At 42.6% G+C, this 288,358-nt stretch overlaps 1 protein-coding gene and 1 non-coding gene across 8 annotated transcripts; both read right to left on the bottom strand.

Annotated features, from left to right (window-relative positions):
- Positions 1–67,685: 67,685 nt before the first annotated feature.
- Positions 67,686–199,934, bottom strand: LOC110523973 (CBP80/20-dependent translation initiation factor). Of its 7 annotated transcripts, none has more exons than XM_021603172.2 (14): positions 199,730–199,932; positions 182,526–182,752; positions 177,170–177,241; positions 172,577–172,705; positions 169,532–169,614; positions 167,631–167,735; positions 167,369–167,461; positions 166,952–167,027; positions 148,160–148,236; positions 115,888–116,392; positions 112,074–112,373; positions 95,223–95,378; positions 72,941–72,994; positions 67,686–72,025 (listed from the first exon to the last, which is right to left on the bottom strand). In XM_021603172.2, the coding sequence occupies exons 2-14, from the start codon at positions 182,706–182,708 to the stop codon at positions 71,807–71,809; spliced, it is 2,052 nt and encodes a 683-aa protein (XP_021458847.2). In that variant the 5' UTR covers positions 182,709–182,752; positions 199,730–199,932; the 3' UTR covers positions 67,686–71,806. The 7 variants fall into 7 exon arrangements, with proteins under 7 accessions (XP_021458847.2, XP_021458848.2, XP_021458851.2 ...); XM_021603173.2 differs by having other exon boundaries at positions 71,653–72,025; positions 169,541–169,614; positions 199,730–199,931; XM_021603176.2 differs by lacking the exon at positions 167,369–167,461 and having other exon boundaries at positions 71,653–72,025; positions 199,730–199,934.
- A 32,959-nt stretch (positions 199,935–232,893) lies between these two features.
- On the bottom strand, positions 232,894–232,946 carry LOC118964754. The gene has a single exon (XR_005051947.1). It is a non-coding gene; the product is annotated as a U7 small nuclear RNA (small nuclear RNA).
- Positions 232,947–288,358: the final 55,412 nt, after the last annotated feature.

Genomic DNA, 288,358 nt, shown 5'->3' on the forward strand with positions numbered 1-288,358 from the left:
AGCTATAACAGTTTACAACACAACACCCAGAGAGCGAGAGAGAGAAATAGAGAGAGAACTAGAGAGGTGGACTGACTGGCTTGCTGGCTGGGTGAATATCCTGGCTTGGTGGACTGTAATTGTTGTTTTTTCATGCAACTCCACAATGGAGCATTAAACTGAACAGTGGAACTCCAAAGAGGCATGACGTTTCACGCCGCCGGTGGGTCACCCGCCAGGTGAGTCACTCGCCGGGTGGGGAGGGCTAGCTGGCAGACCTGGCTGGGCAGGCACCATATTGTTGGCTAATGATAGATAAAAAAAAGATAAGAAGTTATAGCAGCGTTAGAAGATTTCCAGAAAGTAGAACCCAGGTATGTCCCGATTGCCAAGCCCATAGCCAACCATTAGTAAAGTAATTCGTACATACATTCATACATATACATTCATACATGACCTTTTGTTACCTCCACCATAAGTGTGAGATGATGGGCGCATGGGCCCCCAGAGCTCCTGCCTCCCCCATCCCGCTGCGGAGGGGGTTCTGCTATGCCAGTGAGACCAAGAAGAAATCCTTGTGGTTCAAGTGTGACATTTGGGCTTGCAAGTCTCTGGCAGTGCTACCTTATCACAAGAGCGTGATTCCAAATCACCACTGCTACATTAGCACTCAGCCAGTTAGCTTAGCTCAGCCATGCTTTTCTAAAATGATCAGGACTCATACATACATAAGATGATCCGATCAAACCTGGATAGCTAGCAGCTACTGTACATGATGTACCTGCCACACAATTATAAGACTAGGTTAGGGTTAGACCCCCCTCCTCCTTCTTGAATGCTCCTTCACTAACAGGTTGGTGACATTTCAAATCCCAAACCCCTTGGTTTGATCACTCTAAAGCCAGGCTTGAGTATACATAATTACCAAAGTGGTAAAAAACTGAAATACAGTTCTTCCGTTGCCAAGCAACTGCATGCCTCAAAGTAGCTGGAATTTAAACAGTGGAAGTGGTCCAATTTTCCTGGGGACCATTTTGATGTGGAGTGGATTGCAGTCTGTGTGTGAGTGTGTGTGCCTCTAGTCAAAAAAATCCTATAGTGATTTTTCCAATAGAATCCTATAGGATTTTACGTCACCTCTATCAGAATCCTATTGGAATCCTATTGGACTACTTTTGTCCTATTGCAAATCAAAAGTAATCCCAATGGATCCTATATGATTCTCACAATCCTATATATGATTTTCTGTCACCTCTATCAATAATCGTATTGGAATACTATTAGACTACTTCTTTCCTATTGGAAATGAATCCTATTGGATCCTATAGGTTTTTGATAAGACTTGTAGTTTTTTGTCACCCCAATCAGAATACAATTAGAACTTTTTTACTTAAAGGGATACTTCGGCATTGTGGCAATTATGTCCCGTTATCTTATTTCCCAGTGTCAGATGAACTTGTGAATACCATGTTTATGCCTCTGTGTCCAGTATGAAGGAAGTTAGGGGTATTTTAGCGAGCCAACGCTAACTAGCGTTAGCACTATGACTGGAAGTCTATGGGTATCTGCTAGCAAGCATAATAGACTAATCCTATCAGTGTGCTGGAGTGCAGTGTAGCGGTCTAAGCTCCCGCCTACGAACCACGGGTTTGAGCCTCAGCTCGGGTCAACTGTCTCTTCCCTTCTACATCGGTCTTCCTATTTGTCAAGTAAAAAGAACAATAAAGTAACTCCGGCCTCAAAAATAAACATTTTACTGTAGCAAAAATAATGTTTTGGGGGATTTTTTTTTTTTTAACCAGTCCCATAGTCCCAGTTGGTATTAGATAGAACGTCGCAGCCCTACCCTCCTGTTGGGTACAACAACCTGTAGTTAGTTACCTGTGCTACCAGCCACGAGAGTGAATGTTAGCTAGCTACCAACCGGAACATTAAGCTAGCCAATACCAACAACACAAACAAATGAACTATACAGCTACAAGCAGTGAGTGTAGTTACAAACAGACTATACTAAACAAGTTAAATGTGTTACCTGTGATGAAATGTTTTCCACACACATAGTTACGCAGCCTACTTAGACACCGGGTCCCCACATTTCCCATGTCGAACAGCCTGAAGCCACAGAGCTCTTGTTTTTTTGTTGACCTGGTTACATGAACATTTAACGACACAGCAGTTTTTTGTCATGTTTTGTTATTTCTGTATAACAAAAAAAATCTACAACGAAGTTTGCTCTTTTACACTAGCGGTCAATGGGAAAGCATGTTTGTTTTCCCCAATTTGTGGGCGTGGTTGGGAGGAATTCCTTATTATTATATCCTTAAAGATTATATCCTGTAGGACAAAATCCTATAGGATAGGTTGCAACATTTGACAGGATTTTCTTTTTTGATTCTAATAGGATTTTATTTTTGGACTCCTTTAGGTTTTTTTTTACTAGAGGAGTGTGAGTGTGTTTGTGCTGTCTGTCTATAACCATGAGAGAAGACAAGACAAGCAGCAGTGAGTGACTGACATGACCATCCATTCCCTACAGGGACTCGACATATCTCCAGTAGCCATTGTATCTTGTGGTCTAATCCATCTACTGTAGAGGGTCTACACCCTACACATATAGCCCCCACAGAGACACAATCACACCACATTTCACCAACATCAGATAGGATGTTGAAAATCTGTGGTGGTGATTGTAGCAGTATTTTCATTGCAGCGGGAGAGGGTATAAGCCTTATATTTTGTCACAGATTTTCCAGAAAGGAGAATAAATTAGAAGAGGATATGAGAAGAGAAGAACAGAACAGAAGAGAAGGAAGAGAAGAGAAAAGTGTAAATGTAGGTATATCCCCTGTCTTCTCATTAGGATTGAAATGGATATTTCTGCCTCATCAATTAGGGAAGCTTCAAGAGCAATGTAGACTTCATCGCAACGTTGCCATTATGGGAAAACCACGGCAGGCTGGAGCCCTATAAATAACTTTATTTAGGTAGTTCTCTCTCTCTCACACACACACGCACGCGCACACACACACACCATGAAAAGTGCATTCATTTTGTCTGAAGACATCTTTTACCACAAAACCATTGATCCAAAATATATGTTTACTGTGAAATATCATGTGAACATGAAATAAATAATCAAAAACAGCAGAATGATATCTTCTCAATTTCATTATTTTAACAACCAAGATACATGTTTCAAAATATCCCTTTGAATGAAATATGATGCAGTATTGTAAATTACAGTACACTATTATACCTTTATTTCAACAAGGAACACAGACTGAGACCAAGGTCTCTTTTACAGCATGTACATGTTTACACATACAGCTTAGGTACAATGATAAAAAAAAAATAAACAAGACAAACAAAATGATCACAAATAATAATAAATAAAAAACAAAAACAAACACAGCAAAAGATTTCATTTACACCCAGGTTATTCTACTAACAGCACAAGAACGTGCATTACCAAAAACAGTTACAAGCAATAAAAAAATAAAAATGAGCAAGGGGGACAAGAGTCTCAAGTTTAAGTTTAGTCTGCAGGCTATTCCATAGGCAAGGAGCGTAAACAGGGAACGGCAGCCATACCCAACTCTGTGGAAATCGCATGGGCCTCAAGTGTAATCCATGCTTGAGACCTGGTTTTAGGAATTCTAATTCTAATATTGATGAGTGATGATAAATAAGAAGGTAGCTTATTCAGTCGTGTTTTATAGACAAACACGAGAGCATGTTGTTCTCGCCTCACAGACAGCGAAGTCCAACCCACATTATGATATAAAACACAGTGGTGAGTTCTGTTATTTTCACTTTAGGCAATACACTTGCACTACCTATTAAATGAGCTGATCCCTGGTGTGATCAAAAGTGTGATCATTAAAGACATCTTTCACAATCATTGATGCAAAAAAGACGTGTTGTAAGAAGGTGCGTAACTGGCGGCAGGGAAGTCAGGCGCAGGAGAGCAAAACTGGGTAATCAACTGAGCAGTTTTATTCATGAAACCACCAGAAACCAGAACAACAAAAAAATGGGTACAAAACCTGTCGCGCACCAGAGAAAATGTGCACATGCACTTACAATAAACAATTCCGCACAAAGACATGGGGGGAACAGAGGGTTAAATACACAACATGTAATGAGGGAATTGAGACCAGGTGTGTGGGAAGACAAGACAAAACAAAAGGAAAATGAAAAGTGGATCGATGATGGCTAGAAGACCGGCGATGCCCACCGCCCGAGCGCCGAGCACCACCCGAACAAGGAGAGAAACCGACTTTGGCGGAAGTTGTGACACATGTACTGTTCAGATATAATTACAACATAGACGTACTTTAATCAAATGAAACTAATTAAATAAACATCATGTTTAGCAAGCAGTAGGTTGCATCAAGCCTGTCTTGAACATTTGGCCACAGGTCCTCATCGATATCACAGTAAAGGTCCTCATTGTTCATGTACCTGGGGACAAACTGTTTGGCATGGTGAATCCAAACATCTGGACTGATGTCATTGTATGCCTCATCCATGGCCTGAAGGAGGGTGGTACGCAAATGGGGATTGCAATCATACATCTTCCACCTGTATAATAATCATGTATTTTACAGTATTGTATCGTAGTGATCCTGTACGTGACTCAGTTTGTAAAGGCATGGCACTAGCAACACCAGAGTTGTGGGTTCGATTCCTACTGGGGTCACATATGAAAATGTGCGGACTCACTGTTGTCACTTTGGATAAAATCGTCTGCTACGCAAATTGCATGTATTACTGTATTACGGTACTGATTTGGCCAATGCAATTTTAATGTGAATCCCAACCCAGCAACTTAATTTTAGATACATGGTTTATTGTACAGGGTATGTTTTTGTTACATACAGTACATCTTTAATTTTGTCAAAAGCAGACTATTTAAAACTTACTGTGAATTAAAATGAAAGTAGTAATCATCAAAATTGTACATTACAGTAAATATTATAATTTATATGTTTCTACTTTACAACAGACACATATTTTCATTATGTAGTTCTTAAAATCTGTAGTAGACAAACCAGTTTAATATATATAGATTTACCAAACGGTTTAGTGATTATTAATTAAGAGCAGTAAGATTAAGTAATAGTCAAATGTATTTAACAAATGAGAAGAGAATCATATCAAAAGTAATGTGAGCATTGCGAAAGTCAATTACTTTATGTGAACATGTATTGCAATGGCAAAAATGTATTTCTAGATGAAACACTGATTAAGTTTGGTTAAAAAGTGATAGTATGATTCTGTGTGTTGTACTTAGTCAATTGAAAATGTGTTTAGAGTTTTGACACAACTGAGTGGTGAAAATGTACATCACACTGGTGAACATTGCACCAAAGTGATTGAAAAACTGTAAGCTTTGTAATTATATCCATGTTGATTATAATTGTCCAGTTAGGCACACAACATGTGTTGTGTGGGCCCTGGTCATAAGTAGGGCACTATATAGGGAATAGGGTGCTATTTCAGACGCACACATAGTCTGCACTAAGCTGTGTGCATCATACATAACACTTCCTTTGCGGTTTATATACAAAAAGCATTCATAACAACGTACATAGAGCATTAATAGCACATTCGTGAAGGTGTAGTAACATTTAGTAGACCATAGATAGAGAGATCTATGTTTGGTAACCTCTCAGTGAACCACTATACTCTAACAGCAGAATCAGTCATATCCAGTTCAGTGACCTGGTCTGTGCCAGAGCTCTCAAGGAATGTCTCAGAGTCAGACTAGGGTTCGGGTGGGCAATATTAACTATGAGATTTGAGATAGATTACAGTTGGGGTGTTTCTAAGACAGAGCAAGAGAGAGAGAGCGGGAGAGAGCTGTGGATTTCATTGGGTGATTGTGGCACATTAGTGGAGTTTGAACCTGGGTCTCCTGCTTGCCCCAAAGACTGTGTTAGCCTGCTGAGCTAAGGCATTAGCTTAGGGGGCTAACGCAATTTCATAGATCTGAGGTACTCATCATCACGTGAGCGTAGTTGATCGATTCACCGGGTTACCTGTGGGTGTAAGTCCATTGAGAAACATGATAGGGGACTGACACACTGAAGCAGCTCAGCTCTGCTCAGAAAGTGGTTTCTAACACATTAGTGGGGTGAGGGCTTTGGCCATTGAGAGACATGGCTGTGAGGCTATAGGGCAGTGTTCTCCAACCCTTTCCTCAAATACCCTAGCCAGTTCTAGAACAGCAGTGAGTGACTGACTCCATTCCCTACAGAGGGTCAACATATCTGCAGGTAGCCTGGTGGTTAGAGCGTTGGGCCAGTAAGCGAGAAGTTGCTGGATCGAATCCCCAAGGTGAAAATCTGTCATTCTGCCCCTGAACAAGGCAGTTAACCCACTGTTCCCCAGTAGGCTGTCATTGTAAATAAAAATCTCTAGTAGCCATTGTATCTGGGGTCTAATCCACCCACTGCAGAGGGTCTATAGCCTCCACAGAGATGCAATCACTGCACATTTCAGCAACATCAGATAGGATGTTGAAAATCTGTGGTGGTGAATGTAGTAGTACTTTCATTGCAGTGGTACAGGGTATAAGCCTCATCTTTTTCACAGATTCTCCAGAAAGGAGAAGGGGAGATGAGAAGAAAAGAGTGCAAATGTAGACCAGTGGGTATACCCCGTCTTCGCATTATCATTTAAATTGATATTTCTGCCTCATCAATTAACATAGAAGTGGCGCTCAGCTCCGAGAGAAATATAGACTTTATGGATGGCAATTACAAGACAGTTGCCATTATGGGAAAAGCATGGCAGGCTGGAGCGCTATAAATGACTGTATTTAGGTAGTTCTCTCTCTCTCTCTCTCACACACACATACACACACACACACACACACACACACACACACACACACACACACACACACACACAGTATTTAGGTAATTTTCTAGTTAAGCTTTGTAATTATATCCATGTTGATTTTAATTGTCCAGGCAGGCACACAATGTGAAGTTGCTGTTTCATTTACTCTATTGCCTCGCAAATGGCACCCTATTCCCTACATAGTGCACTACTTAAAAGTATGTACCAAGCTGTGTGCATCTGGTGGCTAAACCACCTACGATCCTGTTCAGTTGCAGTTTTATCCTTTCCATAATAGCGTGCAATCTTACATCTTGAGTGATAAATAATCGTTGTTTGAGCTAGTCTTGATGAAGCTAGTCTTGATGAACCACTGTAGTCCAAAACACTTCCTTTGCAGTTTATATACATAAATCATTCATAACAGCATATACACTGACTGTACAAAACATTATGAACACCTGGTCTTTCCATGACATAGACTGACCAGGTAAATCCAGGTGAAAGCTATGGTCCCTTATTGATGTCAATTGTGAAATCGACTTCAATCAGTGTAGATGAAGGGGAGGAGACAGGTTAAAGAAGGATTTTAAAGCCCTGAGACAATTGAGACAATTGAGACAACTCAAAACAAGGAAGGTGTTTTAATGTTTTGTACACTCAGTGTATAAAAGCATTAAGAAGCAGTAACATTTAGTAGATAACCTCTTAGTGAACCACGATAGTCTAACATCAGAATTAGTCAGATCCAGTTCCGTGATCTGGTCTGTGCCAAAGCTCTCGAGGAATGTCTCAGAGTCAGATTAGTGTTTGGGTGGGCATCGGTATTAACTATGAGATTTGAGACAGATTATAGTGGACTAACTGCGTGACACACTGGGCATTTCTAAGAGAGAGAGAGAGAAAGTGAAAGGAAACAGGGGATTTAGTTGGGTGAGTGAGGTGCATTAGTGGAGTTTGAACATGAGTCTCCAGCTTCAAATCAAATCCAATGTTATTTGTCACATGGGCCGACGACAACAGTGAAATGCGTACTCACAAGCCCTTTAACCAACGACGCCGGTTTGAGAAAAATATAAAAAATAATTCAACAAATTCATTAAAGGGCTCCTGAGTGGTGCAGTGGTCTAAGGCACTGCATCTCAGTGCAAGAGGTGTCACTACAGTCCCTGGTTTGAATCCAGGCTGTGTCATATCAGGCTGTGATTGGGAGTCCCACAGGGTGGTGCACAATTGGCCCAGCATCGCCAGGGTAGGCCGTCATTGTAAATAAGAATTTGTTCTTAACTAACTTGCCAAGTTAAATAAAAGTTAATAAAATAAAATAAAAGGAGCATCAGTAAAATAACAATAGCAAGGCTATATACAGGGGGTACCGGTACAGAGTTATTGTGCGGAGGCACCGGTTAGTCGAGGTAATTGAGGTAGTACAGTATATACATGTATGTAGAGTTATTAAAGTGACTTATGCATAGATAAAAACAGAGAGTAGCAGCAGCGCAAAACGATGCTGTCTCATCGTTGTTGGTGATCAGGCCAACCACTGTTGCCAAACTTAATGATGGTGTTGGAGTCGTGCCTGGCCATGCAGTCATGAGTGAACATGGAGCACAGGAGGCGACTGAGCACACACCTCTGAGGGGCCCCCGTGTTGAGGATCAGCGTGGCGGATGTGTTGTTACCTGGGGGCGGCCCGTCAGGAAGTCCAGGATCCAGTTGCAGAGGGAGGTGTTTAGTCCCAGGGTCCTTAGCTTAGTGATGAGCTTTGAGGGTACTATGGTGTTGAACGCTGAGCTGTAGTCAATGAATAACATTCTCACATAGGTGTTCCTTTTGTCCAGGTGTGAAAGGGCAGTGTGAAGTGCAATAGAGATTGCATCATCTGTGGATCTGTTGGGGCGGAAAGCAAATTGGAGTGAGTCTAGGTATTTTGGGATAATGGTGTTGATGTGAGCCATGACCAGCTTTTCAAAGCACTTCATGGCTACAGACGTGAGTGCTACGGGTCGGTAGTCATTTAGGCAGGTGTTCTTGGGCACAGGGACTATGATGGTCTGCTTGAAACATGTTGGTATTACAGACTCAGACAGGGAGAGATTGAAAATGTCAGTGAAGACACCTGCCAGTTAGTCAGCACATGCCCGGAGCACACGTCCTGGTAATCCGTCTGGCCCTGCGGCCTTGTGAATGTTGACCTGTTTAAAAGGTCTTACTCACACAGGCTGCAGAGAGTGTGATCACGGTCTTCTGGAACAGCTGGTGCTCTCATGCACGTTTCAGTGTTACTTGCCTTGAAGAGAGCGTAGGAGTAATTTAGCTCATCTGGTAGGCTCGTGTCATTGGGAAGCTCGTGGCTATGCTTCCCTTTGTAGTCTGTAATGGTTTGCAAGCCCTGCCACATACGACGAGCGTCGGAGCCGGTGTAGTACGATTCGATCTTAGTCCTGTATTGTCGCTTTGCCTGTTTGATGGTTTGTCGGAGGGCATAGCGGGATTTCTTATAAGCTTCCGGGTTAGAGTCCATCTCCTTGAAAGTGGCAGCTCTACCCTTTAGCTCAGTGCGGATAATGCCTGTAATCCATGGCTTCCGGTTGGGGTATGTATGTACAGTCACTGTGGGGACAAAGTCATCGATGCACTTATTGATGAAGCCAGTCTACTGATGTGGTGTATTCCTCAATGCCATCGGAAGAATCCCGGAACATATTCCAGTCTGTGTTAGCAAAACAGTCCTGTGGTTTAGCATCTGCTTCATCTGACCACTTTTTTATTGACCGAGTCACTGGTGCTTCCTGCTTACATTTTTACTGGTGAACAGGAATCAGGAGGATATAATTATGGTCAGATTTGCCAAATGGAGGGCGAGGGAGAGCTTTGTACGTGTCTCTCTGTGTGCTTGCCCCAAAGACTGTGTTAGCCTGCTGAGCTAATGCCAAGGCATTCGCTTAGGAAGCTAACACAATTTCTCAGGACTGAGGCAAGGCTACTCACCATCACGTGAGAGTGGTTGACCAATTCACCAGGTTACCTGAAAGTGTAAGTACATTGGGAGACATCATAGGGGACTGACATACTGACGCAACTCAGCTCTGCTCAGAATGTGCTTTCTAACATATTAGTAGGGTAAGGACTTTGGCCATTAAGAGACATGGCTGTGAGGCCAGTGTTCCCCAACCCTTTCCTCAAGGAAGTTACACCTAGCTGTTCCAGTACTAGCACATCTGATTCAACTGGTCAACTATGGTCAAGCCCTTGATTAGCTAAATCAGGTGCCAGTACTGGAATAGATCAAATAGTGTAAGTCATGTGGCTGGGGGTTATTGAGGAAAACTGCACCAAGATCGAGGTATTTTCTAGATTCTACTTTACTTTAGATTCTAGATTGTCACACCTCAAACCTCCACTATCACATCATCCACCCCATAGGAGACATTGTGTGTCTCCTCTCTCTCTCCCTGTGACTGGGAGCCTAGGCCTGTGGAGGAAGAGGTTTCAGTGCGGGTTTGTATGCATGTGTGTGTGTGTGTGTGTGTGTGTGTGTGCGTGCGTGGCTGTGTGTATGTGTCTGTGTGCCTGTGTGTCTGTGTATGTGGCTGTCACCAGTCAGCAGTGCAGGGGATGGAACACAGATCAACATTTGTGTTTCATTATCCCCTTCCTTCCGCTCTGCATGCCTGCCACCCAACACAACACACATGCTGATAACTAACTCTCATTGGCTGCCCCCTTCGTATGCACACACACACACACACACACACACACACACACACACACACACACACACACACACACACACACACACACACACACACACACACACATACATACATGCATCAAACACTCACACACACACTTACTTAAATACACAAGACACAGTGGTTTCCGTACTTTGCCCTGCAGATACCATTAGTGGTGAGAGATGGAGAGAGACAGGGCCCATGGAAGGAGGCGGCAGAGAGGGAGGCAGGGAGGGAGAGAGGGAGGAAGAGAGGGTAATTGTTGCTAAATCACAACTTCAGACTCAAGACTGGTGGGTGGGTGACAGGGATGGGGAAGGAGGGTACTGCCTACTGCCTGCTGCGTGACTGACTGTCTCTCTGCCTGCCTTTGTCTGTGTGTCTGTCTGACTTCTAAATTCCTATCCTGGATTTTTACATGCATTTTCTACTATAACAATAGTAAATTACATTCCACCTTCAAGCCCTAAAGGAGAACATAGATCCATCATTATATTAGCTGGTTAACTGTGAGAGAACACACTCAGTGAAAAAATATGACAGCAGATACAGAGGCGATACAAGCAGGTGCACCACATGTTTTCCCATTGACTATATATGTGAAAGTATAGGGTAAGTCTGATGACAAGTCCTCTAGAATGCAGGCTACAGGAAGGACTGGATTGTGAGACTCTCTCCCTCTCCATATCTTTCCCTCCATCTCTCCCTGCCTCCGCTACACCCCTCTCTCCCGCCACTCTCTCGCTCTCTGCTTCCCTAAACCTCTGTCCCTCTCTCTCCCTCCATCTCTCCCTGCCTCCATTACACCTCTCTCTCTACCCTATGTCCTTCCCTCCACCTCGCTCCCTCTCTCTCTGCCTCCATCTCTCCCTGCCTCCGCTACACATCTCTCTCCCTCACTCTCTCGCTCTCTCCTTCCCTCCACCTCTGTCCCTCTCTCCCTCCATCTCTCCCTGGCTCCACTACACCTCTTTCTCTCTCTCCCTCTCTCCCTTTTACACCGACTTAATAAGGAATCAGCAATGTACACTGTCAAGCTTGTTCTTCACCTTTTACATGTAAAGCATGACATTAATCACAGAAGGTGCGGTGTTACAAAAAAAAAGTCCAATGTAAAGGCCAATAATCTCATCCTCAACCCTGACACTCTTATAAAAGGTGGAAGTGTAGCTGGCTACTATCCCAGTCCCAAACCCTCAAAAAGGGAACTTGGTCAGAGGAGTAATAATTAGGACAGACGTTGTGCTTTCTTCCACTAATACTTCCAGAAGTCTCCCTGGGGTAGACAAGATAAATTATAAGCAAGAGAGAGAGAGACGTGTCCCTATACAGGTAGTCAACCGACCTCATTCCTAAAGTAGCACAGAGCAGACCAGTCTGGCTCAGAGGGGTTGGAGCTCTTTTATGTCACACAGGCTCCCAATGGATGTGTCATGTATTGACGGTAGACCAGCGGTATTCAGATTTGACCCTACGGGGTCCGGGGTACTGCTGTTTTTCTGTTCTATCTGATAATTCATTGCACCAACCTGGGGTCCCAGGTCTAAATCAGTCCCTGATTAGAGGGGAAGAATTTTAAAAAGCAGTGGAACTGGCTTCAAAGTCCAGATTTTAATTTGAAGGGTATAGACACAGAGAAATACCATAGACTAAGCGGAGCACATTGGAGCTTTACTTAAGAATAAGAAATACTTTAGTACAGTAAAATGACCTGAAACATGTACAGACAGAAGACACTGAGCAGCTGCCTGCATTGTGAGCTGTCTGTACTGTGAGTGGCTGGGATACTGCTGCGGCAGGGGGGAGGGAGGTAGGTAGGTAGGTAGGGAGGGAGGGAGGGAGGGAGGGAGGGAGGGAGGGAGGGAGGGAGGCAGGCAGGCAGGCAGGCTCTGACCCATCTCAGTTGTGACCTTGATTTGAGCTCAAATGGGGCTCCTGTGCTGTGTGGCCTCCTCCTGTGGGGCACGCTCGCATTGTGTGACAAAGAATGGCTGCCAGCTGACTGCTTCTGGGCCACTTCTACCCTGCAGAGAGAGGGAGAGAGAGACGAGCAGAGAGAGACGTAGAGAGAGATGAGACGAGCCGAGAGAGAGAGAGAGAGAGAGAGAGAGAGAGAGAGAGAGAGAGAGAGAGAGAGAGAGAGAGAGAGAGAGATACTGTGTGAGAAATAAGATGAGATCGGTGAGAAATGTCAGTGGTGTTTAGGGAATAGCCTTGCTGTCACCTACAGTACTGCATCACAGCTTCTCAGTGCGACAGCCAGTCAGCCAACCAGCTAGTCAGCCAGTCAGTCAGTCAGCCAGTCAGCCAACCAGACAGTCAGCCAGCCAGTCAGCCAACCAGACAGTCAGCCAGCCAGTCAGTCAGTCAGTCAGTCAGCCAGCCTACCTGCCAGATAGACATTTGACAGGAACCAGAGGAGACTGTTGTGAGACTGTGGCTGACTGGCTGCTTCACCAAAGACAGGGGCACGGAAGGGTTTACAAGGTTAGAGCACTGAGGTATAGGGCTATCACTCTCTGTCTTTTGTAGCCAATCAGCCTTCTGCCCTGCAACTAATTAATATTATTCTGCATAAAGATATAATTACTTGTGAAGAAATATAATGATCTCACATAAACATTTGGAAGAAAACATCAACTCAGTTGCATGCCAGACCATATAGCCCTGGCTCCTCTACAGAACAAATTATGATAATGATTACTTTAGGAGGGTGGCTGTGTTCGTAGGGGGTAGGATAGATGGGCTAGGGGATAGAGGGAGACCTGCTACCTCCATATTCATGAAATACCCACCATCAGTACTGACGGTGCAAAGCGCAGCTGGCAGCCTCTGTGTGTGCTCCGGCTGCATGGTAAGTAGCCCCTGTTGTATACTCATCTGCCCCTGATTCAATTACACACAGCCACTGCTTTGGTTGAATATTAATATGAGGCCTAAACTTAATTTGTCTGCTCCCTCTTGGCAGCGGGGGAAACACGCCCATCTGCTGCAGGGGGGACTGTGTGTGTGTGTGAGTGTGCGTGCGTGCGTGAAGGGGAGGGGAGGTTATTCCTTTTGTTTGGGTGACGGACACACAGGGACCTGTCGCCCCTATCTGAGGAAGACAGATCAGTGTGTCAGAAGACAAAAGCTGGAGAGACCACAAAAGAGAGACGGACGGAGAGACAATGAAAGAGAGAGAGGGACAATGAAAGAGAGAGAGGGACCTACCCTTGGTCTCTGGACACTCCCCAGAGAGACCGCAAACAGACAGAAAGAAGGAGAATGAAAAGAGATTGAGCGAGAGCGAAGGAGAGGAATAACATTAAGAGAGATAGGAAAGGAGGAGAGGTGGGAGCGAGAGAACAGAGACAGAAAGAGAGAGAGAGAAAGAAAGAAAGAAAGAAAGAAAGAAAGAAAGAAAGAAAAGGGGAGAGAGCTGGGGTAGATTGTTAAATGCTAATTCTCTGCTACATTATCTGTGCTATGGCTATTGTATTGTGTTGTGTATTATGAGTGTATTGTAGTTTCAGATTCTGACATTATTCTGGTATTATTCTTTCTGCTGATGTTCTATTTGTAGATCCACCCACACAATAATTCATGAATTCTGTGAGAAGCACATTATTCATGTCTAGTTGGTATAAGATATGATAGCTCAGTTGGTCAAGCATGTTGCTTGTGACACTAGGTTAGTGGGTTTGATTCCTGGGACCACCCATACGTAAAATGTTTTATCCATTCTTGACTGTAAGTCTCTTTGGATAACAGCATCTGCTAAATGGCATGCATTATATATGGTACAGTGCCTTGCGAAAGTATTCGGCCCCCTTGAACTTTGCGACCTTTTGCCACATTTCAGGCTTCAAACATAAAGATATAAAACTGTATTTTTTTTGTGAAGAATCAACAACAAGTGGGACACAATCATGAAGTGGAACGACATTTATTGGATATTTCAAACTTTTTTAACAAATCAAATACTGAAAAATTGGGAGTGCAAAATTATTCAGCCCCCTTAAGTTAATACTTTGTAGCGCCACCTTTTGCTGCGATTACAGCTGTAAGTCGCTTGGGGTATGTCTCTATCAGTTTTGCACATCGAGAGACTGAAATGTTTTCCCATTCCTCCTTGCAAAACAGCTCGAGCTCAGTGAGGTTGGATGGAGAGCATTTGTGAACATCAGTTTTCATTTCTTTCCACAGATTCTCGATTGGATTCAGGTCTGGACTTTGACTTGGCCATTCTAACACCTGGATATGTTTATTTTTGAACCATTCCATTGTAGATTTTGCTTTATGTTTGTCTTGTTGGAAGACAAATCTCCGTCCCAGTCTCAGGTCTTTTGCAGACTCCATCAGGTTTTCTTCCAGAATGGTCCTGTATTTGGCTCCATCCATCTTCCCATCAATTTTAACCATCTTCCCTGTCCCTGCTGAAGAAAAGCAGGCCCAAACCATGATGTTGCCACCACCATGTTTGACAGTGGGGATGGTGTGTTCAGGGTGATGAGCTGTGTTGCTTTTACGCCAAACATAACGTTTTGCATTGTTACCAAAAAGTTCCATTTTGGTTTCATCTGACCAGAGCACCTTCTTCCACATGTTTGGTGTGTCTCCCAGGTGGCTTGTGGCAAACTTTAAACAACACTTTTTATGGATATCTTTAAGAAATGGCTTTCTTCTTGCCACTCTTCCATAAAGGCCAGATTTGTGCAATATACGACTGATTGTTGTCCTATGGACAGAGTCTCCCACCTCAGCTGTAGATCTCTGCAGTTCATCCAGAGTGATCATGGGCCTCTTGGCTGCATCTCTGATCAGTCTTCTCCTTGTATGAGCTGAAAGTTTAGAGGGACGGCCAGGTCTTGGTAGATTTGCAGTGGTCTGATACGCCTTCCATTTCAATATTATCGCTTGCACAGTGCTCATTGGGATGTTTAAAGCTTGGGAAATGTTTTTGTATCCAAATCCGGCTTTAAACTTCTTCACAACAGTATCTCGGACCTGCCTGGTGTGTTCCTTGTTCTTCATGATGCTCTCTGCGCTTTTGACGGACCTCTGAGACTATCACAGTGCAGGTGCATTTATACGGAGACTTGATTACACACAGGTGGATTGTATTTATCATCATTAGTCATTTAGGTCAACATTGGATCATTCAGAGATCCTCACTGAACTTCTGGAGAGAGTTTGCTGCACTGAAAGTAAAGGGGCTGAATAATTTTGCACGCCCAATTTTTCAGTTTTTGATTTGTTAAAAAAGTTTGAAATATCCAATAAATGTCGTTCCACTTCATGATTGTGTCCCACTTGTTGTTGATTCTTCACAAAAAAATACAGTTTTATATCTTTATGTTTGAAGCCTGAAATGTGGCAAAAGGTCGCAAAGTTCAAGGGGGCCGAATACTTTCGCAAGGCACTGTATATAATCCTTCATCTCCATAGAATGATGGCCGTACGATAGAATTATTATATTATAGAATTATAGGCTGAAGAAGTCTGATTCATCTCCGAAGAGGAAGAGTTCGAGCATGGGGGAGGCGTCATTGCTCTCTGACATATTACCCAGGATCCTCTGAGAGAGAGAGAGAGAGAGAGAGAGAGAGAGAGAGAGAGAGAGAGAGAAAGGCTGTGCTCTAGGGCTCTGACCTGACCTCTGAATCACCTCTCACAAAGAGCATGTCCTGACCTCTGAATCACCTCTCACAAAGAGCATGTTTGCCTTTTTCTGCTCTAAAAGGTCAAAGGCAGCAGGACTAAGAGGAACTATACAGAGAGAGAGAGAAATGAACGATGGGAGAGAGAGGGGAGGCTGTCTGCTCGGCTCTCATTATCTGTATCATGTGGGGCTGTGAGGCTGTGACACTGATGAATGCCAAGAGCTGCTTTACCTCACACAGGCTGCCTGCTTGTCATATTGAATCCGTAAATATAACCACCGCTCTTCTGCTGGGAGCTGATCTCTTTCTCTCTTTCTCTCTCTCTCTCTCTCTCTCTCTGTATGCTGGGAGTGTTTGGTGCATGCTGGGAATTGTGTGAGCGTGTGTTGTGTAGAGGTGGATATTCAGAACTTTCTTTCGGTTTTCTCTTTCTTGGTGGCATTTTTTGTTTTCTTTCTGTGCATGATTAAGGTAATTATTTTTATTTTTGTTGTGGTAGAATTAAGTATTTTGTTTTTCGTATCGTAATTAACCTGAGTTTGGCGGGGATGGCAGCCCGAAATGGGGATGCCGTCCCTGTCACTTCAGCACGGCTTTAGGTGTGTTACTGAAGCTACTGTCACGGAGGAGGAGTTTCTGGTCACCGTAGGAGAGAAGGCAGGATATGAGAATGTTGCTTATGCTTCACGGATGAATAAAGTGGTGGTGGTTTTTCTTAAAGAAGAGCGTCTTGTTGATCGTATGGTTGAGCATGGCGTACTTCTTAAAGAAGAGTGTCTTGTTGATCGTATGGTTGAGCATGGTGTACTTCTTAAAGAAGAGTGTCTTGTTGATCGTATGGTTGAGCATGGTGTACTTCTTAAAGAAGAGTGTCTTGTTGATCAGATGGTTGAGCATGGTGTACTTCTTAAAGAAGAGTGTCTTGTTGATCGGATGGTTGAGCATGGTGTACTTCTTAAAGAAGAGTGTCTTGTTGATCGGATGGTTGAGCATGGTGTACTTCTTAAAGAAGAGTGTCTTGTTGATCGGATGGTTGAGCATGGTGTACTTCTTAAAGAAGAGTGTCTTGTTGATCGAATGGTTGAGCATGGTGTACTTCTTAAAGAAGAGTGTCTTGTTGATCGGATGGTTGAGCATGGTGTACTTCTTAAAGAAGAGTGTCTTGTTGATCGGATGGTTGAGCATGGTGTACTTCTTAAAGAAGAGTGTCTTGTTGATCAGATGGTTGAGCATGGTGTACTTCTTAAATAAGAGTGTCTTGTTGATCGGATGGTTGAGCATGGTGTACTTCTTAAAGAAGAGTGTCTTGTTGATCGGATGGTTGAGCATGGTGTACTTCTTCAAGAAGAGTGTCTTGTTGATCAGATGGTTGAGCATGGTGTACTTCTTAAAGAAGTGTGTCTTGTTGATCGGATGGTTGAGCATGGTGTACTTCTTCAAGAAGAGTGTCTTGTAGATCGTATGGTTGAGCATGGTGTACTTCTTAAAGAAGTGTGTCTTGTTGATTGTATGGTTGAGCATGGTGTACTTCTTAAAGGAATGTTTATTCAAGTTACGCCGCTTTTTTCTCCGTCAACAAGGGTAACGATTTCAAATGTACCGCCGTTTATTCCAAATGAGCTATTGGAGCGCGAGTTATTGCGCTTTGGGAAGTTTGCAAGTTCAATTAAGGTTGTCCCGTTGGGTTGCAAACAGGGGGGCGGTGTTTATGTGTTTGGACTCACCAGAGCAGACTTTAGAGTTATCGTGTAAAATCAAGTATGACAATAGACTGTATATGGCTTATGCTAGTATGGGTAGTCAATGGTGTTTTGAGTGTGGGGATGTTGGTCATAAGCGACATGCTTGCCCGAAAAGGGAGAAGGCAGAGGGAGGGGCGCAGGTGGTCATCGTAACGCATGGGTCCACTGACGTAGGGAGAGGTGTACCGACAGCGGTAGAGCAGCCACAAGCACCTGTTGCTGAGGAACAAGTTATCCGTGTTGAGGGCACAGAGTTGCAACTTGTATTAGAGGGAAATGTTATGCAACAGAAAAATATTGTTGTAGAAGGTAAGGATGGATCTGAAGAGCCAGTTCCTCAGACTGGTGAGGAGGTGCCCAGTACGAGTGCTGGGGTACAGGAGGGTGTTCATATGGAGCTAGGCTCCAGGTAGTAGAGGAGATGCCCACTACGAGTGCTGGGTTACAGTAGGGGGTTCATGTGGAGCTAGGCTCCCAGGTAGTGGAGGAGATTCCCACTACGAGTAATGGGGTACAGGAGGGGGTTCGTGTGGAGCTAGGCTCCCAGGTAGTGGAGGAGATTCCCACTACGAGTAATGGGGTACAGGAGGGGGTTCGTGTGGAGCTAGGCTCCCAGGTAGTGGAGGAGATGCCTGGTACGAGTGATGGGGGTGCAAGTGTGGATTGTTGAAAGGGATTTCTGGATTAGACTGTACAGTGGATTTTACTGTTGATCACACAGCTGAAGCACCTCACCTGCGGTCAGCCACTTGTCTGTCTGGCCTATTAACTGAGTTTGAGCTTTCTGATGAGTGGAGAGTAAGGAATGCAAAAGTTAGGCAGTACACATGACATTAAAAGTTAATGAAGGTCGTGTCAGTGCAGCAAGGTTAGACAGGTTGTATGTATCTGAGCGATACTGTAGTAGAGTTGGAAGGTGTGCCATTACTCCTGTGGGTTTTTCTGATCATCATATTGTTACCGTTGATATCACCTTACTGGTATTTTAATGTTAAATTGTTTCATGATGTCATGTTTTGAGAAAGGTTTTTGTTGTTTTGGGAAAAATGGAGGGGTATAAAAGGGAATTTTGAGTCCTTGATACAATGGTGGGAGGTTGGGAAGACTCAAATATGATTATTTTGTCAACAGTATACTGCTCTGTCTCAAATTGAAGTTAAAGAGACTATCAAGGCTCTTGAACAGGACATCAAATCTATTGAATTGAAGCTGCTCACTCAGAACGACCTTGGACTAGTCATGAACTTACAGGACAAGAGACATGAACTGAGGTCGTTTCTGCATGAAAGAGTGAAGGGTGCCTTGATTAGGTCTCGTTTCGCTTCCCTCAAGGATATGGATGCTCCTAGCGCTTTAACAAAAAAAACCTAGGACAGTTGACATTGCAACGCAAACAGAGGGTCTGCCTTCGTCTCCCTGATGGGAAGGTGACCACGGATGACAGTAAAATGCGTCAACATGCCGTGGATTTCTATGCGGCCCTCTATAAGGCGGAGGATTCTGACTCTCTGTGTACTGAACAGTTGTTACACGGCCTTCCTCAATTGGGACCTGAGCAGAGAGTCGCATTGGACTCTGACATTACACTGCAAGAGCTGTCCACAGCAGTTATGCAGCTCTCAACAGGCCGAGCCCCTGGCATTGATGGTTTACCATCTGAGTTTTATAAGCACTTTTGGGGGTCTATTGGAGAGGATTTTTATGAAGTGGTGTGTGAATCTTTTCATGAGTATTCTCTTCCTGTATCCTGTTAACGTGCGGTGCTTTCACTGTTGCCAAAAAAGGGGGATTTGGCTCTCATAAAAAATTGGAGACCTGTTGCTTTGCTGTGCGCAGAATACAAAATTGTTTCTAAATGTCTCTCAAACAGGTTGAAAGAGTATCTAGGATTGTTGGTCCACAAGGACCAGTCCTACTGTGTACCTGATCGCTCTATTGTTGACAACTTGTTTCTGATAAGAGATGTTTTAGACATTTGTAAACTGTCTGATGTAAATGTGGGTTTACTTTCTTTGGATCAGGAGAGAAGCTTTTGATCGTGTGGACCACCAGTGCTTGTTTAAAACGATGAAAACCTTTGGGTTTGGGGATGTTTTTTTGTCTTGGATGAATTTACTGTATGCTTGGGCCTCGTGTATGGTGAAGGTGGGGGGTGGTTTGAGTTGCCCCATCCCTGTCCTAAGGGGCATCAGGCAGGGATGCCCAATTTCAGGGCAGTTATATAGTCTGGCGATTGAACCAATACTTTGTTTTTTAAGAGCGAAGCTTACTGGTTTCTCTGTGCCAGGTGTAATGAAGGGTCCCACGATAGCACTGTCTGCGTATGCAGATGACGTGACAGTTTTTATTACAGGGGGTGAAGATGTTAAGGTTCTCTCAAACGCTTTAAAGGTGTATGAGGGGGCCTCCTCAGCTTCAGTCAATTGGGGAAAGAGTGAAGCGCTGTGGGCAGGTCAGCTTCAGATGGGGTCCGCTCCACGGTTACCAGGGGGGCTTCAGTGGGGCAGAGATGGGGTTTTTTCTTGGCTCTGATGTCTTTCAGAAAAAGAACTGGGAGGGTGTAGTGGAGAAAGTGTGTGCCAGACTGTCAAGATGGAAATGGTTGCTGTCTTATAGGGGAAGGGTACTGGTAGCTAATAATCTTGCTGCCTCTACCCTGTGGCACAGACTAATGATTTTACAGCCAACAAAGGGTCTGATACAAGAGCTTCAGAGGACCCTTGTCAATTTCTTCTGGTCTGGACAACACTGGATTAAAGCTGCAGCCCTGTACCTGCCACTGCACGAGGGTGGGCAAGGCCTGGTGGACATTTCCTCTAGGATCATGGCTTTCTGGCTTCAAGCAGCCCAGAGACTGTTGTACAGTGACGGTTCTAGCTGGGTCGACACAGCCTACACACTGATGAGGAGAGCGGCTGTTTGGGCTTAGACAAGCACATTTTCCTCTTAAAGCTGGAGGGGGGTGAGTTGCCTGTCCTGACTCCATTTTATGAGTCTGTTATGCAGGCTTGGAGGGTTCTTGTCAAGTCCCGTAAGGCTGGCACGCCACCCGGGATGTGGCTTTTTGAAGAGCCTCTTTTTATAACACTGCTATCCAGTCCCGTGCTCTGGGTTCAGCCAGCCTATGTTCATGTCTGTTAGGCGTGGGGTGTACCAAGCTGGGTCATCTGATGCGGAGCAGGAGCAGATCGTTGGAGGAGCTGGGAGAAAGAGCGGGGATCCGATCATCTCGCCTACTGAGGAAGGTCGTCGCTGAGGTCTGTGACTCCTTGCCAGTGCTTCATCTGCAGTATGTGACTGACACTTCCAATTCTGATCGGTGGAAGGAGGGTCTGGATTATGTGTTCCCTGCACTGATTGTTAGTGCTGCGATGGGGGCATTCGAGGAGGACGTGGGGATGCTGCTTTCCTTCGATACCCCGGAGCTGGGGGAGTTCAAGGAGGTGGGAAAGAAGGCCATGTACAGAATATGTGTAAAGGTGTCCCATGCCTCTTCCCTGGAAGGGGTAAAATCGACGAGGTAGGCGGGTGTGCTTGGTCCAGGTGCCTCTCCAAAGTCTGTTGGCGATCATTATACAAACTGCCTATTGATAAGAGGACAGCTGACCTCCAATGGAGGATAATAAATGGAGCTATAGCCACCAACATGCATCTGGTACACCTGGACCCTACTGTTGGGGAGGGGTGTCCATTCTGTGCTGAGTCTGAATCTCTTGCACATCTGTTTTTACTGTGTCCCAGGTTGGTCGGGATGATTGAACTGATCACTGATTGGTTCTCAATGTTGGGAGAGGTTTTCTCTTATGTCAATTACATTCAAGGGACTTTATTGGCCTGGGAAAAACATGTTTACATTGCCAAAGCAAGTGAAATAGATAATAAACAGAAGTGAAATATTACACTCACAAAAGTTCCAAATTAATAAAAACGTTTCAAATGTCACATTATGTCTATATACAGTGTTGTAACGATGTGCAAATAGTTAAAGGAAAAAAGGAAAAATGTTTGTTCCATGATGTTTGTTCTTCACTGGTTGCCCTTTTCTTGTGGCAACAGGTCACAAATATTGCTGCTGTAATTGCACACTGTGGTATTTCACCCAATAGATTTGGGAGTTGGATTTGTTTATGAATTCTTTGCGGGTCTGAGGGAAATATGTGTTTCTAATATGATCATACATTTGGCAGGAGGTCAGGAAGTGTAGCTCAGTTTCCACAACCTTTCTCAATAGCAAGGCTATGCTCACTGAGTCTCTCTGTTTCTTTCTCTCCCTACTACACATCACCACATCAAGTCTGTACAGTACAGTAAAGGCAAACTACGTTAGTATGTTAATGCTTTCTCTTGTGGTGTTATACTCAGTGGCAGCGATGTGTGCTTTGAGGCACTTCTGACTTCACAGGTTCTTTGCATTTCTTTGTTTTTGTTTAGCTTTTTGTTATCAGAATAAATGGTCTGATTACTGGTCTGCAAACGGTTGTGATTTCAGCGATTAGTAAATGGTTTGCATACAAATGGTGGTTGGCTGTAGGGGTCAGTTGACGTTCACATGATCTGCTTCGGTGGTGGGGAAGCATTGTGTGTGTGTCTGTATGTGTGTTGTGTGTGAGAGTGTGTGTTTCTCTGTGGCCAGGAAGTGTGTGTGTGTGTGTGTAAGGGGTAATTTAAATTGGGAACATGTGAGAGTATTTGGTTAGGAAGCTGAGGCTGAAGGTCGGAGGGTATATGTGTGTCTGTATGCATGTGTGTATGCCTGCATGCGTCTGGGTGCATATGTGCCAGCGCACATGTGTGTGTGTGCCTTTGTGTGTGTGTGTGCGTGCATGTGTGTGTGCATGCATACGTGTGTGCGTGTGTGTGACCCGGGGTTGAGCCTCAGTCTCTTTGAAAGGTAATGAGAACACAATCAAAAGACCTCTCTCTCTCTGAGCCGGGACACAGGGGAAGCTGCATGTGGTGTAATTCCACTAATTGACTCTTGAACTGTTTGCTTTAGTTTGGGGGCTGGTTTTCACAGAGAGGCTCGTCTACCCCATACGCTCCTCCATAAGATCCTTAATGAGAGCCTGGCTTGCTAGAGTCTTCACTCTTCTTTATCTCCTACCTTCTCACCCTCTCTTTTTCTCTCGCTCATTCACTCTCTCTCCTCCATTCTCTCGCTTGCTCTCTCTTTCTCTCCTCCTCTGTTCTCTCTTCCTCTCTCCCCATCTCTCCTCTGTTCGTCTTTTCCTCTCACAGCCGCTTGAAACCTAACCCTCTTAAGCACTGGCCCTAAACTCTTTGATGAGGAGCTGTGTTTACTTTGCTTTGTTCCGGGACAATGTGGACTGCGCTGACTTTCAATGTAGCAACTGCTTGCTTGGGGAGGACTACAGGAGCAAAGTAGCTACTCTTAGCAAGCAAGTAGCAAACCAACATGAGCTACTGGGGAACCCACGCCCACCTACCTTTTAGTATCGCCGCCGTGTTGGGTCTCCACAGCCGACAGGCCGGTGTTAGACAGGGTTCCATCCCAGAAGGCGTCTCCTCCTTCCCTGGAGAACGGAGCTGATCTCGACCCAACCAACCAGCCATGGAGGTACGCCACTCGCCGTGGAAGTCGAAGAAGGCGTCCTCTGGCAACAGGGGTCTCCATGGAGATGTGGAGCCCGGAACTGACACAGACCAGAAACAGCTTTGCCGCCCTGGATCCAGAGGTTCCGGCGCCTTCGTCCTTGGTGGCTTCCCAATCAAGATCGGATACAGAGGTACCTGTGTCTTCATCCTCGGCTCTGTTTCCCTCTCCGGTGGCTTCTTCCTCGGGTTCAGATCCTCGGAGCTCCCAGCCTCACCAGACAGTGAGGCTGCCTGAGAGACCGGCCCATTCAACATCACCAGCTGTCACCATAGGCAGCTCTATGGTGAGAAACATCTCGGTCCCCAAGGCAAAAACCCTGTGCTACCCAGGAGCACGAGTACAGGACAGAACAAGGCTGCTTCTGACTGTTATACCACAAATGCCGGGAGCTGACACTGTCGTAGTCCTTGTGGGGTCAAATTACATCAGGAGGGCTAGCTCGGAACATTTGAAAATGGATTTGAAAGATTTTAGCATTAAAAGACTCCAAAAAACAGCCAATAACTTCAGGTCCAGAACCTTCGTTGGGCTGCTGGTGTGAAAGATTCAGCAGACTGCTGGCATTACACATCTGAATAAAATACTACTGTAGCTCTGCTGGAGTCACTTTTATTGATAACTTTGACACCTTCTGGAAACAGAAAATACGCTACAGGAATGACAGAGTCCATTCAAATCATTGAGAAGATTCACGCGCAGAGTGTGTCAAGTGTTAATTTCGCCTTCGTAGAAGGCAGGAATCGTGGTCACAGGCAGGCAATGGTCATACACAAGTAGGTGAATCAAAACTAGGACTGAAGGCTATAACTGGTTCTCACAAACGAGCTAGGAAAAGGCTTAGTAGAGTCAAAACGAACAATACCTCACAAAGGCACAAACAGAATGAACTGAACTAAATAAGGAGCTGATGAGACCAGGTGAGTAACTAACACAGGTGAAAATAATGAACAAAAATGAAAGACAGGGCTACGTTCAAGTACACAAAGAAACAGGACTACGTTCAAGAACACAATGAATCAGAACACAAGGTTGACTAAGAAAATAAATACAGAACCTTACTGTTAGCACTGAGGCAGTGTGCAATAGTAGGAAGACCACTTTATGCAGCTCACCCTGCACTATCAGCTCCAATATAAATAACATGAGTAAGTCTATCTCTGATGAGCTTCCCAGTAAGCATCAAAGACAATCAAGCAACCCAGAAAAGTGCTAAAAATAGCCCATATCAACATATGTAGCCTAAGAGACAAGGTACATGAAGTTCATAACTTACTTGTAACAGATGACATTCATATTCTGAAACTCTGAAACTCACTTAGATAATACATTTGATGATACAGTGGTAGCAATACATGGTTACAACATCTATCGAAAAGACAGAAATGCCAACGGAGGCGGTGTTGCGGTCCATATTCAGAAGCATATTCCCGTTAATCCATGTTCCCGACGATCTAATGTTAAATACTGCAGAAGTAATATGGCTACAAGTTCATCTGCCTCACCTAAAGCCCATTCTTGTGGGAAGCTGCTATAGACCACCAAGTGCTAATAGTCCGTATCTGGATAATATGTGTGAAATGCTTGATAATGTATGTGATATCAACAGATAAGTATATTTTCTGGGTGATTTAAATATTGACTGGCTATCATCAAGCTGCCCACTCAGGAAAAAACTGTAACCAGTGCCTGCAACCTGGATCAGGTTGTCAGCCAAACTAGTTACAAACAGCACAATAATTAAATAATCAATCATCAATCATGTATTGATCACATCTTTACTAACACTGCAGATATTTGCTTTACAGCAGCATCCAAATCCAAATCTATAGGATGTGATCACAATTTATACCTTCATTTAACTAGGCAAGTCAGTTAAGAACAAATTCTTATTTTCAATGACAGCCTAGGAACAATGGGTTCATATGTGATAGTGATTCATATGTTGATGATGTAAAGAATATTTCCTGTTCTAAGGCGTGTAATGAGGAGCAACCAGATGCTGCACTTGACACATTTATGAAACGACTTATTCCAGTTACTAATAAACACGCAGCCATTAAGAAAATTATTGTAAAAACTGTTCAATCCCCTTGGATTGATGAGGAATTGAAAAATGACCGTAGAGAGCGTTTTAGGACTCTATTTTGGTTTGGTCAGTGTGTGATTTGGGTGGGCAGTCTATGTTCTATGTTCTATGATTTTGTATTTCTATGTGTTTGGCCGGGTGTGGTTCTCAATCAGAGGCAGCTGTCTACCGTTGTCTCTGATTGAGAACCATACTTAGGTACCCTTTTCCCCCACCTGTTTTGTGGGAACTTTGTTAACTTTGACTTTGTGTAGGGCACATAGCCCAAAGCGTCACGGTTTGGTTTTGTTCTTTATTTTGTCGGCGTCATTTTTAACAAAGAGAAAATGTTTGCTTACCATGATGCACCTTAGTCCAGTCCTTCAGCCAGCTGTGACAATGGTTGAGAGGGACGAGGCAAAAGGTATGGCAATTAAGTCTGGCAGACCAACTGATTGGCAAACGTACTGCAATTTAAGAAGTCATGTGACTAAACTAAATAAAAAATAAACTGCACTATGAAACAAAGATCAATTATATAAAGAATTATAGTAAAAAACACCTTAAATAAAAGCTTTGGAAAAAAGCCAACTTGGCTCCTTCATTCATTGAATCAGATGGCTCATTCCTCACAAAGCCCACTGATATTGCAAACTACTTTAATAACTTTTCATTGGCAAGATAAGCAAATTTAGGGATGACATGCCAGCAACAAACGCTGACACTACACGTCCAAGTATATCGGACCAAATTATGAAAGAAAATAATTGTACTTTTGATCTCCGTAAAGTCAGCGTAAAAGAGGTGAACATATTATTGTTGTCTATCAACAATGACAAGTCACCGGGGTCTGACAATCTGGATGGAAAATGACTGAGGATAACAGCAAACGATATTGCCACTCCTGTTTGCGACATCTTCAATTTAAGCCTACCAGAGAGCGTATGCCCTCAGACTTGGAGGGAAGCTAAAGTCATTCCGCAGCTCCCCCTTTACTGGCTCAAATAGCTGACCAATCAGCTTATTACCAACCCTTAGTAAACTTCTTGAAATAATTGAGTTTGACCAGATACAATGCTGGTCAATAAACAAATTGACAACATAATTGCTTATAGGGAAGGACACTCAACAAGCACAGCACTTACACAAATGACAGATGATTGGCTGAGAGAAATTGATGATACAATTATTGTGGGGGCTGTCTTGCTAGACTTCAGTACAGCTTTTGACATTATTGATCATAGTCTGCTGCTAGAAAAATGTATGTGTTATGGCTTTACACCCCCTGCTTTAATGTGGATAAAGAGTTACTTGTCTAACAGAACACAGAGGGTGTTCTTTAATGGAAGCCTCTCAAATGTAATCCAGGTAGAAGCAGGAATTCCCCAGGGTAGCTGTTTAGGCCCCTTGCTTTTTACATTTTTAGTGTGTCTATGTATGAGGATGACTCAACACTATACACGTCATCTACTACAGTGAATGAAAAGACTGCAACTCAACAAAGATCTGCAGTTAGTTTCATAGTGGGTGGCAAGGAATAAGTTAGCCCTAAATATTTCTAAAACTAAAAGCCTTGTATTTGGAACAAAACACTCACAAAACCCTAAAACTCAACTAAATCTTGTAATAAATAATGTGGAAATTGAGCAAGTTGAGATGCCTAAACTGCTTGAAGTAACCTAGATTGTAAACTGTCATGGTCAAAACATATTGATGGAGTTGTAGCTAAGATGGGGAGAAGACTGTCCATAATAAAGTGATGCTCTGCCTTCTTAACAACACTATCAACAAGGCAGGTCCTACAGACCCTAGTTTTTTCGCACCTTGACTACTGTTCAGTCGTGTGATCAGGTGCCACAAAAAAGGACTTAGGAAAATTGCAATTGGCTCAGAACAGGGCAGCACGGCTGGCCCTTGGATGTACACAGAGAACTAATATTAATAATATGCATGTCAATCTCTCCTGGCTGAAAGTGGAGGAGAGATTGACTTCATCACTACTTTTATTTATGAGAGGTGTTGACATGTTAAATGCACCGAGCAAGTCTGTCTAAACTACACAGCTCGGACACCCGTGTATACCCCACAAGACATGCCACAAGTGGCCTCTTCACAGTCCCCAAGTCCAGGACAGACTATGGGAGACACACAGTACTACATAGAGCCATGACTACATGGATCGCTATTCCACATCATGCAACTGACACAAGCAGTAAAATTAGATTTAAAAAACAGATAAAAAAAACACTGTGAAGCAACACAAACATTGGCACACACACACACACACACACACACACACACACACACACACACACACACACACATAAGATAACATACGCACTACACATACACATACACATGGATTTAGTACTGTAGATATGTGGTAGTGGTGGAGTAGGGGCCTGAGGGCACACAGTGTGTTGTGAAATATGTGAATGTTTCGTAATGTTTTTAAAATTGTATAAACTGCCTTAATTTTAATTTTAATTTTGCTTGCCCATGAAGAATAGCTTCTGCTTTGGCAGCTGCTAATGGGAATCCATAATAAATATAAATACATGTACAAACGCATCAACTACAGTAAGCAATCACAGCATCATCAAATAACCTAGCCTAGCTATTTACCTTCCATTAGGTGCTCGCCCCATTCCGGTGTGTGTTAGACTGGGCATAAGCCAAGCCTACAGTCCTGCAATAACAGAAAGCTGTGTATGTTTGCATGCCTTTACAGCATGTTAATCCTTGGCTTTGAGGAGGTGTAAAAAGGAAACTACAATTTAATTAGCACCTACTGGAATACACTCTACATTTCTAAACGTCTTGTGCACACAGCAGGGCAGGAGTGTGATGTCTGTTACAGTACAGAGCCAGCTCTCTCACAGATGTGGTTTTCCTGACCACTCTGGGTTACTCTGTACATTTTGATATCTGCTCAATCATATTTAATAGCATATTTAACATGTCACTGAAGAGGATGACATGTGTTCTATTTTCACCGACTGATCAATAATCCAGTCAGTTTATAAACACTGACTACCTATTATGATAAGCAATTAATTGTAATTATAACAATAATAACTAATTAACTGTGCTTGATGCAACACATTGTAAGCAACAATATAGCAAGACGGGATGCACACACAGCATATTGCTCCTAGTTTTCAAGCAATGTAAACCGGTGCATTGTATTTGGTAACTGCTCTAAGAAAGCAGAAAACAGAACCCACCAAATTACCTTGAACAATGATAGGAAAGGAAAGGTACATTTACCGGACCACTGTTACCGAGATCTCCAACAGAACAGGCCTCCACTGTTCAAAAGGCACACATTCCATTCAAAAATATTTCACAGCAGAACACATAAGGGTGTGTGTGTGAAGCACAATTTGTGTGTGTGTGTGTGTGTGTGTGTGTGTGTGTGTGCCTGCACGTGCGTGCGTATCAAGCACAGTAAGTGAGTGGATGAGTGGAGATCCAACTCCATCTGGCGCTCATAATAAAGTGTGTCCTCTAAAGGACCTTGATCTAGAACGTGGAACCGTTCTCCTCCTCTTACCTAGAACATCCCCAGGATGCTCTGGAACCATTCTCCTCCCTTCAGTACGTCAGCAATGTCAAATGCGACACTAACATATGACTGATTTCAGTGTTGTTGGTTTGAGGCGGTCAGAGCAAGATGCTGATGCTTTCTCCCAGCAAGATGCTTTCTCCCAGCCTTCAGAGAGAGAGAAATTGAGGGGGAGAGAGAGAGAGAGAGAGAGAGAGAGAGAGACAGAGGGAAGGAAGGGAAGAAGGAGTGAAAGAAAAAAAGAAAAGGAAAGGCACAATAGTCAGACCATTGTTATCCCAAGTGGAGTTATGCTGATGTAAACAAACCATGTCAAAAATCTGAACCTCCACGTTCCTGACACCATGAAGAACCCAAGCTAGACAATGCACCACAGTGTGGAGAGAGACCCAGTGGAGGACCGAAGGACCCACTGGTGCACTCAAGCCGACCCCAGGCTTGGACAGCCATCTCTGGGGAAGCCTGCTCCCACATCAGGTCTACCACCTCCAGACCCAGACCCAGACCCAGAGTCGGCCCAGGGTTAGGGTGTGCGTCTGAAATGGTACCCTATTCCTTGTAAAGGGCACTATATTTCACATAGCCCCTTGGACACTGGTCAAAAGTAGTGCACTAAATAGGGAATAGGGTGCAATTTGGGATTCAGACAGAGTGAGAGGCATCCCAGCCAGGGTTGGGGCTAGGCTCAATGAGTCTTTGTTTCCAACGCGTGGCTGGAGCAAAGCCACTGACTGAGCCACCTCACAATCGACCTTACCTCGGCTCCAGCTGCAACATTGAGCCGCCTGACCCCAGGCCCCAGCTTCTGTCCACCAGCCCTTTCCAATCCAAGGGGAAGGGGGCTGATACAGACACACCCACTGGGGCCATATGTATCAAGTGCTTCAAAGTAGGAGTGCTGCTCTATGATCAGGTCCCATATTCATAAAGCGTCTAATAGCAGGAGTGCTGATCTAGGAACAGTTTTGCCTTTCGACCATAGTGAATGGACCGAGGGAGAATGATACTAGATCCGCACTCCTACTCTGAGACGCTTTATGAATACATGCCCAGGGCTACCCTGTCCATGTAATCTTATTTGTTGTGATCTAGAAGGTAAAACAGATCCTAAATCAGTACTCCTACTCTGAGATGCTTGATACATACGGCCCCTGACCTCACCCCAGTCTCCAGCTGCAGCCCCCTGCTACTCCAAGGGGGAAGGTCCTAACTGAGACATAGACCAGCCTGGCCCGCGACCCCGGTCACCGACACAAAAGGTTAAGCGGCCGTACTTAGTAGGAAGGCAGCTGTGAAAATGATATAGGGAAGGAGGGAGACCGAATTTAATGTGACAATGAATCACTTTATGGAGACGGGAGTTGTATGAGGCTCGTTCGAGTCCATTATCATATATATTACATTGGCATTTTACATAACGCCTCAATGTCAATCAAGGATGCATATATAATCAGATATGTAGTTATTAACATATAGTCACAATCTGCAAAAAAGTAACGTACCTGTCTTTCAATTGAATCTAATTTGATGTGTTCTGAGAGTAATAAAGTACTATTACCACTTCCCATTATTCCTTTCCTTCTGACTCTGGTAGTAATAAAAATGTCTTACAAGTGTAATTGGTACAATGAAAATCCAAAATTACAATAGTGGTTGGTGACTGAGTTATAGTTTCTAAGACAGAAATATGCAGTATGTTTGGATTTACTGAATAACAAAAACAAACAAACATTTACATTCGAAACAATGATTTGGCAGTTGTTATTCACACCAAAGATCCTACTCTTAATTTGTAACACAACATCGTACAGAAAAACAATTATTCAGACATGTCCAACAGAGGTAACTACGAATGCTTCGTTTAGAGAAGAGAAAAGACGAAAACAGAGTCAGAGGAATTAACCTCAACAATACTTGGCATCCATATGTCACAGAAAAAGAGGGAAGAAATAATGATAATAACTGCAACAGAGAGGGAAATATACAGTACCAGTCAAAAGACACACCTACTAATTCAAAAGTTTTTCTTAATTTTTACTATTTTCTACATTGTAGAATAATAGTGAAGACATAAAAACTATGAAACAACACATGGATTTATGCAATAACCAAAAACGTGTTAAACAAATCAAAATATATTGATATTTGAGATTCTTCAAAATAGCCACCCTTTGTCTTGATGGCAGCTTTGCATACTCTTGGCATTCTCTCAACCAGCTTCACCTGCAATGCTTTTCCAACAGTCTTGAGGGAGTTCCCACATACACTGAGCACTTGCTAGCTGCTTTTCCTTCTGTGGTCCAACTCATCCCAATACCATCTCAATTGGGTTGAGTTAGGGTGATTGTGGAGGCCAGGTCATCTGATGCTGCACTCCATCATTCTCCTTCTTGGTCAAATTAAACAGCCTGGAGGTGTGTTGGGTCATTGAAAAACAAATGATAGTCCCACTAAGCGCAAACCAAATGGGATGGTTCACTGCAGAATGCTGTGTCTGACAGTGTCACCAGTAAAGCACTCCCACACCATCACACCTCCTCCTCCATGCTTCATGGTGGCAACCACACATGCAGAGATTATCCGTTCACCTACTCTGCATCTCACAAAGACATGGCGGTAGGAACCAAAAATCGGAAATTTGGAATCATCAGACCAAAGGACAGATTTCCACTGGTCTATTGTCCATTGCTCGTGTTTTTTGGACCAATCAAGTCTCTTCTTCTTATTGGTGTCCTTTAGTGGTGGTTTCTTTGCAGAAATTCAACCATGAAGGCCTAATTCATGCAGTCTCCTCTGAACAGTTGATGTTGAGATGTGTCTGTTACTTGAACTCCGTGAAGCATTTATTTGGGCTGCAATTTCTGAGGCTGGTACCTCTAATGAACATATCCTCTGCAGCAGAGGTAACTTGGGCTCTTCCATTCCTGTGGCGGTCCTCATGAGAGCCAGTTTCATCATAGCGCTTGATGGTTTTTGCGACTGCACTTGAAGAAACTTTCTCAATGTCAACAGTGAATAGGCGACTCCGGGTCGCTGGCCTTCTAGGCCGAGTTGCAAAGAAAAAGCCATATCTCAGATTGGCTAATAAGATGAAAAGATTAAGACAGGCAAAAGAACACAGACACTGGACAGAGGAACTCTGCCTAGAAGTCCAGCATCCTGGAAGGCCAGCATCCCGGCCGACATCGCCTCTTCCCTGTTGACGTTGAGACTGGTGTTTTGTAGGTACTATTTAATGAAGCTGTCAGTTGAGGACTTGTGAGGCGTCTGTTTCTCAAACTAGACACTCTAATGCACTTGTCCTCTTGCTCAGTTGTGCAGTTGGGCCTCACACTCTTCTTTCTATTCTGGTTAGAGCCAGTTTACGCTGTTCAGTGAAGGGAGTAGTACACAGCGTTGTACGAGATCTTCAGTTTCTTGGCAATGTCTTGCATGGAATAGCCTTCATTTCTCAGAACAAGAATAGACTGACAAGTTTCAGAAGAAAGTACTTTGTTTCTGGCAAATTTGAGCCTGTAATCGAACCCACAAATGCTGATGCTCCAGATACTCAACTAGTCTAAAGAAGACCAGTTGGATTGCTTCTTTAATCAGAACAACAGTTTTCAGCTGTGCTAACATAATTGCAAAAGGGTTTTCTAATGATCAATTAGCCTTTTAAAATGATCAACTCAACGGGGCGGCAGGTAGACCAGTGGTTCGAGCGTTGGGCCAGTTACCGAAAGGTTGCTATATCGAATCTCTGAGCTAAGAAGATAAAAATCTGTCGTTCTTCCCCTGAACGAGGCAGTTAACCCGTATGCCTACGTAGATATTCCAATAAAAATATGCAGTTTCCAGCTACAATATCTACACTGTATTTCTGATCAATTTGATGTTATTTCAATGGACAAAAAATGTGCTTTTCTTTCAAAAACAAGGACATTTCTAAGTGACCCCAAACTTTTGAACGGTAGTGAAAATATGTAAACAGTTGAAGTCAGAAGTTCACATACACTTAGGTTGGAGTCATTAAAACTCATTTTTCAACCACTCCACACATTTCTTGTTAACAAACTATAGTTTTGGCAAGTCGGTTAGGACACCTACTGTTTGCATGACACAAGTAATTTTACCAAAAATGATTTAAAGACTTACTCACTTATAATTCACTGTATCACAATTCCAGTGGGTCAGAAGTTTACATACACTAAGTTGACTGTGCCTTTAAACAGCTTGGAAAATTCCAGAAAATGATGTCATGACTTTAGAAGCTTCTGATAGGCTAATTGACATAATTTGGATGTATTTCAAGGCCTACCTTCAAACTCAGTACTTCTTTCCTTGACATCATGGGAACATCTAAAGAAATCAGCCAAGACCTCAGAATTTTTTTTTGTAGACATCCACACGTCTGGTTCATCCTCGGGAGAAATTTCCAAACACCTGAAGATACCACGTTCATCTGTACAAACAATAGTAAGCAAATATAAACACCATGGGACTATGCAGTACTTTGGTGCGAAACGTGCAAATGAATCCCAGAACAACAGGAAATTACCTTGTGAAGATACTGGAGGAAACAGGTACAAAAGTATCTATATCCACAGTAAAACAAGTCCTATATCGACATTAGCTGAAAGGCCACTCAGCAAGGAAGAAGCCACTGCTCAAAACCGCCATAAAAAAGCCAGATTACGGTTTGCAACTGCACATGGGGATAAAGATCGTACTTTTTGGAGAAATTTCCTCTGGTCTGATGAAACAAAAATAGAACTGTTTGGCCATAATGACCATCCCAACCGTGAAGCACGGGGGTGGCAGCATCATGTTGTGGGGGTGCTTTGCTGCAGGAGGGACTGGTGCACGTCACAAAATAGATGGTATCATGAGGCAGGAAAATGATGTTGATATATTGAAGCAACAACTCAAGACATCAGTCAGAAAGTTAAAGCTTGGTCATAAATGGGTCTTCCAAATGGACAATGAACCCAAGCATACTTTCAAAGTTGTGGCAAAATGGTTTAAGGACAACAAAGTCAAGGTATTGGAGAAGCCATCACAAAGCCCTGACCTCAATCCTACAGAAAATGTGTGGGCAGAACTGAAAAAGCATATGCGAGCAAGGAGAGGACAAACCTGACTCAGTTACACCAGCTCTGTCAGGAGCTGGCTCTACCATTATTCTGACATTTCACATTCTTAAAATAAAATGGTGAACCTAAGTGACCTAAGATAGGGAATTTTTACTAGGATTAATTGTCAGGAATTGTGAATAACTGAGTTTAAATGTATTTGGCTAAGGAGTATGTAAACTTCTGACTTCAACTGTAATATTTATATATGAGAGAGAGAGAAAGAGAGAGAGAACCAATCAGAAAGTCAACGCTGACATCACCAGAGGGTGTGGCCTACTCCCGAACGTGCACATTGCTCACCACCCAACAATCACCTCAGAGCATCTGTGCGACCACTCCCACCTGAGGAACCAGACAGTAGAGATGTTTGCCAAGTCTCTAAAGGACGTGGCACTTGGTAAACAAAAACCCCATGCCGGACTGGACAGAGGACCATCCAGAGACCCTTACCAGACCACTGCACCACCAAGGAGCCCCAGGCCCCTTCAATGCCACACCAGACCCAGCGCACCCCACAGGCCCCACCCACCACCAGAGCATCACCACTTCCATCGGCTTAGCCAGACTGGACCGGGCCCAGCCTACTACCCCGCACCAGACCACCACCTCTACCAGACCAGAGAGGAAGCCCCACGGCCCAGACCTGGCTCCCTTCCACTCCACAGGGCCCAACAGCAGGACCAGCACAGCTATGCGGAGGTCGTCAGAGGACAAGAGAACCCTGTAGGATTAAGTGAGATTAAACAGGTCCTCCAATACATCTGCACTAAACACACAAGGACGCACGCATGCACATGTACACACACACACACACACACACACACACACACACACACACACACACACACACACACACACACACACACACACACACACACACACACACACACACACACCTATTGTACTAAAAGTTAACTTGTTCAATGAATAGGAATATTTACATATATAACATGTTTTTTTTCCTGTTTATCTCACTTTGAACAACTTATTTGTTAGTAGTTACTGTATTTCTGACTGCTATTCTTTCTTTTTGCAACATGAACTCACTATCAGTTAGGATGTGGAACATTCAGGGCCTAAACTCATCAACCTTAGGACTGAAGAGTTTAGCATGGAGTTCAACAAAAATCGTAAAGATGTTGACATCATCATTCTGCAGGAGACATGGTGTAAGGCTGAGATTGTCACTCACTGTCCCACAGGCTACAGAGAGGTAATTGTGCCATCACAGAAACACAGCTCTGTCAATAGAGGCAGACACGGATCATTTGGAGCAAATCCGAACTACAAAATCTAATTGATCCCCTTAAAAAGGGTAAATATCACATTTGGTTAAAACTGAAAAAATATATTGTACTGACAGAAAAATGTGTTCCTTTGCGCAATATATATCCCCCCTCAAAATCTCCATATTACTCAGAGGAGATCTTCCCCACCCTTGAGGAAGCGACGTGCCATTTCCAGGCCCAGGGAAATGTGCTCATCTGTGGGGACACAAATGCGTGCACAGGAACACTACCTCATCTAACGACCACAAGAGGGGACAGCTTTATTCCAGGCCATACTGTTTCTAACTGTCTTCATCTCCCCCATAGAAACAACAGTGACAGCACCGTCAACAAAAACGGAAGGGATCTGTTGCAGACATTGACCCTTTCTCTCTCAGCTCGTTCACTGTCAAGCCACTAACACCTCTCCCTGATCACAGCCAAATGACGTTGTTCCTAAAAAAAAACAGACATGGACACAACCACACATTCACAGCCCAGTGAGCTGTACAACATCAGAAATTCATGCAGGTGGGCCCAAAACAGCACAGAAGAATACCAGAAAGAAATCTAGCAGTAAAAAACATCAACTATATATTCAGGCAAATGGCAAAAGAAGCACAATTGAAATTGATAAAAAACAAAACAAAAAAGACCACAGATGACAACTGGTTTGATGCAGATTGTAAAATTATAAGGAAAACACTTAGAACACTATCCAACCAAAAGCACAGAGACCCAAATAATGGTGAATTACGCCTTCATTACTGTGATACCTTAAAACTCTATAAACCTACACTCAGAACCGAAAAAGCACAGTACAACAGCAAGCAGCTGACACGAATTGAGGAGTCCATAAACACAAACAACTTCTGGCAAAATTGGAAAAAAACACACACAAAAAAGGAATTAGCGACACAAAATGGTGACATATGGACAACACATTTTAAAACACTCCACAACACCGTTCAAATTGATACAAATGCAAAACAACACCAAATTCATGAGAAGTTGAAGTTGGGGCGGCAGGGTAGCCTAGTGGGTAGAGTGTTGGACTAGTAACCAAAAGGTTGCAAGTTTGAATCCCCGAGCTGCCCCTGAACAGGCAGTTAACCCACTGTTCCAAGGCTGTCATTGAAAATAAGAATTTGTTCTTAACTGACTTGCCTAGTTAAATAAAGGTAAAATAAAAAATTTAAAAAGCTATAAAGGAAATTAAAATCCATTGGACTCCCCAATTACTGACCAGGAGCTCTATAAGAAACTTCAGGCCCTCAAATTTGAAAAAGCATGCAGACCTGATGGCATGAGATGCTCAAACTCACTTGTGCAAAATGTCAATTGGCCATATTAAAACTGTTTAATTTGATTCTGAGTGTAGGTTATTTCCCTGACATCTGGAATCAAGGACTCATAACCTCAAACAAATTTGACCCTAACAATTACAGAGGCATTTGTGTGAACAGTAACCTGGGGAAGGTTTTCTGTAGTATTAGAAATGTAAGAGTTTTAAACTTCCTTAATAAGCAGAATGTCTTGAGTAAAAGCCAAATTGGATTTATACCAAAACATTCCACGACTGATCCTTATACCCTACACACCCTGATAGATAAACATGTCCACCAAAATAGTACCAAAATATACGCTTGCTTTATCGACTTCCAAAAAGCTTTTGATTCTATTTGGCATACAGGACTGCTCTACAAAGTTATTGAAAGTGGTGTAGGAGGTAAAACATATTTAAATCAATGTGCAGCATTAAAATTGGCAAGAAAATAACAGAATTCTTTAACCAGGGGCGGGGCCTTCGCCAGGGTTTCAATCTGAGCCCTGCACTTTTCAAAATTTACATCAATGAATTGGCCACTATTCCTGAAAATTCCTCAGCCCCTGGTGTTAGTCTCCACAATTCAGAGGTTAAATGCCTACTCTTTGCAGACGACCTATGCCTGCTGTCACTTACAGCACGTGGACTACAGCAGAGCCTGGACCTGCTAGAGCAGTACTGCCAGACCTGGGCCCTGGCGGTAAAACCCCCAAAATAATACAATAATGATTTTCCAGAGAAGATCCAAATCTCAGGGAATTAGACCAAAGTTGTCAATTGGTACAAAATATATAGAGTACTGCACACACTACAATTACGTAGGTTTAAAAATAAGCTCTCCTGAACACCTTAATGTGGCAGTAAATGAATTGAGAGAGAAAGCACGCAGGGCATTATACGCCATTAAAAAACAAATTCTAATTGAAATACCTATTAATATTTGGCTAAAACGAATTGAATGTGTCATTGAACCAATTGCACTTTATGGCAGCAAGGTGTGGGGTCCACTTGCAAAAGATTTCATCAAATGGGACAAACACCCCATTGAAACCCTGCATGCAGAGTTCTGTAAGATTCTCCTACATGTCCAGAGGAAAACTACAAACAATGCATGCAGGGCAGAATTAGGCCAAAATCCACTAATAATAAAAACTCAAAAAAGAGCAATTACGTTTTGGAAACATCTAAAATACAGTGACCCCTTCTCATATCATTACCACGCCCTGCAATGCCAAGATCTGAGCAAAGAAAAGAGTTCCCTCATCCAGCTGGTCCTGGGGCTGAGTTCACAAACTTGTTCTACTAACACACTGAAGCCTCGGGACCAGAACATCCAATCAATCATAATAAACCAAATTACAACACAGTCAAAACAAAACTACATTGCTTATTGGGAAACACAAGCACAAGCACAAAGCAAAATGCAGTGCTATCTGGCCCTAAATCGACAGTACACCGTGGCTAACTATTTGACCATGGTTACTGATCAAACCTTAGAAAAACCTTAACAAAGTACAGGCTCAGTGAGCACAGCCTTGCCATTGAGAAGGGTAGACACAGGAAAACCTGTCTCCCTATAGAGGAAAGGCTGTGCAACCATTGCAAAACAGCAAAACCTGAGACGGAGCTGCATTTCCTGACAAAATGTGAAAAATATATAACAATTAGAGAGTGTCATTTCCCCAAATTTGAAACCCTTATCCAAGGTTTCAAAGACCTCTCTGATGAGAGTAGGCTACCTGTCCTGTTGGGGGAGGATGCAGAGAGCTGTGGGTTGGCAGCGCACTACATTGTTGTCTGCCATAAGTTGAGGGGCAGTGTCTGACAGACCAATCAACCTGCACATGTCCTCTACTGTATGCTTATTGTTATTGTTCAATGTATGGTGCAACATTCGCACTGAGCTAAAGGGCAGAGCTGACGCTTTCAAGGTGCAAGACTCTAACCGGGAAGCATACAAGAAATCCTGCTATGCCCTGCGATAAACCATCAAACAGGCAAAGAGTCAATACAGGACTAATATTAAATCATACTACACCGGCTCCGATGCTCATCTTATATGGCAGGGCCTGCAAACTATTACAGACTACAAAGGGAAGCATAGCCACGAGCTGCCCAGTGACACGAGCCTACCAGATGAGCTAAATTACTTATATTCTCGCTTTGAGGCAATCAACACTGAGGCATGCACGAGAGCATCAGCTGTTCCGGACGACTGTGTGATCATGCTCTCCGTAGCCGACGTGTAAGTAAGACCTTTAAACAAGGCTGCGGGGCCAGACGGATTACCAGGACGTGTACTCCGGGCATGTGCTGACCAACTGGCAGGTGTCTTCACTGACATTTTCAACATGTCCCTGATTGAGTATGTAATACCAACATGTTTCAAGCAGACCACCATAGTCCCTGTGCCCAAGAACACAAAGGCAACCTGCCTAAATGACTACAGACCCGTTGCATTCACGTTCGTAGCCATGAAGCGCTTTGAAAGGCTGGTAATGGCTCACATCAACACCATTATCTTAGAAACCCTAGACCCACTCCAATTTGCATTCCGCCCTAACAGATCCACAGATGATCCTCTATTGCACTCCACACTGCCCTTTCCCACCTGGACAAAAGGAACACTTATGTGAGAATGCTACTCATTGACTACAGCTCAGCGTTCAACACCAAAGTACCCTCGAAGCTCATCACTAAGCTAAGGATCCTGGGACTAAACACCTCCCTCTGCAATTGGATCCTGGACTTCCTGACGGGCCTCCCCATGTAGTGAGGGTAGGTAGCAAAACATCTGCCACGCTGATCCTCAACACTGGAGCTCCCCAGGAGTGTGTGCTCAGTCCCCTCCTGTACTCCATGTTCACCCACGACTGCATGGCCAGGCACGACTCCAACACCATCATTAAGTTTGCTGATGTCACAACAACCTGATCACCGACAACGACGAGACAGCCTATAGGGAGGAGGTCAGAGACCTGGCCGGGTGGTGCCAGAATAACAACCTATCCCTCAACGTAACCCTCAAAGTATCCCTCAATGTAAAGACTAAGGAGATGATTGTGGACTACAGGAAAAGGAGGGCCGAGCACGCCCCCTTTCTCATCGACAAGGCTGTAGTGGAGCAGGTTAAGAGCTTCAAGTTCCTTGGTGTCCATATCACCAACAAACTAGTATGGTCCAAACACACCAAGACAGTTGTGAAGAGGGCACGACAAAGCCTATTCCCCCTCAGGAAACTGAAAAGATTTAGCATGGGTCCTGAGATCCTCAAAAGGTTCTACAGCTGCAACATCGAGAGCATCACTGCCTGGTACGGCAATTGCTCAGCCTCCGACCGCAAGGCACTACAGAGGGTACTGTGTACGGCCCAGTACATCACTGGGGCTAACCTGCCTGCCATCCAGGACCTCTCCACCAGGCGGTACCGGAGTGCCAAGTCTAGGACAAAAAGGCTTCTCAACAGTTTTTACCCCCAAGCCATAAGACTCCTGAACAGGTAATCAAATGGCTACCCAGACTATTTGTATTGTTTTTATTTCTTTACTTACCTATTGTTCACCTATTGATTATTGACTATTGATTAGAGCCTGTAAGGTAGCATTTCACTATAAGGGCTACACCTGTTGTATTCAACCTACGTGACAAGTAAACTTTGATTTGATTTGGTTATTTTGATCCGTGGTTATTGTTGTTACTGTTGTTATTATTTTCATATTGTAAATATCCAAAGTAAGCTTTGGCAATATGTACATTGTTAGAACTCCAAACAGGCAGAAGGGTTGATCAGGAGAGCCAGGCATGGGTGCCAGGACCCCATACCCATTCCCATTCCCACCACACCATAACCCCACCAGGGGCAGGACGGGTTGGGGCTAGCCTGCCGTCCTGGCAGACCAAGCACCATGGACCGTGGGAGGGACGGGAGACAGCAGGGTCTGAGTGCCAGGACACTCCGAGCCCCAGGCCCCCATCAGACCATCACTGGGGGCAAGGCGAGCAGAGCTAGCCGGAGGCACCAGGGGCCATGGGTAGGACTGGCAGGGGACACAGCAGGGAGAGTCAGGTCTGAGTGCCAGCATGCCCCTCCAACTCACCACTACATTACAGGCAGCCACAGTACAATTTAGTAAAGCAGCCATTGTGTCTCACTATGTTTCAGCCATGGTAATAGAATGACTAGAACAGACCCCTCAGACCACCACGTCACCCCAGGAAGCTCAGTTCAAGCCACAGCAGTCGGCCCAGTACAATGCAGTAAAGCTTATTACAAGCTCTACGCAGATGCACGATTCTAGGTGTTGCAATGTCATAATCTGTCACATAAGGGGAGGCTCCTTGTAATACGCTCCTGTATTCAACATACTTTTTTACTGCCTGAAAATTGAGACGCCATATCATTCCTTCTGCAGCTGTGGCGGCAGTGTTGTCACTTGGTTCATTGATCTGCTCTATAAGCTATACAGGCTATTCATCCCTAGACCCCCCCCAAGCAGCCCTGCTCAATACATTATAGTTCACACACACACACTCACTCACTCACTCACTCACTCACACACACACACACACACACACACACACACACACACACACACACACACACACACACACACACACACACACACACACACACACACACACACACACACACAGACACACACACACACACACACACACACACACATCTCGGAGGCTCAATTAAATTGAATTGTATTACTGTTCAGAGTAAACATTGTGGCTGTATGTCCAAACGTTAGAGTCTGTTTAGGACAACAGAGAAATGAATCAGATTACCATGTATGGCCTGAATGGCTGAAGGCAAAGCAAACAAACACAGTCACAGACACAGAGCTATTTTATATACATACATTTTTACATTTTAGTAATTTAGCTAGCAAACACTCTTATCCTGACACTTACAGTACAGTGAGTGTATACATTACATTTATTATATGTGTATGTGATGCCTGCAGAAATTGAACCCACAACTGGGTCACACAGGACCCGGACCAAACCCCACCAGTCCAGCACAGTCAGCCCACCATGGAGAGTGTGGTGTAGGTAGAAAACAGAGGTAATAAGTGACTATCAGAGGTGTGGCCCTCTAAATTCACACCCCAGTAGCTCTCTCTCCCAGTGTTAGTTTCCAGCCAACAGGAGAGAGAGAGAGAGAGAGAGAGAGAGAGAGAGAGAGAGAGAGAGAGAGAGAGAGATGTGAAAGGTGAAACCACTTCAAAATAATGTTCTGTAGCTCGACAGAAACAGGAGAAACAGGAGAGAACGTTTTCTCGAGATGTTAATAAACACAACAACAACGGAGCTGTAAATATGCTGGAACACTGAATCTTTACATGAGAGAGAGGGGGAGGGTGGGAGGGATGGAAGGAAGGAAGGAAGGAAGGAAGGAAGGAAGGAAGGAAGGAAGGAAGGAAGGAAGGAAGGAGAGATAGTGGTAGAGGAAGGGGAATGAGATAGAGAGAGAGAGAGTGGTAGAGGAAGGGGAATGAGATAGAGAGAGTGGTAGAGGAAGGGGAATGAGAGAGAGAGAGAGTGAGTGGTAGAGGAAGGGGAATAAGAGAGAGAGAGAGAGAGAGCGAGAGAGAGAGTGAGTGGTAGAGGAAGGGGAATGAGAGAGAGAGAGAGAGATAGTGAGTCTGATATGAAATGGAGCGGTGCATAGTGTATTGTTGGGGATGCTTGGTGTGTGTGTGTGCATGCTTGTGTGTGTTGAATTGAGGTGACAGGCAGTCTGGTAGGCAGCTTTGTTTCATGGGGGGAGAGAGGGAGAGAGGGAAAGAGGGAGAGAAAGAACGAGGGAGTGAGGGAGAGAGAGAAGGAGAGAGAGAGTGAGAGAGAGAGAGAGAGAGAGAGAGAGAGAGAAAGAAAGAAGGAGAGAGAAAACTGTTAAGGGCTTGGCTGGGTGGATGTGGTCCTGAAAAGAATGCTGGGTAGTGGGAGGGAGGGAAGACTACTGAGCTTAGATCTGGACCATCAATAACTTTCAGGTCTCTTGGAGACACTCTCTGACTCACACGAAGGTGTGTATGTACTGTACATGCACCGCACACACTAGCGTACACAATTACACACAGGATCTCTACTATCTCCGTACACTCATCTCCACATTCTTCAGTGCATGAGAAAAGGTTCTAAGGTGGACGCTCCATGTTTTGACTTATATAGATAATAATATAGAAGGGGAGCGAAGAAGAATTCTAATTAATTAATTATCTTTATTTACTCAGTCAAATGCCAGATAATAAAAGGCTTCAGCGCAATTAACCTGAGAAGGATCAAACAAAAAAACTAAATTTGAACAATTTAAAGGTGAGGGAGGTTTTGACTCCAAAGCACTTAAAAGCTACAGTTGAAGTCGGAAGTTTACATACATACACCTTAGCAAACTACATTTAAACTCAGTTTTTCACAATTCTTGACATTTAATCCTAGTAAAAAGTCACTGTCTTAGGTCAGTTAGGATCACCACTTTATTTTAAGAATGTGAAATGTCAGAATAATAGTAGAGAGAATTATTTATTTCAGCTTTTATTTCTTTCATCACATTCCTAGTGGGTCAGAAGTTTACACTCAATTAGTATTTGGTAGCATTGCCCTTATATTCTTTAACTTGGGTCAAACGTTTCTGGTAGCCTTCCACAAGCTTCCCACAATAAGTTGGGTGAATTTTGGCCCATTCCTCCTGACAGAGATGGTGTAACTGAGTCAGGTTTGTAAGGCCTCCTTGTTTGCACACACTTTTTCAGTTCTGCCCACAAATCTTCCATGGGATGAGGTCAGAGCTTTGTGATGGACACTCCATTACCTTGACTTTGTTGTCCTTAAGCCATTTTGCCACAACTTTGGAAGTATGCTTATGGACTCCTCTTTAAATCTGCGTATTCCTCCAAAGCTCAGTTGTCCTGAGTCTGCACAACTCTGCCAGGACCTAGGACACAATGATGAAAATAATCATGGCCTCTAAACCTTCAAGCTGCATTCTGGACCCTATTCCAACTAAACTACTGAAAGAGCTGCTTCCTGTGCTTGGCCTTCCTATGTTGAACATAATAAACGGCTCTCTATCCACCGGATGTGTACCAAACTCACTAAAAGAGGCAGTAATAAAGCCTCTCTTGAAAAAGCCAAACCTTGACCCAGAAAATATAAAAAACTATCGGCCTATATCGAATCTCCCATTCCTCTCAAACATTTTAGAAAAAACAGTTGCGCAGCAGTTCACTGCCTTCCTGTAGAAAAAAAATTGTATACGAAATGCTTCAGTCTGGTTTTAGAACCCATCATAGCACCGAGACTGCATGTGTGATGGTGGTAAATGACCTTTTAATGGCGTCAGACCGAGGCTCTGCATCTTTCCTCCTGCTCCTAGACCTTAGTGCTGCTTTTGATACCATCGATCACCACATTCTTTTGGAGAGATTGGAAACCCAAATTGGTCTACACAGACAAGTTCTGGCCTGGTTTAGATCTTATCTGAAGATATCAGATAAAAGATATCAGTTTGTCTCTGTGGATGGTTTGTCCTCTGACAAATCAACTGTAAATGTTGCTGTTCCTCAAGGTTCCGTTTTAGGACCACTATTGTTTTCACTATATATTTTACCTCTTGGGGAAGTCATTCGAAAACATAATGTTAACTTTCACTGCTTTGCGGATGACACACAGCTGTACATTTCGATGGAACATGGTAAAGCCCCAAAATTACCCTCGCTGGAAGCCTGTGTTTCAGACATAAGGAAGTGGATGGCTGCAAACGTTCTACTTTTAAACTCGGACAAAACAGAGATGCTTGTTCTAGGTCCCAAGAAACAAAGAGATCTTCTGTTGAATCTGACAATTAATCTTAATGGTTGTACAGTCGTCTCAAATAAAACTGATGGTTGTATAAATAAAACTTTGAAAGACCTTGGCGTTACTCTGGACCCTGATCTCTCTTTTGACGAACATATCAAGACTGTTTCAAGGACAGATTTTTTCCATCTACGTAACATTGCAAAAATCTGAAATTTCCTGTCCAAAAATGATGCAGAAAAATTAATCCATGCTTTTGTCACTTCTAGGTTAGACTACAGCAATGCTCTACTTTCCGGCTACCCGGATAAAGCACTAAATAAACTTCAGTTAGTGCTAAATACGGCTGCTAGAATCCTGACTAGAACCCAAGAATCATATTACTCCAGTGCTAGCCTCCCTACACTGGCTTCCTGTTAAGGCAAGGGCTGATTTCCAGGTTTTACTGCTAATCTACAAAGCATTACATGGGCTTGCTCCTACCTATCTTTCCGATTTGGTCCTGCCGTACATACCTACACGTATGCTACGGTCACAAGACACGGGCCTCGAAATTGTCCCTAGAATTTCTAAGCAAACAGCTGGAGGCAGGGCTATCTCCTATAGAGCTCCATTTTTATGGAATGGTCTGCCTACCCATGTGAGAGACTCAGACTCGGTCTCAACCTTTAAGTCTTTATTGAAGACTCATCTCTTCTGTAGGTCCTATGATTGAGTGTAGTCTGGCCCAAGAGTGTGAAGGTGAACGGAAAGGCACTGGAGCAACGAACTGCCACTCTCTCCACTGGGATTCTCTAACCCTAATGCAGGGGCTGAGTCACTGGCTTACTGGTGCTCTTCCATGCCGTCCCTAGGAGGTGTGCGTCACTTGAGTGGGTTGAGGCACTGACATGGTCTTCCTGTCTGGGTTGGCGCCCCCCCTTGGGTTGTGCCGTGGCGGAGATCTTTGTGGGCTATACTCGGCCTTGTCTCAGGATGGTAAGTTGGTGGTTGAAGATATCCCTGTAGTGGTATGGGGTCTGTGCTTTGGCAAAGTGGGTGGGGTTATATCCTGCCTGTTTGGCCCAGTCCGGGGGTATCATCGGATGGGGCCACAGTGTCTCCTGACCCCTCCTGTCTCAGCCTCCATTATTTATGCTGCAGTCGTTTATGTGTCGGGGGGCTAGGGTCAGTCTGTTATATCTGGAGTATTTCTCCTGTCTTATCCGGTGTCCTGTATGAATTGAAATATGCTCTCTCTAATTCTCTCTCTCTTTCTCTCTTTCTTTCTTTCTCTCTCTTGGAGGACCTGAGCCCTAGGACCATGCCTCAGGACTACCTGGCATGATGACTCCTTGCTGTCCCCAGTCCACCTGTCCGTGCTGCTGCTCCAGTTTCAACTGTCCTGCCTGCGGCTGTGGAACCCTACCTGTTCACCGGACGTGCTACCTGTCCCAGACCTGCTGTTTTCAACTTTCTAGAGACAGCAGGAGCAATAGAGATACTCTAAATGATCGGCTATGAAAAGCCAAATGATATTTACTCCTGAGGTGCTGACCTGTTGCATCCTTAACAACTACTGTGATCATTATTTGACCATGCTGGTCATTTATGAACATTTGAACATCTTGGCCATGTTCTGTTATAATCTCCACCCGGCATAGCCAGGAGAGGACTGGCCACCCCTCATAGCCAGGTTCCTCTCTAGGTTTCTTCCTAGGTTTTGGCCTTTCTAGGGAGTTTTTCCTAGCCACCGTGCGTCTACACCTGCATTGCTTGCTGTTTGAGGTTTTAGGCTGGGTTTCTGTACAGCACTTTGAGATATCAGCTGATGTAAGAACAGCTATATAAATACATTTGATTACATTTGATTTGCTTGGGGTCATTGTCCATTTGGAAGACCCATTTGCAACCAAGCTTTAACTTCCTGACTGATGTCTTGAGATGTTGATTCAATATATCCACATACTTTTCCATCCTCATGTTGCCATCTATTTTGTGAAGTGCACCAGTCCCTCCTGCAGCAATGCACCCTCACAACATGATGCTGCCACCCTGGGCTTCACGGTTGGGATGGTGTTCACCCCCTTTTTCCTCCAAACATAACGATGGTCATAACGATGGTTTTTGTCTCCATGTGCAGATGCAAAGCATAGTCTGGCTTTTTTATGGTGGTTTTGGAGAAGTGGCTTTTTCCTTGCTGAGAGGCCTTTCAGCTTATGTCGATGTAGGACTCGTTTTTCTGTGGATATAGATACTTTTGTACCTGTTTCCTCCAGCATCTTCACAAGGTCATTTGCTGTTGTTCTGCGATTCATTTGCACTTTTCATTTTTTCGCAAGTATGTTCATCTCTAGGAGACAGAACGCGTCTCCTTCCTGAGCGGTAGGGCAGCTGCATGGTCTCATGGTGTTTATACTTGTGTACTATTGTTTGTACATATGAACATGGTACCTTCAGGCATTTGGAAATTGCTCCCAAGGATGAACCAGACTTGTGGTTTGCTGATTTCTTTTGATTTTCCCATGATGTCAAGCAAAGAGGCACTGAGTTTGATGTCAAATGATCATCATGTCAAATGATGTCACCTCAAATGATGTCAAGTAGGCCTTGAAATACATCCAAATGATGTCAATTAGCCTATCAGAAGCTTCTAAAGCCATGACATCATTTTCTGGAATTGTCCAAGTTGTTTAAAGGCACAGTCAACGTAGTGTATATTAACTTCTGACCCACTGGAATTGTGATACAGTGAATTATGAGTGAAATAATCTGTCTGTAAACAATTTGTTGGAAAATGACTTGTATTGCAAGTCATGCACAAAGTAGATGTCCTAACCGACTTGCTAAAACTAGTTTGTTAACAAGAAATTTGAAAAACTAGTTTTAATGACTCTAACCTAAGTGTATGTAAACTTCCGACTTCAACTGTATATTTGGATGTTTGGTACAAATCTAAATGTACAAAACGGGCAAATACAGATCAACAAAACCATTACTCTTTCACTCCAAAACCTGCAAAATGTCCTTTTTTTGTTAATAAGTCGATGTAAGGTACTGCCTTTTGGTCACAGAGGCCTGAGTAGTATACAGTACTACTGTTCTGTTATAATCTTCCACCCGGCACAGCCAGGAGAGGACTGGCTCTCTTGAGTAGTTGCCTGCCTGGTCCGTCTTGTCTTTTGCCCTGAACACCAAGTTGATTTCAGTTCTGTGTGTGTGTGCCACATGTAATAAAGTAGCTACTGTAGGTTATCACACTGTGGTCATTGTTGACTGCCCTTTTGAACCCACTATTAATCCAAGCTCCATCTCAACTCCCATGCCGCACAGACACGCACACACACATCAACCCCCCCCCCCCTCCCCCCCCCGCGCACACACACACACACAAACTCACACTCAACCCCACCCCCTCACCCACACACACAAACACACACCCCCTCACACATACACACACACACAAAAACTCACACATACACACACACACACACACACACACACACACACACACACACACACACACACACACACACACACACACACACACACACACACACACACTACAAAATAAACAGGGTTCCATTTGGATGCAGATCTTCTCTTCACTGGAAGCCCTTTACCTCAGGTCACTGCTGGCTGGACAATTGATTTTCCATGGCTCATCTCCCTGCTCTGTCTGCATTTGTTCCACATTCACACAGTGTGTGTGTGTGTGTGTGTGTGTGTGTGTGTGTGTGTGTGTGTGTGTGTGTGTGTGTGTGTGTGTGTGGTAGAAGGAAAACCCAGAGGAAAACATCTAGCAGCCAGACTGCATGGTTAAAAAGAGAAATGGGTGGCGGTTGGGCTAGTCAGTCTGACTAGATGTGTGTGTGGTCTCATCTGGTCCCTACGGACTATCCCTCATAACAAGGCCTAGGCAGAGGTCAGCTAGCTAGCCACCTAGGGTGTGTGTGTGTGTGTGTGTGTGTGTGTGTGTGTGTGTGTGCGTGCGCGTGTGTGTGTGCGTGCGCGTGTGTGTGTGTGTGGCCTACTGTAGGCTGTGTGAGATGGTATGAATCAGGACGAGGGGAAAACCTTTCATCCGACGAAGCTACAAAAACCTAAACAGAACAAAACAAAACACCAACCAATGAACTAGTCTCTCACTTATGACAGACCACAGAGCTAGCTGTTAGAGGAACTAGCTTGGCGACAGACACAGGGTGACAGTCACACAGAGCACAGCTGCAATGGGGAGTAATACCACGGTAAAAAGAAGACATTTCTGAAAGGAAGACATTCTTCTTATTGCCATCTATTGAATTCATTTTCAGGTAGCCTTACCTGTGTAATTGCACACACACTAACTTGGCTCACAATAGAAGAGGATGATAAAGAATGCAATACAACTGAGGTACTTCACATCATGAAATACTATCACATCATAAGCCATGAGGTTTACTGCAGATAATAAAATGTGTTCTTTTAAGAGTTGAATCGCATTATTTAAAAAAAATATGGCCTTCGTTAAGGGATTTAGCAAACTAAGTCATGAAGCTCCAATGAGTGTAAAAGCAAGGCAGTGGTTATGAGTTATACTTTAGCTGTGATGATCGAGCTTGCCTGGCACAATGGACCAATGGAATAGCCCCAAAAGTGCTACACCACCCATCTGACACTCCAGTTAGGCTCAAGCCAATGCTCAAAGACTATTTGAACCCATGCAAGTCTGGTTGAGACCAGGCGTACAGCTACCATGCAGTCACATTCCTCCCTGTTTAGAAGGAGAGTGAGAATGGAGCAAGGCCTGCATACATGTACATCTGCCTGCTGCCTCCATTTACACAGGGGGCTTTGCACCAGTTTTACTGCCCTATAACCAGCCCACAGTACACAGCTGGTAGTACTCCTTTATCTCTCTTTCGCTCTGTCTGTCTGTCTGTCTGTCTGTCTGTCTGTCTGTCTGTCTGTCTGTCTGTCTGTCTGTCTGTCTGTCTGTCTGTCTGTCTGTCTGTCTGTCTGCCTGTCTGTCTGCCTGCCTGCCTGCCTGCTTCTCGCTCTCGTTCTCTCAGGGAGTGAGGTGGTTAACGCACCCATTGGGAATTGCAAAGGCAGCTTTTGGGATGTGCGTGTGTCTGTGTGTGTGTGTGCTCGGAGAACACCTGTGTCTGTAATCACTAATCACTTACAGCAGGGCCAAGTCAAACCTGTGGATAAACAAGAGCGCACCTTGTATCATGTACTCCTGCTACCCTCTGCCCAGCCCCCAAGAACCTTTTATGCTTTAATGTGAATGTTTACACACGCTCAGGAACCACGCCTCCAACAGGCCAGCATGCCACCTCGCAAATCAGACACCTGTTGGCACATGTGTACCTACATGTGTGTGTACCTATGTATGTGTGTGTGTTGTTGGCACGATTTAACAGGAGTTAAATCACTGAGTTCTTTCCGATGGCCTACTACTCTCCCTCTCTATGACTAACCCATCAGCGTCAGTAGGAGAGGGTCATACACCTCTCTCAGTCTCCTCTGAGCTTTAACCTCTGATCTCAGCACAGGACGTGGTCACAACAGGACACATCATAGAGTATATCATCATAACCTTAACGTCAACAAATAACATGGTTAATTTTCTTTGCAAGCTGCTCTAGTAGTCTTGGTAGTGGCTGTAGTAGTAGTGACTAGGAGACATGAAGCAGAAATGAGATGAGGTAACTAACTAGCTAGTGTCTAGTACTGTAATTGTATTCCAAAGCTTTTAAGAAAAATGCAGAATTTTCAAGGCTGACGGAATGCAATATGACATTTTATTAAATACAGTAGTACAGTAGTTTGAGGAAAGGCCTCGTCTCCGAGCGAAGATCCTCGGAGCTAGATGATGTGATGACAGGAAGCTCTATGCGGGGCTGTTGACATCGAAACAAAATAACATAAGTTACCACGGAGAAGGGACGCAACGAAGCAACAATTGGATCTAAAGATCGAAAACAATGATTCATTATATGTAAAAGAGTTGCATGCAAGGAATCGAACAAAAGTGAGATTATGCTGAAATGGAAAGTATTATATGGCATTTTTCAAAAGAATCAAACATTTTCTGATATGTTTAGTTGAAATGCTGTGTATGCCTGTACATAGAACCCAACCATGCATGCTGTAATGCAATTTGTACGATAAGATGAGACGTTTGCTTTGCGTCTCCCGCAGGCAGTAATGTGAAGCAATAGGGACATGTGGCAAAGAGTGAGTGTCTGACCCAATGTCGGCCTGCTGAGTGACTCGCATTGTTACATACGTGAAGGTGTAATAATGAATGACTGCAACCGCTACGTGCATGAGTGTGATTGGATACTAGCCTACTAATGTAGCTATTGATGGCTATGGTAAAATGACCATTGACCTGAGAGAATAGCCAATAGATTGTGGCTAACATATGAGGTGTAGGCAGAGCATGACCAGCGACCTCGTGGCTGGAGAGTGAGGGTGGAATTATACCTAGTGTGGCAGCTGTGTTTGCAGCTCCAGTTCTGAACGCGTGACCAGTAGTTTAGCATTGAGGTGAAAGATAACACCTTTATATTACTTCAAATCAAAATGTATTTGTCACATGGGCTGAATGCAACAGGTGTAAGATAAACTAAAGTAAAACAATTGAATAAAATCAAAAAGTAACACAAGAAAATGACATAACAGTAATACAGTTTTATAGAGGGGGTACCGGTACCGAGTCAATGTGCGGGGGTACAGGTTAGTCGAGATCATTTGAAAAGTGACTATGCGTAGGCTATAGCTATAGTGTTTAGGGTGAAAAGACCAGATCAGAAAAAACTGAATCACGTGAAGGAATGAAAGTGATAGAAAAAGTTGTGAACTCGCAATTAGAAAGAAACTATGGAAAACCAGTAAGAAGACAGCCTTGCAAAAACGCCAATGCGGAGGGAAGCCGCTTTGTCTGAGGGTTGCGAGCATATGCTGTAGAGATAAAAAATTGTTCTGTTGCGATAAAGAAGAGTCGAGCTAATTGAATATGAATGGGCAAAGATGGTACAAGACAAAGCAACAAGACGTAATAGTTGCCTGAATTAATGTGATTCACCAGTTGAGGCCCACTATAGAGTTACCGTTTATCTGTAATGTAAGGGCAATAGGGGTGTAACGGTTCACCAAACCCACGGTTCAGTACGTATTGCAGTTTTGGGTTCATGGTTCGGTTCTGTTCTGTTTCAGTACAGCGGGAAAGTAAATTTTTGTTTATTTAAGAAACAGGAAGTGTTGTTATTCCTGATTCCATATATCATGAGACATATAATGTCTAATGAGAGCACAATTAAATGAAAACACACGATTACTCATCAACAACACCAAAATAAAGTGCAATATGCGTGTGAAATCAATATGTAAACAATGGCTCAGACATTGTATAGCAGCTATAAAGAGAACTCTCATAAAGGGGTCGCATCTGTAGCACGGTCCTTCTAACTTCTCACTCCGGGGTAATGTGATGGGCTGTCATTATTAAGTAGCCCTGGAGGTCCATCAATCTGTAGTAAGCACAACACAGGTTGCATTGGCCAATTCATTGACAACTTCGGCTTTAGCTTGCTCATATAGAGCGGCTACTACCCATTTGCTGAAATGGGTGTGAGAAGGCAAAGTTCATAACGTCGCTCGAGCGCGTTCACAATGTGTTCAAACCCCCCTATTCTTCTCACCCACTGAGAATGGGGGCATTTCAGCGGCTATAAACATACTTATCGCTCTTCTAATTGATTTGGCCTGGTCAGAAGCAGCTGCAAAGGGCTGCATGAGTGCAAAGGGGAGACAAAGTTGTGCTGTGGTTTTTTGTGTTTCCGTCTTCCTCCGGTGGTAGGAATAGTGTGGGGAGGTGGCGCTGCTAACAGCTGGGCTACTGAGTGGCTGGGAGGTTACCATCATGGTAGGCTGCCTATCAGACAACCCTTGGAATTGTTCCAGCAATGTGTTCAATGCTCGGTCATGGTGTTCAGCCAAGGTCTGGAACCCTTCCGTATTATTTTTAAATTTTTTATTACACTTTTATTTTACTAGGCAAGTCAGTTAAGAACACATTCTTATTTACAATGACGGCCTAGGAACAGTGGATTAACTGCCCTGTTCAGGGGCAGAATGACAGATTTTTACCTTGTCAGCTCGGGATTTGATCTAGCAACCTTTTGGTTACTGGCCCTGTCCGGGGGTATCATCGGATGGGGCCACAGTGTCTCCTGACCCCTCCTGTCTCAGCCTCAGTATTTATGGTGCAGTAGTTTATGTGTCGGGGGGCTAGGGTCAGTTTGTTATATCTGGAGTACTTCTCCTATCTTATCCGGTGTCTGTGAATTTAAGTATGCTCTCTCTAATTTTCTCTTTCTTTCTCTCTCTCTGGCAGGAGCTGAGCCCTAGGACCATGCCTCAGGACTACCTGGCATGATGACTCCTTGCTGTCCCCAGTCCACCTGGCCGTGCTGCTGCTCCAGTTTCAACTGTTCTGCCTGTGATTATTATTATTTGACCATGCTGGTCATTTATGAACATTTGAACATCTTGGCCATGTTCTGTTATAATCTCCACCCGACACAACCAGAAGAGGACTGGCCACCCCTCATAGCCTGGTTCCTCTCTAGGTTTCTTCCTAGGTTTTAGCCTTTCTAGGGAGTTTTTCCTAGCCACCGTGCTTCTACACCTGTATTGCTTGCTTTTTTTAGGTTTTAGGCTGGGTTTCTGTTCAGCACTTTGAGATATCAGCTGATGTACGAAGGGCTATATAAATACATTTGATTAGATTAGATTAGATTTGATAATCCAGATCAGAGTCCAAAAGGTACAGAACGGCAGGCAGTCTCGGGGTCAGGGCAGGCAGAGGTCAATAATTCAGGGTGGTGTGACAAGGTACAGAACGGCAGGCAGGATCAGGGTCAGGGCAGGCAGAGGTCAATAATTCAGGGTGGTGTGACAAGGTACAGAACGGCAGGCAGGATCAGGGTCAGGGCAGGCAGAATGGTCAAAACCGGGAAAACATGAACTAGAAAAAGATAGGAGCAAGGGGAAAAATGCTGGTAGGCTTGACGAATAAAACGAACTGGCAACAGATAGACAGAGAACACAGGTATAAATACACAGGGGATAATGGGGAAGATGGGCGACACCTGGAGGGGTTGGAGACAAGCACAAAGACAGGTGAAACAGATCAGGGTGTAACACTCAAGAGGCATAGGAATACAACGCAGCTTAGGCATCGCCTATAGGCCTAGTATTTTTATTTTGTAAATGTTTTTTTAATGTATTCATTCCGGTTCACAGTGCGGACTGAACCGAAGTCTCTGTACTGAACGGTTCGGTATGAATATATGCACAGTTACACCCTTAAAGGTCAATAAACTGCAGACGGCTGATCCTGAAAATCCCCCAAAAGTACACGGATGGGAAGCATCTGTAGTAAAACCTAAAACCTAACAGATCTTGAGATCGTAAAAAAACATCAAGGACCAACCATTAAAAAAAAGCTTAATTAATAGTGTTATGAAAAACTGAGTGCTAACCAAGGACGGGCAGGAGCCAGTGACGTATCCTATCCCTCAGGGGAGATTTCGGCGTCTGACAACACAGAAGCTAATGACTGTCATTGGAAAACTGTTGCTGAAATAACAGCAAGTGAGAGAACATGGGTAAGTTGACACATAAATATATCCCAACAGCAGCGTGAGGAATGTGCATTATTGTGCCGTGCTTATAGAATATAAGGTAAATAGGTAAATGAGATTCCACACATGGCTAATAGGAAAGAAGAGAAGAAACAGGACACTGTGCTGATGATGATACGTTTGTATTCATTGCCACTATGCCCGTAGAATAAGAAACAAAGTTCATTATGTTAAGCTTACTGGATGAAGATAAACGAGCATTGAGACCAGCCTTCCTGATTGAACTTTTGTAAACTACATTATAAAACTCCCAACATCCCCCACACAGACATCAACACGGCCCTGGCTGACAACACACACACAGCTCTCTCTGAAAGCAGCACAGCAGCACTGCAGCAGCAGACAGCTCTTAACGGGGGTTCACCCCGCTGTTGGTGGAAGTTCGAGACTGTCAACTTCACAGTTGGTTGCCTAGCAACAGGGTCACACTCCCTCTTGGCGTGCTGCCGCTGTGACTGTCGCTAGACGGGGAGCTTGGGCCCTAGTAACAAAGACATCAGATGCTACTTCTCACTGCTCGTCTGCAGACACCTCAACTAATGTCCTAACGGCCGGTAGAGAGGAGAGAGAGGTGGTATGCTTCTGTGTGTGTGTGTGCTCTACATGTTTTTCTCTCTATTTGTTTGTGTGTGTGTGTGTGTGTGTGTGTGTGTGTGTGTGTGTGTCTCTACTCCACACAACGGAAGCTGTTCTGACGGGGGCTCGTCATGAGCTACAAAGAGACACTTCTGGGTGGGTGACTGGTCAAATAGGAGCACAATAACACGCGGCTACAGCGCTGCAGCTGTAGCCAGTCCCTGTGGTGGACAGGAGCATGGTTAGGAAACAATGGTGTGTGTGTGTCAATGGAGTGTGTATGGTTTGTGTATGTGGACAGGGTTAGAGTTAGGAAACTATGCCATTACATGGAGAGGAAGTAGACAACTGGCCTACACATTTTATGTGCTCCATCCACAGCACAAAGTAGACTGGAACCTAATAATGGTGGTGGGTCTATTTGCCATTTGAACCACTAGGTCAACCTAATGTAATGATTCAAAGGCCTCAGTACTAACCTTGCTGAGCAGCATGGGAACTGAGTTTCACAAAGTTAATTTCATAAATATGTTTTAGCTGAATTTCTAGGGATTTGACGTATGATGATATATTTCTTACGATATATGACATATCCAATTGCCATACGGCCAAAACAAAAGTGAAAAAAAAAATTGTTTTACTCATTATTAGTTACTTCTGTTTATAAATCAGTATTCGAATGCTAGAATTTCTAATGAAAAACACACAATTTCCTTGTATAATGTCTGTAACCAAATGTCTCCCCATTACATTTTTAGTAAGATTCACAGTAGTTTGACAAAAACCTGGATAAAAAGCCATTAGTATTATGATGATGTTTCTTGCCTCATGCTTAACAATTATTTTTACATTTATTTCCTTATATATATTGGTGTCACCCGGCCCGTAGGACATTATGTCCAACAGATGGACAATACACAACAGGCAGTCAAATGTTACTGTAACGACTGCTGGTGGAAGAAGGTGAGGACCAAGATGCAGCGTGGTAAGTGTTCATCATTATTTTAATAAACCGAACACTAAATACAACAAGGAACAAAAGAAACAACCGAAACAGCTCCGTCAGGTGAAATAACTACCCACAAAACCAATGTGGGCAAGAGCTACCTAAATATGGTTCTCAATCAGAGACAACGACAGACCCGGGCAAAAACAAAGAAATACAAAAACACAGAAAAAAGAACATAGAACCCTAGTCACACCCTGGCCTAACCAAAATAGAGAATAAAAAGCCTCTCTATGGCCAGGGCGTGACAGTTACGGTTATAACATAATTATGAACACTCAGAAGTTTTCTAACCGCTGTAAATCGCAACCTCTAAACATCAGCCATGGATCCTCATTAATGGATTTAAAGTGTACTCATTCCAAATGAAGGGAATCAGAAGAGTCCTGTATTGTTATTTTTCTTCACTACCTCCCTGAGTTGGGAGTGGGTGCCTTCCTGGGATGTGTTAGCTATTTCTTAAGCTCCCTCCCTGGTATCTAACCCTGATTCCGAATTACCCGTGGTCACCATGGTATGCACAGAAAGTACCATTAATAAGGCAGACATTCGAATTAGACATCAGCGCATCACCAGTCGAGGTTCTAGTCACCAAAAGCGTATGTGGTGGCAGAGAGTTCCCCGCATGGGTTTTGGGTGTGAATAAATGCACGCATCATCGAAGGTCAGCACTTGTTGGCAAGTATTAGCTCAATGATTTCTGCAGCCATCCAAGTAACGTTGCAATCAAAGGAACCATAACTAATTTAATGAGCCATTTTACAGTTTCACCATGCCTGCAGTGTACTAAGACTGGCATGGCTTAATTTTTGAGACAAGACTGGCAGGATCACTCAGGTAGACCCCCACAACATTGAGGTGTACCTAGGCACACAGCGAGGCGCCAGGGCACAGTCCCCGAGTGAAGGAGGTGACCCAAGCACACCCATGCACACCCAGTGGGAGGCCCTGGACTTAACAACAGCAGTGGGAGCTGTGGGAGCTGAGGCACCACTCACGGGGTGTTCTGTTGGAGGGGTTTCTAGCGTATACCGCACAATAGAGCCAATGGGTTTGAAAAACTCAACGTGTCTCTGATGCTGGAGGGTAAAATGGTCACATGCAGGGTGTGAGAAACCAGGCGTAGGAGAATGAAAATGTAAATATTACACTCAGAACCACTTAAAATGATCAAAATTGCAACAGGATGCAAATTGGTATAAGACAAATAAGTTTAAAAAGGTCCTTATAGGGGAGTATTTCTAGGTGTAATGTCCCCTGGAGTGACAGCTATTTCATCTGGTGTGACACCATCTTCATGTCACAACAAGAGAAAAAAGCTGTCACACCAGTGGAAATCTCAGGCTGTATGGTCCATTTTTGGCCTTATTGTCTACCATTTGATTTCACCACAACAAAAATGTAACTTCAATTTTTTTTCAACACATTCAAAAGGCCTAAGAAATGTACCCCTTGTATGGTAACAGCAGGAAAGTGCAATATTAATGATAAATATTTCTGATAAAGCTCACAATCTCTCCAGACCATGTCTTGTGTAGTTCCTCATTGCAAGAGTACCACCCCCAGTGAAATGGTTCCCAAGTGCTGGCTTGTTGTTAATCACAGAATTGTGTCACACAATGTGGACATTGATTTTAGGGACCAGGTTTAATCAATCAGAACTATTTGGAAATATCATGAATGGACTTGGGGACTACTGTTTTTTGACATAGACATAGGGAAAAGTTCCACAAACTTAACTGGAACAGTGGACCATTACCATGTTTGTAATTGTCCACTTACCAATTGTAAGTAAACAAATAATACACTGCATGAATTTACTCATGATCAAAGTTTTTTTTTAAACAAAGCTTTAAGTAATATGTCACAATTTTATCCAATTCATCTAAGTTTGACATTATGAACAAAAAACGACCCATGTCAACTACCCATACACCATGGGGACACAAAACTCACTGACTGTGGTGCTTTTCTCCTGGAGTATTTTTTGTGTCCACACCTCTCCTGAGAACACCACTGTTGATGTTGGCTGGCTGAATGTGGGTCCTGGCAGAGGCTGCTGAGGGCTAGGTAGCAGTGCTGGACAGGGCTAGGTAGCAGTGTGTGTGTGTGTGTGTGTGTGTGTGTGTGTGTGTGTGTGTGTGTGTGTGTGTGTGTGTGTGTGTGTGTGTGTGTGTGTGTGTGTGTGTGTGTGTGTGTGTGTGTGTGTGTGTGTGTGTGTGTGTGTGTGTGTGTGTGTGTGTGTGTGTGTGTGTGTGTGTGTCTCTGTCTCTCAGTGTGTGTGTGTTTATGTGCATGCATGTTTCAGATGTACGTGTGTATATACAGTGCATTCGGAAAGTAGTTGACCCCTTGACTTTTGCCACAATTTGTTACATTACAGCCTTATTCTAACATTGATTAAAACACATTTTTCCTCATCAATCTAAACACAACACCTCGAGTCTTCTTAGGTATGACACTACAAGCTTGGTACACCTGTATTTGGGGAGTTCCTTCCATTCTTCTCTGCAGATCCTCTCAAGCTCTGTCAGGTTGGATGGGGAGCATTGCTGCACTGCTATTTTCAGGTCTCTCCAGAGATGTTCGATCGGGTTCAAGTCCAGGCTCTGGCTGGGCCACTAAAGGACATTCAGAGACTTGTCCCGAAGCCACTCCTGCGTTGTCCTGGATGTGTGCTTAGGGTCGTTGTCCTGTTGGAAGGTGAACCTTCGCCCCAGTCTGAGGTCCTGAGTGCTCTGGAGCAGGTTTTCATAAAGGATCTTTGCTCCGTTCATCTTTGCCTCAATCGTGACTAGTTTCCCGTCCCTTAAAAACATCCCCACAGCATGATGCTTCCACCACCATGCTTCACCACAGGGATGGTGTCAGATTTTCTCCAGACGTGACGCTTGGCATTCAGGCCAAAGAGTTCAATCTTGGTTTCTCATGGTCAGAGAGTCTTTAGGTGCCTTTTGGCAAACTCCAAGCGGGCTGTCATGTGCCTTTTACTGAGGAGTGGCTTCCGTCTGGCCACCCTACCATAAAGGCCTGATTGTTGGAGTGCTGCAGAGATGGTTGTCCTTCTGGGAGGTTCTCCCATCTCCACAGAGGAACTCTGGAGCTCTGTCAGAGTGCCCATCGGGTTCTTGGTCACCTCCCTGACCGAGGCTCTTTCCCCCCGATTGCTCAGTTTGGATGTCAGCCAGCTCTAGGAAGAGTCTTGGTGGTTCCAAACTTCTTCCATTTAAGAATGATGGAGGCCACTGTGTTCTTGGTGACCTTTAATGCTGCAGAAATGTTTTTGTATCCTTCAATAGATCTGTGCCCCGACACAATCTTGTCTCGGAGCTCTAAGTCCTTCGACCTCATGGCTTGGTTTTTGCTCTGACATGCACTGTCAACTGTGGGACCTTATATAGACAGGTGGACTCCAATCAAGTTCAATTTCGATTCTCATAGCAAAGGCTCTGAATACTTATGTAAATAAGGTATTTCTGTTTTTTATTTGAGTACAATTGCAAAAATGTCTAAAAATCTGTTTTCACTTTGTCATTATGGGGTATTGCTGAGTTTTTGGATTTTATTCAATCCATTTAAAAATAATGTTTTAACGTAAACAAAATGTGGAAAAAGTCAAGAGGTCTGAATACTTTCCGAAGGCACAGTACATACAGTCAGGTCAGTGGAGGCTGCTGAGTGGAGGATGGCTCCTAATAATTGCTGGAATGGAGCAAATGAAATAGCATCAAACACATGAAAAGCATGTGTTCGATGTATTCAATACCATTCCACTTATTCCGTTCCAGCCATTACCATGATCCCGTCCTCCTCAATTAAGGTGCCACCAACCTCCTGTGAGTCAGGTCCATGATTATTGGCACCCTTCATAAAGATGAGCAAAAAAGACTATAAAATAAACAATACAAATACTGAGCTATATTGTACGTTCAAAAATACCGGGAAATTATATTATTCTATAATATAATTTGCTTCCACTGGTCCTGGGGCCCTTGTTAAGACCGACGGCATCATTAACTATATTTACCAATGTGACATTCATCAGGAGGCTGATACGCAAGTGGATCTTCCAGCACAAATCATAATCCACAAAGAAACGGTTAATTGACCACAAAATGTATATGTTGCAATGGCCATCACAGTCTCCGGACTTGAACCCCATTGAGCACCTGTGGTTTGATTTGAAGAGGGCAGTCCATAAGCGCAGACCAAGGATATGAAGGATCTGGAAAGATTCTTAATGGAGGAATGGTCTAAGATCCCTCCCAACGTGTTCTCCAATTTCATAAAACAGTTTAGAAAAAGGCTCAGTGTTATTATCCTCGCAAAAAAGGAGGGTGCTAGAATATTTTGACCCCTACCTTCAAAAACATTTAAAAAACAACAACTTTTTAACAAAAATCTCTTATCTCTGAGCAATTGTAGTATTATAAATTAATATAAATTCCCAATTATTTTGGGTGCCAGTAATTATGTACCTGACTGTATGTAGGAGTTACAAGCCACTGTAGAGTTAGATTGAATCTTACTCAGCAAGTTCCCAAAGCAGTGGAATCATTAAACAGTTCATTCAGGAAGCCAACAGGTCATGACATAATTTCCTCTCTGCCAGTCCAGGATGCAACAATAAGAGTTACTGGTTCCACCACTGTTGATTATCAGGGCTTCTCTTACACGTCCATTGTACAGTTAGTTTACAGAGTGAGGGACATCCAAAACCAATCCTTAAAGTGGAACTGACTGGGTTTTAGCTACTTGGCAGACATGAAACAGACAATCATGATATCAATCAAGAATATAAAATTCCCAGTTTACGTTTCAAAACCAACTTTATAAGAGGTTCTAAAAATAGTACAGCAAGGCATTGTTGGAAGAATAGATTGATACAGTTCAATGCATGATAAATATACACTGAACCAAAATACAAAAAATGCAACATGTAAAGTATTGGTCCCATGTTTCATGAGATGAAATAAAAAATCACATTTCTCCTTTGCCCAGATTATCCATCCACCTGACAGGTGTGGCCTATCAAGAAGCTGTTTAAACAGCATAATCATTACATAGGTACACCTTGTGCTGGGGACAATGAAAGGCCACTTAAAAATGAGCAGTTTTGCCGCAAAATACAATGCCACAGATGCTGAGTAGTATTTCTGTCTGTAATAAAGCCCTTTTGTGGGGAAAAACTCAGAAGTACGAGCATCGTTTATCAGTGCAATTTCGACGGCCAACTAGCTGAAAAAGTTTGAGAGGGTATATCTACTGTAGATAGTGTTTCCTCGTTAGATTTTAGCTAATCTCCCTTTGACTAGAATTAGTTGTTGTTGATGTGCACAGCCAACTGAGGGAGAGAGCCTACCTTTTCATGGTTGTTTGATCAATAGGACTGTAAAAGGACTCCTGTGGTATTTACATACACTGTACTTGCAGAAATCCATTCAATTGTATTTTGTGGCTTTTGGCGAATGGGTTCTAATGATTTAAAGTCGCGCTGATGCTACTGTATGTGAACACAGAGTCCAGTTCAAAGTGAATGATGCCAGGCCAGTGTGACAAACAGTTTATTTGCAAATACAGTTGAAGTCGAAAGTTTACATACACCATACACCTTATTTCAACTCGGCTTTCACAATTTCTGACATATAATCCAAGTAAAAATTCCCTGTTTTAGGTCAGTTAGGATCAACACTATATTTTAAGAATGTGAAATGTCAGAATAATAGTAGAGAGAATTATTTATTTCAGTTTTTATTTCTTTTATCACATTCCCAGTGGGTCAGAAGTTTACATACACTCAATTAGTATTTGGTAGCATTGCCTTTAAATTGTTTAACTTTAGTCAAATGTTTCTGGTAGCCTTCCACAAGCTTCCCACAATAAGTTGGGTGGATTTTGGCCCATTCCTCCTGACAGAGTCGGTGTAACTGAGTCAGGTTTGTAGGCCTCCATGCTTTTTCAGTTCTGTCCACACATTTTCTAAAGGACTGAGGTCAGGGCTTTGTGATGGCCACTCCAATATCTTGACTTTGTTGTCCTTAAGCAATTTTTCCACAACTTTGGAAGTATGCTTGGAGTCATTGTCCATTTGGAAGACCCATTTGCGAACAAGCTTTAACTTCCTGACTGAGGTCTTGAAATGTTGCTTCAGAATATGCACATAATTTTCTTGCCTCACGATGCCATCTATTTTGTGATGTGCACCAGCCCCTCCTGCAGCAAAGCACCCCCACAACATGATGCTGCCACCCCCGTGCTTCATGGTTTGGATGATGTTCTCCGGCTTTCCTCCAAACACAAACGGTCATTATGGCCAAACAGTTCTATTTTTGTTTTCGAAAGACCAGAGGACATTTCTTCAAAAAGTACGATCTTTGTCACCATGTGCAGATGCAAACCATAGTCTGGCTTTTTCATGGCGGTTTTGGAGCAGTGGCTTCTTACTTGCTGAGTGGCCTTTCAGGTTATGTCGATATAGGACTAATTTTACTGTGGATATTGATACTTTTGTACCTGTGTCCTCCAGCATTGATGTTCTGGGATTGATTTGCACTTTTCGCACCAAAGTATGTTAATCACTAAGAGACAGAACACGTCTCCTTCCTGAGTGGTATGACAGCGGCGTGGTCCCATGGTGTTTATACTTTTGTACTATTGTTTGTACAGATGAATTTGGTACCTTCAGGCGTTTGGAAATTGCTCCCAAGAATGAACCAGACTTGTGGTCTTGGCTGATTTCTTTTGATTTTCCCATGATGTCAAGCAAAGAGGCACTGAGTTTGAAGGTAGGCCTTGAAATACATCCACAGGTACATCTCCAATTGACACAAAATTATATCAATTAGCCTATCAGAAGCTTCTAAAGCCATGACATCATTTTCTGGAATTTTCCAAGCTGTTTAAAGGCACAGTCAACATAGTGTATGTAAACTTCTGACCCACTGGAATTGTGATACAGCCAATTATAAGTGAAGTAATTTGTCTGTAAACAATTGTTGGAAAAATGACTTTTGTCATGCACAAAGTAGATGTCCTAGCCGACTTTTGTGGAGTGGTTGAAAGACGAGTTTTAATGACTCCAACCTAAGTGTATGTAAACTTCCGACTTCAACTGTAGGCCTACTTTAGCTCTGATTGGCTATAGAGCGCCGGTCTGCGTAGACACCGGTCCTGGACAAGGCAGATGTTTTTAATATGTTGTATATACTGCAGTGTCTATTAATTGTCCAAACACACAGCCGCTTTCCCACTCTGTATTGCTATAGAATTTTCACAAATTCCTTAGTATATGTCCTTCCCAAACATTGTATGAATTTATGAAAATGACCATATCAATTAAGTACCTTTTAAATGATAAAACAAATGTCACCTTTATTTTACTAGGCAAGTGAGTTAAGAACACATTCTTAAAATACCTTACTGTGATTGATTTCCATTAAAATGGTCAAAAGGAAACAAAAATCACTTTTAAGCAATAATTTAGCTAGGACTGTCTTAGAGTGGTCTGAGTGGGGAGGGGAAAACTGAAAACTAGCTTTTATTGGCCGACAGGTTTGGAGCTCTTTTTCTTTTTGGTCTATTATTAACTAAATTACTTTCCGGTGATGTTACCAGGCAGGACAAAACTCCATCCCACCAAAAACAGGCGGACATTTCAGGTGGTCTATTCAAATGGTTCTTCCACTAAAAATTCACTATTATAATTTTCACAATGACAGTATTATACCAACCTCATAGCGTGGAAATACATGTACTGTGCCTTCAGAAAGTATTCACACCACTTGACTTTTTCCACATTTTGTTGTGTTACAGCCTGAATTTAACATTGATAACATTTTCTTCCAAAGAAGGGCTCCATTTGGTAGATAAAAAACAGGCGTTGAATATCCCTTTGAACATGTTGAAGTTATTAATTAGGCTTTGGATGGTGTATCAATACACCCAGTCACTACAAAGATACAGGCATCCTTACTAACTAAAGTTTCCAGAGAGGCAGGAAACCACTTAGGGATTTTACCATGAGGCCAAAGGTGACTTTAAAAAAGTTACAGAGTTTAATGGCTGTGAAAGGAGACAACAGCCCTGTAGTTAATCCACAATTACTAACCTAATTGACAAAGTGAAAAGAAGGAAGCCTGTACAGAATAAAACATATTCCAAAACATGCATCCTGTTTGCAACAAGACACTAAAGTAACACTGCAAAAAATGTGGCAAAGCAACTCCTGCATAATTATGCATTTCATACTGTGAAATGATTCAACAAATGTTAATTTGGTCTCGGGAACAGGAATATTTCTTTCTTTTTTCAGCATCTCTTGAGAAAATGCGAATGTGCATGTAATGTGTTATCTTTGACACCGTTATGCAGACAGTATTTCAACCACATAAAATATGCACCCAAGCCAAACTGAAGTCTTATCAGAAACATGTTTTGTCGTTTTCTCCGTTTTTAATTTCCTTAAAACCGGTGAAACTGATGACATTTAGATTTTTTTTGCACAAGACCAATCTTTCCACTGCTTTGGAGTTACAGCGTTTTCTCCTCGGTCCCTAAATGAAAAAGACAACTTTACCGGTTTGAACTAGATTACTAATGCATTAATTCTATCGATGTAAGACATTATTCTGGTGAGCACTACTTTATTTAGTCTTCTGGGGCAACAAGATATGGCAGAAGAGAAGCTGCATGTAATCAAACTATAGTTGACAAACAAATGGCCTACGAAATGTCAGAAATTTTCATTTTAAATTATAGTAAATTCATTATAGAAGGCTAAATTATTATGGTGGATCAAACTGTGCGGGTAGACTACTTTTTTGAAGTGATTTGTTTGATAATCAGATGAAAACATCATTACACAACACCCGTGATATGTGAAACTGAGCCTGCGCAGACCGCAAAAACTACAGTGTACGGGATAAGAAAGTTTACGTGCCACATTATCCCGTCTTAGATAAGCATAGCCCAGGCATCTTATCTGGGTTTCTCATACACCAGGATACAAGATTTTTCGGGTTATTGGAAATGGATATGATGTTTATATATAATACTTGAGTATCCCTAACAATAACGGGATACTGGTGTGTGATATTGGTGTGCATGTAAACGTGGTCAGTGAATGTTCATGAGTGGCCCAGTTACAGTTTTGAATGAAATCGGCTTGAAAATCTATGGTAAGACTTGAAAATGGTTATCTAGTAATGAACAACAACCAATTTGCCTGAGCTTGAAGAATTTTCTAAAGAATAATGGGCAAATATTGTACCATCCAGGTGTGCAAAGCTCTTAGAGACTTACCCAGAAAGACTTCTCGGCTGTAATAACAGCCAAAGGTGATTCTAACATGTATTTACTCAGGGGTGTGGATACTTAGGTAAATGAGATATTTCTGTATTTCATTTTCAATACATTTGCAAAAACTTCTAAAAACATGTTTTCACTTTGTCATTATGAGGTATTGTGTGTAGATGGGTGAGAAAACAAATCTATTTAATCTAATTTGAATTCAGGCTTGTAGCACAACAAAATGTGGAATAAGTCAAGGGTTATGCGTACTTTCGGAAGGCACTGTATACATAAAACACAGGTAAAGCATGTTTATGTCTGCACTGGGCCTTTAAAAAACGAAAGAAAGAAAAGTCAGATTGCAAAATCTATTCTCACATTCCCACTTTCCTAACCGCATACAATGTGAGGTCTATGAGTCGTTACACTGCAAAGCCAAACCAGCCAGCTAAAATCCTCCTGTAGCCTCTAGCTATTGGTTCCTCTATCATAGCAGTAACACACTGACTGAAGCATCAGAGGGACTTTTCTTCTCTCTTTCTCTGCTCCAGTTTTCCTCACACGTCCTTTCGCCTTTCTCTTCCGCTCCCCTCAGCAAGACCACCCCTGCAGTACACGTCTGGCTCACTGGAGTGAATTATCTCTCTCTCTCTCTCTCTCACACACACACACACAAATGCATGCCATTCATTTTCACACACACATATACATATATATATATATATATATATATAAAAGGGTCAGAAATGAGCTGTGAATGCAGGTGGCATGAGCACACGCATTCAAAAGCTCACAAATAATCAGTGACTACAGGTACTGTATCTTCCCCTGCCCATCAGTGGCAGAGCTATAGGAGTGGTGACATCTGAATGGCATCATCAGGAGGATTGGGACTACTCAGCTGAGAGTTTGTGTGTTCATGGGGGTTGTCTCTCTCTCTCTCTCTCTCTATTTGTGCCTTGCTATCAAGGACAGCTGAGTCACAGCCTCCCTTTGTCTGCCCTACACAATAGACCCAGGCTAGGCTGAGCAGTTACTCAGTTAGCTAGCTCACACCCAGCTCATCCATCAGTCCTGACAACACAGCCCCAGAATAAAGCCTCACAGCCACGATGACCAGGGGACAGGAAGACCAGACACAGGACTCTGTCTGGACGACCATGACAAAATCCTCTTCCCAGAAACAATGCCTAACACATAACCATTCATATTACAGTTCAACTAATGTTGCTGACGAAGGCTTGAAATGGTGGCCGGAACGCATCCATTGTGACTGCTGATAATAATACATCTAAGTAGCTAAAACTTTACTTGCTGTCTGTCATTTTCTTACTAATGTTTCAGTCCAGTTTATAGTTGTCATACTATGTAGGATAATTAATCAACCAAAGATGACTCCCACTAACTCCACCATGAAAAGGTCATAGAATGTCTGGACCATAAAGTCCTCCCCATCCCCCTTGTCTTGGTCGGTCAGTCCATGGGAGAGCTTTCCTCTCTTTTTGTGCAGACTGGCCGGACAAACATCTCTTTGTGCTGCAGATAGTCTAGACTGGCTGGCCAACATGAACTCCTACTGTGATTTGGTAATGCGATCTAATTCACTGGAAGACGTAGCTAGCTGGATGAGTCTCCAGCTCGCATGGTCCTCTCTGTTTATCCTCCGACGCGCGGGCAAAATTAGCCATGATTCTAATTCAGCCTAGGGAGGGATGGAGGGAGCAGTCTCTCCATCCTCCGTTTAGCCATCTCCCCTCGGCCCGATGACACCATTAGCACAGGGCCGTGCTCGTCATTCACCCAACATCCACATCATAAGACACACAAGAGACCGAGGCGGAGACTGGAGACAAACATGGTTGCAGATGGGGTGTCTGACAGTCTGTTCACAGTATCATTTCAGGGTTGATGGTATCAAATGGTGTGCATTATTAAAAAGATACAGTACCTGTTAAAGGAGAACACAAAGTGATACAACGCCTCGAGTATATCAGCCTTTAACTTCCTTGCACCCCATGTTTGGAATCATCTCCAAAAGCCATTTCAATTGGATGCTTTGGTGTCCCTAGGGCAATTCAGACAGCTGACGAGGATTTTTGTAATGAAGAATGTGTTCGTTTTAATTTTCTGTGTTGTGTATCTTGATGTGTGTACTTATCTATTCTTGCCTATTGATGTTAGTTTATGTATGTGCAGGGCTCATGTTCAAGATACTTTAGGCTCAATATGACTTTCCTGTTCAAACAAAGGTAAATAAACTATTCTAAAGATAATCATTTTTACATGAAGACACCTTCATATATTGAACAGTCCACATGTTGTGAGATTAATTATCAGTGTGTGCATTTTGTTACTCCTCGCCCTAAGAGCGGAGTGGAACTGTCTATAATAAATCACAATTTGCACACACAGCTATACACATCTTTAATGCATATTTACCAGAAATCATTAGAAAATGGAGGAGACATGAGCAGTAACATTTCACATGCCCTTAACGTTCCCAGTATGTTTGATGCCCTCTCCCCTATATCAGAAGTAGACTACCCTGTCTCACCACCCTTTCTTCTCCTCCCTCACATCCCCAGACAGTGATTGATGTGGACGGACGCTGAAGGACAACCTGCCTGTGTTCAAGGGGCGAGCTCAGAGACCCAGGCCCCCGGGGGAGTGAACCCAGGCTCAGTGAGCCCTCCTGACGCCGCAGGCTAGCCCCGGGTTTGGGTCAGGGCCTAACAAAAGCAACACAATGGGCCAAGGACATCCAGTCATACAACTAGTCAGACACATAGAATATAGTATACTGTCTATAGGTAATACTCAATTTTGAAAGTATGCAAAACCTTTTAACAGAGATGACATTAGTATGTAGTATGATTCATATAGGACAGTCCCAGTGTGTACTGTTTAGAGCTTTGGGCCAGTAACCGAAAGGTTGCTGGATCGAATCCCCGAGCTAACAAGGTAAAAATCTGTTGTTCTGCCCCCTGAACAATGCAGTTAACCCACTGTTCCCCAGTAAGCCGTCACTGTAAATAAGAATTCGTTCTTAACTTGCCTAGTTAAATAAATATTCTGTGTCTGAAGAATGAGAGCTCATTGTGAGCATAGCGACATGTGGCAGAGCATATATCGAGGAAAGAGCTTTTCTCAGGTATTACATCCTTACTTATTCTGAAGAAGATTGTGTTGGAGTCAAAACAGTGTAACACAAGACATCCCCCAGACATACGAGATGGTTTCTTAAAATAAAGAGGCTTTGGTGGCTGAACAGTGGAGTGAAGGGGGAGATGTTCTCAGGAAATGGGAAAATAAAATTGTCCAGGCCGTGAGAACGTTTAGCGGCTGCGTCAATACAGGCGCCTAATATTTCAGGCAGCTAAAAACCATAGTACAACACCCACATTTTTTTTTTACACCTCTTCAGTTAGTACATTTTTTAAATTGCTTAATAAAAAATGAAATTGATGACCAACAACTTCCACAAATTCTACAGCTCATTATCTGTGCACCATCTGGCTGGTAGTCTCGCCTCGCTGGGGTTACAACGATGTGATGATGCTATACCATATACCTCCCAATGTCAATGAGATGCAAATGGAGGTGCGTCACATTCAATAGTAGGGCGAGTCATGTAACCTAAAGGTCTAAGGTCAGAGGGCGCCGGGAGGCCCAGTGTCACAGAGGAGAGTCACTCCTTTGCATATGGAATCACCCAATAGCATTATTTACAATCTAACATTATACCACACTTACCAGGCAAGTGATCATCGGAATCACAATTTTAGTCACTGAAAATCAAGACCCATTGTATTTTATCAAACTAAAATGAAATTCACCGTATCTACTTATCTAGACAGATGGGTTTGTATATACAGGTAATTGTCAAAATAATTGAAACCCTTGAGTAAATGAGATACAATGTTTATTGAAAGCAGGTTTTTCCACACAGGTGTGGTTCCTGAGTTAATTAAGCAATTAACATCCCATCATGCTTAGGGTCATGTATAAAAATACTGCGCAGGCCATTATTTTGGCTACCATGGCTATGCCCCCATAGGACGACAATAACCCCATCCCCAGGGCACGACTGGTCACTGAATGTTTCATGCTCATCAAACCAACATAAACAATACGCCATGGCCGTCTCTGTCACCAGATCTCAAACCCAATTGAACACTTAAGGGAGATTCCCTGAGCGTTCACCAACACCAGCAAATGATTGAATTTCTAGTGGAAGAATGGTGTTGCATCCCTCCAATTGAGTTCCAGACACTCGTAGAATCGACGCCAAGGGACATTGAAGCTGTTCTGGCTCATGGTAGCCCCAGTGTTGGTGTTTCCTTTATTTAGTCAGTTATCTGTTTTAAAATACCCTATTGTTTTGGACGTGTGCCTACCTTAAAAGATTTGAATTCTTGATGCAAAAAAAAATAAAATGTCAATAGGAAATCAGAAGCTAGTAACACTAGTAGTACTAGGACTGAAAGACTGCCCCGCAGAAAGAACAGTTCCTTCAACATGAGCTGAAGCCATAGTAAGAACACATGGAAAGGCCACGTCCTATCCACACAACCACAACCCTATAGCTAATCATCATGGCTAGAATATCATATTTCTTATACCAGTCATGCCTTTCAAATCAGGAAAGGGAAGTGAACAAGTGCACACTTTGGAAGGGTTGATAAAGGGGACGTAGCCCTCGCCTCTCTTTGCACCATGCCCTCCTAGAGCTTGCTTCGTTGTCTTAAATACTGGTATTTTCTGTATATTCGATTACATTTAATTGGATTACATAATGATGATGATGGGGTTGATATGTTAATAGTGTTGTACACACATTTGCAGAAGCCAGAGTAATGCGAATCACATACTAGCTAACTACATTGTCAAATATATATATATATATATATTTTTATAATCTGTCAAATGATTTTTTTCTCTCTCAAAAGCAAATACTTCATCATCATACAGATAGAGTTGCAAAATGTCCCAACACTGCAAAATGGCTGCTTGAACAGGAGAACATTTGAAGAAGCGATTTGTATCAGGCTCGTTTTTTTGTTGTTTTTTTGCAGGAAATAAATAACCTCACTAAATTCGGTCACTCGGCAAGCACTCTCCACCTCTCTTGGCCTTTTCTTTCAAAACAGCAAGGACGCAACTCTATAAATGTAGTTATAGTTCACAAGGCCTCTAGTCTGACTGACTTCATCAAATCCATAATTTCTTTGATTCTTCCTTCTGGCTAAACCTTCCCTTTCTAGTCAACCAACCCCATAAACCTATTGATTCTTCTTAATGCTAGTATTTATCCATACCACCGTTAAAAAGTATTTTTTTCTCTTAAAACAAGTAACCACCTTAAAACAGTGCAAAACAAATCAAACCTGTGCAATACCTCTACCCTAAAATATTCCATTATCATACATATTTACAGTACATGATTTAAAAGAAATAATACAATAATAGTAACAATAATATAATATAATTAATAACAAAGGTAACAAAAGCATGGACAGAGAAAATTAAACCACTCTGAAAATGATAATGACAACAAAAGCCCCACTAAATCAGCGGCTTGATGCTGCTGTCTGCTGCGCCTCCCAACAATCCCCAATCCCTAGCCCCCCACGGCAGCCCCACTGGCCCCCAGGACAAACCCACTGCCCCCGTCTGTCAGCGGCCTGGCTGGGTTAGTGTTAGCCTGGGTTGGAAGATGGGTTGGCCTTGGCTGGAGTGTAGGTGGGACTGGGAGGGTGTCTGCAGCCAGCCCACTGAGGCGCCAGAAGCCATCTGCTACCCAGCCAGCAATCCAGAGTGCGCCAGCCAGTGTCTCAGCCACACAAAGCGCCTCTGGGGAGTGGGGGGGGACGACAAAGGCAGGCCTTACTGGAACCTAGCCCTGCAGTCTGGACATTTGACCTGGCCCACTGGAGGGAGGTCTGCCTGCCTCCCCTCTCATCTCCCCCAGTCAGCCACGTAGACCCTGGGGTGAAAGGGTCTGGGACAGAGAGGAGGAGGGGAGATAGATAAAGGAGAAAGACAGAAAGGAGGAAGGGTGGTTGGCACATGAACACAGAGAGAAAGAAATCTCCCTGGACCCCCCCTGCTTCTTCTCTTTTTAACCTCTGAGGAGAGACTGTTCACCAAGGACAGGCGGCTGCTGTTCCAACCCCCCCCCCCCCCCCCCACACACACATCATGTCGTCTCTTTGTCCTCCACCCATCTCAGTGACCAGATAGGCCCCCCACCGTCAAATGTGTGCAGGCTGCATGGCCAGTGGCCAGTCTCTTCTGTCTGTGTGTGTGGTGTAGTGTTTGTCTTTGCATGGATTTCAAGTCTGTCTGTATGTCTTGTCAGTCCCATCTCCTTATACCTAAACGCATTTGCTGTCTGGTATGGGGCCAACCAATTATGTTCTGCGACTCTGTACAGTCCCATGTCTAGTCCAGCCCCATGCATCCCAGCCATCAACCCAGCTCAGGCCTCCATGTGCCTGACCTGTGGGACAGGTCCTGGGTCTGGGGGGCTAGGCGGTGGTGAGCTTCTGGATGGTCCTGTTGTAGTACTGTGTGGTGAGGTCCTCCAGAGGGGTCCAGTGGTTGGCGTGCAGCTCGATGATCTCCATGAGCAAGGAGCGAGTTAGCTGGGACTCGGCTGGACACAGCATCTTGTCCCTGGCCGCAGCCAGGAGCTCTGTCATCATCTCTGGAAGCTGCTCCTCCAGGAGACGACCAGTGGACTGCAGCTGGAGAAGGAGGATGAGGGAGGAGGAGAGGGAGAGGAAAAGAGGAGAGGTGACTTGGCGTTGGAGTCGGGGGTTATGTCTAGCTGTCTGAATTTTAAGAAGGCTAGTCTGAGAGACGGGTCGTGGCCGGCTGACTAAAGAGTGGGGGTGTCTGTCTGAGTTGTGGCATGCAGGGGGCAGGCTCATTAACAGATGTCTGTCTCAGAAGGATGGAGTCCCATTATAGGAACCTTGGCCTGTCTGTCTGTTCTGTCTGTCTGATATTCCCAATTTCCCATACAATTCAAGGTGAAAATTCTAGCAATTACTGACTAGCTCCACTATAGCTATGGCAGTCTTTCTAAAGCTACCTTTATTTAACTAAGCAAGTCAGTTAAGAACACATTTTCAATGACGGCCTACCGGGGAACAGTGGGTTAACTGCCTTGTTCAGGGGCAGAACAACATATTTTTTTTACCTTGTCAGCTCGGGGATTCGATCTAGCAACCTTTTGGTTACTGGCCCAATGCTCTAACCACTTGGCTACCTGCCGCCCCACCTTGCCTGCCCTATCGCTCTCTTTTTCTCCCTTGAACAGAGCTCTTACCTAGCCCCCCTTTCTCCAACCCAGCTCCAGTCTACAGGCTGGGACTCAGGGAGTTTCAGACTCTGTTCTTAGCCTCTACACTACCTCACAGTCACTCTATAATTTATGATGAGACAGAAGATTCCTTCAATACATCCAGACAGAGAAAATTGCCTCACTACAGACACACTCCTACTACGGCTTGAGTTATCTGTGCATTCAAAACAAATCTATCACACATAACATAACAATTCATTATTCATAAATGACTGTGTGCAGCTGTAGGAGGCATCAGTACATATGAAGGACCGTATTGACATTCAGTAGTATGGTAAAGTAAAGTACATACCTCCATAGAATAACAGAGGACCGCATCCTCCTTCACCTCTGGAGACTCCAGCAGCTGTAAGAGACAGACAGACAGAGAACAGAGAGTTACAGAAGAGAACAAAGATGATGAGAGTATGGCTCTTATAGAGATGATACTTCATTATTTTCTATATATGGCTGGCTCAAAGTAACACAGCTCCACAGAGAGTGAGACCGATAACATTGAGTATAGCAAACATTAGGAACACCTTCCTAATATTGAGTTGCATCCCCCCTATTGCCCTCAGAACAGCCTCAATTAGTCGGGCATGGACAATGCAAGGTCTTGAAAGTGTTCCACAGGGATGCTGGCCCACGTTGACGCCAATGCTTCATAAAGTTGTGTCAAGTTGGCTGGATGTCCTTTGGGTGGTGGACTATTCTTGATACACACTGGAAACTGTTGAGTGTAAAAAACCCAGCAGCGTTGAAGTTCTTGACACAAACCGGTGCGCCTGGCACCTACTACCATACCCCGTTCAAAGGCACTTTTGTCTTGCCCATTCACCCTCTGAAAGGCACACATACACAATCCATGTCTCAATGCTTAAAAATCCTTATTTAACCTGTCTCCTGCCCTTCAGCTACACTGATTGAAGTGGATTTAACAAGCCACATCAATAAGGGATCATAGCTTTTACCGGGATTCACCTGGTCAGTATATGTCATGGAAAGAGCAGATGTCCTTAATGTTTTGTACACCGAGTGTATACCCAGAGCAGAGATGGTACTCTAAATGTACTATGCACACCGAGGAGGGGTTGTCTCTCTGTCTGTAAGGTTGACTGACAATGAGAGGGAAAAACAAACACACACAGACAGCCAGAGAGAGAGCGAGACATTATATATATATTTTTTTGAATTTACAGCTTTTTCTCCCCAATTTCGTGGTATCCAATTGTTTTAGTAGCTACTATCTTGTCTCATTGCTACAACTCCCGTACGGGCTCGGGAGAGACGAAGGTTGAAAGTCATGCGTCCTCCGATACACAACCCAACCAAGCCGCACTACTTCTTAACACAGCGCGCATCCAACCCGGAAGCCAGCCGCACCAATGTGTCGGAGGAAACACCATGCACCTGGCAACCTTGGTTAGTGCGCACTGCGCCCGGCCCGCCACAGGAGTCGCTGGGGCGCGATGAGACAAGGATATCCCTCCCGGCCAAACCATCCCTAACCCGGAAGACGCTAGGCCAATTGTGCGTCGCCCCACGGACCTCCCGGTCGCGGCCGGTTACGACAGAGCCTGGGCGTGAACCCAGGGTCTCTGGTGGCACAGCTGGCGCTGCAGTACTGCAGCGCCCTCAACCACTGCGCCACCCGGGAGGCAAGCTCGGCTCACTAAACATCCAGCTCAGTGTGTGTGTATGTCCAGCTCAGTCCAAACAGAACATAGAACAGAACAGAACATAGACGAGCAGAACAGGGCTGTAAATTCAGTCAGGTCCAAACACCATAAGGATCTATTGCTGAGCTATCTGAGGCTGTGCGACTGTGTTGGCAGATCTTTATTGGGTGCGTAACTACAAACAATTAGATCATATGGACCAGAGAGAGGAGAGCAGAGCAGGATCTGTCCGCCTTTGTTCTGAGACTGTCAGAGAACAAATTCAATTTGGTGACTCTGCTGCCAAAAAATACTTTCAGAACACACAAGTAGGCATGTACGCGCGCACACACACACACACACACACTTCTCATGAGCTAGTTTCGCTTCATCACAGGGAAATAATGGTGCATGGTGGTGCTTAAACTGCTTAAGAAGGAGTTAGTAAGTAAGCAAATTCCTACCCTGAAATACTGAGCTATTTCCCACACACTGTGAGTGTCCCAAATGGCACTATTCCCCTAATAGTACACTACTTCAGAAAGTATTCAGACCCCTTAACGTGTAACTACGTTACAGCCTTATTCTAAAACCGATTAAATAGCTTTCCCCCCCATCAATTTACCCACAATGACAAAGCAAAAACAGGTTTATTGAAATTTTTGCAAATCTATTAAAAATAAAAAACAAATCTCATTTACATACTGTAAGTATTTTAGATGCTTTACTCAGTACCTTGAAGCACCTTTGGCAGTGATTACAGCCCTGAGTCTTCTTGGGTATGACACTACAAGCTCGGGACACCTGCATTTGGGGAGTTTCTCCCATTGTTCTCTGCAGATCCTCTTAAGCTCTGTCAGGTTGGATGTGGAGCATCGCTGCACGGCTATTTTCAGGTCTCTACAGAGATGTTCGATCAGGTTCAAGCCCGGGCCCAGGCTGGGCCACTGAAGTACATTCAGAGACTTGTCCAGGAAGCCACTCCAACATTGCTTGGGCTGTGTGCTTAGGGTTGTTGTCCTGTTGGAAGGTGAACCTTCGCCCCCAGTCAGAGGACCTGAAGGAGCAGGTTTTCATCAAGGATCTCTCTGTACTTTGCTCCGTTCATCTGTCCCTCGATCCTAACTAGTCTCCCAGTCCCTGCCACTGAAAAACATGCCAGGTTTCCTCCAGACGTGACGCTTGTCATTCAGGCCAAAGAGTTCCATCTCAAGGATGATCAACGGAAACAGGATGTACCCAAAGTTCGATTTCGAGTGTCATAGCAAAGGGTCTGCATACTTAGGTAAAATCTGTTTATTTTTTATAAATTTGAAAATATTTCCAAAAATCTGTTTTCGCTTTGATGAGAGAATGTTTAAAAAATGTAATCAATTTTAGAATAAGGCTGTAATGTAACAAAATGTGGAAAAGGTCAAGTGGTCTCAATATTTTACGAATGCACTGTAAAGGGAATAGGGTGCCATTTGGGATGCAACAACTGAACCAACTAAGAGTGGTTTAACAGCTTAATGCACCAACCACTCCAATCGATGGCCAGCCCTCAGAGACGTTGACCTTTCACCTCTGGGGGAATTGTGTGCGCGGGAGCCAAGAAGCTGGGGCAGGTTGGTCAGTTCAGACAAACAAAAATATTCCACATGGAAAAGGAACATCCTTCATGTGTCGTGCAGAAAAGTAGTAGAAGGGGTGAAGTGCTATGTTGTGGTGGTGGCTGGTGGGGAAACCACCAAGGAGGATGAAGGGATTTTGGAACTGTGATGGAAGAAACTGGGTCAGAGGAGCTACTTTGTGTCCCAAGGACTTGAAATTATGCCCATGGCCCTACAAATTAACTCCTGTAACATGATGGTATGCTTAAGCCATACTCAAAGCCTTGCACTAGCTAGCTCGGCCTTACTAAACTAAAGTCGGCAGGAGAAAGTAGCTTTGCGCAAACTATGTATTATAACAAACACACATTAAGCCCTATTGGTAGAGATTCCTGTGGAGGTGGTAGATAGGTAGCTTGGTGCTAACTTTGGTGTGTCTCTCAGAGTCGCCCCCTGGGGGCAGTGTGGGGATGTGAAAGCTGTGTATCCTAGCTTGGCTCTGAGGGAACTACCTGACTGCCTGCTATCAGATGGTCCTCCGAGCCTCATCACTCCACACTGCTGCACAGTACAGCACAGCGACCGCTAAGCTAACGCTCCCTGAGCTCCTGCAAGAGTCCTCTGGTGCTTCTCAAATGGCACCCTATTCCCCATATAGTGCACTATTTTTGACCAGAGCCCTACACTGTCCCAGAGCAGCCAGTCACACTGCCTTGCTGAAGGGGGTCACAACCTCACCGGGCGGGCTGAGGATGGGGACATCACGTCTCCTGAGGGTATGGTTAGGTCCCACAGAGGTGAGGGGATGCAGAAAAGAGGCCAGAGAGAGAAAAAATAACCACAATGTGCTACTTTCTACTTCCCTCAAGATGAAGCTGTGAGGAATAGAGTCTGGAGGGGGAATTGTGACGTTATCTAGCTTGTTATCTGGGCTGGTTGTCTTTGTAGGAACAGATGGAATGGTATCTGTAACTGGGACAAAAGGCTGGATGATGGAAAGACCACCGCGGATAAGAACCCTAGGCGAGTCAGCCCTCTGGTATAGGCAGTCTGTGTAGGTTGTCTCTCTCAGCGATACACGTTTGCACTGACAGAGAATATCGTTCAGGCAGAATGAACACTGTCTGACGAAGACTGAAACAGATTATAATGAGGTCCCTAGTTTACAGCCTGTCTGTGTGTATACAGCTCCCCTAAGGAGTTTGTCTGTGTGTATGCTGTGTGTGTCTGTCTTTCCCTCTGATTTCTTACATGCGGAGGGATAAAGTATAAACGGGGGGGGGGGGGGGGTTGGGTTGAACATGTGCATAGAACAGTTAAGGAAATAAAATATTTTTTTTGCCAAACTGGCAAGACAACCGAATGCGGCGGCAGCAGCAGACAGACTAAAAAGAGGAGCATCAAACGCTAACCCCTGCTGTTCAGTAAACGCACTATGCTACAGTACAATGGGGGGAGAGAGGCTGTCGGTTGGCAGAACACGCACCAATGGCACCATAAACACTGTTCATAGGAGGGCAGAGCAGTGTCATTATGCGCAACAGTGTGCATGTTTGTGGGCGGGGGGGGTGGCGTGTGTGTGTCCGTTAGCCTGAATAAGTGTGTGACTGTCGTGTGTGAACGGTCTCATATCTAGCCTGAATAATGACACACAGACGATCCTATACAGTAGTACAAGCATCAAAGCTTAGAAAAGCAAGGCCAATGTTCTTTTTCTATAGGAAAGATGAATAGTTCGGTCACAGTGAAGGACATAGCGATAGGTGAACATCTACAGAGCATAATGATGTATTGTGCACAAAAACAAACATCACTCTAACTGTGAAGAACATACAGTACCAGTCAGAAATTTGGACACACCAACTCATTCATGGGTTTTTCTTTATTTTTACTATTTTCTACATTGAATAATAGTGAAAACATCAAAACTATGAAATAAAACATATGGAATCATGTAGTAACCAAACAAAGGTTAAACAATATTTTCTATTTGAGATTCTTCAAAGCAACCACCCTTTGCCTTGATGACAGCACTGCACACTCAGCACTCTCAACCAGCTTCACCTGGAATGCTTTTCCAACAGTCTTGAATGAGTTCCCACATATGCTGAGCACTTGGCTGCTTTTCCTTCACTCTGCGGTACAACTCATCCCAATTGGGTTGAGGTCAGGTGATTGTGGAGGCCAGGTCATCTGATGCAGCAATCCATCACTATCCTTCTTGGTAAAATAGCTCTTACACAGCCTGGGGGTGTGTTGGGTCATTGTCCTGTTGAAAAACAAATGATAGTGGGACTAAGCGCAAACCAGATGGGATGACGTATTGCTGACGAATGCTGTGGTAGCCATGCTGGTTAAATGTGCCTTGAATTCTAAATAAATCACTGACAGTGACACCAGAAAAGCACCTCCATGCTTCACGGTGGGAACCACAGATGCGGAGATTATCCGTTCACCTACTCTGCGTCTCACAAAGACACAGCAGTTGGAACCAAAAATCTCAAATTTGGACTCCAGACCAAAGGACAGATTTCCACTGGTCTAACGTCCATTGTTCGTGTTTCTTGACCCAAACAAGTCTCTTCTTATTGGTGTCCTTAGTGGTTTCTTTGCAGCAATTCAACCATGAAGGCCTGATTCACACAGTCTAATCTGAACAGTCTGCTACTTGAACTCTTGTGAAGGATTTATTTGGGATGCAATTTCTGAGGCTGGTGACTCTAATGAACTTCCATTCCTGTGGATTCCAGTTTCATCATTGCACTTGATGGTTTTTGCAACTGCACTTGAAGAAACATTCAAAGTTCCTTAAAGTAATGATGGACTGTCATATCTCTTTGCTTATTTGAGCTGTTCTTGCCATAATATGGACTTGGTCTTTTTACCAAATAGGGCTATCTTCTATATACTCTCACTACCTTGTCAAAACACAACTGATTGGCTCAAACGCATTAAGGAAAGAAATTCAACAATTTAACTTTTAATAAGGCACAATTGTAAATTGAAATGCATTCCAGGTGACTAACTCATAAAGCTGGTTGAGAGAATGCCAAGAGTGTGCAAAGCTGTTATCAAGGCAAATGGTGGCTACTTTGAAGAATCTCAAATATAAAATATATTTTGATTTGTTTAACTCTTTTTTGGTTACTACATGATTCCATATGTGTTATTTCATAGCTTTGATGTCTTCACTATTATTCTACAATGTAGACTGGTACTGTAAATAAATACCTTTACTACCTGTAGCCTGTAACAAATAATATTCGCAAATCCATTTTTCCACATGTTAAAACATTCTCTAGACTTGTACAACAAATACATGAACTAGCTGTATACCATTTACCAACTCAACCAATTCATAATTTGCAACTTCATCTCCTTCCACCCCTCCTCTACCAAGAAAAGCAGAGTTGTTTGCCTGTGCCATGACATCACAAAAATAGCTTGTTCCCAACTCAGGGGACGTTCTGGCTGTGTGCATCTGGTCTCCTCTAGGTCGTATCCATTAGGGCACACTGTAGCAAAAACTTTTGCAACGGAAAATAAAAAATAAAAAACATTTCTTTAAGGACAAGTCCCTATTTCAGTCCGTTTCAGTCTTCCGTTTGGTGCCTTATGAACCCAACCTTGCTCTGTCTGCGGTTATCTAATGAGAGGACTGTGTGACTATGTCTGTCTGTTTGTGTGTGTATGACCTGTATGTGTGTGTCTGCATGCGAGCGCATGTTTGTGTGTGAGCGGGGCCGACAGTGAGACAAGCAGCTCTTTGTGAGGGGGGGGGGAGTCCTTCCAGAGAGAGAGGGATGATCAAAGAGACCAGGGAAGGCCCTGGACACTGTCTGGGTCTGGCTGGGAGTTAAAATGGCTGACAAGCCACAATAATTACCCTTTCCCCGCCATGTGAAACTAAACTTGGGCTTCCCCCGAAATGGTACCTTATTCCTTTTATAGTGTATAACTTTTGAGCAGGGCCCATACGGCTCTGGTCAAAAGTACTGCAAGACATATCCCTACACGGGAAACCAACCAACGACACCAGCACAGAGCTTTGACTTTCAACTCGATTATTATGGGTAAAACAGAGCACACTCAAATGGACTAAAATGTTGAGAGGTTGTGGGGTTGAATTAATACATTTTGGACCAAATAGTAGGGATAGACATGTAATAAATGGTGCAATTTGATCAAGAGATCTTCCGTTGGCCGCTTTTCTACATGTTGTAATAGGGCTAGAGGTCCATAAAACATGGTATCTTCTCACTGTCTCTAACTAAAGCCTTTCCCTATTGTATATTCTGTTAGGACTGACATTATTCTGAATACAGCCGTTCCACTGTGGGAGTTACTGACGGAGTTGGACATTACCATCTAGGAGGTTAAGGGGGAGATAGAGCTTTAACACTGGTCTCTCTCACACACCCATTAAAAGGACAATGAACAGGCAGGCAGGGCAGGAGAGCAGGCCTAGGTGTACACAGCTACACTACTAAGCCCAATGATGAGGCTAGCTATTCAGAATCCACCACCAGCTCAACTGAGACTGCCTGGCTGGGGCCTACATACTGTACGTAACAAAGGCTATAGTTTCCACTACAGTTACGAAGTAGTCAGAAAGGTGAACATAAATCAAATAGCAACACCTAGTGTATTTGTGGATTGATTAACGTTACTAAATGAAGCGGTGCTAACAGGTTTAATAGAATGCTGTGGGAAAACAACACTAAGCTATAATCAAAAGATGTATTGCTTTTAGATTCTAAAGTAACCAAGTAACTGCACTACAATGGTTATATGCCATTCCAGTTTTGTCTATCTGTCAGCAGATGTCACCTGCTGAAGTGTGTGTGTGTGTGTATTCACTATGTTCGTGTGCAAGATGGCTGCTAGGAAGAATTACTGGTGATCTGTGGTAATTACTGAAGACTTCGGAATAGTCTCAGCAGTAGGACTGGGACTAGGAAATAATTCCTAGACTGAGCATTGGGACTGGGGATATAAACTGAGACATGCCCATAATGACATACCTGGAGACCTGGTAGACTGACGGTTGCCAAGCTCTAACGTTACTTACACTGAATTTAGCACCACATGTGCAGGTTGTCACCAGAACCCCCAACCACCACTCCTTTCCGCATTCTCCCATTCCCACTTCCTTTCCTATGAATACTGAAAACTCCCTGATGTCCACAGACATTCTGCTCGGGAATCCTGTGTGACATCTTTTAAGGTATTGTCACTCACTGACATGTGACCTCTATTCTCATTGGTGGTGTTCCTTAGCTCCGTGGTTCCAAAGGCATCAGTCAAAAGAAACAAGGCTAAACATTTTCAGAACTTTATAAATTGTGGTTGGTGATGCAGTTCCACCTTAAAAAGTAATTCTCGAAATCCATTCACTCTCACCCTGTCATTCATCCCAGGATTAACATACACTCAGCCCCAAAATGATTGGCACCCTTGATAAAGATGAGCAAAGAAGACTGTAGAAAATAAATACAAATCCTGAGCTACAGTATATTGTATGCTTTTATACTAATACAAGTGCACCGGTGTGCCAAAGAGCTCTATTTTCATGTCATCTGACCATAGCACTGGTTCCAATCCAAGTGCCAATGCTGTTTAGCAAACCACAGGCAATGCTATGGTCAGATGACATGAAAATAGAGCTCTTTGGCCACGCACACCAGTGGCAGGTTTGGCTTCATAAAACAGAAGTATATGCAGTACCTCATACCGACGGTAAAATATGGTGGTGGATCTTTTTGTATTTATTATGGATCCACATTAGCAGCTACTCTTCCTGGGGTCCAGCAAAATTAAGGCAGTTTATACAATTTTAAAACATTAGAATACATTCACAGATTTCACAACACACTGTGTGCCCTCAGGCCCCTACTCCACCACTACCATATATCTAAAGTACTACATCCATGTGTATGTATAGTGCGCGTATGTTTTTGTTTGTCTGTGTGTGCCAATGTTTGTGTTGCTTCACAGTCCCCGCGGTTCCATAAGGTGTTTTTTGACCGTTTTTTTTAAATCTAATTTTACTGCTTGCGTCAGTTACTTGATGTGGAATGTAGTCATGACTGTATGTAGCACTGTGTGCCTCCCATAGTCTGTCCTGGACTTGGGGACTGTGAAGAGACCTCGTGGCATGTCTTGTGGGGTATACATGGGTGTCCGAGCTTTGTGCCAGTAGTTTAGACAGACAGCTCGGTGCATTCAACATGTCAATATGAAGTAAATCCACTTTCAGCCAGGAGAGATTGACATGCATGTTATTAATATTAGCTCTCTGTGTTGTAGGGCTATTTTGCTTTCACTGGTCCTGGCATCCTGAACTTTACCAAGTACCAGGACATTTTAGACAAAAACCTGGTTGACTCTGCCAGGAGGCTGAAATTGGGCTGCAAGTGGATCTTCTAGCAAGACAATAACCCCAAGCGCACACACAAATCCACAAAGAAATTGTAAATTTACCACAAAATAAAACATTTTCAATGGCCACCTCAGTCTCCAGATGTTAACCCCATTGAAAACCTGTGGTTTGAATTGAAGAAGGCAGTCAATGAGGGCAGACTAAGGATATCAAGGATCTGGAAAGAATCTGTATGGAGGAATGGTCTAAGATCCCTCCAAATGCGTTATTCAATCTCATAAAACATTTGTGACCGGATTCAGGAAAGTGGGCGTTTGAAGCTAGTCCCTACTTCACAGCAAGGCCGCTTGAATTAAAAAAATATATATATTTATTTGTCCAGAAATGCCTCGAACATGTGAACTTTCATGTGCCTTAATAAAAAATTGGTATGCAATCTTAAATTACAAGCCTAGTTGAGCCAAGGAGAAAGCACTCCACTACATAGAGAATAGGACAGGATCCTTCCTGGCTTGCCCTGATAAAGAGCAATATTTATGGCGTTGTTTTGTTGGCACTAACGGAGGCTATCTACGCCAGGGCTCGTTGGCCAAATCCTATGGGGAATTTCATGTTTTTTTTTTGGGGGGGGGGATAAACAGCGAAAATAAAGTCTGTTTTGTTCTATGAGATAATCTTCAGCTAATTTATTTGTGAATTTTGAATCATTTATGTCATCAACACAAGCACATAAAGCACATTAAGGCTTCAAAATGTATAAGGGTCATGTTAACTGACTGATATATCATAGAACAAAACATAAGAACTCCTAAGCCAGAACTTATTTTTGGCGTGTATCCCAAAACCTCATTCTTTCCCCCATAGGAACGGTCAACGAACTAGAGGTAGAAAATGTTATTTAAATTTTTTTTTTTTTTTTAGAACTATAAGCTGGCGAGCTCTATTGGCTGAGATAATGCAGGGGCTGGGCATGCCGAGAGGTGAGTCCTGATTGGTCTGTCACGTCACAGGCTTCTGTCCCATAACAGACTGGGGCCATCCCTGGTCAATGCATTCGGGTAGTATTCAGACCCAATGAACTTTCACATTGTTACATTAAAGCCTTATTCTAAAATGGATTAAATAGTTTTCCCCCCTTCATCAACACCCCATAATGACAAAGCAAAAACGTGTTTTTAGAAATGTATACAAATGTATATATTAAAAAATAATAATATCACATTTACAAACTAAGTATTCAGATTCTTTACTCAGTACTTTACAGTCTCAAGTATGACGCTACAAGCTTGGCACACCTGTATTTGGGAAGTTTCTCCCATTCTAATCTGCAGATCCTCTCAAGCTCTGTCAGGTTGGAAGGGAAGAGTCGCTGCACAGCTACTTTCAGGTCGATGAAGTTCAAGTCTGGGCTCGGGCTGGGCCACTCAAGGATATTCAGAGACTTGTCCTGAAGCCACTACTGCGCTGTCTTGGCTGTGTGCTTAGGGTCGTTGTCCTGTTGGAAGGTGAACCTTCGCCCCAGTCTAAGGTCCTGAGCAATCTGGAACAGGTTTTCGTCAAGCATCTCTCTGTACTTTGCTTTGTTAATCTTTCCCTCAATCCTGACTAGTCTCGAAGTTCTTGCCGCTGAAAACCATCACCACAGCATGATGCTGCCACCACCATGCTCATGGTCTGAGTCCTTTAGATGCTTTTTGGCAAACTCCAAGCGGGATGTCATGTGCCTTTTACTGAGGAGTGGCTTCCATCTGGCCACTCTACCATAAAGGCCTGATTTGGTGGAGTGCTGCAGAGATGGTTGACCTTCTGGAAGGTTCCCCCATCTCCACAGAGGAACTCTAGAGCTCTGTCAGAGTGACCATCAGGTTCTTGGTCACCTCCCTTATCCCTCGATTGCTCAGTTTGGCAGAACGGCCAGTTCTAGGAAGAGTCTTGGTGGTTCCAAACTTTTTCTATTTAAGAATGATGGAGGCCACTGTGTTCTCAGGGACCTTCAATGTTGCATAATGTTTTTGGTACCCTTCACCAGATCTGTGTCTTATCCTGTCTCTGAGCTTTACGGACAATTCCTTCGACCTCATGGCTTGGTTTTTGCTATAACATGCACTGTCAACTGTGGGACAGGTGTGTGCCTTTCCAAATAATGTCCAAATCAATTGAATTTACCACAGGTGGACTCCAATCAAGTTGTAGAAACATCTCAAGGATGATCAATGGAAACAGGATGCACAAGCTAAATTTCGGGTCTCATAGCAAATGATCTGAATACTTATGTAAATAAGGTATCTTTTTTATTTTCATAAATTAGAAAAATGTCTAAAAACCTGTTTTCGCTTTGTCATTATGAGGTAAGGCTGTAAGGTAACAAAATGAGGAAAAAGTAAAGTGGTGTGTATACTTTCCGAATGCACTGTACATAATGCTTGCCATCGCATATTTTTGGGACGATATAGCTATGGACAACTGCAAAAGTGTTGCTACAGCGCTCAACAACATTTCTGCCCTGAATTTAGCTGGTACTCATGACCTTGTTTAGCTAGCTAAACAAAGGAGAAAAAAAGAGACCCAATTCACAAAGAGACCAGTTCACATGTGAAATCCTAAAGAGATGGGTGGTGCGAAGACCTAAGAGGGTGTGAACAATGCTCAATAGGCATACACAAAGAAGAACTCTCGACCTAGTGTTAGAACCTCAGGGGCGTTTTCAGGAGCCTTTTCTCAAAAGTGGGGTTACAAGTTTATCAACTTTTAAAGCAGCATAACGTTCCCCAACTACAGTGTATGATATACAATTTTGAAGCTCTGAGTCTGTACTTTTATAAAACGTAAAAAGCCCAGATAGAGCTGGCTGGACACATTTTAGAAAAAGGCTCAGTGTCATTATCCTAGCAAGGGGAGGGTGCTGCAGTATTGAAAACAGGGGTGCCAATAATTTTGGCCATCTTTTTTAGATTTATTGTTTTACTTGTTAAACAAAATCTCTTTCTCTGAGCAATTGTATTAGTAATAAAATAATATAATTGTAAAAAAATGATTGGGGCATACAATACATACCCAGTATTTGTACTATTTATTCATCTTTTTTGTTCATTTTTCATCAAGGGTGCCAATAATTTTGGAACCTGACTCTACATCCATACAGTCTAGTACCTACCTATACACCTGTCATGTAACTACAGTCCATCCAGATACACATTCAACACACCTGTAATTATCTAAACCTGTTCTACCAGACAGCGGAGAACATGTAGGCTACATTACACTTGGCTGGCGTGTGGAGGGAGCCTAGCCGATGAAAGCCATGTAAATACTGTCTAATATCTGACTGCCGTAAGCTATCAGTGACTACAGCTGCAGCCTGAAGTGGTGCTCTAAAGGCGTCCGCATGCTTCCCAACCGAAACAGTTCGGAAGTTTGTGCATATATTATGATGACATTGTGAAGTTTTTGTTATTTTGGCCTTTGGCAAGGTATTTTTGGGCTGTCCGTGCACACAAAATGTTTTCGAGGCAAGCCGAAGTTCGGAAGCCCGAAGTCTTCGCCCCTTCATTGGTGATTGGTCACCTGTAGGGATTCTTCAATTAAGTGTTTGTTGTCATTCAAGGACAGACACGTTTCATGCACATTTTTCACTTGCAAAATACTGTAACAAAAATATTGGATGTAAAATTGCGCAACTAAGATCTCCTCTGCAAAAACACAAAAATGTATGACATTTCTTGAGTTACCGTATATTAAATCGGACTATTTTGAGGAAGTGTATCTGGCTACAGTGTCTCAAGATGGACAAACAGTACTATTGCTGCTTTTCCTCATGTTTCAAGCGAAGGTCTTTTAACCCATAAGTCTAAGCCGTGGGAGGGGGTTCTACTACGCTATATGGAATTGTTTTATGAAGGTCATACCAAGCTATTTGATTTTGAATTAAGACCCCTTGAAGTATCTTTTTCTTTTTCCAAATATATGATGAAAAATTATTTTGGGCCTTACTGCTATTAGCCCATACAAATGCATTGAATAACATTTCACTACATGGAACAACAAATAGTCCCCCCGCAAAAAAATTGTTCTGAAGTGCGAAAAATATCAAGAAACATTTTTTCTAATATATATATATTTTTTTACATGTATTTAACCCATTATTTTGGGATCTAAGTGTCTGGACCTTCAGGGGGACCCGGGGGACCTTCAGAAGTGTCTTGTGGGCATCCTAGAGCAAAAACAGAGCCTTGCCACAAACTGTTTGGACGCTACAGACAGAAGTTGGCAGGTCGTTTGTAACAACTTTTTTCTTGTACATTTATTTAACTAGGCAAGTCAGTTAAGAACAAATTCTCATTTTCAATGACAGCCTAGGAACAGTGGGTTAACTGCCCTGTTCAGGGGCAGAACAACAGATGTTTACCTTGTCAGCTCGGGGATTCGATCTTGCAACCTTTTGGTTACTAGTCCAACGCTCTAACCACTAGGCTACCTTCCGCCCTTGTGGGGGTCGTAGAGCAAAACGGAGAACACTATCGGGTTCATCTTTCCATAGAGGGGTCATAATAGTTTGTAGGCCAAACCGTTCAGATGCTACAGATGATTTTGTGAGAAGACTAATTTTCAGGAATTCTCATGGTGTGACAAACACCGCACTAGCTCTGTCACCTTTCACACGGAAGTGCAACATTTCTTATACAGTGCCTTGCGAAAGTATTCGGCCCCCTTGAACTTTGCGACCTTTTGCCACATTTCAGGCTTCAAACATAAAGATATAAAACTGTATTTTTTTGTGAAGAATCAACAACAAGTGGGACACAATCATGAAGTGGAACGACATTTATTGGATATTTCAAACTTTTTTAACAAATCAAAAACGGAAAAATTGGGCGTGCAAAATTATTCAGCCCCCTTAAGTTAATACTTTGTAGCGCCACCTTTTGCTGCGATTACAGCTGTAAGTCGCTTGAGGTATGTCTATCAGTTTTGCACATCGAGAGACTGACATTTTTTCCCATTCCTCCTTGCAAAACAGCTCGAGCTCAGTGAGGTTGAATGGAGAGCATTTGTGAACAGCAGTTTTCAGTTCTTTCCACAGATTCTCGATTGGATTCAGGTCTGGACTTTGACTTGGCCATTCTAACACCTGGGTATGTTTATTTTTGAACCATTCCATTGTAGATTTTGCTTTATGTTTTGGATCATTGTCTTGTTGGAAGACAAATCTCCGTCCCAGTCTCAGGTCTTTTGCAGAATCCATCAGGTTTTCTTCCAGAATGGTCCTGTATTTGGCTCCATCCATCTTCCCATCAATTTTAACCATCTTCCCTGTCCCTGCTGAAGAAAAGCAGGCCCAAACCATGATGCTGCCAACACCATGTTTGACAGTGGGGATGGTGTGTTCAGTGTGATGAGCTGTGTTGCTTTTACGCCAAACATAACGTTTTGCATTGTTGCCAAAAAGTTCAATTTTGGTTTCATCTGACCAGAGCACCTTCTTCCACATGTTTGGTGTGTCTCCCAGGTGGCTTGTGGCAAACTTTAAACAACACTTTTTATGGATATCTTTAAGAAATGGCTTTCTTCTTGCCACTCTTCCATAAAGGCCAGATTTGTGCAATATTCGACTGATTGTTGTCCTATGGACAGAGTCTCCCACCTCAGCTGTAGATCTCTGCAGTTCATCCAGAGTGATCATGGGCCTCTTGGCTGCATCTCTGATCAGTCTTCTCCTTGTATGAGCTGAAAGTTTAGAGGGACGGCCAGGTCTTGGTAGATTTGCAGTGGTCTGATACTCCTTCCATTTCAATATTATCGCTTGCACAGTGCTCCTTGGGATGTTTAAAGCTTGGGAAATATTTTTGTATCAAAATCCGGCTTTAAACTTCTTCACAACAGTATCTCGGACCTGCCTGGTGTGTTCCTTGTTCTTCATGATGCTCTCTGCGCTTTTAACGGACCTCTGAGACTATCACAGTGCAGGTGCATTTATACGGAGACTTGATTACACACAGGTGGATTGTATTTATCATCATTAGTCATTTAGGTCAACATTGGATCATTCAGAGATCCTCACTGAACTTCTGGAGAGAGTTTTCTGCACTGAAAGTAAAGGGGCTGAATAATTTTGCACGCCCAATTCTTCAGTTTTTGATTTGTTAAAAAAGTTTTATATCCAATAAATGTCGTTCCACTTCATGATTGTGTCCCACTTGTTGTTGATTCTTCACAAAAAAATACAGTTTTATATCTTTATGTTTGAAGCCTGAAATGTGGCAAAAGGTCGCAAAGTTCAAGGGGGCCGAATACTTTCGCAAGGCACTGTATATAAAAAAAAGTAACCTTTATTTAACTTGGCAAGTCAGTTAAGAGCACATTCTTATTTACAATGACGGGCTAAGAACAGTGGGTTAACTGCCTTGTTCAAGGGCAGAATGACAGATTTTTACCTTGTCTGTTTGGGGATTCGATCTAGCAACCTATCGGTTACTGGCCCAACGCTCTAACCACTAGACTGCCTGCCAACCCTTGGAGGACGCAGTAGATTGAGATGCATCCAATGCAAAAAAAAAACAGATACTGTATCTCTAGTTTAAATTGACAGATTTTTAAAAATGTGGATTTTCGTATTATACTAACTAGATTTTCGCAAGATCACGGACATCGACCTTAGGGGGTTAAGGGTGTATGCGAGCACACTCGTTTGGTTCGGCAGCTAAACTGAAGCACGCAGAAGCCTTAACGCTATACCCTCAGCAGTGGAAGCATGTTGGGACATGGAGCCCAGACCTAATTGGGTACTCTCCTCGGCTGTGTCCTAAATGGCACCCTATTCCCTATATAGTGCACTCCTTTTAAACAGGGCCCATGCCAGACATTGTGACCTCTCACCCATATCTCCGATACTGAGCTCTTGAAGTAGCATCTCAGTGTTTGATGAAATACCTAACCCTGAGATAAGGATTTTTGCTGACTGCTTTAGTGTTAACTGCCATGTCTCAGTTAGTCATTTACATGATCTGAGAGGATGATTGCTCTGTGTATTCTGTGGATTCGCAGACAAGGTACACTGTAGTATACAGTACACAATATACAGTTGAAGTCGGAAGTTTACATACACTTAGGTTGGAGTCATTAAAACTCATTTTTCAACCACTCCACAATTTTTTTGTTACCAAACTGTAGTTTTGGCAAGTCGGTTAGGACATCTACTTTGTGCATGACAAGTAATTTTCCAACAATTGTTTACAGAGATTATTTCACTTATAATTCACTGTATCACAATTCCAGTGGGTCAGAAGTTTACATACACTAAGTTGACTCTGATAGGCTAATTGACATCATTTGAGTCAATTGGAGGTGTACCTGTGGATGTATTTCAAGGCCTACCTTCAAACTCAGTGCCTCTGCTTGACATCATGGGAAAATCAAAAGAAATCAGCCAAGACCTCAGCATTTTTTTTGTAGACCTCCACAAGTCTGGTGCATCCTTGGAACAAATTTCCAAACAACCGAAGGCACCACGTTCATCTGTACAAGCAATAGTATGCAAGTATAAACACCATGGGACCCTGCAGCCGTCCTACCGCTCAGGAAGGAGACACGTTCTCTCTCCTAGAGATGAACGTGCTTTGGTGCGAAAAGTGCAAATCAATCCCAGAACAACAGCAAAGGACCCTGTGAAGATGCTGGAGGAAACAGGTACAAAAGTATCTATATCCACAGTAAAACAAATCATATATTGACATAACCTGAAAGGCCGCTCAGCAAGGAAGAAGCCACTGCTCCAAAACCACCATAAAAAAGCCAGACTATGGTTTGCAACTGCACATGGGGACAAAGATCATACGTTTTGGAGAAATGTCCTCTGGTCTCATGAAACAAAATAATACTGTTCGGCCATAATGACCATCATTTGGTTTGGAGGAAAAAGGGGGATGCTTGCAAGCCGAAGAACACAATCTCAACCGTGAAGCACGGGGGTGGCAACATCATGTTGTGGGGGTGCATTGCTGTAGGAGGGGCTGGTGCACTTCACAAAATAGCTGGCATTATGAGGAAGGGAAATGATGTGGATATATTGAAGCAACATCTCAAAACATCAGTCAGGAAGTTAAAGCTTGGTCGCAAATGGGTCTTCCAAATGGACAATGACCCCAAGCATACTTCCAAAGTTGTGGCAAAATGGCTTAAGGACAACAAAGACAAGGTATTGGAGTGGCCATCACAAAGCCCTGACCTCAATCCTGTAGAACATTTGTGGGCAGGACTGAAAAATAGTGTGCGAGTAAGGAGGCCTACAAACCTGACTCCGTTACACCAGCTGTCAGGAGGAACGGGCCAAAATTCACCTAACTTACTGTGGGAAGCTTGTGGAAGGCTACCCGAAACGTTTGACCCAAGTTAAGCAATTTAAAGGCAATGTTACCAAATACAAATTGAGTGTATGTAAACTTCTGATCCACTGGAAATGTGATGAAAGAAATAAAAGCTGAAATAAATCATTCTCTACTATTATTCTGACATTTCACATTCTTAAAATAAAGTGGTGATCCTAACTGACCTAAAACAGAGAATTTTTACTTGGATTAAATGTCAGGAATTGTGAGAAACTGAGTTTAAATGTATTTGGCTAAGGTGAATGTAAACTTCCGACTTTGACTGTTCATAACGTAAATATCCTGTTCGTTTCCATCTGCATTTGATCAGGAAAAATATGAGTTTATGACCACAGAGAATTACGGCTAGAATATGTGTGAGCCTGCCATACAGAGGGAGTTGGGGGTTCCTTCAGAAAGTATTGAAAGAATTCAAAATGGATTAAATAGATTTTTTTCTCACCCATCAACACACAATACTCCATAACGACAAAGTAAAAAATGTTTTTAGAAATGTTTACACATTTATAGAAAATTAATGACAGAAATATTTAATTTACATAAGTATTCACACCCCTAAGTCAATACATGTTAGGATCACCTTTGGCAGCGATTACAGCTGTGTGTCTTTTTGGGTAAGTCTCTAAGAGCTTTGCACACCTGGATTATACAATATTTTCATAGAATTCTTTCTAAAATTGTTCAAGCTCTGTCAAGTTAGTTGTTGATCATTGCTAGACAGCCATTTTCAATTCTTGCCATAGATTTTCAAGCAAATTTAAGTGAAAACTGTAACTAGGCCACTCAGGAACATTCAATGTAATCTTGGTAAGCAACTCCATTTTATTTAACTAGGCAAGTCAGTTAAGAACAAATTCTTATTTACAATGATGGCTTACCGGAGAGCATTGGGTTAACTGCCTTGTGCAGGGGCAGAACGAGAGATTTTTACCTTGTCAGCTCAGGGATTTGATCCAGCAACCTTTCGGCTACTGGCCCAACGCTCTAACCACTAGGCTACCGTGGCCTTGTGTTTGTGGTTCTTGTCCGGCTGAAAGTTGAATTAATCTCCCAGTGTCTGGTGGAAAGCCAGGCTTTCCTCTAGGATTTTGCCTGTGCTTAGCTCCATTCAGTTTCTTTTTATCCTGAAAACCTCCCCAGTCCTTAACAATAACAAGCATACCCATAACATGATGCAGCCACCACTATGCTTGAAAATATGGAGAGTGGTACTCAGTAATGTAAAAAGTTAATAGCATTGCCACATTTTTTTTGCAGTATTACTTTAGTGCTTTGTTACAAACGGGATGCATGTTTTGGAATCTTTTTATTCTGTACAGTCTTACATCTTTTCACTCTGTCAATTAGTTCTCTCCTATCACAGCCATTAAACTCTGTTTTAAAGTCACCATTGGCCTCAGTGAAATCCCTGAGCCGTTTCCTTCCTCTCCAGCAACTGTATCTTTGTAGTGACTGATGTATTGATACACCACCCAAAGCGTAATTAATAACTTCACAATGTTCAAAGGGATATTCAATGTCTGATTTTCTTTATTTTTACCCATCTACCAAATGGTTCCCTTCGTGAGCCATTCGAAAATCTCCCTTGTCTTTGTGGTTGAATCCGTGTTTGAAATTCACTGCTCAACTGAGGGGCTTTACAGATAGTTGCATGTGTGGGGTACAAAGACTAGGTGTTTCTGAGCTTTGGGGAAAATATCCAGGAGAATGCTCCCAGACAGCACCCTCCTATGTGTACCCATGTCCTTCTGCCTGCTCACAGTGCACTCTATACCCTATATGTCCTTCAATAACTGTAAACCCAGCATGGTTTTAATACAGGGTATAGGAATGTGAGGTGTGCCCCCACCCTCCTACATGTTACAATTTTACAGCCCTATAGCATCTGTGGAGGTGTTAGATTGTCGTCTCCTGGGGAGTGCCAGTGCCAGGGTGTGCAAGGCATGGCTGGCACCTGTCAGTGGTGTGTGGAGGCTGGGGTGAACAGTAGCAATGGGGGGTGCTGCATACACCTTCGCTCATCTCTCTTTCTCAACCCCCTGCTCGCTCTCTCTATCCTTTTATTGCTCTTACCCCCCCCCCCCCCCCGCTTTCGCTCTCTGGCAGGAGTGTTTGTGAGTGGGCGAGTGTCACTGTGATTTCACTCCTATGCAGAGAAGAGAGGAGCCTGACAGAGACTCTAGAGGAAGACTGCGGCTAGTGCTGCCGACACCACAGAGCTTCCTGAGTAACTGCAGTGAGAGAGACGTCTGGTGTGTGTGTGTATTCGCGCATGAAAGGGAGGTGCAGGCGTACATTGCAAAGAAAAACTATTTCGGTGCAACAATAGTATCGCAAGTGGATTAAAATAATTAAAATTTTACATCATCCAGTTATGGAGAGTGTGTGGGGTCGGGCTCTAACACACTTAAAACACATACGCAATCCCTCCCTGGCCCTCGGAGCATCCCAACAGCTAAGACAAACAACGCTAGCATGTCACAGACAGGAGACCCCAGCCTTTAGTCCAACAATGCAGAATGATTGATTGTGGTATGTGTGTATTTGTAGAGAACAGTATGTGCCGGGCCACTTCAAAGCAGCGGTTGTAAAAGTGCCAGTGACATTCTTGGAGCTTATTCACTATTCCAGCCAGCCCAGGCATGGACCACACACTGGAACCCGCAGGTCTGTGTGTGTACATGGGTGGCTGGATATAGGATAGACATAAAAATCTTGCATCACTGGGATTTTGAAGAGGTGGGCTCCAACAACTGGACCCTCCGGCAGGCAAGCATGGTGGCAGATCTCTCGCGCTCTCTCCTTACGCTAGCCCCCCCACCATGGCATGGCACGTCAGACCATCATTAAGTTCGCCGACGACACAACGGTGGTAGGCCTGATCACAGACAGCGATGAGACAGCCTATAGGGAGGAGGTCAGAGACCTGGCAGTATGGTGCCAGGCCAACAACAACCTCTCCCACAACGTCATTAAGACAAAAGGAGATGATTGTGGACTACAGGAAACGGAGGGCCGAACACAACCCGATTCCCATCAACGGGGCTGTAGTGGAGCGGGTCGAGAGCTTCAAGTTCCTCGGTCCACATCACTATGGTGCAAACACACTAACCCAGTTGTGAAGGCACGACAACGCCTCTTACTCTTCAGGAGGTTGAAAAGGTTTGGCATGGGCCCTCAGATCCTCAAAAGGTTCTACAGCTGCACCATCGAGAGCATCTTGACTGGCTGCATCACCGCTTGGTATGACAACTGCTTGGCATCCGACCGCAAGGTGCTGCAGAGTGAGTACGGCCCAGTACATCACCGGGGCCGAGCTCCCTGCCATCCAGGACCTCTATACAAGTCGGTGTCGAAAATGTTTCAAAGACTCCAGCCCGTCCTCTCTGCGTCTGGAACCAACAGGACCCTGAACAGCTTCTACCCACAAGCCATAAGACTTCTAAACAAGAATGCTAAATAGCTAACCAAACTCTCTTGCACCAACTCTATACACACACACTGGACTCTACCCCCCCCCCCCCACGCACTGCTGCTAGTCACTTTACCCCTAACCTCTATGTACATTGCATACACACATTACCACCCTGTATATAGCCATGCTATTTTCCACTTCCTATATATAGCCATGCTAGTTTAAGTTTTCTTCATTATTCATCTATATTTCTATTTTTTTTAAAACAACTTATCTTTAACACTGCATTTCTGGAAAAAGGACCCGTAAGCAAGCATTTCACTGTTATTCTACACCTGTCTACGAAGCATGTGAGGAATTAAATTTGATTCTCAAGCTAAGAAAGGTAAGAAAATGAATGCTAATTGCTAACCTCTTCCTAGATCTGTTTGTGCTGTCTTGACAACGCATGTGGTCATTTGAAAAGAACTAGGAGTTGGCTATACAGCACAAACAAATCTGAGACCAGGCTATGATAGGCTAAATGCTCAATTATCTGGTGGTTTTCCTAGTATTTGATTTCACTCTAAACCCTCCATCCTCCCCATCTCACTGTCTGTCTCGCATGTCTGTCTCTCGACCACTTCTGCTTATTCTTTAGCGGTAAAGCCCTAGATTTCTACCGCGTCTGTCTGCGGTCTCTGGTTTTCATGGAAACGGTCGGAGCCATTGTGACAGACCACTTCTGCTGATGGGAATTGGAACTCTGAGGCAAGGCAGGTGTTACCGGAATCCTCTTCCCCCTTAGTTTTTTTCCAATTACTAAAAGTGCTGTGCTGTGGGATGGCTAGATGGAACAGCCCTCTGAATAAGGAAGCTTTGTGATCGTAGCGAATGACATGTTGTGTCCGTTCCAATATCCATCCAGAAATAATGTCCCTGCAGTGGTATGCTAGTGTAGATATTGGAAGATAGCCAAAGTTCTAGTACTGTATGTAGGTTACATTGCGACATAGTTGGGCAAAGATGAGTAGAGGTGGAATGTCCGTGTGTGAGAGTGTATTATCCTCTCTGCGACATGGGGGCGACTCTGAAGGGCTCTCAGGTGGAGGTGTGTTAGTAGGTATGTTAGTGTATAGAGGAAGATGTGTGTTGATGGTGGTATGGAGGTAGGTGTGTACTAACCTCTCTGAGACAGGTGTATATGGGACAGACCAGGACTCTGAAGGGCTCTCCAGCACTGGACCTCATTGTGCCAAACATCTCACACAGGAAGGTGATGAACCCCAACCAGCGCTCCACGTCAGATGCCTGCAGCTCCTCCCGACGAGAGAAGTCCTTCTGTAGAGGACAGAGAGGAGAGATTTAATGTTAGGGAGCAGAGAGATGAGATACTGTAAAAACACAACACAGCAGAGAAAAGTCCTTCGGTAGGGGACAGAGAGAGGGGTGAGTACAATGTTAACCAGGTTAAGAATAATTGTGACATATTTAAATTGTTTTATCAAGGTATTTCATTTATAAATCAGCCTCTGTTAAGCACATTCGCTTCACAACAATTTGGCTGATAGCCACACTTCCCAGCTTGAAATGAGTGCGCCTTACAAGACTGAGGTATCAGGTTGCATATCCACAGCCATTGGAAGCTGGGAAGACCCGCCTTAACTTTCATTCGCTGGCCAGACTGTCAATTTATGTCGGAAGGACACGTCGCCCCTTCATATTCCGGACAGCATTGGAAAACTAAGAACCTTCAGCATTGATAGCAACTAGTCCCATCGTTGTACGACAAACACAAATGGTTTTATTTCAAATTTAATTTTAAAAACTTATTTCAACCACTGTGTTCATCACAGACGGACGACTTTTAATTATTTATTTTTTTACCCCTTTTTCTTCCCAATTTCGTGGTATCCAATTGTTTTAGTAGCTGCTATCTTGTCTCATCGCTACAACTCCCGTACGGGCTCGGGAGAGACGAAGGTTGAAAGTCATGCGTCCTCCGATACACAACCCAACCAAGCCGCACTGCTTCTTAACACAGCGCGCATCCGACCCGGAAGCCAGCCGCACCAATGTGTCGGAGGAAACACCGTGCACCTGGCAACCTTGGTTAGCGTCCACTGCGCCCGGCCCGCCACAGGAGTCGCTGGTGCGCGATGAGACAAGGATATCCCTCCCGGCCAAACCCTCCCTAACCTGGTCGACGCTAGGCCAATTGTGCGTCGCCCCACGGACCTCCTGGTCGCGGCCGGTTGCGACAGGCGGACGACTTTTAAGGGAGATGAAATCTGAGATCGTATTAAATCAGTAGTCTCTGTGTTTTGTTTCTTATGCTTTGTACTTTTTGTGGACCCTAGTAAGAGTAGCTGTTCTGCAAAACCTAAAATTGGGGATCCAAATAAACTAAAAACGTTCAGGAGGGGAGGGATGCAAGAATCACAAAGCTGTGACACAAAAATAAGGCTACTTCTCCCTACCCACTAGCTATATGATGAATTGTTACAGTACTAATGTAACTGACATGGTATAGGATGACATTTGTGAATTTGATTGTAAATATATATATAGATGCGATTCTCAAATAAAATATTTCAGGCCCTATTCAACCATTTTTCATGAATGGGAACGTAATCATATATTGATATTTCATAATTGTGTATAGTATTTGTACTACAGTATGTCCTTGAGCTTGGGTCGTCAAAAGTGAGTTCATCTCAGCAATATTTTTTTACCAGAAAGGTGAGATTTCTATCTTTCTGGCACTATGAAGCATTACTATCTTGTCATGAAAAATGATCAAATTCGGGCATAGCCATATAGACATCCGGAAGATCAGCCATTAGCATTGAACATGTTAACACAATTATAAGTCAGTCCATACGTAGGGGACAGAAAGCACAGAGACACCTGAAAACCAAACTAGGGCACAGGGTATGCCTCAAGATATCCTTCCGTAGCAGCTAGAGAGAGGAGAGATACTGTGACTCCTTCTAGGGTAGAGGAAATGTATACTGAAACTCACTTTAAACTCAGAAGATCACCAGGGGTTGAGACCGAACAGTGATGCAGATCCAATGTGATCAGAGCCGCTTTCAGAAGGTCTCTTATTAACCCCACAGCACTGTACTTTACTTACTGTGTGCGCGCACACACACACACGCACACACGCACGCACACACAATTATTGTGCAACCAGGGGATGGGGGAGGGAAAGAATAATCTATGATTCATCCATAGAAAGGAGACTGATGTCTCAGTGCCTATCTTAATTTACACTCATGGAAATGGGCCTATATGGATAGGGCCAAATGTCAATGTCTCTAACAGAATAACTTCCAATGGTGGAAATTGAAAGAGAGCACTTGGGAGACTATGGGGAAGTTTTCAAAGCAAAGGTGAGGACACAACAGTTCACCTGATACAAGACTGAATGCAAACAGACAGTTGATGTTATGTGCATTTTACATTTATTGCACTTTTCACAGCATTTGTTGATAACAACACCTGAAAAAAACTCTGGATAGATTCAGTAAGATAATAAGAATATTCATTGAATGTTGGAGTAGGTGCAAGATAAGAAAAAAGTATCACAAGGGTTTGAGTGAGAGGTCTAACTGGTGTCTCCAAGTGGCCACACACCTCTCCAAACTGTGCACAGTTTCTAAGTAATTTCAATGCACTTTTATGACTCAAGGAAAGAGCATCCAATGATAAGGTGTTTTTAGCTCTCCTAGCTTGCCATTGAGGAACTGAAGCAAGCACACTTGTTTTTTTGTACACAATCCAAATAAGTTCCATTATAAATCGCAATCTGGTTCAGGTGGGCATCATTTGAACAGTAGCAGTGCGTGGGTAATATCACTGGGGAAGCCAAGCCTTTGACACTTTTTTTTTGCCGCGCCAGGACCATTCACAGTTGAGTTTGATCAGTTTAGCTCAATGCTGATTCGCACATTTTTTATATTTTTGTCAAGGGAGGTCAGATGCTCGCTGGCTTCCCTTGCCTTCAATGCTACGGGCGGCAACAATGTCATACTCGTTTGGACCAGACAGCATCAGATACAGTACATATGAAAAGTATTCAGACCCCTTCACTTATCCGCAAGTTACAGCCTTATTCTAAAATCAATTAAATCGTTTTCCCCCCCTCATCAATCTAGACACAATACCCCATAATGACAAATTGACCCTTTACTCTGTACTGTGTTGAAGCACCTTTGGCAGTGATTACAAGCTTGGCACACCAGTATTTGGGGAGTTCCCCCCATTCTTCTCTGCAGATCCTCTCAAGCTCTGTCAGGTTGGATGGGGAGTGTAGCGGCACAGCCATTTTCAGGTCTCTCCAGAGATGTTTGATCGGGTTCTAGTCCGGGCTCTGGCTGGGCCACTCAAGGACATTTGAAGACTTGTCCCGAAGACACTCCTGCGATGTCTTGGCTGTGTGTTTAGGGTTGTTGTCCTGTTGGAAAGTGAACCTTCGCCCCAGTCTGAGGTCCTAAGCGCTCTAGAGCAGGTTTTCATCAAGGATGTCTGTGTACTTTGTTTCGTTTATCTGTCCCCCGATCCGGACTAATCTCCCAGTCCCTGCTGTTGAAAAACATCCCCACAGCATGATGCTGCCACCACCATGTTTAACCGTAGGGATTAGAGGTTGACCGATTAATCGGAATGGCCGATTAATTAGGGCCGATTTCAAGTTTTCATAACAATCGGAAATCGGTATTTTTGGACACCGATTTTACCAACTTTTATTTAATCTATATTTAACTAGGCAAGTCAGTTAAGAACACATTCTTATTTTCAATGACGGCCTAGAAACGGTGGGTTAACTGCCTCGTTCATGGGCAGAACGACAGATTTTCACCTTGTCAGCTCGTGGGATTCAATCTGGCAACCTTACAGTTAACTAGTCCAACGCTCTAACCACCTGCCTCTCATTGTACTCCACGAGGAGACTGCCTGTTACGCGAATGCAGTAAGCCAAGGTAAGTTGCTAGCTGGCATTAAACTTATCTTATAAAAAACAATCAATCATAATCACTAGTTAACTACACATGGTTGATGATATTACTAGTTTATCTGGCGTGTCCTGCGTTGCATATAATTGATGCGGTGCGTATCGTTGCTCCAATGTGTACCTAACCATGAACATCAATGCCTTTCTTAAAATCAATACACAGAAGTATATATTTTTTAACCTGCATATTTAGCTAAAATAAATCCAGGTTAGCAGGCAATATTAACCAGGTGAAATTGTGTCACTTCTCTTGCGTTTATTGCACGCAGAGTCAGTGTATATGCAACAGTTTGGGCCGCCTAATTTGCCAGAATTTTACGTAATTATGACATAACATTGAAGGTTGTGCAATGTAACAGGAATATTTAGACTAATGGATGCCACCCCATAGATAAAATACAGAACGGTTCCGTATTTCACTGAAAGAATGAACGTCTTGTTTTCGAGATTATTGACCTAAGGCTCGCATTTCTGTGTATTATTATGTTATAACTAAGTCTATGATTTGATAGAGCAGTCTGACTGAGCGGTGGTAGGCAGCAGCAGGCTCGTAAGCATTCATTCAAACAGCACTTTCGTGCGTTTTGCCAGCAGCTCTTCGTTGTGCATCAAGCATTGCGCTGTTTATGACTTCAAGCCTATCAACTCCCGAAATTAGGCTTGTGTAACCGATGTGAAATGGCTAGCTAGTTACCGGGGTGCGCGCTAATAGCGTTTCAAACGTCACTCGCTCTGAGACTTGGAGTGGTTGTTCCCCTTGCTCTGCATGGGTAACGCTGCTTCGAGGGTGGCTGTTGTCGTTGTGTTCCTGGTTCGAGCCCAGGTAGGAGCGAGGAGAGGGACGGAAGCTATACTGTTACACTGGCAATACTAAAGTGCCTATAAGAACATCCAATAGTCAAAGGTTAATGAAATACAAATGGTATAGAGAGAAATTGTCCTATTCCTATAATAACTACAACCTAAAACTTCTTACCTGGGAATATTGAAGACTCCTGGTAAAAGGAAGCACCAGCTTTCATATTTTCTCATGTTCTGAGCAAGGAACTTAAACGTTAGCTTTCTTACATGGCACATATTGCACTTTCACTTTCTTTTCCAACACTTTGTTTTTGCATTATTTAAACCAAATTGAACATGTTTCATTATTTATTTGAGGCTAAATTGATTTTATTGATGTATTATATATTAAGTTAAAATAAGTGTTCATTCAGTATTGTTGTAATTGTCATTATTACAAATAAATTGAAAACATTGACCGATTAATCGGTATCGTTTTTGTTTTGGTCCTCCAAATCGGTATCGGCGTTGAAAAATCATAACCGGTCGACCTCTAGTGGGGATGGTATTGGCCAGGTGATGAGCAGTGCTTGGTGTTCTCCAGTTCTTGGTCACCTCCCTGACCAAGGCCTTTCTTCCCCGAAAGCTCTGTTCTTGGGGGGACTTTCAATGCTGCAGACACTTTTTGGTACCCTTCCCCAGATCTCTGCTTCGACACAATCCTGTCTCGGGGCTCTACGGACAAATCCTTCAACCTCACGGCTCGCTTTTTGCTATGACATGCACTGTCAACAGTGGGGCATTATATGTGTGCGCCTTTCCAAATCAATTTAATTTACCACAGTTGTACTCCAATCAAGTTGTAAAAACTCCCAAGGATGAGCAATGGACACAGGATGCACCTGAGCTCAATTTTGAGTCATATCAATGTGTCTGAATACTTACGTAAACAAGGTATTTATGTTTTTTATATTTACTAAATTTGCAGAAATGTCTAAAAACCTGTTCTCACTTTGTCATTATGGGGTATTGTGTGTAGATTGATGAGGAAATGTTTTAACTAATCATTTTTAGAATAAGGCTGTAATAACAAAATCTGGAAAAAGTGAAGGGGTCTGAATACTTTCCGAATGCACTGTAGACTGCCTACACAAAGAGCGACAGAAGGGCGCTGTTTCGCTCGCGTAGATGCTTTCTCCTGTGAGATACATTCAGCCTCTTGCGAACTGAAGGAAAATTATGAAACAAAAAAAAAACATAAATTATTTGATGTTGAAAAAAAAAAGTGGGTTAAATTTTGTTTGAATATATGCCACTGCATTGTAAAGCTTGTTCTGTTGCCAACATGGCTAGCTAAGTTATAAAATATGTTAGGATTTCAAAAGGCACTTTAAACAGATTGTAATTTTGGTGTGCTTAAAATGGAGTTGTGAGTGCATTCAAGTACGTGTTCCGCAGTTAATTGTCTCCACAATACGACAAACCTGTTTGTCTGTTATCTAGGCTTGGGCGGTATCTAAATTGTCATATCGTCCGTCTCTCATCCTGGGATTTGCGGAATTTCCCGCATAACACACAAAGGGGGGCTAAAATCACAAGAAAAGCTAATTGGGTCTCCATTACCAGAATGCTAACAAAATTAGCACAAACTAACAGCAAAAATCACAGAGTGAAAAAAAAACAGGGAGAAAATTGCAACTGTAAAGATAACTCACCTAGAGCTCTGACTTCTGGCAGAAAGCCATTATAAGATATCTGATGGCAAACACTTAGTAGTGAATTGTATACAAGTGTAACTCCATCACTTCATGTGTGCCGCACAACAGAGACTCGCTGATAGATATAGAACGCTATGGACACACCAGCTTCTGGTTTCTCCCGTTGTGCTATTGTGTGATTTGCTCAACTGTTCTGGGGAGGTACAGTAAACCTCAAATGTAAAATAATGTGACACGTGAAATTAAGAAAGCATTAACAAATTAAGAAACTTTTTTTTTTATCTCCTAATGTATTGCACATGTTGACTTAAAAAGTAGCTACAAATATTCAAATTTATTGCAACATTTCAATTAAATAGTTTTGACTGTATTGAAAAGCTCATGGGTGTGTGGTTTGCTTGTATGACATCAAAGCGGTATTTATTATAGTCCTCAACATCTCATCTTTTAGAACACATTGACTCCTCTAAATGTACAGCATTTCCCTCACTCAGACAACAAATGTGCAAAAGTAGCCCATTTAGTGGGAGGGACGGCGGCATCATCTTGTCACACACAGTGCTCAAGTTTATTACTGCTGTCAATCAAAGCCCATACAGCGCTGTGAGGCGGAAAACCTGAGCTCTGACGTCATGTATAGCATGTTAATGTAAGCCACTGCATTCAAAGTTAGGCGCTTATCAATGACAAATGTTTATACGGGTAATCTGGAGAAGCCAGTTGAAACATCTTGCCTAAAAGCCAGAGAATAACGTCTGGTTGGGTTATAGGGGGAATCCTTGACAACACCCTAATGGAAGAGTGGAACACAAAACAAACTCCAAGCAATATTCTATTTTTCAATGCGTAAGAGGAGATAATAGGTTTGCAAAGGGTCGGAAACTTTCCGGTAAATTTCTAGAATTTTCCCGGACATTTTCCATGGGAAGTTAAGACATGGAATTTGGGGAATTTTGCTTAAATTCATTTAAAAAAAAGTTAGCTTATAACAGTGAACCTTTTTTGTGGGATACACAAGGCAATTCTAGGTCTTGTGGCATATTTTGGTTAAACTATCCCCAATTCAATGGAATTGGAACCCTGCGCCATCGTGCATACATTTATTTTGTTCCCCCACACCAAACGCGACCACGGGTTAAAATATCAAAACAAACTCTGAACCAATTACATTAATTTGGGGACAGGTCGAAAAGCATTAAACTTTTATGGCAATTTAGCTAGCTAGCTTGCACTTGCTAGCTAATTTGTCCTATTTAGCTAGCTTGCTATTGCTAGCTAATTTGTCCTGGGATATAAACATTGAGTTATTTTACCTGAAATGCACAAGGTCCACTACTCCCGTCAATTAATCCAAACATAAAACGGTGAACCGAATCGTTTCTAGTAATTTCTCCTCCTTCTAGGCTTTTTCTTCTCTTGACTTCATATTGCGATTGGCATTTCATAAATTAGGTGCTTTACCACCACTGACCTTGTTTGTCTTTCAGTCACCCACGCGGGTATAACCAATGAGGAGATGGCACGTGGGTACCTGCTTCTATAAACCAATGAGGAGATGGGAGAGGCAGAACTTGCAGTGTGATCTGCATCACAAATAGAACAGACTTCTATTTTAGCCCTTGGCAACGCAGACGCTCCTTGGCGCGCAAGCAGCGTGGGTGCAATAAATATATTTTTTCAATAAATCATTTTTAAAATGTGCTTTATTTAACCAGGTAGGCTAGTTGAGAACAAGTTCTCATTTACAACTGCGACCTGGCCAAGATAAAGCAAAGCAGTGCGACACAAACAACAACACAGTTACACATGGAATAAACAAACATACAATAGAGGAAGTCTGTATACAGTGTGTGCAAATGAGGTAGGATAAGGGGGGTGAGGCAATAAATAGACCATAGTGGCAAAATTATTACAATATGGCAAATTAAACACTGGGGTGATAGATGTGCAGAAGATGAGTGTGCAAGTAGTGGTACTGGGGTGCAAAGGAGCTAAATAAATAAAATAAATAACAATATGGTGATGAGTTGGTTGGGTGGGCAAATTACAGATGGCTATGTACAGGTGCAGTGATCTGTGAGCTGCTCTGACAGCTGGTGCCTAAAGCTAGTGAGGGAGATATGAGTCTCCAGCTTCAGTGATTTTTGGAGTTCGTTCCAGTCATTGGCAGCAGAGAACTGGAAGTGAAGGTGGCCGAAGGAGGAATTGGCTTTGGGGGTGACCAGTAAAATATACGTGCTGGAGCGCGTGCTGCGGGTGGGTGCTGCTATGGTGACCAGTGAGCTGAGATAAGGCGGGGCTTTAATCTAGCAACGATTTATAGATGACCTGGAGCCAGTGAGTTTGGCGACGGATACAAAACGGATGGCACTTTGATAGACAGCATCCAATTTGCTGAGTAGAGTGTTGGAGGCTATTTTGTAATGACATCGCCGAAGTCAAGGATCGGTAGGATAGTCAGTTTTACTAGGGTATGTTTGGCAGCACGAGTGAAGTATGCTTTTTTGCGAAATAGGAAGCCAATTCTAGATTTAAATTTGGATTGGAGATGCTTAATGTGAGTCTGGAAGGAGAGTTTACAGTCTAACCAGACACCTAGGTATTTGTTGTTGTCCACATATTCTAAGTCAGAACCATCCAGAGTAGTGATGCTGGAAGGGTGGGTAGGTGTGGGCAGCGATCGGTTGAAGAGCATGAATTTAGTTTTGCTTGCATTTAAGAGCAGTTGGAGGCCACGGAAGGAGAGTTGTATGGCATTGAAGCTCGTCTAGAGGTTAGTTAACTTCTTATGGCTGGGGGCAGTATTGAGTAGCTTGGATGAATAAGGTGCCCAGAATAAACTGCCTGCTACTCAGGCCCAGTTGCTAATATATGCATATTATTCGTAGATTTGGATAGAAAACACTGAAGTTTCTAAAACTGCTTGAATGATGTCTGAGTATAACAGAACTCATATTGCAGGCAAAACCCTGAGAATAAAATCCAACCAGGAAGTGGGAAATCTGAGGTTTGTAGGTATCCAATATACAGCGTCTTTGGGGTCATATTGCACTTCCTAAGGCTTCCACTAAATGTCAACAGTCTTTAGAACCTTGTTTGATGCTTCTACTGTGAATAATGAGGGAAGGAGAGCTCTTTGAGTCAGGTGTCTGGCATGAGCTGATCACGCGAGTTCACGTGAGAGCGACCTGCGTTCCATCGCATTTCTGAAGACAAAGGAATTCTCCGGTTTAAACATTATTGAAGAGTTATGTTAAAAACATCCTAAAGATTGATTCTATACATCGTTTGGCATGTTTCTACGAACTGTAATGGATTTTAAAAACTTTTCTTTCTGACCGGCTCGTCATCAATTTGGATTTTGGAACTAAACGTGCGAACAAAAAGGAGGTATTTGGACATAAATTATGGACGTTATCGAACAAAACAAACATTTATTGTGGAACTGGGATTCCTGGGAGTGCTTTCTGATGAAGATCAAAAGGTAAGTGAATATTTATAATACTATTTCTGACTTCTTGACTCCACAACATGGCGGATATCTGTATGGCTTGTTTGGGCTCTGAGTGCTGTACTCAGATTATAGCATGGTGTGCTTTTTTCGTAAAGTTTTTTCGAAATCTGACACAGCGGTTGCATTAAGGAGAAGTTTATCTAAAGTTCCATATATAATACTTGTATCTTTTATCAATGTTTATTATGAGTATTTCTGTAAATTGATGTGGCTCTCTGCAAAACCACTGGATGTTTTGAAGGCAAAACATTACTGAACATAACGCGCCAATGTAAACTAAGATTTTTGGATATAAATATGAACTTTATCGAACAAAACATACATGTATTGTGTAACATGAAGTCCTATGAGTGTTATCTGATGAAGATCAAAGGTTAGTGATGAATTTTATCTCTATTTCTGCTTTTTGTGACTCCTCTCTTTGGCTGGAAAAGTGTTTTTCTGTGACTAGGTACTGACCAAACAATCGTTTGGTGTGCTTTCGTTGTAAAGCCTTTTTGAAATCTGACACTGTGGCTGGATTTACAACAAGTTTATCTTTAAAATGGTGTAAAATAATTGTATGTTTGAGGAATTTTAATTATGAGATTTCTGTTTGAATTTGGCGCCCTGCACTTTCGCTGGCTGTTGTCAAGTCGATCCCGTTAACAGGATCTCAGCCATAAGAAGTTCATTCCGACCACCTATCTAGAGCCATGCTAACTAAACACACTTTTACTAACCAGCACATGTTCAATTCCGACCACCTATCTAGCGCCATGCTAACTAAACGCACTTTTACTAACCAGCACATGTTCAATTCCGACCACCTATCTAGTGCCATGCAGTGTCCAAAGGGCCAGAAGTGTCCAAAGGGCCAGAAGTATACAGAATGGTGTCGTCTGCGTAGAGGTGGATCAGAGAATCACCAGCAGCAAGAGCATCATCATTGATGTACACAGAGAAAAGAGTCGGCCTGAGGATTGAACCCTGTGGCACCCCCATAGAGACTGTCAGAAGTCCGGACAACAGGCCCTCCGATTTGACACACTGAACTCTGTCAGACAAGTAGTTGGTGGCCAGCCATGGAAAAATGCTTATTAAAATTCTCAATTATCGCGGATTTATCAGTGGTGACAGTGATTCCTAGCCTCAGTGCAGTGGGCAGCTGGGAGGAGGTGCTCTTATTCTCCATGGATTTTACAGTGTCCCAGAACTTTTTGGAGTTAGTGTTACAAGATGCAAATTTCTGTTTGAAAAAGCTAGCCTTTGGTTTCCTAACTGCCTGTGTATATTGGTTCCTAACTTCCCTGAAAAGATGCATATCGCAGGGGCTATTCAATGCAAATGCAGGACGCCACAGGATGTTTTTGTGCTGGTCAAGGGCAGTCAGGTCTGGAGTGAACCACGGGCTATATCTGTTCATGGTTCTTAAAAATAAAACAAATGGGGCATGCTTATTTAAGATGGTGAGGAAAGCACTTTTTAAGAACAACCAGGAATCCTCTACTGACGGAATGAGGTCAATATCCTTCCAGGATACCCGGGCCAGGTCGATTAGAAAGGCCTGCTCGCTGAAGTGTTTTAGGGAGCGTATGACAGTGATGAGGGGTGGTCGCTTGACCACAGACCCATTACGGACGCAGGCAATGAGGCAGTGATCGCTGAGATCCTGGTTGAAGACAGCAGAGGTGTATTTGGAGGGCAGGTTGGTTAGGATGATATCTATGAAGGTGCCTGTGTTTACGGATTTGGGGTTGTACCTGGTGGGTTCATTGATAATTTGTGTGAGATTGAGAGCATCAAGCTTAGATTGAAGGATGGCCGGGGTGTTAAGCATGTCCCCACAGCTGGGGGCAGAAGGTGGTCTATAGCAAGCAGCAATGGTAAGAGACTTGTTCCTGGAGAGGTGGATTTTTAAAAGTAGAAGCTCAAATTGTTTGGGCACAGACCTGGATAGACAGAACTCTGCAAGCTATCCCTGCAGTAGATTGCAACTCCGCCCCCTTTGGCAGTTCTATCTTGTCAGAAAATGTTATTGTTAGGGATGTAAATTTCAGTGAATAGAATAATATAGATTTCTAAATGTATTTTGCGAAGCGTGCGGTGTAGTCAGCCCGTACTACACTGTCTGAGCCAAAGACTACATGATTTCTGGTACATTTTTGATTACAATCCTGGATGGGGTGAATATATTTTATATGACATACAGTTGAAGTCGGAAGTTTACATACACCTTAGCCAAATACATTTAAACTCAGTTTTCACAATTCCTGACATTTAATCTGAGTAAGAATAGCCCGTTTTAGGTCAGTTTGGATCACCACTTTATTTTAAGAATGTGAAATGTCAGAATAATAGTAGAGAATGATTTATTTCAGCTTTTATTTATTTCATCACATTCCCAGTGGGTCAGAAGTTTACATACACTCAATTCGTGTTTGGTAGCATTGCCTTCAAATTGTGTAACTTGAGTCAAACGTTGCGGGTAGCCTTTCACAAGCTTCCCACAATAAATTGGGTGAATGTTGTTCTTAGGCCCCTTTTCCACAACTTTGGAAGTATGCTTTGGGTCATTGTCCATTTGGAAGACCCATTTGCGACCAAGCTTTAACCTCCTGACTGAGGTCTTGAGATGTTGCTTCAATATATCCACATAATTTCCTACCTCATGATGCCATCTATTTTGTGAAGTGCACCAGTCCCTCCTGCAGCAAAGCACCCCCACAACATGATGCTGCCACCCCCATGCTTCACGGTTGGGATGGTGTCCTTTTTCCTCCAAACACCTTACTCAAATGATGTAAATTAGCCTATCAGAAGCTTCTAAAGCCATGACATCATTTTCTGGAATTTTCCAAGCTGTTTACAGGCACAGTCAACTTAGTGAATGTGAACTTCTGACCCACTGGAACTGTGATACAGTGAATTATAAGTGAAATAATCTGTATGTAAACAATTGTTTGACAAATTACTTGTGTCATGCACAAATGAGATGTCCTTACTTGCCAAAACTATAGTTTGTTAACAAGAAATTTGTGGAGTGGTTGAAAAATGAGTTTTAATGACTCCAACCTTAGTGTATGTAAACTTCTAACTTCAACTGTACATTATTTGTTGTTAACTAGTAAATAGTAGCCTACAGCAAAATGTGTCTCTAACTCGTTAACCATTTCTGCTAGTTGCTTGAGCCTGCTAACTGAGGAGTGTTAATTCACCTGTTTCCATACATGTTTCATTTTAAAACATTTATCTTACAAAGGAGTTGTTTGATCTAACTGTTTAACTATTTATCTGCACATGGAATTGTATTTATTTTTTGTACTCTTTTCTAATCTTTACAGGAAAATAACATGGGCATTATCTGATGTGTGGATACATTTCACTGCAGCAAATGTAGAAGGAAAAGATGTGTACATTTGCAAATACTGTGCCAAATCATATGTGAAGATTGCAACAAAATGCAGAACCATCTGGCTAAGTGCATACATTTCCCTCAGCGCAACCTCTGAAAAAAAGTCCCTTTACTTCTATTGGAGGTGAAGATGATGATTCAGACACCTTATCGATAGCAACAGCTCATGGTCCTCCTGGAATCAGACGTTTTTGTGACTAAATGGAGGAACGTAGTCAGATAAATGATGATGAATGTCTTGCTCGAGCTGTGCATGCAACTGGTTCACCTCTGATGCTCACAGGCAATGTGTATTGGATGCGATTTCTGGACGTTCCTCGCCCAGCATACACCCCTTCAACCAGACATGCTTTATCTACTAATGTGCTGGGTGCAGAGTTCAAGTGAAGGTCATGCAAATCATAGAGAAAGCAGACTGTATTGCAATCATCTCTGATGGGTGGTTGAATGTTTGTGGGCAAGGAATAATTCATTACATAATCTCCACCCCTCAACCAGTATTCCACAAGAGCACAGACACAAGGGACAACAAACACACCAGTCTCTACATTGCAGATGAGCTGAAGGCAGTCATCAATGACCTTGGACCACAGAAGGTATTTGCACTGGTGACAGACAATGCTGCGAACATGAAGGCTGCTTGGTATAAATGGTTAAGTATGTGAAGGGTCAAGTTATAACAGCAATCTACCTCACCAAGCAAATTGAGAAGAATAAGAGCACTACATTGAAGCTGCACCGCAACACCCATTGGGGTGGTGTTGTCATCATGTTTGACAGTCTCCTGGAGGGGAAGGAGTCTCTCCAAGAAATAGCCATATCACAGTCTGCCAATATTGGCAGCCCCATCAAGAGGATCCTCCTGAATTATGTATTTTGGGAGAGAGTGGCAAGCAGCCTGAAACCTATAGCAGTAGCCAATGCAGGAATTGAGGGAGACAAAATGCCATTCTGTCTGATGTTCAGACTCTGCTTGCAGATGCAAGAGAAGAAATCCGTACTGCCCTGCCCACTTCACTGTTGCTCCAAGCAGAGGAAACTGCAGTTCTGAAATACACCAAAAAGAGTGAAGACTTCTGCCTGAAGACCATACATGCCGCAGCGTACATGTTGGACCCCAAGTATGCTGGCAAGAGCATCCTGTCTAGTGCAGGGATCAACAAGGCCTATGGTGTCATCACTACCATGTCTCGCCACCTTGGCCTGGATGAGGAAAATGGTCCTTGTTTGGAAAAAGCATGCAACAGGCTGACCAATACAAGGGTTGAAAAATTGGTGGCTATCCGGTCAAATTTGAGGCTTTTTGAGCCTGACAACGAGCCATCCTCAACAAGGTTGGAAAGTGACAGTGAAGATGAGGCCTCAGTCTGATGTTCAAGAGGTGGACATTGAGGAGGTCCAGGGAGAAGACATGGAAGCCTGAGAGGAAGACAACCAAAGCTTTGGTTTCTAGACTATGATTTCACAGATGTATGCTGAAAAAGTTTTTGGGAGATGCGATAGATCATTGGGGATCATTCAATATTCCCTTTCTTTTGTTGTTCAGTGAAACCTCCCATGAGAAGAGTCAACTCATTTAATTAAAGTTAAATTCGTGACTAAATTGCTTAAAAAAATATATATATATTGGAAGGATTTAATAATTTGCAATTATGTCTATTTATAAGGTAAAAGGTTTATGTTTCTGTCTCCATATCATATGGTAAATATATCCAATGCAAAAAACAGCTACATTTAAATAGTATTAATTTGCATATCTTTCCGTTAGTTCCCATATGTTCCCACGGAAAGTTTCCACCTCTGAATATTCCCCAAAATGTGAAACCCTAGTTATGACTGTGAGCTCCTGGTGAAGTAGTCAAACGTAAGAGGGAATAAGATACTTAAAAGAAGCAGTATTTGAAACCACTAAAGTGGTAAAGCTTTATATAATCGATTTAATGTTTATTTCATAGTGGGCAAAACCCTCAAATAAAAATACTAACCATACTAACCTACCTTGGCTAATGCCTATACTTTACATCAACTTCATAATGAGAAAGTTGGGCATAAAAACATGCTGGGAAAGTTGCTGGGAACATTTAATTCAATTTAAGAGAATGAAACAACCTGTTTGAGCGCAATAAAAATAACTATGGTTAATCAAGGTTAATTCTCATTGTGCACATATAGAGATAACATAAGATGGTAGAAATAAAAGTAGATGACAGAGAATCTGAGTTGGTGAAGTCTGTGTAGCTCTGTATGCTCTTTGTACAGCAAACACACATGCACAAATAGTTATATATGCGCGCAGGCACACACTCGGTGGTGGGCGAGCCATGCCAGACAGGACAGGAAGTTCTCTGTGACTGTGCCATAGGGGAGGAAGGGGGATGGGTTACAATGTGACACCAGGGTGAGAAACAAGCCTAGCACTCATTTGCTAAAAGACAGCTACAGCACTTAGCACCCAGCAGACAACCCAAACCATAGCCAGCTACACACACATACCCACACCCCCCCCCCCCCACACACACAGGTCAGAAAGGTGGAGAGAGCGGGCAAATAGGGTAGAGGGGGGGGGAGAAGGCAATGTTCAGATGAGAGTTTAACAGGAATATCAACTCACTACCAACAAAACTTTCGATAAAGAGTTTCCCCAAACATAATTTGTACATTTTTTTTATTATATAAATAAATGGGAGACTAATAAAGCAAGTTGCATTTATCCTCATTAATTTATCTTTAACAAACATACCGTTTTTGTTTGATAGTCCTTTATTCTTTACTAATGAGAAATAGTAATAGAAATGTTGAATTAATGCATTACGCTAAACACCACGTGACAAGAGTCCGGATGATGCTTTAGTAAACAGGCCTGTTTAATTAAAGAAAGGTAACAGAAACCAGGGACTAGCCAGCCAGCTGTATAATAATTCTGTGGAATAATCAACAAATTATTCTGAGGTGGAAAGAGTGGAGATTTGGCATCACATCCACTAGTAACAATCTTTTTAAACAGGCCACATTCTGCTGTTTATAACATTAGACATGCGTCTATTCTCTATTTACCGCAAATGAAGGCAGACAAACAGAGAAGGGGAAGAGGAGGAGGGGAGTATGGTGACGCAGCAGGTGGGTTAACATTTCGCCTGGCATGTCAGCCACAGAGAGCTGGCGGGTGGAGAGAGAAAAGGAAAGAGAGCAGAGGGGAGAGAGAGTTAGCGCCCAGACTGTGTCTGCAATGGAGCGTCTGTCTGGCTCCCAAAGGAGGGAGGGAAGTCGTGACACCCAGGGAGGCACTGAGCCGTAGTGCGGGCAGGCCAGACGTGGGTGGGGAGAAACCTTATCTTGGGTGAGGCTAGGCAGACGTCCCCCCCCTCAGGCTATGGCCTCCCATGCTGTTCATTAGCTCTGTGCCCACTGACATTTTCCCCACGTCACACACAGCCCACGGGGCCAATGACACCAATTAGGACCATCCACACCCACTGAGATACACTACTCACTCACACACACTCATTGCCTGACAGACACCACACACACACGCTGAAAGACAGATGGATGGGTGGATAGAAAGACATGCACGTACCCACATAACCCCACTCCCTCCCTCCATCCATCTCACCTGTAACATATTGAGTAGTAATGATCTAAACTTGGTCCCCTCCACCATGAACAGGGCCATCTTGTCACAGAGTCTGGCAGCGGAAGCGGCGAAGCTTCTGTCGCTGAGGGCCTTGCTATAGATAGTAGAGACGATCTGGGCCAGGCTCTCCTCTGACTGGGTCGAGGTCTGGGCCTCCTCCATGAAGGAGCTGAGCTGGCCGTCCACCCCGGCACTGTTGTTCCTCATGCTGTTCAGGATCTCCAGCAAGCGGTCCATGCGGCTCCGCTGGGGGCCCGCTGGGGACACAATCGCCTCCTCCTGGAAGACACCCGATGAAGGGCGGCGGTTAAAAAACAACTTGTGTATGTAGTAGATAACACTTTATTTAGATAATCCACCTATTAACGCTCAACAGACTATCAACATGTCATTGTCAACTGCATATCCGTGGACTTTAAACAACGAAGTGTTAACGACTACTGTACTATAGAAAGTGTGTGGTCTTGATACTGTATCTCTGTGTCCTTACTGCACTAACAGTATTCAAGCTGACAACATGCTAGCTTTCTCTAGCAAATAGAGGTTTAACCAAACAACTTACACAGGGGAGTTGTTCCATGTCATTTCAGTAAGCCATGTCTGTATGAAAGTTGTTTAGACTGGCTTCTGAATAGTTTTTATAGTTAGAAACAGATAAGATGAGCTTTCCTGCAACATTATTTTGCTGAAATTTTATTAGATCGCTTGAGAAATTGCACCCAAATTGGCCCTTTCAATTTATAGGATTCACATATTCAATAAATATAGTACTCAACGTCCGATTTGGACCAAACGTCTTCATACTATTTAGTAAGACATGAGGAATCCAATAAAAATGGTCAAAAGCCACCCACGGACCCCCCCACACCCCACGCCAATCCCACCCCAACAACCAGTATCAGTTCTCGATGTCTGACAAGTAGTATGGAGCTGCAGCTCGGAGTATTGGTTCTCCATCCTCCAGTGACTTTGTGACTATGCACGCACCACTTTCTCTACATTTTGTTGTGTTAGAGCCTGAATTTAAAATGGATTCAATTGAGATTGTGTGTCACTGGCCTACACAAGATACCCCATAATGTAAAAGTGGAATGATGTTTTTGGAATGTTTACAAATTAGTTAAAAATCAGAAGCTGAAATGTCTTTTGAGTCAAGTATTCAACCCCTTTTGTAATGGCAAGCCTAAATACGTTCATGAGTAAACATCTGGTTAATAAGTCACATAATACGCTGCTTGGATTCACTGTGTGCAAGAACAGTGTTTAACATGATTTTTGAATGACTACCTCATTTTTGTACTGCACACATACAATTATCTGTAAGGTCTAGAATTTCAAACACATTTTCATAAAAAAAAAAAAGAGGTTTTCAAATGCCTTGCAAAGAAGGGCACCCATTGGTAAATGGGTCGAATAAAAAAAGCAGATATTGAATAGCCCTTTGAGCGTGATGAAATTATAATTGCACTTTGGATGATGTATCAATACACCCAGTCACTACAAAGATACAGACGTCCTTCCATACTCAGTTGCTGGAGAGGAAGGAAACCGCTCTAGGATTTCATCATGAGGCCAATGGTGAATTTAAAACAGAGTTTAATGGCTGTGATAGGAGAAAACTGAGGATGGATCAACAACATTGTAGTTACTCCACAATACTAACTTAAATGACAGAGTGAAAAGGAAGCCTGTACAGAAAAAAAATATTCCAAAACATGCATCCTGCTTGCAATATGGCTTTAAAGTAAAAATTCAGAGAATTTGGCAAAGAAATTCACTTTGTGTGTTATGTTTGGGGCAAATCCAACAACATCCATCCCTTCATATTTTCAAGTGGCGGCTGCATCATGTTATCGGCAAGGACTAGGTCGTTTTTTAGGATAAAAATGAATGGAATAGGGGAAAGACGTACAACTGAATGCCTTCAACTGAAATGTGTCTTCCGCATTTAACCCAACCCCTCTGAATCGACATCCACGGCACCCGGGGAACAGTGCCTTGCTCAGGGGCAGAACGACAGATTTTTACCTTGTCAGTTCAGGGATTCGATCCAGCAACCTTTCGGTTACTGGCCCAACGCTTTAACCACTGGGCTACCTGCCACCCCAATAGAGCTAAGCACAGGCTAAATCCTCGAGGAAACTCTAGTTCAGTCTGCTTTCCACCAAACACTGCGAGACAAATTCACCTTTCAGCAGGACAATAATGTAAAAAAACACACAAATACACATTGGAGTTGCTTACCAAGACGACATTGAATGTTCCTGAGTGGCCTAGTTACAGTTGACTTAAATAGCTTGAAAAACTATGGCAAGAATTGAAAATGGGTGTCTAAATGATTAACCACCAACTTGAGAGAGCTTGAAGAATTTTGTGCAAATATTGTCCAGGTGCGAAAAGCTCTTAGAGACTTACCCAGAAAGACTCACAGCTGTAATCACTGACAAAGATGATTCTAACATGTATCGACTCAGGGGTTTGAATACTTATTTCATTTTCATTTTTCACAAAAAATTCTAAAAACATGTTTTCACTTTGCCATTATGGGGTATTGTGTGTAGGTGGGCGAGATGTTTTAAAATTCAATCCATTTTGAATTGTAATACTACAAAATGTGGAATAAGTCAAGGGGTATGAATACTTTGTAGGTAATGTATTCCCTGAGAATCTGGTGACGTTCCCCAACCCCCCTCGTTCAGACTAATTTGCCATTTAAGTCGCTTGCATAATTCACCATAAATTAGTGTGAAAGTACCAGGTTTTATCCAATAGACTAGCCTTAATGAGAACTTGGTCTTATTCACTAGGCAGCGAACGGAAGAAAGTTGACTGAAAGAGGTACGAAGTAGATTTATTAAATTAGAAGCGCAGTTTTAGTTTTCCATTTCAAACTGTTTCGCTACGGTATGCCTTAATGAATACAACCCTGGACTCAAACGCAGACAGACCTGGCTGAGGATAATATCCCATGTTTCCTCCCATTTAGCAAAATTCCTCTGTGTCTGCGTCCCAAATAGCACCTTATTCACCTATATAGTGCATTACTTTCGACTATACCCCCTATGGGCTGTGGTCAAATATAACCACACTATATAGGGAATAGGATGCCATCTGAGACACAGCCTGTGTTTTCCCTCCAGATCGGCATGTTTGAAGCTGTCAGTTAATCTCAGTCTTGTTGTCGGAGGCTGTAAGTGGGTTAGGAGCCTCGATGTCTTAGATACTTGCAAACTAAACAAACACACAGCGTTAGAAATTAGTTAGCTTATGTCTCAAATGGCGCCCTATTCCTTACATAGTGAACTACTTTTGACCAGAGCCCTATGGACACTCGTCAAAAGTAGGGAACTATATAGGGAAAAGGGTGCCATTTAGGACGCAGGCTAAGATGGAGGGAGGGGGAAGTAGTCCTGGGCTAAGGCTGGGATGGTTGTGGGGACGCTGGAGCTGAGACCAGCAATACAAAAGCCTAGCACACAGCAGAAAACATCAAAAGGCTGTTGCTCCAGCTACTTATCCTCCTCCCAAGAGAAGAGAGAAGTTTACCCACGACAGCAAAATCTACAGACAAGCCACCACTGTTAATCCAGACTGAACCCTTACTGAGAAACCTGTGTGTGTGTGAATGACTTTGTATGCATCTAAAAAGGTGCATTAGTTACTGTGGGTTTATGTGTGTGTACGCAATGCGCATGTGGTGTAATGTACATGTGTGTGTAGAAAGGGGAGGGTGTGGCCATGGCATGCGATGGTGATTGACAGACAGACAAGACAGTAAAGAGCTTTCGTTTACCTCGTCTTTTAGCCTCCTCCTCAGCCTCTCTTTGGACGACGGCAGAAGACGGACTTTAGGGCCACCCTGGCCCCAGGGCTGGCTGGGAGGCCCGTCATTGGGGCCCCTTGAGCTCTCTGGCTCCAGCCTAGCGCTGGCCTCCTCTGCCTTTACATCATCAGTCTCTTTGTTTTTTCTGGGTGGTGCCTCCTTGTCTCTGTCTCCCGTTGGGGTTGCCCCCCTGTCTCTGTCCACTGCCGGGCCACCCTGCGGTCCCTGTTCTCCTCCCTGCCCCTGCTGGTTGTGGTGCCAGCGGCGGTTCTGGCTGTAGCCATGGTGGAGGGGCCCCTGGCGCTGCCCGCCGTGGCCCTGGAACTGCTGCCCATGGCTAGCCCCACACTGTCCTCTGTGCTGCTGCTGGTCACGAGGATGTTGATTGACTGTTTGTTGTTGTTGTTGTGGCGACTGCTGCTGCTGGGTCTTCCTGTCTCCTCCTCCTCCCCCCGGTGGTCTCTGCTGCTGTCTCCTGTAACGAGAGGAGCAGGCGGGTAAGGGTTCTGTTAACCACGTGGCAAAGCGTGACGCCCAGGCTACTCTGTCTGGCCAGCCTGAACCAAGCCAGCGACCTCAGGCACCCTGTCACAGGGCCACGGCCAACTCCATGTCCATCTGTTCAGCTCACTCCCTCTCGGTCTGCCTGCTCTCTCTTGATCATCTATTGTAACACAGTCCCACTATGTCTCTACCTTCTCCCCTGGCACAGACATAGCTCATCTACCAGAGCCTGTCTTCTTTCAGTCAAATACTAAAACACCATAGATCTGTCAACAGCTAACAGCTATGGCCCCCTGCTACCATAAGGCCTGGGAGTTCTTATAAATAATAGGTGCTTCCCCATGTGGTGTGGGTCTCTGCTTCACAAGGAGCTGACTGATGCAACAGGATTAAGCACATTTGTTCTGCTGTCGCCCTTAGCTTCAGATCAACAGGAGCTTGCAGGCCGTGTCTGTGTAAGGGGGGAGGGATAACAACTAATATCCTTTCAGGTAACAACCCTCGACTAAAATCTGATTACAATGAGATGTTCAGTTAAAAAAAAAGTGACTTTTTGAACATGCCTTCCTTTCAACTATAAGGGGCAGGTAGCCTAGCGGTTAAAAGTGTTGGGCCGGTAACCAAAAGGTCGCTGGTTCAAGGTGGGAGAAAAAAATATGAAGTTCTGCCCTTAGTTAACTCCCACGGACAACTTTTCCCACTGGCGCCAACAACGTGGACGTCGATCAAGGCAGCCCCCCCCCCCCCCCCATATCTCTCTGATTTAGACACATTTAGCTTGAATACATTCAGTTGTGCAACTGAATAGGTATCCCCTTTCCTATCAAACCATCATAGAAACACAAGAACCTAAAGCAAGCAATTCATATGGAACTGTCCTCAACCAACATTCTAACCCTTCAACAAAAGCCCCATCACATCCTAAACAACACTGTCCAAGATATTTCCAGCAGATTTTTCCACTGCTTGTGTTCAAATTTAACACCACACCCACTCTACAGAGGCATGGAAAACATGAAGCAGGCCAGCACTCATAAAATCCAATAGCGCCACCATTCATCAATTCTCTCTCTTTAAAGATTGGCCAGCCAGGCAGGCATTGACCCAGGCCACGCAGAGCAGAGATATGTGACCAACCAGCCAGGAACAGTCATTCAGTCAGCCAGGCTGTATTTTGTGTTTCCAGCGCTGCAGTGATTTGTAATAAGTTAGCCAGCCAGCCAAACAGGGCCAGCTACAGCAATGCTATATAGCCAGTCAGTCAGCCAGCCAGCCAGCCAGAGCAGACCAGTCAGTAGCTGGTTTCCATGATAAGGCTAGCCAGCGAGCCAGATCCAGCCAGTTCCATGTGCTGCACTGACATATAGCCAGACAGCCAGCCAGGCAGGCGGTCAGCGAGCCAGACTGTTTCCAGTGCTGCAGTGATTTATAGCCACCCAGTCAGTCAGTCAGCCAGCCAGTGTTTCCCAGTACTGCAGTGCCACTGCCTGCCAAACCCCTGTGACCTACATTACATTCTCTAGAAGAGCTGTATCCTACACGGCTGGCTCACTGGCTCCACAGCTTTTAATTAGAAGACTATAGGTGTTCAGTGCTTTGCTCTATGTTCCTTTCCCATGTTATATTTCACTGGTCTATTTATAGCATTATGGGGCTAGGGCACATGCAGTACTATCACCCTGAGCTACAGTACGTTAGCCTAGGGTTGGAGGGTTGTGTGTGTGATTGTATTGTGTGTGTGTGGTGGTTATTAAACTGATATGTGACCGTAGATACGAGGGTCACAGGGAACAGGAGAGTCATGGTGCCCTGTGTGCAACCGTAGCTAGCTTCCTGAACCTGGAACCAGCAGCACAGAATGATTCCTCCCTCCCCACCATGTTTATATCAAACTATATAGACATGCAAGCAACAAAACCGAAACACCACCACAGTCCAAACATAGAGGTTTCCACAAATAGATGTCCTATAGCTTAACACACACAATGACAGAGTCACTCACATTGTTTTGCAATATGTCAAAGCAATAACAGACAATCACCGAATTTCCACATCTCATTACAACTCAGATATAGAACAGTAAATTGAGTCAAAGACTAGTTGGGGATGTGGTGGGTCCTAGTCTAGAAGAAGAGCCTAAAGCAATGACTGTCTGTCACACTGATCTGCTGTCAGATGTTTTCTGACAAGTTCCCTGGGACAAGTTCCCTGAGCATCACGCCTGGCTGCCTCAGACAGAAGAGCAGAGAAACAAACACACAAATTGCAGCAGACACGCACACACACAGACCTCACTTTACCCCCAACTTAATAATGCAGGGATTTTCCTGCCATCGAAATCCTTGGGCGGGCCCCCTAAGCGCTTTTTCTGGTCGCTTAAATCCAAACAGTGTCATTTTTTATTATTGTACATTTGTGGGATGGAAAAAGGCTTTCAGTGTTGACTTAAAGGATTTAAAGTATGTCGAAAAGATAATGGACCTATATAGTTTTAAATAATATAATATTTGAGAAATCACTAAAATAAAACCTAGAGAGTGCTAGGTTTCCATCCAATTGGTGAGATTTATGCAAATATTCTGAAATCCGTATAAATTGATGTGCATTTTCCCACCATATGTGTTTTCATCAAATTTACTTGTTGGGGATAAAAGGCTGTGCGTGATGACGTAGTGCACATAAAAATGACTTTTGCAGTTAAATGAAAATGGGCTTCCATGGCATTTATCTCTACTGATGGTTTTGTCAAAAATAAATAAATAAATAAAGTGTTATAGGCTATAGCGAATGTGCCCACTTTAGTCTTGGCACGTTCGCTCTAGGCAACAGCTCACAGATACAGTGCGGGTATAGCCTACATGATGACATTATAATTACTTGTCAAACAGCAGCCAAAGCATCGATCATCATGTCACCAGAATAAGACCCTCAATATTTTTTGGAAAGGCGCATCAAGCTCATCACCATGCACTTTCACCACCATGTAAAGTTCATCCTAATTAATTTAATCTGTAGCCTAACAAACGGCATGCTTTCCGAGTCGTAGTAGGTGGACTACACGACATATCATTGCGTGACTCCAAGTTTACTTCGATATAATGGTTATTATATCAATATCTGCGCATAAAAAGGTGTTTCAACAGCCATTTCTCGCATGTTTTCATCAGGCCTGTCATGACCATTTTTTTTATCAGACATGTACTTTACTTACATAAAAAAGGTTGAATGGAAACCTGTATATAGCAGTATAGATTGTTATTATGTTTGCGCAAAAGAACACAGCATTAGCCATGGCAAAATGCATGGAATTGCAGGAAATTAGCTTTAAACTGCAACATTTTCTCTCAGCTGCATGGCAAAATGTGTAGAATTGCAGTAAATGTTCTTGAAACTGAAGAGAAATAAAATATCAGCTTTCATCAAGACATTTCAGCCGCTCCAACAGGGTCGACCGCATCCCCTACCACACCCCTTGCCACTCTCACCACCTAAGCCTCTTTTTTATCCAGAAAACCCCATGTAAGGATCATAATAATTGACTGAATTTACGGAACGTTTTGTTCAGACGCTTATAGCGCTTTACATAGTGAGGAGGGAACCTCACATAATTTCCCATTTTAAATGCAACCACCCCCTGCCCCCTTCCAGCTCACAGCCAACAAAACTTAACCTCGGTAGCCTCTTGCATGCAGCCCTCCCTGCTCATAAAAACAGACCCCCACCACCCGGAATAATATCAACATTTTCCCCGAAGCCAGTGCGAGCCTCGAGTGTAAACGTAGCCACGGCCAGACCAATGGAGGAGAGGCTGGGAGTCGGCCTGACAGGCTCAAAATAAAGATGTTCCGAGTCGAGGGCCCCAGGTTCCGACCGTGGCATTCTATGACTTTATGAGTGTTAACCTCGGCCCTATCCCCGACCCCCACCCCAACACTGAAACATCTTGGGGGCAGATGCCTAGAAACCTCACCCGAGCTCCTGTGTGTTTCATGGTAGAATACTCAGGAGAGAGAGAAACAACAGTCTAAAACCGAGTTTTATTTTTCAGTGGAACAATACCCCAACTTGTAAAGACAAAGACACACCTGAATGGCTTTCCAAGAGGTGTTTAGTGGTCTAGTCTCAGTCCTCCTGACTTAAAGCTATATAGTTTTGGGGCAGAAAACTAAGGAGAAGTAAAGTGTTTCAGATTTCAGTAGAATGATCATGAGCAGAGGAGAGAAACAGAACATAGTGCAATATTCATATAAGGATTTAATAAAGACAGAAAGCAGCGAGTTGAGGTGAGAGCAGTGTTGGATTAATGGACAATATTGTGCAATGTGCATGCATAATGAGTATGGGAGGGTTGAATAGAGGGATTCACAATGTGACGAAAAATAAGACTTCCTGTGTGTCCAAATGTAAAACATTTTAGAAAATGAAATGCTAGCCATTCAGAACGGTAGAAAAGAGAAGTGCAGGTGCTGCCGTGCTGGTTTCAACTTTCCCACAAAAGCCTCTGTCTGAGCTCAGACATGTATGTTTAAGTAACGCTTTTAAAACTCATAATAGGAGATCAACCAAGTCAGATTTTACAGACATTTTCCTGAACAAAAGTTACCTTCTAAAACAAAAATAGTCTGGCTATATCTATGGTGCCCCATAGATGTTATGGTGGAGAGAGAAAAAAAACAGCCAGGCTTATCTGTTCCCTTAGTTTGTTATTTGTTCCCAACTTCCCTCCCTCAATGTATTCATTCATTTTCTCAATGTATTTATTTGTTCCCTCGGATCTCCCGCGCAGATCGATCAAAGCGCCACTGAATGGTCGACCATGGTCTCAGCTCTCCATTGCTAGGACCTCTTATGTAGACTACTTCCTCATTTCGCCATTTCGTCTAGTTTGCTTTGTTTGTCATGCATTCTTGTTAAATAGAAGTAGGCCTATACACTTCGTGCAAACTCTGATTCATGCCACATGGACAGTCCATTTTGTGCACCTCTTCCCCATGACCCAGTATTTTACTCCACATGCACAGGGCTATAGCTAGCTTCGTCCCCAGGTCATTGAGCACAAAAGTGTTTGGGAACAAGATTAAGGCCATAGCTCACATCCAGTAAATCATGGCACCGGCCAAGCACTTGAATGCGTTTATGATTGGTTTACAATTGTGTATGTGACTCAGCGGCAGAAAGGAAAGGAATGCTAATTTATTATTTATAATTTCCAGGAGGCTTCGGTGTTAACAAGTGCAATGAAATGTTCTCATCTGTACACGAGGCAAGAATTCCAGGCATACTCTAGCTAGCTACCTATCCTAGCCTGACTGTTGGCTAACATCCAATCCTATTTTCCCTAACCCTAGCGCCAAACCCTAACATGGAACTCAAACCGACTGCGCGTGTGCGCCATCGTGCCACCCCCACACCAAACGCGATCACGACACGCAGGTTAAAATATCAAAACAAACTCTGAACCAATGACATTACTTTGGGGACAGGTCAAAACGCATTAAACATGTATGGCAATTTAGCTAGTTAGCTTGCACTTGCTAGCTAATTTGTCCTATTTAGCTAGCTTGCTTTTGCTAGCTAATTTGTCCTGGGACATAAACATTGAGTTGTTATTTTACCTGAAATGCACAAGGTCTTCTACTCCGACAATTAACCCAAACATAAAACGGCCAACCGAATAGTTTTTAGTCATCTCCTCCTTCCAGGCTTTTTCATCTTTGAACTTATATGGTGATTGGCATCTACACTTTCATAGTATTACCATGACAACCGACAAAACATTTAGTCTTTCAATCACCCACGTGGGTATAACCAAAAAGGAGATGTCAAGTGGGTACCTGCTTCTATAAACCAATGAGGAGATGGGAGAGGCAGGACTTTCAGTGGGATCTGTGTCAGAAATAGAAAGGAGTTCTATTTTAACCCTTGGCATCCCAGACGCTCGTTGGCGCGCGCCAGCAGTGTGGGTGCAATAATTGAATAACATGGATTTCTAAATTTATTTTGCGACACTCTGGTCAGCATGTCATTCTCCCCATAAACCCCTAGAAATTGTATTTGACCTAGTGGGGGAAAAACACAATGTCCCCAGTTGGTCACATTTTTGTTAATTTTCTAAACTATTGTGGGGACTTTCTGGGGAAGGCCTTTGGGGTGCAGAAGACGCAACGAATAGACAATCTTGCTGATTCCGAGGATAATAAAATTGAGGGAATTAAAGAATACAATTGAGGGAACAAAAAAAGAACGGTTTAGCCTGGCATTTTTGTCTCCCATCATGACCATATATAAAACATTTTAAACCTTACTTTTCATAATAGACCTTGAATATGTTACAGCATCACTTTGATGTGTAGTTAATGGCTGTCTGAAAAGTAATTATCTATCTAAGCAGGAGATAAAATAAAATGCTAAATAATTGTGTTGAAAATTAATTGGGCTGAAATGTAGCAGCATACACAAAACACTATGAATAAAAGTTAACTTTGAATACGCAATATAGTAACAATAGGCATACAGGTACCTGGATGTTGACTATGCTATGTATATATATTTGCACTTTGTGGTTGTGTGTGTACATGGTTCTCTGTGCACCATGAGGCACTAAGCATGCTGAGACAGAAGAGTGCAGGAGATGGGAGTCAAGGTGAAGGAGAGGAGAAAGCACTCTGCTATCTGGGTGGTACTCTCAAGGGAGGTGGGGCTGGAAATAATGTAGTTTGAACCTCGGGTGGATAAGGATGGGCATAGTGAAGTGTTGTAAGAAGACGCATGTGACCCCGTCTTGCACTCTAGCTGGCTGTTTGTGGGGGGTGTGTGTGTGTCTTGTCTACCCATCAGCCTCTCTGCTTGGCCTCCCTGGTCCCCTCTCTCAGGGAGGTAGGGGGTCATTTCAGTGTCTGCTTCAGTGTCTGTCGGCCTTCCCTAACTCCACGCCATCACACCAGATCTCTCACACTGCCATGTCCTCTACATGACTCCACACCATCCCCATAGAGACTTGTTAGAGTTAGACCAGAGTACTGGAGGGGATCTCAGAAAATATATTTCAAAAATGGGAAAAAATATATATATTTCAATGTTTTTATGGAAATCGCGAGCAACAAAAGAATGAACATATTTGTAATTACATACCTATAGCAGAAAAGATGAGAATATCTTCTTCCTAATGTCAACTGTATTTCTCTCAAGCAAATTACACTTATTGGAGATAATTACACTCACTGGTGCATCTGACATAGGCTTTGAAAAAGCACCCGTGTACCAGTAACTTAGGCCATTCACCAGACGCTTTTATCCAAAGCGACGTTCAGTCATGCTTGCATATTTTTTTTTTTTTTACGTATGTGTGGTCCCGGGAATCGAAACCATTATCCTGGCGTTGCAACTGCCGTGGTCTACCAACTGAACTAAAGGGGTACACAGACGAGGCATGCTTTCTTGGCTTGGACATACATTTTTTCCAACACATGTCTAACGCCATGCGCATGCACGCACACACAGATTTAGTACTGTAGATATGTGGTAGTGGTGGATTAGAGGCCTGAGGGCACAAAGTGTGCTGTGAAATCTGTGAATGTATTGTAATGTTTTAAAATTGTATAAACTGCCTTAATTTCGCTAGACCCCAGGAAGAGTAGATGCTGCTTTGGCAGATTCATAATAAATACAAATACCTTAACCAGCTAAACAGCTGCTATTAGCTGAGCAGTTGCACACAAAGATCACCATGCGCAATGCCAAGCGTCAGCTGGAGTGGTGTAAATCTCGCCATCATTGGACTCTGGAGAAGTGGAAACGCGTTCTCTGGAGTGATGGATCACGCTTTACCATCTGGCACTGTAGAGTTTGGTGGAGGAGGAATAATGGTCTGGGGATATTTTTCATGGTACGGGCTAGGCCCCTTAGTTCTAGCTAGTGAAGGGAAATCTTAACGGTACAGCATACAATGACATTCTAGATGATTCTGTGCTCCCAACTTTGTGGCAACAGTTTGGGGAAGGCCCTTTCCTGTTTCAGCATGACAATGCCCTTGTGCACAAAGTGAAGTCAATACAGAAATGGTTTGTTGAGATCGGTGTGGAAGAACTTGACTGGCCTGCACAGAGCCCTGACCTCAACCCCATCGAACACCTTTGGGACGAATTGGAACGCCAACTGCGAGCCAGGCCTAATCGACCAACATCAGTGCCCAACCTCGGTAATGCTCTTGTGGCTGAATGGAAGCAAGTTCCAGCAGAAATGTTCCAACATGTAGAGGAAAGCCTTCTCAGAAAAGTGGAGGCTGTTATAGCGGCAAAGGTGGGACCAACTCCATATTAAAACCCATGATATTGGAATGAGACGCTGGACGAGCAGATGTCCACATACTTTTGGTCATGTAGTGTATCTACCAAATCTATTCATTTTAAATTGTAGTTTACTTCTCCTTGCAATTATCCTTCACCTGATAAGACAAGTGACATGTTTTATTATTATTATTATTTTTTTTTTTTTACATATGATGGACGTCCCTGGGTTGCCAGTTTGCCTTGGCGGGGGTCCCTGGGCAAGAACAGGTGGAAGACCCGAGTTGGAATATAGTACCACTCAACCTGAATGAGATCAACGCCATCTCAACCTAATAATAGCAGACTCCACATATCTCCCTCATGGTTTTCTCTTCCTACTTAAATTCATACTATACACTTACTATACAACAAATCCTCAATCTAACAGGAACAGACTCCACACATCTCCCTCATGGTTCTCCTACTTAGCTAATACAATACTAATACAATACTAATACTTCTCACATCTCCTACCTATAATACACTTATTATTCAGGATGCTTCTCCTTACTTCTCTTTTTAATAGGACGAGCAAACGTCACATCTCCCACATGGCTTTCTACGAGTCCCTATCTACTAAACAATACTAACCAGAGCAGACATCACAATGTCCCTCATGGGTTTCTCCTCGACTTCTACCTACTACAGTACAATACTAATCAGGATACTAATCCTCACTCCTTCCCTTCTCTACTAGGACGAGCAGATACTTCTCTCTCCCACTTAGCTACTAAAAGTAGCCAAAGTAGCTTACACATATCAATTAGGATATTGAAACTCACTCCTTTCTTTCTTTACTATTAGCAGCCAGGTTCTTTGTCAAATGTATTAATTTTTATTTAACCCTTATTTTACCAGCCATGGTCAAAGACCCAGCCATGGAAAAAAACTCCGCAGGGACCTGTTTTACTCTGGGCTGGTCTAGTTAAAAGAACGAAAGCATAGAACCATGCATAATTGATCAGCAGAAGATGACATGGAGCCAATGATCTATTCAGGGGTGTAACGGTACACGTATTTGTACCGAACCGTTCTCTCTCTCTCACACTCTCGCACACACACACACACACACACAGTACCAGTCAAAAGTTTGAACACACCTACTAATTCAAGTTTTTTTTTTATTAAAAAAATAACTATTTTCTACACTGAAGAATAATAGTGAAGACATCAAAACTATGAAATTACACATACGTAACCATAAAAGTGTTAAACAAATCAAAATATATGAGATTCTTCAAACAGCCACCCTTTGCCTTGATGACAGCTTTGCACACTTGTCATTCTCTCAACCAGCTTCAAGTCACCTGGGCCCTCATTATCAATGATGCATAGAAAAACTTCTAAATTAACTCATTGGAAGAAAATGTAGAATCTTCGCGAGTAAAAAAAAAAGTTAGTATATATCAATTGCTCGTACACTTGATTTACACAAACCTGTAAGTATTTTGCCTTGATATATCAGACACGTTCTAAAACACTGTGCTAGTGAAGTCTTATTTACATCAAAAAACGCCCTAAATGACAATTTATGGCCACAAACCTTCCCTTTAAAGCTGCAAGAAATGTCTCTAATTTCTGTCCGCCAACAGGGAGAAATCAAAAGACAAAGAAAAAACTGACGCAGAAATATAACTTTTGATCACCGAAGTGGAAGCAAAACAAGATCCTCCAGCAATGGAAGATTTGCCATTTTGGACAAGTCACAATGCCTCAGTGTTGCCTTTATTATCATTTAACTGGTTTAACTAAATTGCCTCCAACCTTACATTCCACTCTCTAATTTACTTTATTATTCAATTAGGCTTAAATGGTTTCATGTTTATGAATTCGATAGCACTTTGAGAAAACTATGAGTAGCTTAGGTGTCTATAAAAGAAATACATGAATTAACTAAAATGTATTATCCTTTTCTTCATAGTTTATGATTTGGTCCAGTACTGTATGTCAATTAGAGGTCGACCGATTATGATTTTTCAACGCCGATACCGATTATTGGAGGACCAGAAAAGCCGATACCGATTAAATCGGTCGATTTTTATTTATTTATTTCTAATAATGACAATTACAACAATACTGGATGAACATTTATTTTAACTTAATATAATACATCAATAAAAATCAATGTAATAAATAATGAAACATGTTCAATTTGGTTTAAATAATGCAAAAACAAAGTGTTGGAGAAGTAAAAGTGCAATATGTGCCATGTAAAAAAGCTAACGTTCGAGTTCCTTGCTCAGAACATGAGAACATATGAAAGCTGGTGGTTCCTTTTAACATGAGAATTCAATATTCCATGGTAAGAGGTTTTAGGTTGTAGTTAATATAGTATTTATATGACTATTTCTCTCTATACTATTTGTATTTCATATACCTTTGACTATTGGATGTTCTTATAGGCACTATAGTATTGACAGTGTAACAGTATAGCTTCCGTCCCTCTCCTCGCCCCTACCTGGGCTCGAACCAGGAACACATCGACAACAGCCACACTCGAAGCAGCGTTACCCATCGCTCCACAAAAGCCGCGGCCCTTGCAGAGCAAGGGGAATAACTGCTCCAAGTTTCAGAGCAAGTGACGTTTGAAACGCTATTAGTGCACACCCAGCTAACTAGCTAGCCATTTCACATCGGTTACACAGGCCATTAGGCTGATAGGCTTGAAGTCAAACAGCGCTGTGCTTGCGAAGAGCTGCTGGCAAAACGCACAAAAGTGCTGTTTGAATGAATGCTTACGAGTCTGCTGCTGCCTATCATCGCTCAGTCAGACTGCTCTATCAAAATCATAGACTTAAATATAACATAATAACACACAGAAATACGAGCCTTTGGTCATTAATATGGTCGAATCTGGAAACTATCATTTCGAAAACAAAACATTTATTATTTAAGTGAAATACGGAACCGTTCAGTATTTTATCTAACGGGTGGCATCCCTAAGTCTAAATATCCTTGTTACATTGCACAATCTTCAATGTAATGTCAAAATTACGTAAAATTCTGCCAAATTAGTTTGCAATGAGCCAGGCTGCCCAAACTGTTACATATACCCTGACTCTGCTTGCAATATGCATGTTTAAAAATATATACTTCTGTGTATTGATTTTAAGAAAGGCATTGGTGTTTATGGTTAGGTATAGTCGTCCAACGATTGTGCTTTTTTCGCAAATGCGCTTTTGTTAAATCATCCCCCAGCGTTGCATCGATTTGATGCAACGCAGGACACGCTAGATAAACTAGTAATATCCTCAACCATGTGTAACTAGTGATTATGATTGATTGATTGTTTTTTATAAGATAAGTTTAATGCTAGCTAGCAACTTACCTTGTTTTTGCTAGTTAATTTTTGCTACCATGTGGGTTTTAGCGTGCTTGAGCCTGCTAACTGAAGAGTGTTAATTCACCTGTTTCCATACATGTTACATTTTAAAACATTTATCTTACAAAAGGAGATGTTTAATCTAACTGCTTAACTATTTATCTGCACATGGAATTGTATTTGTTTTTTACTAACTTTTGTCTAATCTTTACAGGAAAATGCCACGGGCACTATCTGATGTGTACATTTGTAAAAAAAAGCTGTGTACATTTGCAAATACTGTGCAAAATCATATGTGAAGAATGCAACAAAGAGGCAGAATCATCTGGCCAAGTGCACAAAGTTCCCTCAGCGCTCACAACAAGCAACCTCTGACAAAAATCCCTCTACTTCTATTCGATCAGAAAAGGATGAATCAGACACCTTATCGATAGCAACAGCTCATGGTCGTTTTTTTGACTCAATGGAGGAATGTAGTCAGAGAAATTCTGATGAATGTCTTGCTCGAACTGTGTATGAAACTGGTTCACCTCTGATGCTCAAAGGCAATGCGCATTGGAAGAGATTTCTGAATGTTCTTTGCCCCGCATACAGGGGTGTGTGCTGGGCGAAGAACATTCAGAAATCTCTTCAAATGCCATGCTTGATATACTCATTTGCTGGATGCAGAGTTCAACAGAGTTCAAGTGAAGGTCAAGTAAATCATAGAGAAAGCAGACTGTATTGCAATCATCTCTGATGGGTGGTCGAATGTTCGTGGGCAAGGAATAATTAACTACATCATCTCCACCCCTCAACCAGTATTCTACAACAGCAGACACAAGGGACAACAGGCACACCGATCTCTACATTACAGATGAGCTGAAGGCAGTCATCAATTACCTTGGACCACAGAAGGTATTTGCACTGGTGACAGACAATGGAGATCACACCCATTGGCTGTGCTGCTCATGCATGCTCCTCAAGGACATCATAGCACAGAAAACAATGGATACACTCTACAAGAGAGCCAAGGAAATGGTTAGGTATGTGAAGGGTCATCAAATTACAGCAGCAATCTACCTCACCAAGGAACGTGAGAAGAATAAGAGCACTACATTGAAGCTGCCCAGCAACACCCATTGGGGCGGTGTTGTCATCATGTTTGACAGTCTCCTGGAAGGGAAGTCTCTCCAACAAATGACCATTTCACAGTCTGCCGATATGGACAGCTCCATCAAGAGTATCCTCCTGGATGATGTATTTTGGGAGAGAGTGGTAAGCAGCCTGAAACTCCTGAAACCTATAGCAGTAGCCATTGCACAGATTGAGGGAGACAATGCCATAATAATCTCTATATGATATGGTAAATATAGCCAATGCAAAAAACATCTACAATTAAATCGTATTAATATTAATTTGCATATATTTCCATTAATTCCCATACATTCCCCTTAATTCCAATATATTCCCGTTAATTCCCACGGAAAGTTTCCACCTCTGAATATTCCCCAAAACGTGCAACCCTAGGCACCACTTTACCTGACACTGACTTGTCAGTTCCTCAACGGTTGTGTACGAGTCTCTACTTTTATCCAATGTAAAAATTTGCTACATCAAACCGGTCAGTCATATTTAAAGAATAGTATTAAATTAAATCAAATTTTATTTAAAGTGCATTTAATGTTTGATTTAGTCCTATTGTTTAACTACACTGAGTTTACAAAACAGTTTACAAACATTAGGAACACCGTCCTAATATTGAGTTTGCACCCCCTTTCCCCCCTGAACAGCCTGAATTTGTCGGGGCATGGACTACAAGCTGTCGAAAGCGTTCCACAGGGATGCTGGCCCATGTTGACTGCCTATGCTTCCCCACAGTTGTGTCAAGGCTGGATGGCCTTTGGGTGGTGGACCACTCTTGATTCACAAGGGAAACTGTCAAGAGTGAAAAACCCAGCAGTTGCAGCTCTTGACACACTCAAACCGGTGCGCCTGGCACCTACTACCATACCCTGTTCAAAGGCACTTACATCTTTTGTCTTACCCATTCCACAAAGGGTGGTGTATGGCCCACTGGGGCCGAGGTCCCTGCCATCCAGAACATCTATACCAGGCGGTGTCAGAGGAAGGCACAACAAATTGCAAAATTATTCAGCCCCCTTAAGTTAATACTTTGTAGCGCCACCTTTTGCTGCGATTACAGCTGTAAGTCGCTTGGGGTATGTCTCTATCAGTTTTGCACATCGAGAGACTGACATTTTTTCCCATTCCTCCTTGCAAAACAGCTCGAGCTCAGTGAGGTTGGATGGAGAGCATTTGTGAATAGCAGTTTTCAGTTCTTTCCACAGATTCTCGATTGGATTCAGGTCTGGACTTTGACTTGGCCATTCTAACACCTGGATATGTTTATTTTTGAACCATTCCATTGTAGATTTTGCTTTATGTTTTGGATCATTGTCTTGTTGGAAGACAAATCTCCGTCCCAGTCTCAGGTCTTTTGCAGACTCCATCAGGTTTTCTTCCAGAATGGTCCTGTATTTGGCTCCATCCATCTTCCCATCAATTTTAACCATCTTCCCTGTCCCTGCTGAAGAAAAGCAGGCCCAAACCATGATGCTGCCACCACCATGTTTGACAGTGGGGATGGTGTGTTCAGCTGTGTTGCTTTTACGCCAAACATAACGTTTTGCATTGCTGCCAAAAAGTCCAATTTTGGTTTCATCTGACCAGAGCACCTTCTTCCACATGTTTGGTGTGTCTCCCAGGTGGCTTGTGGCAAACTTTAAACAACACTTTTTATGGATATCTTTAAGAAATGGCTTTCTTCTTGCCACTCTTCCATAAAGGCCAGATTTGTGCAATATACGACTGATTGTTGTCCTATGGACAGTCTCCCACCTCATCTGTAGATCTCTGCAGTTCATCCAGAGTGATCATGGGCCTCTTGGCTGCATCTCTGATCAGTCTTCTCCTTGTATGAGCTGAAAGTTTAGAGGGACGGCCAGGTCTTGGTAGATTTGCAGTGGTCTGATACTCCTTCCATTTCAATATTATCGCTTGCACAGTGCTCCTTGGGATGTTTAAAGCTTGGGAAATCTTTTTGTATCCAAATCCGGCTTTAAACTTCTTCACAACAGTATCTCGGACCTGCCTGGTGTGTTCCTTGTTCTTCATGATGCTCTCTGCGCTTTTAACGGACGTCTGAGACTATCACAGTGCAGGTGCATTTATACGGAGACTTGATTACACACAGGTGGATTGTATTTATCATCATTAGTCATTTAGGTCAACATTGGATCGTTCAGAGATCCTCACTGAACTTATGGAGAGAGTTTGCTGCACTGAAAGTAAAGGGGCTGAATAATTTTGCACGCCCAATTTTTCAGTTTTTGATTTGTTAAAAAAGTTTGAAATAGCCAATAAATGTCGTTCCACTTCATGATTGTGTCCCACTTGTTGTTGATTCTTCACAAAAAAAATACAGTTTTATATCTTTATGTTTGAAGCCTGAAATGTGGCAAAAGGTCGCAAAGTTCAAGGGGGCCGAATACTTTCGCAAGGCACTGTATACTGAGTGTAAAACACATTAAAAACACCTGCTCTTTTCATGACAGACTACCCATGTGATAGCTATGCTCCCTTATTGAAGTCACTTGTTAAATCCACTTCAAATCAGTGTATATGAAGGGTAGGGGACACCTAAAACTTGAGACAATTGAGACATGGATTGTGTGTGTGCGCCATTCAGAGGGTGAATAGGCAAAACACAATATTTAAGTGCTCCTGAGTGGTGCAGCAGTCCAAGGCACTGCATCTCAGTGCTAGAGGCGTCACTACATACCCTGGTTTGGTTCCAGGCTGTATCGCAACCGATTGATTGGGAGTCCCATAGGCCGGTGCACAATTGACCCAGCGTCATCCAGGTTAGGGTTTGGCCGGGGGAGGCCGTCATTGTAAATAAGAATTTGTTCTTAACTGACTTGCCTAGTTAAATAAAGGTTACATTTAAACTTAAAAAAAAAATGATTGACACCTTGTAGAGTCCATGCTCCAACGGGGTGCAACTCAATATTAGGAAGGTGCTCTTAATGTTTGTTTACTCAGTGTAAATATCTATAAAACATAGGCGTACAACTATACAGCATTTAAGCAGGGTTCATACAGACATTAACATGTCAAATTCAAGGACTTCAAGGGACTACTGTATTTAAAACATTTAATTGTAAAAAAATATATATATATTTTTTTTACATTGTACAATAATAGCGAAGACATCAAAACTATGAAATAACATATGGAATCGTGTAGCAACCAAAAAAAAGAAAAAAGTGTTAAACAAATCCAAATATATTTTAGATAATTCAAAGTAGCCACCCTTTGCCTTGACGACAGCTCAACCAGCTTCATGAGGTAGTCGCCTGGAATGCATTTCAATTAACAGGTGTGCCTTGTTAAAAGTTAATTTGTGGAATTTATTTCCTTCTTAATGCATTTGAGCCAATCAGTTGTGTTGTGACAAGGTAGGGGTGGTATACAAAATTATAGCCCTATTTGATATAAGACTAAGTCCATATTATGGCAAGAACAGGTCAAATAAGCAAAGAGAAACAACAGTCCACAATTACTTTAAGACATGAAGGTCAGTCAATACGGAACATTACAAGTGCAGTCGCAAATACCATCATGCGCTATGATGAAACTGGCTCTCATGAGGACCGCCACAGGAAAGGAAGACCCAGTTACCTCTGCTGCTGAGGATAAGTTCATTAGAGTTAACCGCACCTCAGATTCCAGCCCAAATAAACGCTTCGGAGATCAAGTAACAGACATGTCAACATCAACTGCTCAGAGGAGACTGCGTGAATCAGGCCTTCATGGTCAAATTGCTGCAAAGAAACCACTACAAATGGACACCAATAAGAAGAGACTAGCTTGGGACAAGAAACTTGAGCAATGGACATTAGACTGGTGGAAATCTGTTCTTTGGTCTGATGAGTCCAAATTTGAGATTTTTGGTTCCAACCGCCGTGTCTTTGTGAGACGCAGAGTAGGTGAACTGATGATCTCCGCATGTGTGGTTCCCACAGTGAAGCATGGAGGAGGTAGTGTGATGGTGTTGGGGTGCTTTCCTGGTGACACTGTCAGTGATTTATTTAGATTTCGAGGCACAATTAACCAGCATTGTAACCACAAAATTCTGTGATACGCCATCCCATCTGGTTTGCGCTTAGTGGGACTAGTGGGATCATTTGTTTTTAAACAGGACAATGACCAAACACACCTCCAGGCTGTGTACGGGCTATTTGACCAAGGAGAGTGATGGATTGCTGCATCAGATGACCTGGCCTCCACAATCACCCGACCTCAACCCAATTGAGATGGTTTGGGATGAGTTGGACTGCAAAGTAATGATGTCCGTTGTTTCTCTTTGCTTATTTGAGCTGTTCTTGCCAAAAAATGGACTTGGTCTTTTACCAAATAGGGCTATCTTCTGTATACCACCCCTACCTTGTCACAGCACAACTGATTGGCTCAAACACATTAAGAGTGAAAGAAATTCCACAAATGAACTTTTAACAAGGCACACCTATTAATTGAAATGCATTCCTACTGGATAACTTATTTGTATTGCTTTTAATCCTTTTAAATGAATATCTTATTAACACTTTGTTCTAGCTAGCTATTTGTGTAGGTAGCTATCAAGTAAACCCAATGATAATATGAAGCTGGTTGAGAGAATGCCAAGAGTGTGCAAAGCTGTCAAAGGCAAAGGTTGGCTAATTTGAAGAATCTCAAATATAAAATGTTTAGATTTGTTTAACACTTTTTTAGGTTACTAAAGGATTCCATATGTGTTATTTCATAGTTTTGGTGTCTTCACTATTATTCTACAATATAGAAAATAGTAAAAATAAAGAAAAACCCTTGTACGATTAGGAGTGTCCAAACTTTTGACTGGTACTGTAGCTATCTTAATGTAATGACGTGAAAAAACATTTGCAGATATTTATCAATTACTTTTCAACAGCCGTAACCAGTTGTCCAGCGTAGGAAATCCTCACTGGTACACTAGTTTATAGAAAGACCATAGGCTCCAGACAGAATACAGCAAGCATGTTTATTTATCTATGTGTGCGTGTGAATCTGCCCTCATCTGTGTCTATATAGAAAACATTTTAGGTTATTCCGGTTGGTTGGTAGTTGAGGAAAGGCAGAAGATTCAAACCAGGTGGCGAGACAGACAGACTGGCATGTGGTAGCCAGCTCTACTCATTGACAACTGGAGCGCACACATGCAACACACACATGCAACACACACACACACACACAGAGAGAAATGCCCAACCATCAACCAATCACAGAACAGATTCTCTGTTCAACACATTTAGAAGTAGAGGATGTCAAAAGTGTGATTCCTTCATCTTAAACCCATAAAACTACATAGTAACACAGTAGTGTTTCCCCACTCTACAAAGTAAGCAAGTGGCTGATAGTGGCTTTGGTGTGTGGATATGCGTTTACAGCTGGCAGATTGACTGCTGTGGTGGCTCTCTTGATAGCACCAAAGACTTGGTTAGTGTCTTGGGCAAAGGCAGGGCGGGGGTTATAAGAAGTGTGCTTGCTTGGCGAATTGCTAATTCAACATAAAATGGCTACACTCCAAAGCCAGCCTTGCTGTTTTTCTCAATCTACTATATGACTCTTCGATTGTCAAGAGAATATCCCCTTCCAGCTAACCCATCCCAAGTAATCAGTCCATATAGAAAGGTCTTCCCTGTAGTCAGTGAGAGGTTAGGCAGAAGCCCTCAGGAGTATTGACTCTCTGAACCATTCTGAAACGTTCCAGTGGGAAAGATTAAACATGTTCCCTGAATCGAGGCAGTAAGAAGTGCATTCCTGTAAATCAGGTCTAATTTCTACCCAGTTGGCGTGTTGGCTAAATTCAAAACGTGTGTGTTTCTCCCTCCTTTCAGACAGCAGCGGTAGCAGCCTTAGTAGCCCCCCCTCTCTGCAATCCACGGCAGCTTCCTTCCACTGACAACAAGAAAGCAAATAAAGCTTTTCAGCAGAGACATTGTTAAGAACAGGGTGTGTGTGAGGTTGCATGTTTCCATGTTAATGTCCTGTGACGTGATTCATTTTGAAATATACAGTAGTATGTTCATGTATGCATGAGTTGTTTCGTTCTTGCAACAAATCAGGAACAAATTACATCTGTATATCTATTCTGAACAAAAATATAAACACAACATGTAAAGTATCGTTTCCATGTTTCATGAATTGAAATAAAAGATAACAGAAATGTTCCATATGCACAAAAAGCTTATTTTTCTCAAATGTTGTGCACAAACTTGTTCACATCCGTTAGTGAGCATTTCTCTTTTGCTAAGATAATCCATACACCTGACAGGTGTGGCATATCAAGAAGCGGATTAAACAGCATGATCATTACAAAGGTGCACCTTGTGCTGGAGGCAATAAAAGGCCACTCCAAAATGTGCCGTTTTGTCACAACACAATGCAACAGATGTCTCAAGTTGAGGGAGCGTGCAATTGGCATGCTGAATGCAGGAATTTCTAACATAGCCGTTGCCAGAGAATTTAATGTTAATTTCTCTACCATAAGTCACCTCCAAAATTGTTTTAGAGAATTTGGAAGTACGTCAAACTGGCGGGATCGTCTGAGACCAACTCTGAAATCGGTCTGTAATAGAGCCCTGTTGTTGGGAGAAGGTCCTGGCTCCCCAGTGGGTGGGCCTATGCACTCCCAGGCCCACCAATGGCTGCACCCCTGCCCAGTCATGTGAAATCCATAGATTAGGGCTTAATTCATTCATTTCAAAATTGGTTGATTTTCTTTATATGAACTGTTTACTCAGTAAAATCATTGAAAATGGTTGCCTTTTGCATGTTGCGTTTATATTTTTGTTCAGTACAGATGCATATGCAGATGCATGTCTGTGTGTTTACTGTGTGCTGTGTGTGCTGTGTTCACAAATGCTCTCCATCCAACCTCACTGAGCTCGAGCTGTTTTGCAAGGAGGAATGGGAAAATATTTCAGTCTCTCGATGTGCAAAACTGATAGAGACATACCCCAAGCGACTTACAGCTGTAATCGCAGCAAAAGGTGGCGCTACAAAGTATTAACTTAAGGGGGCTGAATAATTTTGCACGCCCAATTTTTCAGTTTTTGATTTGTTAAAAAAGTTTGAAATATCCAATAAATGTCGTTCCACTTCATGATTGTGTCCCACTTGTTGTTGATTCTTTACAAAAAAATACAGTTTTATATCTTTATGTTTGAAGCCTGAAATGTGGCAAAAGGTCGCAAAGTTCAAGGGGGCCGAATACTTTCGCAAGGCACTGTACATATTACCTCAATTACCTCGACTAACCATTGACTCTGTACCGGTACCCCCTGTATATAGCCTCGCTATCATTATTTCGCTATCGTTATCGTTATTACCCCCTGTATATAGCCTCACTATCGTTATTTATGCTGCCAATGACTGGAACGAACTACAAAAATCTCTGAAACTGGAAACACTTATCGCCCTCATGAGCTTTAAGCACCAGCTGTCAGAGCAGCTCACATATTACTACACCTGTACATAGCCCATCTATAATTTAGCCCAAACTACCTCTTCCCCTACTGTATTTATTTATTTATTTTGCTCCTTTGCAGCCCATTATTTTTATTTATACTTTGCACATTCTTCCACTGCAAATCTCCCATTCCAGTGTTTTACTTGCTATATTTTATTTACTTCACCACCATGGCCTTTTTTTTGCCTTTACCTGCCTTATCTCACCTCATTTGCTCACATCATATATAGACTTATTTTCTACTGTATTATTGACTGTATGTTTGTTTTACTCCATGTGTAACTATGTGTTGTTGTATGTGTCAAACTGCTTTGCTTCATCTTGGCCAGGTCGCAATTGTAAATGAGAACTTGTTCTAAACTTGCCTACCTGGTTAAATAAAGGTGAAATAAAAAATAAATACTTTATTTTTTATTTTTTTTACTGCAGCTCTTTAATTATTTGTTAATTTCATTTCTTATTCATATTGTTTTTGGTGTATTTTTGGTTAAGTAAGCATTTCACTGTAAGGTCTACACCCATTGAATTTGGCGCATGTGACAAACGCTACCCTATTCCCTATACCAGAGCTCTATGGTAGTGCATCAAATAGGGAGACATTTGGGACAAATACAAAGATGCTGCTGGGGAGTTCGACTACTGATATAAACACTGATCTATTGGTTTAATGGCCAATTATGGCCATTTCTCTGGCTGGTATATTCCCAGATTAGTAATGATTTATGTTTCCAGTATTGGCTGTGATCACCTATACAGTATTTATACAGGAGATAGTGTGTGTGTGTGTAACTCTAGCTGGAGTATTGCCTCATGTGTTTCTGCAGCAAGGTGTTCCTGCCAGGGGAAAGATTTGTCCTTAAGCGAGAAAACTCTGACAAACAAGACCGCAGTGTCCTCCGTGCCAGCAGTGCAGGCGCGTGCGCTCACACATGCACAGCCGTGCAGAAAAAACAGAGCATAGCTCTTTCCCATTGGGCACAAACTGGTGTAATCAACATTGTTTTAATGTAATTTGTAAAGTATTGTGATGTGGAATCTCTGGAAAATACATTGGACTTGTTTGAAAAAAGTAACTTTTGTTTTGAGGTTGAAATTTCAACCACAAGTTATGTTATCATTGGTAAGCAAATTTCAACATAGACAAACCTTGTATAAAATATGTTGAATTTGTACCTTTAAAAACGTCAGATGATCAACGTTATATCCACTATCAGAAAAAAGAACAATAAGCTGGGTAGTACATCCTACTGGAAAATTGATCTTAAGTTGAAGTCGGACACCTTAGCAAAATACATTTAAACTCAGTTTTTCACAATTCCTGACATTTAATCCTAGTAAAAATCCCCTAGCTTTATTTTAAGAACGTGAAATGTCAGAATAATACTAGAGAGAATGATTTATTTCAGCTTTTATTTCTTTCTTTACATTCCCAGTGGGTCAGAAGTGAACATACACTCGATTAGTATTTGGTAGCATTGCCTTTATATTGTTTAACTTGGGCAAACATTTCGGGTACCTTCCACAAGCTTCCCACAATAAATTGGGTGAATTTTGGCCCATTCCTCCTGACAGAGCTGGTGTAACTGAGTCAGGTTTATAAGCCTCCTTGCTCACACACGCCTTTTCAATTCTGCCCACAAATTTTCTATAGGATTGAGGTCAGGGCTTTGTGATGGCCACTCAAATATCTTGACTTTGTTGTCCTTAAGCAATTTTGCCACAACTTTGGAAGTATGCTTGGAGTCATTGTCCATTTGGAAGACCCATTTGCGAACAAGCTTCAACTTCCTGACTGATGTCTACCTCATGATGCCACCTATTTTGTGAAGTGCACCATTAAAAATTAAAGAATTATCTGTCCGTAAACAGTAGTTGGAAAAATGGCTTGTCATGCAAACAGTAATGTCCTAACAGACTTGCCAAAACTATAGTTTATGTTAACTTCCAACATCAACTGTATCTAAAGCTGGTATTCCCAAGGAAGTGCAATGCCGTCGGGGGGTACGCCAAATAAAAGTGATTCACATTTAAAAAAAATATATATATAATATTTCTTCACATTTTTTTTTTCCCCGCGCCCGAGTAGCCTCGTTTTACTGCCAAAAACAAAATTAAACCATCTATGTTGTTTTTTCGCTGAACACTAATGTCAAATAAAGGTAGCCTCGTCCAAAAATTAACATCCAATCACATTAACCGTTACTCTCTCGCGAGAAATCCACTAACAGTCCGTATGGAGCCAAACGTAGCTGCTGCGCATTCCATTTGCTCGAAAATTGATAAATGGTTAAAAAAAAGTAAGGCCCATGTCCATAGAGACTAGTAGTACTTCTACTACCAGCAGTACTACACCTGCACCTGTCGACGACAAAAGTTGTTCTGCTTCCATGAGCACATCCAATGCTAACATCCGTAATTCTACATTTGTTGTTAGACCAGCAAGCACAGACACTGTTTTTGATGCAGCCGAAGCGCTACTGCCCCCTAACCCGGGAAAGCACCGAACAGACAGCGACGTTGAACCATCAAAGAGGCGCAAATATGATGAGAACTACATTGATTTGTCATTCACTAATATTGGGAGTTGTGCCTTCAGCCACAGTGTGTTATACACAACCGTTCAAAAGTTTGGGGTCACAGTTTTTGAAAGAAAAGCTCATTTTTTGTCCATCAAAATAACAAAATCTTATCATAAATACAGTGTTGACATTGGTAATGTGGTAAATGACTATTGTAGCTGGAAACAGCAGATTTTTTTATGGAATATCTATATAGGCGTACAGAGGCCCATTATCAGCAACCATCACTCCTGTGTTCCAATGGCACGTTGTGTTAGCTAATCAAAGATTTATCATTTTAAAAGGCTAATTGGTCATTAGAAAACCCTTTTGCAATAATGTTAGCACAGCTAAAAACTGTTGATTAAAGAAGCAATAAAACTGTCCGCCTTTAGACTAGTTGAGTATCTGGAGCATCAGCATTTGTGGGTTCGATTACAGGCTCAAAATGGCCAGAAAACAAAGGAGTTTCTTCTGAAACCTGTTTATTCTTGTTCTGAGAAATGAAGGCTATTCCATGCGATAAATTGCCAAGAAACTGAAGATCTCATAGGCTGTGTACTACTCCCATCACAGAACAGTGCAAACTGGCACTAACCAGAATAGAAAGAGGTGCGGGAGACCCCGGTGCACAACTGAGCATGAGGACAAGTACATTAGAGTGCCATGTTTGAGAAACAGAAGCTTCACAAGTCCTCAACTGGCAGCTTCATTAAATAGTACCCGCAAAACACCAGTCTCAATGTCAACAGTGAAGAGGCGAATCCGGGACGTGTTTCAAAAACAAGGACATTTCTAAGTGACACCAAACTTTTGAACGGTAGTGTATGTGCAAAAGTAATATCTCACAACTCTATGAAAACTTCAATCTCCGCAGACATTTAGAAACAAAACATGCCAATTTGAAAAATAAGCCACGGGAGTTTGAGTGAGAATTAAGATGACTTTCAAGTAGTAAGACATGTATAAACGCAACAGATACCATTAATAAGAAGGGGCTAGAAGCATCTTATATGGTGAGCTACTGAATGGCTAGGACAGGTAAGCCCCATACTATTCTGGAGGACTTAATTATTCCTACTGCCGCAGATATGGCTGGGACAACACTGGCTGAAAAGGCCAAAAACACTACAGACAATGTCTTCATCAAACAACACTGTTTCACGATACATCAGTGACATGGTAGGATATGTTTTGAAACAATTACTGCTTCGCATACAAGCCAGTGAATTCTATGCATTACAGCTGGATGAGTCAACGGGCCTGGCACAGCTCCTGGTATATGTCCGTTAAGTTAATGGGTGGTCTATTAAGGAAGACATCATCTTCTGCAAACCATTGGAAACCAGGACAACAGGACAGCTTTGTGACATCAAATTGACTTTGGTGGTCAAGATGTGTTGGTATTTGTACTGATGGTGCAAAAGCCATGACAGGGAGACAGTGGAGTGGTAACGCGCGTGCAAGCAGTTGCTCCCAACGCCACTTGGGTAGACTGCAGTATCCACAGAGAGGCTCTTGCTGCCAAAGGAATGCCTGACAGCTTGAAAGACGTTTTGGACACTACAGTGAAAATGGTTAACTTGTTAAAGCAAGGCCTCTGAACTCTCGTGTATTTTCTGCACTATGCAATGATATGGGCAGAGACCATGTAACACTTTTACAACATACAGAGTGCGGTGGTTATCAAGGGGCAAAGTATTGACGCGTTTTTTTTTTTAATTGAGAGACGAGCTTAAAGTTTTCTTTACTGACCATAATGTTCACTTGTCTGACAACTTGCATGATGACGAGGTTCTCACACGACTGGCCTATCTGGGTGATGTTTTTTCTCCCCTGAATGATCTGAATCTAGGATTACATACAGGGACTCTCCGCAACCATATTCAATGTGTGGGACAAAATTGAGGCTATGATTAAGAAGTTGGAGCTCTTCTCTGTCTGCATTAACAAGGACAACACACAGGTCTTTCCATCATTGCATGCTTTTTTTGTGTGTAAATGAACTCAAACTTACAGATAATGTAAAAATGTGATATAGCGAAGCACCTGAGTTGGGTGCGCAACTACGCATGTACTTTCCCGAAACGGATGACACAAACTGGATTAGTTATCCCTTTCATGCCCTGCCTCCAGTCCACTTACCGATATTTGAAAAAGAGAGCCTCATCGAAATTGCAACAAGCTGTTCTGGGACAATTTAATTTAATCAGAAGCCACTGCCAGATTTCTGAATTGGGCTGTGCTCAGAGTATCCTGCCTTGGCAAATCGCGCTGTTAACCTGATGCCCTTTGCAACCATGTACCTATGTGAGAGTGGATTCGAAATACAGGAACAGACTGTGTGTGGAAATTGATTTAAGACAGACTCTCCAATACAATCCAACATTGCAGAGTTATGTGCATCCTTTCAAGCACACCCTTCTCATTAACAAATTAGGTTTTATATGTAACATGGCTGAATAAAGAGAAAAATGATTGATTATTATATTATTATTTGTGCCCTGGTCCTATAAGAGTTCTTTGTCACTTCCCAGGAGCCGGGTTGTGACAAAAACTCAGCATTTGGAATTTTGGATGAAAAGCTGGCCCAAATTAAACTGCCTTCTACTCAGGCCCAGAAGATAGGATATGCATTTAATTAGTAGATTTGGATAGATAGAAAACACTATAAAGTTTCAAAAACTGTTAAAATAATGTCTGTGAGTATAACAGAACTGATTTGTCAGGTGAAAACCTGAGAAAAATCCATTCAGGAAGTTGGATTTTTTGTTGTTGTTGTAGTTTTCTATTCAATGCCGTTACAGTATCCATTGACTTAGGACTTAAATCGTTCCTATGCCTTCCACTAGATGTCAACAGTCTTTAGAAATTGTTTCAGGCTTGTATTCTGAAAAATGAGGGAGTAAGAGCAGTCTGAATGAGTGGACCCTGCCGTGTCACAGAGCTTTTTCATGCGCGCGACCGAGAGAGTGCCTTTCTTGTTGACCTTTTATATTGACGACGTTATTATCCGGTTGAAATATTATTGATTATTTAGGCTAAAAACAACCTGAGGATTGAATATAAACATCGTTTGACATGTTTCTATGAACTTTATGGATACAATTTGGATTTTTTTGTCTGCCTGTTGTGACGGCGTTTGAGCCTGTGGATTACTGAAGAAAACAGGCGAACAAAACTGAGGTTTTCGGATATTAAGAGAGACTTTATCGAACAAAGGGAACATTTATTGAATGTCTTCTGAGTGCAATCATATGACGATCATCAAAGGTAAGTGATTCATTTTAACTCTATTTCTCACTTGTGTAACTCTTCTACTTGGCTGGTTACTGGTTTGTAATGATTTGTCTGCTGGGCTATGTTCTCAAATAATCGTAAGGTATGCTTTCGCCGTAAAGCATTTTTGAAATGTGACACCGTGGATGGTTTCAATCTTTAAACCTATGTAAAACAGTTGTATATTTTCGGAATTTTTATAATGAGTATTTCTGTATTTGAATTTGGCGCTCTGCAATCTCACTGGATGTTGGCCAGGTGGGACGCTAAGCCCACATACCCTAGAGAGGTTAATAAATGTATCGTATAGTGTGTGTGTGGCAGGCTTACAACGATGGCAAAAAAACATTTGAGTGTGCGCTGACCCTGGTGCTAGAGGGGGTACGCAGCTGGAGGTTGAATGTTTGAAGGGTACGGGACTATAAAAAGTTTGGGAACCACTGATCTCGGACTACCCTTTGGCTTACACGGAACCCAAACCGTGCGTGCGCCATCGTTGCATAAATGTATTTTGTCCCCCCCACACCAAACGCGATCACAACAAGCAGGTTAACACATCAAAACAAACTCTGAACCAATTATATTAATTTGGGGACAGGTCGAAAAGCATTAAACATGTATGGCAATTTTATAGCTAGCTTGCACTTGCTAGCTAATTTGTCCTATTTAGCTAGCTTGCTGTTGCCAGATCATTTGTCCTGGGATATAAACATTGAGTTGTTATTTTACCTCAAAGGCACAAGATCCTCTACTCCGACAATTAAGCCACACACAAAACGGCCAACCAAACCGTTTCTAGTCATCTCTCCTCCTTCCATGGCCTTTTCTTCTCGACTTTATAATGCGATTGGCATTTCATAAATTAGGTGATTTACCGGCACTGACCTTGTTCGTCTTTCAGTCACCCACGTGGGTATAACCAATTAGAAGATGGCAACGTGGGTACCAGCTTCTATAAACCAATGAGATGGGAGAGGCATGACTTGCTGCAAGATCTGCGTCAGAAATAGAACTGACTTCTATTTTAGCCCTTGGCAACGCAGACGCTCGTTGGCGCGTGCGAGCATTGTGGGTGCAATAATTTAATAGCATAGATTTCTAAATATATTTTGCAGCGCACACGACGTGAGCAGTGTAGTCAGCCTGTTGGGGACTGACTATTACCAATGTGCTATAGTGAGAATGATTTTTGAGAGATCAATTTATAAACTATACTGAACAAAAATATAAATGCAAAAGGCAACAATTTCAAAGATTTTACTGAGTTACAGTTCATTTAGGGAAAACAGTCCATTTAAAAAAATCATTGGGTCCTAATCTATGGATTTCAAATGACTGGCTGGGTTTGGGAGGGCATAGGCCCACCCACTCAGATTTAGTTTGTACCCACACACAGGTTACACATGGTCTGAGATTGCGAGGCTGGTTGGAAGTACTGACAAATTCTCTAAAATGACATTGGACGTAGTTTATGGTAGAAAAATGTACATTCAATTGTCTGGCAACAGCTCTGGTGGACATTCCTGCAATCAACATGCCAACTGCATACTCCATAAAAACTTGAGGCATCTGTGGCATTGTGTCGTCTAAGAAAACTTCACATTTTAGAGTGGCCTTTTATTGTCCCCAACACAAGGTGAACCTGTGTAATGATCGTGCTGTTTAAGCAGCTTCTTGATATGCCACACCTGTCAGGTGGATGGGTTATCTTGGCAAAGGAGAAATGCTCACTAACAGGGATGTCAACAAATTTGTTCAGTATAAACAACAAAAAACACTATCGCTATCGAAGTCATTCCAAAGTGTAGGTTTTACAGAGCAAATTAAATGTGACCATACTATATCAATCATATACTGTATCAATGATGCTATATAGGCCTATACACACATTGAAAAGTATGTGGACACCACTTTAAATGAGTGGATTCAGCTATTTCAGCCACACCCGTTGCTGACAGGTGTATAACATCGAGCACACAGCCATGCAATCTCCATAGACACACATTGACAGTATAATATCCTTACTGAAGAGCTCAGTGACTTTCAACATGGCACTATCATAGGATGCCACCTTTCCAACAAGTCAGTTTGTCAAATTTCTGCCCTAGAACTGCCCCGGTCAACTGTAAGTGCTCTTATTGTAAAGTGGAAACACCTAGGAGTAGCAACGGCTCAGCCTCAAAGTGTTAGGACACACAAGCTCACAGAATGGAACCACAGAGTGCTGAAGTGCCTAGCACGTGTATATATATATATAAAAAAAATATATATAAAAAAAAGTCTGTCCTCGGTTGCAACACTCCTTACCGAGTTCTAAACTGCCTCTGGAAGCAACGTCAGCACAATAACTGTCCGTCGGGAGCTTCATGAAATGGGTTTCCATGGCTGAGCAGCCACACACTAGTCTAAGATCACCATGCGCAAGGCCAAGCTTCGGCTGGAGTGATGTAAAGCCTGACGCCATTGGACTCTGGAGCAGTGGAAACACGTTCTCTGGTGATTAATCACGCTTCGCTATCTGGCAGCCAGTCAGACAAATCTGGGGTTGGCGGATGCCAGAAGAACGCTACCTGCCCAAATGCATAGTGGCAACGGTAAAGTTTGGTGGAAGAGTAATAATGGTCTGGGGCTGTTTTTCATGGTTCCTGCACCATAGTTCCAGTGAAGGGAAATATTAACTCTACAGCATACATTCTAGACATTCTAGAACGATTCTGTGCTTCCAACTTTGTGGCAACAGTTTGTGTAAGGCCCTTTCCTGTTTCAGCATGACAATGCCTCCTCGCACAAAGCAAAGTCCATACATAAATGGTTTGCCGAGATTGGTATGGATGAACTTGACTGGCCTGCACAGAGCCCTGACCTCAACACTATCGAACACCTTTGGGATGAATTGGAACGCAGACTGCGGGCCTAATCGCCCAACATCAGTGCCTGACCTCACTAATGCTCGTGGCTGAATGGAAGCAAGATTCACAGATTTTGAGGTTACTATAACTATAGTATAAATGTATTCTTATGTAATCATGTAAAGCATGCATATTTAAGGTAGGTCACCGCAGGTCTGTGGATATCTTCACAATTGCTGCAATCAATTGCGCAGAATCTTGAACGGCATTGATCACTTGCACCATGTACTTTTAATGCAATCCCAACTACAATCCAGGTGATTTGGTTCTGCTATTAGATTAATCTGTTGTATACAGTAAATAAACAAAATATCATATTCGACATTGGAATTTGGTTGTGATTTTAGATTGTTGAAAATAGTGATAACACATTGGAAATTCAACAAACTTTTGGCTGAGTGGGTAAATATAAGTTGTAATCTCATTGAGCAACGTCTCAACCAAATATTGCCCAATTATCCATGTTGAAATTACATTGTGTGCCCAGTGGGTTCTGTCAGATCGTGTACAGAACACTGAGTACACATCCATCACAGCGAGAGAGGGGGAGAGAGACAGAGGCGGGAGAGCAAGAGAGTGAGGGAGAGAAGAGCAAGTAAGAAAGTAAGAGATGAAAGTGAGGGGAGAAAAGTGATGAGGGGGAGTCAGGGTCAGAGAGAGGGTGAAAGAAGGAGAAGGGCCACAGACAAAAGGAGAGACAGAAAAGAGGTAGAGTGAGTAAATAGAGCGCCACCACAGGGAAAAGTCAGTAAGTCAGCTAGCGCCACCACAACACAACAGACATGTCCAAAATCTATAAAGTAATATTTTCTAGGTACAGCTCTTTCTGTCCCCCTCTCTGCTTCTCATTCTGTCTCTTACAATGGTCAGGTTCCCCCCTAGAGGGAGGAGAGGACAACAGAAAACGACTAGAATGATTAAATGATGATACCTCTGTGTTTAGTCACTAGTACCTATACCCAGTCTCCCTCTCCGCCTCCCTCTCGCTCTGCATGCCTCTGAGCTTATTGCACTGCTCCCACTCACAAGGGTTAATAAGGATATGACACTTTAGTCTTCTTTCTCTTTTTTCTTCCTATATGGCGTGTACCGCTCCCTCTACCTATCCCGGGGGTGGAAAGCAATGCAAGTAATAGCTGTGTTAATTTATGGAATGAATGGTGGAGCATTGCTTTAATAGCAGGACTGGCGTGGGACTGATGCATTTTTCACAATATGATTCACTGTCACACACACCGCTATTACCGCACGTTAGCTGGGCCTGACGATGAGCTCTGTGAGGGGAGAAAGTGGCTCTGGCCCCGCCCTGAGAGAGATGCATTGTGGGTGTATTTCTAGAGACAGCAGGCTGAAGGAAGAATGTAATAGCTGAAAATGTAGAGAGGGACTATATCATTCCAGAAAAAGTAGTGAGTGAGAGAAAAGGAAAAAGGGAGGAAATGAGGAGAGCGGTAGAGAGAACTGGGCCAGGCAATGGATGTGTGTGTGTACAGAAGTGTTGGGGCAGAGCAGGCTTGAGAGTGTGTGTTTGCGTGTGTGCATGAACACAAGTGTGTGGAAATGCTTGGTTGGGGCGATGGGGCCCACCCCTTGGCTGAACCTCCATTCACTCCTGGCTCTGTGCTGCTCTGTGGTCGGGGCTGGAGCTGGCTGAGGGTAATTACAGTCCTGCTCTGAAAGCCACAGCACTGCAGCAAGTATGGTCCAGTATGCACATATGGTCCAGCATAGAGCAATAGAACTGCAATATTTTTTATTATTTACTCTCTGAAACTTCTAAATGTAATCATAGCCATTGGTTGTCATACTCCAACCCATACAACCATGCAATTGCAGTACCTTACTGACATAAAAGGCAAACCACACAAGAAACTGATCCTTCCTCCTGTAGCCAGAGGCAACATTATTTTCTCTCAGTAAATATTAACAATACAAAAACACAGCCAGCCCGGCAGCCAGCCAGGCAGGCAGGCAGGCAGGCAGGGCCCCAAGTCAAAGCCATTACCTGTGATATCTTCCAGCCAGTTTCTCTGTAGTATATACTAGTATACTGTGATCTGGCCTCAGCAATATTATAATCTAACCACAGCTATTTAACCACACAATCACTGTGAATCAATTATCTACCACTGGTTTTAAAATAGTATAAAGAAAGAGAGGAATAAATAGAAGAGAATATAAAATAAGTTAACATTTCACTCTCTGGCTCAACTTTCCTCCTTTCAGTCAGACGCAAATATTTTCTTTCTCAGTTGTTTCTTAGCAACCGGGGAGAACTTTCCAATGACGTCATGCGGAAACATTTTCAGAAGATTAAACTGCGATTAAACTAATTTCATTGAGTTAAGGAACGTTGAACGCTGCAGTGAGCAAAAGAACTGAGAGACAGAGGTTCATATCAACAGTCAAGTGTGATTGGAGATGACAGTGTATGCATCCCAAATGGCACCCTATTCCCTATAGTGGGCCTATAGGGCTCTGGTCAAAAGTAGTGCACTATAAAAGGGCAATAGGACGCCATTTAGGACACACCCAGTATCATTACACAGACCAGATACGTGAAGAAATTTGTAAAAAAAATAAAATAAAAAAATCTGCCTTTTCTGTCTGTGTGTAAGTGAGTCTGGGGCCAGGAGCATTCCTGCTTTGACTAGAGAGAAGAGTTAAGGGTTCTGGCCTGGCCTAGTGTTTCATCAGCGTTGCAACAACGTTCCAGGAGGGGAGAAAGTGTGTGTTTGTGTTTGTGTGCTTACCGTCGGTCGTTCCTCCTGCGACGGAAAAGCTTTTTGGTTTGGGCAATCTCAGCTTCGTTAGGCAGGGGCGGGAAACCCTGCAGAGCGAGAGAGAGGGAGAGACATAGCAAACACTTTCATCTAAAGCGAGTTACAGTGTGTGCGTAGATTATATGGTCATTGTATACACAAACTGAATTCCTGAGTGATCTTTTCTTTAGCCCACATGCATACTGTACATAAAGGGTTGTCGTTAGATGGTATTACAGCTACGGATGGAAGTGACGCACAAATCGTCGTCATTTTTGTGTCTTTTCTCCCAAGACAGAGAGGAATCCAGCACCCCTCCCTCCCCCATGTCTAGTTACCGCCTTCCCCTCCAACAGTTCAGTCTACGCCCATGCAGGCATTGAGCGACGCATGGAACCCACCGCAAATTATAGGTCCACCTCACAACCTCCAATAAGGAAGGAAGGAAGGCAGAGCCACACAGCCAATGCAGAGCTCCTCTCCTCTCATACCCTTAACTTCTCACAGGAATGTTGGCAGCCTACAATTTCCCCAGACAAACTCTGAAAGAGGGGAGAAGGTGGGGGGGCACTTAGAAGCAGCGGGGAACAGGCTCCAAGTCAAGACAGCTATATTCCATATGTTGTGTGTGTCGGTGGATGTGTGTGTTGGAGTGTGTGTGCAATAATAAGAATTTGGTGGGTGCTAATAGTTGGCCTATTATTTGTACAATCTCCCCGAGTCACCCTCGGGGAGTGGGGTCACGGCAGGGGTCAGCCATTAGGGGTCAGCCATTATCAACAGTGTCCGCGGCGCAATCAGGGTTAAGCACTTTGCTTAAGGGCACAGACAGATTTTCACATTGTCGGCTTGGGGATTCGAACTAGCGACCTTTCAGTCACTGGCCCAACGTGCCACCCCTGTGTGTGTGCTCTAAAGGCACAACTTCAAGACTTAAATATAGTGGTTTGGTTGTTTTCAGTCAAAACTGGTTTGTCTGGGATGGAAACAGTGTCTGGTGTTGTCATGGTTACAGATGGTCAACTACAAGTTTGAGGAGGAGGATGACTGGGGGAAGGGTGTTCAAATGTGTTTGTGCGTTAAAGTGTTGATAATGTTTGTGCACAGTTTGTGTGCGTAATGTGTGTAACAAGATGTGTTGTACATTTCTGGGTGGGGTGGGTTAGTATTTTCTGTTTGACATGTAGTGTGTGTGTCTACAACTTCTCTCTATTCTTCCCCTCTGTGGTGACGTGGTATGGCAGTGTGTGGCTCCAGTCCAGGTTCCAACCCTGTTATCTCCCGATCAGCAGTGTCTGCACAGGAAGCAGTGGAAACGCCCACTCTTGGGCAGACACCCTCACTCTAAACCCCCACAGCCCCGCACTTTAATTGCACTTCAGTCAACAGAAATCAGGCGTTCCGCAGAGCCAGCCAGGGTAGGGAAGAGCCAGGCACAACCCATACCGCCAACCCTCCTAACACTACCCATCCCCAACCCTTAATCTCATAAGAAACCACATCCAATAGGCTATGTAGCTAGCTGCACATGATGATATTGTACGATTATCAGACCCCTTGACTGTTTCCACATTCTGTTAAGTTACAGCCTTATTCTAAAATGGATTAAATCATGTTGTTTTCTCCCTCTTCAATCTACACACAATACCCCATAATGACAAAGTGAAAACATATTTTTTGATTTTTAGGGTAAATTAATAAAAATATAAAACAATACCAGAAATATCTTGCCACGAGACTTGAAATTGAGCTCAAGTGCATCCTGTTTCCATTGATGATCCTTGAGATGTTTATAAGGTCCACAGTTGACAGTGCATGTCAGAGCAAAATCCAAGCCATGAGGTCGAAGGAATTGTCCGTAGAGCTCCGAAACAGGATTGTACCGAGGCACAGATCTGGGGAAAGGAACCCCAAAAAAGTGTGCAGCATTGAAGGTCACAAGATTCTCTGGTTTAATGAAACCAAGATTGAACTCTTTGGCCTGAATGCCAAGCGTCACGTCTGGAGGAAACCTGACACCATCCCTAAAGTGAAGCATGGTGGTGGAAGCATCATGCTGTGTGGATGTTTTTCAGTGGCAGGGACTGGGAGACTAGTCTGGATTGAGGCAAAGATGAACGGAACAAAGTACACAGACATCCTTGATGAAAACCTGCTCCAGAGCGCTTAGGACCTCAGACTGGGGCGAAAGTTCACTTTCCAACAGGAAAACAACCCTAAACACACAGCCAAAATTTCACAGGAGTGGCTTCGGGACAAGTGTCAATGTCCTTGAGTGGCCCAGACAGGCCGGGACTTGAACCCGATCGAACATCTCTAGGGAGACCTGAAAATAGCTGTGCAGCAACGCTCCTCATTCAATCTGGCAGAGCTTGATAGGATCTGCAGAGAGGAATGGGAGAAAATCCCCAAATACAGATGTGCCAAGCTTGTAGCGTCATACCCAAGAAGACTTGAGGCTGTAATCTCTGCCAAAGGTGCTTCAACAAAGTACTGAGTAAAGGGTCTGAATAATTAAGTAAATGTAATAGTTCAGTTGTATTTATTTTTGCAAAAAAAAAATCTAAAAACCTGTTTTTGCTTCGTCATCATGGGCTCTCGTGTGTAGCAATAACAAGGCTATATACAGGGGGTACAGGTATATAGTCAATGTGGGGTTAGTCGAGGTCATTTGTTCATGTAGGTGGGGGTAAAGTGACTATACATAGATAAAAAAACAGTGAGTAGTAGCAGTGTAAAAAGAAAGGGGGGGGGTTAAACATAAATAGTCTGGGTGGCCATTTGATTAATCATTCAGCAGTCTTATGAATTGCGGGTAGAGGACATTAAGGAGCCTTTTGGTCCTAGACTTGGCGCTCCGGTATCGCTTGCCGTGGGGTAGCAGAGAAAACAGTCCATGACTTGGGGGACTGGAGTCTTAGGGAATTTTTTAGGCCTTCCTCCCCGGTCAGGATGCTCTCGATGGTGGAGCTGTAGAACCTTTTGAGGATCTTTTCAGTCTCCTGAGAGGGAAAAGGTGTTGTTGTGCCCTCTTCACAACTGTCTTGGTGTGTTTGGACCATGATAGTTCATTGGTGATGTGGACACCAAGGAACTTGAAACTCTCGACCCGTTCCACTACAGCCCTGTCGATGATAATGGGGGCTTGTTCGGCCCGCCTTTTCCTGTAGTCCATGATCAGCTTCTTTGTCTTGCTCACATTGAGGGAGAGGTTGTTGTCCTGGCACCTCACTATAGGCTGTCTCATTGTTGTCGGTAATCAGGCCTACCACTGTTGTGTCGTCAGCAAACTCAATGATGGTGTTGGAGTCGTGTTTGGCCATGCAGTCTTGGGTGAACGGAGCACAGGAGGGGACTAAGCACACACCCATGAGGGCCCCAGTGTTGAGGATCAGCGTGGCAGACGTGTTGTTACCTACCCTTACCATCTGGGGGCGGCCCGTCAGGAAGTCCAGGATCCAGTTGCAGAGGGAGGTGTTTAGTCCCAGGGTCCTTAGCTTAGTGAGTCAATGAACAGCATTCTCACATAAGTGTCCCTTTTGTCCAGGTGGGAAAGAGCAGTGTGGAGTGCAATTGAGATTGTGCCATCTGTGGATCTGTTGGGGCGGTATGCAAATTGGAGTGGGTCTAGGGTATCTGGGATAATGCTGTTGATGTGAGCCATGACCAGCGTTTCAAAGAACTTCATGGCTCCCGACGTGAGTGTTACAGGGCAGTACTCATTTAGGCAGTTTACCTTCGCTTCCTTGGGCATAGGGACTATAATGGTCAGCTTGAAACATGTAGGTATTACAGACTGTCAGGGTCTGCTCAGTTGTGCACCGGGGTCTCCCACTCCTCTTTCTATTCTGGAAAGAGCCAGGTTGAGCTGTTCTGTGAAGGGAGTAGTACACAGCTTTGAACCAGACCTTCAGTTTCCTGGCAATTTCTCGCATGGAATAGCCCTCATTTCTCAGAACAAGAATAGACTGCCGAGTTTCAGAAGAAAGTACTTTGTTTCTGGCCATGTTGAGCCTGTAATCAAATCCACAAATGTTGATGCTCCAGATACGCAACTAGTCTAAAGGCCAGTTTTATTGCTTCTTTAAATCAGAACAACAGTTTTCAGCTGTGCTAACATAATTGCAAAATGGGTTTTCTAATGATCAATTAGCCTTTCAAATGATCAACTTGGATTAGCTAACACAACGTGCCATTGGAACACAGGAGTGATGGTTGCTGATCATGGGCCTCTGTACACCGATGTAGAAATTCCATTTTTTTTATCTGCCATTTCTTGCTACAATAGTCATTTACAACATAAACAATGTCTACACTGTACTTCTGATCAATTTTATGTTATTTTAATGGACAAAAAAATGCTTTTCTATCAAAAACAAGGACATTTCTTAGTGAACCCAAACTTTTGAACGGTAGTCTATGTTCAAATATTGGTGTTTGCTTCAGACTGCCTGAAGTGCCTGATGGGCCAGGTTTTCATACTATTCTGAGACTATTCTATTGGATCCATTGCACCAGGCAAGCTCGATCAAACCCAGTTAAATTGTCTGAAATTATTTCAAATAGTATTTGAACACTGGTCTGTTCAGACGTAGCTCATTCAGAAGAAGTGAAACTTTCCAGAGCCCAGACCGCAGGAGGGTGGGGTTCCTTCCCAGTCAGTCTCCTACCCAGAGTCCCCAAGCCAGGCCAGCAGTATGAATCCCCAGAGCAATAAGAGGATCATACCTGGCTTAACAGAGACACACACACAGCACTGAGCCATTCACTTACACTGCAACACCTTCATAACTCGACTTTAGGTTACACATTTCAGACATAGTCTGGGAGAAGTTAACCGAAGAAATTAATGTTGCTGTTGTTTCGAATGTACTTTTCCCCCCCTCTATCAAGTTTTCTTCCTCTGTCTAACTAAGCTGCTGTGGTGGTGCTGGGCTCTGATTGGAGGCTGATTGGATACAGATGTGTGCGGAGGCTGGAGGCAGGGGAAGGCCTTTGTAGTGTGGCATGGTGGTAATACGAGCCTGAGACACGCAGCAGAGAACCACAGGAACAGAGGCCCAGCCCCAAGCAGCTAGCCCCGGCCAGAGAGTCTTGCCCCGGGGAGTAAGGCAGGAGGAGAGGGGATTCAGAAGGAAAGAGCGCCACCACACTGGGGTGGTCAAGATGAAGGGACACACAAAGAGAGAGTCTTGCTAGCCCACACTCCTGAGTCTAAACAGAACCGGTTTTGCAACACTACCAGACAGCCAACACAACCATCTAGTTTAAAAAAAGATTATTGAGTATCCCTGATCCCAGGTCAGTTAGAGGTGTACACAAGTACATTCTGGTGGGTAAGCAGAGGAGATACCAGTGTAGTTATCCTTCTACGGAAAATAAACACTGATTAGTTCCAGTAATATTATTCATAATAAGTCTGCTTCATTCAGCATTTAACTGGTTAACTTCAGAGAACGCTCTGAGCCAGGGGGACAGATAAAAGATGGGGAAAGGCCTAGGAGGAGAAAAAGTGGGAGGGAGAGAGGCAGAGTTGCATGTTTAGCTACTGTTGTTTTCCTGTAGGATATCATTAGCTGTAATCCTGCTTCCAAATGGTTACCAGATGACTATCTGAACTCCAGTATACTTACACAGTCATCAAAGCCTAAGAAAAAATGCAAATATTTAGAGAAACGTTAGCAAGGGAGATTTGGGGTTTGCATGGGAATCTGCTGTGACTCATTCCATCGTAACTTAGATTTTTAAGTGCTGTAAACAAATAAAAAGCCCATTTTAAATATGCAAACTCAGACATGGACATCAAGACTATTGTCTTCAGACCGTGTCCTGTCTGTACTCCTTAAGCGTCTTTTAGACTATGCCGATTGCATTTGGGTCTTTCATCAGTGCAGACAGAGGACCAGACTGATCAAAGAGGAGGTGTGTGCTCAGCACATCCCCTTCCCCAGCCAGGCAGTATGACCTTTAACCTAGCAGCAGACATAGGGAAGGAGCCTTGGAGGGCTCTGTGGACGTGACGACGGGCCATGGGCTTGTGTGTGTGTGTGTGTAGTATAGAAACATCACCAGGTAGCGCACGTACAGCACCACATTCCAGGGGCTGGGGTTCAGGGGTCAAGAGGGGCTCCAACCTCAGACAGTAACAAACATTGAGAACATTGAATGTATAACCTCATGATTATCCATGACGACTGTTGTGGAAGAGAAGCCATAACAAGTCATATGCCACAGAGAGCAAGAAAGTCTGTTATAACACAGTTGATGGAATGGAAGTCAGTCTGGTTGAGGTGACTTCCTCTAACCCCTTACTGTGTAATTATCCTGCTAGATTAAGCTTCATTCACAAAGCCTACACTCCATTGTTCAATCTCTGCTTATTTATGCTTGTTTGGCCTCCCTACAAAAGCAATAAATTAAGGGGAAAAAAAATGACTCTCAATGTCATTACAGCATGTATTATTTCTAGGCTATGGGTTATACAAATTAACTTTCTTTCTGCCGCCTCGCGGTGAAAAATGTGATACGGATATGCCTTCCTCTCTGGACAGGAAGGAAAACAGTTAAACTTTTTCTTTTTTTTAAACCCATGTTGCTTTTTAAAGCTGAGATCCGCGATAGGCGCAACAGCCATGTTTTGGGCCATGTTTTCCTCAGCACAAACACAGTGTCTTTAATTGTTATTGGGGACAACTGGAACTGATTGACGACCATGTCTGACACATGGGAATTTGTCCATAGAGTGCAGAGAGCAAGGAGGGAGAGGGGGAGAAAAGAAGAGAACGAAAGAGGGGGGAGAGAGAGCGAGAGAGTGACAGAGCGAGATAGAGATTCTTAGCCACAGCCACTGGAAAGAGAGCTGCTACTGGGAGGGAGGAAGGAAGGGGATCAGAGTCAGGGCCGTCTGATAACAGACCTTCTGAAAATATTTTTTTTTACTGTGTGTGAGAGAGAGTGTTGCAGCAGCCAGCCAAGCGGCTATATTCCATGTGCTGCTGCATCTTGTACCTCAGGAGGCAGCCATTTTGTAATCTATCTTTGCAGACTTTCCTCTTCAGGGGACCTATAATCAATTACAAAGGAGACTGAGGGGAATATGTGAATTATAAAACATTATCTTGCAATTACTGCCCTGTCCTTTATGTCTGCATTAAATTACTGTTGTTCAATGAGAAATAATGACATATTGCAACACTGTAAATACAATGTATGATATCCTAACAAAAATGAAGTCATACACTACCAGTCAAAAGATTTAGAAAACCTACTCATTCAAGGTTTTAAAAAAAAACTACTTTCTACATTATAGAATAATAGTGAAGACATCAAAACAAAACTTAGCAAAAAAAAAGAAACGTCCTCTCACTGTCAACTGCATATATGTATGAACATAACAAGATTCAACAACTAAGACATAAACTGAACAAATTCCACAGACATGTGACTAACATAAATGGAATAATGTGTCCCTAAACCAAGGGGGGGGGGGTCAAAATAAAAAGTCAGTATCTGGTGTGGCCACCAGCTGAATTAAGTACTGCAGTGCATATCCTCCTCATGGACTGCAACAGATTTGCACAGTTCTAGCTGTGAGATGTTACCCCACTCTTCCTCCAAGGTATCCTCCGATCCAACAGGTCCAAGAGGTGCTCAATGGGAATGAGAGCCGGGCTCTTTGCTTGCCATGGTAGAACACTGACATTCCTGTCAGATGTGTCTGTTACTTGAACTCTGAAGCATTTATTTGGGCTGCAATTTCCGAGGCTGGTAACTAATGAACTTATCCTCTGCAGCAGAGGTAACTCTCGGTCTTCCATTCCTGTGGCAGTCCTCATGAGAGCCAGTTTCAACATAGCGCTTGATGGTTTTTGCGACTGCAAAAATGTTCTGTATTAAAACTGACCTTCATGTCTTAAAATAATGATGGACTGTCGTTTCTCTGATTATTTGAGCTGTTCTTGCCATAATATGGACTTGGTCTTTTACCAAATAGGGTTATCTTCTGTATACCCCCCTACCTTGTCAGAACACAACTGATTGGCTCAAACGCATTAAGGAAAGAAATTCCACAAATTAATTTTTAACAAGGCACACCTGTTAATTGAAACGCATTCCAGGTGACTACCTCATGAAGCTGGTTGAGAGAATGCCAAGAGTGTGCAAAGCTGTCATCAAGGCAAAGGGTGGCTACTTTGAAGAATCTCAAATATAAAATATATTTTGATTTGTTTAACACTGGTTACTACATGATTCCATACATTTCATAGTTTTGATGTCTTCACTATTATTCTACAATGTAGAAAATAATACAAATACAGAAAAACCCTTGAATGAGTAGGTGTTCTAAAAACATTTTGACCAGTAGTGTAAATAAATGATTGTTCAAACGACTGACACAGGTAATGAAAATATGCATAGGGGTTATCAACACAAAAGGGAAAGTGAAAGGAACCAGCTCTTTAACTCTTTTTCTTCAAGGCTTTGGGCTACAAAGGCATAGAGCCAAACACGCTTTGTTACTACAGCACTGTAACTATTCCTTTTTTTATGCGTTTTGAGATTAGGTCTGCGATCCAAATGGCACCTTTTCCTTTATAGTGCACTACTTTTGACCTGGGCTCTGGACAAAAGTAGTGCACTATATAGTGAATAGGGTGACATCCCTCTCAGTTTGGTAATCTTATACTATGACTTATATCTCACTGCCTCAACACTACCCCCTCCCTGGTCCTGACTCTACACATGGCATGTGTACAGTTGGACCATGGTGCTTGTAACCACAGTGCTGACGCTAACAGAACTACTTTTCATCACTGCCTGCCACGGTGAGTTCCTCAGCTCTGAGGGCATCGCTTGTTTACATATCTCTCCTCTCTACCCAGGCCAGGCCCAAGTCTTACACATTCACCCCTCATCTTTCACAAGCCATTGTAAGGCCAAAGTCTTGAAATGCAAAACTGCCAAGAAGTCATTCATATTGGCTAAAAATAGGTCACAGATCCTTTAACTTCTCTAGGATAGGGGGCAGCATTTGGAATTTTGGATGAAAAGTATGCCCAAATTCAACTACCTGCTACTCATCCCCAGAAGATAAGATATTAATATTAGTAGATTTGGATAGAAAACACTGAAGTTTCTAAAACTGTTTGAATCATGTCTGTGAGTATAACAGAACTTATGTAGCAGGTGAAACCCAGAGGACAAACCATTCAGATGTTTTTTTTGAAGTCACTCTATTCAATGAGTTTTCATTGGGAATTCATTGGCAGTTCCTACCGCTTCCACTGGATGTCACCAGTCATTAGACATTGGTTGAGGTTTTTCCTTTGTGTAATGAAGAAGTAGCCCTGTTCAAAACGAGGGTCACTTCATGTGTACTGTTAAATAGAGGCGCTTGACCAGAAAACTAGCATCAGTTTGTTTTCTTCCTGTATTGAACACAGATCATCCCGTCCTCAATGTTATTGATTATTTACTTTTAAAAATTACCTAAAGTTGGATTACAAAAGTAGTTTGAAATGTTTTGGCAAAGTTTACAGGTAACTTTCGAGATATGTAGTCACGTTGCGCAAGTTGGAACCGGTGTTTTTCTGGATCAAACGCGCCAAATAAATGGACATTTTGGATATATATGGATGGATTTATTCTAACAAAAGGACCATTTGTGATGTTTATGGGACATATTGGAGTGCCAACAAAATAATTGATTCCTCAAAGGTAAGGAATGATTTATATTTTTATTTCTGAGTTTTGTGTCGCGCCTGCATGGTTGAAATATGCGTTCTCTCTTTGTATACGGGGGTGCTACCCTCAGATAATAGCATTGTTTGCTTTCGCCGAAAAGCCTTTTTGAAATCTGACATGTTGGCTGGATTCACAACACGTGTAGCTTTAATTTGGTATCTTACATGTGTGATTTCATGAAAGTTTGAATTTTATAGTAATTTATTTGAATTTGGCGCTCTGCATTTTCACTGGCTATTGGCCAGCTAGCGTCCCACATATCCCAGAGAGGTTAATTTCTTCCGTCACATGAAGTGTACACTACACTATTACAGATACCTTTATGCTTGTCTTGCCCATTTCAAACCCGTGCTAGTCTTTCATGTGTAATGCATGTGGAACTAGCACTGTAACTTGACACATCACTAAAGTGAATGGCCCCTGTTATCCAACTGGTGCTAGCCAACTGGAATCCTCCACACAGGCAGCACAGAGCTACACAGGGTCCTGTACTCTACAGACGTTCCTTCTCCGAGTCCGACATTGGTCCAAGTTTCCTCTCTGACCTCACATTATTTCATTAAGTGAGGTATTCCGGAGCTGAGAAAGCAGGCAGGCGAATGGAGGCGTACAAGGGAAAGAGAAGCGTCGTCGCTCAAACCAAACAGGAAGCGCTGTGGAATGTCTTTCCACCACAGGCCAGGCAAGTCCTCCAATAGGCTACCTGCTCTGTGTCACAGTCCAAACCCTGGATCAACTGGGGGAGCGGGTGGACACATACAGATGCACAGACACACAGGGATGCACACACACAGATGCAGACACACACAAACATTATACCCGTACAACCTCAATGTGTGCGTGATTGTGTGTGGGCAGTGAAGGGATTTACAATGCCTCAGGTATAAAAACCAGACTCTGGCCACCTCAAAGACCCCAAGAAATGTGACAGTTTTGCAAAACAGCCACCACCTAGCAACACCAGCTAAGTTCTACTTTTACTCAGGATCCCACAAATAACAACTGACCACAGAACCTGAGATGGGTGAGAAAATGAGGTATGCTTAGAACTGGTGGAATAATCAAGCATTACAACACAACAGTAAAAGTCATTATTTTCTGAAAGCATGGATCCAAAGCCCTGCAACACAGCCAGGTAATCACCTCTCCAATCAGCACTAGTATGTCCCATCAGATAGGCCTGCTGGATGGATGAGTCAGAAATAAGGATAACATAAAAATGTGAAATCTAAAAATCTACTGCCTCATCTCTCCTAGAGGGATATTACATTTCTATACATAACATTGTCTGTCCTGATTCCTTTCCAAAAGGGCTGTTATAAAAACTCAACTCTGGAGTCAGGACTGAGAAACATCTAATGGCTTATTATTCTCAGGCTCTAGTCTAATTGCTTATTATTCGGTTTTCAGGCTCTAGTCTAATGGCTTATTATTCCCCCGGTTTGAGTGTTCAGTATCTAGTCTAGTAGTCTAAAGGCTTATTATTCAGGATCTAGTTTAGTCGAATGGCTTATTATTCACAGGCAGGGACCCTGTATATCTTTGTTCTCTGGCCAATGGTCACTGGATGCATAAGAAGCCATTGTGAGTGGAGCAGCCAGACTAGTGTCAGGCAGCGATCTGTGGATTAAAGACAATGGGGAGAGAGAGAGACTGCTGGATGATTGATACTTTTGTAGAGGGAGTCGAGCAGTGCTTTATTTTGCTGTTCTTCAGTTCAGTCAGTCAGGCCGGGATCAGGCTGTCGTCACAATGAGAGGCTGTAAGATAACCCCCACCATACCCCAGTCCCCGCAACATGCAAAGTGTTGGTCCCATGTTTCATGAGCTGAAATAAAAGATCACAGAACTGTTCCATACGCGCAAAACCCTTATTTCTCTCAAATGTTGTGCACACATGTCTCCATCTCTGTAAGTGAGAATTTCTCCTTTGCCAAGATAATCCATTCACCTGACAGGTGTGGCATATCAAAAAGCTGATTAACTTCTTGGTGACAGGGGGGCAGTATTGAGTAGCTTGGATGAATAAGGTTCCCAGAGTAAACTGCCTGCTACTCTGTCCCAGATGCTAATATGTGCATATTATTAATAGTATTGGATAGAAAACACTCTGAATTTTCTAAAACTGTTTGAATGATGTCTGTGAGTATAACAGAACTCATATGGTAGGTGAAAACCTGAGAAAAATCCAACCAAGAAGTGGGAAATCTGAGGTTTGTAGTTTTTCAACTCTTTGCCATTCCAATATACAGTGTAAATGGGGTCATATTGCACTTCCTAAGGCTTCCACTAGATGCCATCAGTCTTTAGAACGTTGTTTCAGGCTTATACTATGAAGCGGGGGCGAATGAGAGCTGATTGAGCCAGGTGTCTGACAGAGTGCCACAGGCTCTGAGGCGAGGTCACGAGAGACTTCGCTCTCGTTCCATTGCTTTTCTACAGACATAGGAATTCTCCAGTTGGAACATTACTGAACATTTATGATATAAACATCCAAAAGATTGATTCTATACTTAGTTTGGCAAGTTTCTACGGGCTGTAATATACATTTTTTTACTTTTCGTCCGACGTTCAGCTGGACCTGAACGCGTGTTTGGATTTGTTTACAAAACGTGCTAACAAAAGAAGCTGCCGGCTGCGACAGAGCTTGGACTCGAACCAGGATCTCTAGTGGCACAGCTAGCAACTTCGATGCAGTGCCTTAGACCACTGCACCACCTGGGAGGCCCCATATGAATCAGTTTTAACTAATGGTTATAACTAATACACTTGAATTATATTATTGGATGATGTTTAATGATTGATTAAATTGTATTGTGTTGTTGGATATCTTATTGATCAGCCTGGGAGGCAGAGAGAGAGAACAAGACACTGCCTAATGGGCCCATATCTGACTGGTATATAATCAGAGACACACCGTATAGTCTGGTCGTCTGGTTTGGCAGGGGCACAGAGGGGCCTCTATCGGGTGTGGCCCACACAGACACTATGTTTACCTCTACCATCCAGCCGTCAAGTCCTTCTCTCCTCCTCTCTTTCCCCTCTGTGTCCCATCCCATCCACGCAGCTCCTCTAGTCTCCCTCCATTCCTCCCATCTCTCTCATCTCAAATCAGGCCAGTGTGGTTTGTCTGGTTTCCAGTCTCATAAATACAGGGGAAGGAGGATGACCCAAAATGGGGATCGGGGAGCCATGGCGTGCAGGATATCCAGTGTGCGTCCCAAATGGCAAACTATTCCCTTTAGTGCACTACTTCTGACCAGGCTCCATAGGGCTCGGGTCAAATGTAGTGCAGTATAAAGGGAATAGGGTGCCCTTTGGGACACAACCCAGGCCTAGCTCCCACTCCCACAGGGGAGGTACCTCCACAACAGCCACTGACTGACTGACTATTATGATGCAATTGTCCTGGGTCTGGCCAACCAATAAGATGCTCAGGATCAGACCACCAGAGGTGATGATTATGGAGTAGAAAGTGTTGATACTCAAAGTCCCAGATGTCTTACATTCATTCATGAACTTGTATGCATTGTTAAATGTCAAATAATATTGATGTATATAATATTGAGGTTTGGAGTATAAAGACCCAAATAAAGAACTAATAAATGAATCCATTCACACACAAACATGGCAGCGGGGAAAACAACAGTGATTGAGTTTGAGTGCCAAATACATTGTGTGTGTGTCTGTATACACATCTCCTCCAGAGCCAGTTCCCTGATCCCTAAAAGCAGTTCTTCTGTGGTCGGTCACTGGGAGCAGAACGGAGGCTCTCTGCTCTCCCTCTCTGACAGACAATGGCAGGAAAAGGGAGTAGGACGGGGCTGCTCGCCGCACTGACCTCCACATTGTTCTACTGTGGACGTGAAGGAGGACAAAAATGGAGGAGGGAGCAGACCCAGGCAGGCCTGTGTTACATACCGACCCCAGTTAGAGTCATGAATGCTAGCTGGCTGGCTGCACCGAAGACTCCTGCTCCGGTGCACGTAGACCGGGGGGGCCAGCCAGTCTGAGGAGACGTCTTTGGTCTGGCCCTCTGGTCGCTTTGTTCAGCAGGAAGGGGACGGAGCGGATGTGTCCTCAGTAACTCTGTGGGCCCGGCTCGGCCACCCCCGGTCAGCCCGCCAGGCCCCTACTGACTGGCTCAGTACCAAAGCACCACCAGAAAGAGAATGTGCAGGAGGGTAAGCCTCAGCCTGGTGCCAGATTAGTTTGTGTGGTCTTGTCAACTCCTATGGTCATTGACATGACAATGACCATAGGAAGTGGCAAAACAGGAAAAAAGTGATCTGGGACAAGGCAATCAGCCTTCCTCCCTCCTGGGAAAACAACCAGCTCCACTGAGACAGAGGCAGAAGACAGGGGAGGAAACCTACAGTTAATCTACTATAAACTCACACTGCATCTCAGTGCAAGAGGCGTCACTGTAGTCCCTGGTTCGAATCCAGGCTGCATCACATCCGGCCGTGATTGGGAGTTCCATAGGGCGGCGCACAATTGGGCCAGCGCCGTCCAGGTTTGGCCGGGGTAGGCCGCCATTGTAAATCAGAATTTGTTCTTAAAATGACCTGCCTAGTTAAATAAAAGGTAAAAAAATAAAAATGAAAAAAATAAAAATCACCCTGATGTTGACCAACATTAGTTTAGTCTTCTTCAGGGGTCAGCCAATTTCCATCAGGCTTGGGTTGATAAGACCATTGAGAGTTAATGAATGAGAACAAATGGAGCGACGGACATGAGCGCACACAGGACATGAGCACAAACACGCTTCCACGCAAAGCACGCGTCCTTGCTCAAACACACTCGAGTCAGCTGATCACATTTTTAGAATGTGGTGTGTTGTATTTCTCATCTCCTAATATTCAGTTCTTGAGACATTGTTTACACCCGAAATATGTAGTACCTGTCCCGTTCACCTTCTGCACGTCGGCCATTTAAGGTTATTTTATCGAGTGTCAGCGGAAAGTTTTTAGGACATACCAATGACATTAACACATGCTAATAATAGCTAAATAGCCGGAGAGCGAAATATCTAGCCAGGATACAAGCTATCTAATTAAGAGTCGGTTGTCTATCATTATTTTATAGGCTACCTGTTGCTGCAATGTCTCCCTTGCTCTCCGTCACCAACTGAGCATTCGCATTGGCACACATACTATATGCAGGTGATGCACATACAGTACACACGGAGACATGCTCTGAAGGATCATTCTGATCATGGCTGATATGTCGATTTTTTTATATGATTGCCACAATATTTATAACGTTTGCCTCAAATTAATTACATGAACCCATTTTTAAACGCATTTCCATGACTTTTCTGATTGTATTATTTTTTTGAGGCCTGGAATACACAATTTCCAAATTGCCATGATTTTTTTCCAGGATTTATGACCGAACGAATCCTGAACAGGGCAACTAGATGTTGTTAGGGTACTAAAAATGTACATATTTACAGACACAATCTTCTGTCCTACCCAGTACCACACACACACACACACACACACACACACACACGAGTCACAGACATGGTTTCATTTCATAGACAGACCCATGCATGACAACACATCACACCAAATTCAGTTGTGTGGATGGGTTGTGTTGTTGACATGCATGCTCAGGATGCCCCAGAGCACCCAGATGTATAGGCCTGTCACAATAACACATATCCTGTTGACATCAGCCGCCAAAAGCACACATAGTTGTGTATGTCACAACAGCACGTCTTCTGTTGACATCATCTGCCCAATGACTGAGCTGTCCATCTGTCACTATAAACTATGGGAACATGAGAGGGGTCCCTGCCATGTCCTGCTCTTAAAGCTGACCTGATGTAAACCATCTCTGCTAGGGTAAGGGTGGGTGGGACCACATGACACACACCCACTCCCAGTGTAAACTATGTCAGGAGCGGGAATGAGGAGCGGGAAAGGGCTTGACTCATCTTTAATGAAGCACGTCTCACTCCAGCCCCAGGGATTCATCCAGCAAGAATCTAACCTGTCTACACTGTCATCGTAACACAGGCGCTAGGGTCGGGAGGGGTGTGTGTGTGTGGAGCAATCAGCTGCATTCCAGGGAAGCTAGCAGGGCTCCCGAGGGACATGTCTTGCAGAGATGTTCTCCCTCTCACCCCTCTCTCTCGGAAGTGACTGAGGAAGTGGTGGAAGAGAGGGGGGTTGTGGGTTACGTATTCTCTTGGCCCAGACTACCCCCCTAGAGTCTAAAGGGTGAAGACTGTGGAAGTGGTAGGTCACTGTTGACTAACTGGTCTAGTCAGTGTTACATTGACACACAGAGTTCTGTCTGCACAGAGTGTCCCTGTTCCCCATTGCATTGCACTCAGGGCCAGTTTCAGACATTATGCCTACATCAGGGTTGTGTTCAGTAGGGCACTCGGAAGCAAAAACGTTTCGCAACAGACCAAAATCTGTGTTGCTATTGGATGATGTCAGGTAGTACCTCACTGTTCCAAAACATTTAACAGTTTATCCCTACTGAACACTGCCAAAGCTGCACATATGACTAGCCCTACTCCTATTCATGATTCTGATTGGCAGGACGTACACAATATCTAACCACACACACAAACATGACACCGACTACCTTTCACCATCAGGGAGACAAAGTGGAACAAACATACAGTAAGCTTCCTTCCCACGCCAGCAGCACGTCAGTCTCATTCCAAAACATTAGATTTGTTGCTTTTCAGTCATTCTGATTTAGACTTGTGTGTTTTGGATCATTGTCTTACTGCATGACCCAGCTGCGCTTCAGCTACCACCACCATGCTTGACCGTTGGTATGAGGTTCTTACTGTGGAATGCAGTGTTTGGTTTTCGCCAGAAATGACAGCATCCATATTGTCCAAAAAGTCAACTCTAGTTTGCCAAAACTAGCACCTGGATGATCGTCAAGACTCCTGGAAGAATGTTCTATGGACAGGCAAGTCAAAAGGAACTTTTTTGACGACATGGGTCCCATTATTCCTGCCGAAAACCAAACACTACATTCCACATTTAGAACGTCATACCAACAGTCAAGCATGGTGGTGGTATTGTGAGGTATGGGGAAGCGTTGCTGCCTGGACGACTTGCCATCATCAAAGAAACCATGAATTCTGCTCTGCATGAGATCATTCTAAAAGGAGAATGTCAGGCCATCCGTCCGTAAGCTGAAGCGCAGCTGGGTCATGCACCAAGACAATGATTCAAAACACATATGAAAGTACATCAGAATGACTGAAAAGAAGCACATTTAAAGTTTTGGAATGGCCTACTCAATGTCCAGACCTTAACCCGATTGAGATGTGACAGGACCTGAAACGAGCAGTTCATGCTCGAAAACCCACAAATGTCACATAGTTAAAGTGGTTCTGCATGGAAGAGTGGGCCAAAATTCTTCCATACAGGAAGTGTTCGGTTGCAGGCATTACAGCGAAAGGTGGCACAACCAGTTATTGAGTGTAATGGAGCAATTACTTGTTTACACAGGGGCATTTGATGTTGAATAACTTTGTTAATAAAATAAAAATAATTATCTAAATGTTATTTGTTCACTCGGGTTCCCTTGATCTAATATTAGGTTTTGATTGAACAAAAAATATGCAGAGAATAACAGAAAGGTGGAAATATCTTTTCACGGCATTGTACACACATAGCTCCGGTCAATCACAGAGGATTAGAGGCCTGGCGTGGTCTGCTGCTATATTTAGTTAGGTTATCAGTGAGGTAAACCCAGGGACTGACTGGCTGGTCCTGGTCACAGGATCCTAGCAGGGGACAATAGAGAGCTCTATGTGGCTGAGTTACTAAGACCAACAGAGGGCAATTGGCATCAAACCCACTGAATGTCACTATTGACAAACACTGTGAGGGAAACAGGACTGGCATTGCCAGGTCTCATGATAAATAGTATCAGGCACTGCAGAGTAGAGGAAGCATGATCATAAACACTCATATTCAGTCATCTTGAGGAGGTACTGTCTTCGGTCTATTTTCTACTTTTTTGGCTATGATTTGAGTTTTACTTTCAGGGTCATCTGCATCCTTGCAGTCACAGTTCCTTCCCTTATGTTGTTGTGGGGAATCTGTGTATTTTAGAATGCAGTCGGGCAAAGGAGACGGTGGTCACAATGAAACGATAACAATAGCCTGGAGACTTGCTTGGCCTGGCGTCATGGCTGGCTGGCTGGCAGGGCTGTGACGTGGGCAGCGGTGGGGGGGGGGGTGTCCTGCCCTGTCCTCATGACCCTCCAGTGCCCCTGTGCCAACATCCTGCCCGTCAGCAGACCACTGCAGAGCAGACAAACCCGACTGGCACACAGTGACGCAGTACTGTAGACATGCAAGACCCAACCTAGTTGTATCTGTATCCTATTCCTGCCAGCAATAACTGCCCCTTGGGATGATTCAGGTTTACTGAATTGCATTGTTTTACAGTTATATTGGCTACAGAGCTAAAGAAAATTACACCCCCATCTTGGTCTTTAGGGATGTGTTCTATTTAGGGTTTTCAAGCGTTAGTAAGATAGATACAGAGATCCAGGAAAGGTTAAGTCTCATCAGCACTACAGTGCATTATGATGAGGATGGATGGAACTTACCTTGAAACTACCACAGGGTGGCAGTAAAGGGACAATATTTCACCACTAGTAGTCACTCCACTCACACAAGAATACTCAAAACCTTTCTTTCACTAAAGTACGGTTGTTCAATCTTCTAACCATCAGGTGGAGCTCCCTACCAACAAGTAGGTTTATGGTCTTGATAGAAAGCAGAAAGAGGATTTTTATTTATTTATAAAAATGTTAACCTTTATTTAACTTGGCAAGCCAGTTAAGAACAAATGCTTATTACAATGACGGCCTACTGGGGAACAGTTCAGGGGCGGAACGACCGATTTTTACTTTTTCAGCTCGGGGATTCGATCCATCAACCTTTCGGTTACCGGCCCAATGCTCTAACCTCTAAGAGATAGAGATAAAGATTGAGTCTTCTATCTACAGAAGAGGATAGAGATAGAAGATCGGTAACTTACGGTAAGGCCTGGCAGGAACTGCTCCATGTCGTTCAAGTTGATCCCATCATCATATTCAAACTTGCCTTTCATCATCCTGAAAGACAGAAACAGACACACGGATGGAGACAGGATGAACAGGTGTGGTAGATTGGGCTCTGATAGGGACTTCCTTATACAGTGGGCTGTGGCTCATTCTCAGTTCATCTTTCCCCCATTCCTCACATCCTCTTTTCTCACCTCCATCTCAAAACTCATTGGAGAAGAAGGTTTGAGGGGCGGGACCTTGGATCTTCTCCAATATGGTTGAGAAGGATGTGAGGATAGGTTGTGAGGAATCGTGGAAAGACTCATTGAGATTGAGCCTATATGATAACCCAGTACTGAGGCTGAGAGAACTGGGGAAGGAAGAGTCTAGCAGAGGCTACAGACACCTACAGTTCTAAGTAGTAATGGAATGGACCAGCATCATCATTGTCATGTTTATCCCATGGAAGAGGATCAATGGGAGGGATGTATGGGCTTTCAGATCTGCAAAGAGGAAACATTGAAGGGTTAGGGCCAAGGGAAAATGGCGAGAAAGTAGCGAGTGAATTAGGAGTGACCATGAGTGACCATGTTCCTCTATGTTCAAGTCAAGGAGCCTTTGGACAGGAGCCTTTTATTTAATTTTTTTAATTGAGGCTGAAGATGCACTGACCCCTCTCTGTCGATTTGTGGAAGGTGCTTTGGTGTTCCCCGGAAGGGTTTCCTGTGGAACTGGCTGAAGTCCAGCTTCTCAGGCTGGAGGTCCCATGTTGCCCCCCTACAAAAACAACACAACTTAGGTGAGGAAGATGACATGACAGTTAATACACTCAGGCTGGATGCCCAACTACAATACAGGACAGGACGAGGTCTGTTAATAGCAGGAAAGACACCCACTGTTCTTAGAGCATCCACTCAGAGCATAAACTGGGAAGTCTCCATTTCCTGTCTCCAGAACATCACTAACTCCATCTACTCTACCATCTGCCCACTTCTCTAAGCCCCCAAAACAAGGGGGCTTAGACATGTGATCATCATTTTAATCACCCAAAACACCACTGAAGCCTAGCTGCCCGCTTATGATGCATATAGGCAGCCTAGCTACTTTAGGAACACCCCCTGAAGATGCCCGGTCATCCTAACTACTTTAAATGACCCCCTGATGATGCCCGGCTAATAGCTCCTTTAAAAATCTCAGTCAGACGATGTTACCATATGTTTCAGTGTGCCGATTAAAACGTAAATCACAAAATTGAAGTGTCAAAAAAAAAAAAAGTGGCAGTTTTAATCCAGCCATTACATTAATCTATCATGAATCTGATACAGAATATAAACACTTGTTTGTAAGCAAATACAGCCCCTGGTCCTGGAAAAGGGGTTCTGACTAATCCAATTACAGGTTGTCGTAGTAACAGGGCGGGCTTCCATATTGTGTACGTGGCTTCCTTCCTTCTATACCAACGTGATTTAACAACCTCTTTGAGGAAAAGTTAACATGGCATTACCATGCAGCTGTCGCCATGGCAGCCTCCAGCTACACTGGCGACACCCAACACCCACCCCCACTATGTCATCATCACATAACACCGCTCTCCTTTTATTCAACACACCTACCTAGCTACCGGGTCACGCAAGAGATTCAAGCCTTTGTTTTTCAGTGCTGGTTCAGCTTCTTTTTAAAAAATCAGAACAAACCACATTTTCCCTTGTTTAAGCTGCTAGGGGGCAGATATCATCAGCAATTAAAAAACAGCTTGCTGATGCTGAAAGAAGGTGTGGCTGTAAATGTATTTCATTTAGCCTGAGGCTAAGCCGTTGCTAATGTAGTTATTTTGTTAGAACAGTCTGACCCCTGTGGCTTTTTTTCTCTCTTCTATCTCTAGTCTGACAACACCAAAGCAGGTAATGTTTTCCTAGCATCAGCTTGACTGGTCTGGAGAGGGTAGCCACCACTATATGAGGACAAGAGACCGTACAGTTTCAAAAGCTGAAGACACCAGCCCACTTGCCTGACGACTCATCCTGAAGTTAATTCCGCTGCTCTATCAATCAGTCTATACATTCATTCTGAAACTGCCATCCTAGAAGTCATTTGTGCCGATGTCAAAATGGGGGGGTTATAAAACAAATTATTCAGCGATTGGATAGTCTCCAACCAATCAGAGTATCAAAGCCATTGACTTGATTAGTGTTGGCCTGCTCTTGCCCAACCCATCAGTTTCTGGGACCAATCAGAACGTGTTTGCATTCTACAAGACGTCGGGGAGGAACCCAAATCCACACTCAGTGAGCGTGGTGTTTGGCAGGAGCGATATGGATGTGTAGTCAAGGCTAACCTGGACTACCCACATCCAACCGCCCATAAAGACAATGAAGCCTGTGAATGTAAACAGACTACAAGCTATACATCTGTGGAAGCTTGTAATACTGCATATTTTTCCTATCCATTGATGGGTAGGAAACGTGTTGGTCAATACATGACATACCCATGAGTCCATGGTGTTACTATGGTGTGTGTGGTGAAGGGGAGCTGTGGGGTGGTGGTGAGTAATGAATGAGTAAATAGTTACATACATGACATACCCATGAGAGTCCATGGTGTTAGCAGCCCAGATGTCAGTACCCAGGATGTCAAAGGACCCTTCTCTGTTCCCGTTCTGAAAGACAACACATTACAACAGTGTATTATCTATATATCACTTTACAGAACACGTCTACTACTACAGCTAATATTGATCATAATGGGGCATCTTGGTGTCCATTGTCACGGTGCTTCATTGAACTAATACTTAACTTGAATGCTAACAGTCATTGACATGTTAAAGGGTGTATAAGGAAACATTTTAACAGGGCAAACCAACTTTTACATAACTGTTACAAACAAAATGAATAGGCAGGTCCATCTTAATTCTGGTATTAGGCAATGGCCTATGGATTTCAACAAAAATATTCATCCTTTTCCAGGTTACATCCATGGCCACTGCTATAGTAATATGCTGCAGTTGATTGACTGGTTCCTTGAGTGATGTCAAAGTCCATTATTTCAGAACGTTCAAAAGTACTTTGCAAACTGTTGGTTTAAATTTCATGTTGTTCATTTTTTTAGGGATGAAATGTTAATATACCCAACAAAAATAAAAAAATGCAAAAAAACTTATGTTTACATCTTTGTAAGTGAGCATTTCTCCTTTGCTAAGTTAATCCCATCCACCTGACAGGTGTGGCAAATTAAGGTGTTTAAACAGCATGCGCATTACACAGGTGCACCTTGTGCTGGGGACAATAAGGCCACTAAAAATGTGCAGTTTTGTCACTCAACACAATGCCACAAATGTCAAGTTGAGGGAGTGTGCAATTGGCATGCTGACTACCAGAGAATTTAATGTTCATTTCTCCAACGTCGTTTTAGAGAATTTGGCAGTACGTCCAACATGCCTCACAAAGGCAGACCACGTGTCATCACGCCAGCTCAGGACCTCCACATCCGACTTCTTCACCTGCAGGGGGCTGTAGAGTGCTGAGGAGTATATCTGCCTGTAATAAAGCCTTGTTGTGGGGAAAACTAATTCTGATTGGCTGGGCTGGCCAGTCATGTGAAATCCACAGATTAGGGCCTAATGCATTTATTTGGATTGAATGATTTCCTTCTACGAACAGTCACTCAGGAAAATCTTTGAAATTGTTGCATGTTATGTTTATATTTTTGTTCAGTATACAGTGCATTCGGGAAAGTATTCAGACCCCTTGACTTTTTCCACATTTTGTTACTTTGACAGAGCTCTTCTGTGGAAATAGGAGAACCTTCCAGAAGGACAACCATCACTGCAGCACCACCAATCAGGCCTATATGTTAGAGTGGCCAGAAGGAAGCCATTCTTCAGAAAAAGGCACGACAGCTCACTTGGCCTATAGGCACCTAAAGATTCCCAGACCATGAAAGACAAGATTCTCTGGTCTGATGAAACCAAGATTTAACTCTTTGGCCTGAATGCCAAATGCCACATCTGGAGGAATCCTGGCACCATCCCTACGGTGAAGAATGGTGGTGGCAGCATCATGCTGTGGGAATGTTTTTTTCAGCGGCAGGGACTGGGAGACTAGTCAGGATTGAGGGAAAGATCAACAGAGCAAAGTACAGAGAGATCCTTGATGAAAACCTGCTCCAGAGCGCTCAGGACCTCAAACTGGGGCGAAGGTTCACCTTGCAGTAGGACAACAACCCAAAGCAGAGCCAAGACAACGCAGGAGTCTCTGAATGTCGTTGAGTGGCCCAGCCAGAGCCCGGGCTTGAACCCGATCTAACATCTCTGGAGAGACCTGAAAATAGCTGTGCAGCGATGCTCCCCATCCAACCCGACAGAGCGGAATGGGAGAAACTCCCCAGATACAGGTGTGCCAAGCTTGTAGCGTCATACCCAAGACTCGAGGCTGTAATCGCTGCTACAGTGCTTCAACAAAGTACTGAGTAAAAGATGTGAATACTCATGTAAATGTGATAGTGATATTTTTCTGCAACATTTTCTAATAATCTGTTTTTGCTTTGTCATTAAGGAGTATTGTGTGTAGATTGATGAGGGGAAAAAAACAGTTTAATCAATTTTAGAATAAGACTAACGTAACAAAATGTGGAAAAGGTCAAGGGGTCTGAATACATTCCAAATGCACTCTATATAGAATGACAAATAATACTATGGTGGTTGATGAAGTGTTTCCTTCTCCATGAACCCTTGTTTCATATACATCCTTTAAAGTACCATTCAGTGGAAAGATGATCATCCCATCACAATGTATAAGGGACTTTTTTTTTCTAAACAAACGTGTTTTTTCCCATATTTACTTTGCAGTTAACATTAAATTGAGAAGTTTTGGGGGAAAGTTTGTCTACCCAGAAGACAGTTATCCTCATCATCGCTAACTGACTACATGAAGTAAATGATAGACAAACATACAGGCAATATTGCTGGAAATGAATTGGTAGATATTCTTACCTTTGGCTTTTTAAGCCAAATGTGACAAACTAGTCAATGTGGATTGGATAGTAGTCGGGAGCTTGAGGTGTCTGATACGTGTGAGATTTGTTCATGACTGTTTGCGGTGGAAAACGTGAAAAATACATTCAGAATTGTTTGGCGAGCTACTCATAGGTGGGCTCCGAGCTACTGGTAGCTCACGATGGACCTGTAGGAGACCCTTGTGCTACAAGATGAATTGATGGACCACGTCAAATTGACTAGCTAGTTACAGTAGCTAACGACAGAGCACATCAATTTGGCTAGTTAACGAGCTAACTGTCAGGGGATAAACTAGAAAGTTATTTCCAAATATTGCTTGATTTGGTAACAGATAACTTTACCAGGGCGAGTTAAACGCAAATACTTGCAAATGTCAAGCTCTTTCCAAAAAAAGCCTAATTTCTCAACTAGCAAGATAAATGACAAGTTGTTTGCTTAGCTAGCTACATGCCAAATAGATAGGCTACCCTCCCTCAAGTATCTGAAAATACAGGAATGGATGTTTCCTGATCATGAAAGGCACGCAGTTTTTTGCTGTAACTGATGATCGAGCTAAATGTCTGGGGACGTGGTGGTCTAATGTAAAAGCAGTAGGATGGTTAGTTACCTGTACCTTGGCTGGCCCTCTGAATTGGTTGTTCCTCCCCCTGCTACCAGACCTTGAGCCAGAACCAGGTCTAGAGCCAGAGCTGGGCCTGGACCCTGTACTGCCATTACTACTGTGATCCCACTCATCCTGCAGGGGGGGGGGTAGAGACAGACAGAGATAGATAGTGGGTGGAAGAGAGGGATTAAGATCAATACCATATCAAATCCTCCTTTGCAGAAAACGCAGAACATGTGATATGCAATGCTGATTGTATTGTCAATAAGACACATTTCTATTATCTATGAGGGAGGAGAGTGGAGAGTAAGGATCCAATATATTCCCATCCACAGTTCGTGGTTAGCAGTGGTGTGGGGTAATAAATTGAGATAGGTCTGTAATTGTCTATCAGGCAGGTCTGTGTCTGCTGCTGAGTCTGAAGACCATTTACATGATGAATGTTACCATGAGCACTGAGTGAGGGAGGAAGAGAAAAAAGCGAGGGAGAGAGAGGTGTGGGTAGAGGGTGGGGCGTTGGTCATGTTGGTTAGCAAGGGAGAAGGAGAATGCTGACAGGGCTGGTAACCCCGAGCAACCACAGCTCCCCATGGCCATTCTGACTCAGTGCTGCTAAGCACAACTGACTGCTGCTGGCTGAATAAAGGTTGCAGCAGCCAGTGACTGTTTTGTCCCAATGGTCACAGTCTGGCCCCATACCCTAGTACAGGCTGGCTGGCTGCATGCATACATACAGGTTGACAAATCGAGCAGCCAGTCAGTGCCTTGGTTCAGTGGATGGACAGACACACACACACACACACCTATTAACCCCACTACAGACAGACTGCCTGCCTGGGGTACTCCGCTAACCCCCGGTGAGCCGTTCCCCCTCATTTATATCCAGGCCTTCCCTAGTGGTTTATGTCTGTGTGTGTACATTCCTCAGAGCAGTTTTAGACAACCTCCCAGTTTCACAAAAAAAATAAAAAAAGAAGTTATCTCCCTGATGCACACAACCCAGACCCACAACACTGTACGCAGATACCACACAGAGAGACTCAATAGGCCAGGCCAGAAAGTCATGTTCTCTGTTCATTCAATTTCATGTCATTTGATTATTTCATCAGTGCCTCTCACAAAGTAATTTGTCAGACGTCATGCAGCCGCCTTATCCCACCAAATGACAGCCTAGTGCTCGGGAAAGGAAAAAATATATATCAGGCGATGAAACAAAGAATAATATGTCTCCCCTTTTCCTCCCTCTCCTTCATTTTCCTTAGCCCACAGTAACAGCTGAGAGGGAGAAAGACTAAAGCTGCGTCTCCCTATCGGCCCTGGTCAAAAGTAGTACATTTCTAGGGATTAGGGTGCCATTGGGACTGTAGCCTAGGCTAAAATCAATACATCCTCACAAGGGCCTGATCAGCATCTGAATAGCTCTCTGTTTCTGGGATAGATATGGGAGTAACATGGGTCATGACTGTGCAGATTGAGATGGACGTGAAAACTAGGTCCTCTGTGATCCCAGAGAAGTCAAGTTACACTGCTATCCTGAAACTGCTGTCCTCAAATCTCTTCCTCAGAAACCGACACACCCCAGACACTCTAACCCTCAGTCTTTACCTGACTACAACCAACCCAACTGTCCACAAGACAGCCTCAAGTCACTCTGTGTACAAGCAAGGGCTTAGAAAGGGCTCCAACTGCTTAGTTCAAATGAAAGTGAAGCAAAGAAGCAGGTGGCAGATGACTGAATCAGTGCCCAGAAGACCAGAGGGCAGGCTGCAGAAGCAGCCCAGCATCTGCTTCACTCTCTCTCCAGCAACACAAACACCTCACATACCTAACCATACTATCTATGCCTTTGGGTCAGTAAGGTACATACTGACCCAAATATAAAAATTATTTCAACCTCAGGTCACCTCGCCATACAGTATCAATGTATTGTTACCATACACAACCGATAGGCCGAACTATAGAATCATTTTTACATGCACATACTAACCATGTCAGGTCATCGACTGGAGCAAAACCTTACCTTACCTTACTCAAAGCCATCGCAGTTTATGTAAGTATCAGAGCCTGAGGAAGTTTGTATGTAGCCGAAACAGCATTCCTGGTTATGGGGAGCCCCTAAGGCAAGGGTCTCCAACCTTTTCTAGCATGAGAGCTACTTTTAAATAAACAAATAGGCACAATCTTCTCCTCTACCCTGCAATGTGTCCCCGGGCCCTTGGTGTAAAATAAATGTGTTTTCTGTCAATATACCCAGTAAAATAGTGGTTAATAAACTGTATTTGGAATGGTAGGCCCCATAAAATGCTCTATTGTATTCCCCCCCCCCCCCCCAACTCTCAATATTATTATTATTCACAGAGAAACAAGGTAAACATTTGTTTCATATAAATAAAGATTTGCATTGCAAATCCCATTTAATTGTGTATCTAGTAAGAGGAATGTGTCAGTCGAGTGATGTTTCTCCTGTTAGGCCTACTGCTGTGGCACATCATGGGAGAGTTTGCAAAACAATTGATACAAATAATGATGATATAGTTCTGTCAGGTAAGCCTATTTTGTATTTAGTTGAGAAGGTTTTTGTGGAAAACATCTCTGTCTACCCCATTGAGCTACCCACAAGACGGTTATCCTTAGCATCGATACACACGGAGTGATAAACGCACGCACCAGATAGGGGCAATATTGTGTTACTTATCTTGAGTTCTGTGCTACAGTCAGGGTATATGCAGCAGTTTGGCCCGCCTGGCTCGTTGCGAACTGTGTGAAGACCATTTCTCCCTAACAAAGACAGCCAACTTCGTCAAACGGGATGATTTAACAAAAGCGCATTTACAAAAAAAGCACAATCGTTGGACGACTATACCTAACCATAAACACCAATGCCTTTCTTAAAATCAATACACAGAAGTATATATTTTTAAACCTGCATATTAAGTTAAAAGAAATTAATGTTAGCAGGCAATATTAACTACGGAAATTGTGTCACTTCTCTTCGTTCATTGCACATTGAGTCAGGGTATATGCAACAGTTTGGACCGCCAGGTTCGTTGCGAACTAATTTGCCAGAATATTACATAATTATGACATAACATTGAAGGTTGTGCAATGTAACAGCAATATTTAGACTTACGGATGCCACCCGTTATTATTAATGACCTAAGGCTCGTATTTCTGTGTTATTATATTATAATTAAGTCTATGATTGATAGAGCAGTCTGTCAACTCCCGAGATTTGGCTGGCAATACTAAAGTACCCATTAGAACATCCAATTGTCAAAGGTATATGAAATACAAATGGTATAGAGAGAAACAGTCCTATAAAAACTACAACCTAAAACTTCTTACCTGGGAATATTGAAGACTCATGTTAAAAAGGTCCCACTAGCTTTCATATGTTCTCATGTTCTGAGCAAGGAACTTAAACGTTAGCTTTTTAATATGACACATATTGCACTTTTACTTTCTTCTCCAACACTGTTTTTGCATTACTTAAACCACATTGAACAAGTTTCATTATTTATTTGAGACTAAATTGATTTTATTTATGTATTATATTAAGTTAAAATAAAAGTGTTCATTGATCATTCAGTATTGTTGTAATTGTCGTTATCACAAATATATAAAAAATAACAAAAATAGTCTGATTAATCGGCATAGGCCTTTTTTGGTCCTCCAATAATCGGCATCGGCGTTGAAAAAAAAATCTGTCAGTCGACCTCTACCACACATCATTGGTTGAAACAGGAGGAGACAGAGCGAGCCAGAGACGTGTGTGTCTCCCTGCACCCTGTGCTAGCAGACACGGGCAAATACACTCTGCCACGTCGTCGTTGCCAACAGGCACAGACAAACACAAAGCCGGAGGCGACACATGGGGGAAACCCCATCCACCGGACCAGAAGAACCCTGGCTATGACGTCAGCATTCAGAAACATAACTGAACACGCCCCTGTTCTCAGCTATACAACCGGGCTACAACCCCCTATATTCCACCACTGACAGAACAACACCTACTGGTACCGTGATATTCCAGGGTAGTTCGCTATGCAAACACACTAGCGCCATAAAGCCCATGCAAATAGGAGGAGGATTAGTGAGAGAGGTCTCAATTTATGATCAGCCAGTCTGGATATGTTATCAGCTATCAGTTATCAGCCCAGCTACCTGGTGGAAACTCACTTACGCCTACATTTTGTGACGAACACTTGTCTTCATCCATCCTACACTTCAGCAGAGCCTCGAACTGAGATACATTGTAGGCAAAGCTGCCATCACCAGAGATTAAATAAGTTGAATTCAAAATGCATCTGGTCTCTTTTAGCATGGAGCTTGCTTATTTATGACGGTTGTGTCCTAAGGGCATTTGCTATATGACCAAAGAAGTAGACACCCAATGAAACAGCAGTAATGTGCAGTATGTATGCATGTCTGACTGGAGCCATATGTTAGTAACCTTGGCTATCATTGAGATCTTGTTTCCCCCTCATCAATGATCGTACATGCAGGTTCAGCACAGCTGTGTGTTGTGTGTAGACCTTCAGCCAGCCAGCATTTCCTCCAGAATTCAGACACATCATACACAGTCCAAACACTCACTGGTTTGGTGGAGCCCCTCCCCCACGAGGGTGACCAACTCCCGTCTTTCTTGTCATTGCAGTCCTCTGTCCACTAGGTCAGAGGGAGGGAGAGAGAGGGGAAAAATTGGAATGACAATTACTCAACACTATTTTGTGATGATGATGGAAAGAAAGACGTTTACAAATCTCTCCTTCTCCACCCTCTGCCAGCTGGTCAATGTTGTCCCCTAATTTTTGCTTGGCTATTTTGTGAATGCTGCTCAGCTGGCAATGCATCCCATGAGGTAAACTAGCCTGTTTTCTGTGCACGTACAAGAGCCACCAAGTATTGGTTTTAGAGTTACAGTGCCTTCGGAAAGTATTCACACCCCTTGACTTTTTCCACAGTCACGTTACAGCCTTATTCCAACTTAATTACAAAAATCAATCTACACACAATACCCCATAATGACAAAGCAAAAACAGGTTTAGAAAATTTTGCAAACATATTAAAAATAAAAAACAGAAATATCTTATTTACATAGGTGGTCAGACCCTTTGCTACGAGACTCGAAATTGAGCTCAGGTGCATCCTGTTTCCATTGATCATCCTTGAGATGTTTCTACAACTTGATTGGAGTCAAACTGTGGTAAATTCAATTGATTGGACATGATTTGGAAAGACACACGTCTATATAAAGTCCCACAGTTGAAAGCGCATGTCAGAGCAAAAACCAAGCAATGCGGTCAAAGGAATTGTCCGAAGAGCTCAGAGACATGATTGTGTCAAGGCACAGATCTGGGGAAGGGTAAATAAAAAAATTATTGAATTGAAGGTCCCCAACAACACAGTGGCCTTCATCATTCTTAAAATTGAAGTAGTTTGGAACCACCAAGACTCTTCCTAGATCTGGCCAAACTCAACCATCGGGGGAGAAGGAACATGGTCAGGGAGGTGACCAAGAACCCGATGGTCGGCCTCCCGGTTGGCGCAGTGGTTAAGGGCGCTGTGCCACCAAAGACTCTGGGTTCGCGCCCAGGCTCTGCCGCAACCGGCCGCGACCGGGAGGTCCGTGGGGCGACGCACAATTGGTCTAGCGTCATCCGGGTTAGGGAGGGTTTGGCCGGTAGGGATATCCTTGTTTCATCGCGCACCAGCGACTCCTGTGGCGGGCCGGGCTCAGTGCACGCTAACCAAGGTCGCCAGGTGCATGGTGTTTCCTCCGACACATTGGTGCGGTTGGCTTCCAGGTTGGATGCGAGCTGTGTTAAGAAGCAGTGCGGCTTGGTTGGGTTGTGTATCGGAGGACGCATGACTTTCGACCTTCGTCTCTCCCGAGCCCGTACGGGAGTTGTAGCGATGAGACAAGATAGTAGCTACTAACAATTGGATACCACGAAATTAGGGGAAAAAAAGGGGGAAAAATTCACACACACACACACAAAAGAAAAAAGAACCCGATGGTCACTCTGACAGAGCTCTAGAGGTCCTCTGTGGACATGGTTGTCCTTCTGGAAGGTTCTCCCATCTCTGCTGCACTCCACCAAATCAGGCCTTTAGGGTAGAGTGGCCAGACGGAAGACACTCCTCATTAAAAGGCACATGACAGCCCACTTGGAGTTTGCCAAAAGGCACCTAAAGACCCTCAGACTATGAGAAACAAGATTCTCTGGTCTGATGAAACCAAGAGTGAACTCTCAGGTCTGAATGCCAAGTGTCACGTCTGGAGGAAATCTGGCATCATCACTACGGTGAAGCATGGTGGTGGCAGCATCATGCTGTGGGGATGTTTTTTTTTCTCCGTTCAAGGCAAAGATGAACGGAGCAAAGTACAGAGATCCTTGATGAAAACCTGTTCCAGAGCACTTAGACTGGGGCGAAGGTTAACCTTCCAACAGGACAATGAGCCTTAGCACACAACCAAGACAACTCAGGAGTGGCTTCGGGACAAGTCTCTGAATGTCCTTGAGCAGCACAGCCCGAGCCCAGACTTGAACACGATCTAACATCTCTGGAGAGACCTGAAAATACCTGTGCAGCAATGCTCCCCATCCAACCTGACAGAGCTTGAGAGGATCTGCAGAGAGGAATGGGAGAAACTCCCCAAATACAGGTGTGCCAAGCTTGTAGCGTCACACCCAAGAAGACTCAGGGCTGTAATCACTGCCAAAGGTGCTTCAACTAACTACTGAGTAAAGGGTCTGAATACTGAGTAAATGTGATATTTCAGTTTTTTATTTTTTATAAATGTGCAAAATTTCAAAAAACATGTTTTTCTTTGTCATTATGGTGTATTGTGTGTAGATTGATTAAGGGGAATAAAAAACAATTGAATCAATTATTTTAAACTAATCCTGCATCGCTAATTATTGGTTTATTAACAAACAACGATGTGCAGTCATGTAACCTAGCTAGCTAACAACCTGGTAACTTGACAGTAGGTTTAGGCACAGGCAAAAAGGAAAAGGGTTTGATACTCATAAGATGTGCTTCAAAATGGTAGGTTTCATATAGGTCTAATGCAAGCCTAAACTAAATCAAAAATCTATTTATTTCTGGTGCTTCTTAAATTGTTTGGTGCCTAACGTTTTACAAGTTGGGAGCAGTCGGTGTGTTTGTGGGAGAGCGAGAGAGTGGAGTGTGTGTTTATGAGAGTGAGGGAGACAGAGAGAGTATGTGTGTCATGTATATCATGACATGTATATCACAGGAGGTCGTGGCACCTTAATTAGGGAGGACGGGCTTGTGGTAATGGCTGTAGCGTAATGGTATCAAACACATGGTTTCTATGTGTTTGATTCCCTTCGCTCCATTATGAGCCATCCTCCCTTCAGCAGCCTACACTAGAGGCCGACCGATTAATCGGAATGGCCGATTAATTAGGGCCGATTTCAAGTTTTCATAACAATCGGGAATTGGTATTTTTGGACACCGATTTGGCCAATTTTCTTTTTTACCCCTTTATTTATCCTTTATTTAACTAAGCAAGTCAGTTAAGAACACATTCTTATTTTCAATGACGGCCTAGGAACGGTGGGTTAACTACCTTGTTCAGGGGCAGAATTACAGATTTTTACCCTGTCAGCTCGGGGGATTCAATCTGGCAACCTTACTAGCCCAACACTCTAACCACCTGATTACATTGCACTCCACAAGGAGACTGCCTGTTACGCGAATGCAAGGTAAGTTGCTAGCTAGCAATAAACTTATTTTATAAAAAACAATCAATCAATCATAATCACTAGTTAACTACACATGGTTGATGAAATTAGTAGTTTATCTAGCGTGTACTGCGTTGCATATAATCGATGCGGTGCGTTTTCGCAAAAAAGGACTGTCTTGCTCCAATGTGTACCTAACCATAAACATCAATGCCTTTCTTAAAATTAATACACAAGTATATATTTTTAAACCTGCATATTTAGTTCATATTGCCTGCTCGTTGCGAACTCTGTGAAGACTATTTCTTCCTAACAAAGACAGCCAACCTAGCCAAACGTGGGATGATCTAACAAAAGCGTATTTGCGAAAAAAGCACAATCGTTCCACGACTGTACCTAACCATAAACATCAATGCCTTTCTTAAAATCAATACAGAGAACTATATTTTTTTTAAACATGCATATTTTGCTAAAAGAAATCCAGGTTAGCAGGTAATATTAACCAGGCGAAATTGTGTCACTTCTCCTGCGTTCATTGCACGCAGAGTCAGTGTATATGCAACAGTTTGGGCCGCCTAATTTGCCAGAATTTTATGTAATTATGACATAACATTGAAGGTTGTGCAATGTAACAGGAATATTTAGATTTATGAATGCCACCCGATAGATAAAATACGGAAAGGTTCCGTATATTACACTGACAGAATAAACGTTTTGTTTTCGAGATGATAGTTTCCAGATTCTACCATATTAATGACCTAAGGCTCGTATTTCTGTGTGTTATTATGTTATAATTAAGTCTATGATTTGATAGAGCAGTCTGACTGAGCGGTGGTAGGCACCAGCAGGCTCGTAAGCATTCATTCAAACAGCACTTTCGTGCGTTTTGCCAGCAGCTCGTTGCTGTGCTTCAAGCATTGAGCTGTTTAAGATTTCAAGCCTATCAACTCCGGAGATTAGGCTGGTGTAACCGATGTGAAATGGCTATATAGTTAGCGGGACGCTCGCTAATAGCGTTTCAAATGTCACTCACTCTGAGACTTGGGAGTAGTTGTTCCCCTTGCTCTGCAAGGGCCGCGGCTTTTGTGGAGCGATGGGTAACGCTGCTTCGAGGGTGGCTGTTGTCGATGTGTTCCTGGTTCGAGCCCAGGTAGGGGCGAGGAGAGGGACGGAAGCTATACTGTTACACTGGCAATACTAAAGTGCCTATAAGAACATCCAATAGTCAAAGGTATATGAAATACAAATTGTATAGAGAGAAATTGTCCTATAATTCCTATAATAACTACAACCTAAAACTTCTTACCTGGGAATATTGAAGACTCCTGTTAAAAGGAACCACCAGCTTTCATTTGTTCTCAAGTTCTGAGCAAGGAACTTAAACGTTAGCTTTCTTACATGGCACATACTGCACTTTTACTTTCTCCTCCAACACTGTTTTTGCATTATTTAAACCAAATTGAACATGTTTCATTATCTACTTGAGGCTAAATTGATTTTATTGATGTATTATATTAAGTTACAATAAGTGTTCATTCAGTATTGTTGTAATTGTCATTATTACAAATACATTTTATTTATTTTTTATTTATAAATCGGCCGATTAATCGGTACCGGATTTTTTTGATCCTCCAATAATCGGTATCGGCATTGAAAAATAATAAGTCGGTCGACCTCTAGCCTACACTGATGAATATTCCTTCCTACCATTCCGCCAACCAATATGAGCAAATCAGCCGTTCTATGCAGTATTCTACTATACACTGAACAGTGTGAAGTTAATTTTTTAATTTTTTTTTATTTTACCTTTATTTAACCAGGCAAGTCAGTTAAGAACAAATTCTTATTTTCAATGACGGCCTGGGAACAGTGGGTTAACTGCCTGTTCAGGGGCAGAACGACAGATTTGTACCTTGTCAGCTCGGGGGTTTGAACTCGCAACCTTCCGGTTACTAGTCCAACGCTCTAACCACTAGGCTACCCTGCCGTAATGTGTTGTATTAAGTAGAAGTGTGAATTTCAGTGACAGGTTTTTGGAGAACGGGGGACGGAGCGAACAGGATGCTCGGCCACTGATTTTTTCCCACCATGGTATCGCGATACTATTTGGTATCGTGCTACTTCGTCTGATATTGTATCGTTTGTCAAAATGTTGGTATCGTGACAAGCCTAGACTACTTGTATCAGCATCAATGTTGCCACTCTGGTCCCGTTTAGCATTAGCCTTAGCTAACCTGTGAAATGTGGGACTGGGGTTTGTTGTCTCCGTCCAGGTACGTCTCGTTTTTGTCTCCCAGAAGGCCTTGCACCTGGTACTCCAGCACGTAGCTGTCGATGAAGCGCTCCAGCTCCTCAATCTCCTGTGAGCGCGTGCTGCCCGCCTCTGAGGATGCGGAGGCCACCGACGAGTTTTCCATGGCAACCTGCTGCCTGCCCGCCGGCGGGGGAGGGAGGAGAGGACCTGCAGAGAGGTGCAGGAGAAATGGCTGGTTAGTAGAGAGATCAAAACAAAAACAAGACTGCAGCATATCAACTTAAAACCACCATGTTGAGTCAAGAAGCTATAAGTGTGTCATTCAGACGGATAGTTCAATCATTTTCATTCAAGAAAAGCTCATTCAAAAACATACATTAAGAAAATGTCAAATAGACACTGTCAGACCTCTCAGAAGACTGAACGCAAAATCCAAACCACTTCCATTCAGGGCAGTGCAGTAATAACACCACTCCATCAGCAGGGGAGGCATAGTGTGTTTACATCCCAGACAGAATTGGCCTTCAGTCCTACTGCTACGCCCAGGCCCAGCAGGCAGCAGAACCACAGTCTAGTCACAGTCGGTCTGTCTCACCTCCTAACCTTGTCCCCAGACCAGAGCCAGACATAGTCAGTTATGAAACAGGACAGCTTTGTCTCTCTGCAGGGGTTTTACCAGGCACTAACTCAGCCATGGCTCATTGGCCAAAGCCTATGGGGATATCAAACACCCAAATGAAGGTATGTAGTAAACACAGGCTTAGCAGATCTTACACGTTTTGTTCTATGAAAATCTTCAACAGCTAACATCACTTTTTTGTGAATTGGGAAGCATTTATGTAATCCAAACAAGCACATAAAGACCTCATATTCATACAGGTCGTGTTAACACACTGATATTATCTCATAGAACAAAACGTTTAAAGATCTCCTATAAGCCTCAGACCTTATTTTCTCTATTAATTTCCCCCATAGGAATGGCTGAACAAACCAAAGGTAACTCATTTCAGTTTTTTAGCACTACAAGATAGCGAGCTCTATGCCTTTCACCCTGCCTGTGTTGTCTCTCTTGTCGTGATCTGTGTTTTGTCCTATATTTAAATGTTATTTTTTTTCTTTTTAATCCCAGCCCCCGTCCCCGCAGGAAGTCTTTCGCCTTTTGGTATTATCGTCATTATAAAGAAGAATTTGTTGTTAACTGACTTGCCTAATTAAATAAAAGGTTAAATAAAAATTATAAAAAATATATTTTAAAAAATCCATCTTTCCTTCACTTTCTCTCCCTCTTCCCAACTCTACCTCTCCTTCCCTGTGTTTTATCTGACAGTGAAGTGGCTGTTGGTGGTCACATGACTAAGGCCTTCTGCTAAGCTTCTTTACACTACTGCCCTGCCTGAGCACTGGGCATGCCACGCAAGAGGATTTACTATGGCAGCAGAGCAGCCTGAATAGTGGTATAGTAGTAGGCCTGTGTTGAGACTGCCTGAGGCAGTTGTATGTAGGCTACTCTCAACCAATTAAAGGGGGGTAAATGCAGACTCATTTTGTTCTTTACAACGGACATTAGCTTACTACACAGACTGATTAACGCTTCTTGTTCCTGTAATATGACGTACTAATGCTCTGATTCTCATTCTATTGCTGCTATACCTACAGGTTTTAATCTCGCTGTGTGTAGATATGATCCACTAATCTGGGGCCTGATTAGCCTAGCTAGTGAGGCTAATGCTAACTCCACTGATGGCTACACATTCACCAGTTGACCACATTAAAAGTAGACTGGCTGAAGCGACTCACATGGTCCACAGCGAGGGAGAGCTAGGACACAATGGTCTGAACAGGAGTCTGTTAGCGCAGTATTCGCTAGTGATGGGAGGGGGGTGTATAGTTAAATATAGGGATATTATTTTGGATGAAATATCTTATTGTATTGACAATATCGCAATATAATTTTGGCGCTAGACAGCTGTACATGCACCAAAACGCCAGTATTTTTCCTTCATAGCTTGTTCCCCATCTTTTTAAATAGGGAGCCAATTTATTTTTCCGCACTTTTCTTTCCAAGGCTGATCAAAACATGTTTTGTTATGGCCCTGTCTTGTCCATCTGCAGCAGAAATATGGAGAGCATTGTTTTTTTTGGAACATCACAGTATTGAATCACAATGCATACAGCAGAGGCATTCAACTCTTACCCTACGAGGTCCAGAGCCGGCTGGTTTTATGGTATACCTGAATTAATTACACTCACCTGGTCACACAGGTCTAAATAGTGCCCGTTTAAGAAAATAATGGGGGGAAAAAAGCAGTGGAACTGGCTTCGAGGTCCAGAGTTGAGTTTGAGGGGCATATAGAATCTTAAGAATCGCAATACATATCGTATCGGCACCGAAGTATCGAGATAATATTGTATCGTGAGGTCCCTGGCAATTCCCAGCCCTAATAAGAACCAAAGCGTTGGTCAGTGTCCCGGTGACAACATGCAACAAAGATTTTAGAGTTACATATAAGGAAATCAGTCAATAGAAATACATTCATTAGGCCCTAATCTATGGATTTCAAATGAATGGGAATACATAAATCTGTTGGTCACAGATACCTTAAAAAGTAAGGGCATGAATCAGTGGTGTGACCACAATTTGCCTCATGCAGCGCGACACATCTTCGCATAGAGTTGATCAGGCTGTTGATTGCAGCCCGTGAAATGTTGTCCCACTCTTCAATAGCTGTGCAAAGTTGCTGGAATAAAATTTAGGGAGCCTTGTTTTCAGATTAGTGTTGTTAAAATCCCCAGCTACAATAAATGCAGCCTCAGGATATGTGGTTTCCAGTTTACATAGAGTCCAATGAAGTTCTTTCAGGGACGTTGAGGTGTCTGCTTGGGGGGGGCGGGGGGGGGGGGGATTCTCTTGGTAGATAATGTGGTCGGCTCCCTCATGTGGTACCCTTCCTGCAGGCTCATCCTGACATGACAATGCCAGCATGACAATGCCACCAGCCATACTGCTCGTTCCGTGCGTGATTTCCTGCAAGACAGGAATGTCAGTGTTCTGCCATGGCCAGCGAAGACCCCAGATCTCAATCCCATTGAGCAGGTCTGGGACCTGTTGGATCGGAGGGTCAGGGATAGGGCTAGGGACATTCCCCTCAGAAATGTCCGGGAACTTGCAGGCGCTTGGTGGAAGAGTGGGGTAACATCTCACAGCAAGAACTGGCAAATCTGGTGCAGTCCATGAGGAGGAGATGATGCACTGCAGTGCTTAATGCAGCTGGTTGCCACACCAGATACTGACTGTTACTTTTGATTATTGTTATTATTTTGACATTATTCCATTTCTGTTAGTCCCATGTCTGTGGAACTTGTTCAGTTTATGTCTCAGTTGTTGAATCTTGTGTAAATACAAGTATTTACACATGTTACGTTTGCTGAAAATAAACGCTGTTGTCAGTGAGAGCACGTTTTATAAACATATTTACCACTTCTTAGACTTGCTTTCAATAAGAATGAAAGATCAATAAATCACATTTATGTGAATTTGGTCAGGTCGCCCAAAAAGATACATATTGCATCTTTAAGAATGCTTCCTAGAGGCACCCTGCTGCTGCAGGTAAGATTAAATTATATTTCTTGTTTTCAACCAGCGCCGGCTGTCGGCTATGCAGCCGATTACACTCATTTTCAGCCAGGCACTTTCCCACTTAAATTAACTACGCTACTTTTCAATTCGCTAGCCAGAAAAAAAGTATGTCAAGCCTTCTCCCGCTAGAATGAACATTATGCATCTTCTAGTGATCTATTGATAGGACAGGCGTGTGTCAGTCACAAAGTGAGCGATGACGGGGAAACACTGTTGGTTTGACAGTGCGCTGGTCGATCCCGCCTCTCGGTACCTGGGTGTGTGTGTGTGTTGTGTGTGCTGTGGTTGCAGTCAAATTCCTCTACACGCAGGAAGAGAGCATGAATTTGTATGTCCCATAATGTGAGTGAATTTGCTTCCCACATATAATGTGGAAACAATGAGTAGAAATCCATTTAGGCCATTGTTTTCTGCCACATCCGTTTGTTTTCTTTCACGTGCAGATTCCGACACTAGCGCTGGCCAGTAAAAACGCGTCGGGCCAGTGGATCTCGACAGGGCCAGTTCAACATTTACCTACTCTGTTGCAGTGTTAATATCATGCTATTTGAATTTGAGTATATGATATGATTGGCAGTTCATTCAAGCGCCACATAAGAATAAATACTCACCGAAAGGCAAATGGACATTATTTGGCCTATGACACAAGTATGCTTGTAAACATAACAAAAATCATATATATATATATATATATATATATACACACACACACATATATGAAATTAAGTGTATTTAATGCAGTGTATTTAACCTTTAATTGTACAACAATGCTTATTTTGAGATGATTTTTGTTGTGTTTTCTCAAAATAAGCATTGTTGTACAATGAATACAATGCACTGCATTTCATTTCATACAGTCAGCAAAAATCTAATGAATGCAGGGCTTGTGAAGTTATACCTAGGCTAAATATAAGCCTTCCACAACCATATGAACCACTAATAATTGAATGAATTTATCAAAATAGTTTAACTTGCAATAATCACTTATCTGGCTTTCAAGTCTATGAAAATGCCATTTTTTACAACAAAGACTAGAACCATGCATAATGCACATTCACTAATAGTGAATAACTTCTTGCATCGAAAATTATCACGTCTCACCAACAATCTGTCAAGCCCATGTGCTAGTGTTTTTGCCAGCTAATCTTTCTATTTTAAGTTAGGCCAACTTGAATCGATTTGCCAGCTAACAAGGTTGAACAGCGGAATTGTTATGAACAAACCCCTTCTGTCTGTCTCCAACTATTAGAAAAGCATGTAAGCCTGCCCACTTTTTTCAGATGTTGAAGTCGAGTGGCCTACCTTATTTCTCAGAATGAGAACGAGTTGCCAAATCCTTATACAATTGTTTTTTATGCTTATTGCACATTTAAAAGACACAGACTAGACAGCTACTATAACAGTCATTGGTTAAAATACTGTTAGTGGTACATGGTACACCAATGCCGTTCATTGATACTCTCGTTTTAGTGGTATTTGCTCTGCGCGCAATTTGAGTAAGACATAAAAAGGGTATAGTTAGAAAAGTTTACTTCTCTTTTACAGTAAAATAATGTCTCAATGTGTTTGTGTCCATATGACCGATTCTGTTGGACCAAGCGTCAAATATAAATAGCGAGTTGAATAAATAAATATAAAATAAATATAAATAGCGAGTTTTGGGCCTAAGCTTGTCGCCTGACTTCCCGCCATTGGGACGACTCCCATTGTTAGGGCGGAGACGGGCACCTCGTCATTATATACAGATCTCTGGTGTATATAGGAAGGTGCACACATCACAGAGGATCGAAGGAGATGAGACCAAAAATACAACATGAGAACATAAACGGACATAAACGCCCATAAAAACTTGATTCTTGCGATACAGGCATTTGGAATATCGCGCAAAAACACAACTTCAAATTAATTTGATATATCGCCCAGCCCTATTGTATACCCAAATCAAGCTTGACAAGTTGCTATACTCTGACTATAAATGAGGTGGCATGGTGCCTGCGTTACAACAACAACATGGAAATGAGAAGACCACATGTTTGGAAAGAAAATGCTTTTCAGCCCTCTCTCTCTATATATGCCTGGTAACACCACAGTGTGAGTAAACAGTCCTGTGTGAGTATGAATCTAAATTTGCTAGCTTTGGTCTGGATATAGGATGTCATAGCTGTACTGAGGGGCTTGTGGGGGCGACAGGCAGAAGTGGGGGGCCCACCTTCACACGCAGTCTTAGGTGTGTCAATGGGAACATTGTTCCTCCAGTTTGACCCTGGTGGGGCCTTGGGAGCAGGGACTAGGACAGGGGTGTGCAGGCCTGGCAGCAGCCCCACTGGGCTTCCCTAGATGCCTGGCTCACCAACATGTGCATGAATGCCGAGGCGAAGGTATTATCTCACAGCAAAGCCTGAGATATGATATACATGATGCATGCAGCACAATATCATACAAAGGCCTCAAAGCCAGTGGGGCTGCAGGTAGCACAGTGGTTAGAGTGTTGGGCCAGTAACAGAAAGGTTGCTAGATTGAATCCCTGAGCTGACAAGGTAAAAAATCTGTTGTTCTGTCCCTGAACAAGGCAGTTAACCCACTGTTCCTAGGGCCGTCTTTGTAAATACGAATTTGTTCTTAACTGACTTGCCTGGTTAAATAAAGGTTAAATAAATAAAATAAAAAAGTTCACCTAAGCTATATGTCAACAAAGGAGGATGAGATCACAACAAAACTTTGTCACAGGAAGGTCCTAGGTAGTTGCTATCCCAGCATAGCCACAGCGGTCAGGGAACAAAGGACGAATAAACAAAGGTCTTTGGTGGAATTAGTGTAACTATTACCATTATTTTTAAGCCAGAGAGCAGCTATTAGGCTAATTAAAACCCCACCAAGATGCTGAAAGACACACCATGTATACAAAATTACACTAGAATAATAGTGAAGACATCAAAACTAATCATGTAGTAACCAAAAATAGTTTTATATTTATGTTTAAACATATTTTATATTTGAGATTCTTCAAAGTAGCCACCCTTTGCCTTCACAGATTTACACACTCTTGGCATTCTCTCAACCAGCTTCACGAGGTAGTCAAATGGAATGCATTTCAATTAACAGGTGTGCTTTGTTAAAAGTGTTAATTTCTTTCCATCTTAATGCGTTTGAGCTAGTCAGTTGTGTTGTAGGGGTGGTAAATAGAAGATTGGTTCTATTTAGTAAAAGACCAAGTCCATATTATGGCAAGAACAGTTCAAATAATCAAAAGAGAAGCGACAGACCATTACTTTAAGACACTAAGGTCAGTCAATGCGGAACATTTCAAGAACTTTGAAAGTTTCTTCAAGTGCAGTCACAAAAACCATCAAGCGCTATAATGAAACCGCCACAGGAAAGAAAGACCCATAGTTTCCTCTGCTGCAGAGGATAAGTTCAATAGAGTTTACTGCAGCTGATTGCAGCACAAATAAATGCTTCAGAGTTCAAGTAACAGACACATCTCAACATCAACTGTTCAGAAGAGACTGCGCGAATCAGGCCTTCATGGTTGAATTGCTGTAGAGAAACCACTACTTTTTGTTTTTTTTTCCGTTATTTTATCAGGTAAGTTGACTGAGAACACGGGGAATAGTTACCGGAGAGAGGAGGGGGATGAATGAGACAAATGTAAACTGGGAATTATTAGGTGACCGTGATGGTTTGAGGGCCAGATTGGGAATTTAGCCAAGACACCGGGGTTAGCACCCCTACTCTTACGATAAATGCCATGGGATCTTTAATGACCTCAGAGAGTCAGGACACCCATTAAACGTCCCATCCGAAAGACGGCACCCTACACAGGGCAGTGTCCCCAATCACTGACCTGGGGAATTGGGATATTTTTTAGACCAGAGGAAAGAGTGCCTCCTACTGGCCCTCCAACAGCACTTCCAGCATCCTCTGGTCTCCCATCCAGGGACTGACCAGGACCAACCCTGCTTAGCTTCAGAAGCAAGCCAGCAGTGGTAAGCAGGGTGGTATGCTGCTGGCTACTAAAAGGACACCAATAAGAAGCAGACTTGCTTGGGCCAAGAAACACGAGAAATGAACATTAGACCGGTGGAAATCTGTACTGTGGTCTGGTGAGTCCAAATTTTAGATTTTTTGTTCCAACTATCGTGTCTTTGTGAGACGCACAAATGTGTGGCTCCCACCGTGAAACACGGAGGTGGTGGTGGGATGGTGTGGGGGTGGTTTGCCGGTGACACTGTCAGTGATTTATTTAGAATTCAAGGCACACTTAACAAGCATGGCTACCACAGCATTCTGCAGCGATGCGCCGTCCAATCTGGTTTGAACTTAGTGGGACTATCATTTCTTTTTCCAACAGGACAATGAACCAAAACACACCTCCAGGCTGTGTAAGGGCTATTTAACCAAGGAGAGTGATGGAGTGCTGCATTGGAAGACCTGGCCTCTACAATCACCCGACCTCAACCCAATTGTGATGGTTTGGGATCAGTTGGACCGCAGAGTGAAGTAAAAGCAGCCAACAAGTGCTCAGCATATGTGGGAACTCCTTCAAGGCTGTTGGAAAAGCATTCCTCATGAAGTTGGTTGAGAGAATGCAAAGAGTGTGCAACGTTGTCATTAAGGCAAAGAGTGGCTACTTTGAAGAATCTAAAATATATATTGATTTGTTTAACACTTTTGGTTACTACATGATTCCATAGTTTGATGTGTTCACTATTATTCTAGAATGTAGAAAATAGTACAAATAAAGAAAAACCCTGGAATGAGTGAGTAGCTGTCCAAACTTTTGACTGGTACTGTATGTTGACACCCCAATTAGTGGATTCGGCTATTTCAGCCACACCTGTTGATGACAGGTTTATAAAAATCGAGCACATAGCCATGCATCTCCATAGACAAACATTGGTAGGAGAATGTCCTTACTTAAAGCAGGGGTTGGAACCTAAATAATTTTCCAATCGTTTCGTTCTGAACAGAACAACATGTGGTTCCGTTCCAATGTTCCGACCTGCAAAATAAAGTTCTGAACGGGATCGAACGTCAAAAGTACTGGTATATTTTGTCATTTTCTGTTCCTGTTTTTTGTACGTTTAGCTCAACATTAAATTACACCAATCATGCAGTGCAGATAGAGCAGCTTGTTATGGAGCAGGCAAGCTATAGATCAGTGAGTTGTTTACATCCGTAATGGAAACACAAGATGCAACTGAAATTTTGAAGGTGGGGAAAGAGAAAGAGGGTGGAGGAGAAGACTTGGCTTGAAGAACTTGGCATCTTGTGATGACAAGCATTATCTGAATTAGGACCACAGAATTATACATACAGAGGAACGGCTTCTATGGAGGAACTTTGAATGTCTTTGAACGTCAGAGTCGGCTTAACATTGGACCAGAGATACATAGCCAGCTAACAAGCTTGTGTGTGCAGAGCGGCACTAGAATTAAAAACACGTGTTACCTTTTTGTAGTTAATCCAATCTGAAATGTGATAACTATAGTATCTGTAACTATCATTGAAAAAGTGAATCCATACTTCTAATTAAAAATCTCTCCGCATCTTCTGAATCACGCTTGTCACGTCAGTAAGCTACAGTTTAGCTTTGGAGGGGGAGGGGCAGGTAGCCTACACACTGGATGAGGTTTCTGATTGACAGGGGAGGGCTTTGCATAGGCGCTTTTTTTGTGACTGAAAGAACATGCCTGGAATGTAAAATAGCTTTATTAACCAGTTCCCATGAATTTTAAAACAACGGTTCTGCGCCGGTATAGATCACTTTCGTTCCCGGTTCTGATTCTGTTCCATTAACAATTTAGGTATTTTCTGTATCTGTTCCCTGAACCGGTTCCAACTGTGGTGCACATTAATGTTAGAAACGTATCGTTCTACAGTGCCTTGCGAAAGTATTCGGCCCCATTGAACTTTGCGACCGTTTGCCACATTTCAGGCTTCAAACAAAGATATAAAACTGAATTTTTTTGTGAAGAATCAACAACAAGTGGGACACAATCATGAAGTGGAACGACATTTATTGGATATTTCAAACTTTTTTAACAAATCAAAAACTGAAAAATTGGGCTTGCAAAATTATTCAGCCCCTTTACTTTCAGTGCAGCAAACTCTCTCCAGAAGATCAGTGAGGATCTCTGAATGATCCAATGTTGACCTAAATGACTAATGATGATAAATACAATCCACCTGTGTGTAATCAAGTCTCCGTATAAATGCACCTGCACTGTGATAGTCTCAGAGGTCCGTTAAAAGCGCAGAGAGCATCATGAAGAACAAGGAACACACCAGGCAGGTCCGAGATACAGGTGTGAAGAAGTTTAAAGCCGGATTTGGATACAAAAATATTTCCCAAGCTTTAAACATCCCAAGGAGCACTGTGCAAGCGATAATATTGAAATGGAAGGAGTATCAGACCACTGCAAATCTACCAAGACCTGGCCGTCCCTCTAAACTTTCAGCTCATACAAGGGGAAGACTGATCAGAGATGCAGCCAAGAGGCCCATGATCACTCTGGATGAACTGCAGAGATCTACAGCTGAGGTGGGAGACTCTGTCCATAGGACAACAATCAGTCGTATATTGCATAAATCTGGCCTTTATGGAAGAGTGGCAAGAAGAAAGCCATTTCTTAAAGATATCCATAAAAAGTGTTGTTTAAAGTTTGCCACAAGCCACCTGGGAGACACACCAAACATGGAAGAAGGTGCTCTGGTCAGATGAAACCAAAATTGAACTTTTTGGCAACAATGCAAAACGTTATGTTTGGCGTAAAAGCAACACAGCTGAACACACCATCCCCACTGTCAAACATGGTGGTGGCAGCATCATGGTTTGGGCCTGCTTTTCTTCAGCAGGGACAGGGAAGATGGTTAAAATTGATGGGAAGATGGATGGAGCCAAATACAGGACCATTCTGGAAGAAAACCTGATGGAGTCTGCAAAAGACCTGAGACTGGGACGGAGATTTGTCTTCCAACAAGACAATGATCCAAAACATAAAGCAAAATCTACAATGGAATGGTTCAAAAATAAACATATCCAGGTGTTAGAATGGCTAAGTCAAAGTCCAGACCTGAATCCAATCGAGAATCTGTGGAAAGAACTGAAAACTGCTGTTCACAAATACTCTCCATCCAACCTCACTGAGCTCGAACTGTTTTGCAAGGAGGAATGGGAAAAAATGCCAGTCTCTCAATGTGCAAAACTGATAGAGACATACCCCAAGCGACTTACAGCTGTAATCGCAGCAAAAGGTGGCGCTACAAAGTATTAACTTAAGGGGGCTAAATAATTTTGCACGCCCAATTTTTCAGTTTTTGATTTGTTAAAAAAGTTTGAAACATCCAATAAATGTCGTTCCACTTCATGATTGTGTCCCACTTGTTGTTGATTCTTCACAAAAAAATACAGTTTTATATCTTTATGTTTGAAGCCTGAAATGTGGCAAAAGGTCGCAAAGTTCAAGGGGGCCGAATACTTTCGCAAGGCACTGTATGTATCGTTAGCGCATCAATTTATCGCAATATGGATTTGTCTATATCACCCAGCTCTAATATATTCCCATACTGGACTAAATCATTGGATTCTCAGGCAGCTTTAAACCGTAAAGCTGGGTGATAGACACACAGCAGAATAATGTACTCACTGCTTCTAATACACTAAAAGCCTATTCTATCTAGTACAGTTCCCTGCTTATTATAATACAACTATGTGGGTGATTTATAACTCCTTATTGACTAAGCAAATTATTCTGACATCTTCTCATCTACGGCTGCCCACACCACTTCCAATAACACCACAAATATTGCCTCAAAAAGTCTCTATACAAGATTTAAGCGAGGGCTCATCCTTCATCCATGACATTAGCCTAGCTTTACTTTGTTTTGTGCATCAGTAACAGTGGCACTTTCGAGGACTCAAGCCAAGGTCACATGATGATTTCCATCCAGGTCATCATAATCTCATCACTGTAGTGATACACAGGGCCAGAGGCTGTGACCACAGGACTGCATTAGTAGGCTACAGAAATCAATGCAGAGCGCTTAGGTTAGAGAACTGCCTGGCTGCTGTGCTGCAGCCTAAACTGACCCGACACAAAACACTGCAGCCTAGGTTGACAACCCTGCTGAAGCCCTGATAAATGAAGCTTGGGCTGTGTCTCATTCAACGTGTTCCCTTCCCTCTGCCCTCACAGAGCAGATGTTCCCATCACTTCCCTTCACAGATCTGAGAGGACTGGATATGTGAGAGCAATATGGCAGAAACTTGGTGGAGCTCATAGTGTTGTCAGTGTTATTTTTAAAGTAATTTCTACTTCAATACCAGATTTAGTATCACAATACTCAATACCAAAAAGATACTATGACAAAACAAAGGCGTATTAGCCAGTCTCAGAATGGAGCTTGATCCAGACAGATAAAATCAGCTACTGCTCTGTTCAATAGGTGGGCATTTTTTTGTTCAATATCATTACATTACAAAATGTGTATGTCCATTTTTTAAAGACAGCCATGTATGCATTAATTAATCAATTTGACTTTGGTAAAAACAATCTACCTACAAAACAACATAATGGTAACTTATTTAAATGGTAAATCTCTATTGATAAACTGGGTAAATCAATATGTAGCCTAGGTCTAATCACAAGACAGGTAAAGGAATATTATTCAATAGGAATGTGTGCATGCATTGAGTTACTGAGCTTGTTTTAGCTGATTTCATGGGGCTACAGATGACAAACAATCCCTTCCATTTAGGTCTTAGTTTATTGTGGCAACTGTTAAGAGAACATGTACTTTAAATTGCACTGATCAACAACATTTGCATTGAAGAAGCAATCTATTATAAAAGTGTGCGCTTTATCTTTAAGAAAGTAATGATGTCATTCATGAGGCAGAGTGTGGCTGTGGAGAAAAAGAAGCAAATTTGTTTTTGGTGGCGAGGGAGACGATGTGAATTAATAATGTGTTTTGTGGCAATCAGCTTTGAAAATCAGAGTATTTTGCATTATGGTTTGCATATTATCACCAAAAAAGTACTACGGTAGTGAAGTCAGCTGTAAGCTTGCAGGGAAAGTTAGCCCTACAATTAAACCTGGAAGCTACCGGTATTGTCTTGCATTGTAAAAGTGTTCTGGACTATCGACATTGTTGTGCAAACAGTTTCAACATTTTTACATGCCGTGTTGCATTATTAAAGTCTTCTGTGCAGCATGAGTGGGACGCTAACAATGCAGCTAACAACTAACAAAGTTTTAGTATAGCGTGCATCACTAATTCACAATACAGGTGCATGCATATTCAATAGGAGTGTGTGCATGCATTGAGTTATTGAGCTGATTTCACAGGGCTACAGATGAAAAACAATCTGTTTCTTTTCCATTTGGGACTTATTTTATTGTACTGATCAACATTTGTATAGAAGAAGTAATTGCTTCTTTTTTTACCCCCTTTTTCTCATCAATTTCATGACATCCAGTTGCAATCCAATTACGATATTGTCTCATCGCTGCAACTACCCAACGGGCTCGGGAGAGGCGAAGGTCGAGTCATGTGTCCCCTGAAACATGACCAACCAAACCGCGCTTCTTAACACCTGCCTGCTTAACCCGGAAGCCAGCTGCACCAATGTGTCAGAGGAAACACCGTCAGTTGGACCGAAGTTAGCCTGCAGGCGCCCAGCCCACCACAAGGAATCGCTAAAGCGCAATGAGCTAAGTAAAGCCGCCCGGCCAAACGATGCTGAGCCAATTGTGCGCCGCCCTATGGGACTCCCGGTCACAGCCGGTTGTGACACAGCCTTGGATCGAACCCGGGTCTGTAGTGATGAATCAAGCACTGCGATGATGTGCTGCAGCGGTCTAAGGCACTCAGGAGGCCGAAGTAATCTATTTTATAAGAGTGAGCACGCTGTATATAAGACCCATGATGTCATTCACACAAACTGAGCAAAGATGATCTTGACTGGGAGAGATGTGAGGCGGGGGAGATGAAGTTGACCGACTATGATTTTTCAACCAAAAAAAGCAGAGGCCGATTTCTATATATATTTGTGATAATGACAATTACAACAGTACTGAATGAACAAAAACCCTTTTATTTTAAATTAATATAATACATAAATAAAATAAATGTAGTCTCAAATAAATAATGAAACATGTTCAATTTGTTTTAAATAATGCAAAAACATGTGCCATGTAAAAAAAGATAACATTTAAGTTCCTTGCTCAGTACATGAGAACATATGAAAGCTGGTGGTTCAATATTCCCAGTTAAGAAGTTTTAGGTTGTAGTTATTATAGGAATTATGAAGTGTCAACTATCTCTCTATACCATTTGTTTTTCATATCCGTTTGACTATTGGATCTTCTTATAGGCACTTTAGTATTGCCAGCCTAATCTCTGGAGTTGATAGACTTGAAGTCATAAACAGCGCTGTGCATCACGTATGACTAAGAGCTGCTCGCAAATGCAGTAAAGTGCTGTTTGAATGAATGCCTACGAGCCTGCTGCTGCCTACCACCACTCAGTCAGACCGCTCTATCAAATATCAAATCATAGAATTAATTATAATAACACACAGAATTATGAGCCTTTGGTCCATTAATATGGTCAAATCCGGAAACGATCATTTCGAAAACAAAACGTTTACTCTTTCAGCGAAATACGGAACTATTACATATTTTGTTTAACGGGTGGCAACCATAAGTCTAAATATTGCTGTTACATTGCACAACCTTCAATGTTATGTCAGAATTATGTACAATTCTGGCTAATTAATTATGGTCTTTATTAGGAAGAAACAGTTCACAACGAGCCAGGTGGCCCAAACTGTTACATGTACCCTGACTCTGCTTGCACTGAACGCACGAGAAGTGACAATTTCCCAAGATCAAATTTCCTGCTAACATGCATTTATTTTAACTAAATATGCAGGTTTAAAAATATATACTTCTGTGTATTGATTTTAAGAAAGGCATTGATGTTTATGGTTAGGTGCATTTGTGCATCGAAAGTGCTTTTTTCGCAAATGCACTTTTGTTAAATCATCACCCGTTCGGCGAAGTTGAATTAGGCTGTGATTCGACGATAAATGAACAGGCACCGCATTGATTACATGCAAAGCAGGACAAGCTAGTTAACCTAGGAATATCATCAACCATGTGTAGTTAACTAGTGATTATGTGAAGATTGATTGTTTTTTATAAGATAAGTTTAATGCTAGCTAGCAACTTACCTTGGCTCATTGCAGCCACAAGGTCCTTTTGACGCTGCACTCGCGTAACAGGTGGTCAGCCTGCCACGCAGTTTCCTCATGGATTGCAATGTAATCGGCATCCAAAAAGCCTGATTACCAATTGTTATGAAAACTTGAAAATCGGCCCTAGTTAATCGGTTGACCTCTAGTGTGCACTATAATGGGGTGGGTTGTGCTGATAGACAGGCTTGATTCATGACAACAACCCAGATGGAATTGCCTATGATTAAAAAAAGTTATTTAATCTAACATATGCAGGTAATTCAAGATCGATATTTTGATGTGCAACCTATAGAATCCAGAATGATCAGATTTATTTTGGGTTCTTCAGAGATGGATTTGCCGACATCTTTGTGCATAGGCCCAGGCTATATTATTAGCCTTTTCACCGCCTAAGGAAGTGTGAACTCAAAACACTTAGCAGGTATGCCAACTAAATATGACATTGTTGCTAGATAGCCATGTAGACTAATTGATTAATTGATCAGTAAATGTAATGCCCTACAAAACTTTCCAGTGCTAGGTCTAGGCTACTTAAGTGAAAATGGAGAGCTCTGCGGGCACTTCAAAACCATACTACATAGCTTACTCTGGTTGTAAAGTGGTGCCATGAACCAATATACATTAAATACACACAGAAAGCTGTGACTGCTGTCTAACTAGATCAGTAGCTGCTTTGAAAACGTTATTTTTCCACAATTGCATTTTGAACAATTGTCATATGCTGGTCATATTGTCATATGAGTGAAGAGGGGCTTGCACACACAGCAGCCGACAATAAAACAGGGACAGGCAGATACTTTTATAGCAGGAATCATAATGCATAGGTTATTACTGTTGACCAGTGGTTTTCGAACAAACAGAACAAAATCCCCGAAAATTATGAGCTAAGCAAAAAACTTTGGTAAGAGGAGGGCAAGGTGAGTAGGTTAATTTTCAGTTTATTGTCCTAGCTTTATGTTAACACCCTAAGGTCGATGTCCACACCCCAGTGGAAATCTAATTTGCATAAGACTGTTAAGTGCCAAAGGGCACTTAATAAGAGCACATGTAAAATAAATATATATATATATGTTTGTATTCTCTCTCTTTTTTTTTTATCATGTGCTCTTATTAAGTGCCCTTTGGCACTTAACAGTCTTATGCAAATTCGATTTCCACTGGGGAAATATATAGTATGTATTATTATTATTTATTTTTTTGCCCTTATTAAGTGCCCTTTGGCAACAACAAAAAAATCAAAAGGAAGTTTGTTCTGAAGTGTCTGTCATACATACATACAATATATATATTGACAGACACTTCAGAACAAACTTCCTTTTGATTTTTTTTGTGTGTGTGTGTGGGGGGGGGGGGGGGGGGGGGGTGTCTACCTGTTATTCAGCGCGTTTGTATGGGCTAATACCAGTATGGCCAAATAAATATGGATCCTTTATTTTTTATATTTAGCTAAAATTCTAAGCCTAATTTCTGTTTGTGACAAAACAAGCAGTGTAGATAATCCGTGTACCATCTTAACCACTGAAATATATTTTCAATAACCAAAAATATAGTATTTTCAGGTGTTTGAAGCTGGTGTACAAAATCAAAAGTAAAAGACTCAAAAACTAAACTTAAGGAGAAGCGTAGAAAATGGCGCAAACAACAGATCTACCGCGTCTTAGACTTGCTTTCAATGACACAGATCTAGAACTACATTTATATGTGAACTTGCTCGGGTTGAACCAAAAAGTTCGATACTGCAGCGACCATAAGAATCGACTAGCTGTGTAGCTAGCTAGTTAGCAACTACTAACGTCTCCGCTGGGACAACACTTAGCAGATGGTTTGAGAGTAACACATGCTCGCTAGCTAATAATAACAACAACAACAACAAAAAAACGTATTTTCGATATGGAATCTTTTTCAGTGTGTTTTATTTTACCGGACGCGTGCCTCATGTTGACTATCAGAAAAAAAATAATGACCACACATCTGTCCGGCCTCGGGCGCCATCACGCTAGTTAACGTTACCTACGTTAGTTTAATTCATGCTCAAACCCCAACGTTGCCTACTGTCATAACTTTTAAGTTTACAAGCCAGTCACAGCTTTCTGTCGAGCCACAATCAGTTGAAATGTCTTTCATAATCATAATTTAGCCACACCATGTCTCAGGCAGCGAAAACATGCACAACATTGGATCTGATCACACACCGTACCTAGCTTTAGACCAACACTCAACTGGCAAACATTATTTCAGCTAGATAGCGAAAGTTAAAACCATTTACAGAAAACAATATCCTCACCCAGATATTGGATTCGGACGGCTGGGGAATCCGGGATCACCTCCTGATATTAAACCCACTGTGTCATGGGTATATTTCTCGAGAGAGAAACGTATTCGGAAGGAAAAGATTACGCTCCCAGACACACAAGCAGGGGAAACGCATGAATGTGACGTTTAGTCCGGTTTGCTCGCAGGACATGTGTACGTGGAGGCTTGGATTCTGGGAGCTGGAGTTCTAGTGAGACATCGCAGTCTTGTTGAAATGTATATATGTTGTAATGATACAGGCTTATACAGACATTTTAGAAGGATATATGAGGTTATTGGGGGACATTTGATGTGTTTTATTATTTCTGAAGTCAATTTCAGTATATTGATGTTTTTTATTGTCCCTGTGCTGTGTTTTATCTAGGCCTATTCTAATGCTATTACGGTACAAATTATCCACTGTTCAAATGTTTATTTAAATTTTATTTCATACAATTTATATTTTTGTGTTTAAATAGATTCGAAGGTACGGACCTTCTCATGCAACAGCCTGCGTTGTTATACAATAGACTGTACCATTTATTGTTATCTATAAATAAAATCAAACAACAACCATGTTTTAAGACAAGGAGTTTTTGCTTTGTTATGGTGTTAATTGATTTGAGCGCAGTGATGGGTTTTTATCTGTGTGTCCAACGAAGTAACTCAAGCAGAGAGAATCTCTTTGTGGTGTATGTAGCAAATGGCATGTATTGTATTTTTACTTAAGTCCACAAGTGACCCCTTGTGGGTACTGGATGAAATACAACTTTTGCAATCATGATTGTGCAACGACATTTTAATCAGGCAGTGTAAATGTATAGGTAACTGCCAAAGTAAAGGAAATACTTGAAATGGAGGATACAAAGGAAATTGAAAGCAGGTGCTTCCACACAGGTGTGTTTCCTAAGTTAATTAACATCCCACCATGCTTATTTATAAAAATGCCCAGTTGGCCACCATGGCTAGAAGAAGAGATCTCAGTGACTTGGCTAGAAGGGGTCTCAAAGGAGCATAGGGGTTTAATGTGTGTGTGTGTGTGTGTGTGTGTGTGTGTGTGTGTGTGTGTGTGTGTGTGTGTGTGTGTGTGTGTGTGTGTGTGTGTGTGTGTGTCTCAGTCACTAGATCTCAACCCAATTGATCACTTAGGTGAGATTCTGGAGTGGTGCCCGAGACAACGTTTTCCACCACCATCAACAAATCACCAAATAATTACATTTCTCGTGGAAGAATGGTGTAGTATCCCTCCAATAGAATTCCAGACACTTGTAAAATCTATGGCAAGGTTAATTGAAGCTGTTCTGGCTGCTCGTGGTGGCCCAACGCCCTATTTAGAAACGTTATGTTGTCCGCTGCAATGTAGCTTCTGGAATCATTCAACCAAACTGCTTTTATAGAATACTGAAACAGATTAAATTCACAGGTTGACTGGTCATCACATATTTTCATGAACCTCTGAATTTGTGACATTACCATATTTAGTGTGTAGACAGCACCTTATGCTTCCAGATGAGAGGAAGAAAAGTTGTGTAAAAAAAAAAAGATACAAGTAACATGTCTTACAGCCAAGGGAGATGGTGGGAAGGTGATGCTGGACAACTGTCTTTATGGGGAAGTCAGGTGTTTAATTTACTGCAAGGTGTCAGTCGATTTTAATATACAAATGGATCCAGAAAATACAAATACAAAATACAAAAGCTATATAAATCTGTCTATCAAACACTTTTAGAGTGAACTACAGCTATTAGATTTAGGCCTATAGAACCCCACAGTGGAGGTGTCATAATACCCATAAAACCTAGTGGTCAAACAGGAAAAAAACTGTTTTTCCACCATTGATTTTCCCATAGGGGATTTTAGAAACACTTCAAATATGGGCTGTGTTTTGTTTAAGCTGACCCTGGCGTGACATTTTGATAACCATGTAAATCTCTCTTGGACAAGGTGAGTTTTATTAACACGTCCGGCTCTATTTACTCTCAGTTTTAAAAATGCTAATGGCATCAAAGTAGACATCATGCAAAACTACAAATCCCTGCAAGCCCCTGCACATCATCTCTAGCTGACACCTTTGCTATCAATTGACAGAATTGTCCATTTAAAGAAATGTAGCCTATTTATTCATTACTACATTTAGCTAACATGGTATCAAATACATCAAACATATAGTTTCCAGGTCTTTGATGCCATTCCATTTGCTCCTTTCCGGCCATTATTATGAGCTGTTCTCCCCTCAGCAGCCTCCACTGGTATATCACAGATTTAAACTCATAACCATGGCATGACGTTCATAAATCCCTTGCCATAGAACAAAAAAGTGTATACAATTCATCAACTCAAAATATTACAAAGCTCAGTGCATACATATTCTCAAAATAACAAACAGGGAGAAACCCCTGAGCCAACATCAGAGCCTCCTAACTGGGTATGAACCAATGGGCGCGTTTGAGCAGATCACTTTAGTCAAGTCGGTGGCTGTCGTAGAAATGACCATCAAGGACTCAAAGTCGAAGTTAAATGAATAGATCTTTATTATTACCGGGAGAGGTTACAGCAAACTTAATACTCAAAGTACAAGTCTGTCAGAAGCTCTGAAGGGATGTTCTCCCTTCAGCAGTCTTTATGCTCATGCTCAAATTGATCATGACCTTGCACACATTGTTACTTTGGCCCAACGCCTAGAAACTATGTATTCCATTCCTTCTGTTCACCTATCAGTCCCCTCCCTGAGAGCAGTCACAGAACATCCTAACACAAAAACAAGAAACAATACGCTATATGTAGTCACACATTTTGGAGACACACAGAGGACAAAAAACATTTCCACTACACTCCCTCCTTTTATCCAAATATGTGATAACACATTTTTCTTTGACTTCTTAACATACATTCAGTCTATCATCAGGAGTGCATTTAGTAAATACTGATTCTTACATGTAATAGGCATAACAATAGACAAAAATCTGTCTTCATATTTGATCCTTTTTCCATTACCCTTTGCATTAGAAGGTTGCTATCGTTTAACAACCTAACTTAAAACCCTCAGGTACTTAATCAAGCATGGATACTAACTAATTATTGCATATTATCATCCATTATAGGGGGAAATGGGAGTTTCTGGAGAGACAGCAAGTTATCAGTATCACCTTCTTTAGTACATGACAGTTGCTGAGACTTGAGTTGCCAGGGAAGCACAAATGGCCTTACAACAACAAAGCAAAATGGTTAAACACATTAAACAAAATATTCCAGCTATCACCCACTGAGCTATCTGGGAGCCCCAAGCTCCAAAGAGGCCTTGCAGCCAACCAGTAAACACCCACTCTAATTTCCCAGAATGAGACTTTTCAACAGTGGCAATGTAGTTAGCAAGATCAGTCACATTTGATGACACATCTGGGACAAAATTCCAGCATTTATCGCCAGTACCTCCTTGACCAGACAATAAGTAGTTAAGTGCCTCCCTGTTTTGCAGGGTGACCTTGCTGAGTGCTTTCACTTCCTCGTTCAGAGCAATCAAGGTGTCTCTAGTAGCATTTTCCGTTTTCTCAACTTTAATAGTCAAATTTCGAATTTGATCTAAGGCACATGCAACTCCATTTTGGGGCAGCTAAACACCAGCGAATCGGGAGGAGGTTTGCACCTTAGTGGCATCTGCAAAGGATCGCTTATTAAAACGAGGGGTCGGCTAATGATATTCCCTGAACAGAACCCTCAATTCTGTTGCAGTTTTTCCAAGGACTCTCATGGCCGGCACCACAAACCCAACAATACACTTCCCTCCCAAATTAGGTGGTAAACTATAATAAGAAAATCGGCCACACAACCAATAGGTACCATTTGGGCCTCCTTGCAATATACAGTGCCTTGCGAAAGTATTCGGCCCCCTTGAACTTTGCGACCTTTTGCCACATTTCAGGCTTCAAACATAAAGATATAAAACTGTATTTTTTTGTGAAGAATCAACAACAAGTGGGACACAATCATGAAGTGGAACGACATTTATTGGATATTTCAAACTTTTTTAACAAATCAAAAACTGAAAAATTGGGCGTGCAAAATTATTCAGCCCCTTTACTTTCAGTGCAGCAAACTCTCTCCAGAAGTTCAGTGAGGATCTCTGAATGATCCAATGTTGACCTAAATGACTAATGAGAAATACAATCCACCTGTGTGTAATCAAGTCTCCGTATAAATGCACCTGCACTGTGATAGTCTCAGAGGTCCGTTAAAAGCGCAGAGAGCATCATGAAGAACAAGGAACACACCAGGCAGGTCCGAGATACTGTTGTGAAGAAGTTTAAAGCCGGATTTGGATACAAAAAGATTTCCCAAGCTTTAAACATCCCAAGGAGCACTGTGCAAGCGATAATATTGAAATGGAAGGAGTATCAGACCACTGAAAATCTACCAAGACCTGGCCGTCCCTCTAAACTTTCAGCTCATACAAGGAGAAGACTGATCAGAGATGCAGCCAAGAGGCCCATGATCACTCTGGATGAACTGCAGAGATCTACAGCTGAGGTGGGAGACTCTGTCCATAGGACAACAATCAGTCGTATATTGCACAAATCTGGCCTTTATGGAAGAGTGGCAAGAAGAAAGCCATTTCTTAAAGATATCCATAAAAAGTGTTGTTTAAAGTGTGCCACAAGCCACCTGGGAGACACACCAAACATGTGGAAGAAGGTGCTCTGGTCAGATGAAACCAAAATTGAACTTTTTGGCAACAATGCAAAACGTTATGTTTGGCGTAAAAGCAACACAGCTCATCACCCTGAATACACCCTCCCCACTGTCAAACATGGTGGTGGCAGCATCATGGTTTGGGCCTGCTTTTCTTCAGCAGGGACAGGGAAGATGGTTAAAATTAATGGGAAGATGGATGGAGCCAAATACAGGACCATTCTGGAAGAAAACCTGATGGAGTCTGCAAAAGACCTGAGACTGGGATGGAGATTTGTCTTCCAACAAGACAATGATCCAAAACATAAAGCAAAATCTACAATGGAATGGTTCAAAAATAAACATATCCAGGTGTTAGAATGGCCAAGTCAAAGTCCAGACCTGAATCCAATCGAGAATCTGTGGAAAGAACTGAAAACTGCTGTTGACAAATGCTCTCCATCCAACCTCACTGAGCTCGAGCTGTTTTGCAAGGAGGAATGGGAAAACATTTCAGTCTCTCGATGTGCAAAACTGATAGAGACATACCCCAAGCGACTTACAGCTTTTTATCGCAGCAAAAGGTGGCGCTACAAAGTATTAACTTAAGGGGGCTGAATAATTTTGCACGCCCAATTTTTCAGTTTTTGATTTGTTAAAAAAGTTTGAAATATCCAATAAATGTCGTTCCACTTCATGATTGTGTCCCACTTGTTGTTGATTCTTCACAAAAAAATACAGTTTTATATCTTTATGTTTGAAGCCTGAAATGTGGCAAAAGGTCGCAAAGTTCAAGGGGGCCGAATACTTTCGCAAGGCACTGTACTTATTGTAAACAGAAGTCACATTTCCTGCTGTTCCTGTAACAGAATCATGTACCACAAGAGAGGAGTTATTGCTACCATTAACCAACGTAGTACAGTTACAAAGAATTTCACCCAAGTGGTTACTTCCATTTCCTCTAATACACCAGGGGGCTACCAGGGATCCTACTATAGGGATGGGTGGGTCACTGTAATTGTTTGGTCTAGGATATACAAGGCTGACAACAGCATTGTACATCGCAAAATAAGTAATGGGGTCGGGATTCTTTGGGGGGAAATTGGCCAATGACAATATTGAGGACAGTTGAATAGTTAAGTTCACCCCCAAGGGAACCCCTACAACCCCTTACCTACTCCCACAGGACCCAACCCACATACCCAACAATAAGTCTTATATGAGGTGACATTTCCCACCATTTCAGCTTGAGAGAGAAACATATTCCCTCCCTCATCTTGAATTTGTACTTCTCATTTCCTTCGGCTGACTTCTCCTTCTGGACCACTACTCCGGGTGTGTGGTGGTTCCTTTGGCTCAGGACTTTCATCTTCACCTGAATGGTCACCCACTGGAGGGCAACGAACTGTTCCAATCAACACAGTGGTGCAGATCCAGACAGCAAGGCCAGACAGCCTAGGGATGGGACTCCCGCCATCCTCCTCAGGGGCAGGAACTCGTCTGCAGTGTGAGACGTGAATCCAGGTGTCCCTCTCAGCTACTTTTACCTCAGTCGGGTGGTCAATAAAACCTGATATGGTCCTCTCCAATGAGGATTTTTCCAGCTCTTCCTTCTGTAATCTTTTACTGCCATGAAGTCTCCAGTGCGCAGACAATGCTCAGTTCCACCTGATAGGTTGGCAGAGAAGCCTTCACCTGTGGGAAGACAATCTTAACACTGTTAATTAAGTGAGACAAAGTATGCTACCATGTCTTCTTCCATTTCCTGCAATGTCAACCTGTTTTGAGGAAATAGCACGTTAGTCATTCTCATGGGTCGCCCTGTCAGCACCTCATGGGGGGAGAGACCAGTCACTGTGTGGGATATGCCTCCATTGCTCATCATCGCCAATGGAAGCACCTTCACCCATTTCAGGCTTGTTTTGCCAATCAGCTTATTAAACAATACATTTTTTAGGGTTTGGTTTGCCGAGTTCTACTGCACCCCCAGATTGAGGATGATAGGCACAATGGGTTCTCAACTAAATCTGCAAAGCCTCTGACATGGACTGAGCAATCTCATTCATAAAATCTCGACCACTGTTGGATGAGGCTTTTTACGGCAGACCCCACCTTGGTATGATCTCTCTCAGAAGAGCCTTGCCACAGCTGCTGCTGAAGCTCTCGTTCAAGGAAAAGCTTCAACCCATTTTGAAAATATGTCAACAATCACCAAACAATACTTGTTCTCCTCACAAGGGGTCAACTCAATGAAGTCCATCATCAAGTGCTCAAAGGGGCCCTCTGGCCTACGATGGGACACGGGGGATACGACACGGGAGATACTGAAATACTGCGTCCAACATTATTAGTCATACAGATCACACACTTTTACAAAAATATTCAGCAAAAACAGTAAATCCTACTGTACTCCAATATTTATTTACAAGATCCACAATCCCTCCTTTTAACACATGGTATAGACCATGTGACAACTTAGCAAGGTACTGGAAAGTACAATGGGGCATGGCAGGTCTATTAGAATCATCAAGCCATACACCCGAGGTGTCCTTGAGACAGTGTTCAGCCCACCTCCTTTCTCAGTCGCATCAGCTGCTGCCTGCAAAACAACATCATTAGGAGAGAAGGGGTTAGTGGGAACAGGAACTGCTGTCATCTGTAGAAGGGGGGAAACAGAAGAGGAAGCAGCCAGCTTGGCCGCAAAATCAGCTTTAGCGTTCCATTGAGAAACACTGTCCTTTGCAGAAGTTTGTGCTTGGCATTTGACCACTGCAATAGATGAGGGGAGCTGAAAGGCCATCAGCAAAGAGGAGACAAGATCACCTGAGCAATAGTTTTTTCAGACAAAGTTAAAAATCCTCTATTCTTCCACAACGTGCCAAAAGTAACAGGTTTAGGCAGGGACTCTCTTTAGAGAGGGGGTGACCCTCAGAAGTAATGTCATGACCCACATTTTTACTGAACTTCTAGACAACTGCATCTTAGAGGGGGAAACTTTGTGACCATTTACAACTAAGACAATCAACAATGCCTTAGTATCTTCGTGACAGATCTCCTCCGACAAGGAACAGACCAACAGGTCATCAACATATTGAACCACAGTGCTACCTCCAGGGGGAACAAAACATTCCAGGTTCTTCGCCATTTCCTGGGAAAAACTACAGTTGATTCAACGTAGCCTTATTGCATCACCGTCCAAGTCTATTTTCCCCAAGAAACCTAAAAGAGAACCAATCCTGTGACCCAGGGTCAACAGGGATGCTGAAAATACATTAGCCAAATCATAACCAAAAAACAACATCTCCCTGGGGGAACTTGGGAAAGACTAGTAACTGTGTTCGGCACCAGGGGTGCTCTTGCGTAAACAGCATTATTAACTATTCTAAGATCTTGTACAAACAATATTCACCAGATGGCTTCCAAACAGGTCAAATATGGGTGCTACAGGGAAAATTTGGGCATGGGCTCAAAGCCCCATTTTCAACCTGGGATGGATGGATGGGAATAATACCCTTTTCTGCTTCTTTGCTATGAGGGTGCTGAGCTTTATATGGTCTGTGATTATTCTTCGGGACAACTTTCACCAGAGTGGCACCTCTCATCTTCCCAATATCGGTCTTGGAAACAGCCTAGAGCTGGCACTTCATCCAGCCATGGTATGTGGGAGTTATCTCGGGACATGACCATCATACTTTCGGGAGGAATAGGTTCCTTTTTTGTATCGTTCGAGTAGTAACCCAACAGGACTCAACATCTTTCCATTGTTGATTGGGGGTTTTCGACATACTAGTGTGGGACAGTGCCCAGTACTTCATACATTGATCTCTGTACATCAGACAGCAAAACCCCGGCCGCTGTAAATTCCTCACCGTAGTATGGTCCATCAATTGTCACTTCCACTCTGATTCTCTGCTTTGTCCATCTTTGTTGATATTTAGGGTCTTCTTCACATGAGGGGACAGCTTCTGTGCAGGATCGTTCAAATGCCAGGCACAATAACACTGGTACATGGACGGGTATATCCCATTTGTAGGGGAATGGAGGGACAAGCCCTCAGCAGTGCATGCAACATTCAGATTCATCTTGCACATCAGATCTCTTCTCAGGAGATTTCCATCTTCCCATTTAACATGTAGGGGGTAAGTGAGGCATTCTTCAGAGGGAATTCCTGATGCACCAACAGTGTGGATGTTTTTTTGGGGGAGAGGGGGTTACTTTCAGGGCAGATTGTTTCAACACTGAGATAGCAGCCCTGTGTCTCCTAGGAATGGAATCTTCTGGCCAAGTATTTCAATTTCTATCAGGGGATTTTCAGTTGAAAAGGTGACTCAGCATCTGGCATGCTTCTTGTGGTTCTTCATCATCGGAGTCTATTTCCACCTCATCCTATGTTCTTTGCCCACCAAAGGAATGTCCATCCCTTTCATCTTTCAGGTGGCCATTCACCCTGGTCATCTCCATCACCAGGACAGTCCCTTGGAAAATGTCCTGGCTTGCTACAGTTGTGGTAGCTCCAGTCTCTCCCTCCAGAGGTGCCTTGCGCTCCTCACCCCCTGCCTCTTCCCCCTCCTTGGCCTCGTCCTAGACCTCCACCTCCACGGTATCCTCTTCCCCCTCCTCCAGCAAAAAACCTCAACTCTGCAGCTTATAGTGCAGCCAATCCATCACGACTGGACTGCCGACGTGATCGCTCAATGTGGCTATTCTGTTACGATATCGCCAAAGAACCATCTACTATCCCAGGCCTGCTAGCTTTTCTGAACGCTGTGTCCCCTGCTCGACAGGCGTAGTAATGACAACCAAACAGCACCCTGACTCACCTATAGCTGCTCTTTTGTCTCTATGATAACTCGGCTACACAGCTGATGCCCCCTGGACTGTTTCAATAACACGGTGCCTCATTCTGTTTACCTGTTGGCCCCAGCCTCAAACTCAGGTTCTGTACGTATCTAACTGACCCGCTCTGCCCATTCATCGCCATTTAGCCGTTGTTGTCTTAGCTCTCCTGATCAACACCTGTGAGTGCTTTATTTCTCTCTCTAATGTCAATATTCATTGTCTACTGCTGTCTTGGCTAGTTTGTATTGTTTTATTTCACTATAGAGCCCTCAGTCCCGCTCAAAATGCCTTAGATAGCTCTTTCGTCCCACCCCACACACATGTGGAGACCTCGCCTAGGTTAATTAATGCCTCCAGAGACGAAACCTATCTCGTCATCACTCAATGCATAGGTTTACCTCCACTGTACTCACATCCTACCCTACACATCCTACCCAAATTAGTTTAAATGTACTTACTGAAATTAATTTGTCAGTCCTGCCAGGTTTCGTAGATTATGTGTTATCTCCTGGGCAGCCCAGAGTGAGCGTCTGGTCTAGGATGGTCCTCAACGTCTTTGGTCAGACGAGAATTTCCCTTGCATGCTTTCACATGGAATGCGCCACCGGTGTTCCCTCACAGACCCTCACTGCCAAGCTCCAAAGGTAGAGAAAAATCATCCTATTTCGTGATGCCAAATTGTTTTGGAAATTACCAATAAGGACTCAAAGCCAAAGTCAAATTAAGAGATCTTTATTATCACAGCTGGAGAGGTTACAACAAACATAATACTCAAAGTACAAGTTTTTCAGAAGCTCTGACAGCTCAATTTCTTGGCAATTTCTCACATGGAATAGCCTTCATTTCTCAGAACAAGAATAGACTGATGAGTTTCTGATGAAAGTACTTTGTTTCTGGGCATTTTGAGCCTATAATTGAACCCACAAATGCTGATGGTCCAGATACTCAACTAGTTCTAAAGGCCAGTTTTATACCTTATTTAATCAGCACATCAGTTTTCAGCTATGCTAACATATTTGCAAAAGGCTTTTCTAATGATCAAATAGTCTTTTAAAACGATCAACTTGGATTAGCTAACACAACGTGCCATTGGAACAAAGGAGTGATGGTTGCTGATAATGGGACTCTGTACGCCTATGTAGATATTCCATTTAAAAAATCTGCCATTTCCAGCTATAATAGTAATTTACAACAGTGACCCCAAACTTGACAGTGACCCAATTTCCAACTACAATAGTCATTCTAAGTGACCCCAAACTTTTGAACGGTAGTGTAAGTATTCCGACCATTTATTCAGTACTTTGTTGAAGCACCTTTGGCAGTGATTACAGTCTCAGGTCTTCTTAGGTATGATGCTGCATGCTTGTCATACCTGTATTTGGGGAGTTTCTCCCATTCTTCTCTGAAGATCTTTTCAAGCTCTTTCAGGTTGGATGGGGAGCGTCACTGCACAGCTATTTTCTGGTCTCTCCAGAGATCGGGTTCAAGTCTGGGGCTCTGGTTGGGCTCCACAACGACATTCAGAGACTGAAGCCACTTCTGAAGCCATCTCTGCGTTGTCTTGGCTGTGGTTTAGGGTTGTTGTCCTGTTGGAAGGTGAAACTTCACCCAAGTTTGAGGTCATGAGCACTCTGGAGAAGGTTTTCATAAAGGATCTCTCTCTACTTTGCTCCATTAATCTTTCGCTCAATCCTGACTAGTCTCAGAGTCCCTGCAGCTGAAAAACATCCCTATAGCATGATACTGTTACCACCGTGCTTCACCCTAGGGATGGTGCCAGGTTTTCTCCAGACGTGATGCTTGGAATTCAAGCCAAAGAGTTCAATCTTGCTTTCATCAGACCAGAGAATATTTTTTATCATGGACTGAGCATCCTTTAGTTGCCTTTTGGCAAATTCCAAGCAGGCTGTTATGTGCCTTTTATTGAGGAGTGGTTTGTGTCTGGCCTGACAGACAGGACCACCTGCAGGGAGGAGACAGAGAGACAGCCTGGTGCGTGGGGCTGCCACAGGAACCACCAGGCTGGGAAGACCTTCAGGAGGCTTGGGGTTAAGAGGAGGCACCTGAAAGACCGGGCTGTGGGGGAGCACTGGAGCTCTGGTGCGCAACCTTGGCACCACTTCCCCAGGCTGGATAACCACTCTAGCCCGGACCGTCCAGAGTGCAGGCACAGGTTGAACCGGGCTGTGGGTAAGCACGGGAGATCTAGTGCTTACTACACGCACCTCTCCCTTCGGCTCCATTCCCACATTCGCCCGGCACGAGCGGAGCGCGGGCAGAGGACGCACTGCACCCTCCCAGCGCCCCGGAGACACAGCACGCAGAGCCGGCGCAGGATACCCTGGGCCAAAACTGCGTACCGGCGACCAGACCCGCTGAGCAGGCACCATACGCCCTGGCTCGATGCCCGCACTCGCATGACACTCTCGGGGGGCTGTCCTATAGCGCACCGGGCTATGGACACGTACTGGCGACACCGTGCGCTTAACCGCATAACACGGTGCCTGCCCAGTATCTCGCTGCTTATAATAAGCACGAGGAGTGAGCGCAGGTCTGCTACCTGGCTTAGCTCCACCCCTCGTGTGCCCCCCCCAAAAATTGTTTTGGGGCTGTCTCTCGTACCTGTCGCACTGCCGTGCTGCCTCCTCATATCGCCGCCGCTCAGCTTTCGCTGCCTCCAGCTCTGCTTTGGGGCGGCGATATTCCCCAGCCTGTGCCCAGGGTCCCTCTCCGTTCAGTATCTCCTCCCAAGTCCAGGAGTCCTGTGATACCGGCCGCTGTTGTTGTTGCTGCTGCTGCTGCTGTCGTCGCTGTTTTCTACCACGCCGCTTGGTCCTTGGTTGGTGGGTGATTCTGTCACGGCCGTCCTCCTCTTCATCTGAAGAGGAGAGGCGAGATGGATCTGAGGACCAATACGCAGCGTGGTAAGTGTCCATGGTGAATCTTTAATAAAGAAAGACTGAACACTATGCAAAAGAGTAACGAAAACAATAAACCAAATACGACCGTGAAGCTACAAAATGAGACCTGTGCTGACACAAGCCACTAACATAGACAATCACCCACAAACAAACAGTGCAACCCAGGCTACCTAAGTATGATTCTCAATCAGAGACAACTAATGACACCTGCCTCTGATTGAGAACCATACTAGGCCGAAAACATAGAAATGCCCCAAAACATAGAAAAACAAACATAGACTGCCCACCCAACTCACGCCCTGACCATACTAAATAAATACAAAACAACGGAAATAAAGGTCAGAACGTGACAGTTTAGTTGAATTTATTCTGCCACTGTGTGACTGTTGTCAAGGCATTATTGTAGATATCGGTGACGTATGAACAAATGGGTTATAGCGCAAACAATGCAAATATCACAACAGGTTGTAATATGGATTTTTTTTAACTGGCTTTGCTTCCTCAGTCATTTTACCTATGACCTCTACTGCATTTTACCCATGCACCGCTACTGGTGAATACTACAGTAAAGTCTGCAAATATACTACAGTGAATTATATAGTATTCCTACCATAGTATACACTATAGTATTTTTTTTATGTGAGTGAACCAAGCGTGAACCGACAGGAATTCACCCATTGGTTGTTGCGTCGTCTTGCCTGACCAGAAAAACACAACTAAATTAAACCATGGGCATGTTCAACATTGCAGCCGACTTTTAAGCCAAGACTGACTAATCTGCAAATCACTTTGAATCATAACTAACGATTCAATATTATTTGTAGATCAGTCAGTAGGTCACAATTTAACCATGATGCATCATGGTTTTGATGCTGTTAAACACGGCCCATGCTTCAAAATGAATACGTGGGCACCCATGAATTTTACGTATGTGGGTGAGTCAACTTATTTTAATGACATTATTTCATATGATTTAACTTGTTATGGCTGGGAGCAGTATTGAGTAGCTTGGATGAATAAGGTGCCCATAGTAAACTGCCTGCTACTCAGGCCCAGTTGCTAGTATATGCATAGTATCAGTAGATCCGGATAGAAAACACTCTGAAGTTTCTAAAACTGTTTGAATGATGTCTGTGAGTATAACAGAACTCATATGGCAGGCAAAAACCTCAGAAAAAATCCAACCAGGAAGTGGGAAATCTGAGGTTTGTAGTTTTTCCAACTCTTCGCCTATCAAATAAACAGTGTCTATGGGGTCAAAGTGCACTTCCTAAGGCTTCCACTAGATGTAAGTCTATCGAACCTTGTTTGATGCTTCTACTGTAAATGAGGGGGGAATGAGGGGAGATTGAGTCAGAGGTCTGCCTGAGAGTCATGAGCTGACCACGCGCGTTCACATGAGAGGAATTCTCCGGTTGGAACATTATTGAAGATTTATGATAAAAACATCCTAAAGAGTGATTCTATACATTGTTTGACATGTTTCTATGAACTGTAATATAACTTTTTTGAGTTTTCATCTGAACTAAGCTATTGCGCATTGAGCATTTGGATTACTGGGCTAAACGCAATAACAAAAAGGAGGTATTTGGACATAAATTATGGACTTTACCGAACAAATCAAACATTTATTGTGGAACTGGGATTCCTGGGAGTGCATTCTGATGAAGATCATCAAAGGTAAGTGAATATTTATAATGCTATTTCTGACTTTGTTGACTCCACACCATTGTGGATATCTGTATGGCTTGATTTGTTGTCTGAGCACTGTACTCAGATTATTGCATGGTGTGCTTTTTCGGTAAAGCTTTTTTGAAATCTGACACAGCGGTTGCATTAAGTAGAAGTGTATCTATAATTCCATGCATAATAGTTGTATCTTTTATCAATGTTTATTATGAGTATTTCTGTAAATTGATGTGGCTCTCTACAAAATCACAGGATGTTTTGGAACTACTGAACATAACGCACCAATGTAAACTCAGATTTTTGTATATAAATATTAACTTTATCGAACAAAACATACATGTATTGCGTAACATGAAGTCCTATGAGTGTCATCTGATGAAGATCATCAAAGGTTAGTGATTCATTTTATCTCTATTTTTGCTTTTTGTGACTCCTCTCTTTGGCTGGAAAAATGGCTGTGTTTTTCTGTGACTAGGTGCAGACCTAACATAATCATTTGGTGTGCTTTCGTCGTAAAGCCTTTTTGAAATCGGACACTGTGGTGGGATTAACAACAATGGTGTAAAATACTTCTATGTTTGAGGAATTTTAATTATAAGATTTCTGTTGTTTTGAATTTGGCGCCCTGCACGTGTTCAGGATAGGGGGCGGTATTTCCCCATTGGATGAATTACGTTCGCCATAGTAAACTGCATAAAAATCTGTCCAAATTGCTAATATATGCATATTATTATTATTATTGGATAGAAAACACTCTGAAGCTTCTAAAACCGTTTGAATTATGTCTGTGAGTATAACAGAACTCACAGGGCAGGCAATCTTCCAAACTAGTTTTGGAATCCTGAAAGTTGGGGCAACTTTGACGTCTTTGCCCCCTCCCTTCCCAACCAGTTATGGATCTGGAAACACTTCCTGTGTCTTCCATTAGATGTCCTCATTCAGTAGAGCGTTTAATGATGCATATGCTGTGAACTTTGACCCAATGGGGTCAAAAACTGTAGGTGTCGCAAGGATTTTTGAGTGCGTGAAGGCACGCTTTGGACAGAGAGCTTCCTTTGTTCCAGTCAGCCCCAGATGAACTAGGATTGTCCAGTTGGAATGCCATTCGTTTTGTACGTTTATAACATCCTGAAGCTTGATTCTGCACTTAGTTTGACCAGTTTCGTCGACCTGTAATATGTAATTTGGAAGTTTTGATGCGCAATTATTCTGGACCAGAAGTCATTTTTTGGGCATTTGAGCTGAAAGTGGTAGCATATGCTACTACATGGACACTAGAATTGAACATTATGAAATGTCACGTTCTGACCTCTATTTCTGTTGTTTTGTATTTATTTAGTATGGTCAGGGCGTGAGTTGGGTGGGCAGTCTATGTTTGTTTTTCTATGTTTTGGGGCATTTCTATGTTTTCGGCCTAGTATGGTTCTCAATCAGAGGCAGGTGTCATTAGTTGTCTCTGATTGAGAATCATACTTAGGTAGCCTGGGTTTCACTGTGTGTTTGTGGGTGATTGTTCCTGTCACTGTGTTTGTTGTCACAGGATAGGACTGTTTTGCGTTTTCACATTTCTTGTTTTTGTTAGTTTGTTCATGTGTAGTGATTTATTAAAACATGAATAACCACCACGCTGCGCTTTGGTCCGCTTCTCTTCCTCCTACAGACGAACGCCCTTACAGAATCACCCACCACAACAGGACCAAGCAGCGTGTCAACAGGCAGGAGCAGCAGGAGAAGCAACAGCGGCTGCAGGAGATACGTAGTAAGGAATTCTGGACATGGGAGGAAATCCTCGACGGGAGAGGACCCTGGGCTAAGCCAGGAGAATATTGCCGCCCCAAGGCCGAGCTGGAGGCAGCAAAAGCAGAGAGGCGGCATTCTGAGAAGCAAGCACGGCGGCGCGGACGGAAGCCCGAGAGTCACCCCCAAAAATTTATTGGGTGGGGGGCACAGGGGGAGTGTGGCAGAGTCAGGAGTCAGACCTGAGCCAACTCCCCCCGTTTATCGTGAGGAGCCAAGGAGGAGCTCAGAACCAGAGCTGGTGTTGGAGGTGAGCGAAGCAGAGACTGTGAAGGAGTTAATGGGGAGATTGGAGGAGAGTGACATGAGGGACTTGCTGGTTTGGTGCATGAGGCACGACATTCGCCCGACGGAGCGTGTCAGGGAGTTAATGGCACCGGGGTCAGCTCTCCATACTCATCCTGAGGTGCGTGCGAGGGGTCTGGTGAAGACTGTGCCAGCCTCACGCACCAGGCCTCCTGTGCATCTCCCTAGCCTTGCACGTCCTGTGCCATCTCAGCACTACAGTGCTCCTAGCAGTGCTAACTGTGGCGGGCGTGGTGCTGGTCAGGCACCGTGTTATGCAGTTGTGCGCACGGTGTCCCCAGTACGCGTGCTTAGCCCGGTGCGCTACATCCCAGCTCCCCACATCTGCCGGGCTAGGGTGAAGATCCAGCCAGGGCGGTTGGTGCCAGCCCTGCTCTCAAGATCTCCAGTACGCCTTCACGGTCCGGTCTATCCGTCACCACCTCCACGCACCAGCCCTCCGGTGGCAGCCCCCCGTACCAGGCTGTCTCTCCGGCCCATCCTTACAGGGGCTTCCTCCTGTCCGGCGCCTCTGCCGGAGTCTCCCGCCTGTCCGGCGCCTCTGCCGGAGTCTCCCGCCTGTCCGGCGCCGCTGCCGGAGTCTCCCGCCTCTCCGGCGCTACCAGGGCCTTCCTCTTCTCCAGCATTGCCGGAGCTTCCCGCCTGTCCGGCGCCTCTGCCGGAGCCTCCCGCCTGTCCGGCGCCGCTGCCGGAGCCTCCCGCCTGTCCGGCGCCGCTGCCGGAGCCTCCCGCCTGTCCGGCGCCTCTGCTGGAGCCTCCCGCCTGTCCGGCGCCTCTGCCGGAGCCTCCCGCCTGTCCGGCGCCTCTGCCGGAGCCTCCCGCCTGTCCGGCGCCGCTGCCGGAGTCTCCCGCCTCTCCGGCGCTACCAGGGCCTTCCTCTTCTCCAGCGTTGCCGGAGCTTCCCGTCTGCCCAGCGCCAGCTGAGCTTCCCGTCTGCCCAGCGCCAGCTGAGCTTCCCGTCTGCCCAGCACCAGCTGAGCTTCCCGTCTGCCCAACACCAGCTGAGCCTCCCGTTTGCCCAGCGCCGCCAACGCCGCCCGTCTGCCCAGCGCCGCCAACGCCGTCCGTCTGCCCAGCGCCGCCAGCGCCGTCCGTCTGCCCAGCGCCGCCAGCGCCGTCCGTCTGCCCAGCGCCGCCAGCGCCGTCCTTCTGCCCAGCGCCGCCAGCGCCGTCCGTCTGCCCAGCGCCGCCAGCGCCGTCCGTCTGCCCAGCGCCGCCAGCGCCGCCCGTCTGCCCAGCGCCGCCAGCGCCGCCCGTCTGCCCAGCGCCGCCAGCGCCGCCCGTCTGCCCAGCGCCGCCAGCGCCGCCCGTCTGCCAGGAGCCGCCAGTGCCGCCCGTCTGCCAGGAGCCGCCAGTGCCGCCCGTCTGCCAGGAGCCGCCAGTGCCGCCCGTCTGCCAGGAGCCGCCAGTGCCGCCCGTCAGCCAGGGGCCGCCAGTGCCGCCAGTCAGCCAGGGGCCGCCAGTGCCGCCAGTCAGCCAGGGGCCGCCAGTGCCGCCAGTCAGCCAGGGGCTGCCAGTGCCGCCAGTCAGCCAGGGGCCGCCAGTCAGCCAGGGGCCGCCAGTGCCGCCAGTCAGCCAGGGGCCGTCAGTGCCGCCAGTCAGCCAGGGGCCGCCAGTGCCGCCAGTCAGCCAGGGGCCGCCAGTGCCGCCAGTCAGCCAGGGGCCGCCAGTGCCGCCAGTAAGCCAGGGGCCGCCAGTAAGCCAGGGGCCGCCAGTGCCGCCAGTCAGCCAGGGGCCGCCAGTAAGCCAGGGGCCGCCAGTGCCGTCAGTCAGCCAGGGGCCGCCCGAGCAGCTGCCCCTCTGTCCCGAGCTGCTGCCGCCCCTCTGTCCCGAGCTGCTATCGCCCCTCTGTCCCGAGCAGCTGCCCCTCTGTCCCGAGCAGTTGTCCCTCTGTCCCGAGCAGCTGCTTCACCTCTGTCCCGAGCTGCCCCTCTGTCCCGAGCAGCCCCTCTGTCCAGTGGGGTCATTGAGAGGGGTGGTCATGGTGAGTAAGCCAGGGAGGCGGACAATAAGGCGGACTAAGACAATGGTGAAGTGGGGTCCGCGTCCCGCGCCAGAGCCGCCACCGCGGACAGACGCCCACCCAGACCCTCCCCTATAGGTCAAGGTTTTGCGGCCGGAGTCCGCACCTTTGGGGGGGGGTACTGTCACGTTCTGACCTCTATTTCTGTTGTTTTGTATTTATTTAGTATGGTCAGGGCGTGAGTTGGGTGGGCAGTCTATGTTTGTTTTTCTATGTTTTGGGGCATTTCTATGTTTTCGGCCTAGTATGGTTCTCAATCAGAGGCAGGTGTCATTAGTTGTCTCTGATTGAGAATCATACTTAGGTAGCCTGGGTTTCACTGTGTGTTTGTGGGTGATTGTTCCTGTCACTGTGTTTGTTGTCACAGGATAGGACTGTTTTGCGTTTTCACATTTCTTGTTTTTGTTAGTTTGTTCATGTGTAGTGATTTATTAAAACATGAATAACCACCACGCTGCGCTTTGGTCCGCTTCTCTTCCTCCTACAGACGAACGCCCTTACATGAAACAAAACAATGTATTGGGTAAGTATGACTCCTTCCACTACATTCTGATCGAAGACCATCAAAGGTAAGGGAATATTTATGTTGTAATTTTGTATTTCTGTTGACTCCAACATAGCGGAGAAATATTGTTACGTCTGAGCGCCGTCTCAGATTATTGCATAGTAAACTAATTCCGTAACGTAAAAAAAAATGTGACACAGCGGTTGCATTAAGAACAAGTGTATCTTTCTAACTATATGTAGAACATGTATCTTTAGTCAAAGTTTATGATGAGTATTTCTGTTATCTGGCGTAGCTTTCTATAATTTCTCCGGACATTTTGGAGAATTTTCTGAACATGGCGTCAATGTAAACCGAGATTTATGGATATAAATGCATATTATCGAACAAAACATAAATGTACTGTGTAACATATCATATTACTGTCATCTGATGAAGATTTTCAAAAGGTTAGTGAATGATTTTTCTTTTAATTCTGCTTTTGTCATTTTATCTTTTGTTGGACAAAATGGCTATGTTTTTTCTTTGTTTTGGTGGTGGTCTAACATAAATAGATGCTGTGTTTTCGCCGTAAAACATTTTAAAAATCTGACATGCTGGGTAGATGAACAAGGTGTTTATCTTTCATTTGAGGTATTGGACTTGTTAATGTGTGGAGGTTAAATATTTCTAAGAATATTTTTGCATTCCCTGCGCCACCGTTTGAGTTGAACGTGGGGGGGGGGGGGGGGTGTAGTTCCCGCGTCAACAGGTTTTAACTGGCTGTTGTCATATCAATCCCCTAAGCGGGATTCAAGCCATAAGGAGTTTAAATACATTTTATTAACAAAGTGTACTCCATTTGAAGTAGACATTTAAAATAAACGTTATTACATGCAACAAAACATTTACTCATTTTGAGATTACAGGAAATAGGTTGACTGCTATATTAAACAACTTCTAAACCCCAAAATCTTTTTGGGTTCTCATACACTTACAATGTTGTTTTGATTATTGTTTAAACAGTCGCTAAGATTTTTACAAATATTTTTTAAAATGTTTTTATTTCACCTTTATTTAACCAGGTAGGCTAGTTGAGAACAAGTTCTCATTTGCAACTGCGACCTGGCAAAGATAAAGCAAAGCAGTGTGACACAGACAACAACACAGAGTTACACATGGAGTAAACAATAAACAAGCCAATAACACAATAAACAAATCAATGACACAGTGGAAAAAAGAAAGTCTATATACAGTGTGTGCAAAAGGCATGAGGAGGTAGGCAATAATAGGCCATAGGAGCGAATAGTTACAATTTAGCAGATTAACACTGGAGTGATAAATGAGCAGATGATGATGTGCAAGTAGAGACACTGGTGTGTAAAAGAGCAGAAAAGTAAATAAAATAAAAACCGTATGGGGATGAGGTAGATTGGGTGGGCTATTTACAGATGGACTTTGTACAGCTGCAGCGATCAGTTAGCTGCTCAGATAGTTGATGTTTAAAGTTGGTGAGGGAAATAAAAGTCTTCAACTTCAGCGATTTTTGCAATTCGTTCCAGTCACTGGCAGCAGAGAACTGGAAGGAAAGGCGGTCCAATGAGGTGTTGGCTTTGGGGATGATCAGTGAGCTATACCTGCTGGAACGTGTGCTACGGGTGGGTGTTATCATAACCAGTGATCTGAGATAAGGCGGAGCTTTACCTAGCATGGACTTATAGATGACCTGGAGCCAGTGGGTCTGGCGACGAATATGTAGCGAGGGCCAGCCGACAAGAGCATACAGGTCGCAGTGGTGGGTGGTATAAGGTGATTTGGTAACAAAACGGATGGCACTGTGATAGACTGCATCCAGTTTGCTGAGTAGAGTGTTGGAAGCTATTTTGTAGATGACATCGTCGATGTCGAGGATCGGTAATATAGTCAGTTTTACTAGGGTAAGTTTGGTGGCGTGAGTGAAGGAGGCATTGTTGCGAAATAGAAAGCCGACTCTAGATTTGATTTTTGATTGTAGATGTTTATTAATGTGAGTCTGGAAGGAGGGTTTACAGTCTAGCCAGACACCTAGGTATTTATAGTTGTCCACATATTCTAGGTCAGAACCGTCCAGGGTGGTGATGCTAGTCGGGCGGACGGTTGCGGGCAGCGAACGGTTGAAAACCATGCATTTGGTGTTACTAGCGTTTAAGAGCAGTTGGAGGCCACGAAAGGAGTGTTGTATGGCATTGAAGCTCGTTTGGAGGTTAGTTAGCACAGTGTCCAAGGAAAGGCCAGAAGTATACAGAATGGTGTCATCTGCGTAGAGGTGGATCAAAGAATCGCCCGCAGCAAGAGCTCATTGATATATACAGAGAAAAGAGTCGGCCCGAGAATTGAACCCTGTTGTACCCACATAGAGACTGCCAGAGGTCCGGACAACATGCCCTCCGATTTGACACACTGAACTCTGTCTGCAAAGAAGTTGGTGAACCAGGCGAGGCAGTCATTAGAAAAACCAAGGCTACTGAGTCTGCCGATAAGAATACGGTGATTGACAGAGTCGAAAGCCTTGGCCAGGTCGATGAAGACGGCTGCACAGTACTGTCTTTTATCGATGGCGGTTATGATATCGTTTAGTACCTTGAGCGCGGCTGAAGTGCACCCGTTTGGGGGGTGCGGAGCTGTTGGCTGGGGTTGGAGTAGCCAGGAGGAAGGCATGGCCAGCCATTGGGAAACGCTTATTGAAATGTTCGATTATCATGGATTTATCAGTGGTGACCGTGTTACTTAGCCTCAGTGCAGTGGGCAGCTGGGAGGAGGTGCTCTTGTTCTCCATGGAAATGTGGTTGTGATCTTTGCAAAATACCTATTTTGGGTGCAGCAGTTAACTAGAATGCTAACGCTCATTGACATAGGCTGAATTACAAAGCTAGCCAAAGAGCCATTTTACTGGTTGAAGTATAATGCAGTTGATTTGTGATGACACAAACATTATATCAGGACCTTATATCAGGCCATTCATATGATTCTTAAAATCCAATTATCATCCAAAAGTATTGTGAAATGCACTCATAAGCAACATATAAATGGAAACTTTTTTGCTGGCATTCTATGAGAACTCTCCTGTGTTCTGCAACCAAATTGTGCGCACCACCCTCTTTTGACAATTTTTGCAAACACAGAAAGGTCTCTTTTCACAGTTACTTTCAATGTGATACTCTGTAAATGACCGCTGCATGACCTTTCTCTGATTATAATAAAGGTCACACCCTGTGTTGATGTATGTCCTGCTCCACTGCCCTCCAATCTGTCATTTGCATGGTGTCTGGGGGACAGTGTTTCATCAATAAGAACACAGCACGATTCTAGAGTCTCCTAAAGTTCCACACACTCCAGATGGCCCTGCAATGTTAGCTCTCACTGTCAGAGGCTAATTAATCTTCCTGGTGTGATCCATGCTCGCCCACCAGTAGCCTCGCACCCTACTCCAGCAGGCTGCATGCAGCACCCACCAGTAGCCACCCACCAACAGCCCTCCCTGCCCTCTTATTCTCTCTGCAACCCACCCATCCCAGCTTTACACTTTCCCTCCCTCCCTGCCTCCCACACTCCCTCCTTCCCTGCCTCCCACCATCCCTCCTTCCCTGCCTCTCAGCACCCACTAGCAGCAGCCCTAGCACCAGCCTACAGACATTTCCCCTGAACTAGAATCTCCACCAAAAATGATTAGGGAGAGAAAACACATTGAACTGGATACTACCTGAAATTGAGTTACATATTTGTAACTGTATTACATTCAGTGTATTATCTTCAAAGTACCATCAAAGGTTTTGGAATTTTGTGAGTCATTCGAAACGTAAGTGTAGTAGCTGGTGTGAGTATGTGCTACTGTTTACGTTTGAGGCATGTTGAATAAATTGCACAGTGCACACCCTCCTGTAATGTCAAGTTGTGCAGTACTGGATTTGGGTTAACGTTATAACTGTCTGTGTTATGGCGCTAAAAAGGTTATTTTTGTTTACACTAAAAGTTTGATAAAGTAGAATAGATTATATTTGTTATCTCAGAGCGTCAATTTGCTTTACATCTGGCAGTCAACAAAACTTTTTAAACATTGGGTTGTAACGATCTGGGTGTAGTGGGTGCTAAGTCAGGCGCAGGAAGCAGAGAGTTCAGGGTAGTGCTATTTAATGCACAAACGGCGAACATAAGCCACCCCACGAAACACAGGGAGCACACAAAACAAATGCCCCAAACACGGGGACTTAAACAGTCCAGCCAAAACCCACGAAATGGGAAACACGTTAAACTCAAAGGTGCACACTAGTTACACAAACAATCCCGCACAAAGATCAGGTGGGCCTACTGGTTAACATAGCCCGACTAATCAGCCTAAACACAATACAGGTGAAACCAATAAACAGAAAGGGGGAAAAGGATCAGTGGCAGCTAGTAGGCCGATGACAACGACCACCGAGCGCCACCCGACCACCTTCGGTAGGAGTCATGACATGGGTGAAGAGTTACTACCAGTATGTAGCCACTAGCCCGGCTGTTCCAAAACTGGGGAATGCGTAATGCCATCGGGGGTACGCCAAATAAAAATGTGATTCACATTTTCAAACGGTCCATTTAGATTTTCCAACATGGCTATACATTTGGGTGATATTTTTTTCTCGCTTGAGTAGCCTCATTTCACTGCCAAAAATATATACATTTTTTTTCTTGTGTTCAGCGAAATAACAACACAATGTCAAATACAGGTAGCCTAGTCAAATAATTAACATCCAATCACATGAACTGTTACTCTCCCACGGGAGACCTTCACTCTTGCGCAGACATTTAGAAACAAACCATGCCAATTAGAAAAATAAGCCAAGGGAGTTTTTTGAGCGAGAATTAAGATGTATGTTGAGTAGTAAGTCATGTATAAAAGCAACAGATACCATTTAATAAGGAGGGGATAGAAGTGTCTTATATGGTGAGCTAATTATATTGTGGAGGACTAAATTATTCTTGCTGCCGGGGATATGGCTGGGACAATGCTGGGGAAAAGGCCCAAAAAACTATACAGACAATGTCTTCATCAAACAACACTATTTGACGACGCATCAATGACATGCCAAGAGACATTTTTTAACAATTACTGCTTCGCATACAAGCCAGTGAATTCTATGTGTTACAGTTGGATGAGTCAACAGACGTGGCTGGCCTGGCACAGCACCTGGTATATGTCCGTTACAATTATGGGGGGTCGATTATGGAAGACATCGTCTTCTGCAAACCACTGGAACCAAGACAGCTTTGTGACATCAAATGGACTTTGGTGGTCAAGATGTGTTGGTATCTGTACTGATGGTGCAAAAGCAGGGAGACATAGTGGAGTGGTAACGCGCGCAAGCAGTTGCTCCTAACACACTTGGGTACACTGCAGCATCCACTAAAAGACGTTTTGGACACTACAGTGAAAATGGTTAACTTTGTTAAAGCAAGGCCCCTGAACTCCTGTGTATTTTCTGCATTATGTAATGATATGGGCAGTGACCATGTAACGCTTTTACAACATACAGAAGTGCCCTGGTTATCAAGGGGCAAAGTATTGACACATTTTTTTTTTTAAATTGAGAGACGAGCTTAACATTTTCTTTACTGACCATAATTTTCACACTGCATGATGACGAGGTTCTCACACGACTGGCCTATCTGGGTGATGTTTTTTCTCCCCTGAATTATCTGAATCTAGGATTACAGGGACTCTCCGCAACCATATACAATGTGTGGGACAAAATTGAGGCAATGATTAAGAAGTTGGAGCTCTTATCTGTCTGCATCAACAGGGACAACACACAGGTCTTTCCATCATTGTATGATTTTTTGTGTGAAAATGAACTCAAGCTTACAGACAATGTTCAAATGTGATATAGTGAAGCACCTGAGTGAGCTGGGTGTGCAATTACGCAGATATTTCCCCAAAAACGGACGACACAAAAAACTGGAGATGTTATCAATTTCATACCCTGCCTCCAGTCCACTTACCGATATCAGAACAAGAGAGCCTCATCGAAATTGCAACAAGCATTTCTGTGAAAATTGAATAAAATCAGAAGCCACTGCCAGATTTCTGGATTGGGCTGTGCTCAGAGTATCCTGCCTTGGCAAATCGCGCTATTAAGACACTGATGCCCTTTGCAACTAGTACCTATCTGAGAGTGGATTCTCGGCCCTCACTAGCATGAAAACGAAATACAGGGACAGACTGTGTGTGGAAAATTATTTAAGACTGAGTCTCTCTCCAATTCCACCCGACATTGCAGAGGTATGTGCATCCTTTCAAGCAGACCCTTCTCATTAACCTGTGGTGAGTTATTCACAATTTTTTAACAACAAATAAGGTTTGATTATTGATTATTGATTATTATATTATTATTTGTGCCCTAGTCCTATAAGAGCTCTTTGTCACTTCCCACGAGCCGGGTTGTGACAAAAACGCACACTCATCCTTATGTATAATAAATGTTTCATATGTGTGAGTGGGTGTGTGGCCGGCTTACAATGGCAAAAAACAACATTTGAGAATACGCTGACCCTGGTGCTAGAGGGGGTACGCAGCTGGAGGTTGAATGTTTGAAGGGGTATGGGACTAGAAAAAATGTGGAAAACACTGCACTAGCCACTATACTTAAAAAAATCTTACTCCACCCTAGCGCATGCACATGCGTAGAAATACATTCATTAAGCTTGTATTCACCTTTAAGGTAAAGAAGTTCTAGAGTAGGTCTGTGCCGCTGTTGCCCTTGCTGAACAGAACTGAGGAATTTCCAGATGGGTGACTGCTACTGAAGGATCAATTAACAGGAGGAGTGAGTATGGCCGAGAGCACATGATTTGGGTTTAAGTTATAACCTTCTGTGTTTTGGCAGTAGAGTAGAGGATATTTATTATCTTCAACGGGCAATTTGCTTTACAGCTGATTAGTCAATAAAAGTAAATAAAAACAACGTTGTGATGTCGCTCTAGCTGTACAGAACTATAGGGCTGCCAGATGAGTGGATGGTATACAAGGCGTCAATTAGCAGAGTGAGGACGGAGGGTTAGGACTAGGAGTGAGGGAGGAGGTTTGGGACTAGGAGTGAGGGAGGAGGTTTGGGACTAGGAGTGAGGGAGGAGGGTTAGGACTAGGAGTGAGGGAGGAGGGTTAGGACTAGGAGTGAGGGAGGAGGGTTAGGACTAGAAGTGAGGAAGGAGGGTTAGGACTAGGAGTGAGGGAGGAGGGGACATGATGATATTTCCGTGTGCCTGTGGCCAGGGCAGCAGCAGCCTCAGCCCAATCTGTTTTCTCTCTCTGTGTTATAAAAGGCAGACCATAAACACGGAATTAGACAGTACAGCACAGACCTTCCACCCTGCGGCCCTGATGTGTAATGGTGCAACATAAACAACGTTGACCACCAAGCTGTCATTATGACTGCTTTTAAAAGACTAGTGAATTAGTGACCTATATGTAGATATAGGTATGTCAATGGGGAATCTAGCTTTTTTACAACCAAATCTCAATTGTTTTATGTAAAAGGGTCCAGACACTTTTCTTTGCGATTTCACTAACCCCAACCAGCGATTCACTTCCTCATCCTCGTTGTGCAGTACAAGGGCTCGGAAAAAACATGAACAAATTATGCTAAAACACTCAAATAAGTGCTGTTAGAAATTGAAAAAGTATAGTTATGCAGGTCTTTAGATGTTGTACACATGAAATTGTGTCATTACAAATTTTATCCGCACCGTTATATACACGGAAAATGAAACCGCTGGATAGGGGACACTGCTCGAGTCACACAAAATTGATTTAAATGAGGTATTTATGTGTTTTTGGAAAATGTGTTCATGTTTATTCAGAGCCCCCGTACTGCACAAAGAGGATGAGGAAGTAAATAGCGGGTTGGGATAAGTTTCTCAAGTTTCTCAAAAATAAGTTGAAATAGTCTGGTACCTTCTATAACATGCCAAGGTAGTTTTCTGTCACACATGCGCGAGTCAATGTATCTTTCCTACCAGCAGGTGGGGGCAATACACAGATACACAGCATTGTTCTGACTATAATGCCGCTACAGTGTGTCGTGACATCACTCTGTGGTGCCGCCATGCATAGATATTTTTATTTTACCTTCATTTAACTTATTTTTCAATGACGGCCTAGGAACAGCGGGTTAACTGCCTGTTCAGGGGTAGAACGACAGATTTGTACCTTGTCAGCTCAGGGGTTTGAACTTGCAACGGGTACTAGTCCAACGCTCTAACCACTAGGCTACCCTGCCGCCCCAGGGTGTAATATGAACCTGAAACAAGATCAAACTCTAATCACAGACCACCATGTCTAATTGTCACATGGTTCATTATTTGTTACATTTATTATTTGTTACTTTTATTTCCTATTTCTCTTATCTATTTTTTACTTAACACATTTATCTTCTTACCTTCTTAAAGCATTGTTGGTTAAGGGATTGTAAGTAAGTATTTCACTGTAAGGTTGTTGTATTCGGCACGTGACAAATAACATTGTATAACATTTTATTAACATTTTGATTCATAGATATGGCAATAGATATCTTGATTATGACGTTATCTAATAATGGTGACAATGATGTAGGCTGTGTGTAGCAGTTAGCGGTTATGATATGAAGGTTTGGCTTGGAAAGATGTTTTCGCCTGGTCACAGACAGCTGATCTGTTGTGCACTGAAGTCCTCAAGTGAAGGGAAAAGGTGACAGAAAGAGAGCGCATAGATGTGAGAAGGAATTATAGCTACAATGATCAAAGTGATCCTAAGTGGTCGCTATGAATGTGAACTGTGTTTACGTGTGATCAGGGGTGAATTCATTTTGCCGATCCTGTTGAAAAACTCGATTTAAAAATATTTGGCCTCCCTCATCTTAAACGGCACCAACTGCCACTGGGGGAAGCACCTTTGGCAGCCATGACAGCTGTGAATAATTTAAAATAAGACCTTGCACACTTCTTAGTATTTAGTCAGCCACCAATTGTGCAAGTTCTCCCACTTAAAAAGATGAGAGAGGCCTGTAATTTTCATCATAGGTACACTTCAACTATGACTGAGAAAAAAATGAACAGCTGCTTACCTATTGCAGATTCAGTCTTCCCAGCCTGGTGCAGGTCTACAATTTTGTTTCTGGTGTCCTTTGACAGCTCTTTGATCTTGGCCATAGTGGAGTGTGACTGTTTGAGGTAGTGGACAGGTGTCTTTTATACTGATAACAAGTTCAAACAGGTGCCATTAATACAGGTAACGAGTGGAGGACAGAGGAGCCTCTTAAAGAAGAAGTTACAGGTCTGTGAGAGCCAGAAATCTTGCTTGTTTTTAGGTCACCAAATACTTATTTTTCACCATAATTTGCTAATAAATTCATAAAAAATCCTACAATATGATTTTCTGGATTATTTTTTCTAATTTTGTCTGTCATAGTTGAAGTGTACCTATGATGAAAATTACAGGCCTCTCTCATCTTTTTAAGTGGGAGAACTTGCACAATTGGTGGCTGACTAAATACTTTTTTGCCCCACTGTATCCATTGTTTTTGTCAAAATTGCTCAAGCTCAGTAAATTTGGTTGTGAATCATCGATGGAGAGCAATAGATGTGGTTCCAGTATTCCTGAGTAGTCTAGTTTCAGTCCTGACTAAAATTATCAGAGACAGTGTTTAAATATTGCCATCCATCAATAGTTCCCAACTAAATTTACTGAGCTTGAGCAATTTTGACAAAACCTATGGACATATGTTGCCCTAAGAGTTGTGCAAAGTTGCTAGAATATTTTTCAAAATGATTCAAAGCTGTAATGGCTGCCAAACAAAGGTGTAAAGACATGCAATCCAGACATCTTCGTTTTTTGTTGTATGAATTTTGAAAATGTCTTTCACTTGAGAAAATGTGGAATAGGTTGTGTAAATCTGTAATCCTTTTTAAATGTGAAGACGGTGTGCAAGGGATGTGTGGACTTTCACTAGGCACTGTATATCGTGAATGGTCATTTACAGAGATTTACATAGTATTTCAAATGTCACTCTTAGCTACTTCTCCGTGTTCTGATGCAGGTGCAGCCTGAGATGGTGAGACTCCCCCTGGTGTTGATCTGTGGTATTGTGGTGGGACCCCTGTGGAGTGCGTTGACAGTGCTGAGCTCTGTGGAGTGTGTGTGTGTACGTGCCTGGGTGTGTGTGAGCACCCGTTGAGTAGGTGGGAGAGCTGGACGGGAGTGGGAGAGGTGGTAAAGGGGGGCAGATGGCCTGCAGAAGGAAGTTCAGGAGGGACAGAGAGGGGCTATGTCCCAATTCTCCACCCTTCTCGTGAAGTATGCACTTGCACACTCCCTGTCATAGATTTAAAATAAAAGGTTTGGTGTAAGGATTAGCAGGAGGGAGTTTCCACCATTGCTAAATTGGTGCACGAAAGTGTGCAGGTGCACACTTCGGAATTAGGGTGGAAAAATCGGGAATCAGCCAGGGTGTCAGAAAGAGTGGAGGGAGGGATAGAGAGTGGGTGTAAGTTACAAAGGAGGGAGGGGGTAGGAAGGGTGTCAGGTGCTTGGGTGGGAAGAGAAGGAAAGGGACAGGGTGTCATGTACTGGGGAGAAGGGAAGAGAGGGTGGCGGGAAGCGAGGGAGATATGGAGGGAGGGGTATAGTTTGACCTTGAAGGGTTGTTATGTCATCTGAACGTGTTCCTGGCTGGCTGGAGAAGGATGAGCTCCTTAGCTTCACTTCTAAGATTTGTTGCCTTTCCAGGGTTCATACCTCTTATCCAAACACCATGTCACAGCACCCTAGACTCATTCTGGATTTCTTTGTAAAACAGTCTGGAAAAGCACTTAAAAGCACTTAAGGTAGGTTAAATACAGGGTTGTTCTCTGGACTATGGGGGCAAGGAGGGCTGGTCAAGTTTTATGTTGATTTGCCACATTGAATGTAATCAAAATATTGGAAAATGTTACTCACCAGAGCACAATGTTCCAAGAGTACAAAAGGACAGGGAAGTGAGACCTTTTCAATATGGCTCTGTAACAAATGTATCATATTCCTCTTACAAATTATTCTCAGAGTCAAACTAGATCTTTTGTATTTTTTTTGTTTTTCACTCAAAATGTTCATGACAGATGTTGATGACACATTTCTTGAAAAGCGACACTTTACGTCAGCGCATTTTGTCAATAAAACATGCCCATTTGTTACTAGCTTATTAAGTGTCTAGCTTTGCAGGATATACAAACTTTGCAGGTTATATGTCACTTATGCTGTCTGGACACTTCATCAAGACTAGGTCTATGACTCCATACCTCATTGTCTGTTACTGTCACATCTGTATTAGGGATTACATAGAGGACAACAAAGGGGAAAACAATAACCCCCATGAAATACAAGAGAAATCCATTTTTTTGTAAATACTGTGTATTTGGAAAGTATTCAGACCCCTTTTTCCCCCACATTTTGTTACGTTACAACCTTATTGTTAAATGGATTAAACAGTTTCCTCCCCCTCATGAATCTACACACAATTCCCCAAATGTACAAAAATAACAAACTGCAGTATCACATTTACATAAGTATTCAGACCCTTTACTCAATTCTTTGTTGAAGCACCTTTGGCAGCAATTACACCCTCAAGTCTTCTTGGGTATGACGCTACAAGCTTGGCACACCTGTATTTGGGGAGTTTCTACAGATTCTTTCAAATTCTGTCATGTTGGATGGGAAGTTTTGCTGCACAGCTATTTTCAGGTTTTCATCAAGGATCTCTCTGTACTTTGCTCCGTTCATCTTTTCCTTCGATTGTGACTAGTCTCCCTGCCTCTGACTTGGTGATTCCAAACTTCTTCCATTTAAGAATGATGGAGGATACTGTGTTCTTGGGGACCTTCAATGCTGCAGAAATGTTTTGGTAACCTTCCCCAGATCTGTGCCTTGACTAAATCCTGTCTCGGAGCTCTGCGGACAATTCCTTCGACCTTATGGCTTGGTTTTTGCTCTGACATGCACTTTCAACTGTGGGACCTTATATAGACAGGTGTGTACCTTTTCAAATCATGTCCAATCCATTGAATTTACCACAGGTGGACTCCAATCACGCTGTAGATACATCTCAAGGATGATCAATGGAAACAGGGTGCACCTGAGCTCAATTTCGAATCTCATAGCAAGGGTCTGATTACTTATGTAAATAAGGCATAGGCCCCCAAATAATCATAGGCCCACTCACTTGGGAGGCAGGTGCACCCACTGGGGAGCCAGGTCGAGCCATTCAGAATATATATATTTTTTCCCTCACAGAAGGGCTTTATTACAGACATAAATACTCCTCAGCAATTTATGGGATCTTTTTTTTCAGTGACCAAACACTTCACATGTTGTGTGTATTTTTGTTCAGTAGAGTTTATTTATTTATTCAGAAGAGACAAAAATAGAGATCACTTTAACACAAATACCACACAAAATAATGTAAACAATACAATCAATACACACAATCTTCATAGAGTAAACCCATGCTGTACTGAACGTGTGTACTGTTTTCTGTGGTTCAGGCCAGTCATGTGAGGGGAGTGGTGCTGAGTCTGAGACCAGGTTGAGTGTGGAGGCTTTGAGACAGGGGATGGGGGCCTAGGATGGGGGGTCAGACCTAGGGTGTTAAAACAACCAACCCAACTACGTCTGAGTGACTTTATTTCCTTTGACATGTGTCCTGTCTGAACCTCAACGTAATGTTTTTAAAACGTGTGCCCCACCACTCGTTTGAGAGGCGAAAATAAAAGTTGTGTCTCCTGATGTGTTGGATTCATCTCCGGCCAAATGACAGCCCACACAGAGCCGAGAGACACTTGGGTTAGCAGGATAATGTTGAACAAAAAAATTCTAACTTCCCCTAACATAACCCCCTTCATATGTTTCATGGACTCAGTGTAGTCATATTCCATTTGATCATACCCATCTTGAGGCTTGGACTGAAGCGCTCTCTGTGTAATTACAGACGTTAAGATGTTATTCTCTGCTAGCTATAGGCGTGTGTATGTATTTCTGTCTGCGGACATGGATGGTTGATTGTGTCTATTGTCGCCATAATTGTTTCATGTGTCGCATCTCATCACGGCTGGCTATAGGATTCATGTGTACTTAAGTTGTCATGGCATTAAGAATATTCACAGCTATACTGTATTTTCAGTGCTTGAAAAGTGAAGAAGTATTTGTACATTTCGATTCGTGTCTAAGAAAACAACAAGGAGCTCTACAACCTAAGAGAGTCTCATTCGATTTTAAATCTGTATACATTTACTCACCGGCTACTTTTGTAATGTGGTGGTGGTGGAGCTGCAGTAAAAACATGGTTTTAAGCTGGTGTTAACCCTGTGTTAATGTTAGAGCCTTAGCTGAGCCTCAGGGTGCACCTGGGGTTGGGTGGTGGAACAACAGGAAAAAAGACTAATAGTGTATTTTTATTTAACTAGGCAAGTCAGTTAAGAACAAATTCTTATTTACAATGACGGCCTACCCCTGCCAAACCTGGATGACACTGGACCAATTGCCCGCCGCCCTATGGGACTTCTAATCACAGTGGGGTGTAATACAGCCTGGATTCAAACCAGGGACTGTAGTGACACTGTCATGTTCTGACCTTAGTTCCTTTGTTTTGTCTTTGTTTTAGTATGGTTAGGGCGTGAGTTGGGGTGGGCAGTCTATGTTCCCTTTTCTATAATTTGGGATTTCTGTGTTTGGCCTGGTATGGTTCGCAATCAGAAGCAGCTGTCAATCGTTGTCCCTGATTGAGAACCATACTTAGGTAGCCTGGTTTCACTTTTGAGTTGTGGGAACTGTTTCGGTTTTGTTATTTCACGTTGTCGTGGTTTGTTTTGTTCAGTGTTCATTATTCTTATTAAACAATATGGACACTTACCACGCTGCGCATTGGTCCTCCGATCCTTCCTACTACTCCTTCTCGTCAGAGAAGAAGACCGTTACAGAATCACCCACCACCAAAGGACAAAGCAGCGTGGTAACGGGCAGCAGCAGCGATCTCCAGACTCCTGGACATGGGAAGAGATCCTGGATGGCAAGGGACCCTGGGTACAGCCGGGAGAGTATCGCCGCCCCAAGGCAGAGCTGGAGGCAGCAAAAGACCGTTACAGACACCTCTTGCACTGAGATGCAGTGCCTTAGACTGCTGCGCCACTCGGGAGCCCTAGTGTATATACTATGGTAGGAATACTATAGTATTAACTGTAGTAATTTTGCAGACTTTACTGTTGTATTTACAGCTTACTATAGTATAAATACTGTGCTATTTAAAAATATATGTATATACTGACTGTATTATAACAATTACTGTAGTGTTTTTGGAGACCGTCGTATACTGTAGCATTTACTGTGGTATTTTTGTTATTATCTTTGACATATTAGCGTAGGCTTTCTTCTTGAGGAAACCTACTGGAGAAATACTAAAAGAGCGCATTTTCCATAACCTGTAGGTAGGTAGGTAGGACTAGGTTCTGAACAGAGACTTCAGAGCATCTGTTCTTTTTAATAACCTGTAGGGGACACAATATATGATTTATACATGTAGGCATGTAGGTTTCTCACTTACAAGTGGCACACATTGGGATATGGGGGATGCGGGGGCAGGGTATATGCAAACTAAATACTGTAGTATTTACTGTAGTAACAAAAGGTTGAGTTTTTGCAGACTAGTGTTTTTGCAGACATTTGTTGTATTTACTACAGTGTTTTTTTGTGGATAATACTGTAGTATTTACTATATTTTTTTTGATAGTATACTAAGTACTACACATGGTCGAGGGATACTACAGTGTGTAGTATAGTATTGCACAGTATACTACAGTTTACTACAGAATTCTATTGTAAGTACTGTAGTATTATATCGTAAACTATATTTTTTTATGCAGGGAGGGTTGCGGGCTTGGTGGGTCGGGGCTGGAGGGCTTGCTGTCTGGCTGGGGGAGGTCTGGCTGGGGAGGGCTGACTAACTGGCTGGTTGGTTGGGGAGGGCTGTGTGGGTTGGGATGGCTAGGTGAGTTGAGGAGTAGGGCTGGCTGGCGGCTGGCTGTGGGAGAGCTGGATGGATTGTGAAGAAAGGCTGACTGACTGACTGACTCCCTCCCTCCCTCAGCTTTTCTGAGGTTGCCCCACAGCTCCATGTCATCACCAGTGAGGTTATGGTGAAGGAAGGGTTAGGGTGTGTTCTGAAGTACAGCTCTCTGTTTGGACCAGCAGGGCCTCCCTACAGGGTCGCCTGAGGTGGGGTTGGGCTGGGGTGGGGTGGGTGCTTAGTGGGTGTGGGTGGGACGGTGGGAAAGGGGCTCCTCTCACGATGACAACCAGATGGCAGAGGAAAAACATTTACTGGACTGTGCGTCAATCTAACATTGTTCTATTTAATTGATAGTTTGTTTCATAAGGATTCTTCCCTTTACCTTTTACCAATGCATACTTTTCACTTAAAACATGTTTTTTTTTCTTTGTGTGTGTGTGTGTTCACGTGTACAACTGAAGTTGAGTGAGTTCATGTCAAAGAGAGGAAGAAGATAATATAGATTTACTTTACGAGATGGGGGCATCAAATAAAAATGACAGAAATGCTTTTGGATTGAGAATGACGTACTAAAGAGAGAGAAGTTGAGTTTTTCTGGTTTTGTGGGATGGTCTTTTTAATAACAGTGAGAGAAGGAAGGCAGAGCTAGTGGCCAGTGTGGCCAGAAGGCAGCAGTTGACTTGGGGCAGTTTCTCTGTCCGTTTCTCCCTCCCTCCCTCTCAGACATCTCGTTTGGGTGAGGAACTCTGCCAGCAGGGTAGTACACATCTGTGTCCCAAATGGTACCCTATTCCCTATATAGTGCACTACTTTAGACCAGAGCCCATACTACTATTGGCTCTGGTCAATAGTAGTGCACTGTGTAGAGAAAATTGGGACTTACCCCAAGATCATTATACTGTTGCTTTGCCAGTGGGTCCTGCTATGTAATTATCCAACACACACACACACACACACACAATTTCTATTTTCAATGAACATGCATCCATAGAGATACAGGCAGACATACAGTCATGACTGAAATTATTGGCACCCTTGATAAAGATGAATCCTTTGTGGCTGTTAGTAGAGCATTTTTTTTATTTTTAAGACGGGGTTACAAATTATTGGCACACCAATTTTCAATACTCCGACACCTTCCCTTGCGAGGAAAACGGCATTGAGCCTTTTTCTAAAATGTTTTATGAGATTGGAGAACACAGTGGGAGGGATCTTAGACCATTCCTCCATACAGAATCTTTCCAGATCCTTCACATCCTTCATCTGCTCTTATGGACTTCCCCTCTTCAATTCAAACCATAGGTTTTCAATGGGGTTCAAGTCCTGAAACAAAATGTTGATTTTGTGGTCAATTAACCATTTCTTTGTGGAATTTGATGTGTGCTTTGGCTGGAAGATCCACAACCAAGTTGTTGGATAAAATATCAGGCTACTTGGTCAAGTTCATGATGCTGTTGACCTTAACAAGGGCCCCAGGACCAGTGGAAGCAAAATAGCCAGATAACATCAAAGATCCAGCACCCTATATTAAAGTAGGTATGGGGTTATTTTCTGCTTGTCAATGCCTTCTTTCCATGCCAAACCCACCATTGGTGTGTGTGGCCAAAGATCTCTATTTTCATGTCATCTGACCACAGCACTTTTATCAAACTCCACGCGTTTCCATTTTTTTGATGTCTTCAAAATAGAGCTCTTTGGCCACGCACGCCAGTGGTGGGTTTGGGATCGAAAGAAAGATGTGATACGCAGAAAGGTACCCCCATACCAAAAAAAAAAAACGTGTCCTCCAATCTCATAAAACATTTTTGAAAAAAGCTCAGTGGCATTATCCTCGCAAGGTGAGGTATTTTAAGCAGTGCTTAATTTAACAGGATCCGGCACCACTCCATTTCGTTACCTATTTGGCCGGATCCGGTACCTCTCATGGCATGACAAATTCATTTTCACTTTTTGCAATGTAAAAATTCAAATAGACAAATTCATTACAGTTACATCTTAATTCTCCTGCCCCCCCCCCCCCCCCCAAAAAAAACTGTCCAGTATTCTAAGAATTGATGTTAGAGACCAATGCGTGGCCGTCGCTGTGTGAGAAACACACCTGTATCACTCCCATAAGTAGAATGATCAATACCATTTTTTTTTTTTACATTTGCCAAAGTTATAGAATTACTGATGTCTTTTAAAAAATAAATAAAATAATTCAGAATAGCCTACTACACCATGAGAAGGATTAGCCCCTTTTTTTCAATTTTCACCTAAATTGACATACCCAAATCGAACTGCCTATAGCTCAGGCCCTGAAGCAAGGATATGCATATTCTTGGTACCATTTGAAAGGAAACACAAGTTTATGGAAATGTGAAAGGAATGTAGTAGAATATAACAATAGATCTGTAAAAGATATTACAAAGAAATAACCAACCGTTCTTTAGTATTTTTTTTGTAACCATCATCTTTGAAATGCAAGAGAAAGGCCATAATGTATTATTGGAGCCCAGGTGTAATTTAGATTCTTGCCACTAGATGGCATCAGTGTATGTGCAAAATGTTAGACTGATCCAATGAACCATTGCATTTCTGTTCAAAATGTTGTATCAAGACTGCCCAAATGTGCCTAATTTGTTTATTAATAACTTTTCATGTTCAAAATTGTGCACTCTCCTCAAACCATAGCATGATATTATTTCACTGTAATAGCTACGGTAAATTGGACAGTGCAGTTAGATTAACAAGAATTTAAGCTTTCTGCCAATATCAGATATGTCCATGTCCTGGGAAATGTTCTTGTTACTTACAACCTCATGCTAATCGCATTAGCCTATGTTAGCTCAACTGTGCTGTGGAAGGGACACCAATTCCAAAGAAGATAATGTAGCCACAGAAGATCAATAGCTTATTTGTTTTAAATAGCTTAGCTGTGAATGTAGCCCAATAACCAGGCATAGTCTACAGTTGGGAACACGCTGCAAATCTATCAGTAAATAACAGCATGCAAGAATAGGGATTTTGCAATATTTCAAATACAATAGCGAGAAAACACAGGTTGGAAGGCAAATGGCTCCTGCTTAAAAGAGAAGACCAATCTGTCTGCTGTAAGCTAACAAAATATTTGATCAACTTCTAAATATTGTTTTACAAAGTAAAGCAACAGAGAGAGAGAGGCTTTTGGCACGAGCTCCACCTGGGCCATCATCATGGGGTGAGCTGCGCATCATTGGGTGAGTCAGTGAAACTGGAAAGCATTTCTAAGACTATAATTTTCTCCTCTTATTGTAGCATTCAATGTCTCCACACACCTAGGCCTAGGCTGCTCCCGAGTGGTGCAGCAGTCTAAGGCACTGCATCTCAGTGCTAGAGGCGCCACTACAGACCCTGGTTTGATTCCAGGCTGTATCACACATAGGGTGGCGCACAATTGGCCCAGCGCTGTCCGGGTTAGGGTTTGGCCGGGGTAGGCCGTCATTGTAAATAAGAATTTGTTCTTAACTGACTTAACTGACTTGTTCTTAACTGACCTTTATTTGATAAAGGTCAAATAAATACAAATAAAGGCTAATGAAGGATTCAAGACTAGGTCGTTTTTATTGATCTCAGTTTATCAGTGTCAAAGTAGCCTGTCATTTCAATCATTTGAGATTCTGCCAAATTCTCCAGTCGTGTAAAATGAGGTAGAATTGCATGAAATCCATTTATAAAAGATCATGTTTTCCCGGGCTCTAGGCTACTAAAAATGTTCCCCATGTGTGCAACTTTTGTAAGTGCTCCTACTCTACTGCTCTATGCCACTACCCAAATGTGATGATATGCATGCACTGATTTTTATTAGGCTGCAATTTCTGAGGAAGCCAGCTCTTGAAAGAGTAGTGTCGACGTAGATGGTGAAAATCTATTGAATGATACTAAAAATGCTGGTCAGGAGTTTAAAGTCCTGGATGCTTGGTTAACATTAGACAACAACAAAAAATCCACCAGGGCTAATCATTTGGAGCCTGGTTGGCTTAAGTGTGCAGCACCCCTTATTGTTGGCCCGGTAGCCCACATTTTTTATATAACATTGTAATCAGGAAGTGTTCCAAAAGCATGGAAATCCACAAATGTGCTGCCACAAGGGTGGGGATACAAATGATCTTGACAACTATCACCCAATTTCAAGACTACCTTCTTTAGCTAAGATTCTTGAATCCTTGGTTAATGTACAACTTTGTTCCTTTTTAGCTGATAATTGTATTCTTAATATAAACCAATGAGGGTTTAGGCCTGGGCATAGTACTACCACAACAACCACGGTAGTTGTCTAATTAACTTATCCTCTGCAGCAGAGGTAACTCTGGGTCTTCCTTTCCTGTGGTGGTCCTCATGAGAGCCAGTTTCATCATAGCGCTTGATGGTTTTTGCGACTGCACTTGAGCAAACTTTCAAAGTTATTGAAATGTTCCATATTGACTGACCTTCATGTCTTAAAGTAATGATTGACTGTCGTATCTCTTTGATTATTTGAGCTATTCTTGCCATAATATGGACTTGGTCTTTTACCAAATAGGGCTATCTTCTGTATACCCCCCCTACCTTGCCACAACACAACTGATTGGCTCAAACGCATTCAGAAGGAAATAAATGACAAATTAACTTTTAAGAAGGCACCTCGGTTAATTGAAATGCAATCCAGATGACTACCTCATGAAGCTGGTTTAGAGAATGCCAAGACTGTGACAAACTGTGGCTATTTAAAGAATCTCAAATTTAAATTATATTTTAATTTGTTTAACATTTTTTGGTTACTACATGATTCCATATGTGTTATTTCATAGTTTGTCTTCACTATTATTCTACAATGTAGAAAATAGTAAAAAATAAAGAAACACCTTTGAATAAGTAGGTGTTCTAAAACTTTTGACTGGTAGTGTATACTGTACTAACACATACTGTATTAAAGCTGCAATATGTAACTTTGTGCAAGACCCGACTAAATTCACATAGAAATCTTAGTTGTAGAATGGTCATTCTCATTGAAAGCATGTCTAAGAAGAGGTAGATTTGTTCTATGTGCACTATTTCTACTCTTCCCGCTCTTAAGTTTAGTTTATGCGTCTTTTGGTTTTGTACACCAGCTGAAAATACAATATTTTGGTTACGGAAAATACATTAGTCAGCAGTTTAGATGGTACATTGATTCTCTACACTATACTTGCTTGAGTTCTCTACACTTACTATTAGAATTTTAGTAACCAGGAAACGGAGGAGCGATTTATAAACATTAAGGTGTTCCAGCACACAGCTTTGACCTACCACCTACTGCAATGTTGGTCTATTGTACTTCAAACAATGTTTATGCAGGTTGCTTAAGATTCAACCTTCTCAAAATGCCTAATTCATAATCTTAAAGGAAGTGTTCCCAATATAATGTGATTTGTACTGCATACAAGTTAAAGTATTGGACTCTTCACACACCACACTAAACCATTCCACTACCTTTTCAAGCTTTTTTTTATTATAAATCAAATCAAATGTATTTGTCACATACACATGGTTGGTAGATGTTAATGCGAGTGTAGTGAAATGCTTGTGCTTCTAGTTCCGACAATGCAGTAATAACCAACGAGTAATCTAACTAACAATTCCAAAACTACTACCTTATACACACAAGTGTGAAGGGATAAAGATTAAAGAATATGTACATAAAGATATATGAATGAGTGATGGTACAGAGCGGCATAGGCAAGATGCAGTAGATGGTATCGAGTACAGTATATACATATGAGATGAGTAATGTAGGGTATGTAAACAAAGTGGCATAGTTTAAAGTGGCTAGTGATGCATGTATTACATAAAGATGCAGTAGATGATATAGAGTACAGTGTATACATATGAGATGAATAATGTAGGGTATGTAAACATTATATTCAGTACCATTGTTTAAAGTGGCTAGTGATATATTTTACATCAATTCCCATTATTAAAATGGCTGGAGTTGAGTCAGTGTGTTGGCAGCAGCCACTCAATGTTAGTGGTGGCTGTTTAACAGTCTGATGGCCTTGAGATAGAAGCTGTTTTCAAGTCTCTCGGTCGCAGCTTTGATGCACCTGTACTGACCTCGCCTTCTGGATGATAGCGGGGTGAACAGGCAGTGGCTCGGGTGGTTGTTGTCCTTGATGATCTTTATGGCCTTCCTGTGACATCGGGTGGTGTAGGTGTCCTGGAGGGCAGGTAGTTTGCCCCCGGTGATGCGTTGTGCAGACCTCACTACCCTATGGAGAGCCTTACGGTTGTGGGCGGAGCAGTTGCCCGTACCAGGCGGTGATACAGCCCGACATAATTTCTTCAGCCTCCTGAGATTGAAGAGGCGCTGCTGCGCCTTCTTCACAATGCTGTCTGTGTGGGTGGACCAATTCAGTTTGTCTGTGATGTGTACGCCGAGGAACTTAAAACTTACTACCCTCTCCACTACTGTCCCATCGATGTGGATAGGGGGGTGTTCCCTCTGCTGTTTCCTTAAGTCCACAATCATCTCCTTAGTTTTGTTGACGTTGAGTGTGAGGTTATTTTCCTGACACCACACTCCGAGGGCCCTCACCTCCTCCCTGTAGGCCGTCTCGTCGTTGTTGGTAATCAAGCCTACCACTGTTGTGTCTAGCCCTGTTTATCATCATACTAGTGATAGCTAGCTACAGCTGCTAGCCTGCTACTAGCTAGCTGCTGCTGTTGCACAGCAACCAAGTTGCCGGTCCCGGTTATAGAACTCTGAGATTCAGCTGAAAAATACTTTATCATTGTCAGAAATGCTACAGAAAGGTAGCACATGGTTGGTTCTTAATGGACAGAAATTGGCAAGTGAGAGCGTTAAATTCTGAATGTAATAAATGTTGCACCTACATTTTTTAAGTGCAATGGTCACTTTTTAGAATTTGAGCTAGGTAGGCACAGAAAATACTCTGAAAACCCTTTTTAAAGACCCTTTTTAAAAATTAGGTATGTGTTTCTCGGTAAAGGGCTGATGGCTCATGACCAGATGAGTGTGTTGTGTATCTCAAATCAATTTGATTTGTGAATTTTCATAGAGATTGGTGTCATATTGGCTTAGATATGATGCTTCAACGAACGCCATATTGCCCCCACAATAATACACATTCCCATTTACTGTAACTATTAATTAACATCAAATACAAATATTTTATAATATGAATCTATAATAATCATAGTGTAAAGGAGTCATCTTCCTGCAATAATGGCTTCTATCCTACAGTATATAATGCTAAAGTACATATATACTGTATATATCATTCCCTCCCTGCCCTTGTCCTCAGCTGAGCCTGACCCAGTACGATTTGTCACTCTCAAACCTGCAATTGTATCCAGGGCCCAATATAGGATGTAGAATGCTAGGGTGGGCTGCGTATGTGTCACACAACAAAGCTTCACACAAGGGTGTTGCCTGCGTTTAAACATCCTCCCCCATAACCTAACCGCCAGGCCCATGTTGTTTGCATGGAAACAGAGCGATTGTGCGCAGTCAGGCCAGCTAGCTAGATCCCCACCCTCTACTTGAGGCCAGATTGCTCCTCCCTCCCCTGCCTGATTTAGTCTCTCTCTCTCTCCCCCCCCCCCCCCTCCCCCACAGAACAGAATGAGCCAGGCCTACTGCCTGCACACCATGGCACCTAACACTCAATGCTCACCCCCATTCTCACTCCACAGGCGGCCCAGCAAAGAGAGGGGAGGAGGGCCCCGGCCTCCACCTCTGGCCCCCAGTCAGCCTACACGTCTGGTCTAGTTTGGTCTCCCACTTCTCCATTTCTGCATCTACTAGCTCTGATGCTGGACCCTCACTGAATTGGGACCCATACTGATTCTGGGTTTTAAAGCAGGATATAAATCATGTGAATGGGCAGTTCAAATAGTTCATTCTCGTGAGTGTAAGGACTCACGAGAATGTACACGTTATGTACTGTTCAAATATAACCTTACTTAATTAACCTAACTCAAGTTATGTCCTGTATGTACATGCCTTCAGAAAGTATTCAGACCCGTTGACTTTTCCCACATTTTGTTAGGTTACAGCCTTATTCTAAAATGGATTAAATGTTTTCCTTCAATCTACACACAATACCAATGATTGTATGTCTGCTAATAGGACCGATGGTAAAGGCAAATTAACCACTCGTCGCCGGATCCTTAGAATATCTCCGGGGATGAGGGCCTTGTCGGGTGTCTGGAGTAAATCCCTCTTGCCCGAATTGTTAACGAAAAAAATGTTCTTTCAATACGAGATGAGTAATCGCTGTCCTGATTTCTAGAAGCTCATTTTGGTTATAAGAGACGGTGGCAGAAACATTATGAACAAAATAAGTTACAAGTAACACAGAAAAAAACACATACAATAGCATAATTGGTTAGGAGACAGTAAAACAGCAGCCATTCTCTCTGGAGCCATCCATCATTGCATGCATCCATACCCGTATCCTGTTCCTTGTGAGCGGTAGCTCCAGCCTTTAGCTCAGCATGGATGTTGCCTCTAATCCATGGTTTTTGTTTTGGATACGTTCTTATAGTCACTGTGGGGACCACATCGTCTATGCAGTTATTGATGAAGCCTGACTGTTGTGATAAACTCTTCAATGCTGTTGGATGAATCCCAGAACATATGCCAGTCTCTCCTAACAAAACAGTCTTGTAGCCTCGCATCTGCTTCATCCAACAACTTCCATATTGAGCACATCACTGGTACTGTTTGAGCTTTTGTATGTAAACAGGAAGCAGGAGAATAGAGTCATGGTAAGATTTGCCGAAGGGAGTGAGAGTTGTATGTTGTATGTATGTTTCTGTGGGTAGAATAAAAGTGGTCTAGAGTTTTTAGCACCCCAAGTGTTGGTAGAAGTGAGGTAGGACAGTTTTAAGTCTTCTTGCATTAACTTTTTATGGCTGCAGGGCAGTATTGAGTAGCTTGGATGATAAGGTGCCCATTGTAAATGGCCAGCTCCCCACACTCAGTTGCTAATATATGCATATTATTAGTAGTATTGGATAGAAAACACTCTGAAGTTTCCAAAACTGTTTGAATTATGTATGTGAGTATAACAGAACTCATATAGCAGGCAAAAACCTGAGAAATTCCACTTCCTGTTTTTTTTCTGGGGGTGGCAGATCTTTAACCAAGCTCTCATTGAAATTACAGCGAGATATGGATTTTTCACTTCCTACGCCTTCCACAAGATGTCAACAGTATATAGAACTTTGTCTGATGACTCTAATTTGAAGGGGGGTCGAATGACACAGGAAATAGTCACCACTGCCACGAGTTGACCATGCATTCACTATGCGCGTTCACAGGGGAAGCACCTGCGTTCCACCGCTCATTTGAAGTCATTCTAATTCTCCGGGTGGAACGCTATTCAAGATAAATGTAAACAACATTCTAAAGATTGATTCAGTACATCGTTTGACATGTTTCTACTGACTGTTACGGAACTTTTGGACATTTCATCACGTTATAGTGGACGCGCTTTGTGACTTTGGAATTGTTTACCAAACGCGCTAACCAAAGTAGCTAATTGGACATAAATAACGGACATTTTCGAACAAATCAAGCATTTATTGTGGACCTGGGATTCCTAGGAGTTCATCAAAGGTAAGGAAAGTTAATCAAGGGTAAGGAAACATTTATCATGTATTTTCTGGTTTCTGTTGACTCCAACATGGCGGCTAATTTGGCTTCTGTTCTGAGCGCCATCTCAGATTATTGCATGTGTTGCTTTTTCCGTAAACTTTTTTTGAAATCTGACACAGCGGTTGCATTAAGGAGAGGTATATCTATAATTCCATGTGTATAACTTGTATTATCATCTACATTTATGATGAGTATTTCTGTTGAAACGAGGTGGCTATGCAAAATCACTTGATGTTTTGGAATTAGTGAATCTAAATAGCCAATGTAAACTCAGATTTTTTGATATAAATATGAACTTTATCAAACAAAACATGCATGTATTGTGTAACATGAAGTCCTATGAGTGTCATCTGATGAAGATATCTTTATTTCTGTTTTTTGTGAATGCTATATTTCGCTGGAAAATGCCTGTGCTTATTGTGGTTTGGTGGACACCTGGCAACCCCCATTATTTAGCACTCTCTAGTATCACTCTTCAGGCAGTATTTGTTCTGTGTTCATGTCCAGACACTTCTCTTGTTTTGTACCACTCTATATTATTTATTAAACTCACAAACTGCACCTGCTTCCTGACTCCCAGCGTCATTGTTACGGAAGACTGCCTCAACAAATGGAAGCAGCACAGTGTCAAGACATCTCCCAGATGCAAACAGGGAGACCGACCTCGCAAACACCACGACCACCTGGCGCAACAGGGAATGGCAATGGATGAGGTCCTTCGCATTCTTCAATATCTTGACGTTACCCGAAGGGCGTCACCACCAACGAGCGGAGGATTCTCTAACACAAGTTGACCCAGCGAGCCAGCACCCCAGAACATCCAGCAGTCCGCCCAGGCCAGCGATGTCCGTTTGTCCCTCCTGGACAAATAGGACGGGACTCCATCCAAATGCCATGGCTTCCTACTCTAGTGCTCCCTCTATTTCGCTCATCAGAGGGGAGCCCCCAGCACCGAGAGATAAAAGGTTGCCACGGTTATTTCCCTGCTGACTGGATGGGTGTTCGAGAGGGCTGTGGCCGTCTGGGAGAGAGGAGAAGAGGAGCTGGGTTCCTATGAGGGGTTCATGGCTCTGTTCAGAGGAGTGTTTGTTAATCCACTGAATGGCAGAGAGGGTGGTGTGCACCTACTTCAACTACGACAGGATGGCCAGACCACTGCGGAGTACGAGCTCACCTTCTGGACAGTGGCAGCATCCAGCGGATGGATTGAGCCGGCGCTCCGCACCCTATTCAGAAGAGGACTGCGCGAAGAGGTCCAGATGGAGTTGGCATGCCGACACGACACTCTCCTTGGATACACTCATTACGATGGCCATCCATATGTTCCAACTCGGGGTCCACGAGAGCAGAGGGACCGCTCCGTGATCATCCGTCTACTGAGTTAGACGTGAGTATTCCTTGTCACTTATTGACCAGGCCCTTGCTTCCTGCCTGAATATTACTTCATATCCGCTCTCCTCTTAAATTCTAGTTCAAGCGCTAGATAATCAACCACTGGGATCTTTGACTATTACACACATCACAACACCACCAGTCACCCTCACCGTGGAGTCCATACATCAGGAAAGCCTTTCCTTCTTTATCATCACGGACTGGGCATTAAATCAAATCAAATTTTACTGGTCACATACACATGGTTAGCAGGTGTTATTTTGAGTGTAGTGAAATGCTTGTGCTTCTAGTTCCGACAGTGCAGCAATATCTAACATGTAATCTAACAATTCCCCAACAACTACCTAATACACACAAATCTAAGTAAAGTAATGGAATAAGAATATATACATATGAATATATAGATGAGCAATGACAGAGCGGCATAGGTAAGATGCAATAGATGCTATAAAATACAGTATATACATATGAGATGAGTAATGCAAGATACAGTGCCTTGCGAAAGTATTCGCCCCCCTTGAACTTTGCGACCTTTTGCCACATTTCAGACTTCAAACATAAAGATATAAAACTGTATTTTTTTGTGAAGAATCAACAACAAGTGGGACACAATCATGAAGTGGAACGACATTTATTGGATATTTCAAACTTTTTTAACAAATCAAAAACTGAAAAATTGGGCGTGCAAAATTATTCAGCCCCCTTAAGTTAATACTTTGTAGCGCCACCTTTTGCTGCGATTACAGCTGTAAGTCGCTTGGGGTATGTCTCTATCAGTTTTGCACATCGAGAGACTGACATTTTTTCCCATTCCTCCTTGCAAAACAGCTCGAGCTCAGTGAGGTTGGATGGAGAGCATTTGTGAACAGCAGTTTTCAGTTCTTTCCACAGATTCTCGATTGGATTCAGGTCTGGACTTTGACTTGGCCATTCTAACACCTGGATATGTTTATTTTTGAACCATTCCATTGTAGATTTTGCTTTATGTTTTGGATCATTGTCTTGTTGGAAGACAAATCTCCGTCCCAGTCTCAGGTCTTTTGCAGACTCCATCAGGTTTTCTTCCAGAATGGTCCTGTATTTGGCTCCATCCATCTTCCCATTAATTTTAACCATCTTCCCTGTCCCTGCTGAAGAAAAGCAGGCCCAAACCATGATGCTGCCACCACCATGTTTGACAGTGGGGAGGGTGTATTCAGGGTGATGAGCTGTGTTGCTTTTACTCCAAACATAACGTTTTGCATTGTTGCCAAAAAGTTCAATTTTGGTTTCATCTGACCAGAGCACCTTCTTCCACATGTTTGGTGTGTCTCCCAGGTGGCTTGTGGCACACTTTAAACAACACTTTTTATGGATATCTTTAAGAAATGGCTTTCTTCTTGCCACTCTTCCATAAAGGCCAGATTTGTGCAATATACGACTGATTGTTGTCCTATGGACAGAGTCTCCCACCTCAGCTGTAGATCTCTGCAGTTCATCCAGAGTGATCATGGGCCTCTTGGCTGCATCTCTGATCAGTCTTCTCCTTGTATGAGTTGAAAGTTTAGAGGGACGGCCAGGTCTTGGTAGATTTGCAGTGGTCTGATACTCCTTCCATTTCAATATTATCGCTTGCACAGTGCTCCTTGGGATGTTTAAAGCTTGGGAAATCTTTTTGTATCCAAATCCGGCTTTAAACTTCTTCACAACAGTATCTCGGACCTGCCTGGTGTGTTCCTTGTTCTTCATGATGCTCTCTGCGCTTTTAACGGACCTCTGAGACTATCACAGTGCAGGTGCATTTATACGGAGACTTGATTACACACAGGTGGATTGTATTTCTCATTAGTCATTTAGGTCAACATTGGATCATTCAGAGATCCTCACTGAACTTCTGGAGAGAGTTTGCTGCACTGAAAGTAAAGGGGCTGAATAATTTTGCACGGCCAATTTTTGATTTGTTAAAAAAGTTTTAAATATCCAATAAATGTCGTTCCACTTCATGATTGTGTCCCACTTGTTGTTGATTCTTCACAAAAAAATACAGTTTTATATCTTTATGTTTGAAGCCTGAAATGTGGCAAAAGGTCGCAAAGTTCAAGGGGGCCGAATACTTTCGCAAGGCACTGTATGCATATTATTAGTAGTATTGGATAGAAAACACTCTGAAATGTCTAAAACTGTTTGAATGATGTCTGTGAGTGTAACATAACTCATATGGCAGGCAAAACCCTGAGAAAATCCAACCAGGAAGTGGGAAATCTGAGGTTTGTAGTTTCATTTAAGTGATTGCCTATCCAATATGCTGTGTCTATGGGGCCAGATTGCACTTTCCAAGGCTTCCAGCAGATGTCAACAGTCTTTAGAAAGTTGTTTGAGGCTTCTATTGTGGAAGGGGTCGAATAAGAGCTGTTTCAACAAGTCTACTAATCATTTGTATACTGCGCGGTTACGCGTGCGTGCTGTTCCTTCTTTTCCCTCTGTAATGAATACGCTATTGTCCGGTTGGAATATCATTGAAGATTTATTCTAAAAAATACCCTAAGAATTGATTGTAAACATCGTGTGAGATGTTTCTACAAACTGTAATGGAACTCCTTTGACTTTTCGTCTGGATTTTTGCCTTTGGAATAGTGCCTTTGGAATAGTGAACTAAACACGCAAACAAAACAGAAATATGGATGTAATTGAACAAAACAAACATTTCTTGTGGAAGGGGGAGTCCTGTGAGTGCATTCGGAAGAAGATCAGCAAAGGTAAGTGAAAATTTATAGTGCTATTTATGTCTTTTGTTGACTCCACAACTTGGCGGGTAACAGTATGGCTTGCTTTTGTGGCTGAATGCTGTTCTCAGATTATTGAATATTGTGCTTTTGCCGTAAAGCTTTTTTGAAATCTGACACAGCGGTTGCATTAAGAACAAGTTTATCTTTAATTCTATGTAAAACATGTATCTTTCATCAACGTTTATGATGAGTATTTCTGTTATTTGATGTGGCTCTTTGCAATTTCTCCGGATGTTTAGGAGGCATTTCTGAACATGGCGCCAATATAAGCTGAGGTTTTTGGATAGAAATATGAACTTGATCGAACAAAACATACATGTATTGTGTAATATTGAGTCCTGGGAGTGTCATCTGATGAAGATCGTCAAATGTTAGTGATTCATTTGATCTATATTTCTGCTTTTTGTGACACCTCTCTTTGGTTGGAAAATGGCTGAATGCTTTCTGTGACTAGTTGCTGACCTAACATAATGAAATGTTCTGCTTTCGCCGAAAAGCCTTTGAAATCAGACACTGTGGTTGGATTAACGAGAAGTGTATCTTTAAAATTGTGTAATTTAATTATGAGATTTCTGTTGTTTTGAATTTGGCGCCCTGCACTTCCACTGGCTGTTGGCGAGGTGGGATGCTAGCATCCCGGACAATCCCAGATAGGTTAAATTAGTGTTAAATACAAGTAATACCAAGCTCATGCTGTTCTCTAGGTTACAAAATGTTGACCCGAGGGCCTACATATTTACGCTATAAATGGAGCCCAAATTGAGCATGTTTTTCAATGTAAGTACCTGGGTGTCTGGATTGATGACAAGATGTCCTCGTAACGCATATAAAAAAATCTGACTAAAGCTCAGATCCAAGAGTTTTTTTGTATTGAAATAAATCATGCCTTTCTCCCTGTATTGGATTTTGGTGATATTGTTTACATGCTTGCGGCAACCTCTGTTTTAAAACCCTTAAAATCGTTTTATCACAGGAGACATCACTGTAGTCTGTATTCTTTTAAAATGTATTTACAAAGTAATCTTACAAAAACTCCCTCTATATGTAACATCATTAATTAACAAAATAATCATAAGTTCCCAAACCCATTCACAGGAATGGATGACACTAGAGATCCCTCCAGTCTCCACTGCAGTTAGATGTGCTAGTGCCACTCTGGCAGTTGAAATATTTGATTGAGGACCTCTATGTAGTTGAATGTGATTGCTTTTATTAAATGTTTATTTTTATTTATTGTGCTGAATTATATACAGTGCCTTGCGAAAGTATTAAACCAGTCAACGAAAGATGTTGCCCTTGTCCGTCAGCCTCATCATGCCCACAGTTGGGTCGGAAATTATTGACACCCTTGATAAAGATTAGCAAAAATTACTGTATAAAATAAACATTTCAAATACTGAGCTATATGGGATATTATATTATTTTATACTTATACAATTGCTCAGAGAAAGAGATTTTGTTTAACAAGTAGATTTTCTATTCAAACCTCAGGTTTCCAATTAATTTTAAGTCTGGAGACTGAGATGGTCATTGCAAAATGTTGATTTTGTGGCAAATTAATAATTTCTTTGTGGATTTTGATGTGTGCTTGGAGTTATTGTCTTGCTACAAGATCCACTTGCAACTAAGTTTCAGCCTCCTGGCAGAGGAAAAAATATTATTGTACTGTGTAAAGTTCATGATGCCGTGGTCCTTAACAAGGTCTCCACGGCCAGTCGTTGCAAAATAGCTCAATAACATCAAAGGTCACTTGGATTGGAAACCAGGGCTTTGGTCAGATGACCATGCACACCAGTGATGGGTTTGGTGCTGAAAAGAGATTGCATGATGAGCATAAATAATATTAATTTAGACCCCTACATATTTAAATATATATATATATATATATATATATATATATATATATATATAACTTGTTACACAAAATCTCTTTCTCTGAGCACTTGTATTAGTATAAAATATAATTTCCCTTTTTTTAGGATACAGTATAGCTCAGCATTTGAATGATATATTTTATACAGTCATGTTTGCTTATCTTTATCTAAGGTGTCAATAATTTCATGTGTCAACAAATTATTAGTTGATATGTTGGATTCACGTCTCCATCTCAACCAAAAATCTAAGTTAAAGAATAGGACTAAATCATTTTTTTAAAAAATTGTTTAATTTAAAGTGCATAAATAAAGTTAGCAAATGATATGTTGGATTCACAAATAATATGCTGGATTCACGTCTCCAACCAACCAAAAATAGAAGTAAAATAATTGTTTTAAGCCAGAGGCACAGATGGAACTATTTTGTTGTTAATTATTTAACCTTTATTTAACTAGGCAAGTCAGTAAGAACAAATTGTTATTTTACAATGACGGCCTACCCTGGTCAAACCCGCCCCTAAACCGGACGACGCTGGGACAATTGTGCGCTGCCCTATGGGACTCCCAATCACGGCCAGTTGTGATACAGCCCGGGATCGAACCAGGGTCTGTAGTGATGCCTCTAGCACTGAGATGCAGTGACCTTAGACCGCTGTGCCACTCGGGAGCCCATCACTATCAAAGCAGTAGATACATCACCTTTTAAATGTTGATATTTGGTTGAGTTGTCAACCAAACACAATTCAATGTTACTTTTGGAACACAGTAACTAGCCTAAAGTTATCATACAAACTAATGTAACATTCAACCATAAAATGAAGACAAGATCCATGGCCACATTTTGTTGTTACTTTAACTATAAATGTGTCACGCCTACTTTCGCTCTGGCGCTCGACATTGCCAGGGCTGGTGGTTAGTAGACCGGCAATCTTCATTACACACACCTGCTCCCCATTGTCATGACGTGACTATCATTAATCTGATGACTTATTTATTTTATCAAACAAATTATGTTTAATTGTTACTCGATTAAATTAATCATGTAACAATTTAACTCATTACAAATTTGGGGCACCACGGGAAAATTTGTTTAAAGAGTTACTATCTCCCGACTTAAAATCTAAAGATATAGAGATATCTCTTAAATCTATAATAGTCCATTATTAATTATTAACTTACCAGTCTCATTCTGAACGTTGCATAATCCATGGATCCGCAAGAACCCTAGCTCTTTTGAATATTCAGAACTACACAAATTGATGTAATAATTTGTTTATTACAGTTTTTCTCAATTGCCAAAACACAATTTCTGAAACCTTGCTCCATTTCCTGAAAACATTAAACACAAAACCTCATCTTCAAGCACTATTTACATAACCTCTGACTCCTCTCGCAAAATGAAACATTCGACACAAAACAGTTTTTACCTGTGTTCAAAATCAAACACTGCTCTCAAATCATAAACAAAGTGATCAAAATGATATACACTCTCAAGCAGTCAGTAAATACACCGAAAAATAGAAAACACATTGTTCAAAACATACAATTCTCAGGGAGAAGTACATTTTTTCTCAAAAAAAAGATTCATTTTTCCGTCATTGTCTTTTGATGAACGAAAACATGTTCTATCATAGTAGCTCAAAACTGATCAGAAATTACTACTCTGCTTTGCTCTTTGCAATTTTGTTTTTTGTTCTTCCTCCTTCTTGTACCCCTATTTTTACAGTACTGTACCATACATCTCACAAACTTGTCCTTTGTCTCTGTGATACTGTAATTCTTGTTCTTTGTTGATATGAACCTGCAACCAATCAAAATCTATTGAGCAGTCAATACTGTTAATAAATGGAAAGCACAATGTTCAGGGCCATACAATTTGTCCATTGTACAGTATACAGCCTACAATGCACTGTACTACAGTATCCATTCTCAGACTTTGTCCTTCCCACCTTCAACAACCTGTTTGCTCTCTGAACTGGCTTATATTGGTTGTGTCGCATCATTTGAAACAGGTTAAATCAATTGAGTGGTTGTGTTCAATCAATGACATATGTTCTCTATTTGTATTTGATTGTTGCCACTTGTGTTTACCAGTATGGATGACATGTGCATTAGAGTGCAGAATGTGTTTTGAGAATGAGAATACGTTTAGAGTTTTGCTGAAAAGTCTAACGGATCTGCAAATTGTGTTTTACCATGTGAAATGGTGTAAGGTATTGACAACAGACTGCATAATTAGCTAAATGAGTCCAGGCAACTGAGAACTTTGTTCAGCCAATTGGTTTTAGTATTTTAGCAATTGAGAAAAACTGTAAGTAACACAGAAATACCATACACACTTACATGAGATAAAAATCCCTAGTGGACTGACACGATATGACGGCTTGTTACACAATGGAAAGGGGGTGGGGAAAGAGAGAGGGAGAGACAAAGAGAGTCAACTTATCCTACATACATTTGGAAACTACGCTCACAGTAACCAGAATACTTGGCACCCTAACCACCGCTCATTGGGATTAGAATTGCAGTATATATTTACGCATATATGCCTTTCTGTGTCGTCTCTCTGTTGAAACCAATCGATCCATTTATGGGTAGTGGCTCAATGTAAGACTCTGGTTGTCCACCAGAGGTCACAATGACCTTCTTAGTTGTAGAGCTTCTCTGGTCTTGGAGTGTTCGTTAGAATAGATACTTCAGAGGTACCAACAGTTGTATCAGAGGGGATTGTCTTTCTTCCCCACTCGGGTCTTTAGTCAAAGTTCTAGGACCACTTTTTCATGCACAGCTGCAGACTGAATGTTCTGTTCTAGTCTTTACCTTCTTCACTCGTGTTGAGAGTTTCAGAGCTTCTAACTATTTTGTAATGTTCAGCTCGCACTGTACGTCAGCTAGTCTGTAGAGTTTAAACCATTTTCAGCCATGTAGCCACCGCTCCACGCTGTCTGGTCTCAGTGCAAAGTTTGCCTCTATTGTCGTGGTGTGGTTTGTCCTATGTTTATTTTTTATTTTTAATCCCAGCCCCCGTCCCAGCAGGAGGCCTTTTGCCTTTTGGTAGGCCATCATTGCAAATAAGAACTTGTTCTTAACCGACTTGCCTAGTTAAATAAATACTTATTCTGTAGAGATTGAGAGTATCAGAGTTATTTTTTTATTTTATTCAACCTTTATTTAGAGTTTCACAATTTAAAACATATGGACTACCATCCCATGTTTTCTGGTCCTGTATGTTAATTCTTAGCGAGTCATTTTAAGCACTCTGGCCAAAGGGGCATTTCGTCATGCTGACACAAACTCTGAGCTCACTTGGGTGTAGCTACTGACTGGGCACAAGTTTATACGAAAACAAATCTAATTTAAAAGGCTAAATTCACATTGCTATCTTCACAAAAGTTATCATATTTAATCATGTAATTTTTACAACATTTAGATGTAAACCTGATGCATAGGATGCGTACACTTTCAGAGTTACCATTACCTTGATATACCATCATTAATGACACCACAAAATAATAAACAATGTGACAGGATTATTCTTTAGACCCCCCCTGAACAATTCTTAACATTTGTATGTCAGAAATAAATGTTCCGATGTCCAATCTTTTGACATTAGAGTTTATAGGTGGGCCACACTCTCTAGACAAATCATTCCTTTGGTGGATACCGAAAGGCAGAGAGGGAAAGTTCCCTCCTGCTTAAAATGTACAACCCAGTGTTAAGATGTCAAGACCGGCACAGCCCCCCTTCCCCTCTTCTGTGGGAGAGACGGGGTCTGGCTAATTCCCCTTCTGCATTTGCTTCCTGACTCCCGGCATATGTGACAAAATGTTGATTCATGTAATCATATATTTGTAACAGCCGTTGTTGGTGGAAGGAGAGAAGGACCAAATCGCAGCGTGGTAAGTTTGATGTGGTACGTGGTACGTTTGATGTCTTCACTATTATACGTACATACACATGCGTACACTACCAGTCAAAAGTTTGAACACACCTACTCATTCCAGGGTTTTCCTTCATTTTGACTACTTTCTACATAGTAGAATAATAGTGAAGACATCAAAACCATGAAATCATGTAGTAACCAAAAAAATGTTAAACAAAGAAGTGAATGGAATGGCATCAAACACATGTACTTGATTTATTTTATACCATTCCACTGATTCTGCTCCAGCCATTACCATAACCGTTTCCTCCCCAATTAAGGTTCCAACAACCTCCTGTGGTGAATATTATTATTCTTTTAAATTAAATCTATATTTAACTTTGCAAATTCTTACTTACAATGACGGCCTACCCCAGTCAAACAAGCTGGGCCAATTGTGCACCGCCTTATGGGACTCTCAATCATGGCCGGATGTGATACAGCCTGGATTTGAACCAGGGACTGTAGTGACACCTCTTGCACTGAGATGCAGTGCCTTAGACCACTGCGCCACTCGGAGCAAATATAGGTTGTAATTTCATTGATCAATGTCTTAAACGAATATTACCCAATTACCCAATGGGGGTGCACACTCCCATCCACATTGAAGAGGTTCAAGTTCCTCAGTGTCCACATAACTGAGGACTTAACAAGAAGGCACAGAAATGCCTCTTCTCCAGCAGGAGGCTGAAATGATTTGGCATGGCCCCTTAGATCCTCAGGAAATTTTACAGCTGCACCATTGAGAGCATCCTGACTGGTTGTATCACCGTCCGGATGGCCCAACAGAGGGGTGTTGCAGATGGGGAAAAACTCCCAGCCATCCAGGATGTACAAGCCAGGCGGTGTCTGATAAAGGCCTGAAAAATTCTCAAAGACTCGAGCCATGCATGTTCCCGTCCAGTAAGTGGTACCGGTGCATCAAGGCTCAGACAATAGAAGTAAACTATTACTCCTGTTTACATGTATATATTAACATTATTATATTAGCATAAAAATGTATATATTCCTGCTACCAGTCACTTTTCAGCCCTGTTTACATATACAGTATATCATACTCTGCAGATCCTCTCAAGCTCTGTTAGGTTGGATGGGGTGCATTGCTGCACAGCTATTTTCAAGTCTCTCCAGAGATGTTCGATCGGGTTCAAGTCCGGAATCTGGCTGGGCCACTCAAGGACATTCAGAGACTTATCCGAAGCCACTCCTGCATTTTCTTGGCTGTGTGCTTAGGGTCGTTGTCCTGTTGGAAGGTGAACCTTTGCCCTAGTCTGAGGTCCTGAGCACTCTGGAGCAGGTTTTCATCAAGGAACTCGCTGTAATTTGTTCCGTTCATCTTTCCCTTGATCCTGACTAGTCTCCCAGTCCCGGCCACTGAAAAACATCCCCACAGCATGATGCTGCTGCCACCATGCTTCACGGTAGAGATGGTGCCAGGTTTCTTCCAGAAGCGACGCTTGGCATTCACCCCAAAGAGTTCAATCTTGGTTTCATCACACCAGAGGATCTTGTTTCTCATGATCTGAGAGTCCTTTAGGTGCCTTTTGGCAATGTCCACAACCTGGTTATCCGTCTGGCCCTGTGGCATTGTGAATGTTGACTGGTTTAAAGGTCTTGCTCACTTCGGCTACATCGGCTACGGCGTGATCACATAGTCGTCCAGAACAGCTGGTGCTTTCATGCATTCTTCAGTGTTTCTTGCCTCAAAGCGAGCATAAAAGGCATTTAGCTCGTCTGGTAGGCTCGCATCACTGGGCAGCTCCTGGCTGTGTTTTCCTCAGTCCGTAGTAGTATTCAAGTAGTAGGATTCAATGTTTGTCCTGTATTGACGCTTTGCCTGTTTGATGGTTCGTCTGAGGGCATAGCGGGATTTCTTATAAGCGTCCGGATTAGTGTCCTGCTCCTTGATTATCCGGCTGTCATGTGCCTTTTTCCGAGGAGTGGCTTCCGTCTGGCCACACTAACATAAAGGCCTGATTGGTGGAGTGTTGCAGAAATGGTTGTCCTTCTGGAAGGTTAGCCCATCTCCCCAGAGGAGCTCTGGAGCTCTGTCAGAGTGACCATTGGGTTCTTGGTCTACTCCCTGACCAAGGCCCTTCTCCCCGATTGCTCAGTTTGGCCTGGCGACCAGCCCTAGGAATAGTCTTGGTGGATTTAAACTTCTCCCATTTAAGAATGATAGAGGCCACTGTTCTTGGGGACCTTCAATGCTGCAGAAATGTTTTGGTACCCCTCCCCAGATCTGTGCCTCAACACAAAACTGTCTCAGAGCTCTACAGACAATTCCTTCAACCTCATCGCATGGTTTTTGCTCTTACATGCATTATCAACTGTGGGATCTGATATAGACAGCTGTGTGCCTTTCCAAATCATGTCCAATCACTACAATTTACCACAGGTGGACTCCAATCAAGTTGTAGAAACATCTCAAGGATGATCAATGATCAATGGAAACAGGATACACCTGAGTTTTAATTCATTTATTTGTATTCTATTTACTATTATTATTATTATTATTATCACTGCATTGTTAGGAAAGACCTCTCAAGGTAAGAGTTACACTGTACTATTTTACACCCTTTGTATGTGGCGAATAAACTTTAAAACTTGAAATGTTTAAACTTTAATGTTGAGAGATGGAATTGAATATGATTATGGTTCCTTTGCCAAGGCTTCCCAATCATACATTACTAAAAGAGACCATTCAGGGATGTCAGAATATTGACAGGCTGAACACACACATGCACACACGCACATAGATGCAGGCACACACACACACACAAAACACGAGTACATACACGAACGGCCACACACACACACACACACACACGAACGGTCACACACACACAGTGTTTTCTGTAATTACTATCAATGACCCCTGACTAACTGGCAAGTTGCTTTCTATGGGTAACAACATGCTCTCTTTATTATGTTCTTAAACATATGTATATATTTACCTATTGTTTTACATCCATCAGGGCCTAACGTTACAGACAACACCCTCCAGCCAACTTTTTTCGTCCTAATGGTTTTACATCCAACCACAGGGCTTACCGTTGCGCCCAGACCTGAGCCCCTCCACCCCGTAGTGAGGCGACTGAAATATGAAAGTGTGTATGCAGGTGTGTGTGGAGCCAGCCGATCATCTCCATTCTACCAGCGTGTATATATACACACCCTTTCTTGTGTGTCTGTGCGGGCCCCTGTGTGTGTGTGTCCGTGCCCCTGCGTGTGTGTCCTCGCCCCTGGGATGGCCGTCATCTGTTAAACCAACCCACCCCCTCAGCTCACCCTCCAGGGGGGTCAGGAGAGGAGGAGGTGAGAGACATCACCTGCATGGTTTAATTTTCACCTCCTTCACCGTGTCTCCAGCCAGGCCACTGGTGACAGAGGTGCACTGTGGTGTGTTCTCTCTGTCTTCTCTTCTGCTGCTTTCAGTCTCAGCAGATGTCTCAATATTTCAAAAGGTTCCATCCCCAACTGTTAAGCTAGAACTCTGCCTACGTGGAAGCCTTGTAGCCATTTGTGTTTGTGCCACATTTGTGTCTGTTTGTGTGTGCATGCATCTGCGCGTGTGTGTGTCTGTAGTGTGTGTGTATGCGTGTGTCCGCATGCCCGCATATGTCCATGTGTGTGTTACTATGTTAGTAATGCTGGTAGGAGCAGCAGTGTGTCGGTCTCATCAGCTGATGAGATGTTTACAGGGTCTGTGTGTGTAGCCTGGAGGGAGCCCAATCAGAGTGTTCTGCACTCTGCCAGGGTTGAATAGTAATTGGACATCCCAATGCAACAAGGTTCATTACCTGCAAAATTATTTGCAATGCAGAATACACTGCTATAGATGTGTATTGGCATTTGGAGATACCCCCCCTAACTAGAAATGATATGGACTGGATGCATAAACAACTTGGTTCAATATTAATGTTTTGGGGAGAGGGAAATTAACATGAAGTTAGTCCATAATGTGTGTTGGGTTCTTATTTCCAGGAATCTCAATATAAATCTCAAACACAACATACCATTATGTAAGTGTGTCATTGTGTGAGAGAGAGTGGGTGAGTTGAGTTTGGCATGTTAGTCTACTCTGTGCCTGCCCAGGCAGGATGGGCATCCGACAGGCAGCTAATAGGTACAACAGGATTTTCAGAATGAGCGGCTAGTTACAGTCATGTGAGAAACTAAGTGCACTCCCTGGAAAGTTTGTACATATTTGGACAGGTGGATATGTAATCTTCACTTCAACACTATTGACAGGTAAAGGTAAATTTATTTAACAAATTACACTAAATCATTATACTTTGCAATATTTTCTTCATCAAAAGCTACAGAAATGCGATTCCATAGTGTGGAACAAACAAGTACAGCCCTAGCTTCAATAGCTGGTGTTGACCCTTTGGCTGAGAACTTAATGTAGCCATTTCTTGCAATGGTCTATCAGTCTCTTACATCGACTCAGAGGATGTTTTTGCCCATTCTTTACAGTACTTCTTCAACTGTGTCATATTCGAGTGCTTTCTTGCATGCACGGCCCGCTTCAAGTCCCCCAACAGCATTTCGACAGGATTGAGTTCTGAGATTTGAGTCGGACATTCCATAACCCTCCATTTCTTATTTTTGAGCCATTCTGTTGTAGCTTTGCTTGTATGTTTTGGATCATTGTCCTGTTGCAAGATCCATGTTTGGTTCAGCTTATTTTTTGACAGATGGCCTCACCTTTTCCATAATGCCACCTGCTTTACGTTTGGTATGAGGTTCTTCTGTTCAAAGGCAGTGTTTTTTTGGTTTTCGCCAAACATGGCATCTGGCATTGCAGCTAAACAACTCCACCTTTGACTATCCAGAGCACATTGTTCCTGTAGTTTCGGTCTTTACCCAGGTGTTGTCTGGCAAACATCATTCATGTCTTGATATTATTTTTTGAGAGCAGAGGCTTCGTCCTTCCTGACCTCCAATGTAGGCCAGTTTGTTCCAGTTTGTCTCTTTCTGACAGTTGACTCATGCACTTCAACATTGATTATGGCAAGTGAGGCATGAGGCCTTGACGTTAGCCTGGGATTCTTAGAGACTTCTATGACATCTTTTGGTCAGCTCTAGGGCTGAATTTGGTAGGATGACCTGTCCTAGGTAAATTGCCAGTGGTCTGGAATTGATGTACTTCGAATAGCTTGGAAATGGATTTGTAACCCTCTCCCAGACTCATGGTCATCAATAGTCTTTCTTCTGAGGGACTTTTGATCTTGGCATGATGAGTTACCACACACCCATATGGTTACGACCAAACCAGACCAAGTTGCTAATCTTTATGGAAGGCTGGATCCTCCCAAGTTACTCTAATCATTTGCACCTGCTTTGGAGCACCAGATTCAAATTTTGCCTTTTTATGTGATGGTAACATAAATGGGTCTACTAACTTTTCCACATAACGAAATTGCATTTTTGCTTATTTTAATTGCATAACATTTTCAACATTAATTTTTTTTGTGTGATTTGTTAAATTTGGTTAATGAATTGGGTCAATGAATGTGGTTGGAATTCAGCTAAAATATCCATGTATCCAAATATGTAAAAAACGAAGACCACTTTCCAAGGGGAGTACTTACGTTTTCACATGACTGTAGTTCTATTTTAAGGGATGGAGGGTGGTGGTCAGTGAGAGAGCAGGAAGTTAGTAAAGAGGTCACCTGTCTCCTGGGGGTCCATGCTGAGGTCAGCACTGTGCCCTGGTTGGTCAGTTGGTTCCCAGGGCTGATGGGAAAAGAAGAAGGATGATGAGGGGATGGAAAGAGAAGTGGAAACTACTGGGCTCTCTCTGGCACCAGGTGAGAGTGTGTGTCCTGGCCCAACGTTTGTGTGTATATCAGTCACACTGTCACGCCCTGACCTTAGAGAGCCTTTTTATGCCTCTATTTGGTTTGGTCAGGGTGTGAAATTCTACGTTTTGTTTTCTATGATTTTGTGTTTCTATGTTTTGGCCGGGTATGGTTCTCAGTCAGGGACAGCTGTCTATCGTTGTCTCTGATTGGGAACCATACTAAGGTAGCCATTTTTTCCTCCTTTCGTTGTGGGTAGTTTGTTTTGTTGGCAACATTTTGAAATAAAAAGGAAAATGTACGCTCACCACAGTGCACCTTCTTCCAGTAACGGCCGTGACGGAACTACCCACCACCAAAGGACCAAGAAGCGTGGTAAAGAGGACTCCTGGACATGGGAGGAGATCCTGGACGGAAAGGGACCCTGGACGCAGGCCGGGGAGTATTGCCGTCTGAGGGAGGAGAGGGAGGTAAGCTAAGGCGGAGCGGCGGCGATATGAGGAGGCAAGTCAGCGAAGCAGGCACGAGAGGCAGCCCCCAATTTCTTTGGGGGGGGGGGGGCACATGGGGAGATTGGCAGAGTCAGAGTATAGACCTGAGCCAACTCCCCGTGCTTACCGTGGGGAGCATGTGACTGGTCAGGCACCGTGTTATGCGCACGGTGTTCCGAGTGAGCATTCACAGGCCGGTGTGCTCTGTGCCAGCATCCCGCATTTGTCAGGTGGAAGTGAGCATCCAGCCAGAACGGGTTGTGCCAGCTCTGCGCTCGAGACCGCCAGTGTGCCTTCACGGCCCAGTGTAGCCAATGCCCGCCCCACGCACCAGGCCTCCTGTGTGTCTCTCCAGCCCGGTGAGTCCTGTGCCTGCTTCAAGGACCATGGCACGAAGCCTCCAGTGATCCATGGCACGAAGCCTCCAGTGGTGATCCATGGCACAAAGCCTCCAGTGATGATCCATGGCACGAAGCCTCCAGTGATGATCCATGGCACGAAGCCTCCAGTGATGATCCATGGCACGAAGCCTCCAGTGATGATTCATGGCACGAAGCCTCCAGTGATGATCCATGGCACGAAGCCTCCAGTGATGATGCATGGCATGAAGCCTCCAGTGATGATCCAGGGCACAAAGCCTCCAGTGAGGAGTCATGGCACAAAGCCTCCAACGACGGTCTCCAGTCTGGAGCCTCCAGAATGTATGCTCTCCACGCTGCACCTTGGTCTTCTTCCAGCAACGGCCGTGACACACACACTCTCACATACACACCCTTATCAGCCTGGTCCTGCTTGATCTCATTTTCATGCGCTACGGTATCCATCTGCAATCCACTAAGATTTCTGGTCAACACCCCAAAGATAACACACTTACACCACACTACCCCCTCTTGGAAATGTTCTGAAATAATATGAATGATGAGAATGCTGAATAAACTCCCTACCTGAAATTTGTACAATGGGATATACAGTGTAGGCTAGTTAGATCAAAGTATTGCCAGTCATGGTCAAAACTGGCACAGTTCATTTTAGCCTATTTGTTCTTGATGTGTTGAGATGGGTAGCTGAATTACTGGACAAAACTGCAATCAACACCAATATAGATGTGAAAATAAATTTGAGGTTGGGTGCATTTTCGTGGGTGTTATTAAAGGCCACAAATTAGGCCTCTTCCTCTCACAGAAACCATTACTGAAACAAAACGTTAACAAATTACTGCAATAGGCTTTCCCAAATGTCTGATGTTTTCACAAGCATCCTCTACTGTGTTTTTCTGAGTGGTAGGTATCACTGAGGAACAGGGCCTTGATTTTCTGAATGTAGGCCCATGACATTTCTGCTTTTTATTTTCGAATAGATAATCTAGATACACCTTCACCGACACCTTGAATGCTTTATGTTTAGCTTTTTTGTTTGTTGATGACCACTCATCATTGTCAATTTAGAATTCATCGTTGGCTTTGCAAAGGTCCACCATGGCTGTTTTTGTTTGTACATTACTAAGGTTACATCACAAAGTCAACTTTACTTTGGCCCGTCAACACACTACTACTCTCTCAAACCTATCTAAAGAGGTCATCTTACACACACTGGCTCCTGATCTTTGTCACGTCTGTCTCAGTCGCTCATACTGAGAAACAAAGTGCAGTGGCCAAGCTGAGGGTGGAGAGACGACAACTGCAACAATGACTCAAAATCCCCTGTGTTTTTTATTGATTTATCTACAAAGATGACACACATTCTGAAACTCAGGCTGAGAATTTTGCCATTACATAAACTTCTTTCACATAGGATATCATGATATGTTGCCTATAAAAACAATTGGTAAATGTTTATATAATCCCTGTTCAAACAGTGCCATCTTTACCTCTTTCTTGTCGGAATTGAGAGTCATAGTAATGACGTCTTTTTGTAGGTACTAACTCCAAAATGGCTCAATGGCCAAAGCCTATTGGGAAATTATTGTTTTCTTGTAGGGTTTTTGGATAAACTTCAGAGATATTAAACGTTTTGTTCTATGAGTTAATCTTCATAAGCTAATGTCACTTTTTGTGAATTCTGAAGCATTTTCTTGAAGGTCATGTCCCTAGCAGTGTAGCAAGGGCAGCATTCTCTGTGTTATCACTCTTTCTTTCATCCATCCATCCATAGGATTTTACCCGACGACAAACAAGTTAATGCTCATGTATACCCTTTAATCATATATCATTGGAAAGCTGAGATTCACAGCAATCCATGTTCAGGTCAACACAACTTTGAATTTAATAACTTTAAAAAGGAAACCATGATACATTTTACACCACCATAGTCCCTGTGCCCAAGAACACTAAGGCAACCTGCCTAAATGACTACCGACCCGTAGCACTCACATCTGTAGCCATGACATGCTTTCAACACCATTATGCCTCCAGGTGGTAAGATTAGGCAACACACGTCCGACACGCTGATCCTCAACACGAGCTCCCCTCAGGGGTGTGTGCTCAGTACCCTCCTGTACTCCCTGTTTACTCTTGACTGCATCTTCAGGCATGACTCCGACACCATTATTATGTTTGCCGATGACACAAGAGTGGTAGGCCTGATTACCGACAACGACAAGACAGCCTATAGGGAGGAGGTCAGAAACTTGTCCGTGTGGTGCCAGGACAACAACCTCTCCCTCAACGTGATCAAGACAAAGGAGATGATTGTGGACTACTGGAAAAGGAGGACCGAGCACTTCCCCATTCTCATCAACGGGCCGTAGTGGAGCAGGTTGAGAGCTTCAAGTTCCTTGGTGTACACATCACCAACAAACTAACAGGGTCCAAGAACACCAAGACAGTCTTGAAGAGGGCATGACAAAAATCTGTTCCCCCTCAGGAGACCATTTGGCATGGGTCCTCAGATCTTCAAAAGGTTCTACAGCTTCACCATCGAGTGATTGCATCACTGCCTGCTATGGCAACTGCTCGACCTCCGACTACAAGGCACTACAGAAGGTAGCGCATATGGCCCAGTACATCATCCTACAGGATTTCAATGGTTTGTTTTCTCCTATAGCATTTCTAAAATTATTTTCTTTAGGAATTATATCAATATTTGCATTAAAGATGCACTATGTAGAAATCCCTCCACCATTTCCTGGATGGTAAAAATCAAATTGTTCTTTCAATTTCAGTTTATTTCTACAAAACAAGAAAGTGTAAATGCTCTTGTCACCCAACAAGTTGCATAGTCTATTATTCAATTCTAAAGGATTTATCCTCAAAATGTGGCTATGCGCTCTACCCTCCAAACCTCTTAGACATGAAGGTGGACAGTGGACACATGGGACTGTACTGGTGGTCATAATGCAAATAAATTGCAGCCTTGAATCATTCCTATATTGTGGTGGTGAATAAACCAGAAATGAATATGGAACTGTTGTTTCTGATCAATAAATGGCGTCTTGTACTTGAACAAATTACAACAAAATACAAGTTAATGTGTTCAATTAAGATTTATTTTTAAATAATATGATTCTGACTCATCATAAACCTATAGAATCCAATTGGATTACTTTTAATTTCCCTTAAGCAAAAAGTAGTCCGTTAGGATTCCAATATGATTCTGATAAAGGTGACCCAAAATCCTATAGGATTGTGAGAATATAGGATTTTATAGGATTTTTTGACTAGGAATGTTGTAGTGTAGCTCTGGTTTGTGTCCCAGTCCCATGTGATGAGGGGTTATGTGTGCAGTGTGAGAAATCTAACCCAACGTCCTCACTTCTATTTATCTTAAAGCTAACATAATGTCACGGTGGGTTTATGTGGAGGTTGAGGTTATTCTAAAGCTCATAGTTCTGGCCTAAACAAACCGTGGGTGAATACTTTTTTGGGGGTTGAATTGCACAGGTAGTGGAACAATATAATATCATTTTCCTTCTCTTAAATCTAGCACACAAAATTAGGTACATTATTTAAAAGCTAAAAAAAGAAGACCATTTAAAATCTAAAAGTGATTGACATTATTAAGAAATACATTAATTAATTTAAAACGTTTTCAAAAATGTACAGTGCGTACATTCACTTCACATAATATGTATTGGTGTGAGTAAAATCTTCTGCCTCTTCAGTAAGACTCTAAAGTGGACCCAGTATGCCCTGTTATGCCCCCTGTTATGCCTATGGGCAGGAGTAAATGCCCTAGGAGATGGACTGATTGAAGTGTCATTTATGGCTTTTATTTATACAGTATATTGTATCCTGTAACTATAGATATGCCTACCGTAGATACAGTCAAATTAAACTCATTGTTGACTATTTTTCAAGTAACAGTCTTATAACTCTGGAATGGCCAATTAAGGATGTAGACTACAGAGGGGGGGGGGGGAAGAGTTGGTGAGTTCCACTAGTTGCAGTAAGTTGTTCCACGCAAAGTAACACCACAATGTACAATCTGTACAATACGTTTATGAGACTCAACAGGTTCACATGGGTTCATCAGGCAGGGAGAGTTTTACATACAATTTAAAGAGTTCCTATCGATCGAGATGGAGCCGCCGGTCGGTTGATGGAGACACACACACACACACACACACACCGCACAATCAGGGCCCTGAGCTTTGTCAGGTCAGGATCCCTCCCACTCCTTATTTCCCATCCTGCCTAGCATGCTGTCATCAGAGATATGAGTGCTGAGCTACAGGCTGGTGGGCGGTACTTCTAAGGTGAGGCAGGGGGTTATCGTTATCTTCATCATTATCTAGATGTGATTGGTTTCCACTGGAACAAAATGATCTGCTAATTGTGTTATTTCTAACCCACCTTTGTCTATCTGTCTGTCTCATGGGGGGATAGAGGTCTTTCCCCAAATAAGGTTAAAACAAACTTGTCTAACTGCAAGCTCAATTGCATCTGATGGCTAACTGACTCTGAAGGTAGGTGGGCGGTTAGTAACTGAGAATGACATTTTCTCTCTGAAGGATGAAAGATTTGAAAGACTGGGGCAGCATAATCGTAGCTGATGTCAACCGTTGGCATGATCTGGATTCTGTGAGTCAGTTTTATGTTCTTGTTGATAATCTTGATTAAATCACAATTTCCATGTAAATGCTGTAGTTTCTAAGTATTCACACAGTTATTTCAGGAAAAATAACTGTGAAAGGATGTGTAACCAATAAAGAAGGTGTGTGATAAGAGGAAAGAGGAGTGATTCTAGTTGGTTGGCAGGATGCCTGTCCGTCCAACATATAGTATCTTGGTCTATATATCTAACACTGGTGCAGCCTGCTCTCTTAGAAATAAAGGTGCTGTCTAGAACCTAAAAAGGAACTGTGGCTTTCCCCATAGGAGAACCCTTTTTGGTTCCAGATAGAACCCTTTCGGGATCCATGCAGAACCCTTTTTTTGGGGGTGGGGGGGGGGGGGGGGGGGGGGTGGGGGGGTGGGGGGTCTACATGGAATCAAATAGAGTTATCCTATGGGGACAGCGGAATAACCTTCCATACTGAGCAAAAATATTAAAGCTACCTGCAACAATTTCAAAGATTTTACTGAGTTACAGTTATAATAAGGAAATCCACATTTTAAATCAAATTAATTACTGGGAGTACAGATATGCATCTGTTGGTCACATATACCTTATTAAAGAAAGGTAAGGGTGTGGATCAGAAAACCAGTCAGTATCGGGTGTGAACATTTTACTTACACAGTGCAACACATCTCCTTCACGTAGAGTCGATCAGGCTGTTGATTGTGGCCTGTGGAATGTTGTCCCACTCCTCTTCAATGGCTGCGCGAGAACTGGAACACGCTGTGTACACCTTTATCCAGAGCATCCCAAACATGCTCAATGGGTGTCTGGTGAGTATGCAGGCCATGGAAGAACTTGGATATTTCCGGCTCCCAGAAATTGTGTACAGATCCTTGTAACATAGGGCCGTGCATTATCATGCTGAAACATGAGGTGATGGTGGCGGATGAATGGCACGACAATGGGCCTCAGGATCCGTAGCTTATGCCTGCCCATACCATAACCCCACCGCCGGCATGGGACACTGCTCACAACATTGACATCAGCAAACCACTCTCCCACACAACACCATACACGTGGTCTGCGGTTGTGAGGCCAAATTCGCTAAAACAACATTGGAGGCGGCTTATGGTAGTGAAAAGAACATTCAATTCTCTGGCAACAGCTCTGGTGGCCTATCCTGCAGTCAGAATGCCAATTGAATGTTCCCTAAAAATTCAAGACATCTGTGGCATTATGTTGAGTGACAAAACTGAACATTTTAGAGTTGCCTTTTATTGTCCCCAGCACAAGGTGCACCTGTGTAATGATCATGCTGTTTAAATCAACATATTGACATGCCACACCTGTCAGGTGGATGGATTATATTGCCAAAGGAGAAATGATCACTAACAGGAATGTTAACAAATTTGTGCACAGAATTTGAGAGAAATAAGCTTTTTGTGAGCATGGAACATTTCTGAGATCTTTTACTTCAGCTCATAAAACATGGGACCAACACTTTCCAATATAAGCGTATAGCAATATATTGTGATTCAGAATTATGCTTCTACATTGTACATTTTTATTTTCATAATATATGGCACTTTCTACACTGTGACGGCTAATGTCATGAGTAAGTTGTTGAAAGAACCTTACTGCAAGAGGGAAAGAATGAAAATACAGCTGCAAAGAGGAAGTCATGGAGAGCCTGAAAGTAAGAAAACCTGGTGAGGGGGGGGGGGGATTGCTACATTGAGATCAGCTGTATAGAGGACATGGTGGGTGGTAGTGGTGGAGCCCGTGGGTGAGCTCTACTCTGCTCTGGGCTTGACTGTCATTCGTCTATTATGGACTCATAAATATTTCCCAGTGTGTCTTGCCTTTTGAGTGAATTGTAGTTACCACCCATGACTGCAATGGTTTTCAGTACCGTAGTTTCACCAAGTGAGTGTCTTAATAAATATGTCATCTTTAAAAATAAGCTCCTTATGACAATACACTGCATATATCATAAGGCCTTTGAAGGTGTAGTTACACACTAACACATTTGTCTGAAACTCCTGGTTTACTGGCCATTTACAGGCCATATGAAGCCTGCAATTCACATTATGCTGTCTTTTAAAGTCATGTGAAATTTCTATTGGAATCCAGAGTGAGCACATCCTGTAAATGATGGTGCCAGAGGGGATGGCTGCCGTCTTATCGTCTCTTAACCAACCATGCTATTTTGTTTGTTTTTTGCATTGTTCATAACTTGTTTTGTACATAATGTTGCTGCTACCTTCTCTTATGACCCAAAAAGAGCTTCTGGACATCAGAACTGCGATTACTCACCTCGTATTAGATGAAGAGTTTTTCTTCAATGAGTCGGACTGGAGGGATTTACTAGAGACACCCGACCAGGCACAGATCCCCGTCATTCGCTGGAGAAGGAAACTGAGATTTCATGGAAAAAGATCAGGGTGCCTTGTGAGGATCAGGCGACGAGTGGCTAATCTGCCGTTGCCTTCCATCCTGCTAGCTAACGTTCAATCGCTGGAAAATAAATGGGAAGAACTGAAAGCACATATATCCTACTAAAGGGACATTAATTACTGTAATATCTTATGTTTCAACGAGTCGTGGCTGAATGACGACATTAAGAACATACAGCTGGCAGGTTATCGGCAGGATAGAACAGCAGCCTCTGGTAAGACATGGGGCGGGGGCCTATGTATATACACTACGTTCAAAAGTTTGGGGTCACTTAGAAATGTCCTTGTTTTTGAAAGAAAAACACATTTTTGTCCATTAAAATAACATCAAATTGATCAGAAATACAGTGTAGACATTGTTAATGTTGTAAATGACTATTGTAGCTGGAAATTGCTTATTTTTTAGAGAATATCTACATAGGCGTACAGAGGCCCATTTTCAGCAACCTTCAATCCTGTGTTCCAATGGCACATTTTGTTAGCTCTTAGTGGCCAGGGACTTTAATGCGGGGAAACTTAAATCAGTTTTACCTAGTTTCAGTCAGCATGTTAAATGTGCAACCAGAGGGAAAATAGCCCACCCAATTTACCTACCTCATCCCCATACTGTTTATATTTATTTACTTTTCTGCTCTTTTGCACACCAGTATCTCTACCTGCACATGACCATCTGATCATTTATCACTCCAGTGTTAATCTGCAAAATTGTAATTATCCGCCAACCTCATCATGCCTTTTGCACACAATGTATATAGACTATTTTTTTTCTTTCTATTATTGACTTGTTTATTGTTTACTCCATGTGTAACTCTGTGTTGTCTGTTCACACTGCTATGCTTTATCTTGGCCAGGTCGCAGTTGTAAATGAGAACTTGTTCTCAACTAGCCTACCTGGTTAGATAAAGGTGGAAAAAAATAAAATAAAATACGGCCCAGTACATCATTGGGGCCAAGCTTCCTGCCATCCAGGACCTCTATACCAGGCGGTGTTAGAGGTAGGCCCTACAAATTGTCAAAGTCTCCAGCCACCCTAGTCATAGACTGTTCTCTCTGCTACCGCACGGCAAGCGGTACCTTAGCGCCACATCTAGGTCCAAGAGGCTTCTAAACAGCTTCTACCCCCAAGCCATAAGACTCCTGAACAGCTAGTCAAATGGAAACCCTATCTGCATTGCTCCCCCCCGCCCTCTTCTACTTTGCTGCTACTCTCTGTTATTATCTATGCACAGTCACTTGAATAACTCTACCTACATGTACATATTACCTCAATTACCTCGACACCTGTGCCGCCGCATTCACTCTGTACCTGTATCCCCTGTATATAGCCCGTTTTTGTTATTTACTGCTGCTCTTTAATTATTGTTATTCTTATCGCTTACTTTAAACAAAAAAAAATGTAAGTAAGCATTTCACTGTAAAAGAATACCTGTTGTATTCGGCGCATGTGACAAATAAAATGTGATTTGATTTGACATCCAACAATTGGAACTTTTGACCTCTCACAACCTGCATTCAGAATGACTGCTAGGGAAGGGAAGATTGTTTACTGAGACTGAAGTAAATATGTAAACTGGAACAGCCATCTTAGTAACAGGTGCCATAATTTCAACTACTAACAGATTGGAATAGATTTGAAAAAATGTATGGTATTTATGTTTGTGTAGCATAAGATATTACTCAACCAAATGCAAAAAGACAGGTATTGAAACCAACAATTCTGAAAAATGTACCTGCCAGAGAGCATGCTGGGAATATGATAATGATGGGTGTGAGCATTTTCTATATTACTCAACAAGCTTGTTCAAATACAACTGACCTCAACCAGAGTTTGTTGAGTAAACATATGTAAACACCTTAGCTCAAATTATTGTCCTTTGGAAGCCCACTCCACTCGCATAATAACGCTGATTAAGCAATTGGTATATATATATTTTTTTTTTACAGTGTATTGGAACTGTATTCCTTGACTCTTATGCAGACCACTGACACTGTAGTGTTACTTACTGTATATGGTTGTGTTTGTATTGACAATGAAGTATTGTTCTGCAAAGCAGTTGTTTGGTGTATTGTGTAAGCCTATTAGGGGAGGTGGGGCAAAGATTTGGCTGGTTGTAATGTTATTCACCAGTGTTAGGTGAGGTTGGGACGATGTTGCACAGACAGATCTGGCAGTGGGGCTGAGGGCTGAGATGAGGAGTGGGTGGGTTCTACACCGGCCTTGGTTGGGTTGGGGAGTACAGAGGGAGGGAGGGAGGCCGCCCTGCCTGCCCATCTGCACCCAGTCAATTGTAGGTTGTAGCGCCGTGCAGAGAGACTCAAACTATGATAAATAATGAGAGCGGCGGATCCTGAAATAGCCGCCCCCTCTTCTCTGCGGTCCACTCTTGTGAAGCTCTCGTCCAGCCGCGAATTTCCAACTGCACCCTCCCTTCTGCCTCCTCCGTTCTGGTTAGCATCCTGGCTAAATCTGTTGCCGTGTGCCTGTAATTAGGTCCTGTGTTGGAAAGAGCTCCATACACGAGCTAGGCTATACACGACTAGGCTATACACACTGGCAGCTGGTTGGCTGATGGGAGAAAGAAAACAACACACTACAGCCTCTGGGGAGTGACAGGAGGGGAGACCATTGTCTGATCAGGTGATCAATCGAAGGTCAGAGTTTAAAGGTGTCTGCAATACATTTGTATAGAATAAGCTAATCTAGATATTTCTCTCCCTCCATCTCTCTATCCCCCCCTCTCTCTACTCTCTCTCTCTTTCATTTTCTCTCTCCCTCCCTCCCCTAGTTCGCCACCCTTGAGTCTAAAGCAGGTAGTAAGCTGTGTGTGTGTTAAAGACTTAGGGAGCTGGAAGAGCTTTTTACTTGCTATATAAAAATATCTGAGTGAAATTACCTCCGTTCTCCATCCGCCCATGGATGGGAAGGGGCTAGCTAGTTAATGTTGTATAAAACACAGGCAGGCAGGGGCGATTCCATTCCCCTCAATAGTGAATCATAAATTGCATAAGAGAGCAGCACACACCCCATACTGTGTCATACTGAACACTACAGGCTACAGTCAGAAATGCCTATTACAGGAGCTGGTGCTGTTATCCTATAATTAACCCTGGGTTAAATGCACTTGCCTCTTGACAGGTCGTCGTTGCTAGGAAAATATAAATTCTGTATTGCAGGGTATAGGAGATGTTATGGTGTGCCCAAGGTTGCAGACAGACAGACAAAGGGCCAACAGAGCGTGGTTCTGAGATGTGATAACGTAACTTTAACAAGGTGTCCTCCTGTCTGTCTACCAAAATGTTGTCCTCTCTGTGTACTAGCCACAACATAGACAGTAAATAGAACATGTGAACTGCAAGTACACATAAAAAAAACGATCATGTGAAATCACATTTGCAGTTTCACATGTAAGAAATTGGCCTGATCAACTCTATGCAAAGGAGATGTGTCACGCTGCATGAGGCAAATGGTGGTCACTCCAGATACTGACTGATTTTCTGATCCACGCACCTATCTTTTTTTAAAGATATGCATCTCTCTATTTCCAGTCATGTGAAATCCATATATTAGGGCCTAATGAATTTTTTTCAATTTACTGATTTCCTTATATGAACCTTAACTCAGTAAAATGTTGCATGTTGGTTTATATTTTTGTTCAGTGTAAGAACATGAACAACTTCATAGTTAAGAACACTATAACAATATGGAAGAAAATTAAACATATTCTACAAGAACCAATATCACTTCCTTATTGAACAATCTTTGGGGAGCTATTCAGAATTCACAGATAAATTGGTCCACATGGAAAACTAAAGGCATAGAAATCGTAAATTACTTGGTAACGGGAAATACATTGACTTCCATTACATAATTAAAAAGTAATTCTGGACTGACCAATGTAGATAGTTTCAAATACATGCAACTTCAAAGTTACAAATCATGAAATTTCGATTTGAAATATTTTGGGCATCAGAGCAACCTTGAATCTTATTTGAGTTGTAAAATTTCTTCTAGCATCTACGTGCTCTCCTCCTCTCACCTTTTCCCTTTCTTCCTGTACGCGCAACTGAGAACCCCGCTGGCTGAATGGAAGGGGAGAGTATATCCGGAGAGATCCATTATTCCCTGAAACATAGTATGTTACAGTCCTTGATGTCTCTCTGGATGGAGATCCTCGCCCTGAACTTGTGTACTTTTTTGTCCAGGGACTGAATGTTAGGGAGTAATATACTCGGAAGCGGTAGATGGCATCTTGGAGCAGCCCCTGCGATGAATAGAATTGCTTCGGGAAGTTCAAACAAAGGATCGAATTCAGGGAACTTGAATTTCTAGTCAAAATGCTTGTGAGTGATTGTCGAGCTAACATCCCAAAGTTATTTTCAGCTGTAGGTAATAATGGAAGTGCATGTTTCATGATTAACTACTTATGGTGTGATTGTGGTAGTCCTTTTGGTCTCCGATCTTGAATACCTCACGATGAAATTCTGACCACATTACCTCCCGAGAAAATTATCTTTGGTCATTGTCATGGCAGTGTATATTCCTCACCAAGTCGACACCACAATGGCTCTCAAGGAACTACACTGGACTTTGTGCAAACTAGAAACTGCATATCCTGAGGCCGCATTTATTGTTGATGGGGACTTTAATAAAGGAAATATAAGGAAAATGCTACCAAAGTTATCAACAATAATCATGACCTACTCATGAGCTACTTTTGACCATTGCTGCTCCCCTTCGGGGACTGCTACAAGGCCCTTCCATGCCCTCTTTTCAGCAAATCAGATCATGCCTCCATTTTGCTCCCCTCCTCCTTTAGGCACAAACTTAAACAGGAAGTACTGTTCAATATTGGTGTCACCAATCGGAATCTATGATTCAAGATCGTTTTGAGTGCACGGACTGGGATATGTTTTGGCTTGCCTCTGAGAATAGTATTGACGTATACACTAACTCGGTGACTGAATTAATCAGGAATTGCATAGAGGATGTTGTTCCCACTGTGAGGATTAGAACTCATCCAAACCAATGAGAAAGGGTCACAAGACAGGGATGTCCCCTCTCTCCCTCCTGTTTGCATTGGCATTTGAACAGCTTAGAGAAAAAATATGACAGGACCCAAACGTCTAAATTCTCAAACTAAAGACATACTGCAATTCCATCCACAAAATGTCTTAATTCAACTTGCTAACACCTAAAGGTTTTTTTAAACTTTGTTATAAATTATCGTTCTTGGTAAACTTGGTATTGGTAAACATGAATATAAACTAAACTTGTTTGCAGATGATTTCCTGATATACCTGACCAATACTGAAAAGTCAATGCCCCCATGACAAAAAATATTTTACAATACACAAAAATCTCAGGATTTAAACTGAACGTAAAAAAAAACACACTAAATAATGGCAATAAAAAAAATTGTTAAAAAAATTCATGATCTACAGAAATTCTTTAAGTGGGGCACAACATTTTTTAAATACTTTGGATGCTAAATAAGTGAGAACAAACACACGTCATTTCATTACTCAAAAATATGCAAGCACATCTACTTAAATGGAAAAATCTTCCTATAAATCTTACAGGTAGAATAAATCTCTTTAGAATGGCATGGCTGCTAAACTTTTTGTATATATTTTTTGGTAATACCAATTACCCCACCAAATATATTCTTTAAAAAAGTATACTCTGTCGTAACAGATTGCACGGCCCCATGTCACAAGGATCTGTACACAATTCCTGGAAGCTGAAAATGTCCCAGTTCTTCCATGCCTGCATCCTCACCATGTTTGAGCATGTTTGGGATGCTCTGGATTGATGTGTACGACAACATGCTCCAGTTCCCGACAATATCAATCAACTTCGCACAGCCATTGAAGAGGAGTCGGACAACATTCCACAGGCTACAATCAACAGCCTGATCAAATTTATGCGAAGAAATGTGTTACACTTCATGATACTGACTGGTTTTCTGATCCACACATCTACCTTTTTTTAAAGGTATCTGTGACTAACAGATGCAGATCTGTATTCCCAGGAATGTGAAATCCATAGATTAGGGCCTAATGCATTTCTTTCAATTGACTTGATTTCCTTATATGAACTGTAACCTAGTAAAATCTTTGAAATTGTTGCATTTATATTTTTGTTCAGTGTGAGAACTTTAACAACTTAGTTTTATTTATTTATAAAATCTTCATTTAACTAGGCAAGTCAGTTAAGAACAAATTCTTATTTACAATGACAGCCTACCCCGGATGACGCTGGGCCAATTGTGCGCCGCCCTATGGGACTTCCAATCACGGCCGGATGTGATACAGCCTGGTTTCAAACTAGTGGCGCTTCTTGCACTGAGATGCAGTGCATTAGACCTCTGCGCCACTCGGGAGCCCAAGTTAAGAACACTATAACAATATGGAAGAAAATGAAACACATTCTACAAGAAGCAATATCCCTTCCTAAAAACACAACCTTATGGAACAATCCTTGGATAGCTTTTCAGAATTCACCGATAAATTGATCCACATTGAAAACTGAAGCCATAGAAACCGTAAATTACTTTGGTAACAGGAAATGCATTGATTTCCATGACATAATTAAAATGCAATTTTGGACTGACCTATGTAGATAGTTTCAAATACATGCAACTTCAAACTTACACATGAAGTAATATCGATTTAAAATATTTTGGACATCAGGGCAACCTTGAGGGATTCTTGTTTGAGTCAGAGAAGGATGTTCATGCGATAGGGAAGATATACAAAACCTTGCAGAGAGCTTATCCAACTGACAATCTCTTAGAAGATTCTACAGTGCGACGACAGAGTCATGTCTTAAGTGTAAAACTAATAATGACTCTATAATCCATGCTTTCTGGGAACGCTAAGAAGTCCAGAAGTTGTGGGCGGAGCTAAAAAGGTGGCTGCCAGAAGTATTACAATGTTAACATATTTTAAATCCGTCTGTCTGCATATTTCAAGACATGGGATATGGGGGTGCAGTGAGATACCCAATGGGTTGGATGATTCACTTCTCATCAATAATCTTGAAAAAACGTATACCACCGTCACAATGGAAAAATCTAATTATTTATTTTTGAAATATTGAAAGTGCGTGGGCTATGGATAGAAACAAAATGGTGCAGTTTCAGGCCATGTGGCGAACGGTAATGTGGGCGCTGGAGATGGGTGTGTGTGTTAGTCGGTTTGGGCAGGTATGATGTAGGTGATGTTTGTATGATGTTGTTGTGTTTAGTATTAAAAATGTATATTTTTCAAAATAATACATTTATCCAAAACATAAACCATGGATGAATGGCAGCATTCGTGCAAAACTCAAAGTGGGAACCATCGGATTTAACCACGGCAAAGTGACTGGTATTTATGAAATTGTATACTTTGGATTTCTCTGTATTATTCGGTATTGCTGCACTGTTGGAGCAAGAAACACAAGTATTTTACTGCACCTGTGATAACATTGCAAAATACACTACTTGACCAAAAGTATGTGGACACCTGCTCATCGAACATCTCATTCCAAAATCATGGGCATTAATATAGAGTTGCTCCCCCCTTTACTGTTATAATAGCCTCCACTCTTCTGGGAAGGCTTTTCACTAGATGTTGGAACATTGCTGCGGCAACTTGCTTCCATTCAGCCACAAGCGCATACATGAGGTCGGGCACTGATGTTGAGTTAATAGGCCTGGCTCACAGACGGCATTCCAATTCATTCCAAAAGTGTTCGATGGAGTTGAGGTCAGGGCTCTGTGCAGGCCAGTCAAGTTCTTCCACACCGATATCGACAAACAATTTCTGTAATGACCTCGCTTTGTGCACAGAGGGATTGTCATGCTGAAACAGGAAAGGGCCTTACACAAACTGTTTCCACAAAGTTGAAAGCACAGAATAATCCAGAATGTCATTGTATGCTGTAGCGTTAAGATGTCATTGCAACTAATGGGCGTAGCCCGAAACATGAAAAACAGCCCCAGATCATCATTCTTCATCCACCAAACTTTACAATTGGCACTTTGCATTGGGGCAGGTAGCATTCTCCTGGCATCCGCCAAACCCAGATTCATCCATTGGACTGCCAGATGGTGAAGCGTGATTCATCACTCCAGAGAATGCGTTTCCACTGCTCTAGAGTCCAATAGCGGCGAGATTTATACCACTCCAGCCGACGCTTGGCATTGCGCATTGTGATCTTTGTGCGGCTGCCCGGCTATGGAAACCTATTACAAGAGATAAATAGCATTCCTCTCTGTTTGAGTCAGGTTGTTGAGCAGGCAAAATTTGGCTGCATTAGCAACGTAAGTGAAAGGTAAACTAAGAAGAAGAAAACAAATACAACAAAATATACATAAACTCAGCAACAACAAAAAACGTCCCTTTTTCAAGACCCTGTCTTTCACGGGTAATTCATAAAAATCTAAATAACTTCACAGATCTTCATTGTTTAGGGTTTAAACACTGTTACCCATGCTTGTTCAATGACCCAATGGGCCTCTGTACACCTACGTAGATATTCCATCAGAAATCTGCCATTTCCAGCTACAATAGTCATTTACAAAATTAACAATATCTACACTGTATTTCTGATAATTTTTATGTTACTTTAATTGACAATAAAATAGCTTTTCTTTCAAAAACAAAGACATTTCTAAGTTACCCCAAAATTTTGAACGGTATTATAAATATATATATATATATATATATATATATACAGTTGAAGTCGAAAGTTTACATACACTTAGGTTGGAGTCATTAACCTCTCTGATCTCCCAAACCCGGATCCGGTATCGTGACTACAGCCTCAAGCTCATTACCATAACGCAACGTTAACTATTCATGAAAATCGCAAATTAAATGAAATAAATATGCCATCTCTCAAGCTTAGCCTTTTGTAAACAACACTGTCATCTCAGATTTTCAAAATATGCTTCTCAACCATAGGAAAACAATAATTTGTGTAAAAGTAGCTAGCTAGCGTAGCATTTAGCGTTAGCATTAGCGTTAGCATCCAGCACGCAACATTTCAACAAAAACATAAAAGCCTTCAAATAAAATAATTTACCTTTGAAGAACTTCTGATGTTTTCAATGAGGATACTCTCAGTTAGATAGCAGATGCTCAGTTTTTCCAAAAAGATTCTTTGTGTATTAGAAATAGCTCCGTTTTATACATCACATTTGGCTACCAAAAAAACCCGAAAATTCAGTCCTCAAAACGCGAACTTTTTTCCAAATTAACTCCATAATATCGACTGAAAACATGGCAAACGTTGTTTAGAATCAATCCTCAAGGTGTTTTTCACATATCTCTTCAATGATATATCGAATACTTGCACCTGGCTTTGCGCACCAGTTTCGACGCAGGACACCAGGAGGACACTTGGAAAATGTAGTCTCTTATGGTCAATCTTCCAATGATATGCCTACAAATACGTCACAATGCTGCCGACATCTTGGGGAAATGGCAGAAGGTCTAAGCTTATTCCTGTCGCATTCACAGCCATATAAGGAGACATTAGAAAACAGAGCTTCAGAAATTCTGCTCATTTCCTGGTTGAAGTATCATCTTGGTTTCGCCTGTAGAATGAGTTCTGGGGCACTTACAGACAAAATCTTTGCAGATTCTGAAACTTCAGAGTGTTTTCTTTCCAAAACTGTCAAGAATATGCATAGTCGAGCATCTTTTCGTGACAAAATATCGCGCTTAAAACGGGAACGTTTTTTTATCCAAAAATGAAATAGCGCCCCTAGAGATGCAACAGGTTTTAAAACTCATTTTTCAACCACTCCACAAATTTCTTGTTACCAAACTATAGTTTTGGCAAGTCGTTTAGGACATCTACTTTGTGCAGGACACAAGTAATTTTCCTTGCAACTGTTTACAGACAGATTATTTCACTTATAAATCACTGTATCACAATTCCAGTGGGTCAGAAGTTTACATAGACTAAATTGACTGTACCTTTAAACAGCTTGGAAAATTCCAGAAAATGATGTCATGGCTTTAGAAGCTTCCGATAGGCTAATTGACATCATTTGAGTCAATTGGAAATGTACCTGTGGATGCATTTCAAGGCCTATCTTCAAACTCAGTGCCTCTTTGCTTGACATCATGGGACAATCAGAAGAAATCAGCCAAGACCTCAGAACAAAATTGTAGACCTCTGCAAGTTCATCCTTGGGAGCAATTTTCAGACGCCTGAAGGTACCATGTTCATCTGTACAAACAATAGTACGCAAGAATAAACACCATAGGACCACACAGCCATCATACTGCTCAGGAAGGAGATGTGTTCTGTCTCCTAGACATGAACGTACTTTGGTGCGAAAGTGCAAATCAATTCCAGAACAACAGCAAAAGACCATGTGAAGATGCTGAAGGAAACAGGTACAAAAGTATCTATATCCAAAGTAAAACGAGTCCAATATGTATGTGTGTGTATATATATATATATATATATATATATATATTTATATAAAACCTGAAAGTCCACTCAGCAAGGAAGAAGCCACTGCTCCAAAACCGCCATAAAAAAGCCAGACTATGGTTTGCAACTGCACATGGGGACAAAGATCGTACTTTTTGGAGAAATGTCTCTTGTCTGATGAAGCAAAAATAGAATTGTTGGGCCATAATGACCATCGCTATGTTTGGAGGAAAAAGGGGGAGGCTTGCAAACCGAAGAACACCATCCCAACCGTGAAGCACAGGGGTGGCAGCATCATGTTGTGGGGCTGCTTTGCTGCAGGAAGGACTGCTGCACTTCACAAAATAGATGGCCTCATGAGGAGGGAAATTATGTGGACATATGGTCGGAAATGGTGCCTCCAAATCGACAATGACACCAAGCATGCTTCCAAAGTTGTGGCAAAATGGCTTAAGGACAACAAAGTCAAGGCATCGGAGTGGCCATCACAAAGCCCTGACCTCAATCCTGTAGAAAATGTGTGGGCAGAACTGAAAAAGCATGTGCGAGCAAGGAGGCCTAGAAACCTGACTTACATCAGCTCTGTCAGGAGGAATGGGCCAAAATTCACCCAACTTATTGTGGGAAGCTTGTGGAAGGCTACCCAAAACGTTTGACCCAAGTTAATCCATTTGAAGGCAATGCTATCAAATACTAATTGAGTGCATGTAAACATCTGACCCACTGGGAATGTGATGAAAGACAAAATCCCTGAAATAAAGAATTCTCTCTATTTTTCTGACATTTCACATTCTTAAAATAAAGTGGTGATCCTAACTGACCTAAAACAGGGAATTTTTACTAGGATTAAATGTCAGGAATTGTGAAAAACTGAGTTTAAAAGTATTTGGCTAGGGTGTATGTAAACTTCCGACTTCAACTGTACATACCTAGGAAGTTTTGCTTAAATCGATAAAAAAAAAAAAAAATGTCATTGACTAAATATGTTTTTATTTTAGGCCGAATTCTAAATATTCTTGCTGCCTCTCTCGATTATTAACCTGCGGAACATTCTCCATCTTTTGATTGGTATAGTTGATTACAATATTTATTGTTGTATTTTCTTGGATTAAACTAAGATTTTACATTTGTTACAATCAGTGTCATGTATTCATGGGTGCCAAGCAAAGCCAGGCTTCCCCAAAATATTTTCCAAGAAAAAAACCCCCATATACAATAATTTATCTTTCATTTCTCTGTCCTTCATAATTTTCCTTCAATTCGCAAGAGTGTAGATAGCATCCGAGCGAGCAAAAAAATGCCCCTCTGTCTCTGTATGTGAAGCCCATCTATCTGATTCTGTCTGGTAAAAATAATATGATATTGTTGCCGCCCGTAGCACTGAATACATGGAAAGACAGCAAGCATTTGACCTCCTTTGATTAAAAAAATAATATATGTAGCCAATCAGTGTTTAGCTAATCTGAGTGAGTTCAACTGTGAATGGTCCTGATGATCTTAAAAAAAGTGTAAAGGGAAGCCAGTTTGGATTTGGCTTCAGACCAACAACATAACCTCAAAAGCCAAATGTAATTCATATTTAAAAAACTTGAATTGTTGCATCTCGTTGTGTTGTTGTCTTCCGGAGGTTAATCCTCCGTACTGGCCAATGATTATAATGGAAATTCTGATCCAACCAGAAACTTACATGGTGTCCCTGGCCTGAGGGGATGGAAGTTCAATATGTAGCTATATGTAGTAGGGTAATAGCTAACTAGCTGGCCTGAAATTTTAACCAGGTAGCCTAGGACAACAAACACTAAAAGCTTGTGCTAAATCATGACATAGTCATAGACCGTTTAGGCAACATGAAAGAGGAGAACGGCATTAGCATTTCTCTACAAGTAGGGTGAGTCTAGGGCCTGTGGCGGTCACGAAATTTTGTCAGCCTGTGATTGTCACGCAAACTGCCGGTCTCACGGTAATTGAATGTTAGTTAACATAAACACATTTAGCATTTTCTGGCTTCCACAAATAGTCTACAAGCCACTGATGCAGACCTTAGGAACATCTACATTTTAAAAAGTATAATAAACCCATGTAATATAGCCTACACCTTCACAATAAATCCATGATTTATTTTAGACAGGTCTAAAGAAACATGATATGAAGAAAATGTAGTCTATTTCAGAAGAACGGAATAGCATGAGTTGTCCTTATGTTAGGTCCTGATCTGGCTATGCCATATGGCTGTCGGCTATACTAGTTATTTTAGCAGACAAGATTTGCTTAGAATTCCGTGGCATTACTTTATATTATTTTATAGTATGAAGAAACAATTGAACAAGGCTGAATAAAATAGAAAATATATTTTCTCCAAACGATTTGAGGGAGTGTGCACATGCAGCAATTCTGTGTTGAGCAGTTAACAAAGAAATATATATGCTTAATTTAGAGTTATTAATATAATTTTAGTTGTTCTACAAACGTTAGGCTACATGTTTAGATTTTTAATACATTGTAAGGCTACATGATGTGACTCTAATGAGGATTTGAAAAAAGTTGCTTGAAAGGCATGAGCTCTGCTTTGTTTTTTTGCGTAGGCTGTACACTCCTCATCCGTCTCTCATTCACAATATGATAAGCACCTGATAATGCCTCAAATTTCCCGGCGGCATCCCCTTATTGTGGTCGTAATACCCATAGAAACATCCATGCCTTTTGCAGCCTGTGGCCGTTGTGCCCTTGCGCTAAATATAATAATGATAATTCCCTTCTCCCTGAGTGCTGCTGCTCTGAAGCACCTCTCACTCACATGGCTCTCCATCACGTGATTGGGCCTTTCTCACAGGCTACAAGTGAAGATAGACACATCGGGGGCGCAACTGTGTGCGTCCTTATCCGAGGTGCATATTGAAGATATTGGAAGAACTGTTAACATTTACTTTTCGTCAGACAACAACATGAGTAGGACTAAGAAAAGCAAAAGTCATTGACAATCTACTATCCCCCATAGTTGTAACGGTTTTCTTGATGAGAAGGAGAGTCGGACCAAAATGCGGCGTGTCTATTGCAATCCATGTTTAATGAAGTAACACACTAAACACAAACACTACCAAAACAATAAACTTAACGAAAACCGAAACAGCCTATACTTGTGTAACCTAACACAGAACAATGACATCAGGACACTAAGGACAATCACCCACGACAAACTCAAAGAATATGGCTGCCTAAATATGGTTCCCAATCAGAGACAACGATAAACACCTGCCTCTGATTGAGAACCACTTCAGACAGCCATAGACTTAGCTAGAACACCCCACTAGCTACAATCCCCATACATACACACCACCTACAAAAACCCATGCCACACCCTGGCCTGACCAAATAAATAAAGATAAACACAAAATACTTCGACCAGGGTGTGACAATAGTACAAGAGTTGTCCTATTCTATTCTGTGCGAGAAATAAATATTCCCAACATAGTCTGGGACAGTTGTCGGATGTAATAGATCCCAAATTAATACATCAACTAACATAAAAAAAATAGGCTGACGCAACAGATCAGAACGTTTAGCTTAAAATGTTGATAAACTATTTGGCTATTTCTTCACATTATAAGCGCAGCAATGCTATAAACACAAATGTTCCATTAGTGCAAAAACACCATTATCAAAAGTGACCACAAATGTGATTACGCATGTAAATTAACTCCATAATATCGACTGAAAACATGGCAAACGTTGTTTAGAATCAATCCTCAAGGTGTTTTTCACATATCTCTTCAATGATATATCGAATACTTGCACCTGGCTTTGCGCACCAGTTTCGACGCAGGACACCAGGAGGACACTTGGAAAATGTAGTCTCTTATGGTCAATCTTCCAATGATATGCCTACAAATACGTCACAATGCTGCCGACATCTTGGGGAAATGGCAGAAGGTCTAAGCTTATTCCTGTCGCATTCACAGCCATATAAGGAGACATTAGAAAACAGAGCTTCAGAAATTCTGCTCATTTCCTGGTTGAAGTATCATCTTGGTTTCGCCTGTAGAATGAGTTCTGGGGCACTTACAGACAAAATCTTTGCAGATTCTGAAACTTCAGAGTGTTTTCTTTCCAAAACTGTCAAGAATATGCATAGTCGAGCATCTTTTCGTGACAAAATATCGCGCTTAAAACGGGAACGTTTTTTTATCCAAAAATGAAATAGCGCCCCTAGAGATGCAACAGGTTTTAAAACTCATTTTTCAACCACTCCACAAATTTCTTGTTACCAAACTATAGTTTTGGCAAGTCGTTTAGGACATCTACTTTGTGCAGGACACAAGTAATTTTCCTTGCAACTGTTTACATACAGATTATTTCACTTATAAATCACTGTATCACAATTCCAGTGGGTCAGAAGTTTACATAGACTAAATTGACTGTACCTTTAAACAGCTTGGAAAATTCCAGAAAATGATGTCATGGCTTTAGAAGCTTCCGATAGGCTAATTGACATCATTTGAGTCAATTGGAAATGTACCTGTGGATGCATTTCAAGGCCTATCTTCAAACTCAGTGCCTCTTTGCTTGACATCATGGGACAATCAGAAGAAATCAGCCAAGACCTCAGAACAAAATTGTAGACCTCTGCAAGTTCATCCTTGGGAGCAATTTTCAGACGCCTGAAGGTACCATGTTCATCTGTACAAACAATAGTACGCAAGAATAAACACCATAGGACCACACAGCCATCATACTGCTCAGGAAGGAGATGCGTTCTGTCTCCTAGACATGAACGTACTTTGGTGCGAAAGTGCAAATCAATTCCAGAACAACAGCAAAAGACCATGTGAAGATGCTGAAGGAAACAGGTACAAAAGTATCTATATCCAAAGTAAAACGATTCCAATATGTATGTGTGTGTGTATATATATATATATATATATATATATATATATATATATATATATATATATATATATATATATATATATACATATATATATATATATACATATTTATATAAAACCTGAAAGTCCACTCAGCAAGGAAGAAGCCACTGCTCCAAAACCGCCATAAAAAAGCCAGACTATGGTTTGCAACTGCACATGGGGACAAAGATCGTACTTTTTGGAGAAATGTCTCTTGTCTGATGAAGCAAAAATAGAATTGTTGGGCCATAATGACCATCGCTATGTTTGGAGGAAAAAGGGGGAGGCTTGCAAACCGAAGAACACCATCCCAACCGTGAAGCACAGGGGTGGCAGCATCATGTTGTGGGGCTGCTTTGCTGCAGGAAGGACTGCTGCACTTCACAAAATAGATGGCCTCATGAGGAGGGAAATTATGTGGACATATGGTCGGAAATGGTGCCTCCAAATCGACAATGACACCAAGCATGCTTCCAAAGTTGTGGCAAAATGGCTTAAGGACAACAAAGTCAAGGCATCGGAGTGGCCATCACAAAGCCCTGACCTCAATCCTGTAGAAAATGTGTGGGCAGAACTGAAAAAGCATGTGCGAGCAAGGAGGCCTAGAAACCTGACTTACATCAGCTCTGTCAGGAGGAATGGGCCAAAATTCACCCAACTTATTGTGGGAAGCTTGTGGAAGGCTACCCAAAACGTTTGACCCAAGTTAATCCATTTGAAGGCAATGCTATCAAATACTAATTGAGTGCATGTAAACATCTGACCCACTGGGAATGTGATGAAAGACAAAATCCCTGAAATAAAGAATTCTCTCTATTTTTCTGACATTTCACATTCTTAAAATAAAGTGGTGATCCTAACTGACCTAAAACAGGGAATTTTTACTAGGATTAAATGTCAGGAATTGTGAAAAACTGAGTTTAAAAGTATTTGGCTAGGGTGTATGTAAACTTCCGACTTCAACTGTACATACCTAGGAAGTTTTGCTTAAATCGATAAAAAAAAAAAAAATGTCATTGACTAAATATGTTTTTATTTTAGGCCGAATTCTAAATATTCTTGCTGCCTCTCTCGATTATTAACCTGCGGAACATTCTCCATCTTTTGATTGGTATAGTTGATTGCAATATTTATTGTTGTATTTTCTTGGATTAAACTAAGATTTTACATTTGTTACAATCAGTGTCATGTATTCATGGGTGCCAAGCAAAGCCAGGCTTCCCCAAAATATTTTCCAAGAAAAAAACCCCCATATACAATAATTTATCTTTCATTTCTCTGTCCTTCATAATTTTCCTTCAATTCGCAAGAGTGTAGATAGCATCCGAGCGAGCAAAAAAATGCCCCTCTGTCTCTGTATGTGAAGCCCATCTATCTGATTCTGTCTGGTAAAAATAATATGATATTGTTGCCGCCCGTAGCACTGAATACATGGAAAGCCAGCAAGCATTTGACCTCCTTTGATTAAAAAAATAATATATGTAGCCAATCAGTGTTTAGCTAATCTGAGTGAGTTCAACTGTGAATGGTCCTGATGATCTTAAAAAAAGTGTAAAGGGAAGCCAGTTTGGATTTGGCTTCAGACCAACAACATAACCTCAAAAGCCAAATGTAATTCATATTTAAAAAACTTGAATTGTTGCATCTCGTTGTGTTGTTGTCTTCCGGAGGTTAATCCTCCGTACTGGCCAATGATTATAATGGAAATTCTGATCCAACCAGAAACTTACATGGTGTCCCTGGCCTGAGGGGATGGAAGTTCAATATGTAGCTATATGTAGTAGGGTAATAGCTAACTAGCTGGCCTGAAATTTTAACCAGGTAGCCTAGGACAACAAACACTAAAAGCTTGTGCTAAATCATGACATAGTCATAGACCGTTTAGGCAACATGAAAGAGGAGAACGGCATTAGCATTTCTCTACAAGTAGGGTGAGTCTAGGGCCTGTGGCGGTCACGAAATTTTGTCAGCCTGTGATTGTCACGCAAACTGCCGGTCTCACGGTAATTGAATGTTAGTTAACATAAACACATTTAGCATTTTCTGGCTTCCACAAATAGTCTACAAGCCACTGATGCAGACCTTAGGAACATCTACATTTTAAAAAGTATAATAAACCCATGTAATATAGCCTACACCTTCACAATAAATCCATGATTTATTTTAGACAGGTCTAAAGAAACATGATATGAAGAAAATGTAGTCTATTTCAGAAGAACGGAATAGCATGAGTTGTCCTTATGTTAGGTCCTGATCTGGCTATGCCATATGGCTGTCGGCTATACTAGTTATTTTAGCAGACAAGATTTGCTTAGAATTCCGTGGCATTACTTTATATTATTTTATAGTATGAAGAAACAATTGAACAAGGCTGAATAAAATAGAAAATATATTTTCTCCAAACGATTTGAGGGAGTGTGCACATGCAGCAATTCTGTGTTGAGCAGTTAACAAAGAAATATATATGCTTAATTTAGAGTTATTAATATAATTTTAGTTGTTCTACAAACGTTAGGCTACATGTTTAGATTTTTAATACATTGTAAGGCTACATGATGTGACTCTAATGAGGATTTGAAAAAAGTTGCTTGAAAGGCATGAGCTCTGCTTTGTTTTTTTGCGTAGGCTGTACACTCCTCATCCGTCTCTCATTCACAATATGATAAGCACCTGATAATGCCTCAAATTTCCCGGCGGCATCCCCTTATTGTGGTCGTAATACCCATAGAAACATCCATGCCTTTTGCAGCCTGTGGCCGTTGTGCCCTTGCGCTAAATATAATAATGATAATTCCCTTCTCCCTGAGTGCTGCTGCTCTGAAGCACCTCTCACTCACATGGCTCTCCATCACGTGATTGGGCCTTTCTCACAGGCTACAAGTGAAGATAGACACATCGGGGGCGCAACTGTGTGCGTCCTTATCCGAGGTGCATATTGAAGATATTGGAAGAACTGTTAACATTTACTTTTCGTCAGACAACAACATGAGTAGGACTAAGAAAAGCAAAAGTCATTGACAATCTACTATCCCCCATAGTTGTAACGGTTTTCTTGATGAGAAGGAGAGTCGGACCAAAATGCGGCGTGTCTATTGCAATCCATGTTTAATGAAGTAACACACTAAACACAAACACTACCAAAACAATAAACTTAACGAAAACCGAAACAGCCTATACTTGTGTAACCTAACACAGAACAATGACATCAGGACACTAAGGACAATCACCCACGACAAACTCAAAGAATATGGCTGCCTAAATATGGTTCCCAATCAGAGACAACGATAAACACCTGCCTCTGATTGAGAACCACTTCAGACAGCCATAGACTTAGCTAGAACACCCCACTAGCTACAATCCCCATACATACACACCACCTACAAAAACCCATGCCACACCCTGGCCTGACCAAATAAATAAAGATAAACACAAAATACTTCGACCAGGGTGTGACAATAGTACAAGAGTTGTCCTATTCTATTCTGTGCGAGAAATAAATATTCCCAACATAGTCTGGGACAGTTGTCGGATGTAATAGATCCCAAATTAATACATCAACTAACATAAAAAAAATAGGCTGACGCAACAGATCAGAACGTTTAGCTTAAAATGTTGATAAACTATTTGGCTATTTCTTCACATTATAAGCGCAGCAATGCTATAAACACAAATGTTCCATTAGTGCAAAAACACCATTATCAAAAGTGACCACAAATGTGATTACGCATGTAAATTAACTCCATAATATCGACTGAAAACATGGCAAACGTTGTTTAGAATCAATCCTCAAGGTGTTTTTCACATATCTCTTCAATGATATATCGAATACTTGCACCTGGCTTTGCGCACCAGTTTCGACGCAGGACACCAGGAGGACACTTGGAAAATGTAGTCTCTTATGGTCAATCTTCCAATGATATGCCTACAAATACGTCACAATGCTGCCGACATCTTGGGGAAATGGCAGAAGGTCTAAGCTTATTCCTGTCGCATTCACAGCCATATAAGGAGACATTAGAAAACAGAGCTTCAGAAATTCTGCTCATTTCCTGGTTGAAGTATCATCTTGGTTTCACCTGTAGAATGAGTTCTGGGGCACTTACAGACAAAATCTTTGCAGATTCTGAAACTTCAGAGTGTTTTCTTTCCAAAACTGTCAAGAATATGCATAGTCGAGCATCTTTTCGTGACAAAATATCGCGCTTAAAACGGGAACGTTTTTTTATCCAAAAATGAAATAGCGCCCCTAGAGATGCAACAGGTTTTAAAACTCATTTTTCAACCACTCCACAAATTTCTTGTTACCAAACTATAGTTTTGGCAAGTCGTTTAGGACATCTACTTTGTGCAGGACACAAGTAATTTTCCTTGCAACTGTTTACATACAGATTATTTCACTTATAAATCACTGTATCACAATTCCAGTGGGTCAGAAGTTTACATAGACTAAATTGACTGTACCTTTAAACAGCTTGGAAAATTCCAGAAAATGATGTCATGGCTTTAGAAGCTTCCGATAGGCTAATTGACATCATTTGAGTCAATTGGAAATGTACCTGTGGATGCATTTCAAGGCCTATCTTCAAACTCAGTGCCTCTTTGCTTGACATCATGGGACAATCAGAAGAAATCAGCCAAGACCTCAGAACAAAATTGTAGACCTCTGCAAGTTCATCCTTGGGAGCAATTTTCAGACGCCTGAAGGTACCATGTTCATCTGTACAAACAATAGTACGCAAGAATAAACACCATAGGACCACACAGCCATCATACTGCTCAGGAAGGAGATGCGTTCTGTCTCCTAGACATGAACGTACTTTGGTGCGAAAGTGCAAATCAATTCCAGAACAACAGCAAAAGACCATGTGAAGATGCTGAAGGAAACAGGTACAAAAGTATCTATATCCAAAGTAAAACGATTCCAATATGTATGTGTGTGTGTATATATATATATATATATATATATATATATATATATATATATATATATATATATATATATATATATATATATACATATATATATATATACATATTTATATAAAACCTGAAAGTCCACTCAGCAAGGAAGAAGCCACTGCTCCAAAACCGCCATAAAAAAGCCAGACTATGGTTTGCAACTGCACATGGGGACAAAGATCGTACTTTTTGGAGAAATGTCTCTTGTCTGATGAAGCAAAAATAGAATTGTTGGGCCATAATGACCATCGCTATGTTTGGAGGAAAAAGGGGGAGGCTTGCAAACCGAAGAACACCATCCCAACCGTGAAGCACAGGGGTGGCAGCATCATGTTGTGGGGCTGCTTTGCTGCAGGAAGGACTGCTGCACTTCACAAAATAGATGGCCTCATGAGGAGGGAAATTATGTGGACATATGGTCGGAAATGGTGCCTCCAAATCGACAATGACACCAAGCATGCTTCCAAAGTTGTGGCAAAATGGCTTAAGGACAACAAAGTCAAGGCATCGGAGTGGCCATCACAAAGCCCTGACCTCAATCCTGTAGAAAATGTGTGGGCAGAACTGAAAAAGCATGTGCGAGCAAGGAGGCCTAGAAACCTGACTTACATCAGCTCTGTCAGGAGGAATGGGCCAAAATTCACCCAACTTATTGTGGGAAGCTTGTGGAAGGCTACCCAAAACGTTTGACCCAAGTTAATCCATTTGAAGGCAATGCTATCAAATACTAATTGAGTGCATGTAAACATCTGACCCACTGGGAATGTGATGAAAGACAAAATCCCTGAAATAAAGAATTCTCTCTATTTTTCTGACATTTCACATTCTTAAAATAAAGTGGTGATCCTAACTGACCTAAAACAGGGAATTTTTACTAGGATTAAATGTCAGGAATTGTGAAAAACTGAGTTTAAAAGTATTTGGCTAGGGTGTATGTAAACTTCCGACTTCAACTGTACATACCTAGGAAGTTTTGCTTAAATCGATAAAAAAAAAAAAAAATGTCATTGACTAAATATGTTTTTATTTTAGGCCGAATTCTAAATATTCTTGCTGCCTCTCTCGATTATTAACCTGCGGAACATTCTCCATCTTTTGATTGGTATAGTTGATTACAATATTTATTGTTGTATTTTCTTGGATTAAA

The sequence above is a fragment of the Oncorhynchus mykiss genome, chromosome 5 (assembly GCF_013265735.2).
Source record: "Oncorhynchus mykiss isolate Arlee chromosome 5, USDA_OmykA_1.1, whole genome shotgun sequence".
Taxonomy (NCBI): Eukaryota; Metazoa; Chordata; class Actinopteri; order Salmoniformes; family Salmonidae; genus Oncorhynchus; species Oncorhynchus mykiss.

Excerpts from the sequence above, each read along its gene's own strand:
- LOC110523973 (XM_021603172.2), bottom strand. The coding sequence starts at position 182,708 with ATGGAAAACTCGTCGGTGGCCTCCGCATCCTCAGAGGCGGGCAGCACG. Across the intron at positions 112,374-115,887 it reads GGAGGAGGCTAAAAGACGAG|GAGGAGGCGATTGTGTCCCC; the intron begins GTAAACGAAAGC and ends GGTGTCTTCCAG. Across the intron at positions 72,995-95,222 it reads TATACACCTGTCTCAGAGAG|CTGCTGGAGTCTCCAGAGGT; the intron begins GTTAGTACACAC and ends TGTCTCTTACAG.